We start from the raw sequence: 288,358 nt of genomic DNA, 5'->3' as shown, positions 1-288,358 counted from the left end.
ATGTATGTTTTGTGTGGGGGCAGGTTTTAAGTCTTCACATTTATGAAAACTGGTAGGGATATAGAGATCTAACTTATATAGGAATATGGCATCCCATTTTATCTGAAAGCCTCCTTCCAGCTGCTCCTCAAAACCTAAATTATTCTGAAGAAGCATTCTATGTTGTATTAGATCTTGTTTCTGGGATTGGAAAAAAAAACTTTTGTATTCAAGGAAGCATTTTGGATAGTTCTGTGGACTTCTTTGGATCCTGGCTGCTATTTTAATATTTAGTGTTGCCTCTCTAGATAGAATGTGATTTACAAATAAGTTGAAACTAGTACTAGTCCCTCTATTTTAATAGTTACCAAATTACCTATGGTCTTTATGACAATCAATATGGCTTCAAGAATGGTGTATCTATGGTAATTTTTATAAAGGATTATTTTTGTTCTGCCACCACATTACAGTTATATTATTAGCAGAAAATACATATAGAATTTATTTTAATTTACATCTAATTCTAAAGAAACATTTTGGTTGATAGCAACTTTGTTATTGAAATATTTTTGTACTACTCTTCAAAACATAAAACAATGGCTATTTTTCAGCAATGCAGAGGCAGCATCTCCTGGGGATAGAGGAAAACAGCTGTGTTGGCAGCAGCTTCAAAGAAGCATTGACTGAGTAATTTGTTAAAATTAAAACTGCACAAGAACTTTGTAAACACTCTGCATACATGAACATTTCAATTAACTGGACCTACGGAATCATCTCTCTTTTCAGTTGTCCTTCTTAATTTCCTGCCCTTTCTGAAAAGAGCTCAAAGCCATTTCAAAAAGGAAAAAAAACAACAACAGGAATTCATCTTATAAGAGGTATTAAAACAAGATTCCTTGATAAGTCATTTCTTTCTAGAAGTCTTGAAGATGGCTTGACAGACTCCAACCCCACAATGAAAATGACAGACTTCTCTCTTCCCCAATTGCAAGAAAGAGGTTTTGGCTCCAGAAATAGGTGATGGTGTACTCATTTGCAAAACTAAAAGCAGGACTTTTGGGAGTAAAGGCTTACTTATTTCTTCTTCTTTCAGCCTGATGGCAACTCTTTTATCTAACATTTTCATGTTTTGAATAAATGCTGTGATCTTTAATTCTTTGAACATTTTGCAGATAATTTGTGCTTTGGATCGAGTGCAAGCACAACATCTTCCTTTCTTAAGAATCTCAGAAATTATGTTGTGGCTTTAACATTGTGCACATATTTTAAAAACAGCAATGCCTATTTTCAGTGATACACGGTGGAACCCTTAAAAAATAATGTTTAGCAAATAGCAGAGAAGTGCCCTGTTCTTCCTTTGATAAGACCAGAAGCAGCTCTTCAGAATAATTCTTGTAAAACTACAAATTTTTAATTTTAATTTAATTTAATTTAATTTGTATACCGCCCTTCTCCCGAAGGACTCAGGGCGGTGAACAGGGCAATACATAATAAAAACTGGATACAAAAATTAAAAAGTAATTAAACAGCAATGCCCGTAAATAAATTAATACACATTAAAAGTTAAGACCAATTTATAAAACCCAACCCCATCCCATCAGGCCAGGCCGGATTGTTCAAAAAGAAAAGTTTTGAGATTGCGCCGGAAGGAGCGAAGGTCGGGGGCCGTGCATGTGGGCTACAGCAATGTGGGCTACAGCAATCCACATAATCATTGGATGGTAGGAAAGAGTTGTTTTTCTGTATCTCTTTGTTGCCATCAAGTGACTGTCTGGATTTTTGTAACACTTATATCTGAAGTATGCACTGCCTACTTCTCTGCAGCCATTTTTATACTTTACTATTGCTCAGCTGGAGGGAAAGCACTGACAAGTTAACGGTGTTCCCTACCTGTTTTCTGTATTTTGAGCCCAGCAGTAGTAAAAGTGATTGCAGTTTGACTTCAGATTGGTAAGGTACTGGAAAGAGACCCTTTCATACTAAATGATTCAACATAAAGTAGAACAAGTAGCTCAATGCCATCTATGACCACATCAGTACAGATGTCAATATAGAACATTCCTGTATAATCAAAAGGCTATATTTCTATATCCTTAGTTGACCTAGGTATTCCTTAAAACTTACCCTACTTCTTTGAACTGAACTGTTATGAAGTTACTAACTTCCTGTGAATTATCTTGAGGATACATAAGAAATTGGACTTTTCCATCTTCCAGCCACCACATGACCAAAAGCATTAAGAAAGAACAGTTTGAATTTTGAATTTTTATAGTGGCAATAAAGTGTTGAAAGATACAGGATCCCTCATGGGATGTTAAGGCAAACAGTGCATGAAGAATTCACTGCATTCTATGTATTGATTACTGTTTCATCTCAAGAATTGCATCTAATAGAACATATTAACACAAAGTAGCTTTAGTGTGTAGGGCTGTAGAGGAGGGAAGTCAAAACACATACTTGGGGGAATATTTTTAATTATATGTCAAAACACCACAAAAGAGTAGGCAAATATCTGAGTTTCCTAGAATTCTCCATCAGATGAAGTGGGACAGAGAGAAAAAAACAAAGCAAACTCCAAAACTGGGCCAAGTGGTTTAATCATAAAGTTTGCAGCTGTAGACAATGCATTGGTTGTTAACAAAGCTCATTTATGCATACATTTCTTTCCTAACATTTTCCATCTTTTCATATTATAGAGGAACTCCTATTAGTGGTCCAAGATAAGCTGCAGTTTCCCCTGCTGATTCCTGTTTTCTGTCCTCAATTAGGTGAAATGCAATATATTACTCTCAAGGGTATGGACTTCCCTATCATTTTAAAAGAACTATTTAGCAAAACACAAAAAAGTTATTGTTTTTGGGCAGATTTACCATTTCTAAGCATGTTTGTTGTCTCCCAAACAGACTTTTAATTTTTTTCTTCATCAGGCATCTATTGTATTTATCAATATAACATCTGCCATATTCAATGTACTCAGAAAGTATATTCTGATGCTGTTCTGTTGGCATGACAACAAGGCAGGTTACAGTACCAGGAGATATAATGGGGAATATTGCTTTCCTTCCATTCACCTTTTCTTCATTTAAAAACTGAATATGCAGGTACATCTCTGACTCCTGCCAATGGAGGAAAGGGTTTTGCTAACAGCAAGACATTTTTTGCTTTTTATTAGAGACTCAAATTAAACTAGGAAAAAGTCCAGTGGAGAATGCTCTTTGCACCTGATGTCAATCCAAAGCAAGACTCCTCATCTGTATGCAACATACTGATGAAGTGAGAATGCTTCCTGATTCCTTTCCTACCTAGGCAACAGGGGCAGTATGATGGGAGAAAAATTCTCCAGTGCAAATTTGACAGATGTGACCAAATTGCTCTCCTTGTCTCTCTCTCTTTCTCTTGATTCACCCCTATTCACTGCTCATGATTGGGATCAGCACCCAGTTACATTCATTCTTTCTTGGTGATAGCCCCCATTTTTCCTTGGTTCAAAATATAACCCCCTCCAAGAAAATGTTGGTGTTTACAGCTAATCTGGTATTGTCTTTCTTCAAATGAATAATAATTCTTATCTTGTACTGACCATTCAGAATATAGAATTAACTATGGGGTGTTTAATAATTCACCTTATATAATTAGATCACATCAATTTCAATTAATGGTAACTCCTTGGTCAATCTAATGGATAATCTTTGGTGACTGACAGAGAGACTATGATTCTGTTGGTTCTTCTTGATCTCTCAGAAGCTTTTGTAACCATCAACAATAGTATTCTGAACTGCATTTGGGAATAGGAGGCATTCGGCAGTGGTTCTGTTCCTGTTTGTCAGGTAGATTTCATACTAAAACTTACTTACTAAATTCACTTTCTTACCAGTTGTAAAGCAGTTTCTTCTATGCACTGGGGATTTGTTAAGTGTATGTGCCTGCCCAGTAACTATCCTTGTAGCATTTGGTCTTGCAGTGTTTCACTGCAACCCACTAGCTTTAAAATAATAAAACAATTGTCAATCCTCTCCAGTTATTGGTATCGCCCGGCCGCCCTGTTTAGGGTGACTCGCTCCCTCCTTAACCAGGAGGTGAGAGAGGATCCCTTGCAGGGACGAGCCGAGGAGTTTAGTCATCATCTGGCGGACAAAATCGCTCGGATCCGGACCGGCCTGGACTCTGACTGGGCAGAGTCTGATGTGGAGGAATCAGGCGGTCTTGAGCATGTTATCTGGACTGAGTTCGACCCTGTTTCCCCTGATGATGTGGACAGGATCATGGGGAGACTGAGCTCCACCACCTGTTGTTGGATCCGTGCCCCTCCTGGCTAGCTTATGCGGCTCGGGAGGGAACACGAGGCTGGTTCCATGCAGTAATAACTGCTTCTTTGAAGGAGGGTGTCTTCCCTGCCGCCCTGAAGGAGGCGGTGGTGAGACCCCTCCTCAAGAAGCCTGCTTTGGACCCGGCTGTTTTAAACAACTATCGTCCAGTCTCCAACCTTCGCTTTCTGGCGAAGGTTGTTGAGAATGTGGTGGCGCATCAGCTCCCTCTGTTCCTGGAGGAAACTGATTATCTGGACCCGTACCAATCGGGCTTCAGGCCCGGACACAGCACGGAGACGGCATTGGTCGCACTGGTGAATGATCTCTGGAGGGCTAGGGACAGGGGTTGCTCCTCTGTCCTGGTCCTATTAGATCTCTCAGCGGCTTTTGATACCATCGACCATGGTATCCTGCTGCGGCGTCTCAGGGGGTTGGGAGTGGGAGGCACCGTTCTACGGTGGTTCTCCTCCTACCTCCGGGGCCGCTCGCAGTCGGTGTTGACAGGAGGGCAGAGATCCGCCCCGAGGTCTCTCATTTGTGGAGTTCCTCAGGGGTCGGTTCTCTCACCTCTCCTGTTCAACATCTACATGAAGCCGCTGGGCGAGATCATTCGTGGTTTTGGGGTGGGGTATCACCAGTATGCTGATGATACCCAACTTTTTCTTTCCACCCCGAACCAACCCAGTGATGCCCTCTCCGTGATGTCCCGGTGCCTGGAGGCGGTTCAGGTCTGGATGGGGGAGAAACAGGCTTCGTCTCAATCCCGCCAAGACCGAGTGGCTGTGCATATCGGCGTCTCGGGTTAACCATGTTATTCCACCTCTAATGATGGGGGGTGAGGTGTTACCCCCCGTTGATAGGGCTCGCAACTTGGGCGTCCTCCTGGATTCACGGCTCAATTTTGAAGATCACATAGGAGCCGTGACCAGGGGGGCTTTTGCACAGGTTTGCCTGGTGCGCCAGTTGCGTCCCTATCTGGACCGAGACGCCCTACGCACAGTCACTCATGCGCTTGTGACCTCCCGTTTGGACTACTGTAACGCTCTCTACATGGGGCTGCCCTTGAAGACCACTCGGAGGCTTCAACTGGTGCAGAATGCGGCCGCGCGAGTTGTAATGGGGGTTTCCCGATACTCCCATGTAACACCTCTACTCCGCGAGCTGCATTGGCTTCCGGTTGCCCTCCGGGTGAAATTCAAGGTGCTGGTTATCACCTATAAAGCCCTACATGGCCTGGGTCCGGGATATTTGAGGGAACACCTGCTGCCAGCATCAAACGCCCTTCGCCCAGTGCGCTCCCACAGGGAGGGTCTGCTCAGGGTTCCGCCGGTGAGAGATTGCCGGCGGGTGACACCCAGGGATAGGGCCTTCTCAGTGGGAGCGCCTGCCCTCTGGAACCAGCTGCCGGTGGAGCTGAGGACTGCCCCCGACCTCCGATCATTCCGCCGGGGCCTGAAGACCTGGCTTTTTCAGCTCTTGGGCCCAGACTGAGGAAGAATTTTTAATTTGGGGTTCTTTTTAACTGACTACAGGGTTAATTTAATACTTTTTAATTTGTTCTTAATTTTTGTATTTTGGATTTTTAATTCCCTGTAAACCGCCCTGAGTCCTCAGGGAATAGGGCGGTATATAAATATAACTAAATAAATAAATAAATAAATAAATTCCTTTAATAATTTTTTCACCACCTCCTCAAGACTCTATTCTTTTTCCAAAGATTTCTAAGATCAGTATGAAATCACTGAGGGAAATCATCAGAAGATGAAGAGAAGACACCTAGTTCTATTGTTCTGTGACAATTTCAGGAAATCGTGAGGGCTCCACATAGTCAGAACCGTACTGAGTAATGAGTTTGATGAAAGGATAATAAATTGAACTGAATAAGCAATGTTCACTTGGGAACAATCAATTTGAGGAAATTCACATTGTAATAATGTAGTGTAAGTCCTGTTCCTTTTCCACATGTGTTGTTCAAAACAGGCATGATGCTGTGGAGATTGTGAGCCATGTCATGCCCCTTCTTTCATCACTCTGATGATGCATATCTAAACTAAATCCAAACAAAGTGGATCTACTCATTGTGAAGGATCACAGTTTAATAGAATTGAAAGTTCTGTATCTTGTGAATGGGTTTGCAGTTTCAAGCATGCAGTTTGGACCTAAATATTGCTAGTTTCTCAAATTGGGAGAAAAGCCAGGGCAGCCTCTTATGAGCTTCAGTTAATGGACCAATGCATCCCTTTCTGGAAAAGAGTAACTGTCAACATTTGATGTATCTTTGGGTAACCTCCAGGCTGGACTGAGAGCTGCCTTTGAGTCTAGTCAAGAAGCTTCAGCTACTACAGACCCAGTTTTGTTCTGAGAAAGTATTCAAAGAGTATATGATACCCATGCTTAAGCATTACTCTGGATGCCAGTTCAGATATGTGCAAAATACAAAGAGTTGGTCATAACTACAGGGAATATAGGTTAGGTTTGAGTATAATGTCATCAGCCAAACAGAAGAAACCACTTTGTATTATTGGTGAAAAAACTACATGGATGTATCCATGAAGTCACCAGGAATTGAATGTCTAACCTTATATAGTAACTAAATACATCCGCAATCCATCCACAATATTCCCTATAGATTGACATAATTTATTGAAATGATTGTTGCTATAATAGCCTTAATTCAGGGAAAAATTCAGCAGGATATTAATCTTTCCACAATCATTTCCCATAAATATAACTAATAGACCTCCTTCTGTGTGTTTTGGATTGCAGCCTTCATGGTTTTGTTCTTTTGGTGATTGTTCAGACGGAAGAAATTCTGGAAGACTTAATCATACCTTTTTCAATCTATTAGATAGCAGATAAATGTTTGTTTCAAAAGCAGCAAATTAAGGATTTTGACATTTAATCCTTCAACAGCAACGGGAAAAGTTATGAGGGTTGAATGAAAAGTAGTTCTTCAATCTTCATAATTTCAGTTTGAATAGGGATATTTGAATAAAGAAAATAATCCTTGCGATGATGATGATAACTTTATTGTCACTTTGAATGTACACCAATCGGCATACATCAAAATGAAATTTCGTTGCATACAGCTCTCAAAGGGTCACCACCTCCGATATATACTCCTTGTTCGGGGCCCACTCAAATTTCACATTGTCCATTTTAGTCTCTAGGGAGTGAATGATGGCAAACAGGACAGATGGAAATGGGGCTCCATGTGGATTAGCCCTCAAGTTAGCTTGTATTCTGACAACCTCGCCTTCTTTCCTTTTTCTTATCCTGACTCTTCCACCCTTTCCTTAAAGAGGCCTTGCTTCTTTTCGCCCCTGGAGCACGCTGCTGCCGCCGCCACCAACTCCTCCAAAAGCCTCTCTCTCTTCCTCTAGGCCTGCCGACAGCCTCATCCAGTTCCTTCGCCCCATAAGCTCCAGGTCCTCTCCTCCTCTGTCTCCTCTGGAAACAGCCCTGATTTGCAGTAGAATCCATCACTGGGCCAGCAGTCAGATCTTGCTGCTGGTAGAACAAATTCAAACAGAGACAACGACTTTTAATGGTCTCACCAACAGTTCCAAAACAACTAGAAACTCACCAGGCCAGCAAAGATTGTCGGTCGTATGTCGTATGTTACCTTAGTTCCACCATGTTGCTCAAACACATTAAAATCTTCCTGATCATGTGGCCTATAGCCCTTACTATCCCTCCCAAAACTATTCACCTTCAAGAGCCAATGCAGCCGCAGCCATTCCAGGCGCCGCCATCTTAGATGAAATCATTTCTTTTATTTTTGCTATTTGCTATTTAGTTTTTCATATAATCACTGCTATACTGTACACACTTCTGCCAACAATGCAGATTTTTTACAGCTGGATCAATTCCATACTGGTCTCTTGAACCAGGTCCTTACAATCTTCTTCATCTTTTCATTTGAGTCAATCCACAAGGTATAGCTTCAATTTTGGGAAAAGCTGGAAATTGTATAGCACCAATTCTGGACTGCAAGGCAAACAGAATAAATGGTGAGATCCAACTTTACAGTTGTCTCTTGAGGTCTGATGCCCAATATTATCATATTGCAGTAAAATTTCCTTTATTTGCTTCCAAATTTTGCTTGTTATTTCAAAGTTTTAGGTCTGGCAGTGTAACATTTTGAATTGATAGCAATGCCAGTTTTAAGGAAATGCATATAAATAACATAATCTGCATTCCCCAAATTTGTAACCCATATCTTTTCTCACCAAAGCCTGAGTTTTGAATTTATTGTTCTTCAAATGAAGCTCTATGATGATATTCTATGGACTGAGGCTTCATTTTGGGGTCATAATGATGAGTCCATGTTTCGTTGGCTGTCACAATGCTGTGAAGAAATTCCTCACCTTCATTTTTATGGCATGACAACAGCTGCTGGCAAAATTCATCTCTTGAAACTTTCTTCTCTACTGTCAGCATGCAAGGAATTCATCTTGTACAAATCTTACAATACTGGAGAACATCAGTAACATGACCCACACATTTCTGTGAAATGCCAAGCTTGACAGCTGACTGTTCTTTTTTTTATTGAAAAGTTTTACAATACAATTTTAAATACAACCCCCCCCTCCTTGAGTGCGAAAGGCACTCAATGAGGCTTGACCCGAATTGGCATTCCCAGGGGATCAAGCTTGAAGGCTATCGGAGGACGCTTGTACTCCCCTAGGCTTGAACTGAAAACATCTGTGAACTCTTGGCAGACTGAAGACAACTCTGCCACCTGTGTTCGGTGAATGCCAGTTACTTGAATGCCCAATACATCAAACCAATTGAGCCCTATGAAGCTCGTGCATTGGCCTTCCACCACTACAACATCTAGTGGGCCTGCAAACCCCTTGGAATTCACCAGAAGTGTGGCTTCACCCTTGACCTCCACTTGGGAGTTTTGGAAGTCTCTGAGCAGTAGATTACATGGGTGAAGTTTGACCCATCTGTTGCTGTGGTTGCAAATGTGCCTGAATGTCCCTACGGAGATGATGGACATGGCTGAGCCTGTGTCCAGTTCCATTTTGCATGGAACTCCCTGAAGCTTGACCTGAAGTCAAAGCTTCTGTTTAAGAGGGCGATGGGCACCAGTGCGGAACATGCTCCTCCAGCTGGAGCAGAACCCTACTCGGTGTTGCCCCGGGGCCCCGGTACCTTTCCTGACTGGGTCTTCCTTTAGATGGTCCCTCTGGCGACCTTGGCAGATGGTGGCAATGTGGCCTGGTTTGCCACAGGCCTGGCACGTGGCTGTTTGGAATCGGCATTACACGCGTTGATGGTGGCCTCTGCAGCCCATGCATCTAAGGAATGGAACTACCTTCGCAGCTGGTGCAGTCCCTTCTCCTGGTGCTTCTGTAGCTTGTTGACTTCGTAGTCTGAGTCGGTGTCTTCCATCTTTTTGGCGTCCTTGTGGTGGTTGGCTTCAGTGCTTGAAGTGCTTTTGGAGGGCCGCAGCGCTTTAACGGCCCCTCTGGTGGCTTTGTTCACCATGACTTCCTTCAAGGCCACTTGTAGCGAGAGTCTCCTTGATGAAAAGTTTTTGTTGGAGCTCTCGGTTCCAGAGTCCACAGACTAAATGGTCTCTTAGTCTCTCCTCCAAATCTGTGAAATTGCAGAGTTGGGACACTTGATGAAGATTGGTGATGAATTCTGTAGCAGACTTGCCGGGTTGTTGCTCCCGCTGCTCAAAATCATGCCTCCATGCTACGATGGATAATTTGGGCTCGAAGTGGTCTCAGAGCTTTTTCTTCAAATCCACATAGGTGACGGACTCGAGCGGCGTCGGTGTGACCAGGTTCTCGGCAATGTTGAAGGTGGCAGGGCCACACATGCAGAGGGTCATGGCCTTCAGCCCATCTTCACCCACCTGGTTGTCGTGGAGGTAATTTTCGACGTGGAAAATGTAGGACGTCCATCTCTCCGGGTGTGTGATGTCGAACTCTTCGAGTTTCTCCACTTTTGCCATGGTGAGTTGCTTGCGTATCTTGTTGCTCGTGTTGCCTTGTGCTGCTGGCTTCTGGGTAGGCCTTAGGACAGATCCTTAGGGCGAGGTGGTCTCCAGCATGTCTTGCTGGCAGACCGAGGGGGGGGAAACATGGTCGCAGCACATCCCATCTTCGTTGCCACTGTTATACCTTTGGTTCTTTAGGCATTAAGCGAGACAAAGTGTTGAAACAGCAAACAAGTTTATTAACTCAGAACAGAAGCAGCCCTAATGGCTGCTGCACAGCTATTTATACAGTTAGCCTCTAGGCAGCAACCAATATGTTTAAAGTAACAGTTTCTGCCCCATACCTAATTATCAGCCTGGAGATAGCAAGTCTGGCTTTTAGTAACAGCAACCGTTACATAACAGAGAAATCTAGGTCAGACATTAAGCAAGTGAATTAAAACAATTATGGCCAATACATTACAAACATATTTACATTTTTGGCCCAGTGATTCACAGTATTCATATTAACAGTGATCACAATCATCCTGCATTTGGAAGTAAATTTCAGTTGTAAAGATTTCTTTAGCAGTCAAAAATCTTAGATGGGGGAGAGAGATAAAATGTAAATGTATTTATAACAACTATTAAGAAGATTGGAAGCCAGTTATTTTACTACATTTTCTTCTCTTTTCTTTCTTTTTTCTTATTTCTTTCTTATCTATTCACTATTTTTATTTTCTTTATTTCTTTCCTCAAAAAATTCTTAAAAAATCTTTAATAGAAATCATAATAAAAATCAGATAAAAAATAAATCATGGCATGTTGCTTAAAGGGAGCTTACCCACCATAAGCTTGTATTTCACCAAAATGACAATATAATCTTTTTTCACACCAATTAAATGAAAGAACAGATGCTAATAAACATGTAAGTGCTTCCAGCACATCAATACTGCCATCTGTTGATGACATATAAAGTTGGAGCTATTTTCATTCAACTCTAATATATCAAATATAAAGTGTGAATAGTTCTGTTCTGGCCTATATGCTGATTTGAGATAGAATAACAATTAATAAACCAATTGATTGAGGCCAATGCTAATTGTTAATTGTTCCATTAACCTATCTGTATTTGATAACATCAAAGATCTGAAAATGTCAAAACAAGCAGTATAAGCAAAATATCAAAGATTACTTAAAAGCAAGGTGCTCTATTGTTACTTCTTCACTAGGTGGGTGATTCTTTTGTGTTAATGGTTGTCATTAGAATGACTTAAAACAAAGAGCAGGAAGAAGACTCAGCAGGAGAGAGGAACTTTCAATGATAGAGAATTGGAAACAAATCTGCATGATACAAAGATTTTGAATGAGGCTGATTTTTAAAATGGCAAAATGGCTCTCTTTCTTCCAGAATATTTGTTTCTACACATTTTTTTATAACACATTTAGGTATAAGTTTTTAAAAATTATTTTTACAATGACATATGCCACCAAGAAATTTATTCCAGTAAATGTTAATGCTTCCAAATTTCAGTTGAACAGATTTTATTAACTGATATACTTTTCTGGGGGAAAACCCCCTTTTCTGTTGTTTCCAACCTAGCAGAATTAGTTTATCACAGGAAAGAGTTTTTATCTGGAACAGCACTAGGAATGAAATATTATCCTGTGAGAGTCTTGGCAATGCAGATTAGAATACATCTGTATCAGTGAGAAAAGTGTAATTTATTTAGTTTGAATCCAACCAACATGAACTTGTTAAATTTGGCAGTGCTCTGCATGTATATGATTGGATTCTGATTTGGCAAGACTGATTGGAATTGCAAAGAGGCGAGTGACTACAATCATTTCAGTGGTGTAAACTTAGCACGATTACTTTAACTGCATTTGGAATCAAGTAAAATGATAAAACTCCACTACTTTTTATATCTGGGTGTGTATTGCAAGCACTTGATAATTTTCCAGATTTCCTTCTAGATTAAATGTGCATAACTAGTCGAAGGAATGAAGCCTGCAATTCTTTCTGTGGTAGGTAACATTCCTGAATTGGATGTAGAGTAAAAACAGTAACAGTTCTATGATAAGTTTTAAAGAAATAGAATTGTATCCATACCTTGAAAAACAGGAGTTGCATTTGTCCCTGGGACTTCAGATTGTGTATGCTTATTCTGATCTGATCTGAAAGTCCTTCTGGATAAATTAGTTAAACTGTTTGCTTCATGCCACTGACTTTGGTATATTAATTCATTGGTTGTCTGGTTAATTTCAGACATTGGTATCATACAGTATTTGTAAATGATACTGGGTCAAAAAATCTCATTAAACCACTTTCCCCAAGCTGGTGCTTTCCAAATGCATTGAACTAAATCTCCATCATCCCTTGGGAAAAATATTATTTTCTATAAGTACTATATCTGACTTTGCCTAATTTTCTTTTTCTGCTTACTGCTGCATCTGTGAACAATAAACAATAAACTAGATAAACTAGAACAATTACACGTTCTTTTAAAAATTTTAGATTTTGTCCTGTAATACTATGCTATACAGCAGGGGTGTGAAACTGCTGATCTGCAGGACGGATGTGTCATGTAGAAGCTGTGCCGACCTCAGCTCCGGCAAGGGGGGGGGGAAAGTCACGATACATCGTGACACATCATGTGACACGCCGAGTCTGACACCCCTGCTATACAGGATGATTAGGGAATTTTTTAAAATCATACTTTGCTTAGAAACATCCATTTTGACTTTTGCACTTGAATTTCAGATACAAAAATCTCAAATAATTTGAAAGCAATAATATATTTTTAAAATGAAAACAAATGATTTCAAATTCAATAAGAAAAGGGTATGTAGACCTAACTCATAAGCTTTAGCAACTTATCTGAATGAAAAAAGAAATGAACTAAAGGCAGCTACATCAAGTTTACAAAATATGATTTATTTGTTCACTAAATGTCAAACATCATTCCAAAACATGATGGAAATGAAAAACTTGACCATTTCATTTTCCATGTCAGAGGATCAGAGTTAATAATTAATAATAATAATAATAATAATAATAATAATAATAATAATAATAATAGTAATAATAATAATAATAATAATAATAATAATAATAATAATAATAATAATAATGTTGGAAGGGACCTTGGAGGTCATCTAGTCCAACCCCCTGCTCAGGCAGGAAACCCTATACCATTTCAGGCAAATGGCTGTCCAGTCTCCTCTTAAAAACTTCCAGTGTTGGAGCATTCACCACTTCTGGAGGCAGGTTGTTCCACTGGTTAATTGTTCTAACTGTCAGGAAATTTCTCCTTAGTTCTAGGTTGCTTCTCTCCTTGACTAGTTTCCATCTGTTGCTTCTTGTCCTGCTTTCAGGTGCTTTGGAGAATAGCTTGACTCCCTCTTCTTTGTGGCAGCCCCTGAGATATTGGAACACTGCTATCATGTCACCCCTCACCCTTCTCTTCATTAAACTACACATACCCAATTCCAGCAACCGTTCCCTATATGTTTTAGCCTCCAGTCCCCCAATCATCTTTGTTGCTCTTCTCTGTACTCTTTCTAGAGTCTCAACATCTTTTTTACATCATGGTGACCAAAGCTGGATGCAGTATTCCAAGTGTGGCCTTACCAAGGCATTATAAAGTGGTATTAATACTTCACGTGATTTTGATTCTATCCCTCTGTTAATGCAGCCTAGCACTGTGTTGGCTTTTTTGGCAGCTGCAGCACACTGCTGGCTCATATTGAAGTGATTGTCTACTAGGACTCCGAGATCCCTCTCACAGTTACTACTATTGTGCAAGGTACCACCTATACTATACCTGTACATCATTATTACAAAGCATACAAGGATGTTATAGCTTTTCTTTTTATATACATAGTAAGAATCCAGATATTAAATAATGGTATATGAACATAAGAAGCTGTGTTCCAAGGCAGACTATTGGTTGTGCTAAGATATTGTTTTCCTATGTTGGCCAGAAGCAATTTTCCTGGGCTTCAGAGAAGAATCTTTTCTAATTTTCCCTTGGAGAAATCAGTGCTCAAACGTGAGATTTTCTTCATGGAAAATATACGGTATGCAGATTGAGATAAGCAACTCAAGCAACTGGACTAGAAGACCTCCAAGGTCCCTTCCAGTTCTATTCTATTCTATTCTATTCTATTCTATTCTATTCTATTCTATTCTATTCTATTCTATTCTATTCTATTCTATTCTATTCTATTCTATTCTATTCCATTCCATTCCATTCCATTCCATTCCATTCCATTCCATTCCATTCCATTCCATTCCATTCCATTCCATTCTATTCTATTCTATTCTATTCTATTCTATTCTATTCTATTCTATTCCATTCCATTCCATTCCATTCCATTCCATTCCATTCCATTCCATTCCATTCCATTCCATTCCATTCCATTCCATTCTATTCTATTCTATTCTATTCTATTCTATTCTATTCTATTCTATTCTATTCTATTCTATTCTATTCTATTCTGTTCTTGGTTGCAAGAGCTACAATGTCTTTTTCCAGGAATTTATTAAATATGAGCATTGAAAGTGAGATGAAAGAAAGTTAAAACAATAAAGGGAATGTTTTTGAAAACCTGAGGCTATAGCAAGAAAGCTAAGTATCCTTTTAATGGATTCCATCATTCCGGCCTCCATCCCACCTTCAAGAAGGCTTTTGCTGTGTACATATTGCATTACTTTATGCCAACCCATTATCTAGTTTTTTCACCTTGTGACCTTAATGCACATAGTCTAGAAATGTGTTTCAGGTATTAGCAGTTTTAATGAAAAATGTGCCTTTGAGTTGTAATGGATGGAACGGACGTTTCTTTACAAATCTAATGAGATTATGGACAAAAACCCATAGATGTGGTTGGGCTTAACCTGTGCAATAAGCTAATGTAAAAACTGTTGGATCAGGAGATGTCATTGGATTACAGTTCCTTATATGGTATCATTCTACTCTGAGAAAATAATAGAATCATTTTCTCTTAACGTAGTTTGATTTCATGTGACCTGACATTTCTCATGGCACAATACTAACCATTCTTATTTTATCTCAAAAGAGAAAAATCATTTAACCTAATTATTTGCAAACACCCCTCTTCTTTTTTTATTCTCTTTTTATCAACAATTATAGGTTCTTGAAGCAAAATAGCATGGCAGCCCTAGCAACTCTTTTTACAATTGCATGGTCTATGTCAGGGGTCAGCAACCTGAAACAGTGAAAGAGCCACTCGGAACCGGTTCCCTCACAAAAGGAAAAACTGGGAGCCGCAAAAATTGTGTGCGCATGTGCGTACATGCGTGTATGTGCAGAACAGGGTTTGACTGAAGAGTGGAACCAAGGCGAGATATGCACCTACCCTGCATATTTGAATTGATTGGTTGAACTTTTTTAGTCCCACTTTTTTTTTAATGGACTGCACATGGCAGAGGACTGGGAGCCGCAGGAGACGGCTGAAAGAGCCGCATGCGGCTCTGGAGCTGTGGGTTGCAGACCTGTGGTCTATGTGAATAACATTGTATTTCAAACATAATTTTCCTGTTTGAGTCACACTAAATTTGTAACTGGCCACTATGCATATGCTATTCAGAAAGACATACTGAAATCTTTGCACTGAAGAGTCAGCAAATAAGTTTAATTATAAGAAAACCAAACACTTGAAGATCAGAAAAATCATAACAACAAAATCTAATTAAATAGAAATAGACTGAGACAACCCACTTTGTTTTCGAGAACTGGCCTAAGATTTCACTAGCAAAGGCATTAACCAACTTTGGAAACATTTCTGCTTTTAGAAGGTCTAACTAGGAACCCACAAAGGACTTTAAAAAGTTAGGTGATTCTGACTTGTGAAAAATATAGCTTGTACCTGACACTTGCAGATAAAATCATGTAATTATTTCATTGTTTCACCTTCTTTCAGCCCAAATGAACATGTGGGTGTTGACCTTGAGTCCTTGACTATATTGCACCTGAATATTTTGGTAACAGTCTCTTCCCATATGAATGTTTTGCTGTCTCTCCATCCTAGCCTACAAAATGTTATAAAGTTGATTAGTCTTTAAGATATCACAAGGCTCTATAGCCTTACAGGGAGTAAAAAGAAGGTTTTTTAAATCAAGTTTTATGGCATTTATATTTCCTAGCTTGAACATTTGCTTTTGAATTTAAAGGTATTTATTAGATATTTCTATCCCTTGTTGATTGAAGCTAATCTTTTTAATAGACTGGATATGTTATTGTTGATAATTTGGGAAGGGGTGTGTGTAATTTTTTTGGTACTTGTCAAAATGTGAATTAAAATGGGGAGACTATTTTTTTTATGTGAAGATGCCAGTAATTAAGAATGTTGATTTCCAGTTTATCTCAGCTCTTGCCAGTGCAGATAAAAGTTATGTGAACTGTTTAGCTGTACATGGAAGTCCTTGAAGTCTCCACTTCTGTAGCTTTATATCAGTACTTAATAATATAATCTTACCCATTAGAGTTCAGTTTATTTTTTTTATGTGTTGTGCTAATGTATACTAAAAGGTTATTGCGCAAATATATATTGAAGTGGACAAGGAGCAGACTCTGCCCATTATCTCATATCTATGTTTACTTAACATCTATTTCCCAAAGATGAATATGAGGGCATTGCTGGAAAGAGTATCATCTCCTCCATTGATGTTGATGACTGGAGAGGTCCACATAATGTTAGCTACCCATAAACTGAGGTTGAGCAAGATAGATAGAAACTTTATATAATTGTCAAGAACCTCATGAGATTCTCTTCTGGTTTTTGCTGTTCAATCAAAATTATAAGTGGCTGGGTACTTGGATGATTTAGGAGGTCACCTCTGATTCATTGGATGGGAAATGTCAGGTTCAATCCAAAGAATGAGGACAGTTAAAAATATAAACCAGAACTATACAAGTCCAGATTATGTGATGGTTTCAGGAAACCCTCCTTTAAGGCTTCTGGGATACCTGAAAGAAGAAGAGTTTTAATACACTTGAAAGAACAAGCAAAAAGTCATAAATTGATCTATATCAAGCCATACTATCTTACAAAGGGTTGCTAGACTTTTGGCTCAGAATTTTCAGGGTCATCCTGCGGTTGATGCCCAGGTAAGATCCAGTTGCTTTTAAACCTATTATTTTCTGACAGGATATTTTTGCACGGCAGCTTAAGCTGATTGCCTTCCCTTCTGCTCCTAGGAATGGGAGGATCATGACATCAATGCAGAACTCAAGAAGATGTGGACAACGAGTACTGATGATGGGCTAAGTGGAACCTACAGATATGCATCTATGGTCAGACATTGTGTGTCCATCATAGAGTGAAAGAACCAGAAAGTAGTATCCTAGCTATTTTGGACTCTTTTTTATTCGCATCAAACTTCTTCATTTCCCTTTTCAGAATAGACAATGGCCTCGGATGCTGTGGGGCAAAGAGAATAAATATAGCAAATAAGGAGCTGTGATGGTACAGTGGTTAGAATGCAGCACTGCAGGCTAATTCTGTGACTGCAAGGAGTTCGATTCTGACCAGCTCAAGGTTGATTCACCCTTCCATCCTTCCAACATTGCTAAATGTGGACCCAGATTATTGGGGACAAAATGCTGACTCTGTAAATCACTTAGAGAGTGCTATAAAGCACTATGAAGTGATATATAAGTCTAAGGGCTATTGTTATTGCTATCTGTTCCTATTTACAGCAAAGGTTTGGAAGGCAAATCTATAGCTCACTTGGATAAGGTTAGGTTTCCAACAACCAGTCTTTAAGGCTACCTATGTTCAAGCAGTAGTAAAAAAAACCCCAAAATATCCATAACTATTAATAGCACTCTTTTAAAACCATCCAAGAGGAGTGCCATTATTGTATTCCAACTGCTGGCAACAAATTCTGCAGCTTAACTTGTACTATATGGAAAAGCATTTCCTTCTATAGACCTTGAAAATCCTTGCATTTAATTTCAGTGGATGACTTTGAGCTCCAATATTTTATAAGAGGAAGAAAAACATTTCTCTCATTCCTCATTGTCAAGCATGAATTTATATAACAATGTCATGTCTCTTACTCTGTTTCATTCCACATTAAAGAATCCAATTGCTTTAAGATTCTTATAGAGGCATTGCTCCTGCCCTTCAGCATTTTGGTTATCTCTTTTACCTTCTTTTCTAAGTTTTTAATATCCTTTCCAAGATGTCGTGACCAGAACAATACATAACATTCCTAGTGTGGTCTCAAGTTGTTTTCTATTCCCAGCAATCAGGTAGATTTTCTCAATGACCATCTGTCTCTAATCTGTTCTTTCAGGTGTCTCAATTTATTTATTTTATATTTAAATTTATATACCGCCCTATTCCCGTAGGACTCAGGGCGGTTTACAGGGAAAATTAAAAGTTAAAATACATCATATACAATTAAAAATGATTAAAACTAAGATTAAATTAATCCCTGAACTTAACTAAAACCCCATTAATTAAAAATTAAAACCCCTCAGTCTGGGCCAGACAACTCAAAAAACCAAGTTTTCAAGTCCCTACGAAATGAGCGAAGGTCGGGGGCGGTCCTAAGTTCCGTGGGAAGCTGGTTCCAAAGGGCCGGTGCACCCACAGAGAATGCCCTTCCCCTGGGGATAACCCACCGGCATTCTTTAACCGGCGGTACCCTAAGAAGGCCCTCCCTGTGGGAGCGCACAAGATGATGGGAAGTTGATGCCGGCAGCAGGTGTTCCCTTAGATAATCCGGACCCAAGCCATTTAGGGCTTTATAGGTCATTACCAGCACCTTGAATCTCACCCGGAGGGCAACCGGAAGCCAATGCAGCTCACGGAGAAGAGGTGTTACATGGGAGTATCGGGAAACTCCCACAACTCAATGGTGCACTCATTTCCACTTCAGTTGAGCCATCTACCATGCTGCTGTCATCCATTCTTCCTTCTAACTTTCAGGGCATTAGAAACTCATCATAGATTTATATGAACAATTAATCAGTGGAACAACTTGCCTTCAGATGTTGTGAGTGCTCCAACACTGGAGTTTTTAAAGAAGAGATTGGACAACCATTTGACTGAAATGGTATAGGGTTTCTGCATGAGTAAGGGGTTGGACTAGAAGACCTCCAAGGTCTCTTCCAATTCCATTATTCTATTATGAAGGTGCAGTTAAAACTGAAGGTGTTAATAGACACATCTGCTTAGCAGTTTCAGAAGTACAGGACTTTCTCCTGTTTTGGACATTCAAAAGAATGTTGCAATAATTGATTTCATTTTTAATTATGTACTCCTTGACTATAACAAATCCATTGCTTCATATGATATCTCCTGAGAGAGGAAATCAGCATCCTAAATTCGGGGCTAACATTCATGCACTCTGCAATAAAGTGATTTACTTGATTTTCACCTAGTCTGTAATATAAATTCAGTCACTGAGATGAACACAGACAACTATGGTTTAGTCAATTCATCTTGACCTGAAGCAGCCAATTTTAGCATGATGTATTACCCAACCAGAACTATTTCTCACAGTCAGTCAAAAGTAACTCTTCTTAGTTCTAATAAAGGCAATAAATTTTATTTCCAGGTAAGTAGACACAGAACTGTAGAATTGGCAATTTCTCTAAAAGGAATATGCACACTACATGCACCACAGATTATAATATGTCCTTTTAGGTATTTCCTAGTCATTCAAAACACTTTAGGGAGATTATCTAACAATTAGTTCCCATAGAATTATAGCTCTTGTGGTTTTTCTAATGAGTGAGAATAAAGCTGTCTCCAGGAATATTTTCAGAATTACATTCTAATTTAGATACTAAGAAAAGTCTCCAGGACTTAAAAGCCTCTTTCTTGTTGGATAGAACTGTCTCTTGCTGAATGGTACATAGAAAGATTTCTGCAAGGTAGCTATCTCCCTTCAACAGAATACAAATCTGTGTTTCCCAGGAAGTGCCTAAATATGCCTTATAGGCATATGAAGTCATAAATTGCCCCAGCACTGGAAAAAGACGAGAATTTGCAAAGCAGTGCACTTTTATGTTGCATCATCATTTACAGTAATGAAAGGTTAGTGGGGAAAAAATACATTTCAGTAGCTGTTCCAGCAGCTTTTCCTCTTTCCTCATGGGGTTGTAAATGCTACTAGTTTAATTGCCAAATATTTTATTGCTTTAATAGAAGTTATTCAAGTAGTAACACTGACTTTCACTCCTGTTGCTATTGAACATCAAATGAAAGGAGGGTTTTTTTTAAAAAAATTCTTGTTTAATTAGCATGAACACACAACTAATGAGGGGGCAGGAACTTTAGGAATATGTATAGTCCTTGACTGATTGAAACATTCTTCTCTTACTTTTGGAGAATGATATTTTTTAGGAATAGAGATTTGCAGTCATTTGAGTTTGATTGAGAATGAATTTAGCTAGTCTGGGAATTGCTTGAAAAACTGAAAGAACTATGTCCCAAAGGTGCTTTTTCAAGAGGCAATTGGACTTTCTTGTTTTTCTTTGAAGACGTTTGGCTTCTCATCCAAGAAGCTTCTTCAGGAAAGTCCAGCTGCCTCTTATTTATTTATTTTTTTATTTATTTTATTACATTTATATATCGCCCTTTCCCTGAGGACTCAGGGCGGTTTACAGGGAATTAAAAACCAACAATACAAAAGTTAAAACCAGTTTTAAAAAGATTAAACTTAACCCTGTGCAAATACAACCCCAGTTAAAATAGATTAATCCTCAGCCTGGGCCAGAGAGCTCAAAGAGCCAGGTCTTCAGTCCCCGGCGGAATGAACGGAGGTCGGGGGCAGTCCTCAGCTCCACTGGCAGCTGGTTCCAGAGGGCAGGCGCCCCCACTGAGAAGGCCCTATCCCTGGGCGTTACCCGCCGGCAATCTCTTACCGGTGGGACCCTGAGCAGACCCTCCCTGTGGGAGCGCACTGGATGAAGGGCACTTGATGCTGGCAGCAGGTGTTCCCTCAAATACCCCTGACCCAAGCCATGTAGGGCTTTATAGGTAGTGACCAGCACCTTGAATTTCACCCGGAGGGCAACCGGTAGCCAATGCAGCTCGCGGAGTAGAGGTGTTACATGGGAGTATCGGGAGACCCCCATTACAACTCGCGCGGCCGCATTCTGCACCAGTTGAAGCCTCCGAGTGGTCCTCAAGGGCAGCCCCATGTAGAGAGCGTTGCAGTAGTCCAACCGGGAGGTCACGAGTGCATGAGTAACTGTGCGTAGGGCATCTCGGTCCAGATAGGGACGCAACTGGTGCACCAGGCGAACCTGGGCAAAAGCCCCCCTGGTCACGGCTCCTATGTGGTCTTCAAAATTGAGTCGTGAATCCAGGAGGACGCCCAAGTTGCGAGCCCTATCAACGGGGGGTAACACCTCACCCCCCATCGTTAGAGATGGAATAGTCTGGTTGACCCAAGATGCCGATATGCACAGCCACTCAGTCTTGGCGGGATTGAGACGAAGCCTGTTTCTCCCCATCCAGACCTGGACCGCCTCCAGGCACCGGGACATCACGGCGAGGGCAACACTGGGTTGGTTCAGGGTGGAAAGAAAAAGTTGGGTATCATCAGCGTACTGATGATACCCCACCCCGAAACCACGAATGATCTCGCCCAGCAGCTTCATATAGATGTTGAACAGGAGGGGCGAGAGAACCGACCCCTGAGGAACTCCACAAATGAGAGGCCTCGGGGCGGATCTTTGCCCTCCCGCCAACACCGACTGCGAGCGGCCCAGGAGATAGGAGGAGAACCACCGTAAAATGGTGCCTCCCACTCCCAACCCCCTGAGACGCCGCAGCAGGTTACCATGGTCGATGGTATCGAAAGCCGCTGAGAGATCTAATAGGACCAGGACAGAGGAGCAACCCCTGTCCCTAGCCCTCCAGAGATCATTCACCAGCACGACCAATGCCGTCTCCGTGCTGTGTCCGGGTCTGAAACCCGATTGGTACGGGTCCAGATAGTCAGTTTCCTCCAGGAAGCTGATGCGCCACCACACTCTCAACAACCTTCGCCAAAAAGCGAAGGTTGGAGACTGGACGATAGTTATTTAAAACAGCCGGGTCCAAAGCAGGCTTCTTGAGGAGGGGTCTCACCACCGCCTCCTTCAAGGCGGCAGGGAAGACACCCACCTTCAAAGAAGCAGTTATTACTGCATGGAACCAGCCTCGTGTCCCCTCCTGGGCCGCATAAGCTAGCCAGGAGGGGCACGGATCCAACAAATAGGTGGTGGTGCTCAGTCTCCCCATGATCCTGTCCACATCATCAGGGGAAACAGGGTCGAACTCAGTCCAGATAACATGATCAAGATCGCCCGATTCCTCCACATCAGACTCTGCCCAGTCAGAGTCCAGACCGGTCCAGATCTGAGCGATTTTGTCCGCCAGATGATGACTAAACTCCTCGGCTCGTCCCCACAAGGGATCCTCTCTCACCTCCTGGTTAAGGAGGGAGCGAGTTACCCTAAACAGGGCGGCCGGGCGATTATCTGCGGATGCGATAAGGGCAGCAAAGTAGTTAGACTTCGCCGTCCTTATCGCCGCAAGATAAGACCTTATAAAGGTTCTTAACTGCAATCGGTCAGATTCGGATCGGCTGGACCTCCAACTGCTCTCTAGACCTCGTCTCCGACGCTTCATCTCCCGGACCTCCACAGAGAACCATGGGGCCCAACGGGATCTGCGCCGGGTCAGAGGTCGCAAGGGTACAATGCAGTCAAGTGCCCCGGTGGCCGCTGTTTCCCAGGCATCCACCAGAGCATCGACTGGGCTGTGGGTAAGGGTGATGGGTATAGGCCCAAGCGCCCTCTGGAACCGTTCCGGGTCCATTAGGCACCTGGGGTTCCACCGCCCAGCGGCGGGGGGTGGCATAACAGAAAACCAGCCGCAGGAGGTAATGATCTGACCATGACAGGGGGGTGATGGTCAGTGAACCCCCACCCAGATCATCCAACCATTGTCCAGATAGGAACACCAGGTCGAGAGTATGATCCCCCACATGAGTCGGGCCCTCAATAACTTGGGTCAGGCCCATGGCCATCATGGAGGCCATGAACTCCTGAGCTAACTCAGACAACCCTCCCAGTGACGGCAGGTTGAAGTCACCCAGGACTATAAGCCTGGGGAACTCCACCGCCAGCCCTGAGAGAGTGTCGAGCAGCTCGGGCAGGGCTGTTGCCACACAGCCGGGTGCCAGGTATGTGAGCAACAAGCCCAACTGAGCCCGAGGACCACATCTCAAGAGGAGGGATTCACTCCCGGCCATCTGGACAATGGTGGCCTCCCGCGGACACAAAGTTTCCCGAATAACCACTGCCACCCCACCACCCCTGCCCTGAGCCCGTGGCTGGTGTAGCACCCGGAAACCTGGAGGGCATAACTCGGTCAGAGGCACCCCTCCCTCCGAACCCAACCAAGTTTCCGTAATGCACACTAGATCCGCACATTCCTCCTCGATCAGATCATGAATGAGGGGAGCTTTGTTAACGACGGATCTAGCGTTAAAATAGACCAGCCTGAGCTCAGGGACCTGATCACCCTCATCCCTGGGTAAGAGGGTGCTAACCGGAGGGTTGGAGCGCGCCACCGCTCGGAGATAGTGGGGGCGCGATCCTGGGTGTTGATATGGCCCTCCGTGCAAGCACCTGTTGCCATTCCCTATTGTCGTGGGGATTTGAAGCCCCACCCCAACATTCCCAGAACCAGCAGCCACCTCCCCCAACTCCGTCCCATCAGGACCCCTAACAGGCCCAGACTGAGTGCCGGTTAAAGATTCCCTCCCCACCCTCCTACCCCTCCCCCTCCCTAACCTTTTAAAATAACCGGCTAAAAATTTTATCAGGGGCCTCTTAGCACGTCTCAACTCGAGGCCCCTAGTTAAGCCCAGCCACCTCTCGGGGTCCCAGCAATTGGGCCCGTCATCAAGGGGAATGTTAGAAAGGAAGGCTGGTCGTATCCAGGAGGGAGAAACCCCTCTGAGGGCGTACAAGTCCGATCCAGAGTATTGTACTCGAGCCATGAGATGGAACTGTCCATATGAGCCATTGTTCACAAATGGGGTCAGATGTTATTAAGATGATAAGATGTTAGTTCAGATGTAAAAAACATTAAGTCCGGAACGTGTCTTCATCCAGCAGTCTGCCAGTCCGGCTCTGCTCTCACCTGAGCCGGTCCAGACAAGAGCCCATGACTGTCCTCTCACCTAGCCATGAAATCCAGCCTGGGATGAATAAGGGCAGCATTGCTGGGGGAGCAGAAGTCCCCCCTGCTAGTCTCTCACACCAGCAGGGGATTGATAGCCAGTCCAGGGCCGCCCTCTCACCACGGCCTGTCCTAGTCTCCTTCCGGAACATCATAGGGAGGTCACGGGAACAGGAGAAAAAATGTCCCAAATCCTGTTCCAGCCTCCAATCCATCTTAGAAAGTAGCAAGCAAAGACCATCCAAACACGCTAAATCCATTTCTAGGGCTGCAGGGAGCTCAGTTATAAATGTCAAGTGCTCAGATTCAAGCAGCCAAATCTCCATCGTCCTCTGAGAAAAAGGAGACAGAAAAGTCTCCCCCATAGCCTCCACGCCGAAACGGGAATCCGCAGCCATTTTATAAGTGGAAAGGCCAGGAGCAACAGTCAGGAGCAAGGAGATCCACGCGCCTGCAAACGGCGCCCTCCAACCGAGTTCAGGCGCCTGATGATCCATCCAGGGGTCTGCAGCAGGATCCTAGGCTGCCGAAGTCATCTCAGTCTGAGAAAGCTTCCCCAACGCCCGAGGAAGGGAGAGCGAGCAATCAGTTCTAGCCAGCGCAGCGCCCGACAGCTGATCCAGAGCACCAGCTGATCGGCGGCAGGCTACAGGCCGCCTGGCCGCTGCAGCTTCTACTTCTCTGGGGGGGGGAAAGGCTCCACACCGCGAAACGGTGCTAGCCTGTTGTTCCTACACCCCCCCTCTGAATATGCCCTTCGGCTGGGCTTTCGTGAGCCTCACCAGTCCCCCATTGTGTAGGCTCACCGCAGAGCTCAGCGGACGCCGCCCGTGGTCGCCGCCATCTTGGGCAAAAAAAAAAAGAAAAAAAATGTTAGCATAAGAACATAACTAGAGTCATATTGAATCTAGACTAAACATCTGGTCCAATATTTTGTCCCACAACAATAAGCCCATGAATGGGATATAGTTCCAAAAGTTAATGTTATGCTAAACTGCAGTAGGTAACAAGAGCTTTTGATAGCAGAAATAAGTATAAAACTGATTGCCTTATATTTCACTTATTGTTTAATTCCTATTAAAGCTGTCAAAATGCTGATCATCATTAAACTATGGACTGTTTTTTAATGTGTTGTGGCTCTCCAATACTACATCTGCAGCCAGCAACATTCTGAAATTCCCCTCTGAATTTTAGCTGATTTTAGCTCATTTTTGGAGTTCTGATTAATGGAAGCAATTTGTACCTGGGACCTCCTGCTTTCATCTTTTCACCTAATGCTACCAGTCCTCAAAGCCAAAAAAGGTATTTGGGGAAAAGAGGCTAATTTTGCAGAATGGGGAAGGTTTAAATAGTGGAGATAGAAACAGTTTCTTCTGGAAAGACCTGCAGTCCATCCCTTAAGCATTCCCCAAAGGCTAAATACAAGAAGGAGAAACCCTTCAGTGACATCAGAGCATCTTGCAACGGTTTCCTGCAGTCCTTCCAGAGGTCCAGTGGTTGTCCATGTTCTAAACCAATACAGTCTTGGTAGATTTAGGTTCACTTCTTTTCCTAAGGATTCCCAACCTGAGCATTTATATATATTTATTATTACATTTATTGGCAGCCCATCTTACCACAGGGCAACTCAGAGCATACTTCTTGAGAGCAACCGCAAAGTAAGTTGATGTTCTCACTGAACTGCACACTTAGAACTCAAAAAAATTTTTTTCCTGGTCATTTATTGATGATAAAATTCTGTCCACATACACTGAGCTACTTTTGCCCTTTAACACCATTTGTAGGAGAAGAGGAAGCTGAGCCTGAGGGAGGGATTAAATGCATTATCAGTTTGGAATCCTTATGTTCCCACAAGAGACCTAGGTGCATCCGCCCTCCCCTGAATTCCATTGACCCTTATCTAGTGCCAATTTGACTTGACTGTTGGTAGATCAGATTCTTGTGTATAGGTAGCATGTAATAAACTTATAGTGCTTCGAATTCTACTCCTGTTCTTAGTTTCTTGTGCCTGACACCACTTCTCTTTATGGAGCTTTTCAGATTCTATTTTTGTTTTAACCACCCTAAATAATTGGATATAATTAGAAAATGTGCTGTTTCTTAATTCCCGATAACATTCATTCATTCATTCATTCATTCATTCATTCATTCATTCATTCATTCATTCATTCATTTATTGGCTGCCCATCTTACCATAACGTAACTCTGGTGGCTTACAGACATAAAATATATATCTGTATTAACATGAATAAATTGAAACCAAAGATTAAAATCAAGGATACATGGGGAGGATGTGGCAGAATGCGAGGAGGTGGGGTCTTGTGGGATGTTACTCAATCAACCAGCCCCACTATGCCGTTCTCACACTGGGGCCCCAAGGTAACTGGCAGAGTCAGGTTTTTAGGTTCTTATGAAAGGTCCAGAGGGCAGGAGCAACAGCAAAGGAGACCTCCTCCTGGACCTTGCCAGAAAGAATAATCAGGCTGATGGAACCTGCAGTATGCCTCCTCTACTGGCACGAGTGGGACAGGCCAATCCCTGTAGGGTGAGACAGTCCCTCAAATAACCTGGACCCATGTCATGAAGGGCTTACAAAGGTGATCATCAACACCAGCAACCAATGTAGCTCATGGAGGAGTGGTGTTACAGGGGCCATTCCTGGGCCCCCCAAAACTGTCCATGCCACTGCCCTCTGCACCAGCTGTGGCCTCTGAATGCTCTTCAAGGGTAGCCCCAGGTGGAGCGCATTACAATAGTCTTATAAAGTAGTTTAAAAATTGCTAGTTGAATTCTTAGGAGACTCCACTCTTGATGACTGTCCTAGTGAGAAGCAACGGTTTACTCTTTTGCTCTGTCAAGAAACCATGATATAACTTATCTTATCCCATGATAAGAGTTTATTCAGGAATATTTGGTGAGCACTGATTCTTTGCTGCCTATTTGAGTATGTGTGTCTGCTTCAGTAGCATTGTCTAAGACTGTTAATAAACCTTTCATGAAAATATCAAAAAATAGTTCCAGTGCTCCCTCTCAGTTGAAAGAAAATCAAACCTTATACAGTTGTCTGTTGAGCTAACATCATTTGGGGAAATGGGTTACTTAATCACATGTTTCAATGTTATAACAGCAGGGAAAATGAGGACAAGCTCTTCTTTTGTTTGCACAGGTCCTGTTTATGTTTCTTGCCTTCACAAATTTTCAAGTGCTAGGGTTTTTCTTCTGACAGCTGCAAAGGTCTTATTGATGGAGCAAACTGATCCTGCATACTGTGTAAACAGCAAGAGAATCAAAATTAAGGCCAAAGCTGTTATTGTAGTGAAAGAAGGGTGAAGGATAATTTCTCCCCTTTAATTCTTTCTTAATAGGTGGTTGGCAAGTATAATCACAGACTTTTAATCTGGAGATAGGTATTTCTGCCCACATAACATCTGGATGACTTACTCAAAGTAACAACAGAGCCTCTCGAGAGATTTGTATAACATGGTAGGAGGAGTAATTTAGTTCCAGAGAACTGGGTAAGTGTCATAAGGAACACTCAACTGTGCAGCATCTATTTGTGTCTGTGTGCGTCACTATTGTCCTTTTTGTGCAGAACAATAATACCAAAAATCCACTTTTGTGGAAAAACTCTACCATTTATTTGCTTTTATCATTAATGTAAAATAGCCTACCTACTTGTAAAATACTTCTATAATTTATGGTAGCTTAGGACCAAGTATTTTTGAAAGGCTAGGGTTTGGGTACGCATGCCCTTAAGGAATTCTGCTCCTTCTCCTTTTGAATGCCTGGTCTTCCAAACACTTTTTCTTAGGGCCTTATGGTATCTTTCTCTAGGAGAAAGAAAATTGTTATTCAATAAATCTATGTTCAAATTTTTTCTTTCAAATATTTATTTAAAACCATTATATAGCTGCCCATCTTATGCCAAATTCTAGGTAACTTATAACTACAAGATAAAACCACTATGTACTATAAAATATTAAGACCAAAAATATAGTTAAGCTTTCACTTGCGGCCCATAAGAAGCTCATCTCACAAAGCTCAGATTGTATAGGTTGCGTACACTCCTAGTCCCCTCCCTTAAATGTTGACATCTTATAGGAGCTAGGAAATATGCCTTTTTCTTGGCAGCTCCTGCCCAATGGAACTCCTTTCCCTCTGAAATTCAGCAGGCTTCTTTCAAACTTCTGGAAAACATCATGACCTTCTTTCCCCCAATGCTGGAATAGGGATGAGCCTTATGACATGAAAAACATGGAACTAGTACAATTCCTTACCCAATTATTTCTAGGGATTCAAAATGGTATTGTTATTGTTATTCAGTTGTGAAACCAAGATGCTTTTGTTTCAGATAGTTCTGGGGAAATATCGTATCTCTTCTGCCATGGAGCACTCCATTTTAAACATATTTTCAAGAATGCTCAAAGTATTTATTCTATGATGTCTGTGTTTGTGTACGTGTGATTACTGAAATTTGTGTTTTTACTAGTGATCAAATATATAACTTTCTCCCCTGAAGAACATACTTTGCACATGTTTACAAAGCCCTGGGTAATCTTTGGAGACTGAGCATTTCCACTGTATCAAAACACAGTACCCTATTGTTGATTTAATTCTTTAAAGATGCAATAGATTCCTACTCACCAGAAACAAGAAGAGACCTCATCCTCTTATTGTATGTTATCTGGGCTGATGATAGCTGTTGCTTCTCACAAAGACTAGGTAATAGCCAGAGCATTCAGTTTTAAAGGCTTCTTGTCCTGAAACATTCAGTAATCTTCCCAAGACCATGCATATAATTTCTATCAAAGTTATCCTGTAATTCCACAAATTCTGAAACAGATTTCATATCATTACCCTGATTCAAAACAAACAGTTATCTAAATAAACAAGCAATGCATAAAAAACCCACCTCTATCTGGGCAGGAAGGTATGATTTGTTTCAAATCCTTCTTTAGAAGTGCTATACAGTAAATAAATGTAATCAAATGCAAGGGAAAGGAAAGAGTATCTGTAAGATGTGCAGGATGGAAAGAATGCCTGATGTATTTGGGGGAAGAATAAACCATTTGGGTAATATTCATACAAAATGCTCATCTGTATTTAACATAATTATGGGATTTATTCAGTCCAGTTTTCTGAGTTTGCACAATATATTAAACCATAAAACTGGGATTGCACAACTAAAAATATGACTAATTTGTGATGCAACAACTCTGCAGTTGCTTTCTTATCCCTAGACACATGATCTGTCCAATAAAATTTAACTGTACCAAAGCCTAGGGTAAAAATTACATCTTGGCTCTGTGTGACAATAATACTACAACTGCTAGAAAAAGCAAGGCTTAAAATTTTTTTCTCATCTATATGGCAGTTGGCAATTGGTTCTGGGCATTCCAGTCCATTCCTTTGAACACAAGCAGTATATAGGATATACATTATGTAATTAACTTCATTTTTAGATCTGCTGTGGACTAGATAGTTGCATGGCTAGCAAAATGTCAGCAAGTATTCATTTCCCCAGTAAGTAGCAGATGTGAAAGCTCATACTCTGTTATTAAATTCATGGTAATATTTTAAGTTTTTATAATTTGCCTTCAACTCTGTTTCCTTTTGTCCATATAATAAATTCCTACATCAGCAATGTACAAAAAGTCCCATCTCATTTACTGTTCTATGCTAGGAATCCAAGTTGATCTGTTAGGACAAGTTATGAAAAAACAGTTTTATATCTATTTGCTCTTTCTAATATTGTTTATATTTTTGCAGCTCAGGCCTTGAAGGGCAGCAGTCCTCAACCTTGGCAACTTTAAGGCTTGTGGACTCACAACTCCCAGAATTCCTCAGTCAGAAAAGCTGGGACTTGAAGTCCACAAGTCTTAAAGTTGCCAAGATTGAGGACCACTGTTGTAGGGTTCTTAAAGTAATGGTCCAAAAGCTGCATATGGCATTCAAGTCATTTCCTCTTTGTAGCCTACAATTCACTTAGGAAAAAAAGAAGCCCAGCACAATTTCAACTGGTCAAGACTATCTTCAAAGGTGGAAGCACTGCTCCCTAACTGGCCCAGTAGACAATTGTTGAGAGTAAGGAAGATGCACTTGTCCGAAATATTGAACAACAGTTACCTATGCAATAGAGGCTGAAACTTTTTTTTTTAAAGCCCAGAGCAGTGAGATAACATTCAGAAGCATCTCACACAGGTGCCTGCCTAATTTACGGGTCAATAAGAAAGAGGAGTTGGTACAGCAGAAACTTGAAAGATTCTCTTATTATATTCAGGCTTGGTACAAGTGGTTTTAGCCTTTCTGTGCAGTTGATTTTCTGGTCTGGTTTACCCAGTGAGGCTGAAAGCCATGAAGTAAGAGCATGCTAGATGAATGGGCTGATGGAGACAGGGGGACAAGAAGGAAAAGGAAGGTGCTGGCTTGCTGGTGACTCCAAATAATAGAAAGTGTTTCACTCACACAGAAAGCAGGATAGTAACTGGACAATTTGCCAGTTTTGGCCAGGCCTCTCTAGCTATCTCATTGACTAAGTAGAAATTCTTAGTCCTTAGTCCACAAAAATTTAAAATGGCGGACGTGCGGGCGGATCTGTTTGAGTGAGCTCTGCAAGTCTCGGAAAAATAGGTGTCCTAGGAGCCCCCCAGGGGTGTTTACACCCTCTGGGTTGGGGGGATAGTGAGCGCAATAGTTTAGGCAGCTGAAGGATGAGGTTTTGGATTCCGTTAGCTGCCAGCCCTGCCGTTTTTTCAGCTGGATGTTGGGGGCGTTTACCTGCTCCCTCGGGCGTTTTTCGGGCCGTTTTCGCGAGCCTGGTGGTTGCGGCGGCCAGCGGCTTCGGCGGCTTCGGCGGCGGCGGCGTCCTCGGCGATGGCGGACCCGGCGTTCACGGGAGGTCCCTGGCTGCTGGCGGCCTTGGTGGCCTTGGCGGAGGCGTTTCGGGCCGTTCCGGGCCGTTTCTGTGGCCGGATTGGTCTTCTGCGGCTCTCCCTCGGCGGTGGCGGCGTCGTCGTTGCTGGTTCGTTCCGGGGACGACGGGGACGGCGTCGGCGTCGGCGGCGTTCTCCGGGGCCGTTCTGGGCCCGCCTTTCCATCGGCCGTTTGCTGGGTGTCCTCGGCGGTTGCGGAGCCGGCCTTCGGATGGTCCCTCGCTTCTGGCGGTCTCGGTGGAGGCGTTTCGGGCCGTTCGGGCCGCTTCTGTGGTCGGCCTGGTCTCCCTCGGCTGTGGCGGCGGCGGCGTTCCTGGCTCGCTCGGATGGCGACGGGGATGGCGGCGGCGGCGGCGTTGTGCCGGGGCTGCTTTAGGCCTCCCTTTCCATCGAATGTTTATCATTCTCGGCTCCATCAGCGTCCTGGCGGCGGCAGCAATGGCGGTGGCGTCTGCAGTAATACTCCGGTGGTGGCGGTCGCCCTGGTGGCTCAGCGGCGACGCTGTAATCAACTTATTGTTTCCTCTGCTTGCTTTGTTCTTTCTGGATGGCCTGGTACTCTTACGGCTGTTGGTGGCCTCGAGGGTTCCTGGGCTAGCCGGTTAATGCCGGTGGATCCCAGTGGAGCCCAGTGGTCCCTTGAAAGATCTATGTTTCCTGTGACACCAGTTGTGACTCTGGTTGGTGTCATCGGATTTGTGGACCTAAAAGAATTAGATAACTTGGAAGACCCCAATGACTGCAGGATTGGCCATGATAAACTTTTTCGAAGGACAGAGCAGCGGAGGATTTGGCCACCTAGTAGTGCAGACTTTGAAGATGTATTATATTATCTTATCCCTGCCTTCGGACTGTTCTTTATTGCCATTCACATATCGGCCCCAAAGGATTCAGAGTTCCCTGGGTATTGGCCACAGTGACAGGGTGGCCTGAACTCACATCTGCTGCCCCTAGAGGTGAGAGCTCTAGGGGTCATGCTGCACCCAGGATGGATGTTTCGGACTATTCCCCCCTGGTATAGGCTTTCCAACTGTCGTGAGAGGGCGGTGGTTGGCCTGTCTTGGGGTGACACCCAGCTGAGTGGCAGTGGCTGGGTGGAGGCTCGGGACATCTACTTGCTCTCTGTTTGGTCCCTCCTTAAATCAATTGATTATGGACTGCCTATATCTGGACTGCTTTATGCCTTGTTTGAGGTACTCCTCTACGGACTTGCTCGCCCTCAGGGGTGCTCCCCCCTCCTGGAGGCGGCCCGCCTTTCCAGCCGAGTATAATCTCGAGGAAGGTCCCATCTATTGGGATCCTGAGAGATGGCCGGGCACGGTTACGGACCTCCGACGTAGACCTAATAGGAGGTCTTTGATTTGTTTTCTGTCAAAATTTTTTTGGGGGTTAGGGAGGAGGGAGGGTTCTTTTCTTGGTCGTTTGGACGAGGGGGGCAGTCCATCTACCGATGTTCAGGCTAGTGCTGAGGCTGATCGCGATGGGGAGGAGCGGGGGTCGGCTGCTTCTGGGGCTCCAGGGCCAGTCGTGGGATTGCCTATTCCCACGACGACAGGGAATGGCAGCAGGTGTAGGAACAGAGGGCCGTATCGGTCTCAGGGAAGGCCTCTCCGCTGCTTACAAGCGGTGAGGCACTCCGACCCTCTGGTTCCGCCCCGAGGTCCCGGGAGTGAGGATGTGCAGCCTCCTGAGCTCCGGCTGGTGTATTTGAATGCCAGGTCGGTCGTTAATAAGGCTCCTCTCGTTCGAGACTTGGTCGAGGGTGAGCAGGCTGACCTGGCTTGCATCTCGGAGACCTGGTTGGGCCCAGAGGGCGGTGTTCCTCTGGTTGATCTTTGCCCACCAGGTTTCCGGGTGCTGCACCGGCCTCGGGCTCAGGGTAGGGGTGGGGGAGTGGCTGTTGTTGTGAGGGAGACCTTGTGTCCGCGGGAGGCCACCGTTCCCCAGACAGTCGGGTGTGAGTCTCTCTTTTTGAGATGCGGCCCTGGTGCGCAGTTGGGCTTGCTGCTGGTGTACCTTTCGCCTAGTCACGCAGCAGCAGCCCTGCCTGAGCTGCTTGATGTCCTCTCGGGGCTGGTGGTTGAGTTCCCGAAACTTATAGTTTTGGGGGACTTTAACCTACCATCGCTGGGAGGATCATCTGAGTTAGCTCGGGAGTTCATGGCCTCCATGACGGCCATGGACCTGACGCAAGTAATTACGGGACCGACTCATGAAGGAGGCCACACCCTTGACCTTGTTTTCTTGTCTGGACGGTGGTTAGATGATCTTGGTGGGGGCTCTCCAATTATTATGCCCCTGTCATGGACCGATCATCATCTCCTGCGGCTGGTCTTCCGTTTTGCCACCCCCCGCCGTGGGGGTTTGGAACCACTCAAATGGTACCGCCCCAGACGCTTAATGGATCCCCAAAGGTTCCAGGCGGCGCTGGGGTCCCCACCTGCCTCCCTCACTCACAGCTCGGCCGAGGCCCTAGTGGAGGCCTGGGAAAGGACGGCCACTGAGGCTCTTGACCGAGTTGTACCCTTGCGGCCCCTGACCCGGCGCAGATCCCGTCGGGCTCCATGGTTTTCTGCGGAGCTCCGGGAGATGAAGCGTCGGAGACGGGGCCTAGAGAGCGGTTGGAGGTCCAGCCGATCCGAACCCGACCGATTGCGACTAAGAGCCTATATTAGGTCTTATCTCGCTGCAATTAGGGAGGCGAGGTCTAACCACTTCGCCACCCTTATTGCGTCCGCAGATAATCGCCCGGCCGCCCTGTTTAGGGTGACTCGCTCCCTCCTAAATCAGGAGGTGAGGGAGGATCCCTTGCAGGGACGTGCCGAGGAGTTTAACCAACATCTGTCGGACAAAATCGCTCGGATTCGGACCGGTTTGGACTCTGACTGGGCAGAGTCTGACGATCAGGACACGGGTGGTCTTGTCGATATCATCTGGGAGGAGTTTGATTCTGTAACTCCGGAGGAAGTGGACAGGATCATGGGGAGGCTGAGCACCACCACATGTTTACTGGACCCGTGCCCTTCCTGGCTGGTTTATGCAGCCCGGGAGAGGACACGCAGCTGGTTCCAGGCAGTTATATCGGCCTCTTTGAGTGAGGGTATCTTCCCCGCCGTCTTGAAGGAGGCGGTGGTGAGGCCTCTCCTCAAGAGGCCTGCCCTGGACCCGGCTGCATTGAACAACTTTCGTCCTGTCTCCAACCTTCGCTTTCTTGCGAAGGTTGTTGAGAGTGTGGTGGCGCATCAGCTCCCTTTGGTCCTGGATGAAGCGGATTATCTAGACCCGTACCAATCGGGTTTCAGGCCCGGGTACAGCACGGAGACGGCATTGGTCGCGCTGGTGAATGATCTCTGGAGGGCTCGGGACAGGGGGCATTCCTCTGTCCTAGTCCTATTAGACCTCTCGGCGGCTTTCGATACCATCGACCATGGTATCTTGCTGCGGCGTCTCAGGGGATTGGGAGTGGGAGGCACAGTTTTACAGTGGTTCTCCTCCTATCTCTTGGGACGTTCGCAGTCGGTGTTGGCAGGGGGGCAGAGGTCGACCGCGAGGTCTCTCATTTGTGGAGTTCCTCAGGGGTCGGTCCTCTCGCCTCTCCTGTTCAACATCTACATGAAGCCGCTGGGTGAGATCATTCGTGGCTTTGGAGTTGGGTACCATCAGTACGCTGATGATACCCAACTTTTCTTTTCGACCCCAAACCACCCCAGTGATGCCCTCAACGTGATGTCCCGTTGCCTGGAGGCGGTTCGGGTCTGGATGGGGAGGAACAGACTCCAGCTCAACCCCGACAAGACTGAGTGGCTTTGCATACCTTCGTCCCGGGTTTATTCGGACATTCCACCTCTAGTTATGGGGGGTGAACTATTACCCCCCGTAGATAGGGCTCGCAACTTGGGGGTCCTCCTAGATTCACGGCTCACTTTGGAAGACCATATAGGAGCCGTGACTAGGGGGGCCTTCGCACAGGTTCGCCTGGTGCGTCAGTTGCGGCCCTATCTTAGCCGGGACGATTTATGCACGGTCACTCATGCGCTCGTGTCCTCTCGTCTGGACTACTGCAACGCTCTCTACATGGGGCTGCCCTTGAGGACTACTCGGAAGCTCCAACTGGTACAGAATGCAGCCGCGAGAGTGGTGTTGGGAGTCTCCCGATACTCCCACGTTACGCCTCTGCTCCGTGAGCTGCATTGGTTGCCAGTTGTCTTCCGGGTGAGATTCAAGGTACTGGTAACGGTATTTAAAGCACTCCATGGCATGGGGCCGGAGTACCTCAGGGAACATCTGCTGCCGGCATCAAGCTCCCTGCGCCCTGTGCGTTCCCACAGAGAGGGCCTCCTCAGGGTGCCACCGATCAGAGAATGTCGATTGGTGGCCCCCAGGGGGAGATCCTTCTCTGTGGGCGCTCCGGAGCTGTGGAATCAGCTACCGGTTGAGCTCCGGATGGCGCCCGATCTTCGCTCCTTTCGTCGCGATCTTAAGACATTTCTGTTTGTACAAGCCGGCCTAGCCTGAGGGGGAGTGTTGGGGTTATTTTATTTTTGTTTTTTTTAACTTTTCTGGGGGTTTTTAGTGTTGTATTTATACTGTTTTAATTAGGGCAATTTGTTTAATCTTTTTTAATGTTTGTATTCACTATTTTATTCTGCCCTGTGAACCGCCCTGAGTCCTCAGGGAGAAGGGCGGTATATAAATGTTATTAAATTAAATTAAATTAAATTAAATTGTCAGGGATAGGTCAAGACTTGCACTTCCTTTCTCACCTAATCCCCTTATGCCACCAACCCAACATCTTGCTACTAGTAAAAAAAAAAGCAATACCTACTGTCATTATGTAGCTATATACATGGCCAAAATGAAGTTGTAGAAAAGAGGAGCTGTTTCACAGTTAGGATATTTTATGTAACTAATTTATGCTTAATAGCGTAACAGGATACTCTTCATTTCCTTTATTTTTGAGTCACAAGAGGCTTTTGTAGCAACGTATGAAAATGTTTCCGTGATACAGCCACCAGATTAATGAACTAGTCCATATGCAGTGCACATGCCAATTTGAGCCTGAGACCCCTGCTTGAATGAAAGGTCAAGAAATGTTGATGGGAAGGGAAAATGATCTGTGTAGCAGACCAAAGCAGAAAAAGTAATATTTGCCATATCAGTCTTTGTTGCTTCATAATTTCCCCAAATTAGACAGTTTATAGTTTAATTAACCCCTGCATTTAGGAAGAGATTTTTAAAGCCTATCCATCCAGAAGCCTATTATTAAAGAATAGACGAAATCCTAATCTGCCCAGTTTGCTTCAAAGGGAAATTCCTCTTAGCAGAAACCCAGTGAGTACAAAAAGCTTACCTGCAAGTTAAGCTAGATAGTTGGGTTCAGCTTTCCACTTCCTCCAATTAGAATTAATAAGCATTCTATTGATCAAAATTTGAAATAGAATTTCTAACTCACAGTTTTGAAGGTTCAACTGAATTGGCATATGTCACAAATCTAGACATAAGGATGGATTTACTTTATTGCTTACAATAAAAAAAATCAAGCATGGAAAAGCTTTGAGCAGTTAGGTTGGAACTTGAAGCTTTCTAAATACTGTTTTGAAATTTGATGTCGGAGAAAACTCCTGAAAATGATATGGGCAGCCCAAAAAGCAGTGGACCACTGTCCTAAAGGTGCTTTTTCAAAAGGCAACTGGATTTTCTTTGTTTTTCCCTGAAGATGTGCTGCTTTTCATCCAAGAAGCTTCTTCAGTTCTGACTGAAAAACTGAAGAAGCTTCTTGAATGAGAAGCAAAACATCTTCAAGGGAAAAACAAAGTCCAGTTGCCTTTTGAAAAAACACCTTTAGGACAACCATGACCTGGATGACTGAGAATCTCCATAGACAGTGGATCAATCAATCACCATTGATAACTTTCATGATATAGTAGCTGTACGTCAATATAATATATAAAGGTCTTTTTCCTCATCATTTCTCTGACCAAGAAAAACCATTTTTGTTTTTGAAAATAACATTTTCATGTTGCTTTCTTCAGTTATGTTTTACAACCCATTGAAGAGACTGCTTGCCATACTCTCATTGCTCTGCTAATCATTCCATTTCCATCCCTTTTTCCATGCCCTTTCCTGCATGGCAGATACCTGAAGTTAATTTCTTATCTTGAAAAAATAACCTATGAAATAGAAGCTCCACAAAGCAGCAAGCTTCCAAGATCCTGATGTTTATATAACCTTTTTTTTTAGAATTTAGATTATTGTACCCACCCCATTTCTCAGTTTAAATATATGCTGAGAGGTCACACTTTTCAGAAAAACTTTTGAATGACAATTTGTTGCTAATTACACAGCCACTGAGAAAGACTTTTGAATACATTTATTTACCCAGGAATGACTGGCAAACTACAAGACAAATGTATACACATGTATACAAAATTATTTATAGAAATAAATGAATTGTAGATAGATTGTAGACAATATTAGCACCTTCCTTCCTTCCTTCCTTCCTTCCTTCCTTCCTTCCTTCCTTCCTTCCTTCCTTCCTTCCTTTCTTTTTGTAAATTCACTAACTAACACACTGAGAGTTGATGCTGTGAATGAATTAAAATAAACCAGGGGTGTCAAACTGCTGGCCCACAGGCCGGATGCGTCATGAAGAAACCGCGCCCACCCCATTGCCAGCAATGGCGAAAAAGCTCTGATACGATGTCATGTGATGTCGCTGGTTCGACATGTCTGGATTAAATGATCACTCAACTATTGGCCAGCCTACTAAGGAAACCACTAACTAGTTAACATTCACCACAAGTTCTTGACTTGGAAACTATAAATATATCTAAGGCATTGTGCTGTGAATGTCAGCATCAATCTGTAAAAAAAAGACAGTACAAAAGGAAATACTCCAACTTGATTTTTAATACGTTTGGTAAAAATTTTGCAACAGAAATAATGGTGGTTTTGAGGTCTATTTCTGGCAGTCTCTTTTCTCTGTAGCCTATAGTAAGTAAGAATACACTCAAATGTGAAATACATTTTCAATAACACAACATGTAAGGAATAACATCAGGTACAGATGAGACATCTTAATTGATATCTTATATTTGCAAGGTGGCAGGTCTGAAATTTTTCCACAAAGTTTTATTATTAAAAATCAAGACAAACAAACTGATGTTGTATCCATTAAGATGGAGGTATGCTATTGTGCCTGGAACTTCCAGGTACTATACCTGGAAATTAGGAATGTGGTTTTTACTGTACAACATAGCATGCCCTCGTATAGAACATGGTATATAGATTGGAGGTTTTCCTTCATTCTGGTATAACACTAGAGGCATTGGGTCTCAATGGCAAGGAAAGTCTATGCTATGAGAGACTGAAAAAATTTCCATGATCCTTATGCCGTCAGTCTCTTGATTTGATGAACAGAGGATACACTTCATGTGATTATAGTATGCTTGAAAGTATTCTAGAACTAAAACCAGTTCAGAAGATGCCTGTGCAAATGCTAGGTAGAGTTTATCAATTTAAGGTGTTGATATTAGTCTACAAATGGTAGACTAATATCAACCATAATAATACAGTGAAGCTTTATTTTTAATAATGACAAAAAATTAAAAAGCAGAGCTTTTTATACCTCTTCTGGATTCTTTCTATACTTCCCCAGGGGAGATACATCTCACAGCTCAAGAAATCCTGTTTTAAGCCAAACTTCAGTAATAAAAGTCAAGGAGCACAATGAAAAAATGAGGCTAAAATTAAATATAAAGAAGACCAAACTAGTTACAGCAGGTAGAAAAATGAGCCTTACAATTGGCAATGAACATATCAAAGTGGTGGATAGCTTCTGCCTTTTAGGTAACCAGTAGTCAAGAAATATGCTGCAGATTAGACCTTGTTAAAGTAACCATGAAGGCCTTGGAAAAGATATTCAAATGCAGTGATGTACAGTCATGGCCGAAATTGTTGGCACCCCAGAAATTTTTCCAGAAAATCAAGTATTTCTCACAGAAAAGTATTGCAGGAACACATGTTTTGCTATACACAGGTTTATTCCCTTTGTGTGTATTGGAACACAACAAAAAAGGGAGGAAAAAAAGCAAATTGGACATAATGTCAAACAAAACTCCAAAAATGGGCCGGACAAAATTATTGGCACCCTTAACTTAATATTTGGTTGCACACCCTTTGGAAAAAATAACTGAAATCAGTCGCTTCCTATAACCATCAATAAGCTTCTTACACCTCTCACCCAGAATTTTGGACCACTCTTCCTTTGCAAACTGCTCCAGGTCTCTTATTGGAAGGGCACCTTTTCCCAACAGCAATTTTAAGACCTCTCCACAGGTGTTCAATGGGATTCAGATCTGGACTCATTGCTGGCCACTTCAGAACTCTCCAGCGCTTTCTTGCCATTCATTTCTGGGTGCTTTTTGATGTATCTTTGGGGTCATTGTCCTGCTGGAAGACCCAAGATCTCGAACGCAAACCCAGCTTTCTGACACTGGGCTGTACAGTGTGACCCAAAATCCTTTGTTAATCCTCAGATTTCATGATGCCTTGCACACATTCAAGGCACCCAGTGCCAGAGGCAGCAAAACAACCCCAAAACATCATTGAACCTCCACCACATTTCACTGTAGGTACTGTGTTCTTTTCTTTGTAGGCCTCATTTCGTTTTCGGTAAACAGTAGAATGATGTGCTTTACCAAAAAGCTCTATCTTGGTCTCATCTGTCCACAAGACGTTTTCCCAGAAGGATTTTGGCTTACTCAAGTACATTTTGGCAAACTGTAATCTTGCTTTTTTATGTCTCTGTGTCAGCAGTGGGGTCCTCCTGGGTCTCCTGCCATAGCGTTTCATTTCATTTAAATGTCGACGGATAGTTTGCACTGACACTGATGCTCCCTGAGCCTGCAGCACAGCTTACATTCCTTTGGAACTTGTTTGGGGCTGTTTATCCACCATCTGGACTATCCTGCGTTGCAACCTTTCATCAATTTTTCTCTTCTGTCCACGACCAGGCAGACACGCTACAGTGCCATGGGTTGCAAACTTCTTGATAATGTTGCGCACTGTGGACAAAGGAAAATCTAGATCTCTGGAGATGGACTTGTAACTTTGAGATTGTTGATATTTGTCCACAATTTTGGTTCTCAAGTCCTCAGACAGTTCTCTTCTCTTTCTGTTGTCCATGCTTAGCGTGGCATACACAGACACACAATGCAAAGACTAAGTGAACTTCTCTCCTTTTTATCTGCTTTCAGGTGTGATTTTTATATTGCCCACACCTGTTACTTGCCCCAGGTGAGTTTAAAGGAGCATCACATGCTTGAAACAATCTTGTTTACCCACAATTTTGAAAGGGTGCCAATAATATTGTCCGGCCCATTTTTGGAGTTTTGTTTGACATTATGTCCAATTTGCTTTTTTTCCTCCCTTTTTTGTTGTGTTCCAATACACACAAAGGGAATAAACCTGTGTATAGCAAAACATGTGTTCCTGCAATACTTTTCTGTGAGAAATACTTGATTTTCTGGAAAGATTTCTGGGGTGCCAACAATTTCGGCCATGACTGTATGTCTGCCTACAAAGATCAGAAATGTGCAAGCAATGGTAGTCCCTGTGACAATCTATGGAAATGAAAACATTGACACTTTTCAACTTTGGTAATAGAGAAGACTCCTGAGAATACCACAGGCAACCAAGAAAACAAATAAATGGATCATGAAACAAATCACCAAAAATTCTCACTTGATGGACAAATGACTAGGCTCATATTATCCTATTTCAGACACATTAAGCAAAAAGCTAGCTTTCTGGAGAAGCTCTGATGTTTCTACAGGTGGAAGGAAAAATAAGAAAATGTGGGATGGATGGACAGTTGCAGAAGTAATGACTACACAGCTAGAAGATCTGAAAGAGCAGGTTAGGAACAGATTGCCATAGAGATAACCCATGTACATAGTCACTAACAGTCAACAACAACTTGATGCCACATAATCAATCCATCAGTCAATCTGTTCATCCAGACATTTATATGTTAACAACTACTGTATTCTAGAAGATGATGGACCTGACATATATTGAAAAGCTTCTACCCATGACTGAGCTTTGAGTTGATTACTGTATCTCTTGTCTTTATAGAATTCATCCTTTATTGCATTTTTCCCTAAAGATTGCAAGATTTCTAAAGTCAAAATCTTTGTAGCTTGATCATATAACCTTGTAAAAAAAGTTTGTAATGTACTGAATGAAACAATATTTCATTACTTTTTTGACAGTTTCAATTACTGACTTGGAATTTGCAATTATTTTCATGCTTTGATCAAGATGGATTGTGTTGCATAAACTCATTCCATTTGCAATCAAATAATTACATCTTGAGCCAACAAAACTGTCATGGACACAAAGAATAACATCCGCCCTATAGTTTGAATTTGATCCCTGGGAAAAGGTTTCATGCAGCTTATAAACTTAGGTTTTAACTGTGTTTTAAAATTCAGCTAAAAAGAAAGCCTTTAAGATTTAAGTAATAAGTTTAGCAATTCAGTTAAATTTTGATTATTTTCCCATTAATCACTGTAACAGACCATACAGTACAAGCATTGATTACATTCATCAGATTATTTTCAAGCAGCTTCTTGTTCATGGTTTTACTATCTGCCACATCATGATTCTTCTTTGTCCATGTTCGTTAATCATAAAACTTCTCTCCATTTGCTTTGCTTTTCCCTATGGCTGCCCAATCAATTTTTTACAATAAAATTATCCAAGTCCATTCTGTCGACAATCATAAACAGAGCCATAAAATATAATTTGTTCCTAGATTATCCATAATTCCCAGATTCCAAGTTTTATGTTAAAGTAGCCTGTGCCTTCTGTAAGTCAAGAATGAGATCATCATGGTTCAGTGTTAAGAATTCCTGCCAAAAATGAGAATATGAAGGCTAAGGAGTCTTTTTTTATACTAGAATATAACCACTAGGTTAAGGAGTATTGGTTTCTCAAGAGTAATTGGATTGAAAATGAGAAACATCATCTTAGGTTCCCACCAAATTCAAAGAAGAACAAAATATGACATTAGCATGAACCTTTAGTATATGCCCTGTTAACCGCCCTGAGTCCTTCGGGAGAAGGGCGGTATACAAATTTAATAAATACTAAATACTAAATACTTTAGTGACTAAAATAAATGCTTGCTTAATACAGGACTACAATATAGAACAATTACATGGAAATATAAAATCATATCAGGCACCTAAGAGGAAGTGCTACACACCACTATTCAATTTGTCCTTGCCAATTTGCCCAATAAATCCATGAGCATAAAGTGACCTGTGGCTATTTAGAAATTAGATCCCTGTCATCTAGAGAACAAAATCTGCAAATTCAGTCCAAATAATGTTACATAGCTGAGGAGAAAATATTTAGTTACTTGCTTTAAATTGTTGCCTTTCATTACAAAATGGTTTTAATGGCTAGTAATAAAAATATAAATTAAAAGAAAGAATGAAAGAAAATAAATAACAAGCAGTTATATACAACTACAACATTTACTGACTTCTCAATTTGCAGCAGTTTCATTTTTGGCTTCAGAGACACTGCATTTATTAGAAGGGTTCATTAAATCTTAAAGCTCACCATTACTCTTTATAAATACTAATTACAGATAAATCAATTTGATATGTAAATTTTAAACACTGAACAGAACAAGAATAAGTGATTCCCACTTCAACTGAATACTAGAAAACTTTCTTAATGTCTATATCAAGAATTTTGATAAATCTCAGACTGTGGCTTATTCAACACAAAATAATATGTTGGGTTTTCTGGACCCCATGGCATTAGCATAGAAAAGGAATGAATAAATAACCATGCCACTGGATATGCACAGAGAATACTGCTTCATTAAAACACGTGTTTTTGCAATGTCCTAAAGTTGTTACTTTTTGCAAAGAAGAAATTAAATATATTAATTTGACTTGAGATGGAATTAATATGTATATTCTTTTGAATTGCATTTCTACTATAGGGAAATTGATGGCTACTCAATAGTAATGGATTTTCTGCACTATTCTTATTGCTGACAGACTAATCCTTCAACATTGGAAAGATAAATTTATGGCCCCAAATTTCTCTGTGGATTGAAGACCTGATATTCCTTGTGGCTCACAAAACAGCTTCTTACTGATACACATCATTTTGAAAGATTACCAAAAAAATTATGGTTTTCGTTTATTGAAACAGTTGTGTAAAATATTATACACATATATTTATGCAAGAGAAAACTTTATATAAATATATTTAGCTGTACTTTCCTTTTCCTTTCCTTTTCCTTTTCTATTTTTCCTTTTCTATTTTTTTAAATAAAGGTAAAGAGGAAACTTGTATAAAATTGTATATTACATATGTACACATGAAAAGCCTTTATAAATAGATATATGCTCCTTGTTTTTCTTTTTCTATTATTTTTTCTTTGTTTTAATTAAAGGCAAATATAAAAAAGGAAATTAAAAAACCTCAATTAGTTAAAACATTTCAGCAGACAAACCAGCTTTAATGGCAGACCATCTGCCTAACAAGAATCCCTGTTTGTATAAATCAAGAGAGAAGAAATTGGTTTGATCTCCCTCCACAGAACATTTAAACTCTGGCAGCCACATCTCACAGTCTAATCCCTTCCTTCCTAGCAATGGTATGGAACTGAGTTCCAGTGGATTGTCTGGGTTAGGACGCTGAGCTTGTCGATCAGAAGGTCGGCAGTTTGGCGGGTCAAATCCCAAGTGCCGCATAGCAGAGTGAGCGCCTGTTACTCGTCCCAGCTTCTGCCAACCTAGCAGTTCTAAAGCACGTAAAAATGCAAGTAGAAAAATAGGGACCACTACGGTGGGAAGGTAACAGCGTTCCGTGCGCCTTTGGTGTCTAGTCGTGCCGGCCACATGACCACGGAGATGTCCTCGGACAAGCGCTGGCTCTTCGGCTTTGAAACGGAGATGAGCACCGGCCCCTAGAGTCGGAAACGACTAGCACGCATGTGCGGGGGAACCTTTACCTTTACCTATCAGGGTTTACAATGTCCTTTTTGGAGTCTTCTGAGCAGCTAGCCATTAGCTGGACCTAACTGAGTAATCTGCCTCTGGTTTTCCTTGTACCATGTCCTACCACCACATCCTGTTTTTGCTCAGGCAGCTGCCCCAGCCAGTCTTTGTCTGATTTATAGCTGGCACCTGCTTTCTGCTTCGCCTTTCTACGACTATGGTCCTGCTAAGCCTTTTTGCTCCATGTTGCCAGCTTTCCCACTCAACCTCTTTGAGTCAATCCCACCAAGACCAATAAGATGTAGCCACCCTGATGTTACCCAGTTCTCCTGGTTTTGGTGCTGCGTTTTCACCCCATTGTTTCTGCTGCTGTTGCTGCTGCAATAAAAGCTGCAGATAAACTTTGCCAGGGCACTGTTTTTATCTCATTTTCCAATGCTCTGTCTGGCTTTACAGTGCTCAGCTGTCAACTCTGTTTAACTATTCAGCTCAATGGAAAACAGACCATCTCTCTGCTTGTGTGTGTCTGTGTGTAGGCACACAAGGGGCCACACTTCAGTTACAATATTTCCCCTAAAATATTCTTAGAAAAGAGTCAATTATCTGAGTTTCCAAGATACTAACAAAATATGCCAACCGACCACTTCTAGGCACTGTTTGCTAGAGATGATTCCTTATTTTAAAATATCAGTGGTAGAAGATCAACTGCCTGAAGTTGGGACTAAGTCACTGATTAGATGTACTACCAAACCATCTTGTTTATACTCCCTGTCCCTTAAGAAAAGGCAGCTGAATAGAGAAAAAAAGCCTTGTATAGATCTAAAATCTAAAATCACACAAAACAAAGTTCCATCAACAGCAGCTGCCACCAATGGCTCCATCTACTGCCACCTGTGGATTTCCTGGTAAGAGAAGGGATATACAATAAATTGGTCATATTTATTTCACCATAACTGTTTTAATATTTATTCAATAAAATCATCTTTGCTATTTCGCTCTGATTTGAGCTAATTTGTCTCCGAATCCTAAAGAATTTCGTGGCTCCTATCTAGTCACCAGGCAGCAATCCAAGATGGAAGTTCCACACAAGATATTCCTTGTTATCTGAGAGTTGTAAGAAAATACATATAAACTGAAAGAGGGCTTTTGTTACTAATTTTTGTAAAGCACTTTAAAATACAGTACAGATATCTGCACAAAGTTTTGAATTTTTGGAGGAAATATTTGCCTGTGTCATATGATATGGGAATTTAATTGCTTGGTCCTAATGTCATTGGAAGAAGCAGCATCTGCAGGCTCTTACACCTTTCATCTTTTTGACAAAAGCAGTTTCACAGTGCCATGCTTCAGGCTAAGACTTTTTTGAAACATGCATGTGATGTCACAATGCATGCAAGAAAGGGGGAGATTTTGTTATAATGCTGTTTTCATCCCTTTGATCTTCCTTGACGTATCTCCTGAAACTGGTGGAACATAAATATTCTTCATTGCTCTATGGCAATAATGTAGCAGTAAGGAGGGGAAAACCAGAAACAAAGGTAAAGAGAGGTAAAGATTTCCCTTATCTAGTCTTCACCGACTCTAGGAGGCAGTGCTTATCTCTGTTTCTTAGCCAAGGGAGCCAGTGTTGTCCAAAGACATTTCTGTGGCCAACCTGATTATATTCCAAGGCACAGGGGATGCTGTTATCTTCCCAACAAAATGGTACTTATTTACCTACTTGCATATGCATGCTTTCAAATTGCTAGCTGAGTAGGAGCTGGAGCAAGAACAGGAGCTCACCCCGTTGTGTGGTACTTGGGTCTCAAACTGCCAGCCTTCTAGTTGAAAAGCCCAGCGTCTTAACCATTAGGCCATCACATCCCATGGAACACAGTTTTTTTAAAAAACAGAAACATCATTTTTAAAAATCATATAGGTATTTCCTAAAACAATTATTTAATTTCCTTCCTGGTTCCAAAACAAATAATATTTGAAAATGGATATGAGGTTGTAGATGATATGCAGAATGGAAAAGAAAGGATTTGAAGCTCTTGGTAGAATTCTTAAATTTCACTACAGTGGCTAGTTAAATTACTTTACTAGCAAGAGAGGCTAATTTCTTAATATATTCTTCTACTCGGGAAGTGCTGAAAATATGCAATACAGAAAAGGGAATTTTGAGTCAGATAATATACACAGGGGACCAGCAAACAGTTTAATACTTTTTCACTTTTTAAACAGGATGTCAGGATGTTATCAGTCAATCAGAATAGAGCTGGAAGGGACTTTGGAGGTCTTCTAGTCCACCCACTGCTCAACCAGGAGATCCTATACCCTTTCAGATAGGTGGCTCTCCAGTATTTTCTTAAAAACCTCCAGTGATAAACTATCCACAACTTTTGAAGGCAAGCTGTTCTATTGGTTTCTTGTCCTCACTGTTAGGAAGTTTTTCCTTAATTCTAGGTTGCTTCTCTCCTTGATTAGTTTCCATCCATTGTTTCTTGTCTTACCTTCTGGTGCTTTGGAAAATAAACTGTTGATGGATACAAGTTTGATGAATGCAGTTTGATGGATTTATTTTTATTTTATTTTATTTTAATCCCATTTATATCCCGCCCTTCTCCGAAGACTCAGACCGGCTTACAATTTAAGCACAAACCAATGTGCTTAGCAATAGCCTTCATTCTATGTATATGCCTGCTTATTAGGGCTTTCGCCCCCCCCCCAGTGGCATTATTACAAAGTCAGCTTATTGCCCCCAACAATCTGGGTCCTCATTTTACCTACCTTGGAAGTTTGTTTTAAAGGTTTTGTTTTAAGTATACTGTATTTTCGATTCTTGTTCTTTGCTCAGAATTCCTTCTGGTAGATGGCTAACTATATAAGCTTGTTTAATAAATCATTAGTAACATGTTATTTATTTTTAATTAATTGCATACTTTAACAAATCCAGCAACTTGTGAATTCATCCATTATGTTGAATGGGGCTTACCTATTGTCTAAGAAGTGGGTTGAGATTTGCCTGAATATGATATATAATATGAAGTAACCAAGCCTTAGTTGCAGTAATTTAAGTTTAAGTTTATTGAATTTATATACCGCCCTTTTCCTGTAGGACTCAGGGCAGTTTACAAAGTATTTAAAAACATCAATACAATACAAGAGTTAAAAACAGTTAAAATAATTACATTTAATCCCTGAGGGGGAAAAAAACTCTCAGCCTGGGCCGGAAAGCTCAAAGAGCCAGGTCTTCAGGTCCCGGTGGAATGACCGAAGGTCGGGGGCAGTCCTAAGTTTTAATATTTAATATTTAATATTTTTAATTTGGTTCTTAATTTTTGTATTTTGGATTTTTAATTCCCTGTAAACCGCCCTGAGTCCTCAGGGAATAGGGCGGTATATAAATATAACTAAATAAATAAATAAATAAATAAGCTCCACGGGCAGCTGGTTCCAAAGGGCAGGCGCACCCACTGAGAAGGCCCTTCCCCTAGGTGTTATCTGCTGGCAGTCTTTTACAGGCAGCACCCTGAGAAGGCCCTCCGCACAGGACGAAGGGAACTTGATGCCAGCAGTAGGTGTTCCCTCAAATATCCCAGACCCAAGCCATTTTGGGCTTTATAGGTCATCACCAGCACCTTGAATCTCACCCGGAGGGCAACCGGAAGCCAATGTAGCTCACGGAGTAGAGGTGTTACATGGCTATAAAGTTGTATTTGTTATGGAGGAAAGAGAGGAAGAAAATGCAGGGTTGATGCTCAGACAACAAATCTGGGAAGATTTTAGTCACAGATCTTTAATTATGGTTTGAATATGGTGAGAGCTAAGGGCAGTGTTTGTACATCAGATTTATCTTGGGAGACAGAATGGAATTTTTGATAGAATCAGAGAGATAATTAGATGTTATCTAAAAATCAAATTACTTGTTTGATTAGTAGAGGGTAAAATCTACTAATTTGCTGCTGGTTAATCTAGGTAGCAACACTTCTTATCATTTTTGTGATCCCATAAAGGCAGAAATTTGAAAAATTCAAATAAACTCTTATCTCTGTGATAGGCATATCTAGTGACCTGGAATTAGATGCTAGACATCTGGAAGCAGGTGATGAACAAAATACTGCTATTAGTGTGTGTGTGTGTAGATCTTTGGTCATTTGGGTTTTTTCCCACATAGAATTGGAGGCATCAGGGCAATGTTTCGACGAAATCTCATCTGTCATCCTCAGGCTGGTGACTTCAGCTTTGTTCTTCTGGGAGAAGTGTGTGATAGTGGCTGTTTTTTCTTCTTTTTTTAAACTGCCAGAGGGGGTGTGTTCTGTGGGTGGAGGATTGGCAGTGTTCTGATGGGGTGGAGGTGTGCTCTGATTGGGTGGGAGCTTAGCTGTGTTCTGATTGGGCGGGAGTGTGTTTTGAATGGGGGCTGTGTTCTGATTGGGTGGGGATGTGTTTTGAGTAGATGGGCTGGTCTCAGCTGCCAGCCTTAGACCTGAACTGGTGAGTTATGCTGCTTTTGTTCGGCTCCATGTTTGTGGTGGTGCCATGTTTTTATATTGGGTGTCAGTTTGCTTATTGTGTGGTTTGGAGAGGTTTAAAGTGGCTAATGTTGCAGCTGTAGTTAGCTTTCTGTTTTGTGGTTGTGTGTCATTATCGTTGTGGGTTCGGATTTGCTTTTTGAATGGTTGTGTGGTGGTGATGTCATGTGATGTTATCATGAGTTTGGGTCTGGTATCATTCTTGGTGGTTGGGACTTGTCTGTCAATCAAGGCGGGTTTTCAAATGGCTGGTAGGCGAGAGGTATCATCTCGTTTGTTCATGCTGTGAGGGCGTTTTTCTATCTCGATTATTTCTTCTCTGATTATTCTGTTGTTAAAATGTTCAATTTTGCCGATAGTTAAAATCTACAAAATCTAGCCAAATTTCTTGCCAAACAACTACAGCCTTACGCAAATTCCATCACCTCACGCGTACAAAACTCATTCCAATTCATAGAGATCATAAGTAAACTAAACTTACAGCCCTGTGACCTACTTGTGAGCTTTGATGTCATATCCCTCTTCACCCAAGTGCCAATCAAAGAAGCCTTGACAGCTATCATAAATAAATACAACCCCCCAAAACACATCCTAGATCTGACCAACCACTGCCTATCAAACACATACTTCATCTACAATGGACAAAGATACAAACAAATGGAAGGAGCACCCATGGGATCACCCCTTTCACCTGTCATCGCAAACCTCTACATGGAACACTTTGAAACCCTCGCTCTAGAAAAATCCAACCACAAACCCAAACTCTGGCTCAGATACGTAGATGACACCTTCATAATCTGGCCACATGGCAAAGAAAAACTGGATGACTTCCTCACACACCTCAACAGCCTACACCCCAAAATTCAATTCACTATGGAAACAGAAGCTACCAATCAACTTCCCTTCCTTGATGTCTTAGTCTACAAGAAATCCAACGGCTCCCTAGGACACACTATCTACCATAAAAAACATACACAAACCGCTACCTGAACGCACTCTCACACCACCACCCAGCACAGATCAACTCCGTAGCCAAGACACTCATCTCCAGAACAAAACACCTAGCTGATGAACAACACCTAAAAACCGGACTACACACTCTCACTAATGTACTAACAGCCGATGGATTCCAAAGAAACATGATTACCAACTTAATCGGAAGAGAGACACCCACAAAAATCCAAGACAGAGAACAAGAAAATGGCAAAGCCCTCCTCCCATACTTAAAAGGGACCACAGACAGAATCAGCAAGATCCTCCAAAAACACAACATCAAAACAGCATTCTGCACAGACAGAAAAATATCCACCATCCTAAGAAACCCCAAAGACATAATTGGGTTAGAAAACCAAGGAGTATACGAAATCCCATGCACCACCTGCCCCACCACATACATCGGACAGACCAACAAAAGAATAAGTGCACGCATTGAAGAGCACAGGAACTCACTCAGAAAGGGAGAACAAACTTCATCCCTGTTCCAACACTTTAAAGCCACGGGACACGAAATTGATTTTAAAAAAACCAGAACTATCACCAAAATTGAACATTTTAACAACAGAATAATCAGAGAAGCCATCGAGATAGAAAAACGCCCACATAGCATGAACAAACGAGATGATACCTCTCGCTTACCAGCCATTTGGAAACCCGCCTTGATTGACAGATGAGTCCCAACCACCAAGAATAATACCAGATCCAAACTCATGATAACATCACATGACATCACCACCACACAACCATTCAAAAAGCAAATCCGAACCCACAATGATAATGACACACAACCACAAAACAGAAAGCTAACTACAGCTGCAACATTAGCCACTTTAAACCTCTCCAAACCACACAATAAGCAAACTGACACCCACTATAAAAACATGGCACCACCACAAACACGGAGCCGAACAAAAGCAGCACAACTCACCAGTTCAGGTCTAAGGCTGGCAGCTGAGACCAGCCCATCTACTCAAAACATATCCCCACCCAATCAGAACACAGCCCCCATTCAAAACACACTCCCACCCCATCAGAACACAGCCAAGCCTCCACCCACAGAACACACCCCCTCTGGCAGTTTAAAAAAGAAGAAAAAACAGCCACTATCACACACTTCTCCCAGAAGAACGAAGCTGAAGTCACCAGCCTGAGGATGACGGATGAGATTTTGTCAAAACGTTGCCCTGATACCTCCAATTCTACGTGGGAAAAAACCTGAATGACCAAAGATCTACATACAAACAGCCGCGAAAACCTCAGAAAACATACATATACATATACATATACATACACACACACACACACACACACATATGTTAAGTATTTGTCAAGTCTTTTTGAATACCTTGCTAGTTAAATCTTCTTTCCTGTTTCAGCCTAGCCCAAGGCTATCCGCAGGCTATAGTCACAACTTACGACAGTTAATTATTTGTGTAAATTATTCAAATTGATAATAAAGAATGTGGGAGGCTGATATGGCCATTTCGAACTTATTTATTTCTCATCAGTCAGTCATAGCCTTTATCTGAGATTCGAACCTGGGCTAATTATATATTAGGCAGTTGTTTTAACCCCTAGGCCACAGGCTCTTTCTCTCTTTATTAGCTAGGAAGCAAGGGTGATATATGTGTTAAGTATCTGTCAAGTCTTTTTGAATACCTTGCTAGGCTGGGGAATTCCGGCACCTTTTTGGATAGAACCTTGTAGGGTAGGCAAGGCAGGTTATATGACATGTGTAAGTTCCGGCACCTTTTTCTTTTACAAAAAAGTACTGTATATATATATATACCAGCACATATATATGTGTGTGTGTGTGTGTGTGTGTGTGTGTGTGTGTGTGTGTCTGTGTCTGTGTCTGTGTGTCTGTGTGTCTGTGTCTATGTGTCTGTGTGTCTGTGTCTATGTGTCTCTGTGTCTCTGTGTCTCTGTGTGTCTGTGTCTGTGTGTGTGTCTGTGTGTAAATTATTCAAATTGCTAATAAAGAATTAGGGAGGCTTTATTAGCAATTTCAATAATTTACACAAATAATGAACTGTCGTAAGTTGTGACTATAGCCTGTGGATAGCCTTGGGTTAGGCTGAAACAGGAAAGAAGATTTAACCAGCAAGGTATTCAAAAGACTTGACAAATACTTAACACACACACACACACACACACACACACACAAAATAGGAGATTAACTGAAAGCATGCTGAGCAGAACCTTTCAATATATTGTAAATTTTATTAGACTAAATAGTGGAAAAAGATTTATCTGAACAAAGCACATGCCAATGTTAACTGGATAAATATAAGTTGTGTAAGATAAAGATACAACATCAAATAATTAGATTTTTGTAAAAAAAATATCAAAATGGCAGTTGCAAGTTCATGATCAACCCTTTTTAATGTGCTTCTTACATGTGATATATATAAAAAATGAGGTCCATCTTTTATCATGCAGTCATGGCAGCCATCCGGATAGTTTTCACCTCCATCAAATGCACCTGGAACACATTTCTAGATATGTGACTACCTTAAAATCACTTGTCTTAGAAGAACTCTAAAGCTTTTTTGTACAATTTCAAAGTTCATTCTCAGATGCTTTTGTAATAGTGTTTTTAAAACCCAGAAAAGAAAATCTGGGAAATCTGGCAGAGCTTTTTCCTACCCTTCTCCCCATTTCACAATCTTTTCATGTAAGATGATGTAAGTGAGATGGATATCTGAAGATTGCTACAGTCATTATTGTCTGCTAGTTCCTTTATCTGATTTTTGTTTCACATAAATTACTGCTTAGTTCATTTCCAGATGCAAATAAAACTTATATTTCTTACCTACAAACCTAAATGGCAGGGAATGCAATTATCTGAAGGCTTTCACAGAAATAGAGTATGCATATAGCAAATCTTTGCCCTAATTTTTTAAAATTAGCTTGAAAAGGTGGAGAAAAAAAAAGAGTTCTAAAAATGCCAGTTCTAAAATGTGCGCATTAGTAACTTTTCACTTTATGGATCAGTTGAAGAGTTTGCAAAATTATTTGTGTAATTCTATATATAAACACAACATTTTCCTGTTCAGGAAGCTTTTCTCCCAATTGGACCCTTAAATTATACTTTATCTCCCCTGCTATGTAATTCTACTATTCTTTTTCCTTGACAGTGGCCTGGGAGTTATTTCTGTTTAACACATTCTATACAGGTCTGATTGCTATTATTGAACTGGAAACAGAAGTAGCAAATATATACTTAACTGCTAACAGAAAACAAGTGGCTTGTGAAAGCTTTGACATTCCCTTTTGCATTTATTTTAGACAATGAAAGAGATATACTTCACAAGCATAAGGTACTGATTAATAGTACAGATGTTAATTTTAACTTTCCTTATGTTTTAAAGACGCTAAAACAAAAAGCTCTCTTATATTTTAAGTAGTGTGTGTGTGGGGAAATACTCTGAATATGACATTCATTTGGATTTTTTTTGTATTTAGTGGAGTATAATAAAAAAGACAATTTACATAAAAAACCAACATGTATGGAATACTATCTATGCATTGATTCTGCATCCTGTGTGCTATAAAAGGTAAAGGTAAAGGTTCCCCCGCACATGCGTGCTAGTTGTTTCCGACTCAAGGGGCCGGTGCTCATCTCCGTTTCAAAGCCGAAGAGCCAGCGCTTGTCCGAGGACGTCTCCGTGGTCATGTGGCCGGCATGACTGGACGCCAAAGGCTCACGGAACACTGTTACCTTCCCACCGGAGTGGTCCCTATTTTTCTACTTGCATTTTTACGTGCTTTCGAAGTGCTAGGTTGGCAGAAGCTGGGATGAGTAACAGGCGCTCACTCTGTTACGCGGCACTTGGGATTCGACCCGCCAAACTGCCGACCTTCTGATTGACAAGCTCAGCGTCTTAACCCACTGAGCCACCGCGTCCCCTCCTGTGTACTATAACCGTGTCCAAAAATTCACGTGTACTATAGCTATTTGCAAAGCCTTGAATGAAAGGGCCCACACCAACCATAATACCCCAATCAAATCAAACATGCAGTATAAGTTCAGATAATACAGTATTATTTCAGATAATTGAAATAATACAATAATACAAACCTATCTCTTTTATTTTGGTTTGAGAGTTTGTATGACTCAGCCTTCTCATGCTTCTGTTCAGATATGCAATGATACGATGTAACTATATCATTTTTTTAAACTACTGTTCAAAAAAAATTCTGCAATACAAATACTGAATTAAGTATGATCTACTAATATGTCATAGCATACCTTCACTAGATATTACTCTGAGGATTCTGAACTCCAGTTATTGGCTATGAAGACATGACTGTGGTTTTCTGCCAGGATACTCTGGTAGGTTTAGCATAAGACGGGCTGCTTGTGTGTCAGGTCCGTGCTTCGTCCACGCTGGTTGTGATGGCATTGCTCGGCTTGTGACTGGTCATGTGGTCGTGCACTGAGTGCTTACTGCGAGCAGCGACCATTATGTTTCGTTACGCAACTGATGTGTGTGGGTGTGTGTATAGTGATTGACTACGTGTGAAAGGTAAATAATTTATTTTAAAAAATAAATGGTGAATTGAAAATCTTTTCTAAATTTTTAGTGTAAAAGTGTGACCCCAAATTTAAAAATGAAAAAAAAAATAATATTAATTACTTCTCAATCACCGGTCCTGCTAAGAACTGAATATATAATTTTTTAAAAATAAAAGAATAACAAGATGTGAGTTCTGGCACCTTTTTTCTTACCAAAAAAAGCACTGCTTGCAAGAAATAAAAGAGGCAGAAGACAAATCTTCTCTATGGTAACACCCACCCATTGGAAAACACTCTAAGTATTCAATATTCCAGAAGCCAATGAAACCGTAGCTTTTCTACTGGCCTTTTGACTGAGGGAAGAATGTGTTTACCTTTAGCTTAATGTTTTGATGTGAGCTGTGAAGGGTTATTAGTTGATTATACTGATGTTCTATATCCCACTAAGAGTTGGTCCATCAGGGTAGTACAGGCATGCGGTAAAATAAATAAAAAGGAAATATATACTTGGAGTACTGGAGCACAGAGGAGGCTAATAAAACAATTTTCATTCCCAGTGGCAACAGTGCAGAAGTCATATTTACTTAGTAGGTTCCACTGAGTTCAGTGGGCTTTACTTCAGAGTAAACACAGGAACAGCTGAAAGAGATTTCAGGTTTTTAAAGATTTATTAAGGACTTGTTTCATTATCTCTCTTCCGAATCCATCTCTACTGCAAAAAGATATATTTCTAATAAGTAGAAATTCCTATTTGTTAAGCAGATATGAAAACGATGTTCCCAGAAGAAAGAAACAGGAAATAAAAAGGAAAATAAATTACAAAGAGGGTCACTGAACATTCTGCTCAGGGCTCTTCTTTTAGTTCTGCAGGGATAAAGCTCAGTGCTGCCTTATAAATCTTTGCAGGACCTGGGGCTCTTGGCTACATCACAGGCTACATTGCCCTAGCAGTACCATGGGAATTTCTCGCACAGTAAGAGAAGATTAAAAGTTATCATTTCTGGAAACACGACACATTTAACTAACAAGAACTCATTTCCAAATCTAAACCTGGGAACATTTAGAGATAATTAATGAGCTACAGCAAAGAGGCAGAAAATATTAATTATAATCTGTCTACTATACCCTATAAACAAGCTGATTTAATTTAGAGACATTCTCAGTTTTCTTTTTGAAACTTACATATTTTGAGTGAAAAAAAATATTGTTTTATTGGGAAAGATCTTAGGCTATAGCCTGAATTTTTTTGATTCAGAAATTAAACATTTTCCTGGATGCTTTCTAATAAGGCAGATCTGTGTCCTATTTTTCAGAGGACATTCACTTTTTTTGAGGGGCTAACTTGTCCAAGTCTGATTTGAAAATAAAGAAACCTAAGAATCACAGGAATCACAAAACTTCCAATTAATAAAGGAGCATCTGAACAATGGGCTGAGGAAACAAGCAGGCTACCTTGCTGCAATTTTCTTTTAAAGGTGATTTTAAAAGAGGTTTGTAGTGGGTTTTAATTTTCATTATAATTTCTTGTCTCCCACACCTGTACATAGGCATATGCTCTAATTATGCAGACCTATGAAAAAGAAGCAGTTGAATATTTTCAGATACTGAATGGTCTTGTGATGGCAAAAATATTCGGTTAAATCATGGTACTGTTTACAAAAGTTATTTCCTCTTTGCCGCTGTTCAAATTTCAGTCCCAAAGACATTTGTATGTAGAAAGATATTTTCTTTGGAATTACTTTTTTAGTCTGTTGATACAACTAAAACATGAGCAGCACATGTGACCAAAAATATTTAAAAGATTCCTCAAGAAGTATTCATGCTGTGTGAATTTTTTAACCAATGTCACAAGAATACTTTCAAATCCCATGGATCTAAAGAAATATATGCTTTAGTTTTCTAGTGTTTTGCAAGAGTGAATCTCACAGCCAAATTCAATAATGAATTTGTTTCTTATGTTTTATATATCCTGGAAAAAACAGATAATACAACTGTACTAGCTATAATTATTGAAGACTATCTCATAATGTTTCAGATTTATTCATAAACTTTCATCCAAAATGAGTAACTAAGTAGGCACTGCCATCACAGTAAATTTCTTCCACATCTTTTACTGCTCTTCTAAAACAATATTTGTTTGTTTGTTTAAAAGACGGTCTATATGCCCATTTTAAGCACCCCGGGTGTCTCACAATATAGAAAGACCTTGATTAATCCAATATACTTTCAAGAAGGTATACTAAAATATATGAATTATATTTCAGCTAGTTTTGGTGAGCTGCCAAAATAGATTTAAAAGAAAAAGCATAAAGAGCTGATTCATCATGTTCAAATCTCAAATCCTCTTCCCGTACTTGCTTACAGAGTTACAAAATAATATTTTGCATTTGATATATGTTCCATTGATTTTATGTAATGTAGATATGCAGCATTCTTCAATCATTGTTAATTAAATCATATAAACTTAAGAAGAATATTGTACTTGTCATATGAAACCAGACTGGAATGTATTATCAACTGAATTTGTAATCGTATAAAGTCTTCTTTCTTCACATTTCTTGTGAGAGCTTATTTATCCAAGTGTTACAGCTTAGCTGATAGAAGGAAGGAAGGAAGGAAGGAAGGAAGGAAGGAAGGAAGGAAGGAAGGAAGGAAGGAAGGAAGGAAGGAAGGATCAAAACGTAGAATTTGTTCCTACTTTCATCCAGGCTTATAAAGTAATAAATTGCTTAGGTAGTAGCATAACTTGGTAGTTTGCAATTATATTTTCCTGTTCATTTAAAAGACATTTGGGGAAAAAAATGTGAATTGTGTATATTGAAAGAAATAGTATCAGGAAGGATATCACATGTAATGCAAGTGACACTGAATTTAGAATGGCAGAGAAAAGCTTGGTTCAGATCAGTCCCTAATCAGAATTATAGTGTTGTAGAGCCCTAAGAGGTCAACTGTTCTAATCCCTTCCTTGGTATACGATCCACTAAAACAATTAATAATTTAAAAAGAAAAATTTAATTTCCCTCTCTTAGGAAGCTAAACAATTATAGCCAGTTAATTTTTCAGCTTGCTGAAATCACATTGCAATTTGCTGTGAGTGAAAGTAACAGAAAACCTACGCTACTGATCCACAGCATTATTATTACTGTCTTAGTTAACAGTCTGAAAGACAGTGGGATTGACCTCTAATTATGACCCAGAAGAATAGAGATGTATGTATGTAAGTGCTTTCCTCCCAACACACAAGAATGTTTCTTGTGTTTGCAGAACAGATGAATTTTTGGCCTCATGCAACAAACCACTGGCAAATTGTAGGCAGCTGTATAAGAACAATGAGAATGCTAGCAGAGCAGGTGAATTTTTTTTCCAGGTGTAATAGATTTCAATGCCTATTAACTGTTTTGCAATGTCTCCCCTAGTTTTGCTAGTTATTGTAATAGTTTAAAATTCTCTAATATAACATTTTAACCAAATATGGCTTGATTTTATTTATTTATTTATTTATTTATTTATTTATTTATTTATTTATTTATTTATTTATTTATTTATTTATTTATTTATTTTAATCCCATTTATATCCCGCCCTTCTCCGAAGACTCAGGGCGGCTTACAATTTAAGCACAAACCAATGTGCTTAGCAATAGCCTTCATTCTATGTATATGCCTGCTTATTAGGGCTTTTGCCCCCCCCCAGCGGCATTATTACAAAGTCAGCTTATTGCCCCCAACAATCTGGGTCCTCATTTTACCTACCACGGAAGGATGGAAGGCTGAGTCAACCTTGAGCCTGGTGGGATGCGAACCTGCACTAATTGCAGGCAGCTGGTGTTACTTAAGGAGGCATCAGCCCACTGCTCCACCAACGATTACATGCCATCGTTGACTTTTGGCAATAACATAGATTTTCTCCATGACAGTCCATTACCTGCTCCTTCAACTCTTCCAAAAGGGCATCACTACTGTAACTATTTCCATCTATCTTGATACTAGCCATCCTCTTCTTCTCTTTCCCTCCACCCTGTCCAGCATTACAGCCTTCTCCAGAGAGCTAGGTCATCTAATAAAATGTCTGGAGTAGGATAATTTCAATTTGCTCATTTGTGTCTTATGTGTGGGTTATGGGTTGATTTGTTTGATGATCCATTTCTTTGATTTCTTCACTGTCCAAAATATTCTCAGGAATCTTTTCTAACACATAAATTAAAATAAAATGGACAACATATTTATGAGGGGACTGTGTAATCAGTCTCTTTCCATGGTCTTATCCACACACAGAATACCCTTGTACCGCAGTGTGGGCCATTGCAGTTATTAATCTTGACCACTTCTTTCTTCATCAAGACTATCCCAAAACTATATGCTTTCCAAGAAAGAAAGTGCTCCTGTCACCACATAAGCAAACAACCTTCTACCTACATCTGACTGTTGAAACTTGTTTCACTGCTGGTGATGGTACACAATTGTTCATCTTACAAGCAACAGAAATGCTTGGAGCAAGTCAGGCCAGGTGGAACAAATAGTCCTGTCTTCACTGTCTTCCAGTGAAAGAACAAGGTCATGGTACCATTGTGGCACCATTTTATGTTAGCAAAAGTACTTTTTCCATAGCATCCTTCATCTGCTACTACCTTGACTCATTCTAATGGTAAGTCAAGCACATACTTGCTTCAGGATTTCAGAATTCAGTTGTCAAGTGAATTTTCCTTCCTTTTCCAAATGCTTCCAAGAGGATCCAGCAGATAATTATGAAAACTTGTTGTAACCTCCCAGCTATGGAAACTTCTACCATAGAAACTTCATTTTCATCTACTTTATATTCTTTTTAATGTCAAGTAAACGTATTTGTATGTTTTACAAGAATCTGGACAGAGAGAGCTTGTTCCTTTTTAATTGACACTGAGGTTTTAAGGGGTTTGTGGTTTTTTATATGTAATACTTCTCTGTCTTTCATTTCATTGTTTAAATTTTGTTATTTTCCATTATATGTTTATTATTCCCTAGGACTCAGGACTTTTGCCTGGGCCTACTCCAATGCCACTAAAACCAACAAAAGGGAAACAAAGACAGAAAAACAACACTATTTTCTCCTCACGCATACATGCACTAAGTTTTCAAAATGCAGATCTGACTCACTCCTTCTCTCTCACTCTCTCTTTCTTTATAATGGCTCTGCAAGTTTATTTTTTGCTTAGACTGCAATCATACATAATTATCTGAACCACTGAACTTATTCTAAGTAGACTATGTAGGAGCATATGTAGAAATACTACTTATTCCTTGCTTCTGATTAAGAAAGTTAAAACAAAAGCTACAAAGAACCCTAAGTTATGGTTGGTTATTGATTCTACCCCCCCCTCCCTTATCAGTGTGCTTATCATTCTTGCATGATCTTCCCTCTTTTACAGTCATTTCATTCTTATCATCTCTACAATGGTTCAGCGCTGGGTTTTTTTAACTGTTGGATTTCTGAACCTTTAACTGAAACAGGATAGATCAAAATTTAGTAGATGACACTATGAGGGAAAACAGTTCCTCTGTACATTTTTTTTATGTCAGCCAGTGATTAACAGTAGAGGAGATCTGCTAATGTAGAAAGCTGCAGGCTGCAATGTTTATTAACATAAATTGGTAGAGTTGAATTGTTTAAAGTAACAATCATTTAAAAGAAAAGACACCTAGTATGCAAGGCATTGTGTTAATCTTTTTATATAAAGAACAATAATCTTACATAACAAGAAAATTACTAAGTTGTTAAAAACAACTAATAAAACTAAATTTTATTAAAAGGCATAAGCATTTGCTGGCCTCTTCATCAAATGCCGGATTTCCACTTCATACAGTGGTGTTTGTGCTTTTTGTTGCAAATGTTGCAGAAACATTGTGCTAGTCTATTGTGTAAAAAAATCAGCAGCAATCTCTTAGCACCTTTTCTAAGTAACAAAAATGTATTAAATCCATTCTGATTTTTCGCCACCCTAGATTTACACAATTCTCCTACAATGTCTATAATGAAAAGCAGCAAATTTTGCTGAATGGAATGATGTACAGTATAAGATTCTGGGAAGGCTTTGGCTCTAAAGCATAGGGGGTATATCAACTCCCCTTTGCCACTCTCCTTTTCTACATCTTGATTGGGCAGAATAGAACTAGCATTCTGAGTTGGCTAGCAGGGCAGCAGAAATCCAGATGACGATTAACTGGCAGCAAAGTTGTAACTCACTGTACCATATCAGATTCAAGGTGCTGGTGATGACCTATAAAGCCCTAAATGGCTTGGGTCCAGGATATTTGAGGGAACACCTCCTGCCAGCATCAAACTCCCTTCGTCCAGTGCGCTCACACAGGAAGGGTCTTTTCAGGGTGCCGCCGGTAAAAGATTGCCGACGGATAACACCCAGGGGGACGGCCTTCTCTGTGGGTGCGCCTGCCCTCTGGAACCAGCTCCCTGTGGAGCTTAGGACCGCCCCTGACCTTCGTTCATTCCGCCGGGACCTGAAGACCTGGCTCTTTGAGCTCTCCGGCCCAGGCTGAGAATTTTTAACTGAGGGTTTTAGTTAAGGGATATTTAATCTGTTTAAATTGTTTTTTAACTTTTGTATTTTGTACTGTTTGATTTTAAATACCCTGTAAACCGCCCTGAGTCCTTCGGGAAAGGGCGGTATATAAATTTAATAAAATTAAAAATTAAATATCATTGTGCAACACAGATCTGGTAATCCAAGCTCAAGCCCCCAAAGAGATGACAGAAAAATAATGGCAACAAAGAGAAAGAGGGAGAGAGACAAGGGCAGCTTGTCTCACCTCCTCTATTGCTACTCTTGAGTCAACCATTGCCTCAATAGGAACAGTATCTGCTGGAAGCAGAGCCCTCAATATTCCAAGTGTGGGATATTGCATTTAGTTTTGATTGCCACAATATAAAAAAAGAGTCTAGAAAGAGTGCAGAGAAGAGCAACAAAGATGATTAGGTGACTGAAGGGTAAAACATATGAAAAAAGTTGCAGGAATTGGGTATGTCTAGTCTAATGAAGAGAAGGACTGGATGTGACATGATAGCAGCGTTCCAATATCTAAGAGGCTACCATAAAGAAAAGGGCAGTCAACCTATTTTCCAAAGCATCTGAAGGTAGGACAAGAAGCACTGCATTGAAATTTCCTGACAGAACAATTAATCACTGAAATGGCTTGCCTTCGGAAGTTATGGTTGCTCCATCACTGGAGGTTTTTAAGAAGGAACTCTTGCTTGAGCAAGGAGTTGTGCTAGAAGGCTTCCAAGGTCCCTTTCAACTCTGTTCTTCTGCTCTGTTCTATTCTGTTCAGTGATTTCCCCACTAGTTGATGCTGGTCTCTCTGCTTCCTGTTTGTGAAAAGAGAAGAGGCTAAAGGCAGTCCTTGACTTATGATCACAAATGGGCCCAGAATTTCTGTTACAATGCAAAATGGTCATTAAGTGAGTCACACCCAATTTTATGACCTTTTTTTGCCATGGTTGTTAAGCAAATCACTACAGTTGTTAGGTGAATCATGCGGTCATTAAGCAAATTTAGCTTTCCTTATTGACTTTGATTGTTAGAAGCTGGCTGGAAAGGTTGCAGTTAGTGATCAGATCACCCCAAGATGCTGTAACCATTGTAAATACATACTGATTACCAAGTGCCTGAATTTCATTCATGTGATTGTGGGGATGCGGTGAGAATTGATCATAAATCACTTTTTTCAATGTTGTAACTTTGAATGGTCACTAAATATAGTTGTAAGTAGAGGACTACCTGTACTATGTTTGGACTGGAAAAATGTGGATGACCACATAGGAAATATAGATATTACAGATAACTTTTAATGAGATATTGGACAGCAGGCAGGTCCAATTCGCAACCTATTGGCTGCATGTTATGTAGCCCCATAAGATTGTAAACTTTTAACATTATTATGTGATTTATATACTTTAACCATTGTAGCCCATTGAATGAATGCGTCCCAGGCAACTAAAATGTTGGACACCTACGCTGCACAGGAAACTCTCTCCTGCCATTTGGTGTATATTCAAAATTTTGTAACCCAAATTTTGTAAGCTTGAGGAATAAAGACTTTTCAAGCAACCCAGTAATGTAGAGTTTTCTAAGGGGAAGGAGCAGAAGAGCAGGAATATTATTTTGGGTGATTGAAAAAGGAGGACTAATGATGTTTTTTTGTTTAGTTTAGTTTTATTATGTTTTGTTTTGTTACATAAAACAATAACTTGTTCTTTCAATGCTGCTATATCTTCTTAGGATAATTCAAAAGAACTGCAGGACAACTTCTTTGTGTACGTAGCTCATGAGAATGATGCATGCCCAGCAAATCAATATAAAACATTTTGTTAACAATTACATCAGTGCTCCAGTTTAGAAGAATGGTTGCACTTAGTGTGATCTTAAGAGGGTACAATAAGAAAGTGTCTGGCTTCAACTGCACATGTTATATTGTCAGAAACATGATTGAATCTGACTCACAAGCAGCTTCAAAAGAAACCAGTTATTCTTTTTTTTTAAAAAAAGAGCTTGATTTCATGAATTTTGTTCCAAATATATTTGAGAAGTATCAGCTGACATCAACTAAACTCAGCTAGAACATGAAATAGCTGCAATAAATTTAGGAATGAATGCCACTGCAATCCAGAGTCTTGGAACCTGTTGCTATAATTTTATGGTAATACTCTTAATAGGATTCTACATTTATTTTAAAAAAGGTAAAGGAATATTTGCGTTTAATTTGACTCTTGGTGACTTCATCCATGCTGTTTTCTTGCCTGTATTATGAACAGGATTTGCTATTATCTCCTGGGTTGAAACCTAACTTCAGTCTGGCCCATGCCTTTGAATTCCTCAAGTACTAAGTAGGGTTGACCACACTTAGTTTCTGAATTCAGTCAAGATCAACTGTTTTGGTTGCTAGTTTTTTAAAGCCTCAACATAGAATTATTTCTAAGGATTGATGGGAGAATTGATACTGAGTAATAATAAGTCCTTTGAACCTAAAACACTTCTCATATTAGACCAAATAGATACTGCCAATAGGTTTGTACAGCATCAATATGTATAGGATGACTTTCATGTTTCAAGACTGCTTTATCTGCATTTCATGGTAAAATAGATGGAAAAATCCCATTAGACTAGAATTCCAGTTAGGGTTAGGGTTATGTCTCCAAGAATTGATAATGGAAAGTAGATATTGCCAATAGATTTGAAAAACACTGATATGTTCAGGAGGCCTCTCATGGTTCAAGACTGCCTTTTCTGCATTTCCTGGTAAAATATATGGAAAAATCCCTTTAGACTAGAATTACAGTTAGGGCTAGGATAGGATTATGAGTTAGGGTTAGGTTTAGGTCTCCATGATTTTGCTCAGTAAAATAGATATTGCTAACAAAATTTTAGAGCACTGGTTTGCTTAGAAGGCCTCTCATGTTTTGAGAGTAATTTATCTGCATTTCTTAGAAAAATACATGGAAAAATCCCATTAGACTAATATTTCAACTAGGGTAAGGGTTATGTCTCCAAGAATTTGTAATGGAAAATAGATATTGCCGATAGATTAGTACAGTATTGGTATGTTTAAGAGGCCTCTCATGGTTCAACACTGCCTTATCTGTGTTACCTGATAAAATAGATGGAAAAATCCCATTTGACTGGAATTAAAATTAAGGTGAGGCTTATGCTTATAATTAGAGTTAGGGGTAGGATTAGGTCTTCATGAATTTGTAGTGGAAAATACATATTGCCAATAGATTTGTGTAGCATCAGTATGTTCAGGAGGCCTCTCATATTTCAGGACTGTCTTATCTGCTTTTCCTGGTAAAATACAAGGAAAAATCCTGTTAGACTGGAAATCAACTCAGGGTTGGTGTTAGTGTTGTGATTTGGATTAGGGTTAAAATTACCAGAATTTGTAGTGGAAAATACATATTGCCAATACATTTGTGTAGCATCAGTATGTTCAGGAGGCCTCTCATTTTTTGAGACTAGCTTATCTCCATTTCCTGATAAAATACAAGGGAAAATCCTGTTAGACTGGAATTCCAGTTGGAATTAGGGTTAGGAATATGAGTAGGGCTAGGATTAGAGTTAGGTCTCCATGAGTTTACCAGTAAAATAGATATCACTAATAGATTTTAAAAGGCTTGGTTTGCTTAGGATCTATTTTACCAGGTAACACAGATAAGGCAGTCTTGAACCATGAGAAGCCTCCTAAACATACCAATACTGTACAAATGTATTGGAGATATCTATTTTCCATTACAAATTCTTGGAGACATAACCCTAACCCTAATTGGAATATCAGTCTAATGGGGTTTTTCCTTGTATTTTTTCCTATTGCTATAATTGGAGGATCTCCGAAGAAAGAGATATAAAAACCTAAGCTATTGTTTGTTTAATGTGGCAGGCTGAATGCTAATTTCAAATAATATAAATGAGCATATAGCTTGCTTTATCAAGCACTGCATAACCTTTAATGAAAATTTATCATCTTCATTATCAGAATGCTAGCAGCATTGTCAAAACTCTTTGTCACATTGTTTTATTTTATCACCATTCCTTCCTGAAAATATTTATAAGCCACATTAGTGCCAAGCCTTTACAAAAGCACTATATAAAAACAAAATCTACCAGTCTCAATTAGATGCAATAAATAGATGGGAGTTTCCAATGATGATCATTACTTCAAATCCTGCATGCTTCTCACATTTCATTTTTTTATTTTAATTCCATTTATATCCCGCCCTTCTCCGAAGACTCAGGGCAGCTTACAAGCTTAGCAGTAGCCTTCATTCTATGTATATGCCTGCTTATTAGGGCTTTCACACACACCCCAAGCGGCATTATTACAAAGTCAGCTTAATTGCCCCCAACAATCTGGGTCCTCATTTTACCTACCTCGGAAGGATGGAAGGATGAGTCAACCTTGAGCCTGGTGGGATGCATTGTCTTCCTCCCTCCTAGACTTTCCCTATTCTCTTTTCCTGGTGCTTTCCCAGGCCATCTACTTGGCACTGTGTTTTTATTTTGGTTCTTTTTTCTCTTTCAATTTTTAAAAGAGTCTACAATGTGGTATTCAACACAGTTCCAATTTTGCCCACAACTGTCTACAGAAATAATGGCTTTCTGGAGTGTTAAGGTGGTAGCAGGGCTTCAGCTTCTTCAATATCCCTACGGGTTATTCCGAATTTTAACAGAGGGAAAGAGAAGAAAAAGGGGGAAGAAAGAGAAGGTTGCTGAACATAGGCACAGAAAAGGGGGAAAAATGCATTGGTAGGAAGAAGAAAAGAGTACTTAACTTTTATTATTATTATTAAAGACCTATGCAGCAATTTCAAATGGGAAGTCCTATAAACTGCAGTTTCATATCTGATCAAAATGCACTCATTTAAAATTGCTAATTAATTCCTTAGAACCTCTTTGAGATAACATATAAAAATGCAGTCAGCAGCAGGAGATTTTGGGTGGCAAATTCACTAAGATGAAATACTATAAGAAAGGAAGTTTATCCAAGCTTGGTTAGCAATGGTTAGGAAATATTGTGATTATTTGTTTAGCTTTTCAATTGGATGTAAGAGTTTTTGATAATGAATATTCATTATTAGGTTTTTTAAAAATTAAGCTAATCTTATTCTTTAACTTTTCCTTTGGTGCATCATTAACTCCATTATATAATAGATATATAGTACATAAAGTAATGGAGTTCTGAAAACTGAATTATAATTGGGTTACATTTGCAAAATCTACTGAAAATAATAAGATTCATGACAGATAATTATAAAAACAATGATTTCTGAACATTAGAAATATGCACATTTAAAATTACAATTATAAAAAAGTTTTCTGGTCCAAACTAAGGAACTAGTTATTTAAGTCAAAGGTTTGTACTTTAATGTTTGAAGCAAGTTGTAAGATACTTCCATGAATTTTTACAAAAGGAAGTATTGATTTACTGGGACAGAAAATTAAAAAGATCTCATTGGTTCTCATTCCTACGGACATAATTGCTTTGCTGCCTACAGTCAGTCAGCAGGAATACAATTATTGCAATTCCAGATGCAGAGCTATTCCATCAGGCCTGCTGAGAAAAGGCAACAATATAGTAATTAAAGCCATTATTAGATAAAGCAGAGATTTCACAGCAGCCGTCAAGAACTCTAGTTCCTGCAACTATCCTGGCCACAGTCATCCAACTGGCTTCTCTCTTTATGGCAACTGCCTTAATCGGCTCATAAATGGTGGCATTTTGTTTAGAACAAATGGTTTTTAAACCTGAACTAATGAGCTGCACTGAACAGATAAGCAGGAAAGACAACATAATCTTATGAGACCTAAAGAAAACCTACCACACTAATGTTGCCCTGTTTATTGCTAAACCTAAACATGGAAGGGATTAGTTGGGAGTCCTTTTTAAAAGATAATGTGATAGTATCAAATGTGGCTGAACTAAGAATTTTTAGGCCCTGTCTGTGTTTTGGCCTTTAGGGTGCTTCCTATGACTTAGAGATGGATTATGCAAATAAATTTCCATGGTGATTTTATTAGAATATTATGTAGACAGCCTATATATTTCCAATAAGATAACAATTTGTAATGGAAATAAAGATGGAAGCATCCTGCCATTTCTTTGCTGTCCTCCCAGCCAACAATGAAATAAAAACTCTTATGTTCATTCTCCACATGGATGTGCGTAACTCATCAATCCAGGAATAGAATGGTTCTCAATCAGCGAGTCCTGCACTTCTTTACTCTCTCAGAATAGCACAGGCACCAGCCAGCTAATAAACTGTCAGATTTCTTTAGTGCACTGACTCAAACTCTGTAAAAGTTACCCAGACATTTGACATTAACCAGCAAATGGGTTCAATGCACACTAAATTGAAACCACTTAAATTGGTTGGTTGTCCTCTGTCAAAATGAGGATGCCACCTCTATAATTTAGGCTGATGTTTCTTTTTTTCTACCTTTTCTATTGTGTGTCTTATACCAAGTGCAAGGTAAGAGTTGTTATTGACATATTTTACAAAGAAAAATATGAGAAACTCTATTTCTCAATATATCTCTCATATAAAATAAGGCTATAATCTGCCTACATACAGCTTATAAATTGTGATTTTTCTCCAAGATTTTTAAATGTATTTATTAAATTTATATCCCACCCATCTCACTGTTTTAGAAACTAAGGGCAGCTTACAAAATAATAATAAGTGAAACAAGATAATGCAAAACTGTTAAAATTAAGATTAATTATGAAACTAAAAACCAAGAGGACAGACAACTTGGGGTTAGGGATCCTCTGTATTGCTGACTTTGAGCATCATGTGTTGTGGTTTGTAATGATTTTAATTTGTATTTGTATAATACTTAGAGCCACTGTTGTGAGTTGTGTGGCCATTTAAATTATTTAAATAAATATATTTTTTAAAAGGACTTTTCTTACACCTAAGCAAACCACCCCCAAAACTTATTTAATTAAAATTAGGGATTTTATTTATAACTGCCCATCCCTAGAATCAGTACAATTTATTTTCTGAAACACAATATCATGAGGTATTAAGGAGATATTATGAAATTAGATTTCCAAGTAGTAATTAACTATCCAGAAAATATTCACATCAAGTGATTCTGATTATTAAACTGAGTTAACCTGAGCTCTGTTGGAGAGGCTTACTATAGTCTTTTTTCTATTAACTTGCAACATATTTCATGTTATTGTTTTCAGGAACTGGGACATTCTAGGCATTTTATTTATTTATTTATTTGACATATTTTGACATAATATGAGTTCTATTTTTCATGACCTCCAAATTATTTTGACCCCCCCTTGCCCTTATTTCTGCTGGGATTGAAATGCTGTGATTGGCCATTATGAGCCAAGTTCCAATAGTGGTGCTCTGTAGAAATCCAATAGATTGATTATGTACTATTCTTTTTTTTGTAAATATTTTATTAGAATTTTTTTAACATAACATAAATCATTATAACATTTATAAGACAGTCCTTAACAATTAATTTCTATAATCTATATTCCACATGTTGATTATTTGATTTCCCCTTTCCCCAACATATCTTTCTTTGCAAAACATTACATTAAGACAGTTTTATTTGCTTAACAACAGTTCAATATATAGTTTCAATAATCCTGTATATCATTTTAGTTGCCTTATCATAAATCCTGTCACCATGTTTATTTCAGCTTATTTCTCCCCTTTTAAACACTTAACTATATTTACCTTGGTGGATTTCATTCTGTTTTTTCCATATCCTCTCATATTTTTATATTTCCCAATCAATAAGTAAAAAGAAAAGAAAAAGAAAAAAAGAAAAGAAAGAAGAGCAGCTTATTTCTCCCTCCAAATTCTAAATGTTCTTATAAATAACAATCAGTTCAACATTCAACTATATTTACATTAGTGGATTTAAGTATTAAACTACAAAAAATAACATATGAAAATATGTATTTCTCCTAATTTAATATATATTTATTCCCTCAATTTCTCATTCTTTTTAACCACAGCTAAGAATGTATTTAGTCTATTTAAACTTTGAACATTCCATTCAATAGTTCTAATCATCTAATCCTTTAAATCTCATTCAAAACACATTTTTTATATTTTTCTTATCATCACATTTAAGTAGCTAAAACATTTGTTTTTGTTTAAATCAATTCAACTCAGAAGAATAGAAAAAACAAAACAAAAAAACCCACAATTATATTGATTTGGAGGAAGAAAAAAATTTCCCTCTAAGAGTAGTATATTTCAAAATTTTCCCATTTCTTAGCCATATTCAAACAAATGTTTCTTTTTAAAATATTCTTTCTGAAATATTCCATCATTTTGCTGCTGTTTCATCATTTGTTTCCCTAAAGGGAATTTTTTCTCATTCTTTTCCTTATCTTCAAAGTTGTTTCCCATTTGGATTAAATCATAGCTCTTTATTTTATATGATTTCATCTTCAAATTTCCATCCTCAAAATTATATTTAATTATCTCTGTTATATTTTCCTGAGAATGTTCTTGGAGTGAAATTAAGTTGAAAATAAGTTGATTCATGCACTCAAGGTTCTTCTACATTTCCTTGTAGTTTAAAGTCATTGTCCTTTGAAATTTTTGCTGCTTATCATATGTTTCCTTTTGTGAAATGAGCGGTTTATAAGGTTCCTTTAAGTCTCTATATTCAGAGATTCTTTGAGTCATCTCTACTGTATTTTGAAAGATTTCTTGGAGTGAAATTAGGTTGGAAATAAGTTGATTCATGTTTTCAAAAATATTGTGAATTTCTATGTAGTTTAAAGTCATTGTCCTTTGGAATTGTTGTCACTCATCACATGTTTCCTTTTGTAGAGTATTCATTGCTTCAGCTGTGTTATCCAATTTGTTTAAACAGGTGCATTCAAAGCTTAAGAGTTCAAAGGGGAAAAAAAGGAAAAAAATTCTCCACCACCAGCTGGGGTCAGCATTTGCTCATTTTTCATGACTTTCTGGTTATTTTCCTTCAGCAAATTTCGCTGCCCAAGTAAGAGAGAAGGAACGGAGTCCCCTTCCCCCTTTCCTTCTTTGGAGATCTCTTATTTTGGGGATTTTCTTCTTTAGGAAAGTAGGTAGGATAGAGAAAATCAATATTCTTACCCAGATTCAAGCATGCTGCTTTGCTATTCACTTAGTTTAATCACTTGTGGCTTCCATTTGGTTCAGCTGTGGCTGAACATGGCATTAGTCAGCCTTTTCTTCTGTTGGTTTCTGGGAGGCTTCTTCTGGACTGTTCGGAGAGACCGCCATCTCTACTAAGTCCCTTACCTTTCCTTCCTTCAGTCTACCCCTTTAGGGTGGATTCTGGCCCTTTAGGGTCCCCAATAAAAAGAAATTTCAGCCGGAGGATCTGACATTTCGGATTCTCCAACTGCTTCGCTGAAAACCGGAACAGGAAGCCTCTGATTATGTACTATTCTGTCGACTCTTAGTGACCACCTAGATCAGGGGTGTCAAACTGCCGGCCCACGGGCTGGACACATCACAACAAAACCATGCCCCATTGCTGGCAATGGGGAAAAAGCTCCGATACGTCATGTGACATCACGTGATGTCACGAGTTTGGCATGTCTGACCTAGATAGATTTTTTCCCCCCATGAAAATCTGTGCATAACCCGGTGTTTCAGGTCTTCCATTTGTGCTTTCCTCTTCTCCTTCCTTCCACCTTTCCTAGCATTTGAGCCTTCTCCAGAGAGCTAGATCTTTGTATAGTATATTGGAAGTAGGATAATTTGAGCCTAGTGATTTGTTTCTTGAGTGGGAACTTTGGGTTGATTTGTTCAATTACCCATTTCTTTGTTTGGACTTTTTTGTTTTTTTGTTTGTTTTTGCTGTCCATGGTATTCTGAGGAGTCTTGGCTTTTTCTAATATTTTGGCAGTCACTTTCCATTGCTCCAACTTGGCAATTCTGGACTTAAATGTTGAAGAAAATAAAGAGTCACAAAGTCTGAGAAAGATTCAGCATCCCAAAGTCAGATACCAGAAATTGGTGAAATAGAAAAGGGCCAGATTGCTAGGGAAAAGAGTTTTAAAATTACAGTCTTGTTCTCAAAGAGGCTAGCATCTGAAATTCCACCTAAACAGCCATTTTACTTGGATTGAGACCAGGAACTTTTGCAATAAAAGTCTATGGCTGAGTTTATTTGTATGATTTAATTTCTTTTCATAATGCAACCTAGCAGAGTAGTAGTTATCGTTTTGTCCTCAAGCACTTCTTCTGGTAAATAACTTTTTCCTGTATTGCAATAATGTATATTTGTTCAACATGAAACCTGAGGATATTGTGAATCTGCCACAGAGGATCTTGCTATTAAACAGAAATGTTTAGACTCCTGGGTGACAGATCTCACCCAGTCGAACCCAGAGGGGGAATTTTCTTTGCTTCACTTAGTTAGATTTTAAAATAGGTTTCCCTACAGCAGCACATTGAAAAGGCACATGAGGACACATAGGATAAAAGATTGTTGAATAATTCCCCCCCCTTCACTGCAGACGCCTCCAAATGAAGTAAATGTTGCCCCATTATTCAGAGTTTTACCTGGTTATGTTTGTAATTCTTTGAAGCCTTCCTAGCACATTAAAATGTCATGATGCTAAAAGCCAAAAATATGCCTTGTTACTTCACTTTTTAAATATGATTTTATTGAAATTTTAAAAAGAGATAAAATGAATGCAAACTAATGTAAAGTTGAAAAAGAAAAAAAAGGAATCAAGGCAAAAAGTGCAAGAAAAAAAATAAAACTAGGAAAGAACAAAGATACAAAGAAGTGGTTTTTCTTCAAAGCAGTTGTAAGTATTATTGTGTTGTGGCATGGCGATACAACAGACACTTGTTACAGCATGGCAGCTCTTTATTAGGAAGCTCTGAACTGGACAATAGGGGCTACCTGTACCCCCTTATATACCTGGCTAGGTACACAGGTAGCCAATCCCTTTATGTGGTTTTCCCGCCAGGTGCTTATCAGCCAATCCTGTCACGGTACAGCGCCACCTGATGGTAACAGTGAGCTGCTGCTTGTATTTTATTTATCCCCATACATAACACCCCTTCCCCCATTAAAAAATAAAAATAAGCAATTTTTATTTTTATAACACATGCTTCCTGGTGCTGAATAGGCATGTTGCGACCTTCTTTACATCCTTACATAGCCCTCCAAATAGGCAGGTGGCCTATGAGCCCTGGATGACCTTCTCAGGGTTTGCTCACCGACCTGGGCAGCCTCGTCATGAGTTGCGGCCTGGCTCTGTGCCCCTTCGACTGCATTGTCCTGGTGAGCCAGGGCTCGATGTTCCAGTTGTTGTTTAGTCCTGCTAAAACCTCCTGGTATTAGTGCAGTGTCCACGAGGTCCTCCTCCATCCCAGGACCCATTGTAAGGGTAGGCCCGACAACCTGTGGCTTTTCAGGAATCCGTTTCCTGATTTGGTCAATGTGTCGCCTGACCTGACGGTCCCCCTCCACCTCTACAATGTAGGACAATGGCCCTGTTCTGTCAATCACCACCCCTTGAACCCACACATGACCCGGCCCATAGTTTCTGACCCAAACCAGGTTGCCAGTGTGTAGCTTTCTGGTGAAGATGGGTTGTTCCATCTCTGAGGCCACTCTGTCAGGGTGAAGTCTGTCCAACTTAGTAATGAGCCTTCTACCCCAACGCAGTTCAGCCGGGCTCTTACCAGTAGTTGTGCATGGCGTGGTGTGTTGAGCAAGCAGGAATTGAGCCAACCTTTGATGCCAGTCTCCACTGATGATGCACCTCAATGTGTCCTTGGTCATCCTCACCATACATTCTGCTTGCCCATTGGACAATGGGTGGAAGGGCGCAGATGTGATGTGTCTAATCAAGTTGGCCTTCGTAAAACCCTGGAAATCAGCAGATGTGAATTGTGGGCCATTATCCGAAACTATCATGTCAGGCAGGCCGTGCATAGCAAAGAGTCCCCTGAGCACCTGGACTATTTTTGCCGTGGTCATACCAGTAACTGGTACAACCTCTAGCCATTTGGAGTAGCTGTCGACTACTACTAGGAAAATTTGACCTTGAAAAGGGCCAGCATAATCAATGTGTACCCTAGACCACGGTTTGTGTGTCACCTCCCACTTGTGTACTGGTGCGTGCGGCTGTTCTGGCCTTGACCTTTGGCATGTGTAACAACCCGCTACCTGTTCCTCGATATCCTTATCAAGGCCCAGCCACCACAAGTAACTCCTGGCTAACGCTTTCATCCTGACTATGCCAGGGTGAACCTCATGAAGTGACTGTAAGACCCTATCCCTCAGTTTCTCAGGAATGATGACCCCACAATAGGCATCCCTTATGAGAAGATAGCTCATGCCTCCTCGTAAAGGATGCCTGAAATTCTGGGCCAGGACCCTTTTCTTGCCACCCCGAGGCCACCCACACCTGAACTCTGCTCAGAACTTTATCAGCTTTGGTACCAGCAGCAATGTCCTTAGCGTGGAGTGGGCATTCTGGCAGATCCTGGATGGCCATTATCTGCTCAGCAGGTGCTGGATCTGGTTTTGCAGTGGCTACCGGTAACCTGCTTAATCCATCCACATGACCCATGTCCTTTCCTGGTTTATGGACCAGTTTGCACGTGTATGCCGATAGAAATATGTACCACCTCAGCATCCTGGGTGATAGGATTTGTGGGGTTTGTCTATCAGTTGTGAACAACCCCAACAGAGGTTTATGGTCCGTAAAAATGGTGAATTCCCTGCCATATAAGAAATGAAATTTCTTGACTCCCGACACTATTGTCAGAGCCTCCTTATCTATTTGGGCATAATTCTGCCCTTGACAGTGTTTGGGAGTAATACGCAATGGGTCTCTGCTCTCCATTGTCCTCTATATGACTTAAGACAGCACCCACCCCATAGGGGGATGCATCGCATTCAGTGCAGATGGGTTTGGTTTCTATAAAATGTGTGACAGTTGAATTACTGGACAGAAGATCCTTTAAGTTCCGAAAACTATGCTCGTGGACCTTGGTCCAGTTCCAAGGGGCTTTCTTGTCTAAGAGCCTGTGTAAAGGCTCAGCAATTGCTACTTTGTGTGGCAAGAAAGCATGATAGAAATTAAGCAGTCCCAGGAAAGCTTGCAATTCAGCTTTGTTCTTTGGGGTAGGAGCCATCTTAATTGCTCTTACCTTGGAATCAGTAGGGTGAATTCTTTTGGCATCAATCCCGAACCCTAGAAATTCAGTGGATGCCACTCCAAAACTGCATTTGTTCTTCTTTAGTTTTAGCCCTGCAGAACGGAATCTGCTTAAAACAGCCTGCAACCTGTCAGCCAGGACCTCCTCAGAATCTCCAGTGATGAGGACATCATCAAAGTAAGGGCATACTCCTGGTATGCCCTTCAGAGTCCTCTCCATCACCTCCTGAAAAATTCCAGGAGCTACAGAGACACCAAACTGCAAACGGTTAACTCTGAAAGCTCCCCTGTGTGTTACAATTGTTTGAGCGTCTGCTGTCTCCCTGGTAACCGGGAGCTGTTGATACGCTTGTGCGAGATCGAGCTTGGCAAAGATGGTGCCGCCCTGGAGTGAGAAGAGGATGTGTCTTACCATCGGGACCGGGTAAGCGTGCGGATTTAGGGCCCGGTTGACCGTGGCCTTAAAATCTGCACAAATTCTTACTTCTCTGTTAGCCTTGAGTTGGGTGACTATTGGGGTCTCCCACTCTCCCCCTTCTACTGGTTCTAACACCCCCTGGTCCACTAATTTATCCAATTCACTCTCAATCTTGTGTTTGAGAGTGAAGGGAACTCTTCAGGGTTTTATTCTTATGGGAAGGATATTGGGGTTCAACTTAAACTTAATTGGGGGCCTGTGTATTTGCCTAGCTTGCCATCGAATACGTCTGCAAACGTTTTGCAGACAGAATAGAGGCTTGTGGGCTGGGTATTATGGATCCCTGAGATTCCTATCCCCAGTGCCTCAAACCAATTAAGCCCCACTAAACTGGTCCTCCTGCCCTCTGCTACCAGGACATCCAAAGAACACTGGAAGTTCTTGAACCCCACTAACATGGTGGCCTTTCCCTTAATCTTAATGGGTGCATGCTGGAAATCAGATAACTGAATGCTGGTGGATTTCAATGGCCGCAAACTGCTTTAAATGTCTCAAAAGAAATTATGGAGACTGCGGACCCAGAGTCGATTTCCATCTTGCAAGGCACCCCTTGCAAACAGACCTCTATTTTTATTTTTGGTGTGAGTACCCAGTGTATTTCCATGTGAGACACGGTCATCCGGTTTTCATAAAATTTGGTAGAGGTATGCTGCAGAGGAGTGAGCTGAGGGGACTTAGTACCTTTAGGCCATGTGTCCATCGACTGCAGTTCATGAAAGCTGTCCCGTGTGTGATTCCGGCAGACAGCCGCAATGTGTCCCATCTTGCTGCAGGACCGACACATATCGCCCTCGGATGATTTCCCCCGCAACTAGCACACCTTTGAGTGGTTTCTCTGCAGCTGCAGCCAGTGCATTTAGTGCATTTGCTAGTTGTTGTTGACTTCTGCTGGCTTCCAATGTTGTCACGCCGTGTTTGCTGTCTTCCTTGCTTTTGAATTATGACATCAATCTCAGCCTCCTCCAACGCTTCCCCACTTCCGCCGTTCGCAACCATAATACTGTTGTCAAAACAGGTTTCAACTGAATTTTTATCACAGAGATTCTTCCAATAATGACAATTTTAATTTTGCCCATCTTTACCAGTTCTTCTTAATTTCATTCTATGTCTTAACACAATTATTTTGAAATAACATACAGTTTATATTTGTCATAGTAATACTGAAGTATTTTTTTCCTCAATCTTAAAGCCAGTAGTTGGGAGGTTTGAAAAAGGAGGGGCAAAATCAGGTTTGCAAATTGAATAGTTTCAATTGATTGATTTCTTTTTTTGCTAGATCATTATATCCAGGATCCAATTAGCAATCTGTCTATGCCCATTATGTTACCAAATGTCAACTTTTAATTTTTGAATCAATTCTTTGTGTTACTAAAGAAATCCATCATTTTTTTCCTCCTCTAATTTCCCTATATAGTAGCAAAGCTCTACTGTACTCCTGCCATGCACATCCCCTCATAGTTATTAATAGTTAGCTTTATGAAGTCTTATCGCTTATTGACATTCCCACATGTGTTGACATCCTTTGCATCTTATCTCATTACACAAGAAAGGTCTACCAGTCCACCTAATTTACTGGATAAAGAAGCTCTCTTTAATACTCAATTTTAGATCCCTAATTAAACTGAACAGCCTTGGTTATAGCTTCCCACATTGGAACTGAATCAATAGGGATTTCAAATGCTTCTGCTTAACTGCTGCTTAAATATTTGCTTCTTTGATAACAAGGCTTTAGCGGAAAGAATGTGCAGTTAGATTTGCCTGAAAGTCTCAACATAAAATGGTTCAAAAGACATAGCTGAAAAGCAAGCTGTGGATTACAGTTTTTTCCCCCTTGAAGGACAGTATGTGCTCTCAATATCTACAAGAGAAACAAAAAGGGAACAGATGCAGCATTTCAGAGTGACAACCAAGCTATAGCTGTTTGGTTGTTATTTGTCAGATACCTATTAAAAGTATACAGACATAGGGATAAATAGTACCAACCTGCATGCAGTATAGGTAAAGGTAAAGGTTCCCCCGCACATGCGTGCTACTCATTTCTGACTCTAGGGACCGGTGCTCATCTCCGTTTCAAAGCTGAAGAGCCAGCGCTTGTCCGAGGACGTCTCTGTGGTCATGTGGCCGGCATGACTAGATGCCAAAGGTGCACAGAATGCTGTTACCTTCCCACCATAGTGGTCCCTATTTTTCTACTTGCATTTTTACATGCTTTCGAACTGCTAGGTTGGCAGAAGCTGGGACGAGTAACAGACACTCACTCTGTTATGTGGCACTCGGGATTCGACCTGCCAAACTGCTGACCATCTGTTCGACAAGCTCAGCATCCTAACCCACTGAACCACCAATTTTTGGAGAAAAGGAATGTAGCAAAACAGTTATAGTAATATGTCTATGGACATTCTCAGTCATACAGGTCATGGTTGTCCCAAAGGAGCTTTTTCACAAGGTAAATGGACTTTCTTTTTTCTCTTTGAAGGTCAAAAGGGAGCTATAGAAGCATTACAAGACTGCCTTGAGTGCACAGATTGGGGCATGTTTAAGGAATTAGCTACTGATAGCCAACATATAAATGTTGAGGAATATGTCACCACGGAGTCTGCATATATCCAAAAGTGCATAGAGGATGTCTGTGTCCTTAAAAGCATTGTCATGAGGGTGAATGAAAAACCATGGCTGACTTATAAGGTCCACAAGATGCTGAAGGCATGGAATGTGGCTTTTAAATCTGATGACATGCTGGCACTTAGAACAGCCAAAGCAAATTTGAAAAGTGCCATAAAGGGTAAGCAAGCCCATTGCCAGAAAATTCAAAACTTTTTTCAGGATCCAACAAACACCAGGCGAATGTGGCAAGGAATCCAGGCCATTACGGATTATAAGGTGACTCTGTCGAGATGCAAGAACGACACAGACTTCCTAAACAAGCTGAATACATTCTTTGGAAGATTTGAGACATCTAATAGCACTCCTGCTAAGAAAGCTGTGCCCCATCCTGAGGAGCAAGTGGTTAGCTCTGTCCAGAAAACATTGTGGAAAGTTAACATTCGGAAAGCAGCAGGCCCAGATAACATCCCTGGATATGTCCTTAGGGAATGCGCAGATGATCTGGCTTGCGTTCTCACAGATATTTTCAATCTCAAATTGCAGCAGGCAGTGTTCCCACTGTGTTTTAAGTCAGCCATCATCTTGCCAGTGCCAAAAAAGTCCACAATCACAGGCTTCAATTATTACCGTCTGGTTGCACTGACATCCATCATTATGAAATGCTTTGAGAAGCTGATAAAAAACATTATTGTATCTAGCCTCCCGCCAGCATTTGACCCGCTTCAGTTTGCTTACTGACCAAATTGATCTATGGAGGATGCTATTTCTTCTGTTCTCCATCTGAGCTTGAAGCACTTAGAGGAAATATTCATGTGCATTTGTTGTTTGTCAACTTCAGTTTGGCATTTAACACAATCATTCCCCAGCATCTAGTAGAAAAACTGGGCCTTTTAGGCTTAAACACTCCTTGATTTTCTTACCAACAGGCCCCAATATGTGTGAGTTGGAACAAATACTTCCTACACCAGTTTCTTGAGCACAGGTTCTCCTCAGGGCTGCGTCCTAAGTCCGCTGCTGACTCATGACTGTTGTGCTAAGTTTGCCACCAACCATATTGTGAAGTTTGCAGATGATACAACAGTAGTGGGCCTTATTCATGATGACAATGAAGTGCTTACGGCAAGGAGGTGGAGGGGTTGGTGAACTGGTATAAGGAGAACAGCCTAGTTTTAAATACCAGAAAAACCAAAGAGATCATTGTTGATTTTAGAAAAGGCAGGCACAGACACACTTCTCTGTGCATTTATGATTCACCTGTGGAAATGGTTACCAGCATCAAATTCCTGGGTATGCTATTAACAAGTAGGCTGGCTTGGTCACTCAACAGTGAGACACTGGTGAAGCAGGCACAGTAGTGCCTGCATTTTCTGAATCGCATGAGGAAAGCACATCTTCCTTTCCCTATCCTTATCACTTTCTACAGGGGGACAATCAAGAGCATCCTGTCATTCAGCATCACAGTCTGGTTTGGAAGCATCACTGCTTCAGACAGGAAGGCAATGCAGAAAGCAGTGAGGATGGCTGAAAAGATCATTGGCAGTTCCTGGATAGGAATCCAGCCATAGCACAGAAGCGTTGCTTGAGCAGAGTCCATAAAACTATCTGGGACACTACCCATCTCTTCACAACCTGTTTTCCTTGTTACCTTCTGGGAGGAGGCTCCGTGGTATCCAAAGCAGAACATCCAGATTCAGCCACAGTTTCGTTCCATACAGTATAAACCTTGTGAACTCTCAAGCTTCCTCCTTCCATTATATATTCAAGATGGACAGTGTTTAATATTCATATGTTATGTATATGTAATGGTATAGGTCTATACATATATTGTATATAGTATGTATGTTGTCTATAGTATATTTAGGTGTGTGTCATGTATGTGTTCACTTTGAGAGTGGGCAATTAAACTTCATTTTTGATGTGTGTCATTGTGCCCACAGTAAAAAAATGACAGCAAAGGTTATCTTATCTTATCCTATCCTATCCTATTCTATCCTACCCTACCCTACCCTATCCTATCTTATCTTAAGATCAAAACACAGAAATTGGAAACATTCCCCACACATATCAACTCAGTGAACAGATTCATCAAATTTACATGTGAAGATGTTAAGGAAAATAGTCTATCCTTCCTGGATTGTGAAGTACACATTAAGGAAGACAGATGTCTTAACACTGAAATTTACAGAAAACCCACACACAAAGATCAACACCTACATTTTGATTCTCACCATCCACCGGAGCACAAAATGGGAGTTATCAGAACCATACACCACCGAGCTGAAGGCCTGCCTGCCAGCAAAGACGGAAAAGAAAAAGAACTAAAACACCTCAAGGAAGCCCTTAGAACTTGTGGCTATCCCAAGTGGGCCTTCATCAAATCCCCAAAAAGATCTAGCAGGAGCTCCTCCATAACAGACAAAGAAGAAAACAATGTAGTCATTCCAAACATTGCAGGAATATCAGAAAAGCTCAGGAGGTTCTTCAGGTAACACATGTGCACACTTCAAACCCAAGAATATAAGGCATAAGTCTGTCCAACTCAAGGATAAAACATGCAGACACAAACTGAGCAACATGGCATTGCAGGGAGCCATGAGCAGATCTGTACACTGGGGAAACAAAACAACCACTTCATAAACATATGGCACAACATAGGAGAATAAACCCATCAGGACAAGATTCAGCAGTCTATTGCATTTAAAAGACAAAGGCCACTCATTTGAAGTCAGCAAAATCCACATTTTGGACAGAGAGGACCACTAGTTCGAAAAAGGGAACTAGTGAGCAGCCTTCTCTCAACAGAGGGGGAGGGATACGACATCATCTATCTTCAGTCTACAACACAGTCCTTTTAATAGTTCCAAGAAGGCTTCACATGCATTTGCACTATTCATGTGACCCTGATGACACAGATAAGGCTCCAGGTGGCATCAATGACTCTCTAAAAGAATGCAAATGATCAGCTTTCTGCAAGGAATATAAATCCTTCCATTCCTCACCATCCAGTCAGAGCTGAAGAAGCTTCTTGGATGAGAAGTGAAATGTCTTCAAAAAGAAAAAAGAGAGTTCAGTTGCCTCGTGAAAAAGCACCTTTGGGACAGTTATAGCAATAATGCTCTGAACTTTCCTATGGATGGGTGGAACAAGGGTTTGAAACAGTTGATATTCTGCTAGGCATCCATATTATTTAAATCAAAATATATACCACATTCTATCGAAGACCTTAAAAAAAATAGCTATTATCACTACGTTTATTTAAAGGCCTAGAGTGTATAAAGACTATTAATATAGTGAAATTAGAGCATATTATCTTGTAAATCTTATTCAGTAATATGAAAACTAAGGGATACTTTGAGTGTGGTCCATGGTGATGATCTTGGAGAGAGTTTCCATCTTTTTGTGTTTAATTCTCTTATATGATTAAATTGTATTGTGGTCATTAGCATATTCTGTGCATTTTTCATTTAAAGGGTGTCCTTTGGTTGTCTTACATGTACTGTTTGTCCTTGCTTACAGTATGTAAGATAAAGGCAACTCTGAAATTTCTAATTTTGTTTTTAGTTTAATATGCTTTGGGACAAACAGTGTAATAGTGATGAGCATTCTAATAACAGTTGAATGGAATTTCCCCCTTCATTTAGGAAAACAAGACAGGCTGTTTCTAATCATACCAGCAGCCCATCCAATTATAACCATGCTATCCTGACTATACTAATGACTGCTGTTATCCCCTGCATTTATCTAGGGAGCCTTCTTCTATTCTGGACTGAATTTGGTAATTATGTTTCATTTATTTAATACTCAACAAGCACAGGCCACTTCATATAATTTTTAGAACAAAAATCTTCCAGGAAACATGATGAGTCACGGAGTAGCTGATATTCCTGCATTTAATAGGACAGTTAACATTTCACAGGGCCGTTAACATTTCACCAGATGGAAACCATGTCAAAACTACTTTTCTTTTCCTCTGAGTAAAATCTTCATGCTGGAACAAGAAACTCTCACTTTGTGTTGTTGTTTAAAGGTGGGAAAAGGCACTCTGTGCCATTTAAGAGGGGGGAAAAACTTTCTATGAGTAAATAGTACCCCAAGTTCAGCATCACCCTGCAATTGTTCTGAGCCAAATAACATTATCTTCTGATCTGCTCATATTTCTATCTGGTTTATGATCACTACACAGTGAAAACATTGACAGTGACTTGTCTGCCCACCAAAACTGCATAAAATATATTTTTCATTTTGACATTTTCATGCCTGTCTCTGTCCTTTGAAAACCAATGGTAAGAAGAGACAAAAGGCCTTCTTATATTGCTGGTTCATTAGTACAGGTGATTCATCCCTAGGACTGTCAAAATAAGGAATGATGAGCAAATGATTTGTGTGTCTTTACTGAGTGAGAAGCAAATGTTATCTATGAAATCAGGGATGCATTGCAAAATATATTGCAAAATAAGAGATGTCCATTACATTTCTGTAAGCCTAATTCATAGATGATATTTATGAGCTACATATACACACAGGCAGACAGGCAGATACATTTGCATTGGAAATAATAGGGGAAAGGGAATAGGGAATGGGAGATCTCTGGAAGCAAACTATTTATATCCCCATTCTTAACTCTACCAAACTGCGATGCCATATTGTGATACCATAAGTTGGTTGTTGTTTTGCTGAATTTAAGCAATGCAGTCTGGGGATGGAATGGGTATATATGTTGTCCATACCTGCAGTAAAGAAAGTTTGTTTTAGGTTTTGGTTAGATTATGCTCATCCTTAATTGATAGGTTTCACAATACTTTTAACTGTATGCCTCATGTAGCTCTTGATTTGTCACTTTCATGGGAAATCAGTCCTTCTTCCACCTCCCCTTTGGGAGACAGAACAATCTCACCAAAGCTAAAGAGAATCAAATGTATTTTTCAAAAGGAAAAGAGAGAATGTAAATATTCTTTTTGATCTTGAAGTACTATCAATCAACAGATTTTAGTGATGCAGATAAAATACAGAGCTTTTCGAATCACAGAAGCTTAAGAGGATCTTCCACAAAATAATATAAAGTCAAATAGAAGGTTTTAGGCAGATGATGTTGTTCTGCTCCTAACAAGAAGTTCCATCGTAAAACAAATTCCAAATGACATAAAACACACCATCACTTAGTTTGTATAGAAAAATAAAGAGATGAAATAGCACAGACTAACAGTTTAAGCATACAGAGTAACAGTAATTAAACAATGTACAATTCTTAGCTACTTGTTACCTATTTTGTAGGATGTCTGAATTTTTCTGCTTGGTTTCTTGGACTTTTCCAGCATCCTGTAGATTGTCTTTCATCAGAGTTCAGAAGGACATTTTTTCTCTCTTCTCTTTAGCTCTGGTAGCCAGCTTCTTCCTTTGCTTTCAAATGGATCAAAATGTTTTTAACCTAACAGAAAGGGCTGGCTTTGGAGACAGTATCTCTGCTGTTATGATCCCAAGCCATGCCTTCCTTGGGTACAGCCTGCTAGAGAGAGTGGAGTGAGTTCCCTCATCAGGAAGCAGGCTGACATTCTTGTATATAAGTCGCATTATAGCTCATTTCAACCTTTCTCTATCCCCGTAATGCTGGCCTTGTGTCATCCTCAGGCCATGATTTACATAGTCTGGTCCTGCTGGTTTTTGTACCATCAAATATTCCATTCCTTTTCCTTAAATTGCCATGGTCATAATGTATTACGCACACGCACACACACACACATACACACACACACACACACACACAGAGTTTCAACTTAAAGACTAGAACTATACTGAGAAAGGTTTACAAAATCTTTCAAGTTTGCTTGTATTTTTCATTCCTCCTCCTTATACTCCAGAAAGCCAGGGTAGAGCTAGTTTGAATATCTTTCTAATATTTTCCTTCCTCTCAGGGTTCAACTCATGCTTCTGCATCTGTTGTCTTAACAGCTTCTGAACAGTTTCTACACAGTCATCTCCATGCCTCCATACAATATGTCCCTGGCTATTCATCAATCACCATCCTCAAAGTTTTCATCTGTCTACCCATGCAAATATACAAGGTAATGACAAGAAACAGGACAATATATCATTTTGCCAGCAGAATATTCAATTGCAATAGCAAGGATTGGGTTGCTACTATGGAAATATTCTGAATCTCACCCTGTGGGAAAACAGATGTGGGCACTGATGCCACAGGAAGCAACATACTACCACCTTTTTTCTTAGAACTTTCCAGATTTTACGTAGACTCCACAGATCTTTAGAGAGTTTTTCAGTCATATTCCAACCATTTGTCTATCTGCTTGCAGGAATTAAAGTTTAGCAAAAGTATAGGCAAAATTTCATTCCATGTGGAGGATCTTTTAATAATTAATAGGTTACAGTAGAGTTTAGATTTTATATTCAGGGACCACCATTAAAAAATATAGTGTTATGGCAGCAGAAGATGCCTAATATGCTTGTGATTTTCAACATGGAGTTTTTAATGCCAAATATTTATCAAACAGAACTCATCTCATTTTTAATGTTGACTCTTCTGCATTTAGGGTTAATTTAAAAATGGAGTAGCTGTAAATAAAATTAACTGGTTTACTTTCATAATATATTAATAATCACTGATACATTATGAAACATGCATATGATGCTACAGATGTAGAACACAAAAAGTAAATTTGGGCCTTGAAGTTAACATGGTGTAGATGTACACATTAATATATGTACAGAGGATGAAGGGATATAATGGCATTAAGCATGGGGAGAGCCAATAATGTGTTGGTGATTTAGGGTCTCAGAAAACAGAAGGGTAATATTATTAAATGAACTGGAAATAATCATATTGGATGCACAGTTGATTTAATGCAGATCTTATCTGCGTCCTGCCTGTATTATTTTTCTGGTGCATGTCTGTTTCTTAGAGTATGGTCTCCAGCATGATACCTGGACCATTATACAAATCAATTCAAAGTTCTTACCCAAAGCATAAATGATCAGTCTCAAAGTATCATACCTCAGGCACATTACACAAATGCCTATTTTGTGCACTAGAATCAGAAATCCTTGCAGGGTACCACAATGCTAATTTGTCCAGCTTAGACTTCAACTGAAGAACTAACCTCAAGTTTCTATTGAACCACAGAACCCACTGAGTGATTTTGGGCTACTCACTTTCTGCCACATCTGCATCATATAATTACACTATAGAGGAAACCAAAAATTAATCCATGTTGAGCTCCCAGAGAAAAGGGAACAGCTAGCTTCAAATTTTCAAATCCCATTGCTTCTACATAGATATTAAACAACATGGAAGACACGATATATTCTTGTGGGAAGCTATAGATAATTCCCAGGAGAACACATAGATGCTTTCCAGTATAATGTTCCCTTTGGTAATGCCTAGAAAGAGAAAATCATTTCATTAAGAGAGAAATCTTCATTTCCTGAGGCAATATGTCTTGACAAAAAAACACCTTCTTTTCCTTAATTCAAGAATGTTCATTTCTTAGCAGAGCACACAGACCTTGGCAGCATTCTCTTCAGTACTACAACTTTATTAAATTTTATTTATCATCTCAACAAGCCTCTCCCAAGATAGCCATGCAGGAGAAATGCTCTTGTATGTGAGATCATAGGCCACATAAACCAGTTAAAATGATATAAGGCAATTTCCTGTAATCCTAAGTATTTGTTTTATCTTGTATTTTGATATTGTTGCTTAGATTTTTTTGTTTCAAATATATGAAACTGTTTTATTATTTCACCTAGCTCAAAAGTGCATAAAATATCCACCTAGCTCAAGGGTGTATAAAATATTGTGGTGAAAATGAGTGAAAATAAATTATTAGGGAGGAGGATAAGGACTGCTGTTGCTAAAGCCAGAATTCAAAACAGGTGGAATTATATTATGCATATTGATGGGGCTGAGATTTCCTATTTTCCTGCACCATGAGAATTTACAGTTAAAAATGAGCTGGGGAGTTTTATGCAATCCTGGAGCTGTAGTTTTAAGTATTCTTACTGGTATTATCTCTCTGGGCTCTGAAGCAGAGTTATTTTTTTTCCTGAATTTGCAGGGCTGTTTTCATCCAAAGCACATGCTGCACATCTGAGCTACAGCTCCCCTGCAAGATATACAAACATAAATGGTTCTGTGGCAATGAGGCCAGAATTTACCACATGCTGACTGAAAATTATGGCTGCCATGAGCTGAAATAGTTGCCTGAAATATAATCAATGTCAGAAACCACATAATGAGCCAAGAGCATGCATAGCTCACAATAAACAGGCTCAGCATTAGACTGTCCTGCTGGTTGCTTAGCATCTGAGTGATGCTTTAGTGGCCTATTAACAGCTATACATTAATTTTATAATGATAGGAAAGACAATGCACAGCTCTTTATTCTTTGTTGCACATGGCCAGTTGGCTATCTCTGGTGTCTTTCAGGTGAGATGAATCTTTGATTTGATAACTAGCCCTTGTATGAAATATAATGATTGTATGTCTGACTGACTGAACGATTTTTGTTGCCGAGGGGGGTGGGGTGATTGTTTTTATTGTTCATATATTTTTATAAGCCTTCCAGAGTCACTGGCAGTGAGTGGGTGGCCATATAAATTCAAATAATAAATAAATAAATAAATAAATAAACAAACAAACAAATAAATAAATAAATAAATAAATAAATATTTCAGAATAAATCTAAGAAAGAAAATCCCCCAGTCCAACCATAAAAATAAGTATTTCCTTTGTATTATCATTCTTACATTATGCTGAGATTGTGGAACTAGAGTGTAACTTTCTATGTTGCATCTTTTGAAATTTATGAAAGGTTTTTTTTGTAAGTGATTAACCTACTACTAAAATAATCAACACTGCTGTGGCATAAGAAGTTGAATATGAGTTTCATTTCCTTATGTTAACCATGGCACAGAAATTTTTTCTTACTATTCTCTAAATCCAATACTGTTGATCTCTCTTGAATCTTCTGAAGACACATTGCTTAAATGAAATTGGCACAATTACCTCCGAGTGCCTTCTTGCACTGGCTAGAACCTGTTTGGCATTCCCTGATTTGGGTAAAAAAAAAAGAGACAAAAAATATATATGAGGTAATAGCTGGAAATCTGATTGTGAATATATCTAAAACAAATCTGAATAAACATAAGTGAAAATTCTTAATCTCACCCAGTGGAGATTTTCCTGTGATAACTTTTGTAGTAGTTCATCCTCCTCTGAATCACAAAGATATTCCCTTGGAAATTTAAAATGTGAAAATATTTGTTTATCTAAGCTCACGGGGTGATGAACAAGACCCCCTAGAAGCCCAAAGTATGACATAATTGAATAAAATTACTCCCAGTTCAAGTAATTTTGATGTCAGTTTGCCTAAAATATGGTCAGTAAATATGTCCCATATATCATTTCAACAGCTATGGTTGGATGAGATTCAGTTATTCAGACTCAAACATATGGTTAAGATGCTTTGAAATATGCAATTTGTTATCTGGGCACTTAACCCTGACACTTACAATATAAGGATAGACTTAAACATCTGAATGCATAAGATTCCATTTCTTTTTGAAGAAAAAATATTAATAGCAGGAGTAATTTTATTTATTGTGAACTTGTTACTAAGTGCAGCACAAATATAGGATAACAAACTGCCGGCCTATGGGCTGGACACGTCATGTGTAAGCCGCACCCACCCCATTGCTGGCAATGGCAAAACAGTCCCAATACGTTGCACAACGTCACGTGATGTCGGGAGTTTGACATGTCTGAATTATAATATCACATTATAAATAAGAAAAAAATTCTTAAAAGAATTTCATAGGCACAAGGATAAGATCTAAATGCTGCATTTCTACAGCAGGTGAAATCTGATTTGTTTTTAACAGCAAAAGTGCTTAGTGCAGGGTGCTTATCAATAACTAGCTTCATCAAGAATCATTTCAGAACCAAAGGACATCTTTGTCTGGTTCATCATCATTATATAAGCTACATAGGAAGGGATTATTCTAACTTGATTTTAATTACTTAATTAAGTTAATTAATAAATGATCCAGAAGACTGTTTAAAATTGATGAGATGTATTTTGTATGCATTTTCCCAGTCAGGAATGGAATCATTGTTTTCAACCACTGCAGTTCCTAACCATTTTTCAAGGGCAAATCAATGTATAAGGCATACATTAGACTCAACAGGATATCATCAGAGCATTAATGAATCTAAAAATTTTCAAAGACATCATCAATAAACCATATAGTAGCAATTTAATGTCTTGGTTTTGGTATGTTAAAAATGCAATGGTACCAACATAGATAAGTTTTCTTGATTAATTATGACATAAAATATAGAATAGAGTAGCTTACTTCTATGGAGCATGCATGAACACTGGCTGAGTTTACAGTCAGATTATCATATTGACATTTATTTATTTATTTTCTATGAAATATTCTTTTATAAGATGGAATTTAATAAATTGCTTTGAATTAATCAAACCATTGGTCCAAGAAGCTTAATATTACATTGATTTTCCCAGGTTTCCCATGGCAGTGTTTCTTGAACTGAATTCTGATCATTTTTGCATACAAATATGTTTTACCAAATGAGCTGTGGCCATTCCATATACAATATATATATAAGAATGGCTTTCAAATTGTTCCCGCACCTAGATAGATAAATTCAACGTACATATACAGTACCTGCTTAGTGAGATATGTATGTCCAAATCAGTCATTGCAGATGGTTTTCACCTTATGACTCTTCATTTAAGGAATGATTCAAAATTACAACAACTTGGAAAAACAAAAGCCTTACAAACTGTATTTGCAAATACAACTTGTATTTGCACCATCCCCATGGCCACATGATTCCAATTCAGGTACTTGGCAGTGTCCTGTAGTCATTTGATCATGATTTGCAACTTTTTTTTGCTGATTTCTGACAAAAGAAAACCCAGCAAAAAACACCATTGTGGAAGCTGGATTCACTTATCAGCCATGTGACTTACTTGACAATTGCCATAAAAATGTCATAAAATCAGGTCCAACTAACTTAGGCAACAAGATTGCAGAAATCTCAGCCCAATTTTGATCATAAGTTGAGGACTATCTGTATCTTTCATTAAATTTTGTTTTTTTTCTTGTAATTAGATAGCATAAACTAAATGCAAATTTAAATTACATAGTTGAAACTCATTTCAGTGAAAATATTACAGTATATATTACAGTAATTTTTAGAGTTACAATGCTTGTTTTCATGGTAGTTTTCTGGAAGGATATATTGCAACCAAAAGTTTATTCTGCAGCACATTTCCTGATATAAGTAAGCTGCAGTATTTATAATAGAAGACATCCTTAGTGCCCCTACCCCATTAAATTACTTTATCCCAGTTTTTGGGATAAAGTAGAGGGAGATAGTAAATTCCTGTTAGACCTTCGAGGTAAGCCCAGTCAAGAAATAGTTACCACAAGGAATCCAGGAATGCTACTTAATTGACAGAAACTGGAAGCCTGTCCAAATTTCCTTCTGTCCCCTATTCTACTAACAAAATCAAGGTAGAATTATTTTGAGTTTCTTCTTCATGCTTGCTTCAACTTCTGCACTATATAATTGTTCCTCCAATCCTTTACAATTCCTTAGGAGGAAGGTACTTATTTCTGGTTTTTTAAAAGCAGGTTATCAAGTAGTTTACTTTTTAAAATTATATTTTTATTAAGTATTTTAAGGAAAAAGTAAAACACACATAAAGATAAAAGGGGGAAAGGATGAAAAAAGCACAAAGTGAAATAGCGGGTTTACAGAAATTAAATCAGTTAATATTTTCAGTATTTCACTGATTAATTTTAAGTAACTGAATATACTATATCATTTTAAAAACTACAATTCATTTTTAATATCTAAATAATGTATGTATATCTGAGCAATTAAAGATTATGTTAAGATAAACCCATATTTCAGATATGATAAAATCCCTTATATTGAGTTTTAATCCAAAATTGGCTTCCCAGTTGAATTTAATTCTGTCTCAGAGTTACTTTTGACATATGAAGTTATTTTGGGTATCAAGGCACACTCCAAAAGCTTAATTTTCTATTCTTCTTCAGAATGAACTGTGAACACTTTCCAGTTGGAAGGGTAGAGTATCCTTGCAGCAGTTATCATAAATAGGCATACTCAATATACTTTGTGGGAAGGCAAGGTTTAGCAATAATGTATTCAATCAAAAATCAGTTGGAAGGAAATTCAGCTTTTAAAATGGTTTCATTCTTTATAAATCATTTTCCAACATTGTAAAACTTTACATTACCATCAAATATGGAAAAATGACACAATCTAAGCATTAACTTTCAACCATGTTAGAGAATGAATTAATCTTTTTAGCAGTCAACATACCAGCAATATACCAGTTTTCTTTAAGCATAATATTGGGTGTGAATGTCACATTTTTCTCTGACTAAAATTCTCGTTATTGCATATCAGTTATTATATTTGAATTGTCAATCCATTTAATTATATGACTTTTAACTTATTCAGAGTCACTAACAATTTATAGATTAAGTCCCTATTTTTTTCTTGGCACTGTATTTTGGAAGTGGTTTCCTTCCTAAGAGAGAGTGACTGGCCCAAAGTTGCTCAGCTGGTTTTGTAACCAAGGGAGGACTAAAACTTAAAATTTCTTGTTTTCTAGCCTGGTGTTTTAACCACTGTGCCAAATTGGTTCTCCTTATTTGTCTCTGTTATTGTTTAATAACTTGTTTTCAATTTTTGTCAAAATCATTTGCAACTGAACATTTAGATTTAATAGAATATTCATGTCAACAGCTACAATTGTTCCTAAGAAAGAAAGTAATCTTAAAACTCCGTCTTTAAAAAAATGTGCCATTATATTTTTATAGATCTTTGAATAATTACTGTATTTACCCACAGATAAACCAAGAATTTTAGGTGCCAAAACACACCTCACAAATTGGGTTTGAGTTATCGGAGGATGGACTTATCTACAAGTATACTGTATACTGTAATATTTGTTTTAAGTACCCAGTCATGTATAAACCAATCCTCAAATTTTTAATGAAAATACCATGAAAATATGTTTCATCCATGGAAAAGCCAATTGCAAAAATGCAAACATACAAACATTGATGGTCAGTTAATCTGTGGGTGTTGCATTTTGCATGGCATATTGATTAAAAATTTGGGAGCTATCTGCAGATGGGCTTATTTACAAGTATATACAGTACTTTTAAATATACTTATAATTATCATGTAAATTGCCAGATTTTATCATTTTTTGTAGTGAAATTAAAACTGATTATTTGGTACAAATGACGCTTTTCTTCTTCAATTAAGCTGTATCAGCATTTAAGTTTTATTGATCCAAAATCATGGAATCAAATTATGCTGATATATATTCCATCATCAATTCTAAAGTGTCCTTTAGCAAGTACCCTATCAAGAGCATTTAATTTTAGTTTATGTTATTGAGCAGCATTTAATTCCTGAAAATTCTTGGTATATCTTCTTTGCTATGCCATCATGAATAATTAAGGAGGCAGGAAACAGCTTTCTTTTGTTCCTTTCATTAGGGTAGTTTTTGTGGTAAAAAACCCCATTAACATTAAGACCTTATTCTTTATAAATACACTGTATTCATGTAAAAATTATCTTCTTCAAAGCTTTAAGTATGGAAGCCCACTTGAAATAATCAAAAGCTTTTTCTGCATTAACAAAGGCCCATTTCTCTTGTTCTAATTTATATTATCACAACATTCACAATGTATATGATATTGCCTCTCATTCAACTCTTTGGGACAAATCCAATCTACTCAGGATGTATTAATTCAGCTAGAAAATCATTTGTCCTCTTTGCAAGTTTAGTATAAAAGTTTGTGATGTACATTCAATAAGAAAATAAGCTCTATCACTTTGATAGATTGGATCATTTTCTTCCTTGTAAACAGAGAAATAAAAGCTTCTTTCTATGATACTGTTGAATTTCCTTCATTTCTAGGGGTAGTAATTTAATCAAAGTTATTTGAGAGATCTTGTATTATATTGCAGAGATGCCATCAGGTCCTAGAACTTTGCTTATTTTTAAATTAAAAGCAATTTATTTTTTGAAGACACCAGTTCTTTATAAATAGTAACAGCAATATAACATTGAAAGTATTGTTTTACAGAGCTTTGGAGTCTTTTTCTCTCCATTATTAAAAAAATATTCATCTCATGAGTTCATTTTGGTGCTCGCTTAATTTGCTTCTTGAAGATTTGGGATGGGATGGGCTTTTAGCATATACTTCCATTGCTATTGTGAAAGTAAAACTTGCTGCAACTCCTTGTGACTTGATGACTGTTCACGTTGTTCCATTGACAACAATATGCAAATGGTTCAATGTTGTTTCACTCAGATATGTACAGCCCTTGTATCCCATGGTAGTCTCTCAACCAAATACTAGTAAGGTTCAAGGTCACCTAGTTTCTGAGCCAAGATCAAATCAGCCAATTCCTGTGACTCTGAGAACCTATGAAACAAAAGGCAGGACATGGATATTTTTGTAAGTAACTATTAAAATCAGCTCTAAAAAGAAAAGAGAGAACATGAATGCCTGGATTTCACATGCAATTTCTAAAAAAAGATAAAAGGCCCTTGGTACTGACCTCCACAAGGAACTGAAAGATGTTCTTTTTAGTTGTCTAAAATTCATTTCTGTGAAAGAATTGGAAAACTCAAGCTTTATACAGTACATGTGACTTTGTTATTTTATAAAAGAAATTGCTAAAACAGAATAGCAATTGTATAGAAAACATTTGAGGTGAACATTTACAAAGAAAGTAAGAAAACTAGGGAGGTGTATCATTAGTTATTCTAGCTAACATGTAAGTGTTGCTAAATTTGATGCTTTTGACAAATTCAAGATTGAATGCACTGAGTTTCTGCACTTTTAAGTCTATTGGTCAACAGAGGCAATGTCAGCCAGCTAAGGGACCTGTATTTATTTATTTACTTAGCCATAAGATTTTTTTTCCATTTCATTTTACTTGTTGTCTTTACATAGCATGTCTCCCAATGTCAGGAGTAACATTATTTCAAATTTCTAATTCTGTACCTCATAAGCGTATTTGCCTTTTCTCTCTCCAATAATGAAGAAAACACTGTGCTGATTGTGAGGTATGGGTAAAATGGGCATCTGCAATAACCAAAAAATTCATTGAAGTCAAGGAATTGCATTGCAGTACCACAGTGCCAACTTAGTACCTCACATTCTTGTATCCGGCTGCAAGTGGCTGTAAGATTGATGGCAGACTCCATCTCCCCCCCCCCACTCATTGTCTGATTTCCACCCATCCATCTGTTTGGTTATCCCATCGATGTATTATTTTCATTGTGTCTATGGAGATTCTCAGTCATCCAGGTCATGATTGTCTCAAAGGTGCTTTTTCAAGAGGCAACTTGACTTTCTTGTTTTTCTTTGAAGACATTTCACTTCTCATCCAAGAAGCTTCTTCAGCTCTGACTGGTTGGTGGGGAATGGAAGGATTTATATACCTTGCACACAGCTGGTCACTTGTATTCGTTTAGAGAGTCATTGAGGCCACTTGGAAGTTTGTCTGTGTCTTCAGGGACACCTGAGTAGTGCAAATAGATGTGGAGCCTTCTTGGAACTGCTGAAAGGACTGTGTAATGGAGCTGTGATTTCTGCAGTATGTTTTCTACCCTGTGTCTCTTCATTATTGACCACGGGAACAAGAATGAGTCTGTGTTGTCTCCATCTCAAGCTGAAGAGCAAATGGTTCCTGTAGTCTGCATTTTTTCTGGAAATCTGTTCATACTCTGCACCATTCAAGGGTGTTTATCCAAAAGTGTGTTGTTAAATGTCTGTGGAGATTCTCAGTCATATCAGGACTATAAAAAGGAATATAAATCCTTCCATTCATCACCATCCAGTCAGAGCTGAAGAAGCTTCTTGGATGAGAAGTAAAATGTCTTCAAAAAAAACAAGAAAGTCCAGTTGCCTCTTGAAAAAGCACCTTTGGGTTATTCTCTTTGTGATCCTTTATCATTGTTTATTTTATTATTTTACTACTGTTCTCTTTGCATTCCTTTTATTTTTTTTCCTTTTTATTATTGTAAGCTGCTTAGAGTAACCCCATGGCGAGATAGATGGCAAATAAATAGAACAAACAAACAAATAAATAAACACAAGTGATTTAGATAGATAGCTCATCCTGAATTTAAGTACCAATTGCTAAATTGTTTTAAAAATCAAATGAAAAACAATATCAAAGTGCCATCTAAGAAGAAAGCATACACCAACTAAGACTGATAAGACAAGCTATATATAAACAGCCTGTGTATTGCACTATACACCAGCGATGTTACCTACCCTGGTAATAAAACATTAGCCAAACTTAGGGAACCTCCAGAAACCCAATACCAGACCAACAATCAAGGAGTAAACAATACCCCAGTCAAGAAACTATTATGTCATATACACATTTCATTGGAGAAAGAGTGGCAGAAGAGGGATCAACCTAGAACCCTTACATAACCACAAGTAAACTAATTCCACCCACTTCCCTGAATCAATCTAAATTAATCTAGATCACGGGTGTCAAACTCGCCACATCACGTGACGTGTCACAATGTATTGTGACTTTTTTTGCATTGCCAGAGCTGGGGTGGGCGCGGCCTCCGCATGATGCAACTGGCCCCCAAGCTGGCAGTTTGACACCCCTGATCTAGATGAATATTAGGCATGAAAGACCAAGTCCACATGTGAAGGTCCACTTAAACTGATTTATTACTAAACAGCTTATGTACATGAATCTTCCCAATTAACAGTTATTTAACTGCTTGGAGTTAAATAAGGGTCCATGGAATTGAAGGGGGAGGGGGGTTGGACTTAGACTGCATGTGGCGAACTAGGGATTCTAGGCTGATCACTTTTTAAATTCCATCCCCAGATTCCGCCACTCCTTCTCCTATGCAATCAAATAGTAAACATCAGCCTAATCAAGAAACTATTAAGAACAATCTCACAACTTTGACAGGGCAAGCCACTTTATTATTATTATTATTATTATTATTATTATTATTATTATTATTATTATTATTATTAATTAAATTTATATGCCGCCCTTCTCCCTAAGGACTCAGGGCGGCTCACAGCAATAAAAAAAATTAAAAAACATAGAATACAAAGATTAAAAAAGAATTAAACAATAGATAAAGAAATAAAGGACAATTTAAGCCGATAAAAACCAAATTTAAAAAACCATGATAGTGCAGGCCCGCTTGTTGGAACAACCATGTCTTCAGGTCATGGCGAAAGGATCGAAGGTCAGGGGCTGTCCACAGCTCCGGAGGCAGTTCATTCCAGAGGGTCGGTGCATCCACAGAGAAGGCTCTCCCCCTGGGGGTCACCAACCAGCATTGCCTGGCCGACGGCATCCTGAGGAGGCCAACTCTGTGGGAGCGAACCAGGCGATGGGAGGTTGACATTGGCAGCAGGTGGTCTCGCAAGTATCCTGGGTCTAAGCCATGTAGGTCTTTGAAGGTAATTACCAGCACCTTGAATCACACCCGGAGGGCAACCGGAAGCCAATGCAGCTCACACAGGAGTGGTGTAACATGGGAGTATCGAGATACTCCCATAAGCACACGCGCGGCCGCATTTTCCACCAGTTGAAGCCTCCGGGTGCACTTCAAGGGCAGCCCCATGTAGAGAGCATTGCAGTAATCCAGGCAAGAAGTGACAAGGGCATGGGTGACCGTGCATAGGGCATCTTGGTCTAAAAAGGGACGCAACTGGCACACCAGGTGAACCTGTGCAAAGGCCCCCCTGGTCACAGCAGTTAGATGATCTTCCAAATTAAGCTGTGAATCCAGGAGGACACCCAAGTTGTGGGCCCTTTCTGAGGAGGGCAATAGCTCCCCCCATCAAAAGAGGTGGAACATGTTGGACAATACGAGATGCCGGTATCCACAGCTACTCGGTCTTGGAGGGGTTCAGCCTGAGCCTGTTCCTTCCCATCCAGACCCGCACTGCCTCCAGGCACCGGGACATCACGTCAAGGGCATCACTGGGTTGGCTCAGGGTGGAGATAAACAACTTGGTATCATCGGCATATTGGTGATACCTCACCCCAAAGCCATGGATGATCTCACCCAGCGGCTTCATATAGATATTAAAAAGGAGGAGGGAAAGAACCGAGCCCTGGGGTACCCCACAAGAAAGGGGCCTTGGGGTAGATCTCTGCACCCCTGCCACTACGAACTGTGAATGGCCCAAGAGGTAGGAGGACAACCACCATAGAACAGAGCCTCCCACTCCCAACACCTTGAGCCATCGCAACAGGATACCGTGGTCGATGGTATCAAAAGCCGCTGAGAGGTCAAGTAGGACTAGGACAGAGGAGCAACCCCTGTCCCGGGCCCGCCAGAGATCATCTACCAGTGCGACCAATGCCGTTTCTGTGCTGTGACTTGTATGTAAACAGAGAACAAATGTCAGTGGTAGAAATATAAAGGATGAAAATGTAGCAATACCATATGCCCTAGGACAGGGGTAGGCAACCTCGGCTCTTTTATGACTCATGGACTTCAACTCCCATAACTGGCTCAGGAATTCTGGGAGTTGAAGTCCATGAGTCATAAAAGAGCCGAGGTTGCCTACCCCTGCCCTAGGAAATCAAAATGAGGCAGCAGAATGACTTATCAACCTCTGTCAATCCAATTATTTCTTCATTGGTATCGCCCTTCAAAGAACCAAGATGATGCTTATGTACTAAGGCTTCATCAAATGGAGTACACAGAAATAAAACTGAGTATATTATTAGGACAAGGAGGTAGAAGAGCTCAGTTACAGAAGGAAAGATATATTTGGGGATTGTCTGTGAAATAGAACAAAAATTGCTTATGTGCAAGTGTCCAATCAAGTTAAAATTGAAGAACAAAACCAATCAGTTTCTTTTTTAAATAATACTTTTATTAAATATTTTAATTACAATAGTAAAAGATAATACAAACCAAAAAGAGAGAGAATAAAAATGCAAGAAAGCAAAAAAGGAAGAAAATATAGAAAGAAAAAAGAAAAAAAAGTAGGAAACCAACTTCCCATCCTCAGTATAAACAGTTTCACTTTTAACTGTACGCAAATCCATATTTAGAAGGCATCAAGTGCTCCTAGTACCCCAGTATAAACACAAGGCTGAAATTTAATGTGACAAAAAGGGGGCAATATCTCCTTTAAAGAGAACAACCTCAAAAAGATTTTTTTAAATGCAAAGGCAGGTAGATACTAAGCCAATTTAGATGCTATCAGATTTGGATAGATAAAATGATTGTATGCAAAAAAAAGGTGCATGCACCATGTTAACTGCAAGCAAATCCAATAATAATATTTTTTTCAGGCTAGGTATCAGCAAGTCCAGCAAGAATCCCCCTAAAATAACATATCCCACTTTAACCCTAATAAAATGAGCCAATTTTATGTTCCTTCCTTTTACATAAAAATGAACTGGCATTTTTATTTTCTTCTTATTTTTATAGCCTTGTTCACTTTTTTTTGGTATATCACTGAAAAGTTCCTGTTCACATTTTTCTCCATAATTGTGTTAGACTATTTTCTACAGCAGCACCTTCTGGTGTAGCAGCTCTTCAGAAAACAGAGTCTTCAGTAAAATGCTTAACATAGCTGAAATTGTTCATTTAAAATCTCACTGCCATTCAACAAAAATCTCTGAATTCCATTGTTACGTCTCCAATATCAAAATAACTTTTTTTCTTTCCCATGAAAATGCACTAATTTTTTAAAATTAATTTCAAAGTCTCAACATTCAACATCAAATTTCCCAACCTTTTCTGAGCCCTTAATCTGTTTGAAACTTTTTATAGTTAAAACTGTCTGCAGCTGAACTAAGAACAGTAAATTCTCTCAACTCCCATTTCTCCCACCATTTGTTGACTACTGCCAAGCAATCTCCTTGGAGAGGAGCAAACACATGGAATGCAATGTAGGCAATCTCACATCCTCACTTCCTCCAAAGAAGGTTGAGTCAATTTACCAGTCCCCCATTTCTTCCCCAGAAATCCCTGCCAGTCAGTCTCCACAATATCATTTTGAACAAATATTCACAATTTTCAAGGACCACATCAGGAATTGCTTTATAGTCCTATACCTCAGTTCTGATTTGGAACCAGAAAAACTCTGGCATGAAAATCAAAGGAATTGTTAATGTTGAATCTGAGACAAAAAAAAAAACAAGAAGAAAGAAAACTAGAAGACAAAACATGGTGGAAATTGCCAAGAAGAAAAAAATAACCCAAAGCCAATGAAACAAAGAGCTCAGAAAGAATTTCAGAAAGCTATTAGAAGAGACAAGTATTACAGTATTACAGTGATCTATGTAAAGACATCAATGGTAGAAACAGAAATAGAAAAACAAGGAAAGTCTTCCAAAAGAATTCTGAACTCAGAGGGAGATTCTGACCTTGAATTGGTATGTTAAAGGATGCCAATGGACAGATAGTAACTGATTAAAAGAAAATCAAACGGACTAAAGGAAAAATTGTATTAACACTTACAAACTTTGTTCTTGGAAAAGAATCCAACATTATCATGGATATGTAGTAAAACTAACAAATTGCTCACAATAAATCAGTCCAAAGTTCTCACATAAGATACAAGTCCCAGCTTAAATTACTATATTTTCAGCACATTATAAGAACATCCTAATCTCTCAAGAAGTGTATAATGCTGGAAAAAGAAAGAGAAGACATGGATAAGCAGCAGCATAGTGGATGGATTCAATCACAGTGATTATGGAGCCATTATTGGAAAATTTGAAAGACCAGATTGAGGATATATTATCCTATCTGTGTGATAGTTGCTAACAGTTGACATCAACTTGATAGCCCAAAATCAAAATTACATACATTTTCAATACTGTTTAAATCTTCTAACCTGAAAAATTAAAAAAGCTTAACTTTCAGATTCACATGATCTTTGAAACCCATTCCTTTCTTACACTGAGGATGTATGCAACCACGCTTGCTGGGAATATGACCACCAAATCTAAAGGCCCCAAACAGAGGAAAACTATAATAACGTACACTGTATTCCAACTATGTACTTGAAAATATCTTATTTTCATAACCATCACTCACTTCTGTTAGGTAAGATTGCAAAAAAAATTCTTTCCTAACAGAAACTAGACTGTACCTTTGAGCTTGTTTTCCCCGCAGCTGACACAATGTTGTTTTATTAACTAACTGGCAGTTTCCATTCCTCATTGCAGAAAAGAAACTGGGAAAAAAATTATGCCCAAGAAAAGAGTTTTCAAAAAAAAGTCACTTTATTAGACTGATGTTCCTGTAGCAGGTGGCACGTACAGAGGAAATTAAGACACAAGGTGTGGTGAGGAGCTAGAACAAATTGGTCTTTAGCTGAACAAAATTTCCCTACAAAGTAATTTACAGAAGTCTGAAAGGTATACAGATCAGTGAGTCAGAACATTAATGCAGAGTGTAGATAAGGATTATGATTAAATTTTAAAAGTGTTTGTTTAAAAAAAATGGGCTCAGTACTGAATGTATCTGGGTGGACCGCTAACGTACAGTCATTTGAGAACACTTCTGCAATTACAGGTATTGCAAGTCTGAAAGCAAAATATTTCAAATATCACTTGAAAAACACAATAATATCCCTGTCAAGTAGATAAAAAGCCTAACGAAACCAAAGGGAAGAATCTTAGCAGAGGTATTTTTTGTAAACTAAGCCTTTCTTAAGACTCTCATGAAAACTCATTGCGGGTAACCATTAATACATTGTAATTGATTTCTTGGATCTAGAAACTCTTAAACTAATGACCTCTGGATATTGGTTCTGCCTACTGAAGAGGTGGTCAGTATTTTTAAGTCTGTAAGCATTGTCAATTTGTCAGTGCACAGTACAGAAGAGGTATTATGTATGTGCCACAAGATGTATATACCCTCATCCTACCAGCAACATTTGACCTTTGGAGAATTGGATTCAGAATGATAATCCTTATTTAGATCTTTCCTTCCAGGCATTGATCATATGTGCTGAATGGAGAAAAATTTAAAGAAAGCTGGAGACATCTCAGTTCACACTGAAATTACTAGGATGGGAAAAGGTTAACAGTACAATATAGTTTTGCTAGTTCAGTGAAACCAGATGTATTCAAGTTTTCCTACTGCTTGTTGTGCTTAAATATTAATCCCCAAAAGACGAGTAAATTTATTTCATGCAATGAAAGCTCTGGAAAGTTAATGCTCTAAGCTGAGATCATCAATATTGTGTATTATGTTTCTTTGAAAAGTACTGGTTCAATAGGTAAATTAGCAGAGCTCTATTCATGCCAAAACTTTACAAGCTTCATCTGTTCAGCAGTGCCAACATTAAGTCTTCATCGCTGAGCAATGTTACATATGGTTATTGATAACGTTGGTATTGTAGTACCACACATCAACAGCCTGGCCACTATGGCTGCTACCTTTCAGTTGTTTGGTAATAGCATAGAAGGAGGTACATAAGACATAGCAGGTCCCAGGATGTTGAAGATAATGAAAATGCAAGGCCTGAGCTGAAGTAGATTTAATATCAGCTGACTCTTGGTATTTTCACTGGGAAAAAATACTTGCCGAAATTTGCAGCAAAGGTTTACTATGAGCATGCTGTTTGGCTATGAAGGGACCGAGGGCTTTTGCATGTCCCTGGAGAAATTAAAAAGAACGTTTAAAAATAATTCTAGGAGTAGAAGAGAAAAGATTCCCAGAAAGAGCCATGTTAATCTAGTATAGCTTACTTGATTGCTGCATTTAAATATTACAAACTGGCTATAAGCACAGGCAAAAGAGAGGCAGAAACAGAAAAATATTTTGAGCAATGGTGGGCAAATGAGAGTAAGATTACATACAGCGCCAGCATGCCATTATTAGCACCCTTATGTGACAGATAAAGATAAATGCCATGTGACAACCTTGTGATTTTACAAAGAAAAGGAAACAAAATTATATCAGAAACAATTATTGTGAAAACATTGGTAGAAAATGTGTAATCTTTCATTTTTGCAGGGCAGAGGAGGGTAAAAGAGGTTTTGCCCTGTTTGAGCTTCCACATCTAAAGACGTTATTTTGAAAATAATTGTGGCAAACTAATTTAATTCAGTGTATTTGCTTCTTGAGGAAACCTGAACTAAATCGCAATGGAAAAATACCTGCCTAAAAATAATTATTTTTAGGGGGGGAGGGAGAGGAGAAATGGCAAATCAATATATAAAAGAGAAATAGTTTTTTAAAAAGTTCACAAACCTGTATTCAGTGCAGAACTGCCACAGGAGTTCACAGGACCTTAAGCAGCTGAATTCATGCAAAAGGCTCTTTCAAGAACACAACTACATGGATAATTTCTCCCTGAGGAATTAGCAACTCTTTAAAATACACGGAAGGACAGGCTGGGCTGTATTTCACAGATTCCATGAACATCACAGCATGAATAAGAAAAGCTGTAATGTCTCACTGATCACAATAACAAAAGGGTGTTCACATGTCACAAGAAGCCTCATCAAGGCCTTCTCATTTTTCATTCTACTGTCTCTTTTAAATCTGCATGCTGATGTGCAGAAGTACAACAGCTCTCAATTAATAATTTGTCCCTTTACATACACACAAATAACTATATTACATGTTATTTTATAGGCCAGAGTTCCAGCCTATGCCTTTTCTTTTCTTTTCTTTTTTTCTTTCCTTTTCTCTTCTCTTCTCTTTTCTTTTCTTTTCTTTTCTTTTCTTTTTTTCTTTTCTTCTTAGCAGCCATATCCAAAACATGAAAAGCACAAAGTACATCACCTTGAGAGATAGAAATAACTAAGACAAAACACCACTGAAAAGGGTTTGGTGCCTTTTTTCACTGTGGAAACAAGGAATGTCTGATTGCCAGTCTTCTGTTACTCAGCAATAGGTCAAATCAGAATTCAAGACCCATAAAGAAAATATCAGAGCAAAACAAAAAGAATTTGATCGAGGCCCAATATTCACCACTTGTTGGATCATGGTGTTGAAGGTGGTTTGGGAGAGGGGCAGGAACCTTGACTATCAAAGCTGGCTGCACGGCCATGCCACTGTGGAAAGAAAAAAGGCAGCTGATTTTTATATATATATCATCATAAGCAGTTCACAAATTAATTTAGTTATTCTATCTGGGTTTAGACACCAATGAATCCCCTGCATAAGTGGGTAGTCTCATTAGTTTAAATTTAAGAGAGGACCCAACAACATTCATGCATTTCGTTCCATGGACCTAGTGGCAATCTCCATTAATATGCTTGAACACCTGCAGAAGTGCATGTACTGAAAAGAAAGTTTCGACTGGATCCAGGCTTAATCCTGCTTATAGTGAAAAAAATAAATAAGTGGAGAAAAATAAAAAGGAACTGCTGGTTTAAATGTTCTACATTAGGGATGATTAAGTTTGGATTTAAAATATATAGCTTTCCTAAATGGAGATTAGCATTTCTGGGAATTTTTTTTACATTTTTTTTTTTGCACTATGAGAATAACTGTCTACACTTTGCTGAATTTAAAAATTATATAATTTGTAATGTGTAAAATAGGGAAAGACATGATGTAGGCCAAGAGGGATTATGTTTCTCATTATTAAAAAATACAGCTTCTGAAAGCTGTAGATGGAATTAAGAAGATGATGTCTCTGGAGAGGGCTTTATTAAAGATAAAGGACAAAGATTCACAGATATCGACATTGAATCATATGATGGAATTATTGATACAGGCTCTGAGAAAGATAAGGTTTATACTGGATTATTAATTGTATTTAAGCAATCAAGGAAAAATTTCAGTATGCTAATGAACATGCCTAACACAATTTATAAAATAATAATTACTGTTATATATAATTTCCCCAAATTTAATGTTTATAATTTTTTAAAAAGTAGAAATTCTTATCCACAGGATTAATATTATTGAGACAAAGGTATAGAGAGAGATTATGGAATAAGACATTCTCTGTAAATGCAAAGAAAGATATAATAAAATATTCTTTCTATTCTTCTATACTGTTCTGTATGTATGTAAGATTTGGTGTCATTTTGTATAACCTGGCACTTTTGGATGCCACTGCTGTTATTATATTATTATTGTTATTCCTGGGATGGTGACATTATTTGGTGTGTGGTGTTTTTTTCTTTGGGCAGCAGCATCAGAATTTCATTTTAATGTGTGCCATTGTGTATACAGAAAAATGACAATAAAAGTTATCTCTCTCCTCTCCTCCCCTCCCTTCATCTCATCTCATCTATCTTAACTCAGCCCATCCCACCTTACCTTACCTTACCTTACCTTACCTTACCTTACCTTACCTTACCTTACCTTACCTTACCTTACCTTACCTTATCTTATCTTATCTTATCTTATCTTATCTTATCTTATCTTATCTTATCTTATCTTACCATTTATTCTTTCCCAATTCCATGCTCTTTACAAACACTGATGTCATCACTCATAATCCCCAGCCAACATAGTCAAAGGGTTGAAATGAAATATATCGGAAAAGCTTCAAAATACAGGGCTTTCTTATAATAGAAGGTCCTCATGCAGAAGAATCAAGAAAACCAAAGATAACTTTTAAAAGTCTTCTAAACAAAGTGGGGAAAAGAGGACAAACTGAGGGAGTGAGCAATGATACAGCAGCACAGAAAGGACATAAGCAGAGAAAGGGGGGGCTTTAATGATAAGAGAATATTAGAAGACAAGGCAAAACAAAGCCAATGCAGAGAAATCAATGCATATTAATAACGCAGAACAAGGTCCCACAGAGACCTTACCAACAAAATACTCTGCATATATATTAGCAAAAAGTTATTAGAAAGAGGACATGATGAGAGAGAAGATGGGGAACTGATTTCTATGCAAAGGTAAGTAAAATGATGGATGAATGATCAGCAAACTAAGATTAGTTAGCAGAAATTTGTACAGTTGTATGAGAGGAATGTAGCATGAATAAAGATGAGATTTGCACTAAAAACAGTTGACAAACTGGTTAGGACTTAGAAAAGAATTAAAGAATTCAAATGAAACAGGGAAGGCCTCAATTTACCTATAATATTATTAAAAAACAACCCCACCCAAAAGCAATAAGAATCCGAAAACAATACAATATGTTGACCACAGGGTTAAAAAGTTCTATCCCTGTAGGCTTGATTACCTAGAACAGGGGTCAGCAACCTGAAACAGTGAAAGAGCCACTCGGAACCGGTTCCCTCACAAAAGGAAAAACTGGGAGCCGCAAAAAATGTGTGCACATGCGCGTACATGCGCACATGCACAGAACAGGGTTTGACTGAAGAGTGGAGCCAAGGCGAGATATGCACCTACCCTGCATATTTGAATTGATTGGTTGAACTTTTTTAGTCCCCTCCCCCTTTTTTTTGGACTGCACATGGCAGAGGACTGGGAGCCGCAGGAGACGGCTGAAAGAGCCGCATGTGGCTCTGGAGCCGCAGGTTGCAGACCTGTGACCTAGAACAAAACTGAGGTATCCATAATAGATTGGACATTTCTATGAGACCATAATTCAGAAATTACATTCCCAATGATGGCTAAATTCATAAGCACTGCTACCTTTGTTCCATATTTTAGTTTAACCTAGATGATAAATCTTAGTCTCTGAACCTCAGTCCTTTCCTTCTCAATCCATAATATAATAAGTCTGTCTCCTGCACAAAAGTATTACAGTGTAATCAAAATATCTGTGGAAACATTGGCAATAATTGCTATATTAGTGTTAAAACTAATTTTATTGAAGTTTTTACAATGTAATACAATAGTAGATAATATAATTGCAAAAGATTAAAAGGCTTCACTTAATTTTAAAAATTAATTTGAATATTAAATTGCACACACATACACAGTTTCTGTCATTCCACATTTCTCTAAGCTGGCGTCTCTGCATGTATTGGGACCATACTCCCAGAATCCCTTTATTCATATGGGTTGAAATACGAGGTACGCGCACAGCAAGTGCTTCTTCTAAAGTTTTTAGCGCTGCCTGGACAAATGTCTGCTCAGCCATTGCCCCTCCTGGCTAATTAAATCAGTCAGAAAAAACTGCCCCCATGATTAAGGGAAGTAATTAATGTTTGATTGATGACAAAATGTTTATCCACTTTTTAAGAACACTCTTAAAGAAAGCTTCCCTTGACCTGGAAGTAACAAATGCACTTTTTCTGATTAAGCCATCATGTCCCTCATGTTGGTCAACATCTATCTGAAACCACTGGGGGAAGCCATCTGAGGCTTTGGGTAGAACTTCTGGTAATATACTGATAGCAACTATTTTTACCGGTCCTTACCATTCAACTTCAAGTAAGTAAATATTTCAAAGATTATCTAAGTTTGATAATAGGTTAAAAGTAGAGAAGATGAAATTAAAACTAGATGAGATGGAAATGCTCTTCATAAATAGGGACCTAAACTTTTATGTTGATGTTCCATTTCATCTCAGTGGAATTATGCTGTCCCTGACAGACCAGAACTGGAGTCATAGAGTACTTCTTGACCCTCAACTGTCTTCAGATTCTCAAATAGCAACAATAGTCAAGGATCTGTTTGTACAAATATATCTGCTGTACCAAGGTGATTATTCCTAAACTGATTTGATCTGGCAATTGTTATCCATGCCTTGGTTAAAATGTAACTCTGGAACTACAGGTAGTCTTCAACTTAATATCACAACTGAGCCCAAAATTTATGTTGCTAAGTGAGAAATTTGTTAAGTGAGTTTTGCCCCATTTTATGGCTTTTCTTAACATATTTGTTAAGTGAATCACTGCAGCTGTTAAGTTGTAATACAGTAATACAGTGAATCTGGTTTCCCCATTAATTTTGCTTATCAGAAGGTTGCAAAAGGTCACATGATTGTGGAATACAGTAACTATCATAAATGTGGGTCAGTTGTCAAGCAACCAAATATAAATCACATGACCATGGGGATGCTGCAAACGTCATAAATGTGAAAAATGATCATAAGTCAGTTTTTTAGTGCCGTTCTAACTTTTGAACAATCACTAAATGAACTGTTGTAAGTCAAGGACTACCAGTACTCCAGAATAGTGTGGCTAGTTCATAATAAAGAGTGCTAAGAGTGTAGACTGGTACAGATTATATAAGGGACGGACTACCAACATAACTGTACCTTTTTTTTTAGAAAACTGTGATTATTAGGTACATCATGAAATTTCAGCGCACTACAACAAGTTTCTTTATCTTACTCAGAAGATGCTTGTCCTTAGTTTGACCTAGCATTGTTTCTCATTTTACTATACTTCTATGTGGCAATATTTTTTTAAAAAATATTGACTTATATCAAATCTAAATTTGAGTTTAAATTATCTAATTCTTAATATAATTCAATAGGATCCATTTCCTAGACATGAGATCATTGTTGAAATTGAAAATCAGATCAAGCGTGGGAGTAAATAGCATGGTATGGCATAAGGCATAAGCATATTTACAAGCATGTGCAGTTATACTTTACTGGCAATCTGTTTTACAATTACATAAAGCAGTTTCAAGTAAATGTTATTCTAGTTTCTCGACAGCATTAATTTTTAGTCATGGCACTTGGAAGAGCTACCCTGTAGAGTATAGACTGTGCTCATCAGTCTAGACAAGCTTTTATGAAGAGTTTTGAGTATGATTTTTTTTGCCTTTGGTGTTTTACGTTTTTCATTTTGGGTTAATTATTGGCATTTTTGCCTAACAGTTAAAAATTTATATTTTGTTTAGTGTTATTTGTGTTTGTTTTTACTATATTTATTTTTATATATTAATTATCCTACTATCCTATCCTAGATATATATCATAAATTATATGTTGTACACTGCTCTGAATATGGAGGACCCAGCAGCAAACAAATAAAATAATAAATGGACAGTTGTGACCTATTGGGTAATTCTTTGAGAGATTGATGTGACTACAATGAATATTAAATGTTAGACTGGCCATGTGCTTATGCTGGACAGTCCCGTGTCCAACTAAAAGGAGATATAAATATATTAAAAAATGTAGTGGAAAACAAGCTTCAATAATAAATCAATATTCACTTACCTAACTAGATAAACAGAATGGCCACAGGAAGGCAAAATGGCAGTGGGAGCGGGAGTAACTTCTGACTTCTTGACAACTTTCCCATTGACTTTGCTTGTGGGAAGCTGGCAAGGAGCATCTGAAATCATGATCATATGACTGCACAATGCTGCAAAAGGCACAGCTTTGCAAATAAAACTGATCTGAACATTGTGGTTTAGTTCCACAGGAATAATGGGTCCCAGGTGGGTTTTTTTTTACAAATCCTTTACATTATCACATTTTTGGTACCTTGATTAAAAAATGGTTGTGGTCTAATGTGCTGCTTGGGTTAATTTGAGGGTACAAACATATAAACACAAGTTTCAGTAATATTGTATATAGATGATGATAATAATTATAATAATAGCAGTTTACCACTGGAATTATTAGCTAGACCCAAGCTCAACTGGACAGTTTGGATTGAAAAACAAGAAAGCTAATAACTATTTACTATGCATTACACTGAGATAGTTTTATGTATAGATCTGTGGGGGACCCAGTGTACATGGGCATCAGCAAGAGGCAAGGGTGAAAAGTGATATATGTCATTGCATCATCACATAAATTATGTAATTTGTATCACTCACACAAATAATATGATTTTCATAATAATGCCATGATAATATATGACCTCATGGTTGATTGTTCCAGAAACTTATTTTATTAGACTTTTATCTCTCCTTTATTATTTTATAAAGTAACTCAAAGCCACAAACTTACAAAATACTTCTTCCTCCTATTTTTCCCGTGACAACAGCCCTGTAAAATAGGTTGGGCTGAGAGAGAGTGCCTAGCCCAAAATCATCAAGCCAGCTTCCTTGCCTAAGATGGGACTAGAACTCAGTTTCCTGGTTTCTAGCAGGATGTCTTAACTTCAAATATTGTATACTGCTGTGCTTCCTCCTATGTAGGGCTCAGATATTTCAGAGATGTTACCATTTGCTATATCTTTGGAATACTTTCTATAGATCATCACCCAGAGTTTGATATGAACATTGTCTTACATTTTATGCAGCTAAGAAAAAAACACTAAAGAAAAATCAAAGCATTTTACTTATTTACTAAGGAGATAAATAAAGGGCTACTAAGAGATATATTTATATAATTCTATATTTACAAAGTGGGACGCGGTGGCTCAGTGGGTTGGGATGCTGAGCTTGTCGATCAGAAGGTTGGCAGTTTGGCGGGTTGAATCCCGAGTGCCGCGTAACAGAGTGAGCACCTGTTACTCGTCCCAGCTTCTGCCAACCTAGCAGTTCGAAAGCACGTAGAAATGCAAGTAGAAAAATAGGGACCACTACGGTGGGATGGTAACAGCGTTCCGTGCGCCTTTGGCGTCTAGTCATGCTGGCCACATGACCATGGAGACGTCTTCGGACAAGCACTGGCTCTTCGGCTTTGAAACGGAGATGAGCACTGGCCCCTAGAGTCAGAATCGACTAGCACGCATGTGCGGGGGAACCTTTACCTTTTTTTTATACTTACAAATGTAGAATATGAATGTACCAGGTTAGATTTGTGGCCATATAAATATTATAGCATATATCTTATCTTTCATCCAAAAAAGAGATGAATTTGGTTTTCCTTCAGCATTTCACCCTCACATGTGAGTAGAGTCAGTCTGAGAGAAAAGCCCCAATATAAAATCATGTTCATGATTAGCTTCATGAATGAATGGGACTTTCAAGCCATCTGTCCCCAATCCTAATTCAACATTCCAGTCACTATACCACAAGGTCCCCAGAAAGAGATACACTTTTCTTTCCTTCAATGTCTTTCATTCCAAGCATGCAAGAGGTAACAGAGGAGATGGTCTGTATAAGTAGATGAGTCTGTCCAGAGTACAACATTAGTTTAATATTGATCTGATGTTAATGAAATTCTCTTATACAAACCATCTATATATAGAATAAACAACATTATTTTTTTTAAAAAATCTAAGAAGTAATTGTAAGGGGCGGTATATAAATCTAATAAAATAAATAAATAAATAAATAAATTAAGTACCTGATGTATTTTTTTAAAAAAATAAATCAATATCATGGTCCCAAAAGATTTGAAATTGTATTTTTAAATTGTAAATGTTTTATAATGTTGAGTTGATGATAATCTATGGCAATGTCAGATATAGGCAAGCTCTTTCTACAGAAATCTTTGCAAGCCCTTTGCCCATCAAGATTTGTTTATTTATTTTTTTTTAGAAATTATCGTTATACTTTTAAATAGATATTTTGCGTAAAGAATGACCCTTGTCTGATACCTTGGAATATTTGGAGGAAGGCAGCATCATAGTAGAAAGGGAATGGGACGGTTCTGCTACAGGCATCACTGCCTTGGGGTCATTCAACCCAGTTACTGGACTTTGCTGTTGGCAGAAATACATAAAGGGTCATTTGCAGATTTCAATAGGGCATTAGTGATTAGCACTAAGGAGTTGGGTTAAATCATACTCCTTATAGACTTCCTCATCTGGTACCAGTTAGAAGTGCAACCTCTAAAATTCCTTTGGGCATCTTAGTGGCAATTCTGAGAATTACAACTACAATGCATCAGAAGGTACCAGCTTAAGGAAGGCTGATTGCTACCATGGTTCTAATGAAATTCACAGTCATTCCACTGCAATCCAGTGGTTTCTTTTTCCCATGCTAACTCCCCTCCCCATTTTTCTTGGATCACAACCTATGCAATTACAGGACCCACTCCCCCCCCAAAAAAACCCCATCAAACTTTTATCAAAAGCAAGTACGAATATCTTTTTTGAATACTGACTAGTTATAATAATAAGAGAACATATGAAATACTATACATGAACAATTTCAATCTGCCACATCTTGAGGATTTTCTTTCTTTCTACTAGGGTTCATATGTAATATAAGAAAAAAAAAGAGATAATAGAAATAAATGTTTACTATGATAATTTGATGTACTCCTGTTAATCCAATATATACCAGAGAGACAGCATGATGTAGGGGTTAAGGTACTAGACTAGAAGTGAGCAGAGCCAGGTTTCTTAATTCTCCTTAGGCACAGAAACCAGCTGGGTGACCTTCACTCTCAAACTTGATCATGTTCTGTGACAAACCAATTGAAGCCAATGGATTGTGTCATGCATTGATAAACTTTGCTGGGAGAACTAGAGAGAGCAGTGCAAAAGGAAGCCAGCCCTGTAACCATGCAGGACAAATGCCAAGCAAAACAACATTCCAACATGTACCAGATTAATATTAATGTCTAATTTGGTGAATGAAAGTAGATCTGATTTGCAAAAATACAGGAGACCACATGACTGTAGAAAAGAAAAGAGAAACAGAAAATTCTCTTTCCTGCTATCAAGTTGTCATACAAATTTTCGCAGCTCCAATTTGGTAGCCCTAAATAAAAAAAATCCTAAGATTTTTCGGTTCACTTTTCAGAGTCCTCCTTCCATATTACTGAAAATTATGGTCAATCCCATCAACATTGCAAATAGTCATTAATTGCCAGATGCTAAATAGATTTATTTTTGACAGATGTGAAGTGGTGTTTTCAACAACATAAAGGCTTGTAGTCTGGATCTCAGTTGTTATATCTGGTTCATATTTTTCATCTCCACAAAGGAACAGCATATTGTGCTATGTTTCGTTTGGTGGTTTGGGATTTTTATTCATTTACTTATTCATGAATGCTTCCCAGTCCTACATATTGCTCAGAATTTTTCTTAGCAGAAGCAGATCAAAGGAGTACATGCTGTACTTGAATCTAAAGGTAGTGATAGTAATTAGTACCTGTGAAAGCTTACATCTCAATGAGGGGAGCAAAGTCCTGTATTTTTTTTTTTAATGTAGAATTTCGAGACCAAATTTGCTATGTGACAGCTATAAATTCTGTCCCACAACTATCTTTTTTAATAGTCTAGATAACTTGAGTCTCTTCTATTTCTTGTCTTCAAAATTATAAAATATAAATATGACCAGTTAAGTTAATTGTTTAGAATTCAATCTTGGGGTTGTCGTTGTTTACAAATATTCCATTCCCTCCAATGCTTTTGATGGATACTAAATTCTGTAGTGAAGAGTTGATTAATCCTTTAAAAAACTACAAATGATGACGGAAGATGCTATAGAAGAAAAGAGGGACTTTGTAAAATCCTTCTCCCTACTTTCAGGGAAAATTCTAATGGATCAAAGAATAAAGGAAAACATAAAAATGAAGGGAAATATTGAATACAGTCCTTAGGTATGATCAAAGCTTTATCTGGTTAAAGATTTTCAGATGTCTTATACCACTATAATGTGCATCCTTCTTGATAGCAGATCAATATTTATTGATTATGGCAGCAATCCTATGTATATTTACTTGAGTGTAAACTTGGCTGCACTTGGTAAGAGAAAGAATTGTCATCATGTAATAGAACCTCAATCAGTCCTTACTTCTGGCACATGATAAACACACTTGCTGCAATTCATTACACTTTAGGTATATGTAAAATGTTTTATGAATATAATTTAAAATGCATTGTTTTAATGTTATAAGTGGCCTTTAATATTGCTGCACAGGGAGTTATCAGGGATCATCTACAGTATGTTACAATTTCTGGATATTGCAAGTGAGTCAGCATGCAATTTTAGGTTACAATTATTCCTGAGCCTCTTTAAATAATGTGGGGATGATCATCAGATGAACACTCAATATAAAATATTATATATGCAATTATGCTTTTTTTTTCAAAACAAAAATTTGCATTTATACAAATTGAAGCCTACAGTATCATTGATGGAGTAAGACGAAGATGAGGGCAAAGAATTGAGCTTTCTAGTATCCACCTCCAACCCCCTTTCCAGAGAAAATGTTGCCACTGGAAGGGTTTTAGTTGGAGACCAAAAGGTGGCAGCATTCTTTTTCAGAAGCCAAACCAGAGTGGAGCACCACAAGCTTTAGAGCAAGCACTGAAGAAATTGAGCAGCACACAATGTGCTTGGCCCTTAGTATATGGAACAAAAATATAAAATATGATTCCTTCCAAGAGAAGGTGGGTTAGATCGTTTTGTTCTATCATAATGACTATGGTTAACAAAATTGGTCTTAATGTGTATTGTGGTTTGAATTTTAAATCTGAGTCCTCCATGACCAAGCCGTCTCACTAAAATCTTCTTTTCTTAAGAGCCCTGGTGGCACACTGGTTAGAATGCAGTACTGCAAGGCTACTTCTGCTGACTCCTGGTTGCCAGCAGTTTGGCAGTTCAAGTCTCACCGGCTCTTGGTTACATAAACAAAGGCATAGAATCAAAATCAAGTGAAATATTAGTACTGCTTTTTAAATCCTTACTAAGACCACACCTGGAATACTGTATCCAGTTTTGGTCACCAAATTATAAACAAGATGTTAAGTCTTTGGAAAAAGTACAAAGAAGAGCAACTAAGATGATTAAAAGCCTGAAGACAAAAACATATGAAGAATGGTTGCAGGAATTGGGTATGGCCAATCTAGAGAAAAGAAGGAATAGGGGTGACATGATAGCATTATTCCAATGTCTAAGGGGCTGCCACAAAGAAGAGGGGGTTAACTTATTTTCCAGAGCATCAGAAGGCAAGACAAGAAACAATGGATGGAAACTAATCAAGGAAAGAAGCAACCTGGAATTAAGGAGAAACTTCCTAACGGTGAGGACAATTAACCAGTGGAACAGTTTGCCTTCAGAAGTTGTAGGGGCTTCATCACTGGTGGTTTTTATGAAAAGACTGAACAGTCACTTGTCTGAAATGGTATAGAGTCTCCTACTGGAGCAAGGGGTTGGACTAGAAGACCTCCAAGATCCCTTCCAGCTCTATTCTGATTGATAATTTTTACATATATATTACATATATGAACATATGCATATACAGATACATATAATTAAAACCTTTATGTATGAAGGTAAAAGCTAACACAAACTAATAAAGTAAGGACGAAAAAAAGAAAAAGAAATCAAAGGACCCCCTCTTTCTAATCTAATCTGAAACACTTAGTCAACTCCTTCTCTGACCTCTAAATTCAGTTTGGGATCCGTTGGATGTGTTGGAATACAAATTTTATACTTTTAGGGAGCTATGTAGTAGAAGGTGAATATAGAAGGGCAAGAGAAATGTTTCATAGCAAATGGCTGAAGTATATTGTTCTGGAAATTACAATGAACAGCAGCTGCAGTTTTGGAAATGTTGTTTGTAGTCTACAGAGCTGGACCTCAGTAAAAGAAAACAAAGCCCATGGAAGCCAAGGTTTTTTTTTTAGATTGGCATCTGGAAAATATCTTTGGTTCCCTGGGGCAGTAAGGTAATTCAGTATATAAGTATTTGATTTAATGAGCAAACTCGATCTTGTTTAAATGAGTTTCTGCTTCAGTGGAGATTCCAACTCCTCCCTCAGAAAATATTCACATCAATTTCTTTTTGCCTTGCTTGATCTACTTCTAAAAGAAAAGAACAACATGTTTTGGGGTCAAACTATAATGGTAGGATACATTGCATAGATGCATTTGAAGTGCTTGTTTTAGGAGTGCAATGGTTTCTTATCCCTGTTGGATCTTTAACAGCCTCAGATTCACAGATGACAGGAAGAGATGGGGAATTGGAGGGGGGGAAGTGATGGGAAAGGCCTTCCAGTTTGTTTCCTGAATTTTAAAATGATTTATATAAACTGAGATTGCTTCCAAGCACAAAGCTTCTTTTATAAGCAGCCAGAGGCCACTCTCCACTTACTATGTTACCATGCAAATCAGATTGCTTTGTGACTTAAGGCTTCTTTTTAATATATTTTCTATTATGCTGTTAAGTTGAAGTAAACATTGATTATGTTTTACCATTATGCGTTTTAATTGCACTCACAGTTTATTAAATAATTAATTTTGTATTGCTGATATCCTATATTTTTAGTATGATATTACTGTATTATATTGAGGCATATTTTGCCATTTTCTAAATTCTTTGTTATGAGGAACTGTTTTGAGCTAGATGTTATTGGAAAGGGAATATACAATAAGAAAATGCAGTTTATTTACAGCACAACTGGAGAACATATGGTCTTCCAAATCTGATCATTAGTCATGTTGGCTGAGACTGATAGGACTCCATCATTGCAGATTCCCCATTTTAATTAAGCAGATATGGTATGTTTGAAACTGGATTTAAGGTAATAAGATGGCTTGATAAATTCATAATGTTACTGATTGTCTGACCAGGACAGATAAATAAGATTCTTCCTGCCTTGAATAGATTGCTTAAACCAATTCTTGTTGAATTGGAAGTAATTTCTTCCTTGAAGTTCTTGAACCCTTTTCAAACTAAATTTAGGATTACCTAATATTCAGATCAAGAGCATAGGGCTAATTCTGTCCAGAAGTTCTTTTCCTCAAAATATGTATTGTTCGGTATAAAAAGAAATACCTCTATAGCAGAGATGTCAAACCTCGGGCTGGATGCATCATAGCAAAACCACTCTCACCCCATTACCGGCAATGGTAAAAAAGTTGCAATACGTCGCAACATGTCATGTGATGTTGCGAGTTTGACACCCCTGTTCTACAACAAATGCTTGGTTTAATGGACCTTGATTTAACAGACATTCTAAAACATTTTAGTTTTTACAGTTTAGATTTCATATCCATTTAATGGATTAATATTATAAACTGGTGGACTTGATGACAGAAATTGATGTCAATGAAATTTGGATTAAATAATCAATCTGTCTGCATGGACTGTAAAATCAAGATTTCACTGTATTGAAAAATAATAATTAAAGCTCTCCCATTAAATATTGCACTGTATATCTTTTGCAAATCTGCAAGATGTATTTTCTACTTTAGTGGCTTTTTCTATGATCAAACAAAGCATTGCAATGAACTTTCTCTTCTTTTTAGTTTACCATGTGTTTTAGTATGTCATATCCATCTGGGACAAAGCAGTCTTTGTCATTGCAGCTGGATTCATTGCAGCTGGATTACCCATTTAGAAAAAATCCTCTGCATCAAATTTTTGCTTAACATGCAGCAGATCTCAGACATAGCAGGAACTGTCCAAGAGTTCTTTTTGCTTCTATAAATTTCCCACCAAAGCACATGATTTTGTGGTATCCCTGTCTTGTGGCTTGAGCTCATTAATAAAGGAAAGGCTTTAGAAGTTGCAGATTTGTTTCTCTGCTCCTGCAGAGAACCACACCATTCCCCCCCTCTATATTCATCAATGCCTCTGCTTCAAAAGTCATGAGCAACACACTGCTACCTGTGTGTTGTGAAGGCCTAAGTCTGATGCAATTTGTCACAATTGCTGGCTTTATATATTGCATTGATCATGATACTGTTTTTTTCTGATTTTGGCTTAGCTTATTGTATGTACCTAGCCATGGCAGGCGAGGATGATTTGAATTGTTGGACAAATCTAGTCAACTGTATTGTATTCCATAAACCATGGTGGAACCATATCTTATTAAGCTCTGACATAGCACTCAGTGCTGCTGCATATTATCTGTTACAACTAATGCTTAAGGAAGTGTATCAATTGAAAAACTCAGTGTCATGTATTGCATCCTGTATATAGTGCTATAGTGCTTGTTATAAATTCTTGTTATAAATTTCAATGTACAGATTAAATATTTTCAAAAAAAAAAACACCTTTTCAGTCTTATAGAGTATCTATTGGACATGTATTGAAAAAATATATAAATCTTTACATACCTCCTTAAAGGATTTCTTCACTTCTACGAGTGGATGCCAATGTGCAATTGGTTTACGTGGATAAGCCAACATTTCATTCCAGTGGTCTCGGCCTAGTCCCTCAGCATTGTTTGCTACACGACAAACCCCAATAATCTCATTGTGGCCAACCCTGAAAGCAATAATCACATGTAGGATATGTTTTTAATACTTTTATTCTCTTTTGTCAATTGGCTCATTAATCCTTTCCCTCTACTTCTATGAATGAACAACCTTATTCATAGAAATAGTCTTTCTAGTTCTCCCACATTTTGTTATTGCTTTATTTCTCTTACCAGGCTCAAGATACCTTGTGAGTAGGTACTATAACTTTTCCACTGTTGATCTTCTATCCTAACATTTCTTCATGTATTCATCTAATACAACTAGCAAAAAATGTGTATTTAAATCTCTGCATAACAGGCATTCAGCCAGTATTAATATCCCAAACATATTCATTCTAAAAGAATCCATACCAGTTGGTTTCCTTCATGCCTATGTTTCTCTCTTCAAGTAGCAGCTGAGACAGAGAAACTCAAGAAAAATTATATCTCATCACAGATTAATCTGATTGAGATATTACATTAAACAAGAACACTGAATATTCAGCAAATAAGGGCAAATTTATCTATGATTCCTCAGCATTAATTCTAGACCAAATCCTTTACCTTTTCCTTTCTAAAAGCCATAGAAGTATAAACCAATCTTAGTTCTCGGTCTTTGTTGTTAGGAAAAGAATGAACTATGAAACCAATTCAAAAATAACACGGAGAAGCAAAACAAGATTTGTGTATAAATCTGTAAAATCTGGGCTATAAAAATATGGACAACCAATGAATAAGCAAGAATATGTTCAATATTGTAATGTTGTCTACATTTTTACAATTTAAATATGGTTGATTTATGAAAAAGCAGTAGAATTATGCTAGACAAATAAGCATTAGTGTAATAGACATAGTTCAATTATTATATATTCAATTTTAAAACAGAGATTCCAAGTTTCTCGTAAAGAATGAGTTTCTGAGTCCTCTTGCTTGCCCCTAACACATGCTGCTAAAAACTCCATGTCAGTAAACTGAAATAAATTCAGAATCCAAACTGAAGTGGGTGTGTAATTACAGGGATCCATTTTTTCCTAGTATTAGAAATTCTGTGGAAGGAATTAACCCTGACAAATTAAAAAATGTAACAAAAAGAATTCCAACATGCCACCCCCAAAGTCAAAACCTAGGTAAATCAAGGACAGTGACTTTGTTCAATCTGCAATCATGGTGTAAGAGATATCCTAGTTGGAACTTATCCTTTCTCTGAGATTTGCCTACATGTCAATTTTGAAAGGCCTTTACTGTAACTAAGAATTCTGGCAGAATGACAATATTTCCATTGTTTTCTCTATGGAGAAATCTAAACATGTTCTTATCAGAAACAATGGAAACCCAGAAATATGTTCACCAGCTCAATAACAGAGAAACAAGGTATACAATTTTCCTGAGGACAAAGTATATGTAATCAAACAAATCATACCATGAAATGTGAATGGGGGAAAATGACTCAGATGGTATTTAGAGATTGCTAAGACTCTCACTTACCGGTCATAATCCATAACTGATATAAGCAGACTGACTTGATCCATGTTCTCAGGAGGAATATCAAAAATTATTGCCTCATTATAGGTAGGATTAAGTGTATTTCTTTTTATAGTGGTTTTCTTCTTTTTCAGTCTCCTTCCATCACAGAGCAAAGATACTTTGACGTACGGATCTGGTAAACGGGGAAAAAGAAAAGGGATGAGATAACACTTTCTAGTCTCCCAATAATTAAGGGAGTTCTCTGCGCATGCCTAAAATTGGATAATAAACATATGGACAGAAGAAATCAGAATTATGGTGACAAACTTGCAGTTTCAGACTGCTCTTCTGAGTCAAGCTCAACTCTATATAATTTCATTGCCACATTCATTTCGCCTTTTTTGGTAACATTTTTTTGTAAATGAAATCAGTCAAAATTATCTAGGTGCAAAATTATCTAGGAGCCTACAAAAGTAGAATTCCTTGTAGGCATATATATATGAAATATATATATATGAAATACATATATACACACACACACAAATACACACACACACACATACACACATATATATATTATGATCTGGGCAGAAAAAGTGAAAAATGGTCAGGAATTAAAGCTTGACAATATAGACCTCTTTTCATAACTTTTTTAAATTGTGCAGATATGCTATCGTTAATTAAAATGAAAAGGAAAAAGAAACTGGTTAGAGGGTTTGCAGAAAATGTTAAAAGAAAGTTAAAAAATAAGGAGAAATCCTGAAAGTGTTCTTCTGAAAAATGGCTACGCTTAGTGATTATGGCATGCTAGCTGATTGTTGAAAGGAGTGAAAATTGCTATAAAGAGAAAGGAGAACTGAATGATATTAGTCAGAGGTTGGATAAGAGCATCAAACACTTCAAGAATGTGGTTCAGATTCTGCTTGTAATTTACTGTTGGAAATGTTTTCTCAGCTTTTCTAGATTTTTAAAATTCATTAAGAGTATACTGTAGCTCAGTTGCAACTATTATCTTCTATCTATGTGACAGGAAAAGCTTGGCTTGTCAGTTTTAAAATGTAATCCCAGTTCTCCTCTCTTTTTCCAAAAATCCAGTGGAGGTTGTATACTTAATTAAAGTATTTGAGATAATAGAAAAGATTAACCAAGACATTTTTTTCTACTAAAATTTAAATGGACTGACCACCAGCCTAGATATCATATGTTTTTAAGTACAGTATGTCTCCTCCTTTTTCATTTATGAGTGACTTGGTGGCCATAAATCCAGGCCCCAAACAGCCTTTTTTCCCATGCACTTATTTATGTTTTGCTCATCTTCATACTAGATACTTCTATACAACATCTATTGTTGTATACTTATATACAACATCTTTGATTTATAGGCGTCCCTTAGCTCTTTTGCTATGTGCATCTTTTCAAAATCACTTTTGTTATAAAGCAGTATGTCAATGAACTGTTTTCATGAAAAGTAATTTAAATGTTTTATTTTTCAGCAGGGGAAAGAAGAAAAGAAGAAAAGAGAAAACAGGGCAACAATAGCTTACTAAACCGACTCATAAATTCTTTCTGAATTTAGCTTCATCCCTGTTAAAAGTACTTAAGTCCCTCAAGCCCTGGCTTTGTCATCAGGGTCTCAAGGGGCCAAGGATATTCTAAGGTGGCTCTATTGTTCTACTTAATTCACTCCTTCCTCTATCTGATGGTTGCATTTTAAATATTGACTGTTTTTAATAATTGTTTTTATGTATTTATTGTTTTGTTTAATTGTTCTATGCCAACCAGAGTCACTTTGCGTGAGATGACCGGCCATATAAATGTGCTTGATAAAAGATAGATAGATAGATAGATAGATAGATAGATAGATAGATAGATAGATAGCCATTGCAACATGAATGCAAGAGAATTTTGCTATGGATTTGGCAGTGCCGATAATTATAATTACTTCCTGGACTGGGAGACCTTGTTCACAGTAATTCATGTCTTGGTCACTTCCTGTTTGGATTACTGCAACATGTTTCCCATGGCTGGCTCAGGAATTCTGGGAATTGAAGTCCACGAGTCATAAAAGAGCCAAGGTTGCCTACCCCTAGTATAAGATGAGTGGATATATATATATATATATAAACAAAGTGTGCCTCTGTAGAAATAGTGAACAGTTTTCTCACTCTGAAACATCAATTCTCAGTTATTCTAAATGCATCAAATGCCAGCTGAGAAGAAATATCTGTCTGCTCAAACAGCTTCATGGTTATTGCTATAATAGATTATATATTTGTCAGGAAAATGCAAACACTAACATCTGGAAGCTGAGGCCATTAAACATATTTATGACACTGAATCAGGTATTTACATGTAGAAATTTCTCAAAGAGAATTATATCAATTTTCCCTTTAATTCATGGGGCATATCTACAGACCAGAGCTTCTACTGTAGTACTTATTTTTTTTAAAAAAAAGTTTCAGCGAAGAACAGGAAAAATATTTTAAAAATAAGGACATAATTATATACTCCATGAATTTTATGAACTGTAGGGCTTACCGGATAATATAGGTTGTCCACAGTTTGAAACCATTACCCAGCCATTGCTCCTTTGCTATAACAAAAGTGTACTGTGCAAGTCAGAGAGACTTTGGACATGGTGTTATGTATGAGGATGAATGAACACAAGCAGCGGCTCACTGACACCACCAGGTGGCGCTGTACTGTGACAGGATTGGCTGGCTAGCGCTCGGCGGAAAAACCAGATAAAGGGATTGGCCATGAGCGTACCTGGCCAGGTATATAAGGGGCACAGGTAACCCCTATTGTTCTGTTCAGTACTTCCACCAATAAAGAGCTGTTATGCTGAACCCTTTGTCCATCGTATTGCCATGCGGTCGAGAACCCACTACACAATAGTGGCGACGAGGATGAGATCCTGTTTCTCCTGAGGAGCTGAAGTCACTAAGGATCGGAGGAAAGAAGCATCTTTCCCTGAACCATCTACAGCCGGCCAAGCGAGCGCTTGTGGTCAGAATGGAGGAACAGGACACACCATGGCGAAATTTGGACAGGTTCCGCCATTCGACACTCGCCACCCTGAGAGATGGGCTTCTCACCTCAGCCAGGTAGAAGCGTTCCTGTGGGCTAACCACATCACCGACGATGTTCAAAAAGCCACAACTCTGACCTGTTTGAGTGGCCCAGCGATCCACAATGTGGCCGTTAACCTGTGCACGCCGATGGCGATCAAGACCGTGTCGTACAAGGACATCGTAGAGAAGCTGAACAACCATTTTAAGCCGTGAATATCTGAACTGGCTTGGTGAGGTCAGTTCGACCAGCAGTGCCAACGGCCAGGTGAGTCGGCTTTAGAATTCATCGCAGCCCTGTGGGAAGCTGCTTGCCTGTGCAATTTTAGCAACCTAGAAGAAAGGCTGCGAGATCGCATGGTGTATGGGCTCTGGGACAAACGGCTGCAGCAGCGACTATATGCCCGACAGACTATCACATTCCAAGATGCTCAGGATGAGATCTTGGCCAGCGAAGCCACCAGTGGGGCAGTCAACTCGATCCATCAAGTCTGACCCAGCAGCCCAGGTGGTTCCATCCATTTCAGAGAGGCTGCGAACGGCGGAAGCGGGGACGCGTTGGAGGAGGCTGAAATCGATGCATTACAGCAAAAGCAAGGGAGACATCAAACGCAGCGTGACAACAATGTAAGCCAGCGGCTGGAGCTTTTAAGCGCATTCCAAGTCATGCTAGACTGCCTAAATCTTTTTTTGAAATGAAGGATGACCTGGAATTGCGAGATATTTGGCGTGAGAGACACTTGCAGGAGAAGGATTATACTTTTTATTCTGATAGACACCAATCTTTTTCGAGGATTGATTTTATTTTGTTGACTAATGTTTTTTTTTTGAGAACTAAAAAGGTGAGGATTTGTGCAAGAACTATTTCTGACCACAGTCCAGTTTGGTTGGAGATTGATAAGGAGAAAAGAGACAGGCGCTCGTGGCGCGTAAATGAGAATTTGTTTAGAAATCAGAGAAATGTGGAAGAATGCAAACAGCGGATGAAGGACTTTTTTGAGATTAATATGAATAAGGGTACCTCTATGGACATGGTTTGGGATGCTAGCAAGGCCTATATGAGAGGGGTGTTGATATATATGAATAATAGACATAGACGTGCAGTGGAAATTAGAAGGAAAGAACTGGAGAATGAAATAAAGGAAAAAGAAAAGGCTTTGATTTTGAATCCAGAGGATGTGAAGGTCAAGGAGGCTATTAGACTGCTAAGAGGACAATTTGATAAATTAATGGCAGATCAAGTGGCAACCAATCTGCGGTTTGCTAGGCACAATACTTTTTGCAACGCTAATAAACCAGGCAGATGGTTAGCTTATAGACTGAGGAAGAAACAAAGGGCCTCTAATATAGATAAGATTGAGTATAAAGGAAGGGTTGTGTTTCAACAGAATCTTATTAAGGATGCTTTTGTGGATTTTTATTCGAAATTATATACTAAAGAGGAAATTAATGTAAAAGATATTGATATATACTTGGAGAATGCTAGCATCCCAGTTCTTACGCAAGTACAAAAAGAGGGGATTAATCAACTGATTACAGAAGAAGAAATTCTTACAGCAATTAAGGAACTGAAGGTGGATAAAGCACCAGGCACGGATGGCTTGACTGCGGCCTATTATAAAAATCTACAATTTGAGATGATAAAGCCGTTAAAGGAACTGTTTCAGACAATCCAGAGGGGGGGAAAGGTGCCACCGTCTTGGAGAACAGCTTTTATCTCTTTGATTCCGAAGGAAGACCAGGATGCTACTCAAGTTAAAAATTATAGACCGATATCGCTTTTAAATACAGATTATAAGATATTTGCTAAGGTTTTGGCTAATAGACTGATGAGGGTTCTGCAACAGGTGATTCATGGGGATCAAACGGGGTTTATTAGTGGTAGGCAAATGAAAAATAATGTGAGACATATAGTTGATGTGTTAGAGTTTTTGGAAAGGCACAACCAGATCTCTGCAGCGCTAATCTTTTTAGATGCTGAAAAGGCCTTTGATCAATTGAATTGGCAATTTTTGTTGAAAGTTTTAGATAAAATGGATTTTGGGGAAAATTTTTTACAGCCGATTAGGGCATTATATCAAAAACAAACTGCCCGAATCATAGTTAACAATAGCCTGACAGCAGCATGTAATATTGAGAAGGGCACAAGGCAAGGGTGTCCGTTATCGCCCTTGTTATTTGTGTTAACATTAGAGATACTATTGGTTAAGATTCGGAGCTCGGAAAAAATTAAGGGGATACAAGTTGGAGATCAGGACTATAGATTGAGAGCATTTGCAGATGATCTGGTTGTTATAGTGACCCAGCCAGAGAACTCTGTTGTGGACCTGATGGAGATAATAACACAATATGGGAAGGTTTCTGGATTTAAAGTAAATACACAGAAAACTAAAATTTTGGCTAGAAATATGACAGTTTCACAGAAGGCTCTCTTAGAAGGATTAACTGGATTTGAGATTGTTAAGAGGGTTAAATATCTGGGGGTGATTTTGTCGCCCTCTAATACAAAGCTATATAAAAATAATTATGAAAAACTATGGGGGAAAATTCAAAAAGAATTGGAGAGTTGGCAAAAATTGCAATTGTCTTTGTTGGGACGGATTGCAGCAGTGAAAATGAATATCCTGCCCAAATTTTTATTTTTGTTTCAAATGATACCGATTCTTAAGAAAGATTCTAATTTGGAGGAATGGCAGCGTGGTATCAATAAATTTGTGTGGGCAGGGAAAAAGCCACGAGTTAAACTTAAGATTATGCAGGATACTCGTGAGAGAGGTGGCCTTAAATTGCCTAATTTTAAATTATATTATGAAGCTGCTGCATTAGTAGGAATAAGCGACTGGATTAATTTGACGCAATTGAGGTTATTAAATCTTGAGGGCCATGATTTGTTGTTTGGCTGGCATGCATATTTGTTGTATGATAAGAAGGTAGATACTGTGTTTAGGATGCATATTTTAAGACAGGCATTGCTGAGAGTCTGGAAGAAGTATAGACATAAGCTAAGCAGCAAGATACCATTGTGGGCAATTCCAAAACACGCAATAGAAAATATACATGCTGGTTTCAAACATGATGTGACTACGTACAAGGAAATTTTAAGCTTGGAAAGGAATGTTTGGTGTTTGAAATCATATAGCCTCTTGCGAGAAGAGAAGGTTGTTCAAACTTGGTTTCAATATATTCAATTACAGGCCAGGTGGAAAGAAGACCAGAAAAATGGATTTACAATGACTGATGAAAATTTGATAAAGCAGATTAGAAATCAGGGACCAGCACATATTAAACGGATATATCTTGCATTGATAGAGATTGACTCGGAAACAGAGCTTGTTAAGGATTGTATGATTAAATGGGCCCAAAACATCCAGGAAGTTATTACAATGGACACGTGGGAAAAGATTTGGGTGAGGAACGTAAAATTTACTCAAGCTCAAAATCTAAGAGAAAATTTTTACAAAATGTTTTATAGATGGCATCTAGATCCTAAAAAGCTTGCAAGTATGTATCCGAATTATCAGCCTAAATGTTGGAGGTGTGGTGATGAAGATGCAACATATTTTCACATATGGTGGACATGTAAGAAGGTTAAGGCTTTTTGGATAAAAGTCTGGTGGAATATGCAGAAGATTTTTAAACAGAGGATAAAGTTTTGTCGCAACTTTTTTTGTTGGGAATAATTGCAGATGCTACAGTTGTGGACACCAAGCTGATGTTGAACTTAATTACGGCGGCAAGACTTTTGATAGGCCAATATTGGAAGAAAGAGGAACTGCCGACCATAGAAGAGTGGACTTTAAAGGTTTCCGACCTGGCAGAGATGGCGAAGATTTCGGCCTATTTGAAAGATCATTCGCAAGAACGTTATATTATGGAATGGAGAAAATGGATTGAGTTTATCCAGAACAAGTATAGGGTTAAGAAGTTTTATGTAGCATTCGAATAAGTCTTCTTTCGTTTTTTTTTCTTTTTTTATTCTAGTTTCTTATATATATTTAATATTGTTAAGGTGTGTCTTATCCTACATAAGCTAGAGAGTGATGGATTTTAGAATTTATAGTTGTTAGTATATGGTTGTTTATGATTGCCTTTTTATATATATATACCTTATATTTAGCTCTGGGAAGTCGGGGGGAGGGGGGGGTGGAGGGAGGGGAGGAGGGAGGGCGGTTGGGGGGAGGTAGGGGGGGAGCAGGGAGGGGGAAGGGGGGTTTTTTAAAGGAAAACTGTATTTTAAAAATTTTCAAAAAAAAAGAAACAATGTAAGCCAGCGGAAGTCCACAATGGCCAACAAATGCACCAAATGTACTGACTGCACCTACAGAGAAACTGTCCAAAAGTGTGCCGGTTGCAGAGGGAATCATCCGAGAGTGACCTGCAAATTCTGAACCGCAAAGTGTCGGTCCTGCGGCATGACATCGACATCCTCTCAGGGCTGGTGATTGAGTTCCCCAAACTAATGGTTTTGGGTGACTTTAATCTACCATCCCTGGGGGGATCATCTGAGTTAGCTCGGGAGTTCATGGCTTCCATGACAGCCATGGACCTGATGCAAGTTATTCAGGGTCCAACTCATGGGGGGGTCACACGCTCAATTTGATTTTTCTATCTGGACAGTGGTTAGATGATCTAGGTGGGGGTTCCCCAATTGTCACGCCCCTGTCATGGACCGATCATCATCTCCTGTGGTTGGTCTTCCGTTTTGCCACTCCCCGTCATGGGGTTGTTGAACCAATGAGATGGTTCCGCCCTAGGCGCTTAATGGACCCTGAGCGGTTCCAGGCGGCGCTTTGGTCCCCACCTGCCTCCTTTGCTCACAGCTCAGCTGATGCCCTAGTGGAAGCCTGGGAAAAGGCAGCCACGGAGGCACTCGACCGAGTTGTACCCATGTGGCCCCTGACCCGGTGCAGATCCCAATGGGCTCCATGGTTTTCCATGGAGCTCCGGGAGATGAAGCGTCGGGCCTAGAGAGCTGTTGGAGATACTGCCGATCTGAATCCGACCGGTTGCGACTAAGGTCTTTTACAAGATCTTATCTTGCGGCGATGAGGACGGCAAGGTCTAATCACTTTGCCACCCTCATCGCGTCCACAGATAATCGCCCGGCCGCCCTGTTTAGGGTGACCCGCTCCCTCCTTAATCAGGAGGTGAGGGAGGAGCCCTTGCAGGAGGTGAGGGAGGAGCCCTTGCAGGGTCGTGCCGAGGAGTTTAGTCAACATCTGATGGACAAAATCACTCGGATTCGGACAGGTTTGGACTCCGACTGGGCAGAGTCTGACGATGAGGACGAGGGCAGTCTTGTCGATATTATCTGGGAGGAGTTTGATCCTGTGACTCCTGAAGATGTGGATAGGATCATGGGGAAGCTGAGCTCCACCACATGTTTATTGGATCCGTGCCCCTCCTGGCTGGTTTATGCAGCCCGGGATGGGACACGAGGCTGGTTCCAGGCAGTGATAACTGCTTCTTTGAGTGAGGGTAGTTTTCCCGCCACCTTGAAGGAGGCGGTGGTGAGACCCCTCCTCAAGAAGCCTGCCCTGGACCCAGCTGTATTAAATAACTTTCGTCCGGTCTCCAACCTTCGCTTTCTCACGAAGGTTGTTGAGAGCGTGGTGGCGCATCAGCTTCCTTTGTTCTTGGAGGAAGCTGATTATCTGGACCCGTACCAATTGGGTTTCAGGCCCAGGTACAGCACGTAGATGGCACTGGTCGTGCTGGTGAATGATCTCTGGTGGGCTCGGGACAAGGGTTGTTCCTCTGTCCTAGTCCTGTTAGACCTCTCAGCGGCTTTTGATACCATTGACCATGGTATCTTGCTGCGGCGTCTCAGGGGGTTGGGAGTGGGAGGCACAGTTCTTCAGTGGTTCTAATGGAAGCCTAATGGAAGCCTGGCTGAACTTTTTCCTTTGCGGTTCTTTTGGCACCAGTTCTCTCAATCTCTGACCCATATGACTGAGAAGAGAAATCTGTTTGAAAATTTATGGAAACTGAACCTAATCTAAACCTATAATGGCATGTGGAAATGTCCTTGGGAAACAGAAGGAAGAGCCACAGGCTGTACAATAGGGAATTAAAAAATTATCTCAGTCCACATAAGGAGAGGATGCATGGGAAGTGATATAGAAGGGACCCTCCCCAGTTTTCAGAAAAGTAAAATGAGGCAAGGGGAGAACTTCTTTCTTTTCTTGCAAGATTCTGTTAGTGTAAGAATTGTGCTTCTTGTCTGGACTACCTTGAAAGGCTATCAGAAACTTAGACCAAATCAATCTCTTTTTCATGTTGGCCATGCACCTTAATGAGAAAGCACAGAAGTGGTGTGTGCACATATAAATTAGGCAAATTTGAGTCCTAAGGAAAATTGTTTGATTAATAGGGGTGTGTGTGTGTGTGTGTGTGTGTGTGTGTGTGTGTTTCTTAGACTTTTATGGAAAATACTTGATTTCCAATCAAATAGCACTAAGTAGCCTATTTATGCATACCACTATTTTCTGCATGTTTCTGGAAAATATTTATATTTATATTTATATATTTATATCGACCATGGTATCTTGCTGCGGCTTCTCAGGGGGTTGGGAGTGGGAGGCACTATTCTTCAGTGGTTCTCCTCCTACCTTCTGGGATGCTCGCAGTCGGTGTTGGCCTCTCGAGTTCCTCAGGGGTCGGTCCTCTTGCCTCTCTTGTTCAACATCTATATGAAGCCACTGGGTGAGATCATTCGTGGTTTGGGGGTTGGGAATCATCAATATGCTGATGATACCAAGCTCTTCATCTGTACCCCAAACCAGTGATGCCCTTGATGTGATGTCCCGTTGCCTGGAGGCGGTTCGGGTCTGGATGGGGAGGAACAGGCTTTGGCTCAACCCTGACAAGACTGAGTGGCTGTGCGTGCCGGCATCTCGGGAAATTCAGATTATTCCATCTCTAATCATGGGGGGTGAGATATTCCCCCCCCCCCGTAGATAGGGCTCGCAACTTGGGTGTCCTCCTAGACTCACAGCTCTCTTTGGAAGATCATATAGGAGCTGTGACTAGGGGGGCCTTCGCCCAGGTTCGCCTGGTGCGTCAGTTGAGGCCCTATCTGGACTGGGATGCCTTGCGCGCAGTCACTCATGCGCTCGTGACCTCTTGTTTGGACTACTGCAATGCTCTCTACATGGGGCTGCCCTTGAGGACTACTTGGAGGCTTCAGCTGGTGCAGAATGCAGCCGCGCGAGTGGTGGTGGGGGTTTCCCAATACTCCCATGTAACACCTCTACTCCGCAAGCTGCATTGGCTTCCTGTTGCCCTCCGGGTAAGATTCAAGGTGCTGGTAATGACCTATAAAGCCCTAAATGGCATGGGTCTGGATTACTTACGGGAGCACCTGCTGCTGGCATCGACTTCCCTTCGTCCAGTGCACTCCCACAGAGAGGGCCTCCTTAGGGTGCCATCGGTCAAAGAGTATCAACTGGCGGCCTCCAGGGGGAGGGCATTCTCTGTGGGTGTGCCAGACCTTTGGAACCGTTTACCGGTGGAGCTCCGGACGGCTCCCAACCTTCGCTCCTTCCGACATGACCTAAAAACATACTTATTTGAACAAGCCGGCCTGGTCTGAAGGGTTGGGGTATTTTAATATTAACTGTATTAATTTTATTGGAATTGGGCTGTATTATTTAATTGTTTTTTAACTTTTGTACATTGTATTTTACTGTATTTGCCCTGTACACTGCCCTGAGTCCTTCGGGAGAAGGGCGGTATAGAAATTAAATTATTATTATTATTATTATTATTATTATTATTATTATTATTATTATTATTATTATTATTATTATTATTATTATTATTATTATTATTATTATTATTATTATCCCAGGAATAATTTCATCAGCATCAAACAAATCAATCCATATAGTAATATATAGGAAATTCCCTTGACTCTTAAAGGAGTAATAGTGTCACAGAAACATCACAGAAATCAAATACAACTACCTTGTTCAGAGAAAGGAAACATCTACCTGAGTATCCAGTTATGTCCATTGCTTTGAGATTCCTGCATTTAATGACTGTTAGAGTGAGGCGACCTGCAGTCGGCAGGTAACAAAGGGAAAACATGATCTCTCCCAGGTCCACGCTTTCCTTTAATAAAACAGAAAACATAAAGCATTAGAAATAGTAAAATAATTTCTTCTCACTTGTGTTTTTTGCCTACACTTTCTATAGCTCCTTGGTTTTCTTTAGCTGCTATCTTCTTGAGGCAACACCAAGACTTTGCTATTTAATAACCTTTGAAAATGTTTGTTGATAAACAAAGATGCTGAGATAACTATTTATGTGCCAGAAAATACATATGTAAAGTCTGCAGCAGATCTCTGAGCAACATTCAGATCAACTTGGAAAAGTCCTTCAATGATAGACAGCTTCCCAATCCATACTCATTGGAGTCTGGTTTCATTATAGATTTTTGGAGTCATATGCAAACTTAACCATTAATTCTTCAGGTGAATCAGGAAGGCTGACCTTTGAGACCTTTGATTCCCTGTTTGTAAAATGAGATAAATTATTCTCTGCTTTATATGATTGTAAGAGTGGCAGACAAAAGAAAATCAGCTTGTATATGATATATAAATATTCAATATTCAAAAAAAGAGCCTTGGTGGAGCAGTGGGCTAATGCCTCCTTAAGTAACACCAGCTGCCTGCAATTAGTTCAGGTTCGCATCCCACCAGGCTCAAGGTTGACTCAGCCTTCCATCTTTCCGAGGTAGGTAAAATGAGGACACAGATTGTTGGGGGCAATTAAGCTGACTTTGTAATAATGCCGCTTAGGGGGTGTGTGAAAGCCCTAATAAGCAGGCATATACATAGAACGAAGGCTACTGCTAAGCTTGTAAAGCCGCCCTGAGTCTTCGGAGAAGGGCAGGATAGCCTGAAGCCACTGAAAGTAGGGAAGAGCATGATTTTAAATAAATGGGAAAACAGGAATAGGCTGCTTACTGGGAAACTAGAGAGGGCAGAATTTGATCCTCATGCCATGCACTGAGCAGGATGCAGAAGCAGAAGATCACATATAGCCCTATAAGACGCAACCCACAATGTTCAGAAGATTTACCAAATGAATAACAATATAATGAGCTGCAGAGTTAGGAAACAGAAGGTTCTGTGCTATGAGTTGCTTTCCATTCAGAGAATATTAAAATTCAGAGAAAGCAATAAAGAACTGAATATTTAGCTATGGGTTCAGCAGCACTACATATTGTATTTTTGTTCAGGAGTATGTTGCACTGCACTTAATGATGCTTATTGTGAGTCTCAGGTACATGAAGACTTAGCCTCAGAGCCTTAGGCTGAAAGGCAGGCACATGGGAATATGTTCCACTGAATTTGATGGGATTTATTGTTGAGCAAACAAACAGCAGTTGGTTGTATAGCTGTCAACGCTGCTAAAATCAGATGTTTTTACTTTGACAACAGATGGAAATACAACCATTTTCCTCTATTGCTATTAGAGTTAGTTGATACTTGGAGGGGGAATGTGGATGAGACTCCAGCTAGTCATAGCAATAATAACTCAGCCGTGGGAACCCAAGGTCATTGGGCCCAGAGTTGACAGAGTTTTGGCAGGCTGGAGAGCTGGGGAGAAAGCTGCACTTCAAGCTAATTGGGGAATGTAATTTATGACTGTTTATTGGAGGAGGGAATTTTGCTTAGTTACTTTGTATCCAGGGGAGAGGAAATTAGTTTTTGGTTTCAGCTATGTAGTGCTAATACTTTGTTTCTCGAATAAAAGATTCTTTAAGGTAAACAATGCCTCGAAGTTCTTTTGAAGAGTTTCATCTGTAAGAACCATGACAATAGCAGTTTTTACTCTTGTTATATATGAAAGCAGCACAATTCTCATATGAGTTTAGGTAAATGAAAGGAATTTAAGGAGCTCTAGTATATAGACAACAATGGAGATCCTGCTATATACCAGACAGTTCAAGTTATATGTCAACAAGGTAATTCAAAAAACTCATGAACTATAGATAACATAGACCTGAGTTAATAGGCATTCCATTTTGCCTGCTTAACTTTACTTGTTTTAGAAGAAACTCAGTGCAGTGCATGATTAGAGGGTGTACCAGGTGTATTTTGCAATCAACAATGGACAATCTCCCTTGTGCTCTACTTCTTGCTCACCTACAGTATTAACCTGTCAAGTCTCTGCTTGATCTGCCTCCAAAGCAACAAAGTCCTTTACAGACATTTTGGCCTCTTCAAATATCTTATTTTATCTCTTCATTTTCTGGTAATAGAACAGTAGAAAATGTCTGCTAAAATAAGGCTTAAACTAACCAGGGTTAATTAATGTCCTTCAGTGTCAATACTTACTAGCCAACATGACTTTTGGGAAAAACCTTTTAAAAAATACTGACAAGTTTAAAATTGCTAAATTGTGTTGTGACCTGACTTAAAAAGCATTCCATGGACATAGGTCATTTGAACTGTTTTTACTTTACTTTACTTTTACCTGTGATTTCTTGTAAAACTCTCCGTTGTGACATCTTAATTTTAAGAGGTTGTTTTTCTTTTGATCAAATAAAAATTATTTAAGATAGTTATGGTGTAACATAGAAACAATCAAAAGACCTATTATACACACATTTCTATTTTGCCACGTGTCAGCCAATGCTAGGTGCCAGACAACTGGTCCTTTGAAGATCCAGAGATAATAAACACACTAATGAGTAAGGAGAGTTCAAGCAATTGAGATACTCAAAGGCTCTGGGTACAAATTGCTGCTGAGCACTCAACCCTGTGCTGAGAGGCTCAAAATCTCACAATGTTTATAGATCAGAACCCTCTGCCAGGCACCTGGCAAGAACCTGATTCTTGACAAAACAGTTTTTTTCTTCAAACCTTTCATTACTTCATGAAACCTTTTTCTGAAGACAAGGCATTCCACTAGAGCAGGGGTAGGCAACCTCGGTTTTTTTATGGCTCATGGACTATGCTGACTCAGGAATTCTCCGGAGTTGAAGTCCATGAGTCATAAAAGAGCCGAGGTTGCCTACCCCTGCACTAGAGCTATCTATTGTATTTATATTAATCTTTAAATTTAAATCCAACTCTTAAGGGGGAAAAAATCAAGGTCTTTTGCATAACCCTAGGTGGCGCCCTGTAACCTTGCTGAGATAGGTGGCATCTCTATGGATAACTTTAAAATGAGACAGGATGGAGGCCTGTTGATTGCTGCCTGATTAAGTGTTAACTTGATAAATACATTTATATTACTACCAATATCTCATATTGATTGCTTTACAAATAAGATTTATCAAGGATCACAGAGAAATTTCATAAAGATACTTTACTTTTTTCATTTTATAATGACAGCGCCAACTCTTATCTAGCAAAGATTTCAGTTGTCCAGCATGATAAATTTGCATTTATATAAAATTTATGTACATTGCATTAAATCCTTTATTTGCAGCATATTCACATTTGGATTGCAATATGTTCCTGTGACACTGAATTAGTAAGCAAAATTTTCCCCTCTCAGTTTTAAAATATCAAATGTAGGATGTAATGGAAGTGGGGGGGACCCTGTCCTTGGAATGTGTCCTGATATATCAGTGCTACTAACTCACTAACTTGAATCTTGCTCTCAGAATTTAGTATAAATCTTGACTATATCATAGAAAAAGTATTAATTCAACTGTGAATATATAACCCTACAGTATCTCACAATATTTATAGATCACAAGCACAGCACACAAAGAATGAACTGATCAATCACAGCAGATTCTTAAGATGATCTTTTAGGAAAGGGCTGTTAGAGTTAAAGCTATAGCATCATATATCCCTGTGCCCTCCAATTCTTGATGTATGCCTGGAGCGATTAACATAGAATATTTTCACACATGAGATTAAAACCAGTTTTTAATCAGTCAGTTCATAATGCATATCTAAAATCCTGCATTGCCTAGAATGTTCCTTAGGCTTTTATTTGCTGCATCAGCAGCTATCAAATATAGTTACTTCAAAAGTAGTTTTACACAAGCTTTACATATACAAATTTCTATGTGCAGAAATCACTTCATATTTCTCTTCAGTTAGAGCCAGATGGTTATACAATATTATTGGCAGAAAGTTCTACTTCATCTAGCGGGAATGTTCTTTTCAGAGTAACTAGGTTGTGTGGACTTACTAGTTAGAACATGCTCAGATAGCTTTCATTTGCAGCATCGGATATAAGGAGATTTCTAGTATAGTCTAATGAGAAATATTTGAGCTTAATTGAGATTAATACGTTAAAATTCTGCTTTAGATGAACTGAATCCCTTCCCATTAGTAGTGGTGACAGCTGCCAGAGCAGTTCAACTCTAATCTGGGCTGCAGTCAGTTGAACATTACATATTTACTTCCAGATAAACCTTTGGAAGCCTATACAATGTGGCTGACTCATCATTTGACCTATGTTATACTACTTCATTTTCTTTTCCTAGCACGAAGCCCAGTGAGATTCAGTTCACTTAACAGTAGAAAAGAAAATGTTGCTGAGCAGTCCGTAGAGCTTTATATATTGGATGTCAGTGAAAACAAAGTTTGAACTGACTATTTTTGTCTGATCATTATGCAGAAGTGATAAAACTGCAGTATGCAACAATAGTTCAGATAAACTATTTAGCTCATCTCAGGCTTAGTGAACAAAGGCCGCGATTGAACTGAAAAGGATATTTATGCTTTACACTTTTCAAAGATTATTCCCAGTTCATCCATGATATTTTATGTCCATTAACTTCTCATACATTTCTAAAAAAGCCACCTTGATACCCTATTAGTTAATAGAACGATCATAGTTGCTTATCATTTTAAGTTATACTTTTATATTCCCTCCTTCTTACACTTCAAGAAAAAATGAAAAGTTTTGGCACAAGAATACCAAAATTATTGGATCTCAAGCTATATCACCAGCAACATGTGGTTTGATTACCTCACCAGATTTTTAGCATGTTTTAATTTTTACATTCAGTACAGACCATACATATTAGCTTCACACAATATCTGAGGTCCCTGGACTGCATCTTGGACCCAATGAACTATTAATGAGCTGTTTATCTGGAGTTTCCAGCAGCTAATTCCCATTGCCATTGATAGTAAAAAGAAAGAGAAAAGGCAGTAATGAAACACTTTTTTCCCCTCTAGACAACAGCATTATATTACTTTACATATTGCATCTTGGGTTGTCCAGAAAACAGCATGGAGTAGAAATCCATAGCAGATATTGCTGAGAACATGTATGGACATTAGTTTGCAGCCCTCGCTATTGTTCAAGAGAAGCTCTGCTTAATGATCATGGTTTTCAATGTGGAAACTGAGGTGAGATAATGATTTTTGAAGAAAATGGGTGTGATCTAGACAGATTTAATTGTGGTAAGATCATTCTGATTCAAAGGAAATTTAAGAGAATTTTACAATAAAGGTTTTTATAACCTGATCCTAAATATTCAATAGTCCAATTGCAATTAAATGTGATTACTTTTTATTTTAAGATGGCAGTTATAGAGATGCATAATGCTATCTTATTCTTTTTTTTTCTTTTCTCTTGCTTTTAAAAGAATGAGAAAGAGGCCTACCCAAAGATCAAGAAAGCTGATTTCAAAATAATTCCTAGAATCTTAATGTATCAGAAATATATAGTCTAAATGTTTCCTGCATAGTATTTCTGAATGTAGCCTGTATGTTGGTTTTCTATATTATTTAGAGCAGTCTTTCTCAAATATTTTACCCTAAAAGAAGTCCTGAAATAATTTTCCCTGAACCTTTGAAATAATGTCAGGAAACATTTGTACAAAACTTACAAAAAAATATGAAAACTTCACAATGCAATTTAATTCTAACCTACACAATCCATGTTTCACATTTATAATGGCAAAGTGGTAGAATGGTATCCGAGTTACACATTCTTAGTATGGCAAGTGTGCAGTGAGCAAAGTAAAGAAAATGTTTTTACTATACTATCTGGATCGTCAGCTTTAATTTGTACCAGCAAATTAAAGAGTTAAGTTCATTCTACCACCTTTTTTATCCTATGAAATTTGCCCTATATTGACGCTTCCTTCCAATTATTATGTGGATCTCACAACATCATAAATACCAATAAAGGAGAATATTTGTAGCTCAGGGTTGCAATGAGGGGTCCTTGGAGGCCTCTGAGCTTGGTGTTTTTTTGCAGATGTTTCATTACACAAACTAGGTAACATCATCAGTGCTAGTCTGATGATGTTCTAGTCCTGTCTGATGATGTTCTAGCATATCTAGCACTGATGATGTTACCTAATGTGGGTAATGAAAGATCTGCATGAAAAACAACCAAGCTCAGAGAGCACCAAGAACCCCTCAACATCATCAGTAGTGGTGATCAGTCGTGTCCATTGTTTGTTTATTACTACAACTTATATGTTGTTCTTTTTCCAGAGACTCTGAGAACTTTATAGTGTTGAAACAATAAGATTAAAAACAAAACTCAACAAATAATCAATTCATCATTTAGGAGTAGCATGGTCTTATTGGTCCCTAAATGCATTTATGAAGAGCCATATTTTTATGGCAACAGGTTTTCAAGCAGTTAAGGAATTACGCCAAACTGGGAAATAATTAGCTAAAAAGCTACCTCTGAATAGGGCTATTTTTTTGGCTGATTAGCTGGTTGGTTGGTTGAGTTTTTTTAAAGTGAAGAATTCAGTGCTATAGCAATTTTAAATAGGAAAGCATTTAAATTTCTGTTCTCTGGAAGGAAAGAGTCACCTAACATGTTAGGACAGCTAAGGGGAAACTATACATTGATAACATTTAAGTCAGCAGTATAAAATGTATTATTTGCCAGAAGTAGTGTGCTCACAGATTTGCAGCCTAGCATTTTTAAAAATTAATATTCTTTTAATTTTAAAAATAAATAAAAAGGAAATACTCTTATAGCCAATAGATGGTCTGCAATCCCAGTCCTAGTCCACTAGTCCAGAAAATGAACACAGATTTGAGCTGGTGTGATAGGAAGCATCCTGGGGGACTAACCATCTTTATTATTTTTCTCTACTGTAAACCTGCCTCCATTTTTAAGAACCATTACTTGTTCTCTGCTACAAGAGAATGCCATCATTTTCCTTTTCACTTTCTGCCTTATTAAACAAAGAAATTCTGCTGGCATGAAAGAAAAAAATGATGGTATATTTGGAATTAGTGCTACCATAGATAGATTTGGAGCTTGTGTGACCTACTCATCCCACTCTGTGTTTTATTTTTCTACCCCTACTCTGGGTCTGCAGAGAGGGGTTGTAAATCAAAACTACAGGCTGGAGTTCATTTCAGCTGTAGACGTGGAACCCAGACTTGGTTAACCCAGATAAGTTTGCTTAATTCCAAAGAGGACTGGATCAATTTGGATCTAAATCTAAACCTTTCTGAGTTGATTGGCAATTAATTAATTTTGTTGTTTGCATGACATATTTAACTATCCCAACAGTTAAACATATTGTACAAATAGAGCCAGAAAGTATTAGTAAATCCAGCAAGTAGACCTGATTTGGCAAGATTTGGCTATACAACATGGATAAAATTCTCAATTAGTTAATCCTGTATTAACAACAACAAAAGAGGACATAATCAGAATGAAAGCCCAGCAAATACATGCAATAATATCCTTGTTTTCCTTTCAATAAACCTGCCCTTTAGAGAACGGCCATAGTTCAGAAGGTAGTTTGGCAGCAAAAAGAGCTGGGGTGAGTTGTTGCCAAGCCTGTTATTTGCAACTCTAAGAAATAAATGTCTTTGGTTCACTTTCTATTTTTAGGGGGAAAAAGCAAAGAGCTACAAAGAAGACTACTGTGAATAATACTCTTCTTTAGCAGCTGCTTGGCTTCCTGGGACTTTTAAACTAGTGTTTAAAAAAAGAAACCTGGAAAATCTTTATGTTAAAGCATAACAAAAATGTACAGCCACAATAACATCATTTTTCTTTAGTCACTTGTTTAAAAATATATTTGTTCTACCTAGTTCTATTAATTGACTTGAAATTATAGGAACTGATTTGGCTTGCAATTCTGAAAAACTTAAGTGAATCTGTGCCTTGCAAAATTTCCGTGGAAAGGTGACTTTTTGAGAGGAGGGGGGTTCTGAATGAACAGAGCACTTTCTTCCAAGGGTGGCAAAAAATAATTTAAGCAGTGAAATTGAACATTCATTGTAATATGAAGAAAAGGTTAGGTTTGAAGGCACATCTGCAAAGCTGATAAAAACCTGACAGGAATTTCAAGAATCGTGACACACATTACCTTCCTTTATTAACTATTAGTTAATCAAGACACATTATGCTGTTGGAAGCCATCAAAAGTCCAGACTGCCACCAGAGCTTCAAACATCAGCACTCATATTATTTTACAAAAGGATTTGATGACAAGACTTCATTGTATAGGTAAATCAACAAGAAAAGAAATTCCATGAGAGGAGAAAATGAGCAAAGAAGGTAGGTTGAGGATAATGCATTTTTGCTTCTTCACAGTTATTTTTTAAAAAAATTCAGGAAGGAAGGAAGGAAGGAAAACTATCATTTAAACATAGTGTATGTATATAAGCTTTAAGATGCTGTTGAAATAAAGGAATTTCTATAATAAATGCTATTATCCATTTTTTAAAAAAGCATTGTTAAAGTGCCAACAGATCTAAATACCATTACACATAGTAATATTGAACATTATACTACATTCCATTGCTAAATTTTGCTCTAACCTATTCTCATATCCTAAAAGAAGATAACCTTTTCATTTCAAGCATTTGTATGCTGTTCTCTTCCCATCTATTCTAAGCTCTGAAGGCAGGAACATGTTTGAGGTCATAGAACGATCTATCCTGGCAAAAGAGATGCTTCAGATACATCGATCCCAGGCTGCATGGCTCTGTAAGTCAAAACCAGCATTTCAACTTGATTCTGAGAACACCCTGGAAATAACGTGCCTCCTTGAGCAACAACAAAGAATACATTCAATACATTTATCTCTGTTTTGTCTAGGTTGGCTTTAATGGTGAGTTCCTGCCAGGCATACTGATAAGTGCCTCCCTTACTCACCAGGAGCCAGAACAAATCACAGAACACAGTAAAACTTGAAGTGGTGGCAGCATAACTTTGCCTTGAACTGATACAAGCATATCATTTGGAAATGAGAACACTTTTAGGGAGATAGACTGGTTCTATTTAGTGCATAAATAAAAGGCAGTATCATGAATAGAAAGAAAAGAAATAATATGTTTCCAGGAAAAGGAATGAAAAAGTTTAATTTAGTCAAATGCATTTCAGTAGGTCTAATGTAATAATAAGGTTTGGTGATCAGTGCTGTAAAAGAAAGAATACACTATTTTAAAGGAGTTTTCTGACCTGCTGATATTTAAAATTGAATCTTGAGTTTGCAAATTTTAGATGAGAGAGTGAGCAAAGGTATCATTAAAGTAAAATGTTTGATCCTATATAGCCCTTCTAAGAAACTGCGAATGTGCAACATTTTTGGACTGAAAGTTTTACTTGGATTTTGAGTGATTTACCAGAGCCAAGAATCTGGTGGGAAACATACAAAAACTATATGTAATTTTATTTAAATCATATAAGCAGTATGATTGTTCCCCACATTTTTACTATACTTCCCTTTCATTATATTAAAAATTAAAATCCAATGGAAACTTTTGGAAATATTCTGCAGGCTATGACTAAGGCTTTGGAAGGTCTTGTGTTGCTTTAGGTTTTGTGTGCTTGACACTTGCATATGCATACTGCTGGGAGGCTTAATACTGAAGTAAATGAATAGTGCAGAAGAAAATACTTCAGCTTTCATGAAATAAAGTAATTCCATGGTGAGGGGGAAAGGCTGCTGACTGCCTTCATTCATCTATGGGAAGACTGAGGGCTAAAACTTTCTTGATGATACCAGTGTCATCAAGAGACTTAATGTATTTGATATTTTCTCATGCAATTTAGTTATGATTTTTATTTATTGATTGGGTCTGTATAGCTGCCTATTTCATCAAAACAACTGTCAGATAAAACCAACAGATACAAAAAAATCTACATTAGAAACAAATAGTATAAAAAACAAATATATAAACCCACAGGCAAAGAGAAATTATAGTATAATACTTCTGTAAAACCTGAAGTACTCAATGTTCCACTGTCAAATGCAATTTAACTTATGTATCAGTGTTAACCTATATCATCTTATTTAAAAGGACTGAGATGCTGATTTTTAACAATGAGTACAATTTAAATTGAATATTTTATTTTATCATGCAATCTCATGTACAGCTTAAACAGAGTGGCAGAATTTATATGTCTACAGAAAAGGTTTAGGTTTAGGTTTAGGTTTTATTTAATTTATATACCGCCCTTCTCCCTGGGGACTCAGGGCGGTTCACAGGGCATATATAATTACGATACAAAAGTTAAAATAAGATTAAACCAATGCCCAAATAAAAACAATAATACAATAATAAAAACAACTATTTTAAAAACCCATATTTCCCCCATCAGGCCAGACCAGCTAATTCGAATAAATGGGTCTTCAGGCCGCGACGGAAGGTTCGGAGGTCTGATGTCATCCGGAGCTCCACCGGCAGTTGATTCCAAAGTGCCGGAGCGCCCACAGAGAAGGCCCTCCCCCTGGGGGCCACCAGTCGACATTCTCTGACCGGAGGCACCCTGAGGAGGCCCTCTCTGTGGGAACGCACAGGGCGGAGGGGAGTTGACGCCGGCAGCAGGTGGTGTTTGCTACTTGAGATTTTATCTAAATGATCTGTCCTTGTGGGATACTCAAAATACCAATTAAATTTGAAATCAAGTGGCTAACTTACAGAATGCCAGGACACATTACTCCTATGAAATTTGGGGAATTTTTAAACCACCTCAACATCATTTTGCTGCTGCTTTCAGTGCTACTATGGCACTGCCATAGTTAGTTGCAGTCATATAATCTTCACTTTCAACAAGCCCTGAGAATTTGGGAAGGAGGGAGAGAGTCACTGACCTGCCTGCTGGGAAGGGAAGGGAAGGGAAGGGAAGGGAAGGGAAGGGAAGGGAAGGGAAGGGAGGAGAGGAGAGGGAGGAAGGAAGGAAGGAAGGGACTGCCATCTTCCTATAAAGAAAGTCAATGGGGATAACAATAGAATGTCAGAAGTTGCTCTCGCTTCTACTGATATTTTGTCTGCCCATGATCATTCTGATTTTCATTTTAGGGAGGAAAATATCTCTGAAATGATGACCTACAGTTCAAGGTTGTCTAGTATATACATATAAAACTGCTGTCAAAAGCATTATCTCTATATCAGAAATTACATCTCTACAATCCTCTTTAGGTGTGAGCTTAGCTACAGTATCAAAACCCAGGCTTTTCATATGCTTATTTATGGTTCCCTAGCTGACATTAAATTAGCATTTATCACTTCTGTTAACTCATGTGTTTATATTACAAATGAAATGTTTTATGTAAATCTGACATTTGTAGAGTAAATAGAAAAAACAGAAAGATCAGAATCTCATTCTAGTTTGTCTGTTGAACACATGTTCAATGGATACATATTTATTTCAAAAGATGTAACTATAGATTGGCCAATCTTAAAAGATAATCACAACAGTGGCTGCATAAACTTGAACCAAGGGTGTAATGTGATATCCCTGTTTCCTTCCTCTCTGCCTCTATTAATCTATTGTCTGCCTCTATTGTCTTCACTCTTCTCCTTGGATGTCAGATCATCATATAAATTCAACCTGCTGAAAAAAAATTCACTTTACCTTTTTTTCTTTTTAGTTGGCAACATCAATCTTCTCAAGTTGTGCCATCCCTGATCCTTATTTTCCCCATTTTACAATTCTATTCTAGCTAAGGATTCAGATCCTTTTTTATTATTTTCTGTATGTCTAATTCAACCTATTTTTCTTCAAAGTAACATGCCCAAGAAAATGTGCAGCACATCTACATCCATTTTGTGCCCCCTACATAAACCCTAGTCTGGAAAGGGCCTCAAATTTAAGCCATTTCAGTATTTTGGTAAGGAAGGAGTTAAGGTCTAGAATATACAGTTTTTCCTTAAATCTTAAAACTTCTCCCAAATGGATCCTAGACATATCATTTTTTGCAGCCTGACTGTTTATGTGCTGTGCAGAGGTTGATGGGGCTCTCATTGTAAGTGGTGTTAGAACATTGGGTTAATATAGTTTTAAAAATGAAAAGAATGCCTCTCTTGGAAAACACAAAAACACAAAAAATGAACACTATTCCATGACCCCACTCATATTATATTACAGCTCTTCCCTCATTTGTGCTGCACCAACCTTTGTAGTCCAAGCCATCTAGTTTACGTTTTAGGCTTATTCGTTAAATCATGGATAGATGTATAAAACAATGTTTTAGAATTATTCTAACCTTGGATGAAGAACAATATGCAAGGTTTTTTTATTTACATGTTTGAAGTTTCTATAGTTCTTCTTGTAACTTCATTTCTTTTTCTTTCATGCAATATTGTTTATTTCCTAGTTTTCCTCAATTTTATAATTGGCTTGAACTTGCTACTCCATTCTCTTTATTTTTTTTCTTTTAGACACCTACTATCAATTAAGTATTAAGTGATCCATAATGCTAAAGTCAGGAATATTCAAAATTATATTAATATAAGGTCCTGGAGGATATTGTAAGCTGCTAAAAATTCCTTGATTGCTGTGGATGACAAAGTAAATGAATAAATTTCAACCTTATCAGCCTCTCATTCTGTAATGAATTTGACTAATCCTGATTAGCTTTCCAGTATTAGCTTCCTTTCCATGTTCTCAGGGTATGTTGAAAGTGAAGATCATATGACTGCAACTGCAGCTTTCATTTTAAAGAACATATATTCTATTTCGGATAGCTACTCCATCTTTCAAATAAGTATGAACTAATAATTCTCTAGATCCTGTGGCACTAGCCTTATGTGGTTGCAAAAATCCAGATAAGTAGAAAGCTCATCTTTTGCTGTCATCTAGAGTTCATTCTGACTTTTTCCAGCCCAGATATTGTTACCGTGGAATAAGAACATATCACACACACACACAGAGAGAGAGAGACAGAGAGACACACAGAGAGAAAAATTGATTCTGCTGCAAATTTAACATAAATCAGAACTGTGATCTTCACTTAATTTAATATGCGAAAAATGATTTGTAGTGAATTGCCTTAGCACTGAAGCTGGCCAAAAATTTCCCAATAAAACTTCACAAAGAGTTGTTTTATATTGCTCTAGGAATAGACACTGTTTACTGGAAAATAATTGACTGTGATAAATTGATTGTGCCGCAATGAATTAGATAGTAAAACCATCATGTTACAATTTTGTTCTCAAATGTGCATGACAAAATGCTGCTTGCCTCTCCCCCCTCTCTTTATTTTGTGTTAAGTTAGCCTCATCTGTTCAGTCTGAGAGGGGTACTTCTAAAGCAAAAACTGAAGTCCTCTATTACAGAACCAGTGGAAAGTTTTGACAGCCAAGAATAAACCTCCCTAACATTGATTGCCTGCTATACCCAACCATGCCCCTTACCGCTTGTCAGTATTTCTAAAAAAATGGGCTTATATGAGATTTCTCTTTGCCTTCCTCAAAATCATGGTATGACCCACTTAAATAATTTTGTGCTGCTAGAGGATCTATCTCCATATGAATGTATGAGTATGTTATGAATATTGTATGAACATGACTAATATGTCATTATTTGCAAAAAGCATAGTTTAAATAAGTAAGACACAGTATCTTTACAGATGCTGGAAAGAAACAGTTCATATCATCATCATCAGACTTGGATGCCAGCCAATCTGGCCAAGTGAGGTGACAGAAGTACCAACATGCAAAATTAGATATGATCAGTTTCAGCTTATGAGTCCAGAGGAAGTGAATCCTATAAACTGGTTACCTATGTATTGCATCATTTTTTTCTCCTGACTGGTTAAAATAGAGTATGAGAGTGTAGGTCAATACATCCCTAAGAATGGGGCATTTACACTCAGCCTTGGAAAAATTGGTGGTACATCACCAATTGGTACCTCAAGAAACTATCGTTTGATCCAATATTTAAACAATATTCTCCTGGATTTTCTGGATTTGTCAGAAGCCTTTAATACCATTAACCACGTTTTCCTTTGGGGATATGTTATGAGGGTTGGGAATATGACATTGTGTTATAGTGTTTTTTTTCCCTTCCTGAGCACCAAGTACCAATCAGTGGTAGTAGAGAGGTCAAGCTCTCAAATGTGCTGAGTTGCCACAGGGCTTGTCCTTTCCCCTACTATTCAACATCTATAGGAAGCTACTCAGTGAAGTAATTCATTGATACCAAGTGAGGTATCAACAATGAGCTGATGTTCTTCATCTCTGTCCTGGGATGGTAAAAGTCTTGACCAGATGCTTGGAGATTGCTAGGATCTGAAGAGGAAAAGAGTCATGGATTGAACCATGGCAAGATGTAGTGGTTGCAGATACAAAAGTCTTGTGAATCCAAATGTTCCATCTATATCTTGGGTTGAGTTACACTCCTCTATCTGGAGCTGGTTCACAATCTCCTTCTTAGATACCAGGTGGAGGCCAAGCAGGAGAGTCTTTGCATAACTACATCTAGTGTGCCAGTTGCTTTGTTTTCTGGATCAGGAAGCACTGCACACAGTAATAGATGGACTATCACAAGGCTGTCCTTGAAGACAGTTCATTGTCACATCCTTCAGCTTTCCAAGTAGTTATGTAGGAGAATCTAAATCAGGCAAAGCAATACCTCTGCTTCAAGAGCTGCAATGTCTGCCAGCCAATTACCAGATTACAATTTAAGATGCTGATTATCAGCAAAACCCTACAGGGTTGACAGCCTGGATATTTTCATGACCACCTTCTTAGACGTGGATCTGCCCATTCAGTGAAATCAGGAAAAGCTTGTTAAATTAACTGTTCCTGAGGCAATTCTAACTGATCCTTCTTAATGGAAAGAACACGTTGCCCTTGCACAAATGGACAGTTTCTGCAGAGCTGATAAAACAACTCTTTTTGACACAGCATCTGGGAGAGGTAAGATCTGACTTGCTCTTCATAGAGGGTGCTGTTATTACAATTCTGTGGTATTCTTAATCCCTTTTCTAAGGATTAAAGCTGCCTACAGGAATGGAGTAGCATCAGGTACTGCTACGTACGTAATACATTAATAAATTTAAAGCTCAATCTGAATTCAAAATTCAGGTGCAAGTAATTTTCTTACCACCTAAAGTTTTCTACTGAATTGAAACTGGTATACAGCTTTGGAATTTGACATCATTAATCACAATTTGCTAACAAACTTTGCCTAAATTCTACCACATATAGGATTATTCCTTCTCTATATATAAAGTACAAATATTCCATTACACATGTAAAAAGATTCCCATGTTGTTATTTTATTCTCAGTCATTCTGTTTTCTTTTATGCAGAACTTCTCACTTCCAAGAAAAAATCTAAAATGAAATCCTAAATGAAAACGATTATGAAATTCTATGCTGCCTATCCATGCAATTAAAAATTGCATCTTCCTTTGCTAAGTACATGTCATATCCACTTTGATGTCAATGACAGAGTACACATGGAAGATAACATCTGACATGAAAAGAGGGCATTATGTAGTTAATGTCGACCTTATTTCCATGATATTTTTAATTGGATCATGGGGAAGCATTAACATGTTGTGCATAGAGAAAACCCAGGTTAATTGGACCATTTAATTACCCCTAAAGTGATTAAATTTAGCCCCAGCTTAAACAAAGTCCATGTTGTCTGAGCAGCTAACTGGAGGGTTTGCTTATTTGTGTATAACAAGTATTTGAATACTGCTTACTCTAAGGATTCTAAATGACTTACACAAAGGTGGGATCAACACGATTTCAGGAAGCTGCCTGTTCCAAAGCAAGGGGTCTACCTTTGAGAAAATATTCTCCCTGATCACTTGTACATTTTGTATTTATTTTATATATTAAATCTATTATGACCACTCATTCCAAAAGACACTGGGTGTCCTACAATATACAATTAAGACAGTTAAAAAGCATGGACATCTGGAAGATCCAGACCCTGCTAGTCCATGTTGGATGGGTGTATTCTATGTCAACTCAATTCAGACTTGATTTCACTTTTGACAGTGCTGATAACTAATAAACATGTTCTTTAAGGAATTTTCAAACCTCAGAGTTCTGCTTTATTTGTCTCTGTCTGTTGGAACCATGACATTCTACTTGGAGAAGAAGATCCCAAAGTAAATAACCCTCCCCATGTACAGCAAAGCCCACATCCTAGAGAGGCCCAGCTTTTGCTTCATAACCACAGCCATTTCTGTTTTTACTCTCTACAACAGGGGTGTCAAACTCGCAATGTCATGTGACATGTCACGACGTATCCCAACTTTTTCTCCATTGCCGGCAATGGGGTGGTTTCGGCATGATGCATCTGGCTCGTGTGCCGGCAGTTTGACACCCCTGCTCTACAACTACAGAAAGCATGAAAAAGTGACAAAAATGGTTAAGGGTGGATATGGGCCCTTGACTTGTCTGTATTCACATCAGTGTGGATTCCTGCCTTGCTTCTGTTCTTTCTATTCCCTCTAATCAAACATGCAAGCATGCAATTCTACAGGAAGCAGAGAGAAAAATGCTTCTTTCCCTGCCTTCTTTGTAGCAGCCAGAAGACTAGAATCTCAGCCATTGGATGACTAGTTGGAACATGATCCATTTATTTAAGTAACAGGGGAAGAGAATTCTTGGGGATCTGTTTCATGTAAGCATCCTTTCATGGTCTTATTTTTCTTGAAACACCTTTAATGATGGAAAGTAAACACATTCTGGTTAGTGTGAAAAATGTTAGCTAATATTTATAAAACAATCAGCACATTTTAAAGCTGCTGTTGCAATATAAATGAAAAATACATGCCCTCGGGGTCAGATATTAATGTCTGTACTGTTTTCATTGCTAGAGCTGAGTTACAGAAGATGTAAAGTAATAAAGGAAAATACTCCAGTGTATATTCAACAATGAGTACAATGACGCAAATAGAATTTATCCTCAACTCTTAAAACAAAAGTATGGGATTTCCAGTAGGGCTCTAAGGCAGGCTTAAAGAGCACTCATGGGAGAACTCTTAAAAAGCAGAACTTAAGAAAGAATATTTATAAAAGACTGGTGTGGCTGCAAATTAATTATACCGGTGCTGTTTGAAATGGAAAGTTTTATAAAAGCTTGCTAGGCAAAGCAGCAATGGGAGAGCTTCCTTTGGAAATATAAGAATTGGCAGCAGGTTCACAGGTTCCCTGCAAGGGAGAGAAGCATATTTGTTGTTGTTGTTGTTGTTGTTAGCTGCGAAGTCGTGTCCGACCCATCGCGACCCTATGGACAACATTCCTCCAAGCCTTCCTGTCCTCTACCATCTTCTGGAGTCCATTTAAGCTCACGCCTACTGCTTCAGTGACTCCATCCAGCCACCTCATTCTCTGTCGTCCCCTTCTTCTATTGCCCTTGATCTTTCCCAGCATTAGGCTCTTCTCCAGTGAGTCCTTCCTTCTCATTAGGTGGCCAAAGTATTTGAGTTTTAGCTTCAGGATCTGGCCTTCTAAAGAGCAGTCAGGATTGATCTCCTCTAGGACTGACCAGTTTGATCGCCTTGCAGTCCAAGGGACTCGCAGGAGTCTTCTCCAGCACCATAGTTCAAAGGCCTCAATTCTTTGGCGCTCAGCCTTTCTTATGGTCCAACTTTCACTGCCATACATTGCAACTGGGAAGACCATAGCCTTGAGTATACGCACTTTTGTTGACAGGGTGATGTCTCTGCTTTTTAGTGTGCTGTCTAGATTTGCCATGGCTTTCCTCCCCAGGAGCAAGCGTCTTTTAATTTCTTGGCTACAGTCCCCATCTGCAGTGATCTTGGAGCCCAGGAAAATAAAATCTGTCACTACCTCCATTTCTTCCCCATCTATTTGCCAGGAATTGAGAGGGCCAGATGCCATGATCTTGGTTTTCTTAATGTTAAGTTTCAACCCAAGTTTTGCACTCTCCTTCTTCACCCGCAACAAGAGGCTCTTTAGTTCTTCTTCACTTTCTGCCATTAGAGTGGTATCATCTGCATATCTACTAAAAGGTAAAGACACCCTCTAGAAGAGCTCCACCTTTTCTTTAGGCATGAGCTTTGGCTGTGTTAGGCAGGTGCAGGTGCAACAGCCACAGCCTTAACTGAACTTGAAGCCTGCATCACAGTGTCTCTGCTTGCAACACTACAAATTGAAGAGCACTGTTAATATTTCCAAACAACCTGAAAAATACTGTTGGTATAAAATGCAGTATAAGATAACACTAATTTAACAGCCAGTGCATGAATTACCACTAGAATTTCAGTTCCAGTTCAGTGTGCGATTTTTAACTTGTAAAGTCCTTTGCAGCTTTTAAAAGCAAGTTTTTAAAAAAGATAAAAAAATTTAAAAATTTGAAGTTCTGTGTTGGTGTTCTGGCCAAAAAGGAATTGATTATGGTTGGTTTGCTCCACAGAGAACAACTTTAGTCCAGTTTATGCTCATACATCTGGAATAGAATGTTTTTAAATGTCAACAGCTATGATGAATATTAAAAGATTCATTCAACTGGAAGAAATAAATAAAATTTATTCTTTACATAAATTCACAATAATGAGAAAAAAGTACATTTGTCATAAAGTCCTTCAAAGAACAGTTTTTGTGGCCCAGATCTCATCTATTCCTACCGGATTTCATCTGTTCCTACCTACTCTTCTATTCAAGCAATCCTGATGCTAGCTGACATGTAGCAGCAGCCTTTGTAAGCAGACAATAGCAAGTCAATAGAATTTTCAATAGAAATAAAACAGCCGTTTTATCTAAGAATATTAAACATACAGATTTACCCTCTAGATACAATCCTGGAATAAATTTTAGATCTCAATATAATTCACTGGGAAAAACAAAGGAGCATAATAGTTCTTAAGGCAATCTTAATAAGGTAAAGCTCTACAGAATACATTAAAATGTGGATTAAAATGTGATAAAACTATTGAATGTTTAAAGACTGCAGTATAAGTTCTAAAACATTTGATAAAGCCTGAAACCAAGGCTTTATGCTCACGTATGTGTAGAACTATACACATCTAATAAGTATGTGACTGAGGATTATGGAACTTGAATCTGGCATATCTGGAAGGCATTATTTGGACAGGTTAATCTTAATGTATTACAGGCTTGAGTAACTGGTGAGTTATGGACACTACCAAACTACATTTCTCAACAACATCAAGTCTGCTTTTGAGAAACATGGTTCCCTGGAAAGTATAAAATCATGAAAATATATGCACATATTTGCAATTTCAGCAATAGCCTGTTATTCAAGCAACTATTGAATCTGGCCAGATACAGAACAATCATTGACAAGAGATCTAATTGAGAATCTTCTTATTCGCTTTATTAATAGAAAGTTAGATAGAAATTCTGAATTCACAGTGTTTCATCTGTTCTTGCATCCTGCCTTATCTCATTCAATTCTTGCTTTAAGTGTCTACCGCAAGCTATTTCTGAGCAATTTGGGAAGAAGAAGCTTGAAATTACCTGTAAGTGTGGTTCAAAGTGCTTTGAGTAAGTACACAGTTTGGGACAAAATATTGACAAGAATAGTGTGTTAAACTTGTGCTGCATTTAATATTTTAAATTAATTCCTCTCAAATGTACTCTTACTTTCCCTGTGCTTATGCCCCTTGGTAGCCTTAAAAAGGGAAATTAAAAGTGCACGTTTTGCCTTCAAAAAGATTGTCTGCTTTGATATAGTACCATAATATATGTGGTTTAATGTAGCAAATGGTTGAAGTGTCAGATAACAGCTAATTTCTGCAAGTAGAACAGAAATGTATTAATTTACAAAAAACAATAATGGCTCAGTATTATAATATGTATATATAAGTAAGGTCATAAATAGATTTAGATAAGGCTATAAGAATGACAAAATAGAACACAAGCATCAAGTTTGGAATGGAATAAGAAAGGCTAATGATGCAACTTGAAATGCAGCATAATTGGAAAGGACTCAACAGCTCAAGAAGTTAGCAAAACAAGGATGTAATAACAAGGAGAACAGCTACATTGCCAATTCCTCAACACTTGCCTAAATTGATTGCAGACTAGAATGAATAATGAAATAGCCAAGGTTAGAATACATCATATTTTCCAGGATAGGAAAATACCAATTAAACTACAAAAAGTTCTATGAAGATCTCTTAATAATAGATGATAAGAGAGACATAGGAAAACATTCTTTTTTAAGTTTAGTTTTCTCCTTATTTTCTAGTGGGATTTAAATTACAATATTTAGGCATAGAGCTCAGCTAGCTATATGGGAAATACTTGAACAACTAACCATCTGTTCCCCAATTCAACAATGGCTGCACATTTCTTCTAAATATATGTTAAAGACAATCTTTCCATTTATTTCTAACAGGAAGAACTTTTTATTTCTTCATTTCAATCTCTTGCAAATAACTCCTTTCACACTTATGGTATATTGTTTTCCTGTAGTTAAGAATGAAATCAAGGAATCGCATTTGTCACACCAATTCAGAAGAGTAGAGAACAATTGCCCAGGTGACAGTAGTTCTCTGCCACACTAGTAATTATATAGTTCAGTAACAGCATCTTTTTTCCCATGAGGTGCTGAATCAGACCCATCGTATTCTTTGGAAGGCAGATGTTAATCAGCTATTAGATGCAGCACTTTTAGCAAGTAATAAAATATTGGTTAAGCTGGACACAAAAGCAGTTTAAAGTGCTTGAATTGTCTTATCTCATTTCACTTAATGTGCATTATTTGTTGGGAAGGATGGAGCTGTCAATTTTAGATTATGTCTGAGGATTTCTCCCATCTCTCTTCATCAGGTGGTGTAAATTTGCCACGTCTTTTGCAAAACAAAAACAAAAATCCAAATTTGAGTGAGGTCTGTAAATGGAGACCTGTGGAATCATTTTTAGGGACCAATGAATGGGATGCCATAGGTACTTCCCCATTGTCATCATTTTCATCACTGTCAACTCTGAGAATTGCACTTGTTCCACCACAAGAGTGTCTTTGCTGCTACCTCCTGTGCAGTCTCCTGAACTGACCAGCTGTTCTTCCCCCTGACTATTTGGAAAATGTAAAAATTGACCTTCCAGTCGGTAACAAGCTCTCCTGCCCTTTCTTTCCTTTTCCATTTGCTTTGCATCAAAACAGGGTATAAGGAGTTTCACTGATGAAGGAACAGCAGCAAAGTACCTCCACGTGGGGGAAGGGGGAAATTTGAGAAGCCATGGCCTGTCTTTTCTAGCCAATGTGAAACTCTCCTCTGGCATTCCAGAAGAAATATTGCAGTATTGCCTTTGCAAGTTTTTCTCTGGTGCTGCATCTGTGGAAATTTCCTCAGTCTCACATTTTTCCAATGTTTTGTTTTTACATTTTAAAAACAGTTTGCATAAACATATTCATTCATATTTGTGAATATTTCTCTTAATGTGAATTTTAGTATTTAATTTTGCATAATATCTGCATTCATACAAGCACATTTCAGAAATAATTCATTTTAATGTTCATTAATACTTTTCCACATCTTTCCCCAGATACTTTAAACATGAACCACAGGAATTTTCATTAAACCATGAATCTTAAGCAAAAAAAAGTATATAAAATCACTATACTATAATCAACAACACAAAGCACATTCTTTTATGTCAGTCTTATGTGTGACCCTTGTATATAGCCGCCGGAGCTTCTCTAAAAGTTTGTGCTAAGCATTAAATTTTAATGTAATGTAATTGGAAATTATTAATTATATGTGGAGTTATACTAACAATTCATGAATGTTTTAAATATATTCTACAAAATGAATATTAAATTTATAATAAATGGGAAACATTTAGCATACATCATTGCTCACCTGTTGGAAGAAAGAAAGAAAGAAAGAAAGAAAGAAAGAAAGAAAGAAAGAAAGAAAGAAAGAAAGAAAGAAAGAAAGAAAGAAGAATGAATCAATAAAGAAATTATCAAAACTTCAGTGACTTGCCATCTGTCTCCAAGCATACAATAATAGTTATATTTATACAGCCATAAAAAGAGAGACCATTTCTAAATTTGTAACAATCTCTACATATCTAATCAGGTTAGCATGGGATTATTGCAAGTAAGAATTTACAATGATGCAGCCTCTTTCTTCCTTCTGTAACTGAGATAAAGCAATTCATTTCAGATGAATGTTCTGTTTTCAATTAATCCTTCAAAATACATAGACATCTTTCTCGAAGTATCATTGACATTAGGGATTATAGATGTGACATTTTCCTAGCTCCATTGCAAGTCGTAACATTTTCTCCCTGCCCTGAAACCAATTATTGTGACAAAGCAAATCTGTACTATTTAGGTTAAGAAGGAATATCTCATGAAAAAGATTAAAATATGATAAAAATATTCTCAAATTTGTACAAATTAGGGAAAAATAAAGTCCCAGTGGAAAATGAAACAAGCTTCAAATAGAAGGCATATGTTGATAAATGGAACAAAAGTGAAGTTCTTATATATTTTTTCACTAAATATGATTCAAATACAGGTACATTTATATCTTTTATAAACGCATACCAATAGAAGGTTGAATAGTTTAGAAGTCATCTAATAGTTCTATGTCTATGTTTGTCCTCTTATAACAAACTCCACTGGATTCTGTAAGATTTAGTCCCAAAATGCAACCTGAAGAGCATATAGAATGAGCAATTCCTCAGTAAAAGGGATGCAAAATCAGAAACAGACTCTCATTTGTATTCCTTAGTACCAGGTTGAACTAGATAGAAACTAGATACTTGCAATATTATTTTAGATTAAAATAAAAGATGAATTGCATACCATAAATTTGAAAACTTATCTACCTTACACTGGGGATGATGAAAATCATTCACGGTCATACTCCTTGAATTCTATGCATTATTATATCAGCAGCACATATTTATTGACTTCTTATCCCACAGTATTTTTAATTTTTCTTTCTGAATTATGAGTTCAGTGCTTTTGCAAACTGATTATATACCATTCTGGTATAGAAGAAAAAAAGACCTAAGCAGAGAAAGTTTTATTCTCAGGGCACCATCTTAGTGCACAACAAAGATCCCATTAAAATTCAAGCTTTTTTTTTCTTGTCCTGTACCAGCAAAATATTTTGCTAACAAAATATTTATAGTAAGAAGTTGGCAATGACAGGAATGGAATACCCCAGTGAAAAATATGAGTCAACAGCTGAATATAAAAAATCAGAGCCACTTATTAGGTCATGATATATGTGAAGATTCCCCACATTTTTATGTGATATACAGTATAACACAATTCAAAATGGAAAGAGATATTAAATGGAAAAGATGAAAAGTGGGTAATTTGGAACTTCTGAAGTCTAGCTGTCTTATACAAGGTAAATACAGGAAGGAAAGAGTGTTTCTTTTGGGCCTCAATTTCTGCCTCTGTAGATCCTGATAATTATTTTAGGTGAAAATGTGCCATACCAGCCATAAGGTTAGAAACATAATCAGGTTTCTCCCTAGCTCAAATCATGGCCCTGTACTTAAAGTTGGCAGGCAGCAAGACTAGCCTAGGATACAGTGACAGACCGTCCATTCTACTTAGCATGGTATTTGCACACTGATTCCTAGGACTTTCCCAAATGCAAGAATTAATGAGGCAGGATTATTGAAAAGCTTGTAACCATTGTAACTGGAGCATCCAGCTGGCTAATCTCTAGAAATTCTAACTTTCCTCTTACCTCATCATTAGAACTGGTTGACAACCAATTCTGGAGGTATAGAAAGAGACAACACCATCCTCTATCAATCCGTCTGTCATTCTGAGAGCCACCATGTTTTGCATTTTCTTGCTTCAGTTCAAAAGCAGTTTTTCTCCCCATGTCAACTTAAATTCTCCTATTTTGGAGGAGCAATGTGCTTTCATTATTTCTTTAGCTTAGCCTCAGGAGAGATCTGATTACCTCTTTAAAGAGGAAGACCATCTCTTCAACTAACTGAGTACTTTGCATTAGTTCTAGTACCTTTTACTTCTCTCCTGCTATCCACATTGCTATAATACAAGAATCAGGAAAGCTTCTGTCTTGTAACCCAAATGTTACTGTTTTATAGGTCAGTAGGGACTTGTTTTATTTTAAATTACTTTTTCCTTTCTTTCTGAGCTTCCTTTTCCACTGCCTTTACTTATTTATTGTTTCTAGTAGTCCAGTTTCATTTTGTCACCAAATTTCCAATCACCTGAGGTAGAATGCTGTTACCATCACCTTTCAAGTAAACCAAATAACCCACTGGCAGTTTGAAAACTAGGACAAATTCTCTCTACTTTTGATAATTTAAATTTATAAATATTAATTTAATTTAACATTTGATCGTACTTGTGTGTGAATCTCAGGTTAGGGACAGATAGATTTTCATGGAGAAAATCTGTATGGTCACTAACAGTTTACACTAACTTGATCTCTCTCTCTCTCTCTCTCTCTCTCTCTCTCTCTCTCTCTCTCTCTCTCTCTCTCTCTCTCTCTCCCTCCCTCTCCATATAAAACAAGGGTTGAATGAAAGCATATAAATGTTATATAAATATGAAACAAGAGTTCAATGAAAAGTAATACTTCCAATCTCCACAATTTCCACATCCATAACTTTAGCTTAAATAGGAATATTCTAACACTGGTCCTTGAAATAAGCTTTTTTGTTACCTCTCCATGTAATCACTATCATTCACTATATTTCTGCCAATAACAGGCAAGTTTATTAAATGCATCACAAAACAACTCCACATTTTGACTCTTCAACCAAGCCCTGGTAGTCTTTTCTACTACTTCATTTGAGTTAAATGTGTATTCTTTCCATTTTGGGGGAAAATGGAACTAGCATAGATCCAAATCTGGAAAATGTGGTAGATGGGGTAAGACAGTGAAATCCAAGTTTATGACTATTTCTTGGATGGCTTAGAGAAATTTTAATTGTCATGTTGGTACAACATTTCAATTTGCTTCTGAATTCTGCCTAATTATTTTTTCAAAGTAGTAAGTATTATAACGAGCTCATGTTTCATCAGCAATCATGAAGTTATGAAGAAATTGCTTAACTTCATTTTCATAACATTTGTTATGACAATTGTTGACAAATTTCAGCTCTTGAAGCTATCGTCTCTGCCATCAGCATGCAAAAACCTATTTTGCACAAACCTTCTGATATTGAAAAACATCAATAATGTGACCCATGTATTCCTATGAAATGCTAAAGCTGACAGCCATTTTCCTCTGAGAGATCCATTGATCATCCTTGATCAATTTCTCAACCTTTCCCATATAAAACTGATCATCATTCTTAATTATATGAATCTGTTCTTTTGGTTCATCACCTTTACATTTTTGGCCCAATTATGCACATTACTTACGTCAACACTGTCATCTTATGAGTTTCAATTGGAGGAGTCCTTCAGCAGTCAAAAAAACTCAATTACAGTGCATTTGTTGAAGCATGCTGGTGAATACTCACTGCAGGCTTCCATTAACAATAAACAACCTTTTTCAGGGCAACTTCCCGCCAATTGAAAGAACAGATATTAATCAACAGAGCTTGTCAATACTGCCATCTGTTGATGATTTCTAACTAGAGCTTTCTTTTTCCTTCAGTCCATATGTATGTAATATGGACTGTGTGTGTGTGTGCATACATGCAAACGTTAAAGAAGCTAAAATGAAAGAATAAACTATGGTTGATAAATGATAAGGAGAGCAATCAAGGTTTTTTCAGTTATGTTCAAAATAAAAGAGAGACAATACAATTTCTGCAAAAAGAAATAGGTAAAAAAGAGCTTTCAATTCTGATTTTGGTTCATCTTTTTCTAACAAAGGAACATGTCTTGCCCCAGGAAATTGTGAAGAGCAGAATAAAAGAGCAGGTGGGGGCTTAAGAAACTATTTCCTGAGTTAAATCTCCAGAGCAAGATAAATTTTATTGCAGAATGTGAAAGAACATGCTCACAGCCCAGCTTAAGGTGTATATATTATCTTTGGATGGCCATTGGATAGACGGGTGAAATTTGTCCTCATCTTCTCAAAGAGGACCAATGAAGTTCCAGCAAACTACTGACCAAATTGACAATACTACAAAGCTTCTAAAACAAATCACAGAACACATGTGAATAAGCAAACTGCAAACAATATATTTATTACCCCCAAATTAGATAGATTGATCAAGAAAAAGACTTGCTAACTAAACTTATTTCTTTTTTTGGATTTGTCCAAAAAAAGCAAAGAAGGGTATAATATATGCATTAATTTCCACATTAATTTGACAAAGCATTTCATGACATTTCAATTGATATTTTACTTAATTGAACTTGGGAAGGGGCATCATAATCAAGTCAATACCCAATTAACTCAAAAAATATACTAAAATGTGTAATAGTTCTGTCTTTTGCTAGATATCAAGTAGAGTATTATAATTGAAGAATATAGAATCTAGGATGGAATAACCTTTAATGCTTTCAATTTCCACAAGCATGGACTCCAGAAAGAATCTTTGGGGATGTGTCAGAAGATGTTGCATTTTTTTATTTTTTTTATTTTAATTCCATTTATATCCCGCCCTTCTCCGAAGACTCAGGGCGGCTTACAAGCTTAGCAGTAGCCTTCATTCATTTGAGGGCACCAGGAGTTTATGTTGGGTTGGTTTTTTTTTTTCATTTTTCTTGTTTTTGTTTTTGTTTTCCTTTGTGAGCCTCCAAAAGTTATGTTACATAAGTTGGGAAGATATATAAATCCTTTAAATTAATATCAAGAATATAATATAAATATAAAGTGAATGCTTCTTAAATTTTTAGATGAAACAAAATTGGATGGGACAGCTAATATCCAAGAAGACAGAAATAAATTCAAAACAATCTGGAGAGGTTAGAAAAACAAATAATCAAAAATAACAGAATTATATTCCACAGAATATGAACAAAATGTAATTTTTCCCACTTAAAAAATAGGAATCGAATACACAGAGGGCTTTTGGGAACGTTCATCATGGACTAGACACCTCTGAAGAAGCAGAGTATTGCAGTGATGACTGGCAGCCAAATGTCAAATTCTCTCTGATAGAGCATCTCTGTACAAGGAGAGACTGAGAGATCACCAGATGGTGGCTCCTTATAAGTAGGCTGTAGGAACAAAAGGTTCATGTGGTTGACTCATGAGTCAAGATGGGAGTCAGGGAAGAACCAGTATGTGCTCCTAACCACAGTGCAGCCTTTTTAGAATACCGGGCTTGCTCAAAGCCTCAATTTCTTAGTCACTTTTGGCTGTTATCAATTTACAGTTAAACAGTTCTTCAGAACAGGAAGGAAAAAAGGAACATCTGGTGAATTACCCTTCATTCCAGATTGAAGAAAGAAAAAAGAAAATAATAATTTAAATAATTTTAAATTAACAGCAAAAAAAACCCTAATAAGATTCTGACCTAAGAAAATTACAAAGATATAAAGGGGACACTTTATATTTGAAAGATTAATATTTTGGAGAAAGTGCTTTTCTTACTATTTGGATATACCGGTAATTAGACCATCCTTTTGTGGAAATGGAATGCTGATTATTTAACATCAAAGGAGAAAGACAATTGGTATAGTTTACAAAACAAAGAGATAAATTTAATTTGAGATAGACAGCGTGACCAAAAGTATGGATGGCCAGATTGGACTAAGGACATAAAATAGGTAAAAGAGGAGAGGAGAGGAGAGGAGAGGAGAGGAGAGGAGAGGAGAGGAGAGGAGAGGAGAGGAGAGGAGAGGAGAGGAGAGGAGCGGGGAGGATCTTTTGTGGATCTCCTTTGTGGATCTGAGCAGAAGAAGAATTTTATAGAAAAGAAATAGCAAAGAGAAAAAATGTTGACATATTAAGATTTGTTAGAACAAGAAAATGGAGAATATAAGGTGAAGTTAAAAGAGCAATTGACTGCAGGGGAATTTAGTTTTCAATTGTTTTCATATGTATGGTTAAGAGAAAAATTTAATGTAGATAAAAGAATATCGTAAGTCAGAATTTGAAACTGAATTATATGGAAATGATGAACATGTCATTGCTAAAATCGATATTCTTTCACTGAAATTTGAAACTGAAGAACAGGTTAAAAAATTTATAATAAAACGAACTGATCACAGATGGATCAATGGGGAAACATGTGAAAAGACTGAAATTTATATTATGTTAAATTTTAAAAGAAAACTTTTATAAAATGATGTACTATTAGTATATGGCACCAGAAAAATTTTCTAGAATAAAGGGACTTCAAATCTGTGTTGAAACTGTGGAAAAGATGAAAGGTGATTTTAACATGCTTGGTAGACTTCTAAAAATGCTTTAAAATTGGTTTCAAATACACACATTGGATACAAATAATTTAAAGATTAGCTAGTGTTGTGTAGTGAGTTCGTTGTGCAGGAATGAAGACGGGCGAGTGAGTTCAGCAATGAACATATTTATTTGCTTGCAGGATCTGAACTGAGGAACTGAGCTGCAGCCTGCAGCAATTTATAGCCTGACCCCTAGGTGGCAGCCAATAGATTTAAAGCAACCCATTGCCGCCTAGGGGCCAATAGCAGCACTGGAGACAGGGTGTCTGAGTTGCTGGGAACCGTTAGCTAGCTCCAGCTTACCACGTGGTGTTATAATTAAGCCCAATACATAACACTAGACAACCCATGCCCCATTTCATAAATATTTTCTTACTGTACATAAACAGAAAAACAGAATGGCCAGGGGTGTGCAAAATAGCAGTGGGAGAAAGAGTGGTTTCTGAGTTCCTGCCAGCTTCCCTACTGAATTTCCTTGTGAAATCTGGCATGGAGCATCAGAAATTTCCCTTCCTTTCTCTTCCCCTTTCCTTCCCAGCAGGCAGGTAAGTGACTTCTGCTGTGAGAGGGAGGAAGTAAGGCATTGTGAGACTAAGTGAGAAACTGTCATGGAACTTTGAAAGTGAAGATCAGATGACCTGAAAAGCAGCAGCCAGTCGCACTGAAGCAGCCACAACTTTTCCAAACTTCATTCCTTTGGGAGTCATGGATCCCAGATTTCAGAGACCTTCTGTAAATTAGCACATTTCAGGTACATTGGTTTAAAACTTGTTTATTTATTTTATTTATTCAATTTATATTCAATTTATTTGTTGCCCTGTGATGCACCATTTTGTCCAGTTAGTGGTTACGAAAAGTTTTACAAGTACACAGACATTCAGTTAGAACCAGAAGTTTTCTTATTAGGACTAATGCACAGACAATTAGAAAAGATTTATGGATGACTGTTTTTCTAAATAGTAACTGCAGTGAAATTATTGTATTCACAAAGATGGAAAACTCTGAAATACCCACAACAGAGGAATTTGCAAACATGGCAAAACTGACTTGCTTGATTAGAGAAAAGACAGTAACGACAGTGACTGGAAATAGATAGATAGATAGATAGATAGATTAGATAGATAGATAGATAGATAGATAGATAGATAGATAGATAGATAGATATAGATATAGATATAGATATTTGTTTTCTGAGGTTTTCGCGGGTGCCTGTATGTGGATCCTTGGTTTTTCGGGTTTTTCCCCGCGTAGAACTAAAGGTGTAGGCGCAACGTTTCGACGAAATCCCATCCGTCATCATCAGGCTAGTGGTTTCTGCTTCCTTCTTCTGGGAGAAGTATGTGGCTGTTTGTTTTTCTTTTTTAAACTGCCAGAGGGGGTGTGTTCTGTGAGTGGAAGTGTGCTGATTGGGTGGGGATTATGTGTGTTCTGATTGGGTGGGAGTGTGTTTTGAATGGTGGGGGTGTTCTGATTGGGTGGGGGTGTGTTTTGAGTGGATGGGCTGGTCTCAGCTGCCAGCCTTAGACCTGAGCTGGTGAGTTGTGCTGTTTTTGTTTGCCTTCGTGTTTGTGGTGGTGCCATGTTTTTATAGTGGGTGTCAGTTTGCTTATTATGTGGTTTGGAGGGGTTTAAAGTGGCTGATGTTGCAGCTGTAGTTAGGTTTCTGTTTTGTGGTTGTGCCTCTTTATCATTGTGGGTTCGGATTTGCTTTTTGAATAGTTGTGTGGTGGTGATGTCATGTGATGTTATCATGAGTTTGGGTCTGGTATCATTCTTGGTGGTTGGGACTCGTCTGTCAATCAAGGCGGGTTTCCAAATAGCTGGTAGGCGAGAGGTATCATCTCGTTTGTTCATGCTGTGGGGGCGTTTTTCTATCTCAATGGCTTCTCTGATTATTCTGTTGTTAAAATGTTCAATTTTGGCGATAGTTTTGGTTTTTTTAAAATCAATTTCATGTCCCGTGGCTTCAAAGTGTTGGACCAGGGATGAAGTTTGTTCTCCCTTTCTGAGTGAGTTTTTGTGCTCTTCAATGCGTGCACTTATTCTTCTGAAGAGCACAAAAACTCACTCAGAAAGGGAGAACAAACTTCATCCCTGGTCCAACACTTTGAAGCCACGGGACATGAAATTGATTTTAAAAAAACCAAAACTATCGCCAAAATTGAACATTTTAACAACAGAATAATCAGAGAAGCCATTGAGATAGAAAAACGCCCCCACAGCATGAACAAACGAGATGATACCTCTCGCCTACCAGCTATTTGGAAACCCGCCTTGATTGACAGACGAGTCCCAACCACCAAGAATGATACCAGACCCAAACTCATGATAACATCACATGACATCACCACCACACAACTATTCAAAAAGCAAATCCGAACCCACAATGATAAAGAGGCACAACCACAAAACAGAAACCTAACTACAGCTGCAACATCAGCCACTTTAAACCCCTCCAAACCACATAATAAGCAAACTGACACCCACTATAAAAACATGGCACCACCACAAACACGAAGGCAAACAAAAACAGCACAACTCACCAGCTCAGGTCTAAGGCTGGCAGCTGAGACCAGCCCATCCACTCAAAACACACCCCCACCCAATCAGAACACCCCCACCATTCAAAACACACTCCCACCCAATCAGAACACACATAATCCCCACCCAATCAGCACACTTCCACTCACAGAACACACCCCCTCTGGCAGTTTAAAAAAGAAAAACAAACAGCCACATACTTCTCCCAGAAGAAGGAAGCAGAAACCACTAGCCTGATGATGACGGATGGGATTTCGTCGAAACGTTGCGCCTACACCTTTAGTTCTACGCGGGGAAAAACCCGAAAAACCAAGGATCCAGATATAGATATAGATATAGATATAGATATAGATATAGATATAGATATAGATATAGATATAGATATAGATATAGATATAGATATAGATATAGATATAGATATAGATATAGATATACACACAGAGACACACAGACACACAGACACACATACATGCATACACACTTGGGACTTATGGGTTTGATGATTAGTAGGGGTAGAATATGGAAATAAGGGGGGCATGATATAACCTTAGAGAGGATAAAATATAAATGTAGTTATAATTAGTGTAGAGAAACAATTTTAATATCTTTTTTCTTTTCTTTCCTTTTCTTTTTTTAAAATTTCTTTTCTATTTATGGTTAACTTTTCTTCTTTACTTTCCTTTAAATTTGTGTAATTTTTACTGTGCAAAAATTCTTTAATAAAAATTAATTAAAAAGGATACACAGACATAAGAGGTGAGATACCTACTTAATAATAGGTTTGCTCTAGGATCAAGATAAAATGTTCTTATTTTATTCTTAGTTCAGTTATCAAATTAAGTTTATTGTTCAGCCTCATCATCCAAATTCAGTCTTAGATTATGCAGAATGGTTTCCCCCCTCCAACTGATCTGCTGGGATTTCCATCTGTATGTGTTCCCACTGCCTTAAATTAAATCTGGACAAAAATGAACTTGATGTTTTTCATCCTGAGTGTTTTACTTTCTCTTATCTTCCTGCTTTTTTATTGTTTAAAACTGCCATTTGATGGTATTTCCAGTGGTATGAGATTTGGGAGAACTTACTGATGAAAATCTTTCTTTAAAGCATTTAATTGATAAAACAACAAGAATCTTAACTTTCACCTTCAGAATAGCTAGATAATTTGTCCATTTCTCATTATTGAGATGGTTAAGCAGTTCATGCCTAGGGATGTCTCAGTGGATGATTACAGCACTTTATTGACTGGTCTTCCTGACTCTATTTTCTGTCCTTTGATTGAGGTCCAGAATAGTGGTTTATGCATCCCTCATTCATCCCTCTTTCTTCTTCTCATTTGTTCTTACACTGACTTGAGTCTCCTGCAGTGTTAGAAATTTAAATCTGCTAGTGCTTCCAAGTTATGTGTACAAGAACGCCAGAGTGATTAGAATATAGTACCTGTTTTCTAATATATATTTCTATATGTGACTCATTTCCTTCATATCAGTATGGCCATCTCATGTTTCAGAGCTTTCTGTCTTCTATATGCAGTGGTGGGATTCAAATATGTGAACAACCGTTTCTCTGTGTGGATGACGCTTCCGGAAGTCCATTCTGGGCCTTGACAACAAAAAATTGGCTACCATTCTGCTGAAGTGGTGCGAACTGGCTGAATCCCACCACTGTCTATATCTTATTTTTTAGAATCAATTCCCCATTGAAATAAATTTTGTGTCTGATCTATTGAAGTTTGAAAAGTCTCTTACATAGTTGTTTTTTTTAAAGCCCATATGAATCTGGAAGAATGTTTTTTTTTCAGAAGCAGTATTGGATTTAAATTATGATACTACTGGGATTTTTCCCCCCATTCAATTATATCGGATTTTTTGAGACTCCCTGAACAACAACCTTTAGCAGTTGTAAAGGTTAAATTCACTATTATGTGGTGGTGGTTTTGGTGTCTTCAAATCAGCTTTGACTCCTAGCAACTCCCTAGACGAGGTCCTAAGTTTTCAAACCCTTCAGTGATTTGCCATTGCCTGGTTCCTAGGGCTGAAAGAAGGTGGCTGGCCCAAGATCACCAACTGGCTTTGTATCCAAAGCGGGACTAGAACTTACAATCTTCCTGATTTTTAGCTAATGCTTTAAATGGCTACATCAACTGGCTCTCTTTATTATAGTCGTTGTTGAGAATGGCTTACATTGTGATAGTACTTTTGTTTGAAATTTGCTTTGGTATAATTGTATACAACATAAAAATATTCTGCCAATTCATAGTTCAACTGTTTTCAGTGTGTCAATTTTTAAAAAAGTTTTTGACACTACTAAGAGATGTTAATAGCTGGTGGTATAACAAGCAAATAAATGAAAATATCATCTTGGAATGGTAGATGGTTACAATCAAAAATGAGTCAGCAGTGTGATCTGGATGCAAAAAAGCTGAAATAAATGTTAGGCTGAGATGAGCATGACTGGTGTCTGAATAATGGTAAGTAATGCCACTTTATTCTGTACTGTCAGATTAGATCTCCAGTCCTGTTTCCAGTTCTCAGGCCATATTTTAAAGCTAACTTTAACATACTTTAAGACAAACTGAATGTGATTCAGAGAAGTCAGAACAGATGATCAAAGGATTGAAAGCTAAGCTCTATGATGTGAAAAGAGAGTAAAGCATCCAGGAATGCTTAGCTTTGAAAAGAGAAGACTGTGGGGGCACATGATAGCACTCTTTAACTACTTGAAAGGATGTCAGGCAGAAAAAGGTCAAGACTTTTCTTTATTACTCCAGATACATGCTTAATATGGGGGAGGAGCCAAAATAGTGGACAGGCAGCAAAGGCTGTAAAGAGCTCCTCCAAAAGTAAAAGCTTTATTTTATTTTACTTTATTTTTATTTTAACTTTTTAACCTCTTTTAATATTGTATTTTTAACCTACCCCTTTTAAATCTATTTTAACCTTTTTAAACCTTTTAAACCCATTTTTAACCCATTTTAACTTTTTTTAAACCTAGTTTTATACATTTTTAAACCTGTTTTAACAAACTTGAATGGGGAAAAGGAGGAAGAGACAGCACTCTGCAGCAGAGAGTTTATCCAAGCCATTGAAGCAGCAGAAAATGGAAGATAATATTGCAAACAGACAGTCTGTTCCAGTAAGCAACTCATTCGCAGACTCCTTATCAGATAAATTTAATTTATGTGACTCATTGGAATGGGAGTTACAAACCGAACTGGAGAGCAAACAGCGTGTAGAGCTGTCCTCCTCCCTCTCGGAGAATGGCTCTCCTCCTTGGAACGCAGCAACAGCCTTTTTTGCACAGGAGGGAGATGTAACAAATTTAAAGGGGGAAAATGTGACAGACTTCCTCTCTAGACAATGTTTGCTTACAGCTCAAACTGTAAACTCAATATATGATCTTTTGTCAATTGTCATAAACAAGGTCGACTGCCTGAAAGAATCTTTCACAAAGTTTGTTAGGAGCCACCCAAATACTGTAGAAGGACTTGGGAGGACAACCATGGATAGACATGGGATGGCTAATTCAGAAAATGAAAGTAGAGAAGGACCTTGTCTTCCTTCCAAAAATTTGAACACCCATAGAGAAAACTCTCAATCAGGCAAAGGCCTAAGAGATGACCAATATAATTACAGTCTGCAAACTAACCAGGTTACTTTGCAAATTTATGACAAGAGAATAAATAGAGGGCATTGGAGTAATAGAGAAGCTGTTAGGCTGTCCCTGAGCCAGCTGCTTCACTGTGAATTCACTCTGATAGATCTACTACATGCAGAGTGGCTGCCAGCAAGAACGCAATGTATGAGAATTCTCCTATCGTTCAAGCAGCCCACAATTCCCTCCATGCTCTTCAGAATGAAGCCCTTTCTGAGCACCTTTTCAATATTTCCAATAAGGGTCTTTTGCTCAGACAGTGTGCCCACTCCTGAAACAGCGTCACCAAGAGGGAACCGTCACTTTACATCCAGGCTGCAATAGCCCTCACACTACTAAGCCTGAGGCTGCTGCAATTGAACTGACCCTGAGAAGGCAAAAGAGCAATATACAAATTGTGTTACCCACAGCTGCAGGAACTGCTGAGGATGTGCCAGAAGAAATGCTGATTGACCTATTCAGTGCATTGCCGGAACCTGAGCAAGTTAATATCATTCAAAGATTGGATGACCTAAAAGAGGCACTGACAACAACTCAATCCACAGCAAAGCCTCTATTTAATTTGGCTCCACTAATCACACACCCTTCTGACAATATATTTAATCAACAATCTGCCTTTACCTCAATAGTAAAAAAGGTACTGTCACACAGGCTGACAATGGGGTAACTGCACTGACTAACCCAGCCTCTGAGAAACAACTGAAAGACAAAGGGCTTCATCACATAGTGCCCCTTAAGCTGACAAACACTAAGGATATAATCCAGCTTCCATCCTCATTTGATTTAGAACAGGGGTCTTCAAACCTGGCCCTTTTATGACTTGTGGACTTCAACTCCCAGAATTCCTCAGCCAGCCATACTGGCTGAGGAATTCTGGGAGTTGAAGTCCACAAGTCATAAAAGGGCCAAGTTTGAAGACCCCTGATTTAGAAGTTCCCACAACATCTTTTCACAAGATGAATCCTCAGCTACGCCCCTCCAAAAATGGACATAAATCTACATTTATAGACTTAAGCTGGAGTACCTGCCCATTGGAAAAAAAGTCATTCTTGGAGCAAGAACAGAGGCACACTGGCAACCGAGATATAGAGGAGCAACAACAAGTCCTGCAACCCACAAGGAGAAATATCGAACCTCACAACAACTGTGTTTATATAAGAAGAATAGATAATATCGACCTGGCTCCAATGTCAAGTTGACATCTGGCATTTTCACCATCTAGCCAATCAACCAAGCCAGACCATCTTGCCTCCAAGAACCCCATACAGTTGATGACCTGGAACGTAGCTGACTGGAAAGGAATGGTTGATAGTGTACTAATGAGCTTCCTCTCTAGATTTGATGTAATAGCCTTTCAAGAAACCTGGTTAACTGAACTGGATGAACCAGTACAACTGCCAGGCTTTCAGGGATGGGCCTCCCCAGCCCAAAAAACAAAGAACAAAGGGAGACCCTCTGGTGGGCTATGCATTCTTATAAAGCAAGAGTTGCAATGGGAGGGGGAGAAATTATATAATGAAGATAAGTATCCATACTTTCTAGCTGTCAAATTTGAATATGACCAGTTTGAGTTAATATAGGTAAATGTGTATATTCCTCCAAGCACATCCCAGCACTATAATTCCAAATACTGGATGGGCTTGGAAGTTATCCTAGAAGATATATCTGTACTGTACCCTCAGTCCATAATGGTATTACTAGGAGGTCTGAACGCGAGGCTGGGTCCCTTTCTGTATGAGCTTGCCCAGAAGAAGGGAATCCCAGGGGAGTTCTTTGATAACCATCCTCAGTGGCTCTTGAGAGACTGTAAAAGTAATGCCGCTGGCCTGCTCCTAGTCTCCTTAATTTTTAAGGGTAACCTCCAAATTTTGAGGGGTAAGGATAAGAATTACACATACCCTTATACATACCACTCGGTCAATTCAAGTAACGTACTGGATCTCTTTTGCGTGTCTAGAGATAAGGCTGACCTCTTTTCGGAGGTCACAGTACACCTTAGCGACAATAGCGACCATCAGCCTGTAAGCGTGACATTGCGAGGCCACTCAGATTTAAGACCATATAACAAAACTGACAGATGGCTCACCAAAAAGGTAGAGGTGACCCAAAATAAAAGGTTAATTTGGGCCAAAGTTGATACTAAGGCAATATTAGAATGCCTTAAAACAGAGAATGCTACTAAGTGGGCTAGAACAATCCAGTCATCTACTACTGACTGGATGTCAGCCTTCAAAGCATTCTCCAAACTCTGTAATATACTGAAAAAACACATAACAGCTAAACCTACTACAAAAAGAGCCCAAGTGGGTAGACCTCACTAGTTTGATCCTGATTGCCAGCGACTGAAAAAGAAATTGAAGGCAGCCATGAGGCTTGCCCAGAGGAATCCTACTGCCCATATACAAGCTAAGATGCTGCACACAAGAAGGGAATATAAAAAACACTATAACATTAAAAAAACAGTTTTGCCATTTCAATCTGGTCAGAACTCGAGTTGGCTGCCAGAAGTCATAACTCAGTATTATTTTGGCATTCTGTAGCAGGTATCCTGAAGGAACGGAGATTTGCGTTTGACATACCAATCTCTGCTGTAGACTGGGAGAATTATTATCAGTGCTTCTTTGCTCCCACCGAACCAGTAAAGAAACTATCTTTAAACAGTAAAGTAAACCCTAGAATTCCCCCCCTTGGCCACCAGTCTCAGAAAAGGAGATACAGTCCATCATTAAAAGCTTAAAGAACAATAAAGCCCCAGGTGAGGATTTTTTTACCAGCAGAATTATTTAAGAAATTTCCCAATTGGTGGGGCCCTGTATTAGCAGGTCTTTTTACACACATAAATAACACCTGCCATATACCAGATGGGTGGAAGATGGCAATAGTTGTCCCCATATATAAAAAAGGGAATAAAAAGGATCCTAGTAACTACAGGCCCATCAGCCTGATTGACATTGTAGCAAAAATATATGCTAGGTACCTTTTGAACAGAATAGAAATCTGGGTAGAGGAAAACAATATCCTCACAGAAGAACAAGCAGGTTTTAGACAAAACAGATCTACTATTGATAACTGCTTTGTCTTGAACCATCTAATTGCCAAATATGCCTATAAGAGGAGACCCCTGTTTGCTGCTTTCATGGACCTTACAGCAGCATTTGATATGGTAAAAGTACTATGGAGTAAACTAACATCCCTTAAAATAGAACCCAGACTCCTGGCTTTGATTAAAGCCCTTTACACAAGTACCTGTTTGAGGGTGTGGTATGGGGTTAATGGGGCCCTGACTAACAGGATTCACACAAATAAAGGGATAAGGCAAGGGTGTATCCTGGCCCCATTATTATTTAATTTATTCATCAATGACTTGCCTGGGTTAATGAAGGATACCATGGTACACATGCCAATGATCCTAAATACTTACTGTAACAGCTTGCTTTATGCTGATGATATGATTTTATTATCATACTCACAAGTAGGATTACGTAGGCTATTATTGCCAGGATAACTCCCTAATCATTAGCAAATCTAAATCAAAAATAATGGTGTTTGGAAGAAACCATCAGAGACATAAGTGGCAATTAGATGGTGAACCAATTGAACAAGTTAACACCTTTGTATATTTGGGTGTAACTTTTTCCAAGACTGGATCTTGGGCCTGCCATCATCAACGGAGTACATTTAGAGCAAAAGCCCATTTGAATTTACGCTCAAACTAAAGAACCATAGTTACCCAGGGTCCCTAGCCCCATTAATCAAGGTTTATAAGGCTAAGGTTACCACAATGCTCTTGTATGGAGCAGAAATTTGGGGTCTTTACTCAGCCACAGTCCTAGAACAAACACAGTCCCAGCATTTGAGATGTATTTTGGGTGTAGATCCAAGAACATCTGCAGCAGCAGTTAGAGCTGAATTGGGAATTCATACAATTCATGCATTATCTAAAATTAGAGCTTATAACTACTGGTGCAAAGTTAATGAAATGGAGACTGATAGACTCCCCAAGTTATGCCTACTAGAGCAAATAAAACTACAATCACAAATCTCCTGGATCACCAAACTAACAAATTTTGTAAGAAACTGTGGCATTCCCGTCTCTTACGTAACAGTAGAACAATCCAAAAAAAGAGTTGCCCAAAGAATTAAGGATATAGAAGCACAAACTGATATAGCGATCCTTGGTAAGGTGGGTAACTTGAAATGGCTGAGTAAATACAAACATACTTTTCAAGTAGACAGTTATTTGAAGTCACAACTCCCAAAACATCTCAGGGAGATATTTATGCAAGCGAGATTCGAACAGCTTGACACAATGGTCAGATATGGGAGATTTCATGCTATACCCTATAATGAACGTCCAGCCGATCCGAATCCGACCGATTGCGACTAAGAGCCTATATCAGGTCTTATCTCGCTGCGATAAGGGTGGCGAGGTCTAATCACTTTGCTACCCTTATCGCGTCCGCAGATAATCGCCCGGCCGCCCTGTTTAGGGTAACTCGCTCCCTCCTTAATCAAGAGGTGAGGGAGGAACCCTTGCAGGGTCGTGCCGAGGAGTTTAACCAACATCTGTCGGATAAAATCGCTCGGATTCGGACCGGTTTGGACTCTGACTGGGCAGAGTCTGACGATCAGGACACGGGCGGTCTTGTCGATATCACCTGGGAGGAGTTTGATTCTGTGACTCTGGAGGAAGTGGACAGGATCATGGGGAGGCTGAGCTCCACCACATGTTTATTGGACCCGTGCCCTTCCTGGCTGGTTTATGCAGCCCGGGAGCGGACACGAAGCTGGTTCCAGGCAGTTATATCGGCTTCTTTGAGTGAGGGTAGCTTCCCCGCCATCTTGAAAGAGGCGGTGGTGAGGCCTCTCCTCAAGAACCAGCTGTGTTGAACAACTTTCGTCCGGTCTCCAACCTTCGCTTTCTTGCGAAGGTTGTTGAGAGTGTGGTGGTGCATCAGCTCCCTCTGGTTCTGGATGAAGCGGATTATCTCGACCCGTACCAATCGGGTTTCAGGCCCGGGTACAGCACGGAGACGGCATTGGTCGCGCTGGTGAATGATCTCTGGAGGGCTCGGGACAGGGGACATTCCTCTGTTCTAGTCCTATTAGACCTCTCAGCGGCTTTCGATACCATCGACCATGGTATCTTGCTGCGGCGTCTCAGGGGACTGGGAGTGGGAGGCACGGTTTTACAGTGGTTCTCCTCCTATCTCCAGGGACATTCGCAGTCGGTGTTGACAGGAGGGCAGAGGTCGACCGCGAGGTCTCTCGTTTGTGGAGTTCCTCAGGGGTCAGTCCTCTCGCCTCTCCTGTTCAACATCTATATGAAACTGCTGGGTGAGATCATTCGTGGCTCTGGAGTTGGGTATCATCAGTATGCTGATGATACCCAGCTTTTTCTTTCGACCCCAAACCACCCCAGTGATGCCCTCAACATGATGTCCCGTTGCCTGGAGGCGGTTCGGGTCTGGATGGGGAGGAACAGACTTCAACTCAACCCCGACAAGACTGAGTGGCTTTGCATACCTTCATCCCGGGCCAATTTGGATATTCCATCTCTCTACATGGGGGGTGAACTATTACCCCCGTAGATAGGGCTTGCAACTTGGGAGTCCTCCTAGATTCACGGCTTACCTTGGAAGATCATATAGTGGCTGTGACTAAGGGGGCTTTCGCCCAGGTTCGCCTGGTGCGCCAGTTGCGGCCCTATCTAGGCTGGGATGACTTATGCACAGTCACTCATGTGCTCGTGACCTCTCGTTTGGACTACTGCAACGCTCTCTACATGGGGCTGCCCTTGAGGACCACCCGGAGGCTCCAACTGGTACAGAATGCAGCCGCGAGAGTTGTGTTGGGAGTCTCCCGATACTCCCATGTTACACCTCTGCTCCGTGAGCTGCATTGGTTACCAGTTGTCTTCCGGGTGAGATTCAAGGTACTAGTAATAGTGTTTAAAGCCCTACATGGCAGGGGTCCAGAGTACCTCAGGGAACACCTGCTGCCGGCATCAACCTCCCTGCGCCCTGTGCATTCCCACAGAGAGGGCCTCCTCAGGGTGCCACCGATCAGAGAATGTCGATTGGTGGCCCCCAGGGGGAGATCCTTCTCTGTGGGTGCCCCGGAACTATGGAATCAGTTACCGTTAGAGCTCCGGATGGCACCCGATCTTCGCTCCTTTCGCCGCGATCTAAAAACATTTTTATTTGAACAAGCCAGCCTGACCTGATGGGGGATTGGTGGGGTTTTTTATTGCTGTTTTATTGGGGTTTTTTAATTGTATTGTATTGATTGTTTTTTAGTGGGCAACTATTTAATCTTTTTTTTAATATTTGTAATTTTGCATTTTTATTCTTGCCCTGTTCACCGCCCTGAGTCCTTCGGGAGAAGGGCGGTATAGAAATATTAATAAACTAAACTAAACTAAACTATATACCAAACGAACGACCCATTGGGATCCCCATATCAAAACAATTTACCTTATGTCCAACCAGAACTTGAAAATAACATTTAACGTAGCACAGTACCTAAACAAAATGGTCCAGTTGAGATCTGCATATCTGGGGCTGATTGGGGTAGATTGCAAGGGCGACTCCAAAATATAATTTTATCATATATTATCTATATCTTAAATTATTGTACATTATTACAATTTTATTTTAGATTGTATTTTATTACCATTTCATTTTAAATTGTATTTTATTCTAATTCCATTTTAAATTGTATTTTATCAAATTCCATTTTAAATTGCTTTTATCAAATTTTAGTAACAATTTGTGCTGGAACTTTGCACTTTGATATGGCCCAAGGGCTAATCAATAAAGTTGTTGTATTACTCCACAGAGCAAGACATGGAATAATGGATTTAGGTTATAGGCCATCAGATTTGGACTGAATTTTAAGGAAGAGGAATTCAACAATCAAGGCAATTGCTGAGAGGTATATCCCTTTATTGAAAGAGTTCTAGTACTAGCTAAATAGCCTTATGTCCAGGGCTACTTCTGTCTGAGTTTTTGCCTTGAGCAAGGACAAAATGGCTTAAATATCCATTTCTATCTCTATGATACTATGATTTTCCCTCCAAAGGCTGCAGATATTGCTCCCCTTTACTGGATATCATGACTTTTATTTATTTGGATGTACATTCCAATGTAAAAAAAATCCAGTTGCCTTAATAATGGGAACTTACTCCTTTTTCCACTCCCCTATTTTCTTTCACTCCTCAGTTAAGGGCTTCAGTCATTATGGGAGGCTCAGATATCATTGCTTTGTTATTATAAGAGCCTTGGTGGAGCAGTGGGCTAATGCCTCCTTCAGTAACACCAGCTGCCTGCAATTAGTGCAGGTTCGCATCCCACCAGGCTCAAGGTTGACTCAGTCTTCCATCCTTCCGAGGTAGGTAAAATGAGGACCCAGATTGTTGGGGGCAATTAAGCTGACTTTGTAATAATACCACTTGGGGTGTGTGTGAAAGCCCTAATAAGCAGGCATATACATAGAATGAAGGCTACTGCTAAGCTTGTAAGCCGCCTTGAGTCTTCGGAGAAGGGCGGGATATAAATGGAATTAAAATAAAATAAATAAATAAATAAATTCTTGTTAGGCACAGTCGTTGGAAGAAGGAAACGGCTCACACTGTAAAGTAGTGGTAAGCTACATAAAAAATTCCTAGAAACCCAAAGACTGCATTGAGATTCATACATTGTTAATGTTAAAGGTTTAGAACAGGGGGGAAAAATTGCCATGAATTTCACTGGAAACAACTTGTAGATTTCCCAATAGGGCAAATACAAACATACATCAAAATTACAGCGCCATTTGTTTTTGCCTGATCAAATGTTCAAAACTTACAGAAAAAGTGTCTGAAAAAGGTGTTCTCCTGAAAGTTATGTACAAATACTAAAATACATCATAGACATTTATGAAAATTGAAATTGAGTGATTTATTTTTTTTAAAATAAAATATTTAAATTTATAGTAAATATACACTTTGTGAAGGTGCATAGAGGTTTCCTCATATTGAAATACTGCAAAAGTAAATGGTTAGCATGTTTAATTAATTAAATAAAACCACAGCAAGGGGGGGGGGCGGAGACAGATTGAAATGCTACTTAGTTTATCCATTCCATAGGACCAGCAAGATTGTTAGCAATTTATGTACTCAAAGCGGCACCAGCATTCTTGAAGAAACACTACTTGACTCACAAGGAGTTAATCTTGCTTCTATTTCTCTCAGTTCTGTATTCTCATGAATCATAAACAAGCTCGTAATAAACTTTCCAGGACATCTCAGCCTAACAGCCACCCTCTCATTGCCAATATTCAGTAATGTGATAAGGGAAAACAGCAGCATTACTCAATATTTTTTTTGCCCATTCTTTGTACTTGCTGATGAGTCCCCAAGGAGCTGTGATGCCTGGTTTCAATGAATATTAATAAGACACCACATTAAAGTATCTGAGAGACACTGTGCATATTATTTGGAGCCTTTGGAAATTCTGGGTCCTACATGAATTCCAGCTAATCCTATTTGGCAAGATGGAGCCGTCAGATAGCTTAGAAGTAATAGTTGTTTTAGAGGCAAGCTGCAGGTCTCTGAGATAGAATGTGAATATAAAATATTGCAGCATAAGCACTTAGGAGCACAAAAACATGTTGATCATTCCTGTTCCAGATCCTTCCTGATATGAGTATTATCTATACCGAAGCAGCTGAGCCGACATTTGGCTTAAGCTTCCTGTCTTCCCCTCAATATTTATATCATTACTGTACAATTTAACAGCACTTTGAACACTCTGCTAAATAGGCTATCTGAGGTTACACTTCTGCATTAGTTATATTTTGGAAGAATTACTTGTTATTGTAATATCCACAGATTCACAAGATGATAAAAATCTGATGCTGTACACATCCATCTTTGCGACTGTTCCTGTTCCATTATTAATAAACCAGAGTATACACATTTACTTCTTTATCTAGTGCTTCACAGCTGAGCTTGGGTTTACTTAACTGCAGAATTGGCAGTAGAGGATAAGTTTTTATTCATGTTTTGATTCCTTACAACAGCCTCTATTCCATGGTAACTGATAAAAAGATGTATGGTGGAACAACAGGGATCATCCAGTGCCAATCCTAAACATGAGTAGTTAAAATTCCATATAGTTGAGTACAAAGAGCTACAAAAAGCAAATGTAGCATGACAATAAAAATGCAGCTGCGGCAACTCTGTTTTGTTTACTTGTCCTTCTTACTAATACAGACACAAAAATGCCAGCTATCATTCTGTTGTTTAGTATTCAGCCAATGTCAAGAGAGCAAAGGCAATGAAATGTATTCTGTAATGATGTGCAGTGTATTACATTATGTTGTACATCAGCTTTAACCAGCCTGGTTAATGTGTGTGGCACATTTGCCATACTGTGTGGGTATTCTGAGTGATGAACTTCAGAACAGTGAGAGAGCAAAGCTGCTGGAAACTGCTTTGTTGTAGTTACAAGTTCACATTTACTTCCATCTAACAATAGTGAGAAAGGGAGAGCCACAGCTCCCATTAGCCAATTCTATTCCATGACAACCTATTGTGAAATAAGCAATTCAAATAGTTAATAGTCTTTTCTTATCTTCTCTATAGCTGAGTTTAGCTATTACAGATTTGTTATCAGTGCTGCACAAATATATCTGAGTTAGATACAGGTAGTCCTTGACTTACAGTTATTCATTTAGTGACCAAAGTAGAACGACACTGGAAAAAGTGACTTATGAGCATTTTTTACATGACCGCTGTGGCATCCCCATGATTAAAATTTGGACTCTTGGCAACTGTCTCATACTTATGATGGTTGCAGTGTCCTAGGGCCATGTGATCACTTTTTGAGAACTTTGGTCAAGCAAAGTCAATGGGCAAGCCAGATCACATAATGACCATATTATTAATTTAACTACTGCAGTGATTCACTTAACAACTGTGGCAAGAAAGGTTGTAAGATGGGGCAAAACTCACCTAACAAATGTCTCGCTTGGCAACAGAAATTTTGGGTTCAATTGCAGTCATAAGTCAAGGTAAACATAAAGGATTGACTGTCAAAGAATTATATTTTTAAAAAATCAGAAATTTGTCATTCTCTAGGTCAGGGGTCCCCAACCCCCAATCTGTGGATCTGCACTGGGCTGCAGCATGCCAGAAACCGGTCTATGCAAACAAGCAAAGCCCCATCTGCAGGATGTAGGCAGTACATGAAACAAAGCCCCCTCCGGTCCACGGAAAAACCTCTCCCCACAGAACCGGTCCCTGTTGCTCAAATGGTTGGGGACCTCTGCTCTAGGTGTTGCTGAAATATGGCATCAAATTAACAACTTTGTGATGCTTTCTGAACTGAAGAGGCCCTAAATGAAGTAAGGTTCATTTATCATATTTTGGAAAAAAATACATTACACCCCTCCCCCCTAGAATGTACATACATTATTTAAGAATATAATCTTGTAAATATTGTGGTGGTCTATGTGACCATTCTGAACGCCTGGGGGATCCAGGCAACTTCCATCAGACTGGGTAGACCTGGGTTCTTAGGTTCACATGAATAGGATTGACTCGAACCACATTGTGGCCAGGGTGAAGAAATTCCATGATTACTTGAATGGCAGGAAATTCACGGTCTTCACAGACCACAAGCCACTGTTGGGGTTATTTACTACAGATAGGCAGACGCCTCAAATACTGTCCCTTAGAATGTTAAGACAGTCCATTTTTATGTCAGCCTACAGCTACAGGCTGGTTCACAAACCTGGCAAAGACATGGGCCATGCAAATGGCCTTAGCAGGTTGCCATTGCCATAGGTGGAGCCAGATCTGGTTCCAGCAGCTCGCATCTTGTCAATTCAGGATTTGCCTGAATTTCCTCTCTATGCTGGGGATGCGATTGCATAAACTGCTGCAGATAAAGTTTTAAGCAGTTTTGTCATGGATTCACACCGAGTGGCTTGAAAATAGCTCTGGACCAGAGTTCCAGAGCTACTTCACTCATAGACACAAGCTTTCAGCTCACAAAGGCTGCATTTTATGGGGGAGCAGGGTTATTGTCCCCAGTTCATTAAGGCACCATGTGCTTCAGTTTCTGCATGAGGGCCATCCGGGCATAGTCCGGATGAAGGCATTGGCATGGAGTTAACTATGGTGGCCAGGGTTAGATAAGGCTATCGAAGCCCAAGTACACGGGTGTTACTCATGTCAACAGTCCAGACCAGAAATACCACAGACCCCTATCCACCAATGGGACGAGACTCATACACCGTGGTCAAGGATTCACATTGACTTCACTGGGCCCTTTTGTTCTGAACCAGCCCTCTTCTCGCAACCCCTATTCAAAAAGAAGAGTCTGGAGAGCGTCCAAGGCTAAAAGGCTTCTGCCAAGATTTAATTACGCAGTTAACAAAAACACTAGAGCTTGTCTTCTCAAGCGGAAAAGTTGCTTTCAGCAACCAGCCCCTCCCCAAACACTCCTTTTATAGAGAGCTCAGGGCGTGGTCTCCCTGTGCCTCCTCCCGAGGAGTCTCACAGCCTTTCTTTGTTTGTTCCTGCTCGACTGCCTCCTGCATCGGGCGTCCTTGAACAGGGCCAGCTGTGGGTCATCTTCCTCCGCACTCTCGGGCTCACGCAGCTGAGAAGAGGTCCCCGGCTGAGGACTCTGCAAAGCCTCCAAATCATCATCAGCCGGTTCGTTTCCCTCCTCCCCCACATCTGAGTCCTCCGATACATCGGAGCCGGCTGTCGGACCCACAGGCTGGCCCTGAGTCACAACACTATCCCGCACTGCAGGGCCCTTCCCCCGGGTCTGCCGATCCGGATGCGGTCGGGATGGGAACTGTTCGTGAAAAGCAGTCACCAACGCAGGGGCATGAACGGCGGTCGCGTCTTCCCATGTGAAGTCCTCCGGCCCATACCCTTTCCACTCGATCAGGTACTGGAAGCGACCTTTCAGCCAGCGGGAATCCCTGATGCTGGCGACCTCGTACTCGGGGGTGCTGTCGCCATCACGAGGTCCTGATGGGGGAGGTTCCGCTTGGCGAAGTGGACAAGCCGGTTGTTCGGGGACCAACAAGGACCGATGGAAGACGGGGTGCACGCGCAGGGAACGTGGCAGAGTTAAACGATAGGCGACCGGGTTGATGACGGCCTCGACTGGGAACGGTCCAAGGTAATGGTGGTCCAGCTTCCTCGCCGGCCGAGTGGATGGTAGGTTCCTGGTGGACAGCCAGACCCGATCCCCCACCGATAATGGAGGCGTATCCCTTCTCGACTGATCGGCGAATCTCTTGTAGTCGGCCTTGGCCTTCTCCAGCTGCCGTCGCACCAACCGATGGATCGCCTGTAACTCCGCCATGAATTCGTTCGCTGCCGGCTCCGGTGAGTCCACGGGAGAAAGGGGGAAAAACCTGGGGTGATAACCCACGTTGGCCAAGAACGGTGTCATCTGCGTGGAGGTGTGCTGCGAGTTGTTAAAGGCAAACTCGGCTATGGCCAAATAGTCCACCCAATTGTCCTGCTGCAGGTTAACGTAGCAGCGCAGATACTGCTCTAAGATGCCGATGACCTTCTCGGTACCCCCGTCGGTCTGAGGATGATGCGCGGACGAGAGGCAAACCTTAATGTCCAACGCCCGCATCAACTCCTGCCAGAAGCGGGCTGTAAACTGGGCCCCCCTATCGGAGACGACTCTATCGGGAAGGCCGTGCAGCCGGAACACCTGTTGGATGAACATGCGACTAGTGGCGCGAGCTGACAGTAAGCCGCGACAGGGGATGAAGTGCGCCATCTTGGTCAACATGTCCACCACCACAAACACTGTCGTGAAGCCGGAGGATGGGGGTAGATCCGTCAGAAAGTCCATGGACACAGCCCCCCAGGGTCTCTTGGGCGTTGGCAAAGGCTGCAGTAAACCAGGCGGGGCCCCTGTCGCTGACTTGGCCTGCCTGCATGGGACGCAGGAGGTGACATAAGACTGGACATCGTGTCGGACTCAGGGCCACCAGAATGTACGGGAGACCAGGTTCAGAGTCTTGAACAGGCCAAAATGCCCCGCAGCCGGGTTATCATGACATTGGCTGAGGACGAGTCCCCTGAGTGGCCCTCCTGGAACATAGAGCCGGTCACGATAATACAGGAGTCCATCCGTGACCGACCAAGGCGAATCTGGCCCCACCTCTTCCTTCCGCTGAGCCACCCACGCCTCCTGCTGCTGCGCCTCCCGGATCCGAGCCCGTATATCCACCGGCTCCCGCACCGCAGCAAAAGACTCGACGGGGATCACTGTCCTGGGCGGAAGCTTGTCTTCCACTCGGGTGTACTCGGGCTTCCTGGACAGAGCATCCGCTCTCTGGTTGTGCCCGCTTGGTATGTACCGCACCCGGAAGTCAAACCTCGCAAAGAAGAGGGACCACTGGATCTGGCGTTGGTTCAAATTCCGAGCGGTCTGCAGGCTTTCCAGATTCTTGTGGTCCGTCCGGACCTCGATTTGATGCCGCGCCCCCTCCAGATGATGCCTCCAAGCCTCGAACGCCGCCTTGATGGCCAGCAGCTCCTTCTCCCAGATGGTATAGTTGCGCTCCGAGGGATTCAATTTCCGAGAGTGATACGCGCAAGGGAAAAGGGTACCGTTGGGCGTCGCTGCCTGGAGTAACACGGCCCCAATGGCAATGTCGGAGGCGTCCGCCTCCACGACAAACGGCCGTTGCGGGTCAGGATGCTTCAAGATGGGCTCCTTCATGAAGGCGTCCTTCAAAGCTTGGAACGCCTGTTGTTCGGGGGCATTCCACTGGAACCGAGTCTTCTTCTGCAGGAGCCGGGTGAGGGGGGCTGTCAAGGCAGCAAAGCCAGGGATGAATGTCCGATAGTAGTTGGCAAATCCAAGAAGTCGCTGAACATCCTTCACGCGACGCGGGGGTTGCCAACTCTGCAACGACTCAACTTTACTCGGTTCCATGGCGATGCCCTCAGGAGAAATGCGGTGGCCCAAGAAATCAATGGTCACCTGGTAGAACTGGCACTTCTCCAACTTGGCAAACAGCCGATGTTTCCGGAGGCGCTGCAGGACCTGACGGAGATGCTGATGATGCGCTTCACGCGACGGGGAGTAAATCAGGATGTCGTCCAGGTAAATCACAACAAACTGGTCCAACAGATCCCGAAAGATGTCATTCATAAAATGCTGAAACACAGCGGGGGCGTTGGTCAGGCCAAACGGCATCACCGTGTACTCGAAATGTCCATAGCGAGTACCAAACGCCGTCTTCCACTCATCACCCGGCCGAACCCTGACGAGGTTGTAAGCTCCACGCAGGTCCAGTTTCGTGAAGATCTTAGCCTCCCGGAGTCGGTCCAAGAGCTCGGGGATGAGGGGCAGCGGGTAGCGGTTACGCACCGTGATAGCGTTGAGTTTCCGGTAGTCACAGCAAAGCCGTAACTCGCCCGACTTCTTTTTGACGAAGAGCACGGGCGCAGACACTGGCGAGGACGAGGGCCGGATGAATCCACGAGCCAAGTTCTTTGTCAGGAAGTCCCGCAATGCAGCCAACTCGGGCTCCGACATGGAGTACAAACGCCCCACTGGGAGAGGCGCATCAGGGACTAGGTCAATGGAGCAGTCGTAGGGCCTGTGCGGGGGTAATTGGTCCGCCTCTGACTCGCTGAACACGTCAGCAAAGTCGGACAGTTCGGGAGGCAAGGAAACCCCTGGGGAACCCTCCACCTGGCCGGCACAGATATGGCGGGTGTGGTCCACACACTGCAAACTTGGGAAGGTGACCAAGTTCTGAGACCAATAGATCTGTGGATCATGCGCCCGGAGCCACGCCAGTCCCAAGACCACGGGGAAGTGCAGTTCCGAAGTGACGTAGAACTGAATGGCCTCCACATGGGTACTGATGGCCATACACACGGGTTGCGTGGCGGCCGTAATAGGCCCGGACAGGAGCACTCGACCATCGATGGTCTCCACAAGCATGGGCGGATCCACTGGACACTTGGGAACAGCCCATTTGGCCACAAAGGCCGAATCCATAAAGTTAGTGGTAGCCCCAGAGTCAATTAAGGCATGCACCGGAATCCCCTCTGGCTTGCCAGGAAGGATCAGACGTGCCTCCAAAATCAAATGCCGTGAAGGTTCACAGGCACCGTCGGAACGGCATCGCTCGGCGTGGTTGTTGTGGGTTGCCCGATCTTTCACACCGTCTAGATCGGGCTCGGGCCGTTTCCCGACAGCAAAGCAGGGGACTTTCTCAGGGCCGGCTTGGTCACTGATGCCCGCTGACGCTTCTTTGGACAAGAAGCAGCCAAATGTCCAGGGTCCCCACAGTAAAAACACAACCCCTCTGATCGTCGTCTGTCCATTTCCGTCACCGATAGACGGGACCTGGCGGCACCCAGCTCCATTGGCTCCTCCCTCTGGACTGGGGGCTCACGCACAACAGGGGCGGCAGGGGTCTGTGGGGTGGCACGGCGACTCTTTCACTGCTGCAACCGGGCATCGATCCGCAGACAAAGATGGATCAGCCCATTCAGATCTGAGGGAATGTCCACGCGGGCCAGCTCATCCAACATCTCCTCTGACAAGCCATCCTGAAAGGCATCCACGAGCGCAGCCTCATTCCAGGCGGAATCCTGGCTAAGCAGCCGGAAATCGCTGATATAGGCCTGTAGAGGGCGCTGACCCTGCCTCAAAGCTTTCAGGCGTCGGGTGGCAGTCTGCGCCTTAATCGGGTCCTCGTACATGAGGCGCATATGGTCACAAAACCCCCCAAAGTTATCCAACAAAGGGCTAGGCTGTGCCAACAGAGGCGTGCCCCAACAAGCTGCATCTCCCGACAGAAGGCTCAACACGAATCCCACCTTATCTCGGTCAGTGGGGAAATCAGCTGCTCTCACGCTGATATAAAGCTGGCATTGTCCCAGGAAGGCAGGAAACAGTTCTGGTTTACCAGCAAATTTATCCGGCATAGCTATCTGACATTTCCTCCTGGGTGGGGGGGCAGCATGTACCTGAGCCTGCAGTTGTGCCACCTGAGTGGCCAGCAAGGTGAGTTGCTGGTTGAGCTGGGCATTCTCGGCAAGAAGCTGCTCCATCGTAGTAATAAGGGGTGGGTGGCTGAAAGCAAACTGTTCTGAACCAGCCCTCTTCTCGCAACCCCTATTCAAAAAGAAGAGTCTGGAGAGCGTCCAAGGCTAAAAGGCTTCTGCCAAGATTTAATTACGCAGTTAACAAAAACACTAGAGCTTGTCTTCTCAAGCGGAAAAGTTGCTTTCAGCAACCAGCCCCTCCCCAAACACTCCTTTTATAGAGAGCTCAGGGCGTGGTCTCCCTGTGCCTCCTCCCGAGGAGTCTCACAGCCTTTCTTTGTTTGTTCCTGCTCGACTGCCTCCTGCATCGGGCGTCCTTGAACAGGGCCAGCTGTGGGTCATCTTCCTCCGCACTCTCGGGCTCACGCAGCTGAGAAGAGGTCCCCGGCTGAGGACTCTGCAAAGCCTCCAAATCATCATCAGCCGGTTCGTTTCCCTCCTCCCCCACATCTGAGTCCTCCGATACATCGGAGCCGGCTGTCGGACCCACAGGCTGGCCCTGAGTCACAACACCTTTGAGGGACAGCTGTTTTTGATAGTGGTCGACAGCCACTCTAAATGGTTGGAAGTAATTCCTATATCTACTATGACTACTACTAGGACCATCCAGGTGCTTAGAAAGCTTTTTGCCACACACGGGCTGCTGGACGTGGTAGTCTCGGACAACAGGGCCCAGTTCACAGTGGCAGAATTTCAAGCCTTCTTGAGGACTAACCTCATTAGGCATGCAACATCAGCTCCCTTTCACCCCTCAACTAACAGACAGGCTGAACGTATGGTGCGCACAACAAAAGAGTCACTCAAGCGCATTGTGACCGGGGATTGGCACCATAGGCTGGCTGATTTTTTGCTTTGCCAGCACACTATGCCTTGCACAGCAGCAGGCAAGAGCCCAGCAGAGCTTCGCTGGGGAAGAAGGCTCATCATGAAACTGGACAGGTTGCATCCTGACCGGGTGGCAGCAGACACCACACGCCCAAAGTCTCCAAAGGTGTTGACAGTGGGTGATATGGTGTGGGCCCGGAACTATGGGCATGGGAACTTGTGGGTGCCAGGTAAAATTGTCAAAATTTCCGGACCTCTTTCTTACGAGGTAGCTCTAGCCACTAAGTGAGGACCTCATGGCAGGTTTGCAATTAGAGCTGGAAACCGGCAGCCAAACAGGGCAGTTCACAAGCTCTGAGGATTCAATCAGTCAGTACAACAGGGAGGTGGTCATAGATGGACAAAGTCTGGGAATGCAACATGGGTCTCCAGACGGGGAAAGTCAACCTGAACACAGCAGCAGCTTGGCTGACACAGCTACCTCATTGGACTTTGGTTTGGGCCGACCAGTAATGGCCAACCAAAGGGACCCCCGGCTGCCAGTCACTGCTTTTTGGAGGACGCTCCCCGGCGGGTCAGAGAGGGAGCGCCTGCCTGCCACCAGCCTGGTCCAGGAATTTCCAGGGACTTCCAGTGGGCCGGGGAAGAGTGCGCCTGTGCGTTGCCTCCATGGAGGCTCCTGCCCGAAGACAGCTCGCTCCAGGGGCTTGCTTGCCCCTCCCCGGGAACTGCAACCCGGCCTGGAGAATGTGCCTGCAATGATGGCACAGGAGATGGCACAGAGGACTCCTACTGATGGCCCAGCCGAAGGACTGCAGGAAGGGTGGCTACAGGTCTCATCCCACACTGTGCGGGCCGGGACTGCGGCGGTTCCGGGGACTGTGGTGGATGGTGGGGGTGTCGGGTCTTAGGGCCACTGGGGGAATAGCCCTGGGTGGGGGGTGGTTTGCTGTAAGCAGTGGTGGCGGGTTGGGGCCCAGGGGGGGTTGGGAGGATACGTACCTGAGGGACGGAGCACATTGGAACACGTGAAGGCCAGGAACCAAAGGGTGGAGCCTGGGAATGGTGGTGCTTAAGTAGAGGGGTGGTGGTTATTAGTTTGATTGGGCGGGGTGGAGGGTGTGGGCCCTGCCGGCTATTTAGCAGCATTGGGTGTGTTGTGCAGCCAACGCTGACTTCATTTGTCTTTGGGTGGCTTTATGCTTCACAATAAACGTCGCCTAGAGGATCCAGCTCTCGTTCCGGTTGCTTTCCTTCGCTTCGTCGGATGGGTGCTGACAAAAGCAATGTTCCTATTTGCAACCTCTCATCTTGCTTACTGCTTCCCAAGAACTCACTACACCAGGGCTTTTCAACCAGTGGTACGGGTACCACCTGTGGTACATTGGCACCTGGAAGGTGGTACACGACCATCATAGAAAAGTGGTAGCGGGGGAGGGGAATGAGCTGAATCAGTGGCAGCACCGCACAAACCTGAGTGAGAGATGGCTGGAGCTGCAAGGCTGTTAGAGCTCAGTGAAAGCACCAGGATCAGCGCTTCTTCGGGGCTGTCAGGGCTCAGCAGAAGCACCAGGATCAGTGCCAGGCACCAGCTGGAGCTTGGTGCTGATCCCAGTGTTTCTGCTGAGCCCAGAAGAAGCACCAATCAGCTGGAATGTTGCAGCATCTCCAGGGTCTTGTGATTTACATTCAGATGCTTGGCAACTGATTCATATTTATGACAGTCACAGTGTCCCAAGGTCATGTGAAGTGACCAAAACCTGCTGCAACCACCCAGCAGATGGAGGGGGGGATAAAAACCAAACCTCCCCCCACCCCCAATCCTCAACAGAAATGCTCACAACAATGAAAACCTCAGACAGGAAGAAGAGTGCCGCCGGGCAGGCAGGCAGGTGTCTTGCTCAGCTGTGGCTTGGGGGGCACTTTTTCAGTGCCATTGTAGCTTTGAACAGTCACTAAGCAAACTGTTGTAAGTCAAGGACTACCTGTACTTCATCACTTTCTTCCTTTTTTTTTTTTTGGTCATCAAGTTTTTGATACCTTGCTAGGCGACTGGTGGTACTCAGATGTTGCCATATCCTAAAAGTGGTACAATGAGTGAAAAGGTTGAAAAGCCCTGCTTTAGTAGTCATTCCATTACACCTGAAAGCAAGTGATTAGATACCATTATCTACTACTAGTACCTATATACTACTATACCATATCCATCTAGTAGAATTATACAATATAACAACCACCAAAATTATGAATGTCAAATTATGAAATATCCATAAAATGCAGCATAGTTCTAATATTGTTAGACCAGGGCTTTTCAACCTTTTCACCCAAGTTGGCAACATCTTGCGAAAACAATCATCTGGCTGGTCAAGACACAGTCAATCCTATACTGAATGGTGAGCAGGATGACTTTCTGAAGGATAACTGGAGACTTTCCAAACAATAACATCTAGAAGTGCAATATTGGCTTATTCTGGTCCATAGAGGGTAGTTGTCTATTCTCAGAAATTGAAGAAAAATTGCTAGGAAACAAATCTATCAGAACCAGAATTAAGTTTTAAAGATTTTCTCCTGTGGAGAGCTTGAATAAGCACCTAGTAGAACATATTCTTAGAAGCTTTCCACACTTAGGACATTGAAAAAGTTAAACTTACTATAGGCAACTTATTCTATATCATAGTATTATCATAATCGATTTATTCCAAGATATCCATGTGACTAGTTGACAATGAAGAAACATGAAATAAGATCTGATTAAAATGGCAACCAAGCTGGCAGATTTCATGAAAAGTGCTTATCATAGTAAAAACTGGCAATATAACTTTGCAAGAAAACAAAAGCCTGCACATAATATCTGATTATCTTGATGAAATTATGACAGTAGAAGGGAAAGAGCATTTTAAAATATTCCTCCATGAATATTGGTGATACCAGGTTAATGTTCATTTGTCTGTTTCTTTGGGACTCTCTTAATAAAGGTATTCATTATGCTATATCTTTACTTTACATGTTCTAGAAATGTTGCTACCAGTGATATGTATGAAATTTCTGTAATTTATGGTACTTCTTAGAGGTATCACTATGCTTGCATTTTTTCCTGATACAATTGTTGCTAGGTGAGCATCACTTAATTAATGAGTGTAATATCTTCTGTGTTTATAACACAATCAAGTGCCATATGCTAATACATAGGGTTGCAACAGCAGGAAAACTAGGCTGAGTTTAATCACATGTGCTTTATCATTTATGCTGACATCCCAGGCTGTTGCCTTTTTAAAAGTCTAGGCAATGAAGATGCACAGAAGTGCAGTTTTAAAATAAAGATGTATAACCTGGTTGCTGCATAAGTACAAAATGAAAAAGACCCATGGAGTTATTTTTTTACCTGCCTGAGGTCAAAAGAAACAATGTTGCAATACTGGTTTTGCATACTAGCATCATTACTAGCATCACCAACAAAACATTAGACCCTAGATGTAACTAGTTTGGTGTTTTTGCAATTGTTATTCCCATTGCAAGAAATAATATTAATATAAAAAGTTGTAATGACATAACAACTTGGTAAGCATTGTTTTAAGGGAATAAAAGCACCAGTAGAACGGAATATTGCCATGGGCTATATAAAAGATTTTTGGGCAATGTATCCTGATGGTACAGGGCTACTAAACATTTCTCTTAAATAAGCATGGGTTCAAAACTATGCCTTTTGTTTTAAATGTAAGTTTCCTAATAACATAGAAGGCTGTGGAAAAGCAGCAGATGTTAGGCAGGGAAAATAAGTAAAAAAAATAGAGAAAGTTTTTGAAGTACTGATTATACCTCTAGAACAGGGATGTCAAACTGCCAGCCCATGGGCCAAATGGATCATAGCGAAACCGCACCCACCCCATTGCTGGCAATGGACAAAAAGTCACGATACGTCGTGACACGTCACATGACATTGTGAGTTTGACACCCCTGCCTAGAACCAGTGAGGAAACATGACTACACCAAATGCAATATAAATGAATATTATGTTCACAGCTGACCTTTGTCATCAAGCCTATCTAGTAAATAGTGACTGGAAGGATTGAGTCTGTCAATGCAGTCCATCAGAAACTTTTTTTTTAATCCCAGAAGGCTTTGCTCATTGAAACAATATGGTGAACATAGTATATTCAGGTGAATATATATTATTATATTATTCAGGATGCAATGATCAGAGCTCTCTCTAGCCAAAAGCCTTTAAAATATGCTTTCCAGTCAAATGCCTTTCATATAGGTTAGAAATATAAGTCTAATATACCGGTAAGTACTTTCTGCACATATAAAGGGCACCAGGTTGTAGAAAACAGGGCTAAGATATGCCATGTCTATATTTAGTTTTCTTTTCACTTATTTCCTCTTTTAATTATTTTCCCCTTTACTCCCTTCTAATTTTCTGTCCTTTGCACCAGAGCTCTGCTTATCCTGAAAGGAACTGTGTAATAGCTGTATATGTGTATATCAAAAATATATGTTCTGTTTCATTATCTGCACTTTCAAGAACTGTTTCAGATTTTACGGTATGGAAAGGCAAATTTTCAGGGATAGATGATTCAAATTTTACAAAATATAAATACTGATTGTAGGTCAGAAATAAACCTCATTATTGTAGATGGGAATCAACAGAAAATGGAGTAATGATACAAACAAGTGGACTGTGTTGCATACATAAGCAGGGTCAGGAAGTTTGATTCTTTGGTAGTGAGTTTCTTGGTTTAAAAATTGTATTCATGCATTTGAAAGACCTTAAAGAATTATTGTCATCTTGCCAGAAAGAGTCATTGGCAGGAGAGCTCTAACGGGTGCAAAAAAGCGGCTTGAACAATTTCATGTGGCCTCAGTTGCTAACCTCTGTTTAGCCACAGAAATAATACATTAATTGCATACTTTAATTCAGCAATTATCAGTCTCAATTTCTTCTTCCACAGTATTACTTTAGTAATGTCTGATTACTTAATATTGTCAATGATAAACGAGCCAAGTTTGCCTACTCCTGAACTATACCAATGCCAACGTAAACTCTCAACATCAATCTGATACAGGTTAAGAATGTAATTTTTGGTCTCTAAATGCAGGGGAGATGATATTTGCGAGAAAGATCAAAGATAATTTCAATGAGGAAAGGCAAAAATTAGAAATCTTCACAGATTCTTTCCACTTAGGAAAACCTTTCACTTTGGTTTATTAATGCCAATTTCCTCCCTATAGTGAGTCCTAAAAATGACTGTTAAATTGGAGATCTGGGATATGGCGAAAACTATTTATTAATAAGTACTATGCATTTCCATAGGTGGAAACAAAATCATGTGGAAAGATCAAAATAGGAGAAATAATTTATTCATAGAATAATATAGAATAAAGATGAAAATCTGCATATAAGATTGTCCTTTTGATGATGATGATAACTTTATTGTCACTTTGAATGTACACCAATCGGCATACATCAAAATGAAATTTCGTTGCATACAGCTCTCAAAGGGTCACCACCTCTGATATATACTCCTTGTTCGGGGCCTGCTCAAATTTCAAAGTCATCTTGCAATTGCATAAAAAGCTCTTATATATCCATCCTTAAGTATCCAGTTGGTGTTATTAAACCTTTTCACAGGGGATAATATCTCTGCATCAGCATTATGAAAAATGAGTTTTCACTTTCTTAGCCACAGTAATATTCTAACTTGGAGTGATTAAGAACTTCATCAGGGGCAAGCAGAAACATCCTTGGGTGAAGTCTGGCTAAGACATAATGCATATTTATGATGCCAATTAGAAAAGCTAGGCTACTCTCTGAAACTAAGTGAACTTGTAAAATTAGCTGCATCTGTACCGGAACGTTCTGTTTCCTGAGCTGTTAGCAATCACTACAGCATTACAACAGTTGTTTGCTAACCTGTGTGACAGTTATACTAACAGAATGAAAAATGGTAAGATTTACATAGGAATAATGAGGCTCTGCTCTTGGAGCACAGCAATTGGCATGCTCCTTCTGCTTTCTGCTTCTTCATAGAGCAGAAAAGGTTCACGGGGCAGGAATGTAAGAAAAGCCTTCAAGAAATATGGCTTTTCCAAGACTAATTACCTGCTCAGAATCTGGACAGATATGCTGCCATGGTATGATCATTTCCTTCTGCCTGAACTATTAAAATTTTCCCAGGCAGCCAGCCGCCTTACAGCTCAAGTCAATGTGTTTACCGGGCTCAGTACCTCTCCAAGAGGAAAATCAATTGGCAAATTCTGTATCTCTTCATTTAATACAAATTTGGTCAAGCTCTGTTAAAAAAGATTTGATAAGACACATTCACTTAAAAAATGTGAATTGTTTTCAAAGTCAGGCTTCAAAGCAAGTTGATCAGCTTCCTTCTAGGACAATATGCAAAGATTAGATAGAAAAGTCTAGGTAAAGGCAGAAGAAAATCAAATGGTCTCATTATGTTGGGGAAAGCAATTTATTTCTCTGTAATAGTTGAAATCCAAGAGAACTAACAGGATTCCAGGTTGTTTCTTGGGGTTACACTATAGAAAGATAGGAGACATGAAAGCAACAACTTCCCGAGACCAGGCTAGAGAAAAGAATAAACTGCTGGAGGTCAAAGTCAGTGTCTGGATTTTCTCAACACTGCTGTATCAGTCTAGAACAGTTTGAATGTTTCTTACCTCCTATTCTGATGTAAAATGAATAAATATAACATTAAAGTTTTTTGGTTTTATATTGATTTCTCTCTCATTATCGTCTCTTATTTTCCTACTATGATGTCCATGAAAATGTGCCTCCTGGAGCAGCTACTAACTGTAGAAAGGAGGCCTCCATTAGGAATTTCCCTCTTCCCTAAATTAGTAGTGGATTTGGCAAGAGTGAATATATTGGTGTGTTTATCATCAGGTCTCTGGGGGTTCAATTATTCCGGCCCAATGAACTGTGATCCTGATGAAAATTGGAGGAGTCCACTCTCAATAATATTAGCAGCTAATTTGGCTCTCAAGAGGGATTCTTTAATATTTTTCTCAGAAAAAAAGAAGTGCATTGCCAAAAAGAGGACAAAAGAAAGTAGATATCTGAATAGCTCTTAAACCAGCTATTGTTATGTGGTGGGTAAGGTATATATTTATCACTTAGGAGATATAGGTCCAGTTCACTCCCATCTGTGGTTATCACAGGATGACCATGGGCCAGTAGTCACTCATTTTCAGCCCAACCTACTTCATATGTTGCTGTTTGTTGTGAAGATATTATGAAGGAATTTCCCCATGGGAACTGACTTGAGAGCCTAGAGAAAAGGTGGGGTATAAATCTAACAAACAAGTAAATAAAAATACTATATATTTCACTAGAATGAGGGAAGACTCTGGTCAGATCTTCCAAGTTTAATTTAAAGATACATTAAATAAAAGTAAGATCTTTATTTTTATTTAATGGATCTTTAAGTTACATTTGGAATGGAAATCTTGAAATAGAGAATGACATTTGTAGAGTAGGACGCAGGGCTGCCCAACCAAAGAGGTTCTGGTCAAAATGAATCAGGACCATAGATTAATTTGAATAGGATCACACTGCCTATCCTGAATAAGGTAGTCAGTTTAGAACTGTTCCTTGAGCCATCTTTGTAGGAGGACCTTCAGAAGTCAGTTATATGTTAAGAGAATATTAGCAGAGCTCAGACTGGTATTCAGAATTGTTTCCATTCAGAGAAAAAGGACTTGGTTTATGTGCCACATGGCTTAAACTTCATGTCTTATTGTTACAGTTTTATTATTCTGCTTATACACAGCATCATAATGTAACGTTAGAGTATAAGATTTATATTTAAAAAATCTAAACTGTCCAAATTATGATGGTAAGTATAATGAACCTCTCATTTGTATATTTGCTTTTTAATCCAAACAGTTATGAGAATGTAAAATATGCTCTAAAATGTGGAACCCAAGATACATTTGATACGTGCATTATCTCCATGCAGAAATAAATCTTGATAAATCAGCTTCCATCATAAATAATATTACAGATTATAAAATGTGCAAAACTTTCTAAATTATGCTAGTTTAGTGGAAGACTTCTGACTGCCTAAACAAATTAATAGGAGAAAGGACAACATAATGTCAACCTCCCAAAAACCATTGGTTCATCTGCCTCTAACAAACCTTATTACTTTTGTGCAACATAGAACTACATCAAACCATTCAAAATGGTGGTCTGCATTTGCTTTCTACATTACTAGTAACAACAGATACTCACAGTTGTAGCATACTGAATATCCTTCCAGATGGAGGTCTCCCGAGAGAGATCTGAGGCTTCAAAGAGGTTCTCTAGGATCACCTCCCCAATCATGTCATGCCGCGAAAACCTGTCGAAGTCAAAGACACTAAGATGGAGCTTTCTATTGGCCAACTCTTCATAGGGCACAGGAAACTGAAAACATTCGTCAAAGGTGGGATTGAGAGTCTTCCTGTGCACTCGTGTTTGGAACTTGCGCTTTCTGTCAGGCAAGAGGTAGATCTTAACATAGGGGTCAGAACTGCCACAGAGATCCTTAGCAGGCAAGTCAAAAGCTTTGAGGATCCGCACAATCAAAGTCTCGATTTCATAGTCGTATTTCAAAGCAAAATTTATTTTCCCACAGGTTTTTTCAGCCTCTTTCTTGGGGTCCTCAGAGTCCACAGATTTCTGTTTGTACAGCTCAGGCTTGATCCGGCCAATGCAAGTGGGCTGCTCTGCTGCAAGTGGTAGATCTGTGCCATAGTCCACACTGGAAACATGCATCTGTCTGGGCAGGTGCCTCTTGAAAGAAGTATGCCTGCAAGAGTTAAAAGGAAGAGAACATATTGCATGCCTGGAAATAAATGGCATTCATTGTATGAACCACTGTGAGAATAGCAAATGGAAGGTAGACCATGCACAGACCAGAAATAGGGAGCCAGTCCTCTCCCACCCTCAAATTTTGAGATTAATCACTGTCTCCTGGTTAAAGAAAGATGAACTTCTGGTGTTTGCAAATGCCTACAAATTTATCTTACATGCATTCGAACTATTAAAATAATTATCATCCAAATAACAGCCTACAAGGAACCAGAATGTTTGAAAAAGATGTTTTAATCTCATCCATCCTCCCTATGTAGTTTTAAATTTCAGTTCAGCAGTTGAACAACCTCTGGAGAGCTGTATGTCCCCTATTTACTTTTAAACAAAAGAGAAATTACTGTATTTTCACTGTACTTAAAAGATAACATTTTTAATTAATTTTCAGAAAAGAGAATTTTAAATCTCTTACAACTTTTTTTCTCTCCAAGAAAAACTACTATGATTTGAATCTCCTGGGAAATGAGGCAGGTCATCACTTGTTCCTTTTGCTCCCTAATTTGCCCCACTAAACATGCTCCAGAGAGCAGGGTGATTTATTAAACATGTCATAATTTGTTGTATCATGAAAGAGGAAGGAGGAAAGGGAAGGGATTGTTATAATATATATCTAATGGCTCTTCCTAATGCACACTCCTTCGGTCCTTGAAGTGACAGAAAAATACAGTGACATAAATTCTTTTATCCCAACATCAAACACCTATTCTGTTTCAGTGCAACAGATGCTGTCCTTGCAGTTTAAAGGCAGACAAATTAAGGGCAGTAATTAGTGGATTCTCCTAGTTGTGTTTTCTCTTCCACTTAATGTCACCTGCCAGGAAGAAAAGTAACTACCACTTTCCTTAAAATGCAATGGGGAAGACTTAAGTTCCTGTGGGTGGCATCTAAGATGGAGGCTTAAGCCATCTTCAGGTTGCCCAAGTGACAGGTAAGTAGCAGGGATGATGGAGCTATCCTGGTGTTTTTTGGAAATTCCCTTCCGACTTTATCTCTTGTTTTTCCTATCCTCCACTCACCTGTCAGTGCAACTATTTTCTAATAACAGGTTTAGTACATTTTCAGAAGAGCAATAGAGCCTTATTCAAAAGAAGCCTGAGTGAGAGGTCACTGGTGCAGTGAAGATACTAATGCCAGGGGCATTGGATTATTTCCTTTTCACTTCATTCAAGATAATAATACTGCAACAGCTGTAAAATAATCAAAATGGCACTGTCCCCAAAGTAATGAAAACTGTAGAAACTTCAGCTTCATGAATTCCCTTGTGGGCAGAAACAGTAGAAAAACAGTCCTGTCCTAATTTGAAAGAAAACCAACAACACCCAGCTGGCAGAATGTGGCTCTCTTTCCTAATTAAATCCCACTCTTTCAAGAGAATGCTAAAGCTGTAGTTAACAAGCAGATCTAGCAATAAACCTTGTACTGTTTTCAAAGTTCCAATCACGTATTAGCCAGGTGTCTGGTCACTTTCTGCAGTCTGAGCTAAAATGGCCATTAGGCAGTGCCCAGCAATTGGCAGAAAGGGATGGACAGGGGCAAAACAGTCTCAAGTAGCCAACAGGACCTGCACAAATTTAAACCTCTGACTTTGTAATCATCAATATTGTCAATGAAGAGTAATTAGAACAGCTAAAGACAATGTAAGGTGTCTCAACAATGGGCAGGGGATGAAAGAAAGGAACTATCACAGAGATAGGTCCCTTAAAAATGGTCTGCATGCATTTTTGTGTCATGATTAGTAGAACGTGAGAATGACCCTAAGGAAAGTATTCACTCTCCTTTCTTCCCAACTGCTGAATCAGAACTTATGAGAATTATAATAAAAGGGAAGGGAAAGAAGATAGCCACCATATATTCACCATATTCTATTTATTTATTTCCAGTACTTGTTGACCATCCCATTCATCCACCTTTGCTGGTGTACAAAATCAAAATTTCCATTAAAGAAAGCTATACCAAGCAGTTCATAATTACAAAGATAACTATCCCCATCAGTCAAAAGCATAAGAGAGTAAAAGTTTAAATAGTTTGTGGAATGCAAGAAGGAGGATACTTTGCATACCTCTTGGAAACCAGGTTGCTGAGCACATGGGTCAACTACAGGAAAGGCCTGCTGCCTGACGAAGGACTTGTCCACTTCCCATGGAGAAAAATCTCTTAGGAAGCCTCTTGAGAAATTGAGACTGGTTGGGCAGCATAACTTTGGCAAGGCAGTGTGACATCATATATGTTTTTAAGTAATTGTATGTTTTTTTTAATTGAGCTTAGCAGCATCTGAATAACAACTGCAGCAACCTGAAAAGTACTGTTTATCTGCAGAGGCAGAGCTGACCTGTCAGTGGTCTGGTCAATATGTTCTGGATCAGTTGCAGCATCTGAGATTCTCCAAAAGCCTACGGTCAAATCATATAGGGTACAACGCAGTAATGAGATGGGCAAAGTATGGGCAAAAGCCCTCTGGCTGCTACCTTTACTTGTTTAAACAGAAGCATTGGGTCCAGGAAGTTGCAAACCCTCTCTGTCTACAGTCAGTATTCTAGCATACCGCATAGTACATTGAGGTGGGAAGATGCACTAATCATATTTCTTTCTATTTCTTATACAATTGGTTCCCAGGGGAACTTTTCTAATTGAATTTCTTAATGTGTTTCCCTTTCTGTTTTCAGTGAATTAACTTAATGGACATGAGTAAGAAAATCTTAAACTAAGAATGGCAGGCAAACATCTACCGAAGGGACAATATTTACTACCTCGTTCAGCCTCTCCTTACCAAGACTTTATAGATTTGCAGCCCTGACAACGTGCTTGATTAATATGCCAGAGAAAGAGCATCACTGTATTTCTTATGAGTCCTTTTGTATGTCTGTGCTTTATTTGACCATTATACCATGTCTTTCTTCTTGTTTTTTTGATATGGGAGTCACATTTATATTATTGCAATCACTTGGACTTTTTCTCTGGCCACTACATATTTTAATATGAGATTATGAATTATTTGCTGATACTATAATCTCATTCTAAATCCAAGGAGTCTGGGAAAATATTATCATTTTTACTGTTTGGGCTATGCCACCAGTGTACATACTTTCAGAATATAAAAACTGCTTGCTACCTCAAGGAATTTCAATTCAACACATGTAAACCACAAAGGAATTGGAAACAAGGGAAGTAGAACTAAATAATCCCACTGCAGTCCTTTCATTTCTCAACAATCAATCTCAATTTAATAACCATTACACCACCCTATGCACGGAGCTGGAGGATATATGTACTTCCTATTTGAATACATTCTTAATAGCAGGACTAACTTGTACTGTGAGGTTAAAGTAGACACTCAATTAAAGTGCTCATTGTCTAAGCTGAGGCATAAGATTAGTATCAAAGAATGAGCTTGTAGAAACAAAGATGTTGCCTTGAGATTAAGGTAAAATATATAAATGAGCTATATGCCATCTCTAAAAATCTCCAATGTATTCCAGTGACAGCCTTCTGCTTATCTATAGTAAACCCTCTCCCATAAAAGGAAATAAAAACAATTATATTTTTGTTGCAAGTAGCATTTAAAAAAATCAGAACAATTTCTCCTCACTGTGTAGAATAAGCAAATCTTGGAAAAAATTCAGAGAAGAGCAACTAAGATGATCAAAGGCCTGGAGACTAAAACATACGAAGAATGGCTGCAGGACTTGGGTCTGTCTAGTCTAAGGAAAAGAAGAAATAGATGAGACATGAAAGCAGTGTTCCAGTATCTGAGGGGCTGCCACAGGGCAGAGTGGGCCGGGTTGTTCACCAAAGCACCAGAGGGAAGGATGAGAAACAATGGTTGGAAACTGATCAAAGAAAGAAGCAACCTGTAACTAAGGAGAAATTTTCTGACAGTGAGGACAATCACCCAGTGGAACAGCTTACCCCCTGAAATCGTGGGCACTCCATCTCTGGAGATTTTTAAGAGGAGACTGAACATTCACCTGTCTGAGATGGTGTAGGTTCTCCTGCTTGAGCAGGGGGCTGGACTAGAAGATCTCCAAGGTCCCTTCCAGCTCTATTCTATTGTATTCATGATTAGGCCTATCCACTGAAGGAATATAAGGATATAAATGTATTTGTGTGGTTGATGCATGTATATGTGGGAGAAGAAACTGTGTGTGTATATTTATGTACATTCTGGCCAATACAAGATATAAATGCAAAAGCCCAGAAAGAGCATCATTAGGCTGTAAAAGACTGCATACTCAGGGGAAGCTGAGAAAGGGAGACTGGTATGTAGAAGAGCCATTCCCAAAAGCAACTATAGGATCTTGTATGTATTCTACAGGTTCAAAAGTATCTCTGTGTGATATTTCCTGCCTGAGTAGAATTAAGGAGAGGACATCAACCAAAGAAATGGAAAATAAAATAGACAGACAATAGATGTTCCTTTATAGATATTGGTGGCTGAATGTGCCACTGTTTTTCACTATTAACCATCATACTTAGAAGTGATGGAAATTCAGTGCCTCACTTCTATGGGAGAAACTGATAGACACCTGAATAAATTTAGTATATATCCAACAACCACATGAGTACAATCATTCAACATCTCAGCTGAGAAGATTATGTGGGTGAGATATGAGTATCAGTGGCCTCTGGGCAAAAAAAGTCCCAGATTGTCCTCAGCATTCAGTTTTCTACATACCCTTCCTTTCTTTGTAATGAATCTTCACGCATGGATTATTCCTTCATTTAAGACTAGAGTGACCCTGAGGCAGTATCTCATCTTAAACACTAGAATGCAGCTTCCTCTAAGCCAATGCAGTGAGTGATATGTCAAGTCTGTTTATCTAATTATTGTTGCTTGAGCCACACAAGCAAGAAAAAGTGCAAAAGGCTGTAATTCCATCTGACAGTATGCCATGTCACTGATACATCTCCTTGACTCCCTAAGTTCTAACAAAATTAAAGTAGCCACAAACGTATTGACAACTTGACACAATGAGGTCAAGTCACAATAATAAGGTTTGAATCTTTTAGTTAAGAATAACAGCCCTTAGGGAGTTTAGTGTAATACCTGAACTGGTTTACTATCAAGTCAACCTTTGGCAAAGATCAACATTAAATAAGAGGAGTTTCCTTCAGTTCAGATCTAGGTGGTTCATGTCAGCCAAAAGTTCAGTTTAATCACCTTTTTGCTTAGTGATTTTCAAGCGTCAAGAATATATTTAAAAGAAAAAAGTTGCTACTTCAGATAGTGGATATGGCAAAATTAATTTGAATTTAATCATTGCCAGGTTGTTGATCACTTACAGCTGAATCTGGAGACCATAACTTAAAGAAATGCAATAGATAACAACCCAAGAATTGCTCTTACCTGGTGGAAGATGCAGGTTCTGTTGTTTGTCTCTGCATTCGTGTGCGTCGCATTAGATGATCTTTCATGGACATCTGAACTTCTGCTGGGATATCTGGTGAAGTGTGACTGATTTTTACTGCTGCTTCCAAGAATCCAAGAGTCCCAGTATCCTTTAGCTTGTCAGCCATATTGTCTTTGTCGTGCTCTGCCAAAGTCTGAGTGGTGGGAGTGTTAGTTGAAATAGATTTGTTCCTCCAAGGAACCCAACACAGCTTCCAAAAAAGGAATAGAAAAACTGCCACCAGAGCCAGTCCACATACAATTACTATCACTGCAAGAAGACTGATGGAGAGTTCTGAAGAACAAGAAATGGAGGGGTGGGCAACAGGGCAGGAGAAAAGGGAAAAGGGGAGGGAATGGTAGGAAAGAAAGAACAAACAAAAGAATTTGATGAGAAAGATGAAAGAACAAGAACAAATTCCAAAATGGTGTGTCCCATTACACCTGCACATGTATTACATTTACGAAGGTAATAGATTTCTTTCTTTCCATGTTTCAAGTCCTTTCAATGCAACTTTCAAGGATGTTTTGCAAAGGAAAACTGCAGTTAAGGCACCATGTATTTCCTGCTTTACATAAGAGAAGTAAATTCTATACTATCTCTCATCAATCTTAAATAAAAGAAGTAAGTTTTATGCTACCCTTTGCTCTCCAGATGTGTTGGATTTCAGCTGCTATAGCAGATTAAAATTAGTCTGTGATAATTTGTAAAAGTAGAACATACATTTTAACACAGCCACTAAACAGTACTTCAGTTAAGAGGAGGCTTTCAATCCAGAGATTATTCATAATCTCTCTTCTGTATTAATCCTTTGTAAAATCTGCATCTTTAGAGTGCCCCTGGGCTTTTGTGCTTCTTTCATGAACTGAGCTAGCAGTTATCTATATGGAAAGAGGAACTTTCTAGAATCTTTTGTCAACAACTTAGCATTCATCAGAAAGAAAATCCACTTTTCTATGTTCCACCTTAATCATAAGCAATATTAATTTTAAATTTACCATAAAGGTTGCTATACTGTATATGTAATCGAAGGATGCTGAGCTACATCTTAGATATTTTATCAGCACATGTTCTATGCACATGTGCTGTAAGGGAGCTATATTTAGATGGGATTTAGTATTTTAGCTTTCCTTTAGGACTCAGTCAGGGCTGCTGTCATTTATTATTTGTGTGAGTCTTATTGAGTAGATCCATAATAAGCAAATGCTTAATATATAATGCAAAATACATATATGTATATACTATGCTAGAAAAACAGCCTTTCCAGCTCAGGTATAGATCTTAATATGTTTATACTGTTTGATATTCTCACACTGCATCTATTTCTTAAACTGGAGCCTGGGTCCAAGATTACAGTCAAAGGACAGTTAGTAAGGAAAAAATCTTTCTTACAAGAAGACTGAAACAACTGAAAAGAATGCCTAAGTTCAGTCTTATAAGATCAAAAGATCAAACCCAGTGATAATGAAGGCTGTCAAATGATGCGGGGGATCCATCAAGCCTAATGCTCCCCCTATCTAGGTTATCCAGAGAAGCAAAGGACACTCAGTTCTAATGCTGCTCACTTCACTTGATGAGTGCAGATTCGTGATGTATGGTGTTCAAATCTGAATTAGGATTCAGATCTAGCCAGAGTGATTTCTGTCTCTTCCTGACAACTCCTTAAAAGAAAAAAAAATGTGGATTCTTTAAGAAGCAGCTGACAGGTAGAGTTAGATAAAAGCAAGCACCTTAACCACTTTATATCTAATCATTTACAAATAAACATTTCAATTGTGCATATAAAATTTGAAACTACAGCTTATTTTGATCATCTTCCTACACACGTACTTGTGCTAAGTGCAATGTGTGTGTCTGTGTGTACACAAAGACACACACACACACACACAAATTCTCACCCTTGTGGGTGGTCTGTACCTTCTTCAAACTCTGATCCTCTATTGCTGTTTTTTGGTCCTTGTCTACTACCACAGTATCTGGTTGATTGGCCAGTACCTGTTTGTCTGTCTGGATCTGAAAGTCCCATAGGAGTTTAGTTTTCTTATTCTCAAATCTTTTGTGGGATATGGCATGCTACAAAAAGGGAATAATGTGGCCTTTCTGTTCAACTATACTTCTTAATGTGTTTATGAAATTTAATATACTAATGTGTGCGGGATGGGTGGGTTGTATTTTGGATTGTAAATTAAACCTTCTGATAACTAGGGTGAAGCAGCAGAGTTTGAAGAAATGAATTGTGACACAACCCTTTATTTAGATAATTATTGAGGGGAAAAACCTCTCTTAATGTTGGGTACAAATCACCTTGCAAACTACTCCACCAGATATTGGCAGTTATTTTTTCCAAAGAAATTGCCTAATAATTTCTCAAAAGTAGGGCTTTTTAAAACAGTGGTGGAACTACTAAGTCCATGGGTGGTGGGGGGATGGTTTCTTCCCTTGAGAAATATTTGAAGTAGAGAAGCTACAGCCAACTGGAAAAATTATTATATAATGAAAGATAGGATATTCACATGCACCCATTGGTCATGTCATAACTAAGAGCAAAATGCACTGTGATGAACCAAGGAGACTTATTTTGAGTGACCTCTTGGCTATCTAAGGTCTCTTAAAGACTCACTAAACATAGTAACTGTCTCTCTAAGGAGCACCAGTGGGTGGAATTCAGGGTGAGAGGAAATTAGGAGCTTATTTGGCTGATATTTTCTGCAATAAAAATATTCTTAGTGGTTTATCAAATTCCCATTAAAATAATACAAAATGTCAATAGTATAACTACAAAAATAACATAAAATAAAAGCCAACCCATCATAAAGTACATATAAAATCATACGTAACTGATGTCATTGTTTCAGGAATGAATGTCTCTAAGTCAGTTTTTAGTAACTTATGGAAAACCAATTGGGTGGGGCTGCCTGAATTATGTGAAGAGTCTGTTCTGAAAAGCAGGCCTACTTACAACAGGTCTGAACCTCTACCCCACTACATATCATAGAACTAGGGAATTGCAAACAGGTTCTTCTGGGGTACATGTGTCAGTAGGTCAAAAGCAGTTCTACAAGCACTCCAGTGTCAAATCATGTATGGCTTTAGAGCTGAAAAACAACATTCTTATTCATGCTTGGAAGCTAACAGGAAGCCAGTGTTAGTAGTGTCTGAGGAGAAGATTTTCTGTGCTGATGTTTGCAGGTACTTGTCAATAATGAAACTATTAGGTCCTAAACCAACTGAAGCTCAGGATGGGCTTCAAATGCAGCCCCAGGTAGAATTTGTTGCAATGGTGATGACAGCATGAAATAGAATTATCATGCTCAAGGGGGGCCCGGAACCTGCACACCAGTTGAATCTGGATAAAGCATTGCTGTTCACTGGCTCCACTTGCTCAGCTGTGACTGCCACAGTCCAGATATACAAACCTGTTCTTTCTACCTGCTAAAGCAACAGCAGAAATATCAAGATACTTAAACTGATTCCCCAGTGGTTACATGTAAAAAGGTAGTGAAGAAAGGACAAAAAGGACTAGAAGGAAGCAGCCACTTGGCCAGTCCATGCCCCCACCACCCAGAATGTCAGAAATGGTGGAATAATTGCAAAAAAAATGCAAATAATTGCAAAACAACGCTGCCAAATTTTAAATCAAGATACCATGAGAACTACATGAGTAACCCCATTTAGATCCACACAAAGGTCATCAACAAACATGACCAATGCCTAGATCTGAATCCTGACTGAAATGGTTTAGATAACCTGCTTCCTCTAAGGTACTCCAGGACTGATACATTGATTAGTAATACAGTAACTTTCTTCCAAAATGACAGCTTAGAAACATGGCAATAATTGTCAGATACAGAATGTTCCAAGAAAGGCTTCTTAAGAGGAACATATTACAATCTTTCTCAAGGCTGCCAGCCTTAGTCCTTTCAAAGAGGTCTAGATCACCTCACAAATCCAATATGTCCCACTTTCTCCAAACTACTTAAGGACCAAGAGAGGGAAGAGATCAAACCCACAAGTGGCCAGGGACAGCTGAAATTGAGCATTCTATTTACTTTATCAGAGTCCCAAATGTGGCAAGACATTGCCTCAGTTACCATGGTTGACTCCACCCCATTAAGAGTCAAAACTTTGGAAAATGTGAGCGATTTATTGGCAAAATGCTGTGCTAACTGGTCACAGCAATCAGGTAGATTTATTTCTTTTCCTTTCACTAATATAAAATTGCCCACCTTAAATCAAGGTCATTGAATGATAAACTACCAATGCTTTACCTCTCTTATTGCCACAGTATAAGCTCAGACTTGATTCATACCTATGCCCGGTAAGATTTACTTTTCGTTTTTCTTCCACTGACTCTCTAGGCATCTTTTTTACTGTTTCATCTCCTGGAGGTCCTCAGCAAACCAATTAACAAGCCAGGATCAGTCAACAAGGAGAAACTGCTGAAGGGAGATCAAGTAATGTTCTCCAATCTGTGGTTCTTAAGATGTACTGTATTTGATAATTTATAAAAACTCTGGTCAATATGGATGTCCCAGTTCAATACTTCTGGAAGACACCCAAATGGGAAAGAACATGCCTTCTATCTAACTGTGTACAAACCTTAGCTATATTTTCAGTACAGGTTTCTCCATTGCACCTTTGGAGCTGCTCTGCAGAGCATAGGGCAGGCAAAACCAGTTTTAGTAATTTCTTCTATAAATGAAATTACTAACACTTCTATAAAATGTTGGTCACAATCCACTAGCAATAAGACATTTGATTTCTCAATTCTCTCTTTTTACCAAACCACAATCTTTATTGTAATCTTTGTTATAATAGTAGAAATTATTATTTGTTTGGTCAACAAACAAAAACACATAACTGTTGCCTGGCTTACGCCTCTGGTGATTATGTACTTAAATTAATTAGCAGCTTTCTTTGTGTAGAAGAACAGTCAAGTAGAATAAATCCTATCCACACTTTTTATGAAATGTATGCTTTGGCATAGTAATGAATTTTACTTGTTATGTACTGTTCATATTTCCTACTCTTTTATAAGCCATGTGGGACTGCTGATAAAATACTGAAGGCTGAGATATTTAGAATGCAATTAATCTAAAGGTAATGATTAGTGTGTGTAACTATACATCCTCTTGAAGCATAGTTGATCAAATTATGATACTCAGAGGATTCACCTGGAGGACTCTAAGCTATCTGTTCACAGATAGCCATCTGGAAATGGTAATTAAGAAGCACTTTTAGGATTGTAATGATTTATGAACAGGATATTTTCCTTAATGTATTTATTCTCAAACTATTAATACAATTTTACAACATCTGTTAGCAACATGTATGGATTTTACTCAATCAAAAAAGCTTCCCTGAACTCTGATATAGTTCTTAGAACAAATTTTAAAGAATCCTTATCAGATAGCTAAGCTTGATCAGCTATCTAGACAACTCACATCAGTTCTTTATTAGAGTTGCAATGAAAATATTTCATAAAATGCAACTCCCCTTTAAAGGAAAGCCCTCTATATCAGGCTTCAAAGCTCTCTCAGGATTTGAACTTTGATTTCACTTCAGGCCTAGACATCATTAGGAAGGAAAAGAGAAAGAAGACATGATATAAACTTAAGACATGACATTCAAACAGCTATTGCAGAGAAGTGGCAGAGAACTTGCTTTGATTGCTTGGGTTTCATCTAGCAGAATTAACCAACACAAATAATGTATACATGGAGAGGCAACTTAAAACCACCTGGTTCAAAATGTGACCCTGGCATAAACCAGTTTGAAAAAGGAAGGAAGGAAGGAAGGAAGGAAGGAAGGAAGGAAGGAAGGAAGGAAGGAAGGAAGGAAGGAAGAATTAATTCCACCCAGTTCATCTATGGTCTGTTAAATGCCCTATGGTAGATACCAAGTGGTGTGTTATTTGCTTTTATCAAGGAGTGTTTGGATCCCAGCAAATGTTCATCTATCACTCCCAGCAACTAAAGTCAGCATGTCCAATGGTGAAGAAGGTTACCGGCATACATGATCTCTGCTAACAATGAGAAGACTGAATTTGATTGGCCCCTCTGTAGCTGTTCAGTTGTACTTTGCCTACAGAAATGCTTTAGTATTAAACCACCCATCTATTGTGGGTCAGTGAGGGAAAAGGGGTTTGTTGTCTTATTTAATAATGAATTAGGCTGCACAAGATAAACAATAAAAGTCCTGAGAGGTTTAACTAATTGCATTCTCAGCATAGCAGAGGCATGACTTTGTAGTATAGAAAGCTAGCTCTGGAAAGCTTCCCAGTATTCTTTGTATCAAATAAAGCTTCACAAAATCTTGGCAGAGCAGGCTGTTCCCCTTATTTTCCCCTGCAAAACATCATTTGCAATTGGGATGTGTTTCTCTTTGTCAAACGTATATGCTTCTAATGCCAGAGGAGGAGGTGGGCACATTCTGGGCCCCTCCCAGAAAGCATATTTATCCTCTTGCAATTAGCCATGTGAATTGTGAATGAGAAACAAACAAACACAACACAAACACACACACACAAAATAAAACTCTGAAGGGGTAAACATTAGATATTTAGCCACTGATGCAAATATAAGTACTGAGGCTAAGTAACTCTATCAACCTAGAAGCATAAGAAGGAATGACTGATTTTGTCCTCTTAAATCTCATCCCCCTGGGCTAGATTCCCAATAGTAAGTCAGTTTTAGTCACTTGCATAAGACTTAATTGGTCAACCACATTGCCTTATCAACTTAACTGAAAGCAAACTGTCCTCCCCATGGCATTTGCCTATGAAAGCTTAGCACCCAGATCAATGTTGAAGAATGCACAATGCATAGTAGACTTACACTTTGTTCAGATGTTTGTCTGAACATGAGAAGGGCTTAATGTGGAGAGAAAATGGGGATTTTCATGCATCCTGCCCAACTCTCCTCAATCTCCACATATTTAGTCAAGACATGAAGGGAGTTTCACTTGTATTGGCTTGAATGTGAAGATAACGTTAAGTATCTCTAATGCATATTCAAGAGATATAATGAATATTGGTATGTTTCTCCAAGAAATGGCTGAGAAACACATTAATTCCTTAACCAGTGACTCACATAGTGCTGGTGCTCCATATCCATGCAGCCAAAAAGCTAGAATATAGATACAGTCAATTTTATTATACTTTTGGACTATTCATGAAAGCATCAGAGTATTCCTGCATTTGGAATATAATTAAGTCTCTGAAGTAGACCAAGACTATTTCTTTTTTTTAACCTACAATGGTTTCCCACAGTGGTGTCTTCCAGTAATGCTAGACTATAGAACAAAACTGTTTAGGGATAGTGTGGATTTAGCTCAATGTATCTACAATACAGAAAACTAAATTGGGAAAACATTTGACTGTTTATATAACTGGCAGTAATTTTTTTAAAACCATACCCAATTAGATTGATCCAGACTCAGGAAAGATGCAAAAGCATTGGCAGCTGGACCAGGTGGTTTCTTTAAATCTCTCTAAAATATAAAAGTGATATGTGAAACGTACAAATGTATATGTAAGTAGATTCTATTGTCTCTATCCTATATTTTGTTCTATCACTATTTCTATACTACTACAGTATACTATTATTATAACAATCACTATACTACCTAATATTACTGTTGCAATGTATTCTCTATACCATACTTTATAAATTACTATTCTATTACAATTACAACTGCTGGGTCACTTAGCTAATCACCACTTTTGGGAATGCTTTGTGTGGGTTGACTTTAAGCCTCCATAAGAAATAGGGGGATAAGATGATAGAGAAGTCTTAGACTGTGTTTTGTTCAATGGGAAATGTACTTCTGCCTATTGTCTAATAACACAAATTGGTCTCTTTCTCCCAGTCTTGTCATGTTTGTCCAGTTGGTGGTTTACCAGGTGCGATTGTTCAAAATTTAAAATGAATAGAGATAAGATCATTGGTTTCCATCATCAGGTTGACCCTTAGGTTCCCAATTTAATTCAAGATTACACTTCATTAAAATTGTTATCTTTATCCAGCATCTGATGAACTTTTTTTCTCTTACTGGGTAAGCAGGTGAACTATTCTTTTAGTTCCATTGTAAAAATTCATCTTGGTTGACTACAAAGTTTGGTTTATAAATATTTACATGCTATATGCACCTTTTTAAGAGAAAGTAGTCTGAGATGACACACACTATATATGTATGTTCATTTCGGTTGTATGGAAAAGAATTCAGGCTGAATTAGTTCAGCATCCTGATTATGTTTGCTTATATTTGGTAACCACAAATTCTACATGTTTTTCTTTAATACACTTTATCATGTCTGTAATTTAACATCTTTAAAAATAGAGTTTTTTGTTATTTTGCCAATCTGTGTGTGGTAACGATTAATGGATTACAAAATTCACGCCTTCAGAGATATATGTTGCTGTGTCTTATCTCTTCCAGCAGTAAACACAACGCTACCCTGTCAGAATACTAATCAGAGCCTTGGCTCAACTCATATATCAAATATACTGTATGTTTTTTCTAGGAATATGTCTTTATCACATGAAGAGTTCCTGCACTCTTCTTTGCATTTCTTTATCTGCTTTAAAGCAGTGCTTTCTGTAGTTGGTTAACGTATACGCACACTCAAATTGTCTTTTAATCAACATACTGTATAAGCTTTTATGTAAATATGTGGATCTTGCTCTTTGCTCATTTGGTTGCAACAAGCCAGTAACTTATTGCAACCTGCTAGTTTTGGATTTGAAAAAAAGGATTATATGAATAATCAATAACTGTTTCTTTTGGGATGAGATTTCCATTTCAAATCAGGGAGGTTCTGAGTCTTTGTTTTATTACAGACTAAACAATTGAAACATTAATGTACAATCTTATCATTCCATGAGCAAGCTGCTATGTTGTATAAATTTTTTTGCTAAGACTTTTCCCCCCATTTTTTTCCATTTATGTCACTGAATTATGTATTATACCAAAATGCACAAACATAACTTTAATAAAAAAAACATTCAGGCATAATCAGCTGTGATCTCAGTGATATATGAACAGTATATATACTCACTTTTGTAAATAATAACAGTTGAGAACATCCCTAAGTATTTGGTATTCTTTGATAAATTCTCCTATTGTAATATTTCATATGGCAGTGGGAAATTACATAGGGGCAATCTTGTTTGAAGGCGATTCAGTCAATTCCCCCTTTCAAACTGAATCTTCACATATTAAGTCAAAGATATGGACTTAAACTGGGACCCTTCAGATGCTTTAAAGAGATTCAAGGGTGATTTGATGGCCCATTCCACACAGTTGCCAGGACATGTTTATGTGCACTGTAGTATTCAAGTATCCTCATCTCTCCCTCTTCCCCTACAGTACACCAATCTGCCAGATCTCTTTTCAGCAAGCCAATAATGGAGCACTAGTCCTTGTTTTCCCCTCACATGTTTTCCCTCACATTGTGAGGGAAAATAAAACATTAAAAATCCATTGGGGGCAAAAACAGGACAAAGCTATTTCTCAGAGTAGCCAGAAACAGAAGAATGTGATCGAGGCATTTTCACTTCAGGACAGGGAAGCAAATTCCAGGCCCAGAGAAGAGACATGCATTTCAATCAGAGTAAAACTGTCCATCTTAGAGGTACAAAGGAAAGAGCCAATGTACCTTTACTGCATTTCCTCTGAAGCAGGAGGTAAGGCATGAAGTTCAATAATGTCAGGAAGACATGCAAATCAGTTGCCAATACTGCATATGGGACACTCCAAATATTAACTAGACTTTCTAGTTAAGGAGAGGGTTGAGGTTTATAATGGGTTCACTAATATTGATGTGAATCAATACACTTTCTTGCTCTACCATCTTTGTGAAAATATTTGGACGTATGCTGTTCTACTGTTTGTCTCTCATTCTTGTGCTAAGATTTTCCTAAGCAGGTTTGCTAGTAGAAGAAAAAAGAAAAAATCCTCAAGAGTTATTATCCTGTCTTTTTAAAAAATCTGATTTGACTTTTCTTGATCTTCTATCTTTTTTAAAAAAGTTTTAAATCTTTATCCTTTTCAGTCAGAAGTCAGTATTTTCTCTTTTCACTGGACCAGTGGTTTGTCGTAACATCAAAGATACAGACAAAGAGCATGATTCAGCAAAGAGTTAGCCAGACAAAATTTCTTCACCTTTGAGTACTGGAGATTTACAGGTGAAACTCGAAAAATTAGAATATCGTGCAAAAGTTCATTTATTTCAGTAATGCAACTTAAAAGGGGAAACTAATATATGAGATAGACTCATTACATGCAAAGCAAGATAGTTCAAGCCGTGATTTGTCATAATTGTGATGATTATGGCGTACAGCTCATGAAAACCCCAAATCCACAATCTCAGAAAATTAGAATATTACGTGCAATCAATAAATCAAGGAGTGTATATAGAACAATATCGGACTTCTGAAAAGTATCAGCATGCATATGTACTCAGTACTTGGTTTGGGCCCCTTTTGCTGAGGTGTTATGGAAGACCAGGATGCTTCAATAGCGGCCTTCAGCTCTTCTGCATTGTTCAGTCTCATGTCTCTCATCTTTCTCTTGGCAATGCCCCATAGATTCTCTATGGCAGACATGTCAAACACAAGGCCCGTGAAGTGGTTTCATGCGGCCCGCAAAGCCATCCTGGAAACAGTGAGGGAACGGCCCCCACTGCCTTGGCCCTGGCCCAGAGACCCTCAGATCTGTCCCACTCCTGCTCAGGCCCCCATAGGCAACCTTGATGCGAACAATGTAGACCTGGCCATGCCCACCCAGTAGGCCATACGCACTTTAGCCATGCCCACCCAGTAGGCCACGCCCACCCAGGCCACACCCACCCAGCCCCCTGAAGGCAACCGCAATGCTGATGTGGCCCTCAATGAAATTGAGTTTGACACCCCTGCTCTATGGGGATCAGGTCAGGCGAGTTTGCTGGCCAATCAAGCACAGTAATCCCACGGTCATTGAACCAGGTTTTGGTGCTTTTGGCAGTGTGGGCAGGTGCCAAGTCCTGCTGGAAAATGAAGTCAGCATCCCCATAAAGCTCGTCTGCAGAAGGAAGCATGAAGTGCTCCAAAATCTCCTGGTAGACGGCTGTGTTGACCCTGGACTTAATGAAGCACAGTGGACCAACACCAGCAGATGACATGGCTCCCCAAATCAACACAGACTGTGGAAACTTCACACCGGACTGCAAGCATCTTGCAGTGTGTGCCTCTCCATTCTTCCTCCAGACTCTGGGTCCTTGGTTTCCAAATGAGATGCAAAAGTTGCTCTCATCAGAAAAGACAACTTTGGACCACTGAGCAGCAGACCAGGTCTGTTTTTCTTTAGCCCAGGTAAGACGCTTCTGACGTTGTTTGTTGTTCAGGAGCAGCTTGACAAGAGGAATACGACATTTGAAGCCCATGTCCAGGATCCATCTGTGTGTGGTGGCTCTTGATGCACTGATTCCAGCCTCAGTCCACTCCTTGTGAAAGTCCCCAACACTTTAGAATGGCCTTTTCCTGACAATCCTCTCCAGGCTGCGGTCATCCCTGCTGCTTGTGCACCTTTTTCTTCCACACTTTTCCCTTCCACATAACTTTCTTTTAATGTGCTTTGATACAGCACTTTGGGAACATCCAACTTCTTTTGCAATTACCTTTTCAGGCTTTCCCTCCTTATGGAGGGTGTCAATGATGGTTTTCTGCACAACTGTCAGGTCAGCAGTCTTCCCCATGATTGTGATTCCTACTGAACCAGACTGAGAGACCATTTAAAGGCTCAGGAACCCTTTGCAGGTGTTATGGCTTAATTAGCTGATTAGAGTGGGACACTTTGAGACTAGAATATTGCACTTTTTCACAATATTCTAATTTTCTGAGATTGTGGATTTGGGGTTTTCATGAGCTGTAAGCCATAATCATCACAATTATGACAAATCACAGCTTAAACTATCTTGCTTTGCATGTAATGAGTCTATCTCATATATTAGTTTCCCCTTTTAAGTTGCATTACTGAAAAAAAATGAACTTTTGCATGATATTCTAATTTTTCGAGTTTTACTTGTATAGCAGGCAGGCAAAGGGTAGGGTAGAAGCTCAGGCAAGCTATGTGATCCAGCAAGTTAAGATGGCATACAAACTCATTCCCCGAATTTTCTCATACTAATTTTATAAAGATGGACTTGAGACACAAAATCACTGAAGGAGCTTCCAAAAATCTGGGCCTAGACTAACACTTTGACTATTTATTTTTGAGCCATTATAATAATAATAATAATAAAGTTGGAAGGGACCTTGGAGGTCATCTAGTCCAATGCCCTGCTCAGACAGGAAACCCTATAATATTTCAGACAAATGGCTGTCCAGTCTCTTCTTAAAAACTTCCAGTGTTGGAGGATTCACAGCTTCTGGAGACAGATTGTTCCACTGATTAATTGTTCTAACTGTCAGGCAGTTTCTCCTTAGTTCTAGGTTGCTTCTCTCCTTGATTAATTTCCATCCATTGCTTCTTGTCCACCCTTCAGGTACTTTGTAGAATAGCTTGACTCCCACTTCTTTTTGGCAGCCTCTGAGATATTGGAACACTGCTATCATCACCCCTAGCCCTTCTCTTCATTAAACTAGACATACCCAATTCCAGCAGCCATTCCTTATATGTTTTAGCCTCCAGTCCCCTAATCATCTTTGTTGCTTTTCTCTGCACTCTTTCTAGAGTTGAACCATGGTTGGTTCAAATCCAACTTCCAAGTTTGAGCCTGTCCTATGGAAGGTAGATTAAAGTCTACTAACTCATCTGACCACAAAACCCTTTGCAATGTTAAAATTTTATTTATAAACAAATGCCTGTGATTACACTGGAAATGCAATCACTTGTGTTATTTTTCTTTGTCTTGGAGGGATTTTTCATAAAACTAAAGGTCCTTTAAGGATATATTTTTAACTGCAGAATAGTTTATCCCTATCACATTAAACTACATGGGATTTTTTAAAAAATAATGAATTTGAGAACCATCAAAGCAAAAGGGAAAAAGAAAAGGAGAAGGGGATGAAAAAAACAGCTTTGAGGAATATTGCTGTAAAACAAGAAGCAACTTGATACTGAGGGAAAGAATGGCCTCTGCTGTCACTGTGCATTGCAAACCTTATGAGAACAGCTAATTTTAAAAAGGTTCAGTTTTATTTCACATTAGATGAAAATTCAGGAGAATATAATAAAAATTCCAGATTCTCCCCCTACAAGACTTCATGCTGCTACCCACATTTGAGTAACCTATAGAGATAATTAGGTAAATTGAAACAGAGAATGAATTAATACCCCTGAGAATGCTGTGCTTTTGATGGGCTGTTTGCCATCCAGCAATACTATGCTAATTATGGTAGCACTGGGTTTTATTACTAAGCAATGTTCACAGTCATTAAAAAGATTCATAGATAACACTGACCCCATTTTAGAGAGCACTGATTAATAGATCAATTTTTTTTTCCTCCAGAAATCACTTTAAATGTTCACACAATGCAGTAGCATCTCAGGGTCACTTAAATATAAATTTAAAAATCAAGGGAGAAAAACATAGATATGCCCAATTGAATGCAGAATTCCAGAGAATAGCTAGAAGAGATAAGAATGCCTTCTTAAATGAACAGTGCAAAGAAATAGAAGAAAACAATAGAATAGGGAGGACCAGAGATCTTTTCAAGAAAATTGGAGAGATGAAGGGAACGTTTAATGCAAAAATGGGCATGATAAAGGACCAAAATGGCAGGGACCTAACAGAGGCAGAAAAGATTAAGAAGAGGTGGCAAAATTACACAGAAGAACTATACAAGAATGAGCTTAACGTCCCAGATAATCACAATGATGTGGTCACTGACCTCGAGCCAGACATCCTAGAATGTGAGGTGAAGTGGGCCTTAGAAAAGCTGAGCAACAACAAAGCTAGTGGAGGTGACAGTATTCCAGCTGAGCTATTCAAAATCTTAAAAGACAGTGCAGTAAAAGTGCTACACTCAATTTGCCAGCAAATTTGGAAAACTCAACAGTGGCCACAGGATTGGAAAAGATCAGTTTACATTCCAATTCCAAAGAAAGGCAGTGCCAAAGAATGTTCAAACTATCGCACCATTGCACTCATTTCTCATGCTAGTAAAGTCATGCTTAAAATCCTACAAGCTAGACTTCAGCAGTATGTGGATCGACAACTACCAGAAGTACAGGCAGGATTTCGAAGAGGCAGAGGAACTAGAGATCAAATTGCCAACATACGCTGGATCATGGAGAAAGCTAGGGAGTTCCAGAAAAACATCTACTTCTGCTTCATTGACTATGCACAGCCTTTGATTGTGTGGATCATAACAAACTGTGGCAAGTTCTTAAAGAGATGGGAGTACCAGACCATCTTATTTGTCTCTTGAGAAACCTATATGCGGGTCAAGAAGCAACAGTGAGAACTGGACACGGAACCACTGATTGGTTCAAAATTGGGAAAGGAGTCCGGCAAGGCTATATACTGTCGCCCTGCCTATTTAACTTATATGCAGAGCACATCATGAGAAAGGCAGGGCTAGATGAATCAAAAGTTGGAATTAAGATTGCCGGAAGAAACATCAACAATCTAAGATATGCAGATGATACCACTCTAATGGCAGAAAGTGAAGAAGAACTAAAGAGCCTCTTGTTGCGGGTGAAGAAGGAGAGTGCAAAAGTTGGGTTGAAACTTAACATTAAGAAAACCAAGATCATGGCATCCGGCCCTCTCAATTCCTGGCAAATAGATGGGGAAGAAATGGAGGTAGTGACAGATTTTATTTTCCTGGGCTCCAAGATCACTGCAGATGGGGACTGTAGCCAAGAAATTAAAAGACGCTTGCTCCTCGGGAGGAAAGCCATGGCAAATCTAGACAGCACACTAAAAAGCAGAGACATCACCCTGTCAACAAAAGTGTGTATAGTCAAGGCTATGGTCTTCCCAGTTGCAATGTATGGCAGTGAAAGTTGGACCATAAGAAAGGCTGAGCGCCAAAGAATTGAGGCCTTTGAACTATGGTGCTGGAGAAGACTCTTGTGAGTCCCTTGGACTGCCAAGCGATCAAACTGGTCAGTCCTAGAGGAGATCAATCCTGACTGCTCTTTAGAAGGCCAGATCCTGAAGCTAAAACTCAAATACTTTGGCCACCTAATGAGAAGGAAGGACTCACTGGAGAAGAGCTTACTGCTGGGAAAGATCGAGGGGAATAGAAGAAGGGGACAACAGAGAATGAGGTGGCTGGATGGAGTCACTGAAGCAGTAGGCGTGAGCTTAAATGGACTCCAGAAGATGGTAGAAGACAGGAAGGCCTGGAGGAATGTTGTCCATAGGGTCGCGATGGGTCGGACACGACTTCGCAGCTAACAACAACAACAACAAAAATCAGAATTTAAATAAAATCAGTTTTAAAATCATTTTTAATCAAAATATATTTTAAAATCAGAATACAGGGGAAAAATGGGAATCTCATTTCCTTTTCCTCTTTTGCCAGCTGTAAATATGTCCTGATAGTAGACTAAGAATAAAAAACTTTTGGAATGCTGAAAATACATTGTAGCACTTTGATAAAATGCTTACTGTGGGACAGGTTTGTGCATTCATAATCATAACAGTAAAGTTGGAAGGGACCTTGGAGGTCATCTAGTCCAAACCCCTGCTCAGGCAGGAAACCCTGTACCATTTCAGACAAATGGCTGTTCAGTCTCTTCTTAAAAACTTCCAGTGTTGGAGCATTCACAGCTTCTGGAGGCAGGTTGTTCCACTGGTTAATTGCTCTAACTGTCAGGAAATTTCTCCTAAGTTCTAGGTTGCTTCTCTCCTTGATTAGTTTCCATCCATTGCTTCTTGTCCTGCCTTTGGGCGCTTTGGAGAATAGCTTGACTCCCTCTTCTTTGTGGCAGCCCCTGAGATATTGGAACACTATCATGTCACCCCTAGTCCTTCTCTTCATTAAACTAGACATACCAAATTCCAGCAGCCGTTCCTTATATGTTTTAGCCTCCAGTCCCCCAATCATCTTTCTTGCTCTTCTCTGTACTCTTTCCAGGGTCTCAACAACTTTTTTACATCGTGGTGACCAAAACTGGATGCAGTATTCCAGGTGTGGCCTTACCAAGGCATTGTAAAGCAGTATTAATACTTCACGTGATCTTGATTCTATCCCTCTGTTAATGCAGCCTAGCACTGTGTTGGCTTTTCTGGCAGCTGCAGCACACTGCAGGCTCATATTGAGGTGATTGTCCTCTAGGACTCCGAGATCCCTCTCACAGTTACTACTATTGAGCAAGGTATATACTATACCTGTACATTTGGTTTTTCTTGCCTAAATGTAGAACCTTAATTTTTCACCATTGAATTTCATTTTGTTAGATAGTGCCTAGTGTTCAAGTCTGTCCAGATCCTCCTGTATCTTAAGCCTGTCTTCTGGAGTATTGGCTATTCCTGCCAGCTTGGTGTCATCTGCAAATTTGATGAGTTCCCCATTTATCTCTTCGTCCAAATCGTTGATGAAGATGTTGAAAAGCACTAGGCCCAGAACAGAGCCCTGGGGCACCCCACTACACACTTCCCTCCATGTAGATGCAGTTCCATTGAGGACCACATGCTGAGTACGGCCAGCCAGCCAGCTATAAATCCATCTGGTGGTGATGCTGTCTAACCCACATTTTTCTATCTTATCAAGTAGTAGGTTGTGATCTACTTTATCAAATGCCTTACTGAAGTCCAAATAAATTATATCCACAGCATTCCTCTGGTCCACTAATTTTGTCACTTGGTCAAAGAATGCAATAAGGTTTGTCTGGCATGATCTGTTTTTGACAAACCCATGTTGGCTTTTAGTAATGATTTTGTTTGCCTCTAGATGCTCACTGATTCGTTGTTTGATTATCTTTTCCAGAATCTTCCCAGATATTGAGGTCAAGCTGATAGGTCTGTAATTTCCTGGATCCATTTTTTTTCCTTTTTTGAAGATGGGAACTACATCAGCTCTTTTCCAATCCTCTGGTAGTTCCCCAGTGCTCCAGGATCTTTGAAAAATATAGTTCAGTGGTTCTGAGATCACATCCACCAGTTCCTTGAGAACCTTGGGGTGTAATCCATCTGGGCCTGGTGATTTGAACTCGTCTAGGCTGGACAGGTGCTCACTTACCATTTTCTTGCCTATCTTAACTTGTGTTTTTATTCTGTTTTTTATGGCACTATTTTTGATAGGTTGGTCTGTTTTCTCCCTTTGTGTAATGAGAGATGCAAAAAACAAGTTAAAGAGTTCTGCTTTCTCTCTGTTGCTTGTCACCTTCTTGCCACTTTCACCCACTAATGGACCAATTATTTCCTTCACTTTTTTCTTGTTTTTTACATGTTGAAAGAAGCTTTTTGTTATTTTTGACTTTGGTCACAAGCGTTAGTTCATTTTGAGCCTTAGCTTTCCTCACTTTATCTTTGCAGGCTCGGGCTATTTGCTGATATTCTGCCTTAGCTATGTGCCCCTCTTTCCACTTTCTATAATTGCCCTTTTTATCTTTCAATTTATCAGAGAGTTCTTTATGCAGCCATGCTGGTTTCTTCTGAGAGCTGTTATTTTTCCTCTTTGTTGATATTGTGCTAGACTGGGCCTTTATTATCTCACTTTTCAAAACTTCCCAAGCTTCTTGAGTTATTTATTTATTTATTTATTTAGTTACATTTATATACTAAATATATACATTTAGTTACATTTATATTTAGTTACATTTATTTCCCCTTGAGGATTCTCATCCATGGAATCCTTCCCAAGCTCTAAGTTTATTGAAATTAGCTCTCTTAAATTCCAAGACTCTAGTTTGACTGTGTTCTATTGCTTGTGCTTCCATAATGTTGAATTCCAATATTGCATGATCACTTCCTCCCAAGGTTCCTGTGGCTTCAACACCTTGTATCATTTCATCTCTGTCAGTGAGAATTAGATCCAAAATGGCTAATCCCCTAATTACCTTCTCTACTTTTTGGGTGACAAAGTTGTCTGCTAGGTTTGTCAGGAATCTGTTTGATCTTCCACTTGGTGCAGAGTTTGTCTCCCAGTTGATGTCATTCACAAAATGTCTGCTACAACTAAGTACACTGCTACACTAACAAACCCTGTTAGGCTTAATAAAAGTAGTCCTTGCTTACCGACTACCTCCTTTAGCAACCGTTCTATGTTACAACAATGTAAAAAAATGTATGACCATCATAGCATCTCACAGTTATGTGATCGCTATTTTGGGTGCTTCACAAATAGTGTGCATTTATGATCAACACAGCATCACATGATCCCCTCTACTCCGCGAGCTGCATTGGCTTCCGGTTGCCCTCCGGGTGAGATTCAAGGTGCTGGTGATGACCTATAAAGCCCTGAATGGCTTGGGTCTGGGTTATTTGAGGGAACACCTGCTGCCAGCATCAGGTTCCCTTTGTCCAGTGCGCTCACACAGGGAGGGTCTTCTCAGGGTGCCGCCGGTAAAAGATTGCCGCCGGATAATACCCAGGGAGAGGGCCTTCTCTGTGGGTGCGCCTGCCCTCTGGAACCAGCTGCCTGTGGAGCTTAGGACTGCCCCTGACCTTCGTTCATTCCACCGGGACCTGAAGACCTGGCTCTTTGAGCTTTCCGGCCCAGGCTGAGAATTTTTAACTGGGTTTTTTATTTTTAGGGATAATTTAATCTTTTTAAATTGTTTTTTAACTTTTGTATTTTGTATTGGTTTGGTTTTTAAATACCCTGTAAACCGCCCTGAGTCCTTCGGGAAAGGGCGGTATATAAATCTAATAAAATAAATAAAATAAAATAAATAAAATCACATGATTGGTACTCATGTGTTTCCCAACCAGCCTGTGATCAACAAAATTAATGGGGAACAAAGAAGTAAAATCATGCTGTGGTCATGAGATGTTTCACTTAACAACCATAATGATTTACTTAATGACCAAATGGAAAGTGAGTCTACTGCAAGTCTGTTGTGGTCATGTGATTTTCTGCTTAATGATGTGGCACTTAGTGACAGAGTTGCCGGTTGCTAAGTGAGAACTATTTGTAATTCTACCAGGATTTTCTATTGCTTCCAGATAATGCTTCAGCCATCTGCCATTTTTATTTTTTAAGAATGCTTGAAGGAGCTACACAAGGCCCATAGTTGTTTTTGAAAGTGGGCTGGGACCTTGGGGAAAGGATTCAGATTCCTATATCTTATAGCAGACAGTGCTAAAATGGACCACTTTAATACACATGATTGCTTTAATGGAGTGCTTGTTAAACTAAGCAACTTTATATGTTTTGACTTCAACTACCAGAATTTGCCAGCCAGCATGCCCATGATGGATTAACATATTTATATTATTAAGCAAAAAGTGAAATAAGTCCAATGAGGGTGAAAAGGAATAAGCTTCAATATTTACCATTGTTGATGTAACAAGTCAGGAAATAAATAGATTGAGCTTTCTTTTGTGAGACATGATATCATTTTGTGATCCAGATAGGCATGCCATTTTGTGTCATGACAGGTAATCTTCAATTTACAACAGCTTGTTTAGTGACCATTCAAAGTCACAACAGCACAACAGCACAAAATGACTTATGACTGTTTTTCACACTTATGACCATTGCAGCATCACTATGATCATGTGGTCAAAATTCAGACGCTTGGCAACTGGCTAATATTTATGTCCCGGAGTCATGTGATCACCTTTTGTAATCTTCTGACAAGCAAAGTCAATGGCGAAACCAGGTTCACTGAACAACTGTGTTACTAACTTAACAACTCTCATGATTCACTTAACAACTGTGGCAAGAAAGGTCAGAAAATGGGGTAAAACTCACTAAACCCATTTACCTCTGTTTTAGACCTTCCTAATCAATCAATTAATATGGGAGTGCCTTCCCCTGGATTTGCTCCTTATGCCTCATCTTTGCTATACTAGCACGGACTTGTTCGCCCTCAGGGGTGCCCCCCCTTCCTGGGTGCGACCCGCCTTTCTAGCCACTTATAATCTCAATGAAGGGCCCGATTGTTGGGACCCTGAGAGATGGCCGGGCAGGGGCAGGGGCCTCCGATATAAATTTAATAAGAGGCCCCTGGTTAGTTTCTTAGTTAATTTTTTGTGGGGTTAGGGAGGGGGGTGGGAATTTCTTGTGGTTGTTTGGAAATGGGGGGTAGTCCAGCAACCGTTGTTCAGGCCAGGTCCGGGATTGATCATGTGGGGGGGAGCGGGGGTCGGTTGCCCCCAGAGTTCCGGAGCGGGTCGTGGGATTACCTAATCCCATGACGTTAGGGAATGGCAGCAGGTGTACGAACAGAGGGCCGTATCGATATCCGGGAGGACCTCTCTGCTGTTTACAAGCGGTGAGGCGCTCCGACCCTCTGCTTCTACCCCGAGGTCCCGGGAGCGAGGATGTGCAGCCACCTGAGCTCCGGTTGGTGTACTTGAAAGCCAGGTCCGTTGTTAATAAGGCTCCTCTTGTCCGGGATCTGGTCGAGGGTGAGCATGTGGACCTGGCTTGCATCACGGAGACCTGGTTGGGCCCAGAGGGCGGCATTCCTCTGGTTGATCTTTGCCCACCAGGTTTCCGGGTGCTACACCGGCCTCAGGCTCAGGGTAGGGGCGGGGGAGTGACGGTTGTTATGAGGGAGACCTTGTGTCCGCGGGAGGCCACCGTTCCCCAGATTGTTGGATGTGAGTCTCTCTTCCTGAGATTTGGTCCTAGGGTGCAGTTGGGCTTGCTGCTGGTGTACCTTTCGCCTAGTCACGCAGCAGCAGCCCTGCCTGAGCTTCTCGACATCCTCTCGGGGTTGGTGATTGAGTTCCCCAAACTTATAGTTTTGGGTGACTTCAATCTACCATCCCTGGGAGGATCATCTGAGTTAGCTCGGGAGTTCATGGCTTCCATGACGGCCATGGACCTGACGCAAGTAATTTATGGACCGACTCATGTGGGAGGCCACACCCTTGACTTGGTTTTCTTATCTGGACGGTGGTTAGATGATCTTGGTGGGGGCTCCCCAATTGTTATGACACTGTCATGGACCGATCATCATCTCCTGCGGCTGGTCTTCCGTTTTGCCACTCCCCGCTGTGGGTGTGTGGAGCCTATTAGATGGTACCGCCCCAGGCGCTTAATGGACCCTGATAGGTTCCAGGCAGCGCTGGGGCTCCCACCTGCCTCCGTTGCTCACAACTCGGCAGATGCCTTAGTGGAAGCCTGGGAAAGGGCAGCCACGGAGGCTCTTGACCAAGTTGTACCCTTGCGGCCCCTGACCCGGTGCAGATCCCAGTGAGCTCCATGGTTTTCCGCAGTGCTTAGGGAGATGAAGCATCGGAGACGGGGCCTAGAGAGCTGTTGGAGATCCAGCCGATCCGAATCCGACCGATTGCGACTAAGAACCTATATTAGGTCTTATCTCGCAGCGATAAGGGCGGCGAGGTCTAATCACTTCGCTACCCTTATCGCGTCTGCAGATAACCGCCCAGCCGCCCTGTTTAGGGTGACCCGCTCCCTCCTTAACCAGGAGGTGAGGGAGGAACCTTTGCAGGGTCGTGCCAAGGAGTTTAGTCAACATCTGTCGGACAAAATCGCTCGGATTCGGACTGGTCTGGACTCTGACTGGGCAGAGTCTGACGATCAGGACGTGGGCAGTCTTGTCGATATTACCTGGGAGGAGTTTGATTCTGTGACTCCGGAGGAAGTGGACAGGATTATGGGGAGGCTGAGCTCCACCACATGTTTATTGGACCCGTGCCCCTCCTGGCTGGTTTATGCAGCTCGGGACACGAGGCTGGTTCCAGGCGGTTATATCTGCCTCTTTCAGTGAGAGTAGTTTCCCCGCCGTCTTGAAGGAGGCGGTGGTGAGACCTCTCCTCAAGAAGCCTGCCTTGGACCCAGCTGTGTTAAATAACTTTCGTCTGGTCTCCAACCTTCGCTTCCTTGCGAAGGTTGTTGAGAGTGTGGTGGCACATCAGCTCCCTCTGGTTCTGGATGAAGCGGATTTTCTAGACCCGTACCAATCGGGTTTTAGGCCCGGGTACAGCACGGAGACGGCATTGGTCGCTCTGGTGAATGATCTCTGGAGGGCCCGGGACAGGGGACATTCCTCTGTCCTAGTCCTATTAGACCTCTCAGCGGCATTCGATACCATCGAACATGGTATCCTGCTGCAGTGTCTCAGGGGATTGGGAGTGGGAGGCACAGTTTTCCAGTGGTTCTCCTCCTATCTCCTGGGACGTTCGCAGTCGGTTTTGGCAGGGGGGCAGAGGTCGACCTCGAGGCCTCTTGCTTGTGGAGTTCCTCAGGGGTCGGTCCTCTCACCTCTCCTGTTCAACATCTATATGAAACCGCTGGGTGAGATCATTCGTGGTTTTGGAGTTGCGTATCATCAGTATGCTGATGATACCCAGCTTTTCATTTCGACCCCAAACCACCCCAGTGATGCCCTCGACATGATGTCCTGTTGCCTGGAAGCGGTTCGGGTCTGGATGGGGAGGAACAGACTTCAACTCAACCCCGACAAGACTGAGTGGCTGTGCATACCGGCATCCCAGGATATTCAGAATATTCCATCTCTTTCTATGGGGGGGGTGAGTTTTTACCACCACCACCCCCGTAGATAGGGCTCGCAACTTGGGAGTCCTCCTAGACTCACGGCTTACTTTGGAAGATCACATGGTGGCCGTGATTAGGGGGACCTTCGCCCAGGTTCGCCTGGTGCACCAGTTGCGGCCCTATCTAGACCAGGATGCCCTGTGTATGGTCACTCATGCGCTCGTGACCTCTCGTTTGGACTACTGCAACGCTCTCTATATGGGGCTGCCCTTGAGGACCACTTGGAGGCTCCAACTGGTACAGAATGCAGCCGCGAGAGTCGTGTTGGGAGTCTCCCGATACTCCCATGTTACACCTCTGCTCCGTGAGCTGCATTGGCTCCCAGTTGTCTTCCGAGTAAGATTCAAGGTACTAGTAATGGTGTTCAAGGCCCTACATGGCATGTGTCCGGAGTACCTTAGGGAGCACCTGCTGCCGGCATCAACTTCCCTCCGCCCTGTGCGTTCCCACAGAGAGGGCCTCCTCAGGGTGCCACCGATCAGAGAATGTTATTTGGTGGCCCCCAGGGGGAGGTCCTTCTCTGTGGGCGCTCCAGAGTTATGGAATTGGTTGCCGGTTGAGCTCCGGATGGCGCCCGACCTCCGCTCCTTCCGACGCGATCTGAAAACGCATTTATTTGAACAAGCCGGCTTGGCCTGATGGGGTATGGGTTGGGTTTTTTATTGTTCTTAATATTTGTATTTATTGCTTTTACCTTGGGCATTATGTTTAATTCCTTTTAACTTTTGTACTTTTGTATTCTATACATTTGCCCTGTTCACCACCCTGAGTCCTTCGGGAGAAGGGCGGTATATAAATAAAATTATTATTATTATTATTATTATTATTATTATTATTATTATTATTATTATTATTATTATTATTATTATTATTATTATTGTTGTTGTTGTTGTTGTTGTTGTTGTTGTTGTTGTTGTTGTTATTGTTATTAACAAATGTCTCACTTAACAACAGAAATTTTGGGCTCAATTGCAGTCACAAGGGTAAGGACTACCTGTAATGAAGAAATGCAGATTATCTCATTTAAATGCAATAGATAAAGTGCAGTAGAAGTAGCATGGGGTAGCAGTTCAACCCAACATATGCACATTTTTGGTGCTGGGAGTTGGGTTAGATAAGATTTTTTTGTTTGTTTGTTTTTTGTGTCTTTGTGTCAGTTTTTGACTCTGGACAACTGCCTGGACTAATCCCTGCAGTTTTCTTGGAAAGGTTTTTTGGGGGGAAGTAGTTTGCTATTGCCTGCTTCCTACAACGGAGAGAAAGTCACTAGCTGAAGGTCACCCAGCTGGCTTTCCATCTAAAGCAGGACTATATATTCTAGCTAACTCTCTAACGCTCCAGGTTTCTAGCCTGACACCTTAATCACTACGTAAAACTGGCTCTACAGACAAGATATACATTGCATTTACATAATTAATATGCACATTTCTGCTACATCAAGTATCAAGAAGGCTAAGAAACCTCATGTGTGGATGAGTTATTTTATTTATTGTTTGCCATCATCCTAACAAATATTTATTTATTTATTTATTTATTAATGGGACTTATATCCCGCCCTATCTCCTGAGGGACTCAGGGCGGCTAACAACAACAAAACTTAAAGGTCTCTGTACAGTAAATTAAAATTAAAAATTGCCTTTTTGAAGCTATGATTTGCTATGAACTGATGGAAGCTTGATCTGAAATGTAATTAGTAACCTTTGAAAGGAAATATAGAAGAGAAATAGCAAGTTTAATTTGTCCTTCTCCCTGGTCTTTGGGTTGCATAATACATAGCCCTGCTACAAATATAAAAATATTCAGGAACATAATGCATAGTCACACCACCAGCACTTCCAGGTCTCCTCCTATTCCACAAAGCAGTTCTAAAGTAATCTATGATTCTACTCAATTAAGACGACTTTGAAAGTTCTGTAACAATGGAGATAAGATTATGAACAATTTACTAATCTTCTTGAATTGACTAACAGAATATTATCAGTGTCTAATGCCCTGAGTGTCCCATGTGCTGACTTTACCACAGATCCTGGAGCAAGACAAGGCATTTGTAAAATACATATATAATATTATAATATAATAATATAATAATATAATATAATATAATATAATATAATATAATATAATATAATATAATATAATATAATATAATATAATATAATATAATATAATATAATATAATATAATATAATATAATATAATATAATATAATAATATAATATAATAATATAATATAATATAATATAATATAATATAATATAATATAATATAATATAATATAATATAATATAATAATATAATATAATATAATATAATATAATATAATATAATATAATATAATATAATAATAATATCATATCATATCATATCATATAACAATATATTTAAAAAAACAATAATACGCCTTTTAAAACAGAATAAAAGAAACTGCTATGAGAATTATTTTGTTGCTAATTCCGAAAAAATTAACTCTGCTACATTTAAAAGCCTCTTCCAAGCTGTGGTACTAAAATTATAGCATGTCAGCAATTTTTCAACCAGGCACTTTTCCCCCAAGACCTTAAACATGGCTGCATGTTTTACAATGACTACTAATTTGTTCTTTGACTTACACCCCACATTCCTGCCTGGATGAGCACTCAAAGTGACTAACAAAATGCACTACTCTTTTAAAAACAAAAACAAAAGAGTACTAAAATATATTAACTATTAAGAGCCTGGCAACGAAATATGTTTCCAGATTTTCTAAAAGATAACTGTGATAGCCAAATTAAGCTACTGAAGGAGTAGATAGTATCAAACTGAAACCACAAGAGAAGGTCACTATTTCTGACAGTGGGGTGAAGAAATATTTTCAATAGGGGCTCTCATACAGGTCTGTAAAGGAAGAGGCAGTCAGACCTTAAATTGTTTAGTTTTTTTTAAAATATAGATAGTCCTTGATTTACAACCATTCATTTAGTGACTGTTCAAAGTTACAACATGACTTATGCCTGTTTTTCACACTTACGACCGTTACAGCATCCCTATAGTCATGCGATCAAAATTTGGATGCTTGATAGCTAACATGTATTTATGATGGATGCAGTGTGCCAGGGTCATGTGATCACCTTTTGCAAACTTCTGACAAGCAAATTCAATGGGGAAGCCAGATTCACTTAATAACCATGTTACTAACTTAACTGTAGTGATTCACTTAACAACTTGGCAAGAAAGATTGTAAAATGGGGCACTAAACAATTGCCTTGCTTAGCAACATAAATTTTGGACTCAACTGTGATCGTATGTCAAGGACTGCTTGTACAAATTTACTAAGTAATTGGGAATCAGTGCAAATCTTTCTATCCAGATAATGCATGATCCCAGTGCCTCCACCAGTTAGAAACTCAGCTCCATTTTTTGTGTCAAATGATATTTTCAAAGGTCTCAAATATAACATGTTGCTGTGGTTAAGTTGAGATGTAACCAAATCATAGATAATTAATTCAAAATAATCAGGAAGAATCACAACTGGAATTAGAACTTGCTTTTCCAGGGATGTGCACCCCAACAAAAGCATGTTAAACCTGCTTCCCCAATTCCAGTTTCTACTTAACCAAAGAAACCTTTATCTTGACTGGATTAATTTCAGCTTTTGCATCCAACCCAGTGGTGGGATTCAGCTGGTTCACACCACTTCGGCAGAACCGGTAGCTAATTTTTTGTTGCCCAGGCCGAATGGAGTTCCAGAAGCAGCATCCACGCAGAGAACCGGTTGTTCACATATTTGAATCGCACCACTGATCCAGCCAATTATCAAATGCAAGCAACGTTCAAAGCTATTGATTGGAAGCCCACACTCAATTTCCAGCCTACAGTAAGTACATAGCAGTACTCTACCTCATCCAGATGTCCATCTGAAATGGGTCCGAACAATCAGTACCATTTAAATATCTCTGAGTCTGCTAGACATTCTCAACAATCTATGTCTATGGAGATTCTCAGCCATCCAGGTCATAGTTATCCCCAAAAGTCCCTTTTCACAAGGCAACTGGACTTTCTTGTTTTTCTTTGAAGACCTTTCACTTCTCATCCAAGAAGCTTCTTCAGTTCTTCAAAGAGAAACAAGAAAGTCTAGTTGCCTTGTGAAAAAACACTTTTGGGGTTCTCAACAATCCCTACCAAGAACAGGAGACTGACATTGTGAAGGGAGGCAGTGGGAGAGTGGGGAGATGATAATGGCTTCTTTGAGCCCAAGAGCCAGGGGGTGCTGTTGACATGAATGGAAAAATGATACACTCACAAGTTTAGCAAATCTGTAGCATTACAAAGGGAACATTGTTCAAGTTGGAAATAAACTGAGCACTCACAAATAAGTCAACTTTATTTCCCATACTGTGAGATTAGTTATGTCCAGCATTTCTTTTGTATAGAAGTGCCTTATGGTATGTCCATGGCTTTTGCTTTCCTCCTCTTGAATAATAAAACAAGGACTTGGAACTGAGTTGTCCACAGAGAAATAATTGAAGTGTTTCACATCTTTACACATCAGAGAAACATTTCAGTTGGCTAACTATAAAGTGGGGGATTAGAACTTCATATACATCTTTTGACAAAAGGTCTTTTTGATAACATTGACTAAGTTTATTTGGAATATTTGAATATATACATATATCTCTAACTTATACATAATTCCAAATTTTAATTTTATATGAATACGTAGATAGAGTTACAATAATGTTGCTTCCCTATTTACTCTTAGCTTCACCACCTTGTACCACTTCCCATGAGTTAATGACAATTCATAGAGAAAGGGTTACCAATTCCTAAACCACTATGATTTAGGAGAGCCTTTTCTGCTGCTGCATCCACCCCATGGAACATCATCCCCCATGAGGTCAGATTGGCTTGATAACTTTCTGGATGGGCCTTGAGGCTTTGCCTCTGGCCTGAGATCAGAGAATAATAGGGAGCCCCTAAAATGGCTGTGCTCTCCCAGGGATTGTACTGAATATCTTTAATTTTTTATTGTTTTTATATTTGTATTATTTGAATGGCTGTTTATGGGGGGAGGATGATGTTTTTGTTGTAAACTGGGATATAAATTTCAGCAGCATCTAGATTACTGGGTTGTATTATAAACAGAAAAATTACTCAGGACCTAAGACATATACTTCATTTTTACCATTGTCAGCTCCACTTTTCCTCTACCTCCACAGTGATGTATGTGTATGTAATTCTGTAAAACAGGAGACAATTTGGTCTAGTAATTAAGGCACCAGGCTAGAAACTGGGAGATCAAGAGTTCTAGTCTCACCTTAGGGACAAAGACAGATGTGTGACCTTGGAATAGTTCTTCTCTCTCAAACCAGGAAGAAAGTAATGACAAATCCCCTACAAAAACCTTGTCAAGAAAACTGCAGGGACTAGTCAAGGCAGTTGCCAGGAGTCAACCCTGACTCAACAGAACAAAGCAAGAATATTAATGTATAAAATACATTATTACTCATTCACTTACTCTCTTGGGTTATATGCACTCCACCAGTGATGACCGACTCTAAGTGACTTGCAGAGAAAGGGAAGATAATGGCAACATAAAATAAATGTTTCAGTAATAGGAATAATAAATTGCTGCATAGTTATGGATATGTATTATGTAATCTATTCAAGTCAAATCCAAGCTGGTTAATAAAGACTATAATTCCACCAACATTTGTATGAGGATGTGGTATGAGTGAATTGCGGGGAAAATTTTCCTACTTCCCATTATTACCATCACTGTAAAATGTTGAACTCCAAATTGCTAGGCAAAAGGCTTAATTAAATAGACACCTATTAAAAATATAATTTGCCACTAAACCAAGGCTCCTACAAGGGCAGTATTTCCTAGAATACAAAGCTTCCACTTCAAAAGCAGGGATGAGTTTGAGTATTTTGAGATTTACAATAGACAGCTCAACCAGCAAAACTGCTGTCTGTTCACAACAGAGAGCTCAGTGGGAGCAACAGCATGATCCTTCCACCGCATGCCCCAGTGTTGTCCAAAGAAGAGAAAACAGTGCCGGTAAGTGGAAATTATCCTTCAGCTCAGAGGAAGAGACAGATCTTTAACTCCTGGGATGATCAGAAGTATTTTCACATTCATGATTCATGAAACCCTTCCTGATCTTCTACTTAGCATAATATTAAAAGGAAATTGGGGAAAAAAACTTTATACAAACTCTCAAAAGAACTTCATCAGTTTACAAAAGGAGATTCATTATTCATGGCTCATGGTTAGGACTGAATGTTAATTGATTCATTCTCCTGGCTATTTGTCCAGCTGCACAATATCTTGTTAGCTATTATTCTTCTAAATTAAGCCTATTCTTCCAATAGGAGACACGTTGCTTGTTACCTAATTTAGCCAGCACATTACAAAAGTACTACACAAAGAAATAAGTGCCAGCTATTAAAATCTGGAGGTTATTTTAAAGTCCACTATAATCAGAATCTACATTCCTACCACATTTTATTAACATCAGTAGAATACACATACTCATCTTCTTGGGACAAATACATAAAGGGATATGGAGCAGTCTATTTATTTACTTGCAGGTATTCTGTGGTAAAATCAAGCTCGAAGCACCTTATAAGAATCAAATGAAAAAGAACATGTTTTCATAAATGTATATATTATGCAAGTAAAGTTTAAAATGATTCTAATACAAATACTGAGAATACTGTCATAGAAATAATAAGAGCAGCTAATCCACATTTTATTTGGAAATAATTCATACTATATTCATTGATGATTTGCAGATAATAGAATAGGAGTGCAAGTATCTCCAGATTTGCCATAGGGGAGGAAAAACTTGCAGTGCTGAAAAATTAACCTCTGCTTGTTCCTGCCCACTTCTACTCCATCTTGATAAGCAATTTTTTAAAAACTTCTGACATTTCTTCCAGGAAAAGGATTTGGAAAAATTCACTGGACAATCTTTTTAGCAGACTGCAGCCTTCCTGACTTCCCATACAGTATTTCAAAGGACGAGGCCAGGAGTGAATTCATCCTATGGAGCTTCCACAGAGAAAGAGGCCTGGACAAGCCAGGGAACCTGCAGAGTTATGAAAAGTCACGGAACTGAAAACATCACCACCAGCAACAATGTAAGCTCAAAAATGTCGAGAGAAATCATTTAAACCATTCTAAAACACCCTGAGAATGAAGTAGAAAAAGGGAAACCTCCTTCTTCAAAAGGAAGAAAAGGTTTGAGAAGTTGGTGGAATCGGGCATGGCATTATTTGCGTTAAGCTTCCTTGTCTGAAAGTCATCATTCCCCATATCCAATGATGCTGTATATGTGCTTTTAAAAACCTGCATGCTTCAGTGCAGTCATGCATTAATAATGAATACAATATTCATTCAGATGAGGAGTACTAGTGAAAGCAAGGAATTGTTGATTTCTTGTGTTGTGTTGATTAACATGATAATACTTCATTGTTTAATATTTGATATTTGTCTCATTCTTTCTATTAAAGGCACAGATCCAGAGCACAAAACTTTGGCAGTGTGCTAGCTATGAAAAACCTATATTTAAAATGCCTCAGAACCTCATATTATCTGAAGGAAGCTGTAAGTATTTTGCCATACTGTTTCCATAGATGATTGCATTAGGAAAGGTTAATGAAGCTTTCCAAACAGAGCATTACTAATAGAATGAATTAAAAAGCAATAAAAAGGGCTATTCTTCAGAAGCTCGTTGCAGCCTGGATATGACAGGAGTTCTGTCTATAAGAAAGAAAGAAAGCCAAAGGACATTGTTTATATAAAGAAGCAATCATGCAACTCTTCAGGGAAAGAAATACCTGAAAACTAAAACAGGCAGTGGCAAAACTCAAAGGTAGCTAAGGAATAGGAACTCGTCAGAAATAAAAGTGTCTTGGGGAAAGTAGATCACTAAAGTAGCTAATAGAGCCATTAAATGACAGGGACAAGGTGATACCATTTAAGAGCTTGACAAACTTTAATATACTATGGAACTGCTAAATGGTAAACAAAACAACTATCGTGCTATTCTAAAGGTAGCACCATTTATGAAGTCCCTTGTTAGGTTTGTCCTGAATGCTGCTTTGTCCCAACCTCCCATGATGTTAACTTTGCTGATAAACAATTAAAGACACATCTTCCATGTTTAATATCTGGAGACAAAAAAGGGCAATAGCAATAAAACATATAATGCTTCATAATGCTTTACAGCACTCTCTAAGTGGTTTACACTGTCAGCATATTGCCCTCAACAATCTGGGTCCTCATTTTACTGTCCTCAGAAGGATGGAAAGCTGAGTCAACCTTGAGCTGGTCAGGATCAAACTCCTAACAGTAGGCAGAGTTAGCAATACTGCATTCTAACCACCACCATTATTTTTTGAAGCATTATTCTTATCTCATTTCTCAAGCACAGTTTGTTCAAGTTGAGGTTTCTGACAAAAATGTCATAATTTATTACCCTGTACATTTTTGTCTCTACATGAATCTGTCAATAGGGATAGGGATGAACTTGAACCCAGATCTTCCTGATTCTGATACTTGAATATTATCCTACAAAAAGTATAACAACTCAGTGGCCTGTTTTCTGGTCTGCCATTTTATAAAGATCTGATGGCAGTGTTCAATTTGCTAAGGCAAATTTTGTATTATCTAAGCATTACTGGCAGCACATTTTGTCATAATAAATGATTTTCAGAGATGCCAATATATAAAAAGCCATTATCATGAACCTATCAAAACAAGGAGAGAGATTGGAACTTTCCAATTATCACTGTTTCCTACTTGCAACCAAGAAGCTTTCTGATAGAGTCGTACATATTAATGTAAATCAGTTTCTTTTACTACAAGTCTTCAAATCTGGCAGCTTTATGTTTAAAGTTTTAATAAAATATCCCAATATAAATATAATGGAGAGGGAGAGGGGTAATATTTTCTTTTTAAAAATGTGAGAGTTAAACTGTTTTTTTTTTCTTTTTATAAAAACTCTTTTCATCCAGAGTGCTAGAGGGTCCTCTCCACAGAAGCTACAATATTTTGAGCACTTCCTGGATGGACTTTGTGACCGCACAATATTCAATGCCTTTTTTAACAACAACAAATTAAATGTAAATGGCAATTAGATGATAAGAATGTAAGGCAGTCTGGGCTTATAAATATTTGAACTAATATTTCCATTGAGACCGACAGCCACATCCTCCTTGAAAACTACACTTCATTTATTTTTTCTAATTAATGCAGTTATAGTTCAGATAATAATATAATGGCTCATTATGTTCTACATAAAATGTACAGTTAGCATCCTTATCACTCAAATCATTAAGAAAAATGAAGATAGGGTTTTTAAAATACAATCTTAAGATCAAGAAACTTCTAAGGAGAAAACAAGCTACTGTATATAAATGGGATAAACTCACTCTCCCTTACATTGATAATATTACCTAGTTGGGTAATGAAATGTCTACAAGCAAACAACCAAGCTCAGAGAGCACTAAGGACTCCACAGTCAGAGTTTGAACATTAGTAGATTGCTGAGAGGCAATCTATGTTATGAATAGTGTCTCTGGTATACAATGGCATTTGGCTTGGCTTAGCTTGTTCATATTCTCTGGTGAACAAACAAGCTTCATTTTTCAACAGGCTTCAAGATTACAATGTGGTAATCAAAACTATATATTTAATGGAACAAAGGATTCATATAGATAGAATTCCTTAGTTAAACTAACTGTTCATCACTTAAATTTTCAAACATTGCAATGTTCAGTAAACTAAATTGTGTTAATTACTTCCCCACCAGTAAAAGCAAGATTAGCTGATAATTCTGACACTTTATCCCAATCATCTAGATATCTGACTACTTTTAATAAATCTGATGGTGCATAATGACATCCAAAGAATCTTGCATTATTTTTATTTTAAAAGATATTTAATAATGTTTATAATTATATCAATCATGCTTCCTACTTGCAGTTGAACCTTTAGGGATAAATCAAAAGGCTTCCAAAACAAAACAGATATTAAAAATAAAAAGGAGAGAATAATTGGTAAAAGCTGGGACAGGCAAAATGAAACATCTGTCTTCTCTTTGCTCAAGTAACTTTTGGCAAGAAGTGGATTTTGAGAAAGATACAAACATTTTGAATTGTTGAACAACCTAAAGGGCACTAGAGATATTAGCAAACAGGTGATACTGGAAGACATTTATTCTTAAATTTACATAAACTGTCATAGCGTATTTCATTACCAATCAATATCATCCAGAGCTCAGTAAAGATCTAGAACACACTTCCTACATATCCTACACAGCTGTCTTATAGAGTTAAAGATAAAAGAGAAGAACACAGGTTCATTTCTTCATACTGAGCTTCTGAAACAGGTAAACATTTAAGCATTATGTCTTGATCTGCATCCCTGGCTCTTCTTTCAAAATCAAGAGAATTGTTTTTTGTTTTGTTTTTTTCAAACTTGCAGTGTGGTAAACAGAAATAAAATCAGTTGAACCAAACAGGTAGTATTTTATGCAATGTTTACATATAAAAGGGCGGCAATTTGAGAGTTATTATGAAAAACGAATTTTTTAAAAACAGCACTTAAAGACTGCCTTTGTCATATTCTTACAATCATCAAGAATAAGTCATGTGGTCATCTTTCTCCTGCCCTGAATCTTTCCTTAAAGTGGAGGGAAGGAAAGAGGAGGAAAGATGTCTATATTGTTCAAGTTACTAGCCGTGAAAAGATGATCCGTTGCAGAAACAACAGGGGAGTATATTTTGCTGGTTTAAAGATTAATCATGTACTAAAGCTAAACTTTTGTGGATTATAGTAAACCCTAGGACAGGCGTGAGAAAAATTCTTGTGTGGAAGGAGGGAGGGTGGTACTATATTGTTGTTGCTGCTGCTGTTGTTATCAGAAGTTGTGGATCAGGCAGTGAGGTTCAACAAGATTCTTTTGTTTTGATTTGTTGAATTTTCAGAGTTTTCATGTATTTGCTGTTTTAATCTGAAACTTCGGCATATTTTATTTTTAAAATTTTCTATAGGAAAAAGACAAGATGTGTAATTTTCCCAGTTTTCTTCTAGATTTAATATTTTGATGGTATAATTCTGGGGTGCAGTTTGGATGCATGAAAAAAGGGGAATTAGGAACCATATCTTGTATATTGCCTGCAATTACTTTTCCTATAATATAGACCATGCATCTGCAAAAGGTTTTACAATTCAACCTGTTTATATTTCCATGTTTTCCAAAACATGACCCTTTCCTTATTCTATTACAATTAATAACTGTTTTAATGAAAACATTAAAAATGTATGTGTTAGGTATAAAGTTAGCTCATATAACAAATGTGACATGAAGGTCACATGATGAAATTATTGTGTTATGTGTTACAGCATTACTATGAAACTGAGTCAAATGTATTCTGCTTCCAAGAGATGTTTTTTACAATGCTGAAAAAAGATAATAACCCTTTTCAGCACTCTTCCCTTACACATCTATATTGTTATCACTTGCTTTAGTTACAGTTCTTTTCACCTGACTTTGAAATAACTGAAGTTTTTTTTTTCCTTTTTTAGATTACTTTAAAAAAAATTGAAAAGGAAATCAAGAACAGAGTTCTGTGTGAAGACTTGTGAGTTTATTTCTGAGATTCATGAAACATTTCTGTTTATGCCCTATGCTGAGAGGTACTGTTTTTTAATGCTTAATGGTGCCTTAAAGCCAATAATTAGCAATCAATAGATTTTCTCCAGAATAATTGTTGCCCAAGTGGTTCTTCAAATCTTCCAATGGTACATTCATTGCTACTATAATTGAGATTGTCTTCTTGTTCTCTTTGTGGATATTCATCATATTATTGTAAAGATTTGTCTGAGAAGTCTCATAGTATTCACTCAATCATTACATTGTACTCAATTAACCTTGCCATATCCTTCCTGTCCATGAAAATGTTGTTTCTTCTAGGTTTTCATAGCATAAGTGATCTTTTGACTGGAAATGACCAATTCCAGTTTGTTTCAATTGCCTAAAATGCCCATATATAGTTGATTCATTTCAACTTTCATTTTGCAGAGGTTTCCCATGTTCGTATGTTCCATGTTCCCACTATAATTCTGTTCTTGGATTTTTCTTTCCTGCATGACAGTATCAGCAACCAGATATCCCAAAGACTTTAAACAAGGCATATGGTAATCACTATGAGTACTCCAAAACATCTTCAACCATTCTTCAGTAGCTTGTTGAGTGCTGTCAGAATGAGAGGTTCATCATCTGGCACTATATCACCCATCACCAATATTATCTCACCAGAAATACAGAAGTGTTTAACTGCCTTCTCCGGTGCAATACTAAATGTTGTAACTAAAGTGAGCATCTGTTTCCGGGATCTTCCTATACAACTGCTGCTAATATAAGTGCCTATTTGCTTTAGATGGGCAGCAGGGAGGATCTTAATACCTTGAGTGACCTTGCTGGATTTATGTAGCCTTCTCATCAGTTTTGCTCATGCCTCCCAGAAACATCTCCTCTGTCCCAATGAGGCAGCACAGAAGGATTGGAGAGGTGGTTTGTCTTAGAGTTATAATAAAGAAAAATAGATCCCTTGAGGCAGAATTCCTTTGATCTTCATATTTTCAGATGAAACAAATTGCTATGTTTAACCCACAATTGAAATAAAAATAGAAATGGTGATTATTCAGTACAATTGTAGTATTAGTTCTTCAAAGCATTTCAAAGGCTACTCACCACACACAATTATTTCAATCCACACCAGAAATCTTGTAATTTTACTTCACTACTATCACAACAAGTTGATCTATGAATCATCCCAATTGCCAGAGTGCATTCAATGGTATATTATAAGAGCTCCTTTATAGTATAACCGAGTCTCTAGTCTAAAAAATTGTAGGAGGAGAAAGATGTAGCCAAATATTAGGAGTCTGGTTGCATATTTTCAGACCATCAACTTTTTGTTAACATTTCACAAACTAAAGCTCATTTCATTGTTTAATGAGCAATTGTAAGCCAGTTAATATTTTCAAATCTTTGTGAGATTGATCCTTGAAGGCAAGAGATTTTACAGGCTATTTGTGGGAAATGTTTTCCCATATAAAATATTCTCAAATTCAGTTATCCCAACAAGAGTTCATGTTCCCAAGTAATATGATCATGAGATTGGAATTATAGACATGGAGGTCAGCATTGGCACATTTTGTATATGAATGCATGTAATCCTATACGTATAATAAGAGTAATTTCCTGGAATGTATTTTTTAGGGGAAATCTAACTTAACATCTACATGAAATCACTCAGTCAGCTTATCCATCAGAAAGAGATAAAGTATATCTAATATATTGATTATACTCAAGGTGCAACCAGCCTAGTATCTGTATTTAGTTTCCCCCCCCCCTCCACTATCTATATCTAGTGATATTCCATTGAATAGGATTATATATCCCAAGCAGTCTGGGGAACCCCCTGGGCTCATGGCTGCTGCTTGAGAAACAGGTGGCAGACATGGCCAGGAAATGCTTTGCACAAATATATATGCAACATGTTTGCCAGTTGTGCCCTTTCCTAGATTGGGTGGTACTGCTCATGACCACTCACTTTTAATTACCTTTCAATTGGACAACTGCAATACAGTCTACAAAGGGGTGTCCTGGAAAACCATGTGGAAGCTTCAGAATGAAATGGTACATGCAATGCACAATTCAAGGTCCTGGTTATCATTTTTAAGGACCAACTTGGCATGGGGCCAGATTGTGTGCAGGACTATCTATCTTTGAGGGTCTCCACCTTCCCACCAGATCTGAAATGATGCGCATATGGAATAGCTTCCTCCCAGCCAGTCCCAACATTACTGAACTTTTAGAAGGCCATTAGGGTCACAGTATTAATTAATCACTGGGTCTTTGGCATAGGTGCATGCACATTATATATGAGCTGAGAGTTAAGGGGTCCCACCTTAGATTTATGGGTTGGGGGTTGGTTTTATTCTGTTTGATGCCCAGAGTTTCACTGCATAGATGGCACCCATATAACCTTGACAAACATTCAACAAACATTCTTGACTGTTTAGTGAAGTTTCTAAAGGACCACTGAACTTTGTGTAATTCCACTTCACTTGTGAAGGTCAATCCTGGATATAGGTGAGAATTTTTGCTTCAGAATCATTCCTGTAGCCTTGGATGTGCTGGAATTAAAGTTCTCAATTTCTGATCTTAACTAAATAGTTATTTATTATCTGAAAGGGACAAAAGGGGAAGCAAAAAGAGAGAGGAAAAATCAAGGCCATTTTCTGTTGTAGATTCTTGTAATATATGTAGATGCTAGGAGTTGAAAATAATTTGATGGAACCACACCATTATCAATTTTAAAAAGAAAAATGGCATCCTACAGAGTGAAGATACATTTTCAAAGGATGTTTTTGGTTGCATAGAGTCCTTTTGCACATTTTTAGGTGTCTGCAGCCTAATATTTTACTAGCTTTACCCAGAAAAAAGATAGTAAAGAAAGCTCTAATGCTGAAAAAAGTGGAAGGATGGAAAAGAAGAGGGTAGCAATGAATGCCTCATTAGAAGACCTGAAAGACCCAGTTAGGGATAGATCATCTTAGGGGGGAAAATTCTATGTGGTTGCTAGGAGTTGAAAATAACTTATTAGCATATAATCGATCAATCAAGTAGGAAACTTGTGGTAAGTATCCTGGCAGTCAACAGTGGACATGATAGGGAATGTTACCATTGTGTTTTCTGGAAAATGGTGATTAACCATATCGGCGTACCCACAATGTACTTTCAAAATTTGAAGACATTCAAGTGGCCAAAATAGTCTAGATATGGAAAGGGGCAGAATCTCTAACATAAAGCTTTACTGCTCTGTTTTCTGTCAAAACAAGCATTTCTAAAAAATATTGTTTGGAATACATAAGAAAATACATAATCAAATCTATTTTGTATATTTTAGTTATCATGAACCATTTTACAACTGTGATGCAAATTTCATTCTGATATACATTAAAGTGCTATCCAAGTATGTAATTTTAAATAATCTGATAATAGTGACTATACACAGCTAGTATATAAAGTTGTAAAAAATGAATGAGTGGCTTTTATTAAATACTTCACTGCCATTAAAATAATAATAAGTATCAAAATTTATGTTTACAATATTTCTATTTATGATGTGTTCAATTATCCCTAAATATTTCCAGGAAGCTGATACTGCTGAAGCTATGTTAATTTCAGCTGTTTGGTCACAATGAAATATGTTACTCTGTCAAAATATATGATGCGTTTTACATACTTATAAAAAAAAGTGCAATAGCAGCACCATGGTGTCATTAGCAAATCAAGAATGAATAATGTTTATCTGTTTTGTTCTAATACCACAGCAGATTCTAAAACCATTGAAAAGCTCAAATTAGTATCATAGTCCTGTTATGGATCATCATATTTGTAAAAATATCATATTGAAATTATGACCAAGTATTTGTAAATGTAATGTTAGAAATATAATACCCTAAACTTATTTTGTGCTATATACTGCAGTTTCTATCTCTTAATGCAATATTATGCTTTTTTCCCTGTTTAATCATGTTTGATTCTCAGAGACTGCAGAGACTAAATCCCTGTAATTTTCTCAGCAGTTTTTCAGAAATGGTTTGTCATTGCCTCCTTTCTAGGACTGAAAGAAATGACTGGCCCAAGGGCAAATCTGTGCTTAGGGAAGGACTAGAACTCACTGACTCCAGTTTCTAGCCTGATGCCTTAACCATTACATCAGACTGGTTCCACTATACCAAACTGGTTCAGTATTATACTACTTCATGCCAAATGTCAACAACTATAGTGTTATATTTTGAATGTAAAACCTAAGCAGAGTACAAATATCTACAAAAGTATTAAGAAAACCTTAAGGGACATAATCCATGCAATTGGTAAATGTAAGAAGACTGGCAAAATGCTTTTATATGTCCTTATAATGGGATTCTTTATTTTGTTTATCCGTAGTGAATTCTTCTTGCTATGTTAACTGCTCTTGCTGACATAACATCAACATGTAAATTCTATTTCTGTTTCTGGCAAAGGAAACTCATAAGCAACTCCTTTGCTATTAAGATTCATTCTATACAGGTAGTCCTTGACTTACAACCATTTATTTAATGGCCATTTGAAGTGCTGAAAAAAATAAAATGCTGGCTTTGTTGTGGATTCATATTAAATCAGAAAGTGCTCCAAAAACATTGACTCTGTTCCATAAAAAAAACCCAAGGACATAAGAATCTGGAACAAACTCTAATATGAAATAGCCATGTGAAAATATATTAAACAAGGTTCTATGTGGATCTCACAAGAAATCTGTGAATTAAATAAAATTTTAAGCTTACTTTTGGAAAATCACAACAGCATTTTTGCTTCCTTTGCTCAGTCTAGATTTTTGGCTCTCTATGTTGGCAAGAAGCAAAAGTAAACAGATTTTCAGTACCTTTCCCAATGTAAATGAATAGCAATTCCAATTAAATACTTTTAAAATATCTTCTCCATAAGAGTTATTGAAAAATGTAAGAAAACTGCCTTCCTTTGCATGTTGTCCACTTTCTTGCACCTCTGAGGAAAACATTCAGTAGGTATAGGAGATATTTTGGATGCTTCAATCAATCAGTCATTCTTCTCCAATATATTAAATAGATAGTGAAAGATCACTATTTTTAACATTTTTAAGGGGAAAAATATTCTGTTATAGCAGCTGTGAGATAAGGAAGCTAGAAGCAACGGAATACATTTGCAAGCATCTTTATGGGATATATTGGCTGAAGTAACTACGTTCAGTCTGCACTTGTACACACATGCACAGGGATGAATTCTCTAGCACCCGTAACTCTCAAGATTTTCCACCTACAATCTTCTACAGTATTCTTCCACTCTTCTGTGGAGATCTTGTTTAAAACACTGCTGCAATCCATGATATTCCAGAACAAAGCCCTTTCTGCAATGATTCATTTTTTTAAAGGTTTTATAATGGCCGTTCTCCTCTGTTTTTTGTCAATAGCTTGACCTAACAGGGAGAAAGAGTGTGCTACAATAAATACTTTCCAAATGAATAGGATGATCTAATAAAGAAATTCAAGAGTCACTCTATGTGAAAGTTAGAGAATTAATGGGAATTAAAAACAAGGGAAGAAAATAAAACAAAAAGGGAAACTGAATTAATTCAAATAACTTTCTCTCAGCCAATTATTTCACACACACCCCCAGTGAGAAATACACAAATAGGACACAAGATAGCAATATAAAACAAAGATAAAAAAATCTATAAACAAAGGCACCAGAATTAAGATTGTTTTCTAAAAAACAAAAAAAACAAAGCTAATTTCTAATTTTGCATCTAATTTTCTACCCACAGTTCTTAAATTACTATTTTTCCCCTGATCTCCAGTCCAGGATTTTGGATTAATATGGTAAATATATTCATCTTTGGGAGATAAGCTTCTTCCTCCATGAGGGAAGCACAAGACAAAGACAAATAAAGTTATCCCACCCTCTTTCTAAAACTCATAAGAGAGGTGTGTTTTCCAGCTGTCTATTAAGTTTCAGCTTTCGATTTTCCCAGGAACTGATGATTTTTGACCTTTATCCAGACCAGGGGTGTTAAACTGCCGGCCCACAGGCCGGACACGTCACATGGAAACTGCACCCATCCCATTGCCAGCAATGGCAAAACTGTCCAGATATGTTGCGCGACGTCACATGACGTTGCGAGTTTGACATCTCTGATCTAGACTGAAAGATTGGCTTGATTGACAAGTTATATATTTTTCCTTAATTTTTTGGTGTCAGAACTTCTTTGTTTGGGATCTGTCTCTATCTAGTCAAGTTTAACCACTGCAAATACTATCTGTAATTTAACCAGACAAAAATAAATGAAATTGTTTAGTGTAAAAGCATGCCATTACAGCTTATAATTGCAGGTTTTAATGACATAATTCTATTGCAAGAATCAGGCCTCTAAAGAAAGGAAAGCAAAAAACAACAACAAAGCAGCTGCAAATCTTTTCACTCAATACAGGACTATCTGTGAAACCCAAGCATCATAAGATGTTAATAGTCACTGTTAAAATTCAGAGAGGAAAAGAGTATCAATGACATTTGTCAAGCTAGGCAAAGGCACAGTTTTTCATCATCACAGAACCCCAGGAGGCTGATGTGTACATTAACCACTATCATCTAGTATTAAGAAGTACTCAGCCAAAGATAAAAGAGGCTGTTAATCGCTTCTTGTATAAAAATGTGCAGATTGATCTGAACTAGTAAAATTGAGCTTGTATATCATTCAGGTTTGTACACCTGTTATGAAGTAAATCTATATGAACAACTTAAAGAAAGTAATAACACATCTCTCTGCATGAATGTATGCATGTCTGCTCTTATTAAGAATGGTCAGAGGTCTTTATGTTTGGTTCAGGTAGACAATGACTCAGAGTGGTTCACAATGAAAAGAGTTTATTCAATACACATAAGTCAACTGTCAACTGTCAAATGTTTCAAGCTTTTATAGTAGAACTGTTTAAACTGTAACCAATCATCAATCGCTATTTTCCCGCTTCTTGCTACTTTAACCAATGGTTGCACCAGAATCTCCCGCTTCAAGAACCTACTTTTGCAACCTGCTATTTTACATGTTTGCAACTATTTACAGACACAACACCCCTTACCCCCCAGTTGTTGTTATTTATTGACATAGTCTTTTAAATATTTGGGTGGCCTATGGGCTCTTGAAGGATATCTATTGCTTTGGATACCTAAGTCATTTCTATCAGATTGTCTGCTTGGCTGGCTTACTCTGGTGGACCCGGACTCTTGGCTACTTGGTTCAGATGCTTCTCTGCTAACAAGTTGTGGTTGTTGTTGTGTTTGATGTTCAGCTATTGCCGGCCTGCTCAAAGGGGGCAGCTCCCAGTCAAATTGACTGTGTTGTTGATGGTTAGCTGTGGACGGGCTGGTTTGCATTTCTGCTTCCCCACTTACTGGCAAGTTGTTATCAATAAGCCCTGATGCAATGTTCCCCCCGTGTATACTTTGATCCCCCTCAACTGGCATACAACCAATAGTTCTCTTCCTTAGCTGATCTATGTGTCTTTTGCTAACCCTGTTCCCTTCCCCCTCAATAGTGTAAGACAAGGGTCCCAATATCTCAGTGACCACCCCTGGGACCCATTTGTCCCCTTGTGCATAATTCCTGGCCCAGACTAGGTCCCCAAGTTTGAATGATCTGTTTGGAATGTCCGGTTCCGCACTTGATGGTAGTCTGTCAGGATGTAACCTGTCCAGTTTGGTGGTTAATCTTTTCCCCCACCTCATTTCTGCTGGGCTTTTTCCGGTAGCTGTGCACGGGGTCGTATGTTGGGTCAGCAAGAATTCTGCCAGTCTTTGGTGCCAATCGCCACAGATTATTCTCTTTAATGCATCTTTAGTGGTCCTCACATTTCGTTCAGCCAAGCCGTTGGTGGACGGGTGGAAGGGTGCTGATGTCGTGTGTTTAATCAAGTTGGCCCTGAGGAAATCCTGGAATTCAACAGAGGTGAATTGGGGCCCATTATCTGACACAATTACATCAGGTAACCCGTGAGTGGCAAAGAGGCCCCTTAAAACTTGTATTGTTTTACCAGAAGTCATTGAACTGACGGGTACCACCTCTAGCCATCTAGAGAAACTGTCCACTACTACTAGAAAGGTTAACACCTGGAAAGGTCCAGCAAAATCAATATGAATCCTGGACCAAGGATTCCTGGCTAACTCCCACTTATGAGTACGTGTGTGTTGCAGCTCAGGTCTAGAACGTTGGCACAAATAGCAATTAGAAACACATCCTTCAATGTCCTTGTCAAGTCCTGGCCACCATAAATGACTCCTAGCCAATGCCTTCATACGTACTATTCCAGGGTGCCCTTCATGTAGTTCAGATAAAATTGTAGGTCTGTGGATTTCGGGAATAACAACACGGTTTCCCCACAGAACACATCCCAAATGGGATGACAGTTCATCCTTTCTTCTAAAATAAGGAATGTACTTGGCATCCGGGTTGGTACTTGGCCACCCACTAAGGACCCAGGCCATAATTCTTTTTAGGATATGGTCATTGTTTGTTGCCACAGCTATATCTTTAGCAGTTAAGGGCCACTCGGGAATGTCCTGTATAGACATTATTTGTCCCACAGGGGCAGGGTCTTCCTCAGTTATATTTAATGGCAGTCTGCTAAGGGCGTCTGCATGTCCCATTTCCTTGCCCGGTCTGTGTTGAAGGGAGAATGAATATGCTGAGAGGAAAATTGACCACCTCAGCATTCTGGGTGACATTATTTGGGGTGTCTGTTTATCAGTGGTAAACAGTCCCAATAATGGTTTGTGGTCAGTGAGTATGGTAAAGTTCCTACCATAAAGGTAATCATGGAACTTTTTTACTCCTGCCACGATTGCTAATGCTTCCCTATCAATCTGTGCATAATTCCGCTCTGCTTTCGTAAGCGTCCTGGAATAATATACGATTGGCTTTTGAACACCATGACTGTCCAAGTGGCTGATAACAGCCCCCACACCGTAAGGTGAAGCATCGCAAGCTAAATAAATTGGTTTATTTTCAATAAAATGGGTTACTGTTGATTGGCTAGAAAGAATGTCTTTTAATGTTTGGAAACTAACTCTATGTTTGTTAAGCCACTGCCACGGGGTCTTTTTATCCAAAAGTCTATGCAGAGGTTCTGCTATGGCAGCTTTGTGTGGCACAAATGTGTGGTAAAAATTAACTAAGCCAAGGAAGGCTTGTAATTCAGCCTTGTTCTTTGGCTCTGGTGCCAATTTGATTGCCTTGATTTTATCAGGGGTAGGATGAATTCCATTTTTGTCTATCCTAAATCCTAGAAATTCAGTGGACTTAACCCCAATGCAACATTTTTCCTTTTTTAATTTTAGTCCAGCCCTCCTAAATCTTTCCAATACTTGTTCCAGACGCTCTGCTAATATTTCTTCATTCCTTCCAGCTATCAGGACATCATCAAAATAAGGGCATACACCAGGTATGCCCTTTAAGGTCCTCTCCATCACTTCTTGAAAGATGCCTGGAGCTGCTGCAATACCAAATTGCAGTCTGTGGACTCGGAACGCCCCCTTGTGGGTAACTATCGTCTGAGCTTCAGCAGCCTCTTCAGAAACAGTTAATTGCAAGTACGCCTGCGCCAAGTCAAACTTGGCAAATATGGCGCCGTCCTGTATCGTGGCGAGGACCTGCTTCACCGTCGGGACCGGGTAAGCGTGTTTTTTCATTCCAAGGTTCAGGGTGGCTTTGTAGTCAGCGCAGATCCTCACATCCCCGTTAGGTTTAAGGGGTGTGACGATCGGCGTTTCCCACAAACCACCCTCGACTGGTTCTAAGACGCCTTGGCCTACAAGCTTATCGAGCTCGGCCTCGATTTTTTGCTTCAGGGCGAAAGGCACCCTTCGGGCCTTAAGCCTGATGGGTTTAACCGACGGGTCTAGATTAAATTTAATTGGGGGCCCTTTGTATTTACCTAAAGACCCATCAAATACGTCTGCGAATTCATTGCAGACTGATTCGAGGGTCTTATTTTTAATAACTGAGTTTATTCCCCCTATCCAGATGCCCAGGGCAGGAAACCAATTAAGGCCAACTAGACTAGTCCTTTGGCCCTCAGTAACTATTAAATCTAAAGTTCCCTGGAACCCCTTAAATTTAACACTAAGGGTAATTTTCCCTTTTATTTTTATTGGGGTTTTTTGAAAGTCGGTCAAATGGATTTTGGTTGAACTAAGTGGAATTTTTCTGCCACTTATTTGTTCAATCATTTTCAGGGTTTCACTGGAAATTATGGACACGGAGGCCCCAGAATCTATTTCCATTTTACAAGGGACCCCTTGCAATTGGACTATGATTTTTAATTTTCCTTCCGGAAAATTATTAATTTTTCCCTTCCTACTATAATTGACTCGCGCCACCACCCCACGGTTCCAAAATTTAGCCCACGGTCTAGGGGTCTCTTTGCCACTATAGTAAGGGGTTACCTTACCTTCGGGCCAAACGTCGACTTCATGTAGGCGATTGTCGCGTGCACGACCCCTGCAGACGGCTTGGATGTGGCCGGTCTTCCCACACGATCTACATCTGGCGGTACGAAATCTGCAAGTTGCGCGGGGATGGTTGCCCCCGCAGCTGCCACACCGGTTGTCGTTGTCACGCGGTCTCGTTGCGGTGTCTCTCCATTGTCGTTGGGTTGTTGTCACTTGTCGTTGTGGTGTTGCGGTTTGTAATCGGCGGTTCGATTCAGGCCCGTCACTTCGGGATGGTTTTGGCGCCATTTTCCCAAATCGTCTGGTGACCTCGGCGATGTCATCTTCCCATTGCTGGTCCACCTCCCCGCAGTCCACAAGGCCTTCTTGATTGATTTCTGCAGACGCAGCCATGCTACTGCGGGGGGGGTCGCGATACCCGGTGGATTCGTACGTTAATAGTTCGTCCAGCACTTCTTGCAAATCACCGGTGGGCTTGGCGATTATTCTATTTTGTAGATGCTCGTCTCGCAAGCCCAGTACTACTCGGTCCCGAATTCTGATGTCCAAGTTGTCATACTTGCATCGTACTGCAGCTTCTCTGACTGCTGCGACGAATTTTTGAATTGATTTGCCCGGCCTCTGGTTTCTTTTTTCGAAAATACGACGCCAAAAGAGTTCGGATCTCCTTGGCGTGAAATGTACTTTTAGTTTAGCTAACAGATCGGCATACGGAACACTTGAGACCGGCTGTGGTTGACAAAGTCCTACAGCGATCCGATATACTGGTGTGCCGCAAATTGTCAGTAACGCTGCCGCCTTTTTTCGGTCGTCCGTTATCCCGTTAACTAGCAGGAATCCTTCGACCTGTCCTACATATTCTTCCCAGTCCTCTGGGGAGCTTGGGTCAAATTCTTTTAAGGACCCGATATGCGCCATTCAGAGAATTATTGATTCCGCTGCGGCCGCTTGTGGTTGACTGTGACTTCTTTTCAAAATTGCCGCCTTTGCGCAGCTGTTCCGCCGAACCTTCTCTGGTCTGCCGTCTATCCCACCTTCGTCGCCAGTTGTTTGGTTCAGGTAGACAATGACTCAGAGTGGTTCACAATGAAAAGAGTTTATTCAATACACATAAGTCAACTGTCAACTGTCAAATGTTTCAAGCTTTTATAGTAGAACTGTTTAAACTGTAACCAATCATCAATCGCTATTTTCCCGCTTCTTGCTACTTTAACCAATGGTTGCACCAGAATCTCCCGCTTCAAGAACCTACTTTTGCAACCTGCTATTTTACATGTTTGCAACTATTTACAGACACAACACTTTAGGCAGACTAAAAAGAAACATACATTCTTACATTTTAATGATGTTATTTTGAATGAAGAAAGTTATTGCTGTGAGAAGGTTATGTATATGCCATCCACCACTAGTAAAAAGAGATTTGAAGCTTCATATGGAGCACTCTGCAAACAGGGAGTCAGATTATTTCTTTAGCAGTTTAGTGTACCAAGCTAAGCCTGCTTGATATTATTTCTGCTAGTCCTAGCATTATTATATCACCTACCAGGCTATTATCATCAGTGCCTTCCCATCTCATTCCTGCTATTCTTTGAAGAATAAAAAAGGCAAATAAAAAAAAAGAAGCTGCATTCTCTTTGGTGTGAATTTCACGTTACTGCTATAGCAAACTTAACTGTCTGGCTGTGCTATCCTTCTCTCTGTTATCTCTTTAGACATTGTAAATACACCAAGGCCTGAGGGGGGTTATTGCTACTCAGCCTTCTATTCAGACTTTTGTATTGAGGCTTTGAAACATTGACAATATTCCTCTGTCATATGCTAGAAGGCAGCATAAAGGTGGAGTAAGGTCAATGGTAACTAATTCAATCTAATGGCAAATTAGTCATTCCGCACACTAACCTACTGTAGAAATGCAGATAGAAATATCAACCTCCTATACTGTATATGGAACAGTTCACAAAACACAGCTGATTGAATAAGCTGCTATTTGCCCCCAACTACCATTAGCACATGATCACCCATGTCTGGGTGAAATGGATAGTAACCTAGTTTACTGTAGCATCTTCCTCAGCGTCACAGAGAACCTTTGCTGCCATTTTACCATGAAACAACATCATCAAAAAATACTTTTAAAATTTGCACTTGGCCAATTTGGTTAGCAGCACATGGAAGAAAATAGGGAAGGGGGGGGCTTTTCCATCCTGAATATTCTCTGCTTTTGTTCTTTTAAATCTAAATGGAAATAGGTTTGAGGGGAGAAGAATGAAAGGGTGACATTGAGAAACCCATTTATCTGCAGGGCCAGTCTATTTTTCCATTCCAGCAGCAGTTGACTTCGTTGACTTGACCTAGGGCAATTTGGAGCTAGAACAATCCTCTACCCTTTTTATATAGCAAATCACACACAAAATAGGCCCCCACCCCACCCCTCTAAGCAGTTAAGCCTGTCATCTAATAATGCCACTGGCTTCTCAGACTGCACAGGCAAATGACAACTGAAGAATCTTGAAAAACAGAAAACAAATCCAGATAATATTGTTCTCTGGCTCTGGTTATGTATGAACTTCTGTAATTTTCAGCCAAGTCAAGGTGTGTGTAGTCAGGAGATTCATGGCTATCTGGGGAAGGTACTCTCTCCTTTGTCCAATAAAATTAATATAATCTAAAATAATAGTACCACTTTTACAGTCACTGCCTCCATTTTGGGATTAACCTGAAATTACAAATCTTACTGGTCTTAATTTCCAACCTATGCTTTTAATGCCCTTTTCCCCCCAAGTCTCCCAGATTTTGTATAACACCAGAGCTGATGAATCTGAAGAACTAAGAAATGTTAATATCTCCTTGTACTAATTTGATGAAATGTAATAATGGAATTCTGGATTTTTCCCCCCACTGCATATCACTCTATTATTGTTTTTGTAATGATATGATAGTCTTAATATATATTAAATTATATATAATTCTTAACTCAGCAAGATATAAACTTGTAGTTTAATTCATAAAAGTTCTGTATTTTCTTCTGTATCATTTTAGTTTCATTTCAGAAACCCAAAACTAGATGTGACTCAAAAAAAGTGTGGCTTTGATCTCCAAAGCAGTTGTTTTTCATTTTCTCAAATTCATGCAGACTATATATGCATTTTTGTGATATAGAATTAAAATTTAAAAAGTAAAACATCTAAATCCTATTATAAACGAAAGAATTCCAGATTTGATCATCTGGATTGAAAGCATCTTCCTTGTCTTTCTGCTGAAAAAATACGAAAGGTAGTCCTTGACCTATGACCATTCATTCAGTGACCATTCAGTTACAATGGTGCTAAAAGAGAGGGACTTATGAAGGGTCCTCAGAGTTCTGGCCATGGTCATGTGATTGTGATTTGGGTGCTTGGTGCCTGGCTCATAATTGTGATGTAACAGTGTCCTGTGATCACATGATCACAATTTCTGAAGTTCCCTGCCAGTTTTCCCCAAGCTAAGTCAATGGGGAAGCCAGTGGGAAGTCAAAAGTCAGGGTCATTTGAGGTCCTCACTTAATAACCATTAAGCAGTCCTTGCTTAATGATGGCATCCAAGGACTGCTGTAACTACCATTGCCAAGTGGCCTAGTTATATGATACTGTGCTTTATGACTGTGTCACTTAGCAACAGCAGTTCTGGTCTCCATTGTCATCCTAACTCGAGGACTAGCTATAATTCAAATGTTAACAACCAACATATATCAACAATTCATCACTGGTCAGTCATCTGTTGTATAATAATATTTTGGGTCATACTATTTGCACAAAGAATCTACATTTCTTGCTGTCCTGATCAATCCAAAATTTTGGAAATATTTCAGATCAGAACATTCATCCTGGAATGGAAGGCACATAAACTGAACTTTAATAAATGTGTGCCATCCATTTTTAATAAGCAAACACCACAAGTAGTTAGGAATAACAAGCCTGTAGTGACTGGTGCATATAATCTTATGCTTGCCTTTAAAATAAAAGATTTTTTCCCCAATGTTCATAGTTTTGCTCAGTGAACAAATTTCCATTAATCCTATGAAAATGCAGCTCCAGGTAAGAAATTTATGCTTTACTTAATCAATAATACTTGCATATATGCTATTAAACCTTGTACTTTTTATAGATTTTTCTAGCAGAATTATCATGTACTGAATTATCATGTACTGAATAATCACGTTGTTTTTTGAGTTAAAACCCCTGCATTAGCAGTACAGATTTTAAAAAAAGATTTATAAATATTTGTTAAAAAAATGTAAATACTTATTTTCAGGTTTTTTCACCATCCCTTTTCCTTCTGGATATTGACAATGGGCCAGTTGCTCTCTCTCAGCCCAACTCACCTCAAAGGGTTGTTGTGGATAAAATAAAAGATGGAAAACATGTTGAATATGTTTCCCGCTTTTATTTTTTGAAAAATAATAAAGCCAGGATACAAATAAATAAATAGTTGAATAATTAACTAATTTATATCAATTAATATCCTGAATTAGAAATAGGAGTGTTCTATCCAAATCATACAAGTTAGAGTGATTATGTAATAATGCTGTGCCTAATAGCTGGATGTCAACATATGAAAACAGGGTTAATATAATCACCCCTATTTATTCAAAGAATGCACATTCCAACTGAATGTTAGGGGGGGGGAGTTCCTAACAGTAAGAACATTTCAACAGTAGAACCATTTCCCAGAAAGATGGTAGACACCCCTTCCCTGGATATTTTAAAGTGACAGCTAGAGAGCCATCTGCCTAGGAAGCTTCAGTTTGGATTCTTGCATTGCATAGCAGGATAGATTTGATACCCATAAAAATCCCCTTCCTATGACTGTGTGAATCCCATTATTCTACGTGGGTTTTTCCTTTCTCCAGTACCAATTACTAGTTGGGTTTAGCCCATGAAATCCCATAATCTGATTGTATAACTGGAGATCAAACAACTGATCTGATCTGAGATTATAGACAGATATCACTACGTGATGCTATCTGAAATGTTTAAAAGGCAACAGGGAGCAAATACACGGGATGGCAATTTAATACAATAAATACATAAACATTTTCACATGAAAGTTGGAAAGTGACTCCAATTTTTGAAATGGTAAATACCTCACTTCTACAACATAAAATAAAAAATTATGTTTAATCCTAAAGTATACAAAGCATGCGTATATAATAGGCAGGCGCTGCATATATTTTTTTAATAAAATAGATTTGGCTATTCTCAGACTTTGCTGAATAATTTCAATCAATCTGAGTGGGTAGTCTATGTAAAACTGTCTAAGTCTTTCTAATTTTATGTTTCATTGTTAAGAATGATTTTATCCTTACTTGTCCATGCATGTAGTGTAAACATTCAAGTGCAGTAACTGGAATTTTTGTCATGACCCAGCTTGGTACAAAATGGGGATGATTCTTGGTTCAGCTCTTACTTCAAAGCCATGACTGTGCTTTCTTTTACTTCTGTATCTTGGCATAATATCCCTGGCAGGCAGGATAACTTAATGTGGGAAGATTAAAGTCTGTATCAAATCAATGGCTAAGAAAGGAAGGATAAGGAAAACCAAAGAAATATTCAGAAAATTCTTTCAGGTAAACCTGCCATCCCAGCTCTCAGCTCAGTACAAAGTTTTTAAAAATAAGGAAAGCATAAATAAAATGATAAAATAAATAATTTATCAATTTGGCAGCATAGACTTTGGGTGAAAATATCACAGTATATACCAATGCTCATACTTTATATCAAAGTCAAAAGTTTTTTTTATCTGAGGCTGAGAGAGCATCATAGCCCTCAATTTACTTGTTAATGTCTTTTCTCAAATAGTCAATATATATATTGTGTGTTTGTGTATGTGTTTTTGTGTGTGTGTGTGTGTGTGTGTGTGTGTGTTAAGTATTTGTCAAGTCTTTTTGAATACCTTGCTAGTTAAATCTTCTTTCCTGTTTCAGCCTAGCCCAAGGCTATCTGCAGGCTATAGTCACAACTTACGACAGTTGATTATTTGTGTAAATTATTCAAATTGCTAATAAAGAATTTGGGAGGCTGATATGGCCATTTCAAACTTATTTTGTTCTCATCAGTCAGTCATACCCTTTATGTGAGATTCGAACCTGGCCTAATTATATATTAGGCACTGCCTAATATATAGAGTCAGAAACGACTAGCACACATGTGCAGGGGAACCTTTACCTACACACACACACACACACACACACACACACACACACACAATGTTGATTCAGAGAGAAATCATTTTATCTTTTAGTTTATAATGGAAGACTTCTTTCTCAGGGTGTGTGCATGCAACTCCTCCAGTTCTCTCAAAGAAGAACAGCCCCTCAGGATCTATAAACATGAAATCAAATTGCCATGCTCTGCTTGCCTCTTCCAACATTCTCTTCTCTCTTTACAGGAAAAAAAATAGAAGTGGGACTAGATGGGACTACACAAATAGAGATCACCCCAGCTGCATCCTTTCCCTTATATTTTTCCCACTGACGTGAATACTTAACACAACACATGGAAACTTTCTTTGGCCCTGAATAACGTGACACTTACTGACAAGGATTCAGCAGCAAAGTGCAAGAGAGGTGCATATCAACAGCTTCCCTCAGTAATCTGTAATATTTGAGTCTTTCTTAAATAGAGATACAAAAGCCATCCATCCCAACAATAGGCATTTTGCTAGGAATTAATAATAAAGTGTAATTAATAATTAACCAATCAAGTTATGTAAAAGTGACAATTGGTCATCCCATCCCTTTTAAGCAAAGTCGGGATGATTCTTTTTTTTTTTTTTTTGCATTGCACATTGTACTTGTGACCACATGTACTTTCTCATGCAGTAACATTTCAAATGTTTCTATACAGAGATTGTCTCACAGCAAAACAAACAGATAAAAAAAAAGTTTGTTATGCTCCTTGGGCTTAACTTTGATGGTGTCTCTTTTGCCTTGCAATGCTCCAAGAGGTTTTGTGTTTTGCCAGAAGCGAAAGTCCTAGTTTAGCCTAAAAAAGCAGGGCAGCAGAAATCCATCTGCCCATAAGAATGTACACTTTCCTTGTGATAATCAGAATGCTTTGTGGTTTGCTTACTAGCTCTTCGGAGCATTATAAATGTGGCATTATAACAGTTGTCAAAATTTTATGCTTAACAGATGACAATCTAATAAGCTATTATAAGCCATGCTGGATATAATTATAGAATGTGGATGTGCAGTAACGTCCTGACATTTCACTATAATGTATTGTAGCCACATCTGTAAATGACTCAGTATTTATGAATAGCATACACAAGGCTCAGTGCGCTAGGCAGGAGTTAGATAGATGCTACTAAATGACCCACTATTTGCCAGCACCTTTTTCAGCCTAGAAATCTTTGCACCAACTATTGCCTGCAAATCCTGATGTGCAGCAACTGACCCACCCTCTTGCCATCCAGTCCAATCAGTGATTCATACAGCTGTCATTGCTGGGACCAGCTTTCAGTGGGGAAACTAGAGACTATTTTCCCAGCCTCTCAGATTTAACTGCAGGAAAGAACTGCATGCAATTCTATGCTTTGGGCTTCACAAAGGGTATTAGACAAAGTCTCTGATGTACAAATTGGCATGAAAGTAATAAAGAGAGATGAGTGCATGCGTGTGAGGGGGAGGGGAGTTAGGCTTTTGGTTTCTTTCTCATACTGTGTTAGAGAACACAAGCCAGGCAGTCATCCATGAACTTGAGGATAATAGTGTAACGTTAGCCACAATGTTAGCCCCGCCACAATGTTAGCCCCGCAGCCAGTTGCTATCTGGGCAGTATGTCAGGGATGACCTCTCTGGATAAAATTCTTCTAGATGCCTGAATTGATTTATCACTTTCTGTCCCCTCCCAGCCCCATAAATTGGATGCCGTGAGTGGGGCTTATAACTGTAGTGAAGCCCATTTCTCTACTGCAGTGGGGCTTTTTGTCAAACAGAAACTCCTATTTCTTAACTATAAATCCTCCTGCACTATTTAGTAGCCTTTTCCCACCTTGTGTACTGTGATGGGAGGGGATGCCTGAGGTACCCCACATTCAGGTTCCATGGGATCCATGGTGGAATACAGCAAAGTTGGCCTGAACAAAATCCTTGTCATGGAGCATAAAAGAAAAGTATATCATCATGCTGGCCACACAAATACCAAATGCTCTTTTTAATAAGATGGAAAGAAAGTTTGAGTAAAAATTGAATAGATGGGAGGAGATGCTCATGATTGGCTGGCAACCAATCCTAGGCAAGCAAGGGTTCACTAATAGTTCTCAATGCTCAGCTATTGGCTGGGGGAAGCAAAAGTTGATTAGCTGTCAGATCTCAGTGTGCTCTATAAACTCATTGACATAATGATCCCTTTTGTCTCAGTATTCTAATGCACAGGTGTCAAACTCGCTGCGTCACTTGACGTGTCGCAACGTATCGCGATGTTTTTTTGCATTGCTAGAGCTGGGGTGGGTGCAGCCTCCGTATGATGCAACTGGCTTTTGGGCCGGTAGTTTGACCCCCCTGTTCTAATAGATGTAGAAATAGGACAGCCTAGATAAGCCCAGATGTGTTTTTATGATGAAATATAGGACTTGTATAATGGAAAGGTTGGAACAGTATAATAAAACATCGCAACCAGTTGAAAATGCAATAAACAGTCTGGACAAATAACAGTGTTTAATATGTTACCTTAAGGAATGCATTACAAGAAAGACCCTGTACATTTTGTACAAGCATGATATATTGTGGACCTTAAAAAAAGGACTCAGAAAGAAGCTTTAAATCCAAATAAAATACATTCTGGGAAGTAATTTGATTGAAACATAGAGTTGTTTATTTTCTTTTTTAAAGAATCCCTGAAAAATTTTCCAGACTTGCTATTCAGCATGTCAGATTCTGAGATTATTTGGGTCCTCAAAAATTTTTCTGGGATAGTAGAACAGTATGGAATACCAGACTTACGTGTTTTACCATGTGGTCTATTCTACCATCCATCCAATAGTCAAAAAGTTTAGTTTCCTTTCTAATGCAAAAATTTCAATCTTCCTTTTGTGGGGCATAACTTGGACAACCACTTGCCAATTTTCTTGCAATAAATAAGGTTTGGGGAGATTTTTTTCCCCTTCATTTTAAATTTTATATTTTATTGATGTTTCTGTATTTGTGTTTTATTAATCTGGGGCCATAAATAAATAAATAAATAAATAAATAAATAAATAAATAAATAAATAAATAAATAAATAAATAAATAAATAATGTGTAAAAGGAAATGTGTCAAGAGAGTGAAGCTTTTCATATCATACATAACTGTTCAAAGAGCAAACAGCTCTTGTACATTGTCATTCACTCCAAGGATCCGTTTCAGAATTATTTGCACTGGCGGTCCATTGGAAACAAACAATGAGCACAACACCCTTATAAGGGCTTTCCTTTATCTCTTATGAAGTCTAAAGTGAAGATTTAGTAGTAAGTTCCAGTGATACTGTATTTGACTACAAACTGGAACTGGAAGTGACACATGTACTCAGTTAAATAAGTATATGTCTCTCCTGTGAGGGTTTTTTGTTATTGTTGTTGTTGTTGTTGTTTTTTGAGAGGAGGGCAGGGAGTGGAGCTGGTACTGCTATTGTATCTATTATGGTCAAGCTTGCATTGAATAAAGAGGTCTCACACTTGGAATGTAACACACAGCAACCATTTTCGCAGGCAAAACTGAGCATTTGATTCCAGAGATTGTCCAGGAAAATGGCAATAAGTGTCTCTCACTGTCTCCTGTCACTAATACTGAAGACCCAAGTCACCATAAAATTCCATTAAAACGAACAGCTATAGTTATAAGGTTCAATGCCCAGGTCAGGTAATTTCTCATTGTATATTTGACGCAAGAGCTGCACAGCTCAACGGGGGGGAAACTACATTTAAAAAATGCACTTGATGGGCTGCTTATTGATTCAACCCAAAGAACCCATTTGCTCCTCCTTTTTAAGTTTACAAAGAAAGACAGGCATGATTTCACACGGTCGGATTTGGAAGCACTTAGATGTAGCAAATTTTTTTTTCCTGCACTTCACCCTGAGGAATAAGACCTTTTGGATTCCATCCAAAGCATCATTTGGAGGGCCAGTTATACTCAGAGCTGAGCTCCTGGCACCCAGCCTGCAGTGCCGGCTGCTCAGTTTTCAGCAGTGTTGTCAAACACAAACATGTTGTAGCATAACAAATGGAACTCGGTTTCGAGGTAGCACCAATTAACATCCCCCATTCTGATACATTTAAAATGCTCAAGAGAGTTATCTACAGCCCATATGAAATGTCTTTTACTATAGCTTGACATCACTCTCCCCTACACACACACACACACACACACACACAAACATACCATTGTCAGTCCCAACAGGATAGGATTTTGCAGTGTTTAACTATAATTAAGGGGACAGTAGGACACAAGCAATTGTCTTTCCTTTCCCTGACTTGGTAATAATAATTATTAGCAATTATATCACAGAGTTCAACAAAGCAAAATTATTAGGCTGGTTAGATAAACAAATTGACGACTTCCACACCCAGAAACAATATTGATTGTAATCCCTGTTGCGGAACTGGAAAGGGAAAATCGTAATAAAACAGATCATTAAAGCTATGTGACAGTATGAGAAGGCATCTGGAAGACTACACATTTACGTCCAGAAATATAAACCGAAAAGTATGGTGGGGGGAGGTGGGGAGCAATACAGCATGGAGTTACATAGAAAGTTAAATGAAGAATAGTAATAGAAGATTAGGAGGCACACAGGTGCATGTAAAATATTTGAAGGGAGGGATTGCACACTCTGCACTGATAATAGTTTAGCAAAAAAATGCAAAGAGATGCAAAGAAGGGGAGGGGGAAAAATCACTCAGCAGCGTGTAAATTGCATTCTGCAAAGCAATGGAGAAAGCTCTGTAGTTCGGGAGAAGCAGTAAGCACATGCTGAATTTTCTCAGAACAAGATCTCAGAAAGCACTATCCACATCACAGTCCTGAACCTGCATTACCATCTAAGGATACAGTCAGCTAAGAGAAGAATTGTCTTTAATGAAACACAAACAAAGAGAGCAACTTTGTGATCATTAACTTACCAGACAGGCTTCTGTTCGGGAGTCCAGCTGCCCTGCTCAGTCCTCAGTCTGCCCCACACACACAAGTAATGGCAGGAAGGGAGACGGTGTGTTTCTATGGAGTTGGAGCTTCACTTCCTTGCCTATGCATGAGGTGACTGCAGCTACACAGAAATAAGCTCAGAGGTCCACATGCACCAAAAAAGGGGGGGCTACAATTCTGATCTCAGCCCCTGGATACTCCGTAGACAGGGTTGCAGTCAGCGAGCTTTTAATCCACATCTCGGCATAAAATGTTCATGCTCACACACATGAACACAGATAAACACACATTTCTCTTTGTGCAAATGATTCACATAAGTCCACAACCGGTTTCAAGCTTATTCTGTCCTAATGTCTACATAAAGAGATAATACAAGGGCTGCTGCAGCAAAAGATAGTATGTTAGATTATGTGAAGCTGTGCTACCATAATATTCCTTAGGGAAAACTTTGAGGTTCTGAAGATAGCTTTCAGAGATGTGCTGGACAAATTAGAAGGATTCTAATTACTTTTTTTCTATAAAAACTCCCTAAACTCAGCCTTACTCAATCTAATACCATCTAGATGTATTGGGTTTACACCTCCATAAAATTAGAATTGTGTAATATTATCTCAACACATTTGGAGGGTACCAGGTAGGTTAATTTCAGGGGTAAATTATTTATTTATTCATTTATTTATTTGATTAATTGATTGATTGATTTTTATCCAACTTTATTACTTTTTAAGTAATTCAAGGCAATGAAAATACATTATACTTCTTTCTCAGCCAATTTTGCCTCCAACAACCCTGTGAGGTGGCTTGGGCTGACACACAGTAACTGGTCCAAAATAAGCTAGCCAGCTTTCATGCCTAAACAGAACTAGAACTCACAATCTCCTGCTTTCTAGCCAGCACCTTAACCACTAAATCAAACTAATCAAATTAGTTAGATAACACCCCACAATTATATCCATTTAGTTCTAAAATTAAGTCAACGCCTTTATTGTTTTGCTTTATAATTTTACTAAAGATAAAAAAATAATAGCATGATTTGACAGACTAATCTCCAACTGAAGCTGTCCATATAAAATGAATTCAGACTGCCAAAATAAAAGCAAGGCTGAGCAAAATAGCCCTTTGAAATTATCCATCAAATTTGTAGCTGGAGAATTTGAGCAGACATTTTCTCTGAATATCTTTAGGGAAAAGAGAAATTCTTCAACTTGTCTCAAAAACAAGCTTCCTCCATACTGATAAAAATGGCACTGCAAATACCTAAAAAATGAATTCAATCATTGTATTATTCTTTAGAATTGAACTGATGTGTCGGAAACCAGGAAATCTCCATATAATAAGAATGTAAGCATAATAGATCAGGCCAGAGATTCTGGGTTGCTCACAGGAAGGAGCCATAGATATATCCCACCTTTATAGTTGTTTGCTTGCAGTTGGTATTTGCTGATTATTGTGCAACAAAATACAAAATATTCATACAAAAGACATGGCCACCTCATAATCAAGTACATCAAACCTGACCAAAACGAATTCTCCTTTGACAGAAGGATATTAACTGATATTAACTGAGGCATTTGGCTCAATTCATGTGAGGGATAGTAAATAAATAGGAATGTTGATCAGAAGGTCGGCAGTTTGGCGGGTCGAATCCCGAGTGCCGCATAACAGAGTGAGCGCCTGTTACTCGTCCCAGCTTCTGCCAACCTAGCAATTGAAAAGCACGTAAAAATGCAAGTAGAAAAATAGGGATCACTATGGTGGGAAGGTAACAGCATTCCGTGCGCCTTTGGCGTCTAGTCATGCCGGCCACATGACCACGGAGACGTCCTCGGACAAGTACTGGCTCTTTGGCTTTGAAACGGAGATGAGCACTGGCCCCTAGAGTCGGAAACGACTAGCACACATGTGCGGGGGAACCTTTACCTTTACCTTTATACAGAGAAGCTTTTGAAATCAGGCTAACACAATATGAAGCAGCAGGTGCTTGGGATGGGTTGGCTCTTCAAGCTGATTGTTGCTCCCAGTTTTTGAGTCAGAGAAATGTTACACTACCTTGGTTGGCTGGTTTGTCAAGTCTGCTTTTCCCAATTCATCACAGAATATACTATTCAGAGCAAGCAAGCCAAGAAATAGACAGCTTACCTAATGTTCTAAGTTGTTTTATAATTTTAATATTAGTGTATTTTGGGAATCTCTTCTGTAACTATGTCTTATTTAGGAATCAGCATAATGATGTTTCCAAGTAGCTAAAATAAGTGAATACTTGTTCAGCCCATCACCTTAGTACAGTGGTTCCCAAACTTTTCTATACCCCGCACCCTGATATATTCTCGTATCCCTTACAAAAGTTCGAAATAATGGCAATGGATTATGTATGTACACTATAATTTTGAAAACCCAAGTTTTTGCACCCTCCAGAATATTGTCTCGCATCCCCAGGGGGTGCCTTAGTATATACTGTATGTTTTTAAAAAATGAAAGAATGTTCTGGTAAGCTATGTCAAACTATGATGGTCCCAGTCTACCAACCTTTGAATGATGGCTCTCTTGGGCTGTTGCCTGGGGTCCATTGCACACATTCTCCAGGGACTATTTATGGGGTATACTGTGCTTTACTCACATGTGCATACTGGCACAAGAACTGCATTGCAGTATTTTATGAGTAAGCAGTGTAAAGAGAAGTGAGCAACTGGCAGTAGCATTAGGGGAGTCAGTTTTGCCCTCTGTCCCTGAAGCTAACCAGCTGCCTTCAACAGCTGTTCCTGTTAATTGCATTTGGAATAAGACCCATCTTGTCTTCACTAGAAGCAACTATTTATCTAGGATTGGTCCAGCTGCAGAAGTTCTTAGATGTGCACTGTATGTTTTCAAACATGGAGCATCAGCATAATTTTAAACATGTTTTTAATTCAGTACACACATAAACCAGTTTTGCATAGATCACTAATGAGGCCAGCAGGTTACAACTAAATTACCAGAAAATCAGAAATGGCTAAGTGTCCATTACATTTAATATAGCTTTCCTCTAAATGCAGATACATACACACCTACAGTAGTTACAAAAAGTAGACCAGATTTAATGGCCTCAGGAAAGAAATGGCTCTCTGGGTGCTACATAATAAAAAGATTACATATAGTTATTTTCTTCTGAACCCAATAGGAGATGGATTTCCCATTCATCCATTTAGAGGGAAATCTACTGTAGCCATATAATCCCACATTGGGTTTCATTACATGCTAATCCTGGAACAACTTTCACAAACTTAATAGCCAGGCTAACTGGGGAGTTTGCAAGCTGAACACCAATCTATCTGAAAAAATATTTTGAAGAAAGCTGTGTGAGGGAATATTACGTAGATGGACTCAAAAGACACAGAATGTAGTATACTTAGACTTCAGTAAGGCATTTGATAAAATAGACCACAACCTACTCCTTGGTAAGTTAGAAAAAGATGGAATAGACAACATCACCCCCCAGATGGATCTGTAGCTGGCTGGCAAACTGAACTCAATAAGTAGTCCTCAATGGCACTACATCCACATGGACAGAAGTAAGCAGTGGGGTATCACAAGGTTCTGTTCTATGCCCAGTACTCTTCAATATCTTCATCAATGACTTAGATGTGGGACTTGAAAGGGAACACATCAGATTTGCAGATGACACCAAACTGGCAGGAGTAGCCAACACCCCAGAAGACCAACTAAGGATCCAAAATGATCTTGACAAACTTGAACAAAATGAGTTTCAATGTGGAGAAAAGCAAAGTTTTACATTTAGGCAGGAAAAATCAAAGGTACAAGTACAGATTGGGCAAGACCTGGCTTAAAAACAGTAACTGTGAGAGGGACCTTGGAGTCCTAGTAGATGATCACTTAACCATGAGCCAGCGGTATGCAGCAGCAGCCAAAAACACTAATACAATCCTGGGTTGTATAAACAAAGGCATAGAATCAAGATCACATGAAGTATTAGTACCGCTTTATAAAACTCTAGTAAGCAATACTGCAGCCAAATTTGGTCACCATATCACAAAAAAGATGTTGAGAGCTTGGGAAAAAAATCAGAGAAGAGCAACTAAGATGATCAAAGGCCTGGAGACTAAAACATATGAAGAATGGCTGCAGGACTTGGGTTTGGCTAGTCTAAAGAAGAGAAGAAATAGGGGAGACATGATAGCAGTATTTCAGTATTTGAGGGGCTGCCACAAAGAAGAGGGGGTCATGTTATTCACCAAAGCACCACAGGGCAGGACAAGAAACAACAGTTGGAAACTGATCAAAGAGAGAAGCAACCTGGAATTAAGGAGAAACTTCCTGACTGTGAGGACAATTAACCAGTGGAATAGCTTGCCCCCAGAAATCATGGGTGCTGTATCACTGGAGATTTTTAAAAAGAGGTTAGACAGTCACTTGTCTGAGATGGTATAGGTGCTCCTGCTTGAGCAGGGGGCTGGACTAGAAGACCTCCAAGGTCCCTTCCAGCTCTATTCTATTCTAAAACTGACTTTTACTTTTACTTATGATTTTATTATGTCAAATTAGCCTTGAATGGAAACATGTTTTAAGCTGATACAATCTTTAGAAATAGAGGCTTGAAGCTGAAATCCCACTGGATTTTTATTTTATTTTATTTATTTATCAAATTTAGATACTGCCATCTCACTCTCAGAGTGAATAAATAAGACATTATCACTGAGTCATTATTCAGTTCAGTCCATCCCTAAGTGGCAGCCTGGCTGTGCAAATAAGCTGATTTGCTTTTAATTCTACAAAGTCAATTTTCTATCATAGGCCAGAACGAACCATTCTTAAAATAGCTCTGAAAACAACATACTGCTTTCATTTTTGTAGTATTTCCTAAAAGTGCCTACACTGGTCTCAAGAAAGGCACAATTGAAATACGACATGATCAAAGCTTACATCACACTGCCTTGAGTTGTGAGAAAGAGACAGACAGACAAAGAGACTGACAGACAGCATTACTACATAGATATTTGTGGAATAAAAATTATTTCAAAGCCAGTTAATGATGCCAAACGAATGCTGAGAATGTGCATCAATCACAGCAATGTTGAATGTTAAGAAAGGAATACTTATACATTTGTTTACAAATGAATTCAAAATTAAAGTACTAATGAGTATTTAGAAAATAGTTGGCTTTCTGTTCAGGCTGCAGCAAGTTCACACTGTTTCTTGATAATTTGTTTATACAATACACAGTGCAAGTCTCTCTACAACACGTATGGAAGCATTCCATATAATGTTTCATTCATTCTGGCACACATATGTGCAAATATTACTGAAGTGCAATATGACTGAGTATCTTATATTAACTGTGTAGCATCTGGCACCGGCAGGCCCTATGATGTATTCTAATCCTATCCTGATGCTATTTTCCCCTCAATATTTAATTTTAATTCCAGATGGTTCTTTTTAATAACCATATTTTCCACATTTTATATTTTCCATATTTTCCACAAAGAATATTTTTTTAAAATAATGTGATATAAAATACTTCCTTACTAGGTGAAGGAGTTTCAGCATCTGGTTTAGTGGATTTGCCACCTATATAATGAATGCAGGAGAGATAGATTCACGTATATACAACTGTCAATTCTTTAAAAAAAAGTCTGCAAGGCAACAGATAGTAAAATATATGTGACCTTCCAAGCACCTTCTCCAGCTTTTATAGTACTTCTTGTATGCTAATAAAAAGGTAAAGGTTCCCCCGCACACATGTGCTAGTCGTTTCCAACTCTAGGGGCCGGTGCTCATCTCTGTTTCAAAGCCGAAGAGCCAGCGCTTGTCCGAGGACATCTCCGTGGTCATGTGGCTGGCATGACTGGACGCCAAAGGCGCACGGAACGCTGTTACCTTCCCAGTGGAGTGGTCCCTATTTTTCTACTTGCATTTTTACGTGCTTTCGAACTGCTAGGTTGGCAGAAGCTGGGACGAGTAACAGGTGCTCACTCTGCTACGCGGCACTTGGGATTCGACCCGCCAAACTGCCGACCTTCTGATCGACAAGCTCAGCGTCCTAACCCACTGAGCCACCGCGTCCCTTATTGTATGCTAATAGTATACTACAATTATTTGGATGGCAAATATCAAACAGAAATAAAGACATTACAACATAAATACAGAGTGGCCCAAAAAACAACACAGTCAGGAATGTTAATACAGCCAAGCAATGGGTCCTTTCACACATCTGGGGCCCCAGGATTACAATAGAGTGCTTATTGTAAATACAGTGGATACTGCACTGCACAGTAACCATTATTATATGTCTACTTTGCCACAAATACATAACAATTCACAAACTGAGTAGTAATATTTCATTCCAAGACAGAATAGGCTAAATACTGAGCATTCACTGAAGTGCTCACTACTTAAGAGATATACACATATTTATAGTGAGTCTACTTTTATACAAGACACCTACGCTGCAGGGACAATCAGCAATAAAATGCGAAATCAATAGACAATTGTCAGTATAGCAGTCTATAAATTCATGGTGCCACTTTGGCCCTCAATTATGCATACTTAAACCTCTAAGGATGTAATAGTTCATTATTTAATTCATTATTTAGACTAGAATTAAGGAAGCAATTGAAACATAGGAACCAATATGCTGATCAATCAGTACTTTCCATCACAACCATTACAAATGCCCCAGGAAACATTTTCATACTTCACTGAAACTACATGCAACTTATGACAATCAAAATAAAGAAGGCTGGCTTTTTAAATAGCCTTCAAGTAATTGGTGAAACATAGACAGGACAAGGAGAGTTGCTTTAGATGAAGTAAATTAATGGATAGTTGAAATATTAGGTTAGATTACACCTTTGATTTATGTAGATAACAGCTGAGAGATTATGACACTTGAGGTCCACCACATCTGGCAAGCAGTAGATCAGGAAAAGCTGCACTTATATATCTTTACATCAAAGCAGCCAACATTTTAAATGTCTGCAGTGCTCAGTCTCCACAATAGATCATTGTATCCAGAAAATAAATGGGCAAAAGTAAGCATTAATTGAGACTTAACTTTTTAAACCTGCAAATTGCCTACATTTGCTTACCTGACAGGCTCTTTCAATATTTGTATTTTTTCATTCCACCTTGTTGAAATCAGTTCCAAAGCATGTGAGAATGTATTAAAAAGAAAACAACCACAATTCACAATGATATTTTAAAATTACAGTGAATAATTCAGTTTTGAAAACTTTTAGAATTACATGTATAAAAGCACGAATTCCTTAAGTCTCTGTCACAGGACAAAAATACCATAGCAGAATTCAAAGGAACAGCAGAATCAGTTGTATATGATTCCAGAATTGGCTGTGTTGCCCAACAGCTACAGCTTTCTACTGAATATTCAGCAGCTATCCCTAGACAATTGTTCCTAACCACTATTGTATATATCAAACTTTTTCATTTTTAGTTTGAAGGAAAATGTAACTGATAAACAATATTCTGCATTTTATAAGAAATTTTTTTTTCTGAATAAGCATAGGTTTATATTTCTTTATATGATTATGGATGGATGGATAGATAGATAGATAGATAGATAGATAGATAGATAGATAGATAGATAGATATTAAGGGAAATTATAATTGTTCAGATTTAAGCCGTAATTTAATTTTTTAAATTAATTTTTATTAGATTTATATACCGCCCTTTCCCGAAGGACTCAGGGCAGTTTACAGGGCATTTTAAAATCACACCAATACAAAATACAAAAGTTAAAAGACAATTAAAAAGATTAAATTATCCCTGAAAATAAAACCCCAGTTAAAATTCTCAGCTTGGGCCAGAGAGCTCAAAAAGCCAAGTCTTCAGGTCCCGGCGGAATGAACGCAGGTCAGGGGCAATCCTGAGCTCCGTGGGCAGCTGGTTCCAGAGGGCAGGCGCACCCACAGAGAAGGCCCTCTCCCTGGGTGTTATCCGCCGGCAATCTTTTACTGGCGGCACCCTGAGAAGACCCTCCCTGTGCGAGCGCACTGGACGAAGGGAACTTGATACTGGCAGCAGGTGTTCCCTCAAATATCCCAGACCCAAGCCATTCAGGGCTTTATAGGTCATCACCAGCAATAACAAGAGTTGTACATCAACTCTTCCTTGATTTGAGTTTCTTTGTTTTTTATACTAGCTTAAATATCATTGTTATCCTGAACAACTAAGAAAATAGAAGCTTTCTGAATTCCTTTCTAGCAATTAATTGATTTTTAGACTTACCCTTCTCTTTCTGCAGAAAAGCATTCTCTGGGGCTTGATTAGGAAACAAAGTAGTCACACAGATTTGAATATTATTTAGACCTATGACGGCATAATACAAGGTATCGGAATGCAAGCTTACAGCTTTTTTACAGGTATGGACCATTATTCTGAACTAGTAATTGGTGCCACATTATCTTAAGTAGTTTTTGAAATACAGCTTTTGCATTAGTCAAGGAGCTAATCCCTTCTGCTACAGACTTGCTGAAATGTTTGTATCAATAACTTTCTTCCACTAAATACCTTAATTCACTAATGGATTTAATTATCTGCTTAGAATAGCTAGCAACAGCTTGGTGCATACCTAATGGAAATGTTGCTGCTGTAGAATCCACTAAAAATACTGCAGCAAACAAAGTACAACAGGCAAATCAAATAAGATCTGCAGTAGCAATTTTCATAGCATTATACATTTCTTTTGTATTTTTTAAAACTGGTGAACTTATGATGAAGCATGATTTTTTAAAAAAAATCACACACACATATCATATCATATCAAATCAGATCTTTATTACAATGGTAGAAATATATTTTTATAAGACTGTGCATTGCTCTGAATAGGGTTTTTTATAGCAGTTTTACATTTCAGGTGATGCTAGAAGTAACCTAGAAGGTCTGGATTACGGGGGTGGGGGGGCATTTTTTGTTTTATTATGAATTTTTGCTTTGCCAGATTCTAAACATATCCTTAAGTTAACTCTATTGCATTCTCTGCCCCAAATTTGTGCCCAGTAATTTAATGCATACTCTATATCACAGCGTCAGAAAATCCAAATGTACAGGTAATGTTAAAATTGAACCACTTGCACTGATACCTCCTGTTCAATTTATTCTTTATTCAGAAACACCAGATCAGCACTTTAAATCACTGTGATGAGTCTGATGAGGCTTATCAATTCCTAAAACAGATAGATCAATATGTTCAGAAACTGAAGAATCTTTTTGATTATCCCTTGGTTAATAGATTTGCCCCAAATATATCAAACTCTGGGAGTGAAATGGCCCAATACCTATTGTTATTAGAGATGGAGTCAATCTTATCTTATCTTCACTCCAATAGGTAGTCCATTAGGCAGAGACCTGATAGAGGCTGCTGCCCTATTTGAGCATTAACTCTTTTTAAAGAAAACTTACAGTGGAAAGTTTATTATTGGCTGGAAACTTTGCAAGATTCCATGAAGTAGTGAAGTCTGACTCATTTTACTCACAAACTGACTGTTATCTGAATTACTGACAAATTGCTATGTGTGAACTTAAACAAACCCAACTGCTTCAATTTCCACTGCAAATTGTAAACTGCACAATTGCTCAACAAAGCAGGAATACATAGCAAATTGATTTTTTAAAATGTGCAGGTAAGAGATCATGACTGTCTTAAAACTTGTCTAATAGAATTGCCAGCTCATAAAAAAAAAGATGAGAGAAGGGAAGGATATTACACTGAAGCCATTATTTTTCAGCCATGGATCTAATAATACATTTTCTATCCTTTCTTCTGTAAAATGGGAATACTTTGCATGAAGGTTGGATGGTGGGAAAAGCAATAGGGATGCTTAGATTTTTCAGATGCTATTTATCTGGGTATATACATGTATTTATACTTAGGCTTTATGCTATCAGATTTACGTGACATAGGTTAGCTTATGGGTGTAATGCATTTTAATGGGAAAAGCAAAATAAATAAATAGTAATAGTGCTAGCAACTTTATTATGCACAAATAATACCAAAAGCAGTAGAAGCAGTTAATATTATTAACAATATTCTTAAACACTGTTACAAGTATTCCTTCTGATCTGCCAGTAGCTGGTATGCTTTGAAAAGCAAAGAAAAAAGTATGTATTTTTAGAAAATCAGTTATTTTAAATATTACACTACACTTATAAAGAGACCAAAGATGAATAAGCATCTGTTCTCATATCTCAAATACCTTTCCCTACATGAATGAAAAAATGCCATCTAACACAAGTAAATACTGTTGTTTCCATTAAATGGCATAATTAAGCACATCATGCTGATAACTGATCACCAGGATGCATCTCCCATTTGTCTTTTTGGCAGCCTGACATCAGAGGTGTCTTGTTATTTCTGAAAGAGGCATCTTGGCAAGCCATGCTTGTTACATCCTAGTGTTTTTGGTCTCTCAATTATATGTCAGTGGATGCCATAAGTTAGCAGTATGCATTTAGCTCAGCACTTCTTGCTGTAACATTCCCTTTGCTTTTTGTATTTTAACAAATGGTAGACAATCTCTTCACCTGCATTGCAGCAAAAGCATTTTAACATGTTTTGCTCTTATCTTATCCTTAAATGGAATGATTCAAGTAACTAGTTTCCAGTGTGTGATCCCTGGCATCACTTCATCTTCTGACTTGCTCTTAGAACAGGGTTAGCAGGAGGAGACTCAAGATGGTGGCTAAAAGTGCATCAGCCTTTTTTAGTGTTCCATGTATGACATGTGTAAAAAAAGGAGTGGGACTTTTGTTGTGTAGCAGGTTCTTTGGCGCAGGAATGAAGATGAGGTAACAGTACAGGGAAACTCATAGTTTATTTCTTGCAGAATCTGTACTGAGGAAATGGCTGCAACTAGCCGCAATATATAGTCTAGCCCCTAGGCGGCAGCCAATAGGTTTGAAGCAACTATTGCCGCCTAGGGATAGCCAATAGTAGCACTGGAGACTTGTAGTCTGGGTTGCTGGAGAGCCATTAGCTGCTCCAGCAACCCACGTGGTATCACTAATGAGCCCAGTACATAACACCTTGATTACATAGTCACAGTATGTCGTAGTCATGTCTTCACATTTTGAACCTTCAAGTGGAAACTCTCCAGAGTTATAATCTTTTAAGCTTCAGTGTCACACTTGGCCTTTGAGTGTTTCTTTCCCATATCTGAGAGCGAGGGGGGGGGAACAAAGAAATGGATGGTGCCAGATCAACATTAAAATTTAAACAAATTGAATATGAATTTAAGGGATTAAGGAGAGTTACAGCAATTATTTCCCATGTGCTACTTGGCAGCAACATTTGGAGAAGCTCTAGAAACCATAGCCAATGCTTGGAAGTCTATTAAGCTCTTGAATACATGGTACTGAAATAGCCTTTTGTATTTTTCTCCACTATCTATGATATAGCATCAGGCAACACACTCCTGAAAGCTGCTCGGTCAGGGAGGTGGGATATCGAAAAAGATGGTGGTCATTTGTCTGAAATGGTATAGGGTTTCCTGCCTGAGCAGTGGGTTGGACTAGATGACCTCCAAGATCCCTTCCATATTATTATTATTATTATTATTATTATTATTATTATTATTATTATTATTATTATTATTATTCAACAGAGGTTGAAAAAAGGAGGAGTAGCATCAATCACAGTCTCACTAACCTGTGCAAGCCTTTTGTTTAGTCATTTTTTTCTGTTTATGGCCTACATTTGCCTGCTCACAATCCTGTATCCACCAATTTCTCCTGACCTATCTGTACTATGTATTCTATAGGGTTTCTAATACTAGCATCTCTAAAGATCATCTATTTATGGCAGTTGCACTTCGTGTCTGTTCGCTTGCAAGTCTGATATCATCCTAATATTGGACAATCTAGTCCTAAAGATGTAAATTTATAAATCTATAAATTCTCTTTCACTTATGTTTTTAATATATTTATCACATACTGTATAGAAATTCACATAACAGAAATCTCAAGATTAATAAATATAAAAAATGAATAACCTAAGAAAATAGAAGTGAATAGGCAATAATCTTTTTAATCTCAATGGATAAAAACAAAAGGAGAATGAAAATGGTTAAGCAAACACAATAACTGAGTAGGGAGATAACTAAGGAATTCAATCTTTGTGAATCTTGGCATAGAATGAATTGATTTCTTATTAATATGTAAATTATGGCTATTCTCTTAATTTTGCTGTTATCCAAATATTACAATTGCCATGGCTTTAAATTTGCAAGTGTTTTAGAAATATTTATTTACATGGTAAAATCATATTTAAATATTGATTTTAAGATTATTTTTCCCCAAATTATTTGACAACGAAAGATCAACTTTTGTATTAAAAATGAGAGAATGAGAGAGAAATATCTGAAACTTGTTATAGTAGAAGCAGAAAGATGGCTAGAGTCATATTACAATTTTTAGTGCTGCACCAAAGATTCTTATTTGCATTTTTAAAAAAACACTACGTTTTGTCAAATTTGTGGTACTTCTTTTTGAAAATAGATTGCATGTTGAAAACAGCAATTTGATACAACAGGGAGGAGGAGGAGGAGGAGGAGGAGGAGGAGGAGGAGGAGGAGGAGGAGGAGGAGAGTGTCATTTAATAACCATACATTCACCAACACAACCATAGATCCATACCGCCCCTTCCAGGGACCTGAGACCAACCTTCAGTCACCTAAGCCTAGCTTTCATCCTTTCTTGTGTAGAACATTTTACCATATTTCAAACTTTCTGAGTTGTTCTGCTCTAGTTTGCTTCACTTTCTGCTTTATTACGCTGGCAGCCAATGCAAACTTATGACTGAATGCCTGCCAGCTGTTCTACATGGTAAATTGCTGGTAGAAAATATGCGATGTGCAGGCTCAGATAACATAGGAAAGCATTAGACCTTCATGGAAGGAAGCCTCTTATCATCACAGCAAAAGTGCCAAGAAATTTCCATTGATTGCATTTGGCTCATTATACAAATATTCTCATTCTGCCCTGCTAGCTCAGTTGTGTAGCCAGGCGTTCTAAGATCATCAATATTCACCTGTGGGAGTCTCCCTGTGTTCTACTTAGCCTGGGGCCAGATTATCAGCAACTGGAAAGAAGAAAATAGGCTAGCTGAGTTATCCAACTGTATGTATCAACCTTTTTAGTTCAATGGCCCCTGGAGACTCAAGTGTATTTTCACTTCTGTTCAAAAGGATGCAAAGGTTTTCCCACTCTGTAGACTGTGCATCAGAACATTTGATAAGGCAGGAACTATATATTTTAGATAAGAAAGTCATCTTATAATACCTACAAGTTTGTTTCTAATGGAAACCCCTGCTAGGAAATCAGAAATTATAATACCTGATTCAATCCCAGCTTTATATATTTGAGGATAACTAATAGACATCTTTACAGAATATGAACTTAGATACTTTTTACAAATAACTTCAAAAGTATGTATTACTAAGCTTATAATGAACATTTCAGTAACTTTTAAAATATTTATATACAATATGTTTATAGTAGGTTAGTAGAGTAATATTTAGCAAGTTGAAACTCCTATCTCAACTGATATCTTATAAACATAAAATAATAAAGGAATAATTGGAGGGAAATAAATTAATTTTATTTGTAGTCCATCTATAAAAATATTTCAACGAAGGATTGAACCTCATTTTATTTTTTGGAAACAGCCTGATAGTAGTGATAGTAGCGACCATTATAAACGGTCACTTAGCGACCATTTAAAGTTACAATCGTCCTCCTCAGGGCTACTTAAGATATGGATTTGCAATCTCATGATCACATTTTGGGTGCTCAGCAACTGACCTGCATTTACAGCTGTTTGCAGCATCCCAGCGTCACATGATTGCAATTTACATTTTTGTTTTTTGCCCCAAACTGGCTTTTGTTTCTGGTTTCTGACAAAAAAAAACCCTCTTGCAGACAATGGACTCACTTAACAACCACTGCAATAAAGATCATAATATTGTATGTTGTCATATTTTGACCTGCTTAAAATTTGACTTGTATACACTACAGTATGTTTTATAGATGAAATAAATATATTTTAAAAGTACAATGATCAGCTGTGGGAGAAAATAGTTGTTACCCAAATACATCTGATGTTTTCATTTAGGTGTGGATTTAAAGGAATGGGAATAAGGGGCTTGATTTTCTTTCAGTGAAAACAGAGGAAGTTTCCAATTTATGCTGGAGATAGATGTTCCAGAGTATAGAAGAGAACTCTATCTACTAAGGATTAATGAAGAAACAGCCGTGTTTGTTTTTATGATGAAAACCTTTAGTAGTGTTGAAACATCGCTGAAAAGCAATTAGGGAGAAGTGGAATTAAATTTATATTAAGGGCTCCCTTTCCAGTCCTGCTAGGTTGTCTCATTTTGGCGACAGTACAAGGTGGTCATCAGCTTACAACCATTCACCATAAGCCCTGGTGGTGCAGTGGTTAGAATGCAGTATTGCAGGCTACTTCTGCTGACTGCCGGCCACCAGTAGTTCGATTCTCATGGGCTCAAAGTTGACCCATCCTTCTGAGGTTGGTAAAATGACAACTCAGATTGTTGGGGACCATATGCTGACTCTGTAAACTGTTTAGAGAGGGCTGTAAAGCTCTGTGAAGCAGTATATAAGTCTAAGTGCTATTGCTATTCATTTAGTGACCATTTGAAGTCACAAAAAAGTGACGTATGACCATTTTTCAGTATCCCCATGGACACGTGATCAAAATTCAGGAGCTTAGCAACTGGTGTGTGTTTATGACCATTTGATTGTTGTCCTGCAGTCACATGATCACCATTTGTAACCTTCCTAAGCGGCTTCTGATAAGCAATGTCAATAGAGGAAACCAGATTCGCTTAACAACTGCATGATTCATTTTAAAACTCCACTGATTTGCTTAACAACTGTGGCTAAAAAGGTTGTAAAATGAGGTGCAACTCATTTAACAACTGCATGGCTTAGAAAGGGAAATTTGGGGCTCAGTTGTGGTGTAAGTCAAGATTACCTGTAGCGGGAAGGATTCTAGGAAATACTTAGGCAGTGTATCCCAAGAATTAATATTCCTAGCAAAGTCACCCAAGCCACAAAGATCATCCCAAGTGACCCAGTTAAAGCAAGGAAGCACCTATGTCAGGCAGCAACGATATAAAAAGATGTAACTTTAGTGATAATAACAAAAACAGCATTTTGTACTGGCTGAAAAAAGGTAATGATAAACCATTCCTGTATTTTACTAAGAAAAGCATAGAGATAAACAATGTAAAGTGACAGAGGACATAATGCCAGATGATGGCACTCTCTGATCAGATGGCATTCAATGTGCTATTGAGGAAGAAATCAGGATCTTTCTGAGTACAGCAGAAATGGTGTTTATGAATAGCTAGATTAAAGATATTGGGATATGTGTTGCTGATGTTGCTGTGCAGGAAAAGAAAATTTGAAGCTACAAAGCTGGAATTGCGTGGGAACATGAAATAAAAGAAGCATGAACCTGGGGAGATTCAACATAGTGAAAAGTACAATAAATCTACTATACTTTGAGACCTCAGGCTTCACGAAATTGAAATAGACGAATTAGACAATTTCATTCAGAAGATTACATGGATGGCTACTCAGAACATGAGTAATAAAGAGTATGAAAATAAAAAACAAAGAAGGAACAGCTTTGCTTTCATAGTCAGGAAGGATGCAGCAATGACAGTACTTATGTACAGTACAATCACTACCTGAATAATTTTAATAAGTCTTCACAATCATGAAGTCTTTAATATGACAATTTTTCAAGTTTACACGCCAACTACTTATGCAGAAGATGAGGGGGCTGCCAATTTTTATGGTCAAGCTCAATCTGCAGTTGACAGAACCTGCACCAAAATGCTACTTGTGATTAAAGATTGGAATGCCAAGGTTGGAAATATTAAGAATGAGTAGATACAGTCCATAATTGAACTGTATGGACTAGGAAGCAAAAATTCATCAGGAGAAGGACATCAGTTTTTGCCAGTCCAGTGTCTTTTCACTGCCAACAAAGTATTCAAACAACAAAACCAATATCTATACACATCAATGACTCCTGAAATGGAATATGCAGGAATCAAATTGATTAAATTATTGTATAAGGAGGTGGAAGAATTTGGATATAACAGCAAAGATATGAGTAAGGATTGACTGTAGAATAGATTACAAACTGTTCGTATGTGAGACAACTCAAGCTAAAGCAGAAGAACAAAGTTAACCAGTTTCCACAGTATGATCATGAGCGTATGCCCACCATTTTCAAGGAGAATACCAGAAATCATTTTGAATTCCTTAACAGGGAACTAGGATAACTTGGAATGAAATCAGAAAAGTGTTAAGCATTAATGTGAAAAGATATTAAAGGTAAAGGTAAAGGTTCCCCCGCACATGTGTGCTAGTCGTTTCTGACTCTAGGGGCCGGTGCTCATGTCTGTTTCAAAGCCGAAGAGCCAGCGCTTGTCCGAGGACGTCTCCGTGGTCATGTGGCCGGCATGACTAGACGCCAAAGGCGCATGGAACGCTGTTACCTTCCCACGGGAGTGGTCCCTATTTTTCTACTTTCATTTTTACGTGCTTTCCAACTGCTAGGTTGGCAAAAGCTGGGACGAGTAACAGGCACTCACTCTGTTACGCGGCACTCGGGATTCGACCCGCCAAACTGCCGACCTTCTGATCGACAAGCTCAGCATCCTAACCCACTGAGCCACCGCATCCCTATGAAAAGATATTACCAAATTAAAAAAAAAGATATTACCAAACCAAAAAAACCAAACAAACAGATTAAAACAAACTGGATGACAGAACAAGTAATAAATTGCACAAAAAAGGAAGAAAATGCAAGATCAAGAAAGACAATGGTATAAGCAAGTTTAATAAAGAATTTCAGAGAGCTGTTAGAAGAGACAAAAACCGGTACAGTATTAAAATGACACTTGTGAAGACATCAGTGATTAAAACAGACATGGAAGAACAAGGAAAGTCTTTCGAAAGATTTCCAAATTAAAAAAAAGATTCTAATTTTGAATTAGCATGTTAAACAAGTACAGTATTTATGCCAAGAAAAAAAGACGGAAAGAGGCTATTGAAATTCTGCACAATAGAGATATTACAAGATATTCCCATTTACAATAGAAGATAAAGTTAGATCAACATTGTGGTCATTACCAAATTGGAAGCTACAGGAAGTGATGGAATATCCATAGAAAGGTAAGCAATAGAAGAAGAAACAGTAAAGGTTGCAGCCAAACTATGGCAACAAATCTGGAAAGCATTACAATGGCCAATAGACTGGAAGAGGCAATTTGAATGCTTATATTAAAGAAAGGAAAATCAACAGAATGTGCAAACTGTTGTACAATATCCTTGATTTTGCACACTAACAAAATACACCTTAAGAGCACCCAATGCAGATTAGAATCCGACATGGAAAAGGAGATGTCAAATGTCTATGGAGATTCTCAATCATCCAGGTCATTGAAATTGATATTGGAAAATGTGGAGGACAAAGCAGCATTATCACTAATGCATACTGGTTAAGAAAGCCAAAGAACACCCAAAAGAAATCAATTTGCGCTACATTGATCATAGAAAAGTCTTTGATTATGTCAACCATATCAAGCTGAGGAATGTGCTTAGGAAAATAGAAATCCCAGAACATCTTATTGTCCTTATTCAAAAGCTATACATAAAATGGAAAACCACAGTTTGGATGGAACATGGTGAAAGTGATTGGCTCTAAGTTGGCAAAGGAATGAGACAAACTGTACACTTTCTCCTTTTCTATTCAGTTTATATGCTGAATATATAACAAGGATTGGAAGATGGATGTAATTTTAATGGATGAGAGAGTAATAACTTCAATATTATTGCTTTTAATTGTTGATCCCTACTTATTTATTTCCAGTTCCGTCCAGTTCAACCCAGCATGGCGGGTCTGGGTTCTGTCAATTAAAGAATGTCATAATCATAATAGTAAAGTTGGAAGGGACCTTAGAGGTCATCTAGTCCTGCTCAGGCAGGAAACCCTATACCATTTCAGACAAATGGCTGTCCAGTCTCTTCTTAAAAACTTCCTGTGTTGGAGCAGTCACAGCTTCTGGAGGCAGGTTGTTCCACTGGTTAATTGTTCTAACTGTCAGGAAGTTTCTCCTTTGTTCTAGGTTGCTTCTCTCCTGGATTGGTTTCCATCTGTTGCTTGTTGTCCTGTCTTTGGGCTCCTTGGAGAACAGCTTGACTCCTTCTTCTTTGTGGCATCCCCTGAGATATTGGAACACTGCTGTCATGTCACCCCAACAGCCATTCCTTATATGCTTTAGCCTCCAGACCTCTAATCATCTTTCTTGCTCTTCTCTGTACTCTTTCCAGAGTCTCAACATCTTTTCTACATCGTGGTGACCAAAATTGGATGCAGTATTCCAAGTGTGGCCTTACCAAGGCATTGTAAAGTGGTATTAATACTTCACGTGATCTTGATTCTATCCCTCTGTTAATGCAGTCTAGCACTGTGTTGGCTTTTTTGGCAGCTGCAGCACACTGCTGGCTCATATTGAAGTGATTGTCCACTAGGGCTCCGACATCCCTCTTACAGTTACTACTATTGAGCAAGGTACCCTATACTATACCTGTACATTTGGTTTTTCTTGCCTAAATGTAGAACCTTACTTTTTTCACCACTGAATTTCATTTTTTTTAAATAGCACCCAGTGTTCAAGTCTGTCCAGATCCTCCTGTATCTTAAGCCTGTCTTCTGGAGTGTTGGCTATTCCTGCCAGCTTGGTGTCATCTGCAAATTTGATGAGTTCCCCATCTATTCCCTCATCCAAATTGTTGATGAAGATGTTGAAGAGCACTGGGCCCAGAACAGAGACCTGGGGCACCCCACTACACACTTCCCTCCATGTAGATACGGTTCCATTGAGGACATCTTGTGCAACTCACACTTACTCTGTTAGAATTCCTGCCCAGGTTTTTTTCTATTAGTTGGTGTTTTTGTTGATTTATTTATTTTTGAATTGCTCATCTCCTTCAGAGTTTCAAGTCATCCAGAGTCATTTAGGAGTCAGGGGTCCTAAAAATAAATTTTAAAATAAATATTTCTTTGAGCCATATAATTCCTGCTTCTTTTTATTATAGTCCATCACACAGTCAGACAGATGTTCAGACTGGCTTTGGCATTTTTGTCCACCTATCAAGTCCTTTCCAAGGACCTAGGATACACAGATCCTAATATGTTTGATGGTATCATAGATATCATCGCAGAAAGTAAGGTGTTCCCATTAAAGCTGTTTTTTTGCAATTGACTGATGGTGAATTTTTCAAGGCCAATGGTGTTCAAGTGATGCTCCAGTTGTTTTGGGATTGCACCCAAGGCATCTATTACTATTGTACTACCTTTGCTTTCTTTTGTCACAGTTGCTCTGTTTCTATTTGCAGGTCTTTGTATTTTGTTATCTTCTCTAGTTCTTTCTTTCTGTTCTGCTGTCTCCAGGTACTGCCGTGCCCACAATCCAAACTTTTTGTTTTTTTATTGACAATTCTTAAGTCTGGGATGTTATTATGTATTTGAATTCTAAAGTCAGTTATTATTCTCATTATTTATAGTGCTGGGCAGGGTATACTGAATACTGAAACATAGAGCATAAAGAGTTTAAACTTTAAGTCTCTCTGATTCAGTCAATGGTCTTAATCCCTAGCACTATGCATATAGCATAAAATATTTGGGACCTTAGTATCTCTGGAGATTAGGCTTATACCCTTTCAACAATCCAGGCACCAGAGAATATTGCTGCATTTCAGGTAAGGTTTGAATGAAGGCAAGGAATTGAGGCAAATTCTGTTGGAAGGAGTTCATAAACTTACAGACATGTAAAAAAGAACAGAAACCTTATCATTCTCCAATGATGCCCCTGGGGATATAGCAGAGATACTGAACTGGACTCTAAAAATATGAGGTAATTTGTTATGCAAATCCCAGATTTCTCCAAGGAAAGTAAATTATTTTTAAGATTCTGTGACGGTCTCCATACCACCCAGTTTTCACAAGTTTCATTCTCAGATAAATTATACATGACACAAACATTTTTTCAAAGCAGAACTGACTCCTCTCCAACTTATTGAGACTTCTATCCCTTCTATATTCTGCAATAACACAGATTTGATATTTATGTTTATGAGCGCTAGGCAAATTCATCTTGGTTCAGTTTATAATTCTTTGGGATATAAAGGACTCTTCTCCAGAATATACTACGGAAGTGGTATAGACTCATTGCACGGAAGAGGTACCAGTATTCAAGGACAGGTTGATATCCCTAGAAATCATCATTAAAATCAAAGTGGTTTGTGATATGTTGAGAACAGCAGAATGAATGCTTGCTATACAGCAAAAACTAACTCCAGTATAAACCTCAGCAATCTATTATTCCTGCTGAAATCACACATCTATCCTATCCTATCAAGCAATTGGCCTGAGATTATGTTGAAAAGATGGGATTAGGTGAGCAGTTCTGAAATAAAAAGTTTATGAACTTTTTCTAGAAAATCTTTTGTGTGGAAAATTTGTTCAAAAAACACTTGTCACAGAAATGTCTTTTATTTTATACCGTGGCATGAGTGTTTTGAATGCCAAATTCACATTTGTTATTACTTTACATAGTATGATGCAGAAAAAAACTAGTATCAGTGAACTACAAATCTATCACTAGAGAGTAAAATATAGCTAAAGTGATCCTGAATACCTGGAGCCTGAAAAGGTTGTGAGCACCCCTGTCTTAGAAATTAATCTTCACTCCTGAAAGCATAGGAGCTCAGTGTCTAGTAAAACCTGGAACCAATTTGTTGAGGAAAAATAGAATAAACCATAAAGCAGCATAAAGATTTCCAGTTCATGAAATCAGCCTTGTTGCCCTCCAGTCTATTACAGCTTATTTTGAAGCCAATTTTTCCTAAGGGCACATCAAAGGCAATTTCAACAAGAAATTCTGATTCAGATCTATGTGCCAGTGCTGTGACAACAAATATTTCAACAGGCTAAACCCTTCCAGCTATAGCTGGAAATTGGTACTGAAATTTCATGGGGTAAATGGGCACTAGTAATCACTTTTATATACAATTTTCAAGAAAAGAAAGCAAAATGTTGCTCTTCCAGATGAAGTTAACTGATTCAGACTGTAGTAGTAGTTAGATTCCTTCAGGGAACATCATAAACAGAATCTGCTATGAAGATATTAGCTTTATGGTTTGTCCAAATATTCTAGGAATGAAAAATGTAGCCTATCTACTAAAACATTCTTTAGCTATCATGGCTAATAGCTTTTAATAGATATAGCCTCCTATGTCATTCCATGTACCTTTAAAGCTATCTTAATAAGAAGGTTTCTATATCTGGGGAACAACCATGTTAAGAATACGACAGTCTGGCGTGAGAAGAAAAAGAAAGCCTTTGATTGTTTTAACTTGCCATCATGTTTGGAAAGTCAACTCAGCTCCAATCTCCCAGTTTAAAACTTGGGTGTTAATTGTTTTTAGAAGCAATGCCACAACACCTTCTTCTTAGTTCAATTTAAGGGGTAAATTATTTTTTTCTTATTTAATCACAGATGAGTCTAATCATTGACCGATTATGTTTTTCTGAGATGTACATTTTAAAAATTTACTCTTTTCTTCTCCTTTTTCAACAGGCTAGCGCTATATCAATATCTATTTCCCCATCCTACTCCAGGTTTTTGTTTTAATATTACTTTATTCTTGGCAACAAAGGTCAACGGTGTTTTGCTTGTTTGCTTGTTTGCTTGCTTTTTGTTTGTTATGGTGCAGCTTTGATGCCAGAAAGAGTGTTTATTTCCCCAACATGACCATTTGAATTCCTGCTCATATCACATACTCTCCCTTTCCCCTCCTCTCTTACTTAGAGAACTTGTTTTCAACAGGTCTCTTCCGACTCCCTGGCAATACATCTCTGCAAGAAACAGCATCTGCCTGCTTTTGGAGACAAATGGCTGGTATAAAGGGGTAAACAGGACAGTGGCATAAGGCTCACATTAATTGGGGTGGGGAAGGAAAGCTTCTCCCAGATTGTAACTGAATGCAAGTCAAAGAGATAAAAGTCCTTCCCTGTGGAACAGGGGGTACTGTACCTGGCTCTGGGCCATTCAGATCAGGAAAGAGGAGAAATTCTTTGCAGGTTTCCAGGTCCAGCTGGGGCAGGCTCTTCTGGCGACATAGGTCAGTGACAATTCGTGCAGCCGTCTGACACTGGGTTTCCTGCTTAGCAGCAGTCATTTCCAAACTGCATCTCCCTTTTCCTGCTCCCTGAGTGATTAGCAAAGACGACAGGGGGATGGCAGAATCACAGCAACAGGGTCACATATCCCAGGACGCTACTAGCCTACTGGTGCCATTGCAGTGCCTCCCTATCCAGAGTCAACTCAAGGGATGCTGGTTTGGTCAGTGGCCAGTGATGCTGTCCACTGCCTTCCGACTGTCTCCTTTCATCTGAGAGCTGAGAGCCGTACTTACTGACAAGGCGTGTGCTGTACAAGTAATTCTCCTCCCCAATTCAGTCTGATTTCCTCCCTGCATATTTCAGAGAAGCTTTTTTAACCCCTTTAGTGCTGTGCTTTTCAGGTAGCGGAGGAGGTACTTCCAGGGACCTGATGTAAAAAAAGTGCAGCTCTTTGAGGTGATGGGGAGGGGGGGTTGGCAAAGAAATCTTATAGCACAGCAGAACGGCTTGTCACAATCCTGAGCTGAAGCTGAGCAATACAATTGGTTGCTATACCGGCTGCTTTCAGAACAAGGGAGAAAACAAGTTTTATTTATTGGCTTATTGCAGCCCTAAACACTCTAAACTGCATATTGTTAATAGGGTGCCAACCCTGTTTTGTGTTCAGTAATTAGATCATTGTTTTAATTTATAGTACCTCTTCTGGGTTCCCACCATCAGAGCAGGCTGTGCAACTAATCTACCCGTAGAGAAAGCACCAATTGTCAGGCATGAACAATGATCACATAATGGGCAATTAAAACAATACTCCGTAGAAATGAACTCTGGAGTAGGAGAAGAGGAGGAAGCCAATCTAACAAGGAATGTACAATGTGCCAAGGGGTTTATAGCTCTTTTTGTCACAGATCATAAAAAAGTGGGTGTTTGGAACAATGCCACTGCACTTACACTGTCATATAATTACCTGTTAAAACAACTCTGTATAGAAGCAGTGCAAGACAAATTTCTGCAAATGATCCTGCAAATTCAGTGTCTTATGTCCTAAAATAATAGCCTATTTTAATTCCAGATACATAGAATTCATATATCCTTTTGTTCGTCAAACAGAATCATACACAGATGAACAAAGTTTGTTATGGCTGTCAAATCCTTTTTATTTATTAGGGGAGGGCACATATACTCTTTTCTTCTCTTACAGCTCATCCCCTAATTTGACATCCATGGCAACATCATAGTAAAAGAGCATTACTACATCCCTAAAATTCCATGCAATTTAAAAGTTTCTAGTATCATATAACTGTTCATGTTGGTGGGAATTTCAGAATACGAGAAACATCACAACAGGGATCCTATATTGCAGATTTTTCAGCCTGGTGCTGGATTGGAAATATGAGAAGCGTCCCAATGTTCCTGGATGCTGATGGGCTCACTTATCCTTTCTTAGCTCTGTCTTGAAGTGTGCATAGGGAGGATTATGTTTTTGAAGTTAACTCTTCCAATAGGAATACATCCCCCAAATTTTGGCTGCTTATCTTCAAAAGAATATTCTGGCACTGGACAAGGTGCAGACAATGGAAAGCAGGACAACCAATGAGTTTGAGTCCCTTCCTTTTTCACTCTCATTTCTTTTTAGGAAAATGTTCAAGTACTTAAGACTTTTTGCTTAGATAGAAAATGGTTATCAAACCAAAGCACAACAGAAATGTGTGGACTTCTATATCAGTTGGTGAAAAGAGAATGGGAAGAAACTTTATCTCTGCTTCTTACTAGAGCTAGCCAATCACTGAAAATGATTGCCTAAAGAATTAGGCATCTAACAGAAGCAAGAAAATCTTCACACGTGGCATATTTTAAGTCTTTCATGCCATGAGGTAGTTTTAAAAGATGACAAAAATCATCGAAGATATGGCCATCTGTGGCTATTAGCCATAACAGCTAAATATAGCCCTCATAGCCTAAGGTACTATTGTAGTGAATCCTGCTGATAGGCAACAACAGGGATTTATTTATTTGATAATGTTTCTTTGTTATTTTAAGAGTCACCGATGATAAATATACTCATTGGACCCCCTCAGAAATATCTGACTGGCCACTGTGAAAAAGTGGATGCTACACTTGAACTTTGAAAATTGAAAAACTGATGCTTAAAGCTCACATTTGAGGTTCTAGTGCTTTTTAAAGGAAACATATTTTTTCTTATATCAACCAATAGGGAGAAACAATACATTTTTCATCTCCGCCTGCATGAAAGATAAAGATCTTTGACTTAGGAGCTGCTTGGAATCAAACCAGCACCAGGGCACAGGAAAATATTCCATGTGCACAATTCTTTAAATAGGTACAAATCATGATGTTGCTCAATTTTAAAGACCAGTCTACAATTCAGATTCAGATATGCTAGAGGCAATCAGAAAAATGTAATGGGAAATGAGTAGATGATCTTTGTCTAGCGACCCAGACTGAATAAAAACCATTAAATAAAACCTACAAATTAGGTTCTACAAGATAGAACATACAGAGTAAAAATATACAAGGTAAAAGATCTGTAGACCTATCTGCACTATTTTGCTGTCATCAACATACAGGTTTCACAAGCTGTGAAAGCAAACTTTACAAAATTTAAAATTGTTTTTCTTAACAACACAGAGGGCTCAGCCCTTGTGAAGAAAAAGTGGACTGGCAAACTGTTCCTAGTACAAATTAATTCTTCAGTGTATATGTGGTTTTAAAAAGGCCAATCTTCCAATTATTATCACATTTCATGCCCAAATATACTTTATTTCTTTTTTTAATGTTTTCCAATACATTGAATAAAGGAAGCCAAATTTCTAGGTATAGTAATACCAATGAAGCCAGCACTTTAATATATCAATGTTACTGCTTCCTTAACTACATCATATATTTTCCCAAGCCTGGGCAGGTAACATGGAAGACCAGGAAACAACACATCGCCTTTAAGGAGTTATCGACAGGACTTGCATAAATGCCCATGCTGAATCTAAATACTGTACAACTCTACAGTACGTAGGTATCTACACAGCAATTGTACTATTCAGTTTTTAAAATAAAAAGTTGCAAATATATTAAAAGCAGCACGGCTGCATATGTCCACATTAATAATAAAACTAAATTATGAAGATGATTGATGATGATGATGATGATGATGATGATGATGATGATGATGATATCTACAATTAAATTCACAGTCTAAGATTGGTGGAAAGGACCTAAGAATTATTAAGGTAATGTCTGAGAATGTAAATAGTTACAAACTGAGTAATTGTTTGTAAAATTAGGGTGTTCAGAACCAACAAATTCAAAAATTTTAAATGGAGAAGTTCTTTAGATGTTCTTCAAGGGCTCAAGTTGCCATTGTCAACCTCCCATCGCCCAGTTCACTCCCACAGAGTCAGCCTCCTCAGGGTGCCGTCGGCCAGGCAATGCCAGCTGGCGACCCCCAGGGGGACAGCCTTCTCTGTGGGCGCACTGACCCTCTGGAATGAACTACCCCCGGAGCTGCAGATGGCCCCTGACCTTCGGTCCTTCCGCCATGACCTGAAGACCTGGTTGTTCCAACAAGCGGGCCTGGACTGACTATGTCTTTTAATTAGGCTTTTTACTGGGTTAAATTGTCTTGTAATTATTGTATCTATTGTTTAATTCTTTTTTTAAATTTTTTACTTTATGTTTTTTAATTTTTATGGTTGTGAGCCAGCCCAAATGTTGGAGGTGTGGCGGTGAAGATGCAACGTATTTTCATATATGGTGGACCTGTAAAAAGGTTAAAGCTTTTTGGATTAAAATTTGGTGGAACATGCAAAAGATATTCAAGAAAAGGATAAAGTTTTGTCCGCAACTGATTTTACTGGGCATTATTACTGATACTGTCCATAGGGTTTTCATGGCAAAGATACTGGAGTGGGTTGCCATTTCCTTCTCCAGTGGATCACGTTTTGTCAGAACTCTCTGCTATGACCTGTCCGTCTTGGGTGGCCCTGCACGGCATAGCTCATAGCTTCATTGAATTACGCAAGCCCCTTCGCCACGACAAGGCAGTAATCACTGAAGCAGTAGGTGTGAGCTTAAATGGACTCCAGAAGATGGTAGAGGACAGGAAAGCCTGGAGGAACATTGTCCATGGGGTCGCGATGGGTCGGACACGACTTCGCAACTAACAACATTACTGATACTACTGTTGTGGACACTAAGCTGAAGTTGAACTTAATTACGGCAGCGAGACTTTTAGTAGCACAATATTGGAAGAAGGAAGAACTGCCAACTATAGAAGAATGGACTTTAAAAGTCTCCAATCTGGCGGAAATAGCAAAGATTTCAGCATACTTGAAAGATCAGTCGCAACAGAGATATATTGTGGAGTGGAGAAGATGGATTGATTATATCCAGAATAAATATGGGACTAAAAAGTTTCATTTAGCATTTGAATAAGTATTGATGTGATATTTAAATTGCTTGTAGTTATTTTATAAGAGTTAAAGTGCAATAGATTTAATATTTTATTGTTGTTTGCATAAGGTAGACTATGATTGTTTGTATTTTTATACCCTGTATTGAGCTCTGGGAAGTCGGGGAAGGGGGAGGGGGAGGGGAGGGAGGTGTTGGGGAGGTTTGGGGAGAGGGGAGGGGGTTGGGAGGGGTTTTGTCTTTTTTAAAAAATGTATTGTAAAACTTTTCAATAAAAAAAATACCGGAATGTGAATGCAGCACTTGTCTGCAGCTCATAACCATCCTTGAGTCAGAAAGTAGAGATGGAATTTTTAGTAACTCATAAATAGATGTTAAATTTGCACTTATATATGTTCAAAACATCTGAAGCACTGCATAGCCCTTATATCTTTACATGGTATTAGGAGTGAATTTTCTGATAGTTGGCTGGTAAGTCTAATTTTCAGAAAATATTGCATCAAATCTTTTTTTAAAAAAGATATCTGCGGGATATTAATTATGTGGCAAAGCTTGGGAAATTCTATTACTGAAAGCAATGATATATTAGAAAAATGTATCAGCTATCAGAAAGATAAAAAGACTTTTAGAATGTTCCTCAGAGATATAAGAGCTAAAATTCAGTTTGCTATTATGGGCATTGGGAAATTCTTGAATTAGAGAATAAGTTGTTCTGAATATTTTGGATGCTGGTTTATAGATAGCTATTAGAAAATTTTAAATTAACTCTGGATAGAGTTTAAGAATGTGTCCTTCTGTAGATGTAAATCAATGGAATTTTACAGTTAAGAAAAAATATATACTAGGAGATTTCTGAAAACTTTAATAAGTATAAAGATAATGGAACATTGCAGAGAAAGTTCCAGCTCTCCAGTACCTCTTTTTCTTGCCAATTTTTATAACAAAACATATGTCTAAATAATTGTTCAGTATATGTTATCTCCTGGTTTTCCTGCAAAGGGGAAATGTCATTGTACAAAGAACTACAAGAAAAGAACAGAAAAGATATACAGCTTATGACTTAAAGTAGAAGGCATTATTTTGTGCCTGATATTTTATACACACACAGAGAGGGAGAGAGTGATGCATACACTACTATAGTCACACATACAGAAAGACACACACAAACATCACCACTATTATAAACATAGTGATGTTAGATATGGCAAGAATTTTGCTGCAGCAAAACTAATCAAAAGCAGCTGGTTAGTATTAAAAACAAAATTGTGCAGATGCACTTTCCACACTTACAAATACTCTTTCTTCAGTTACATGAGATGTTACATAGATGTAGGGCTATTTAGGCTATTGAATTCAACTTCCTGCTCTGTTCAAAATGCAAATTAAGATGAAGAGCTTTTTATTAAAATTAAGATTTGGATTCCATTTGAACACATCACATTCAGTAAAAAAGAGCCTATCACTTCTCTAGGTAACTGGTTCTCCTCTGAAACTGCTTTTATTGTTAGGAAGTTTCTTTTTAATATTCAATCATTATATGCCCTTCTGTAATTTTAACCCCTATTGCTTGTCCTGTACTTTGGAATGACAGAAAACAGATTTTCTCCTCATTTTGCATGACATCCTCTTAATTTAATTTAATAATTTAATTTAATAATTTGATTTCTATACCGCCCTTCTCCCGAAGGACTCAGGGCGGTGAACAGGGCAATACACAATAAAAATATTATACAAAAATTAAAAGCCATTAAACATTATGCCCTTAAAATTAATACATATTACAATTAAAACTATTTATAAAACCCAACCCCATCCCATCAGACCAGGCCAGCTTGTTCGAAAAAGAAAGTTTTGAGATCGCGCCGGAAGGAGCGAAGGTCGGGGGCCATCCGGAGCTCAACCGGTAAGCTGTTCCAAAGGTCTGGCGCGCCCACAGAGAACGCTCTCCCCCTGGGGGTCACCAATCGGCATTCTTTGATCGGTGGCACCCTGAGGAGGCCCTCTCTGTGGGAGCGCACTGGACGGAGGGAAGTTGATGCCGGCCGCAGGTGTTGCCGTAGGTAATCCGGACCCATGCCATGAAGGGCTTTGTAAGTCATCACTAACACCTTGAACCTCACCCGGAGAGCAACCAGTAGCCAATGCAGCTCGCGGAGCAAAGGTGTAACATGGGAGTATCGGGAAACTCCCAAGACAACTCGCGCGGCTGCATCCTGCACCAGCTGGAGTCTCCGGGTGGACCTCAAGGGCAGCCCCATGTAGAGAGCATTACAGTAGTCTAGACGAGAGGTCACGAGCGCATGAGTGACTGTGCGCAAGGCATCCCGGTCTAGCATTTAAAGAATGCTATTATAGCCCCACTTCCACCCCAACCTTTTTTAAGTCTAAACATATACAGCAACTTCAATCCTTCTTCATAGGCACACCTTCTAAACTCCTAATCATCTTTGTTGCTCTCCTCAGAAACATTTCAGGTTTCTTTAAGTCTTGTGAGGCCATACTGTCTACATTCAGCTAAATTGCTAATCAGGATTTGAGATACATTTGTCAAATAGTTTGTTGAAGTCAAAGCATATTCCTTATAGCCAATAAGATATAAGGCAATAAGATGGACTAGAAAGTGGGAGAGAGTAAATTATAGTACTCCTTAGGGACAGAAACTGTCTAGGTGAGTTCTGGTGACTCTCTTAGCCAACTTGTTTCAGAGGGTGGTTGTTGGAAAAATAGGACGAAGAGCTCTTATACAGTATGTACTGCCTCAAGCTGGGTAAAATAATGGGATATCAAAAAAATAAATAGTATGTCCACAGCATTTTCTATTAAGAAAGTTATTCAATTAATATGTAAGATAAGATTATAGTACAGTAGTCTTGCAAGGTCCAATTCTTCACAAATCCATGCTGAATTCTGACAATTACCACATTTTAATAGTGTTTACAAATCTGCTGTCTATATATCTTCTGTAGAAACCTATCAGGTATTGATATCCGTCAGGTCTACTGGTCTATCAGTATGCAGGAGCTTTCTACTTTTTAAAGATGGGGCACTTGCTTTCTTCCAGTCCTCTGACATTTTACCAGCTCTCCAAGATTTTTCATAGATAATACAGAAGCATCTGGCCAGAACCCTAGGCAGTATCTTCAGTATCCAAGTATGAATTAATCTGGTGATTTAAATACATTCGGTGTAAATGGGTATTTCCTGCGCTTATTTCAGTCCTACCTGACATTCATTGCAATCATTTCTCAGATAGAGACATGATTCTGACAAAGGTTAATAATGATTTGAAGTTGTGTCCAACTTCAAAATAGCTGTAGTTACTAATGTTGATACGATTTTGCATGGTATACTAGCAGTATACATTTGAGTCTACCTAATTTATGTTCATGTACATCTTATGCATACTGTAAGAGATGGTTTACTTTTTTAAAAAAAACAACTCTAGAGCAGTATTTCCTGTTTTGAGATATGAGATGATGTATCACATTTATGAAGAATTTACTTCTTCATAAGAAACAACTTAGTTGTTCAAAAATGTAAATAACATACTCATGACTGACTTAAATTAAGAGATATATAATAGCTATTAATATGCTAAAACTGAGTTTCTCAGACCTGGGATATAGATAATGTCAAATCACATTTAGAATAAGAGGGGAGATTAATACAAGTTTATTCTTACTCCATGGAAAAACCTGTGGTCTTTTATATATATAATTTTATTAAAAGACAAAAAAGTAGAAAAACCAATATAAATTAATATAAAGTAAGAAAGAAAAAGAAATCAAAGAGACAACTAAAAGTGCAAAAAAGTAAAAAAAAATAGAAAAGAAAAAACTATTTAAAAAGTGGCTTTCAATCTTCTATATAACAGTTATAAGTACAGTTATAAATTTCTCTCTTTCTCTAAAGTTACAATATGTCTCTCTTCTTTCTAAAATCTATCCTATCTAATCATCGAAACCATAAATTGCTCTGTGGAAAATTTTAGAAAATGCCAAATTTTAATCCCAGAGGATATAAAGCACAGCATTAGCGTTAACTGTCAGAGGCTATCAACCATTGTAAAAGGCCTTATGTTCAGATGTCCTAATAGAGATTAAGTTCAAACTAGCCATGTTGAATTACTGGGAAGTGTCCACTCTGTGTAGTATATCAGAAATACTGAGCTTTTAAACAGTCAGTGACCATGAAAGAAAGTCTAGTTAACCAGACTGCATGGGAAGGATGGTGATTTTCAAAGTCCATTTAGGACAGACCTATCAAAGAGATGCAATAGGGTTTACTGGAAGCCAAAGGCAAGTGACCACAGTTATGGATAGTGAGTGACAGCTGTTGGAGTGACTGAGTCTAATTGGAATAGCTTTCTGGAAGAAGGCAGTAGGACTTGATTTGAGGGAAATTATGTCCTCACTTGGCCTGTAGAGTGATTCAGTCCCACAAAATATTTAGCCAGCTCCCACAGAACCTTAGTGGTTCATTGATGAACTAGAACTTACTATTGGAAAGCAGCTCGGAAAGAAAATGATGCTACTCTCCTGCAATTAAACTGCCTGATAAGATTTGTCAGTAACTTGTCATAATTTGTCAAAATTATTTATTGGTTTTAGGCTGGTATTCTTTTTATCAAAAAATTTGTAACTTCAACATTTAAATCCTATCACATTACTGATAGATTTGTAGCTATTTCTCCCATGATATAACATTCTATTCTATTCATATAATGGATTAAATAGTTTGAAGTTTGCTTTCTTTTATGAATCTAGCCATGTTATGTTAAAGCCAGAGTATCTGCAAGGACATGGATTAAGTAAACATTTCTATAAGTACGTTACAGAAAAGTAAAGAGAGGAAAAAAGATATTTGTTTAACAGTATTGAATTACAAAGAATAAGTTCCTTCGCTGGCAGTGTTACTTTTCAGTAGAACATGTCATATCAGATTGTCCACAGTTGTCTGGGTCATGCTCAGATGAACCAGTTAAACTATAAAATGCCATGTAAGAAGAAAATATATGGTGACAAGGGAGCAAAATTGTTATCATAGTTGAATATCAATGATAAAATGAATGTTTAGTGTCAAATGTTGGAATTTGTGTGTGTGTGTGTGTGTGTGTGTGTGTGTGTGTGTGCTGGATTCTTTAAACTTTAAGTGTGATAACTGAGTTTAATATATTAGATATTGAAGGAAATATAACATTAAATTCAAAGAGTCAAAATCTGAGTCATCTCATCATTAGCACTGCCATCAGATTTGGAGAATTTTGACCAACAGCAAGGAGACTTGTTACAAAAACAAAACACTGATTTAAGAAGCTCTGCAAATGAAAAAGTACAAACAAAATGACTAGATGAGTAATATTAATAAGTAATAATCATGGGGTTTTTTTTTAAAAAAAAATGACCTGCTATTTGAAAAAAGAAAAGATAACGATTTAAGTTTTACTCTTTCTTTAAAGACTTGAAATTCTGAGTTAAGGCAGGATCAAATGGAAATGAACTATTGACTGATGCTTAAGAGATGAACTGCTGTAAGTAATAGTTTTATTACTTATTAATAAATGGTATTATAACCTTTTAAACCATCCTATTCATCTTCATAAACTGTAAAGGCACAAGTGGGATTACTAAATTACCACTTCAGTGGCAAATACGTATGTTAGCATTGTATAGAAAATATAATAAATCTAAAAATATGCAGGTGTTGAACACTGAAAGTAAATATTATCAGGAAAACTGTTGACTACTGGTGCCTATAGATCTCTGAATATGGTACAGCTATTGTGAGATTAATAATTAGTTTTGCCACTCTTCTTGTTACAGTAGCTTCAAGCCATTGTGATAAAATGGAATGAGTTTTCTCCATTCTACAGGTCTTCACTGGTTAAGTGAAGACCTATAGAATGATAATACCAGAATTATTTCTATTTCCTCTTCTTCTATTGTATTGATACCTAGTATTGGAAAGGGTAGTTTTAATTTTTCTGGATGCTTCCAAATGCCTAGCATGCCCAAAGATGAGTGTTCACTGCCCATTTTAAGTAAACACATGAAAACATAATAAAAAAGGTTTAAGAGAAGACCAGGAATTTGATAAAGAAAAAAAAATCACAATTGCTTTGTCCTTAGAATGTATCTTACACTGAACCAATCTTTTAATGTTCTGTGTAATCAATAAAACAGTCATTATTCTGAAAATAATTGTTTACATTGCATTATAATAGATTGAGAGTAGGGAGAATACAACATCACCCATTCCTATACTCAGAGATTGGTGAGTAGCTGGCAGTGTTCTCTGTTGACTATTAATTGCTGAGTTTTTGATATGACACAATGTCAGTGGATTTCCTAAATCATAGAAGCTACAAAGGAAGGAAGGAAAGGCAAGAAACATAATAAAATAATATGACTTATTAGGTCATATAGTGATTGTAGTAGCCATCCCACTGCAATCAAACTGGGATTTCTGAAGCTGAGCAAGGGATTATATGGGTATAACAGATGAGAGAAGCAGTCTAAGTTGCACTATAGAGTTACCCTCAGACTCTTACACATTTTACACTTCCAACATAATGTTATTGACCAATCTTTCTAAACCATTATCTGAAGTGTGCAGTAAGCATGAAAAAAATATTGTTGAATTATTCTTGCATAATAGGAAACATACTTAACATTCTATTATCTATTGTCTTTATTATCTGTTATTATCTACTGTTCTATTGCTAGGTTAATCTGAGATATTCTATTTCAGAGTTCTTGTAAACCATTAAAAATGTTCAAATTGTTTATTTAAAAAATAGAGAACATGTAGAATAATCCAAAACTTGTCCCAATTTGGATGGTAATTCTGGAATTTCAGATGCTGTTAATGCAGCTATAATCAATTGTGACATTAACTAATATGTAATCCAATATACTCCATTAGCAATCTAATTTATTTTAGCAATAATTTATTTATTGACAAAACGATGATCTAAAATATCAATATCTCTACTTCTAATCATAGAATCAGAAAGTGGAAGGGCTGAAACGGATGTCAATTATCATCTAGTCCAGGGTGTCAAACTGCCGACCCGTGGGCCAGATGCATCATCCGAAAACTGCACCCACACCGTTGCCAGCAATGGCAAAACCATCCTGATACATTGCACGACATCACGTGACATCACAAGTTTGATCTAGTCTAAACTCTTGTCCAGTGCAGGAACCTACTACTACAGAATCTGTTCTGTTTAAACATCTCCAGTGAAAGAGAGTCTATCACTTCCCAAGGCCAACAGCTCCACTGTTGAATAGATGTTACTATTGAACATTTTTTTCCTGATATCCAAGTGAAATCTGCTTCTTTGTCATTTAAATCCATTATTTCTTCTTTGAACACTTCTACTCATCTTGTATATGACAGCCCTTTAGATAGCTACCATGTCTCTTCTCAACATTCTCTTTTTTCAGGTTAAACATATGCAGTTCCTCTAATCATTCCCAAGTTTTCTTTCCTAGGCCCATTATTACTTTGGTAATAATTACCTCCCTAAAATGTGCCACCCAGTACAGAACAGAGAGGAACAATTACTTTGAATCTTAATACTTAACACCTGACTCCCAGAAAGAGATATCTACCCATTTTCAAATTTTGTGTTATTCAGCACTCATCTCAGGTTCAGTTTCTAAATCTTCTTTCCATTAAGTCTTACAATAAATTCCTCTACTGGTTTCATCTATCTCGATTTTTCCTCTACACGGATGCTTGCTCCAATAACCAGTATTTATTTGGCTTCTTCCCATCAAAGTATGTCACACTGTACATTTGATCATTTCCATAGCAACATCTAGGATTCTCTACCATCTTTTGCATATCCAGCAAGTAGTCTTTCATCATATTTATACCTAATTTCATTCTTTTCCCTCCTGGGGTTTTAGTCTTCATGAGTCTACAGTATCACTGCAAATCATCTCTAGGAAACTCTGTCTTTCCTTCATTATCTAGAAAAATAGCTAAGTTAATTCCATTTGTCATTACATAATCTATACAATGTGAAGACCTATCTTTAACAAAAGGATACCAAGTTTATGATCTGACCACAAATGCAGGGGAAGTAAATATAGAATAGTTCTATGGAAATTTATAACAGTTTATCAAGTTAACTTGAAGAAAAGTAGGAAAGGTTCTCTACTTACAGGAGACAAAAACTGTCTACCTGGAAGTAAAACAACATCCGAATAACAAGAAAATTTGGCCTTAGAATAAGTGAAGCAGGAAACAGACTAATAGGGTTCTGCCAAGAAAATCAAATATTTATAACATGCATGTTTTTTCAGAACTCATTGGATGGGCAATACCAAAAACAAATTGATTATAAACTTTATATGTTTATATGTTTGTTTGTGCATGTATGCATTCTCTCTCTCTCTCTCTCTCTCTCTCTCCCTCCCTCCCTCCCTCCCTCCCTCCCTCTCTCTCTCTCTCTCTCTCTCTCTCTCTCTCTGTCTCACACACACACACACACACACACATACTGTATTTATTGCAAGTGGTTAGAATACAACATTGCAGGTTAATTCTGCCCACTGCCAGGAGTTCGATTCCGCCTTTCATCCTTCCAAGGTCAGTAAAAAGAAGATCCAGGTTGTTGGGGGCAATATGTCAACTCTGTAAACACTCTCTACAACTTAGAGAGTGCTATAAAGCACTATGAAGTGGTAGATAAGTCTATGTGCTATTGCTATTGTGTATCTGCACACATATACACTTTACAAGCAAAGTTGGAGACAGTTATTAAATTAGCATCATGCTGACCATTATTAAAAGTACAGTTTTTTTAAAAAAAAATACAACATGGGCTAAGGAAAACAAATGAAATTATCAAGCTAGAAAGATATTTCAACACTATTCTATATAAGTATGTGGTAAAGTTAGACAATACATTTGATACATTAAATTTAATAAAGTGCCTGAAGTGTTATGCATTGTAATTCATAGCATCATGGACAATTTTAAAAATATCCCAATATGCAAAAACAAAACAAGGTAAAATGACTGCTTGTTGTTGTTGTTAGCTGCGAAGTCGTGTCCGACCCATCGCGACCCTATGGACAACATTCCTCCAAGCCTTCCTGTCTTCTACCATCTTCTGGAGTCCATTTAAGCTCACGCCTACTGCTTCAGTGACTCCATCCAGCCACCTCATTCTCTGTCGTCCCCTTCTTCTATTGCCCTCGATCTTTCCCAGCATTAGGCTCTTCTCCAGTGAGTCCTTCCTTCTCATTAGGTGGCCAAAGTATTTGAGTTTTAGCTTCAGGATCTGGCCTACTAAAGAGCAGTCAGGATTGATCTCCTCTAGGACTGACCGGTTTGATCGCCTTGCAGTCCAAGGGACTCGCAGGAGTCTTCTCCAGCACCATAGTTCAAAGGCCTCAATTCTTTGGCGCTCAGCCTTTCTTATGGTCCAACTTTCACTGCCATACATTGCAACTGGGAAGACCATAGCCTTGACTATACGCACTTTTGTTGACAGGGTGATGTCTCTGCTTTTTAGTGTGCTGTCTAGATTTGCCATGGCTTTCCTCCCCAGGAGCAAGCGTCTTTTAATTTCTTGGCTACAGTCCCCATCTGCAGTGATCTTGGAGCCCAGGAAAATAAAATCTGTCACTACCTCCATTTCTTCCCCATCTATTTGCCAAGAATTGAGAGGGCCAGATGCCATGATCTTGGTTTTCTTAATGTTAAGTTTCAACCCAAGTTTTGCACTCTCCTTCTTCACCCGCAACAAGAGGCTCTTTAGTTCTTCTTCACTTTCTGCCATTAGAGTGGTATCATCTGCGTATCTTAGGTTGTTGATATTTCTTCCGGCAATCTTAATTCCAACTTTTGATTCATCTAGCCCTGCCTTTCTCATGATGTGCTCTGCATATAAGTTAAATAGGCAGGGCGACAGTATACAGCCTTGCCGGACTCCTTTCCCAATTTTGAACCAATCAGTGGTTCCATGTCCAGTTCTCACTGTTGCTTCTTGACCCGCATATAGGTTTCTCAAGAGACCAATAAGATGGTCTGGTACTCCCATCTCTTTAAGAACTTGCCACAGTTTGTTATGATCCACACAATCAAAGGCTTTAGCATAGTCAATGAAGCAGAAGTAGATGTTTTTCTGGAACTCCCTAGCTTTCTCCATGATCCAGCGTATGTTGGCAATTTGATCTCTAGTTCCTCTGCCTCTTCGAAATCCTGCCTGTACTTCTGGTAGTTCTCGATCCACATACTGCTGAAGCCTAGCTTGTAGGATTTTAAGCATGACTTTACTAGCATGAGAAATGAGTGCAATGGTGCGATAGTTTGAACATTCTTTGGCACTGCCTTTCTTTGGAATTGGAATGAAAACTGATCTTTTCCAATCCTGTGGCCACTGTTGAGTTTTCCAAATTTGCTGGCAAATTGAGTGTAGCACTTTTACTGCACTGTCTTTTAAGATTTTGAATAGCTCAGCTGGAATACTGTCACCTCCACTAGCTTTGTTTTTGCTCAGCTTTTCTAAGGCCCACTTCACCTCACATTCTAGGATGTCTGGCTCGAGGTCAGTGACCACCTCATTGTGATTATCTGGGACATTAAGCTCATTCTTGTATAGTTCTTCTGTGTAATTTTGCCACCTCTTCTTAATCTCTTCTGCCTCTGTTAGGTCCCTGCCATTTTGGTCCTTTATCATGCCCATTTTTGCATGAAACGTTCCCTTCATCTCTCCAATTTTCTTGAAAAGATCTCTGGTCCTCCCTATTCTATTGTTTTCTTCTATTTCTTTGCACTGTTCATTTAAGAAGGCATTCTTATCTCTTCTAGCTATTCTCTGGAATTCTGCATTCAATTGGGCATATCTATGTTTTTCTCCCTTGCCTTTCGCTTCCCTCCTTTCCTCAGCTATTTGCAAAGCTTCCTCAGACAGCCATTTTGCTTTCTTGCATTTCTTTTTCTTTGGGATGGTTTTGGTTGCTACCTGTTGTACAATGTCGCGAACCTCTGTCCATAGTTCTTCAGGCACTCTGTCTATCAGATCTAATTCCTTAAATCTATTTGTCACCTCTACTGTATATTCAACAGGGATATTATTTAATTCATACCTGAGTGGCCTAGTGCTTTTCCCTACTTTCTTCAGTTTAAGCCTAAACTTTGCAAGGAGAAGCTCATGGTCTGAGCCACAGTCAGCTCCTGGTCTTGTTTTTACCGACTGTATAGAGCTTCTCCATCTTTGGCTGCAGAGCATATAGTCAATCTGATTTCTGTGTTGACCGTCTGGTGATGTCCATGTGTAGAGCCGTCTCTTGGGTTGTTGGAAAAGAGTGTTTGCTATGACCATCGTATTCTCTTGACAAAATTCTATCAGCCTGTGCCCTGCTTCATTTTGTACTCCAAGGCCAAACTTGCCTGTTATTCCAGTTATCTTTTGGCTTCCTACTTTAGCATTCCAATCCCCCATGATGATAAGGACATCATTTTTTGCTGTTACTTCTATAAGGTGCTGTAGGGCTTCATAGAACCGGTCAATTTCATCCTCTTCAGCACTGGTGTTTGGGGCATAGACTTGGACTACTGTGATATTGAATGGTTTGCCTTGGATTCGAACTGAGATCATTCTGTCATTTTGAGGATTGTATCCCAGTATTGATTTTCCTACTCTTTTATTGACTATGAAGGCTACTCCATTTCTTCTGAGGGATTCTTGCCCGCAGTAGTATACCTGATGGTCATCTGAATTAAATTCACCCATTCCTGTCCATTTTAGTTCGCTGATACCTAAGATGTCGATGTTCAGTCTTGTCATCTCTTGTTTGACCACGTCCAGCTTTCCTTGATTCATGGATCTTACATTCCAGGTTCCTATGGAGAAAAAATCTTTACAGCATCGGACTTTCCTTTCACCACCAGACATATCCACAGCTGAGCGTCCTTTCGGCTTTGGCCCAGTCGCTTCATTCTTTCTGGCGCTACTAGTACTAGCCCTCTGCTCTTCCCCAGTAGCATATTGGACGCCTTCCGACCTGAGGGGCTCATCTTCCAGCGTCATATCGTTTTGCCTTTTGGTACTGTCCATAGGGTTTTCATGGCAAAGATACTGGAGTGGGTTGCCATTTCCTTCTCCAGTGGATCACGTTTTGTCAGAACTCTCAGCTATGACCTGTCCGTCTTGGGTGGCCCTGCACGGCATAGCTCATAGCTTCATTGAATTACGCAAGCCCCTTCGCCACGACAAGGCAGTAATCCATGAAGGGGATTG

The 288,358-nt window shown here is 39.1% G+C and overlaps 1 protein-coding gene across 2 annotated transcripts; it reads right to left on the bottom strand.

The window, feature by feature from the left end:
• Positions 1-101,304: 101,304 nt before the first annotated feature.
• On the bottom strand, positions 101,305-271,727 carry SYT6 (synaptotagmin 6; the record flags this gene model as incomplete). Of its 2 annotated transcripts, XM_083358851.1 has the most annotated exons (8): positions 101,305-101,376; positions 108,660-108,764; positions 115,084-115,234; positions 116,691-116,862; positions 127,735-127,855; positions 187,551-188,109; positions 193,516-193,852; positions 271,583-271,727. In XM_083358851.1, the coding sequence occupies 8 exons, from the start codon at positions 271,725-271,727 to the stop codon at positions 101,305-101,307; spliced, it is 1,662 nt and encodes a 553-aa protein (XP_083214977.1). The 2 variants fall into 2 exon arrangements, with proteins under 2 accessions (XP_083214977.1, XP_083214978.1); XM_083358852.1 differs by lacking the exon at positions 108,660-108,764.
• Between the last annotated feature and the right edge of the window lie 16,631 nt (positions 271,728-288,358).

This window comes from Vipera ursinii, assembly GCF_947247035.1.
Source record: "Vipera ursinii genome assembly, chromosome: 3".
NCBI classification, from domain to species: Eukaryota; Metazoa; Chordata; class Lepidosauria; order Squamata; family Viperidae; genus Vipera; species Vipera ursinii.
Note: the sequence above shows the minus strand (reverse complement) of the source record. Positions and strands in the feature narration are given on the sequence as shown.